We start from the raw sequence: 264,406 nt of genomic DNA on the forward strand, positions 1-264,406 counted from the left end.
TTCGGATGAAGGATGAACCACAAGTCAGAAGAAAGCTACTTGGAGAGCTGGATCTAACTTGGCTGCATAATGAGGTCACTAGTGGCAAATGATACCTTTTGATAGAGGCAAATGATAGAAGAGAGTGAAAAGGAAAGCAGAAAATGCCTGGCTTGCTTTTATTGGCAGTTATTTAACTGGCTTGGTTTGATTTATATGATTGAATTGCACTGTTTTTATTGGTAGGTTTTTATCAGGGTAATCTGTTTTTATTGTTTGACAGCCTATTTGCTTGGTTTTGTTTTACTGTGTGGCCTCAAGAAGGTCTGGAGAGATACAGTTCCTAAATAAATTAATTAAATATCCTTCCTGCCCAGACTCCCAGACCAATGCTTGCTGCTCACCAGTGGCCATGCAGCAAGATGTTCACCCTAGCCCAGCTCTGATGCACCTAACTATGGGCGTGTGTCCTGATGAATGCTAAGGGACACACTAACATTTGGCCATAATATTTATCATTTGGTGATTGCGTGTCATGTATACCAGTGGTCATCAGTCTTTCGGAATCTGCGGAGCCCTATGAGAGTGTCATTTTGTTACCCGAACCCTAACACAGGGGGCAGAATCAATTTCACCTGCTGCATAGGTGCCAAAGCAGGCAGCAAGGCAGGAGGAAACGGAATCCCACCACCACAGATGCAAAATTGCTGCAGGCGTGAAACAGCAGAGGACAAACAAGCCACTCTGAGAGCTCAGTTCATAAGTGATTGAGACTGTCAAAAGCAGTAAATTTACCTAGTAAACAGGTTTGCAGCAATGTTCCCAGTGGGTATATTGGGAGGGCAGAGGCAATACTGTCCAATTGGCTCCAGGTTCATGAGCAATGGAGAATTGAACACACCCTATCCTACCCTGCTATTCCAAAGAGAAATTTCTTGCAAGCTTACATAGAATCATAGAGTTGGAAGGGGCCATACAGGCCATCTAGTCCAACCCCCTGCTCAACGCAGGATCAGCCCAAAGCATCCTAAAGCATCCAAGAAAAGTGTGTATCCAACCTTTGCTTGAAGATTGCCAGTGAGGGGGAGCTCACTACCTCCTTAGGCAGCATATTCCACTGCTGAACTACTCTGACTGTGTATCACTGGGCTAAGAGATTTTTTGAAGACCTCTTCGACCAAGTGTCTTTGGGCAAATATATGACCTCATTTTGCTGGGGCATGTGAGAATACCAGAGCTCCATGTCCAACCGGTAGCCTATAGAGGTGATCATCTAAATACTGTTCAGTATAACAGGTGTGATATGTATTTCTGGAGGCATTTGTATTATGGTTTGTAGAGGTATATATCTGGTCACTCCTGTAAGCATCGGTGAGAAACATTGGTTCCAGCAAATAAACTGAACTGAAATCCCTTTTTTAAGTTTATAAACTTCCTACCTGGACTTCTTCTTTAAACTTCTGGAGGGGTTTGTTGTTGTTGTTTTTAAAGAACATGTACTTCATTTTTTAAAATATAACATTTCAAATTCCAGCTGGTGAATACATACTCAGTAGCATAGGTAGTGTCTACAGCACACACAGCGCTTGAAATAGTTCTTCAAACTTTTGGGATGCGTTTTTAAGAATATGTATTTCATTTTTAAAAATATAAAACTCTAGGTATTGAAAACTTACATAGCACTTCTTGATAAAAGAACAACTGAATGACAAAATGCTTCAGGCATGAAAACTCGCAATTTAAATACTAGATTTCGTGTGCGTTTCGTAAGGTGATGGCTACAATCAGGAACTGTGACGCTCTACTCAATCATTACACTTTCATTCAATGATGCCAATAATATAATACAAAATAAGCCCTTGAGTTCCTCAGCTTGTGGCAAAGGATTTCAGCGTTCTCCTGAGCAAACATGTTTACAAACTGTACCAGAGTGTTTTTCATTAAGCCTTAAAGTCAATTAAGCCGAGAATTGGAACAATCATTCCTCCTTTACAAAGTATTGATATTTTTTTCCTGGCCGCTTTAGGGCATTTCCACTACTCAAAGAGAGATTTATGCTTGACAATTTTGTTCTGATTAAAATGAATCATAGCTCTAAAAATTCTAATTTCCTCTTTTTACTGCAAGAAATTGTTGAACAGATCTAAACTAACTCGAACATCCCAACTCAAAACACCGATGAAAATATTAAGTATCTCTGGTTTGAGCCAGATCCCTACTGGGTGAGAGCTGCCCCTGCCGGTGAGTTCCCTTCCTGGGGGCCTCCAATCTGTAGCCTTTCTAGGTACTGGGGGATGAGGGGGGCCCATCCGCAGAGTTCTTCCACCCACCCACCTCCAATCTAATGCCCGTTGTATTCCTGAATGCAATGGACTTGTCCCCTAGTGTTATTGAAGCTAATACTGGGGCATATTTTTAGTATTTATTTATTTAATTTTTATATTTGTATACCACCGCTCACGGCATTTTCCAGAAATCAATAAAAGCACAATAAAATCCCCCTAAAATACCCCTTAATACAAAATATCACAATATAAACCTTTCTTTGGACAACCTTGGAATGAACTTCCTTAGGCCTTCTGCAGCTTCCAATAGCTATTGGGCATCTATGGGATCAAACAACTTAAACCAATGGTAGCCAACATCCCATCCAACACAATGATAGCAAAACATGATGGAAACACAGAGATCAGAGGTAGAAAGCAGAAAGGTCCAGGCACAGTTTTTCCTCCCAGGAGTATTAAAAAAAAAACAGTCCATTGGGTTGCCGGCCTTTTTAATTGGACTGCAAGTTTATGTATATGCATATCTGTACAGGATAGAGGCTCCCATTTGAAAAGTAGTACTGACCTGTTAAAATTAGTCAAAGTCATTTATTGTAAACATGCTTTCCTCCTCCTTCACTTTAAGTAGGTGTTGTCTTCTATCTTCTTCTCAAGACTGCTTACAATTTGATGTAAATTTTAAACATCCTGTAATTCATCAACTAATTCTCTCCTAGTTACACATTCCAAGTAATTAAAGTTCAGTAATAACTTATTCTTTCTGCTCCAGCACCTGCATTTCATTTGTTTATTTTCCCAGAGTCATAAATCTGAGGGACTGTCAAAGTGCCATAATATTAGTGCAATAATCAAAGTTAATTAGTCCCTCTCAATAAACAACAACAAAGCCATTACAAAGACGCATTGAAAGTGCTCAGTCTGCCCACTTTACAGATGAGATTGTATGGGCGAACAATTAGGAGTTGGGAATGCTTAGCGAGACCAGCGGCTTCAGAACTAATTTGAAACAAAGACAAAGAGGGACCTTTTGTTCTTCAATTCTTTACCAAAAGTGCAACATCAATACTGATAAGGCGGCTGCAAGGGTGCCTAAACTGGCTTTTGAGAGGGACATTTTCATATTCCTGTCAAGATATCTGACAATTCAGGTGTTTATTGTACAAAGGCAATGTTTGTTCATTTCCCATTCAAGTTTCAGATTTGCCTTGGCTGGATGGGTATATTAAACGCAAGCCAGGCCTTCAGGACACGACTTCACACCTAGCAACAATATTTGGATCTGGGATTTTTCAGAAATCCCAATTTGTTCAGAAGAAGAAGAAGAGTTGGTTCTTCTATGCGGCTTTTCTCTACCCGAAGGAGGCTCAAAGCGGCTTACAGTCGCCTTCCCTTTCCTCTCCCTACAACAGACACCTTGTGAGGTGGGTGAGGCTGAGAGAGCCCTGATATCACTGCCCGGTCAGAACAATTTTATCAGTGTCGTGGCAAGCCCAAGATCACCCAGTTGGCTGCAAGTGGGGGAGCGCAGAATCGAACCCAGCTCCCCAGATTAGAAGTCCGCACTCCTAACCACTACACCAAACTGGCTCTCAGCTCAGAAAGGAAGGGAAAAAACAGGGGGGGGAAATTGCAAACTAGAAGCTGTACCCATGGGAAGCACTATGCTGTCTGTAGGCACAACTAATCCTGGGCTGACTTCCTGGGGCTATTATGCATGTAAAGGTTTTCACTGAAGTCAGCATGCTGACCCTTTTAAAGCGTCATTTTAAAAAATGGTTCTGACCCGTGGTTTGATGTGTGTTTTCAATATACAACTGGAATCTTACCTACAGTTAAATCAGTCGGATATAACTAAGCACTAAGCATGGCTAAATATTCCATCTCATGGAAAAACCGATTTCTCTTATTAAGATTTGCCTTTTGATACCACTCTCCCAGCATGTGGCCATCGCAAAATCTTATTTCCCAGTGCCATTTGACCATTCTCAAGACAGATGCTAAGCACCTTAGATGCCCCCCTTACCCATTCTTCCAAGATACGCTGCACGGCTTCATTAGCTTTCATCACATTCCTGCAAGCGAGGATAACATGTGCTCCATGGAGTGCAAAGGACTTGGCTGTTTCAAAGCCTGCAATGAAGGAAACATGAAAAAAAACTCAGTAAGAGATGGAATGTCAAAACAGGGGGAATAAACCAGCAACTGAAGCATGCTAGAGGTATCTGGATTCTAGCTCCATATCTGAAGCTTAATGCATCCTTTAAAACAATTCAGAGGACTTTATTTTGCCACTACAAAACTTGTGTCATGAAAAAGGAATTTTCCGCAGTCTGGTGCAAAAGTAATAAACAAAAGCCAGTTACCAACTTCAATCCATGCAAAGAAAGGACGTTTAGGGCAGTGGTCCCCAACCTTTTTATCACCGGGAACCACTCAATGCCTTTTACTGAGGCCCGGTGGGGGGGGGAGGGTAGTTTACTCCTCTACTCTCAACCACTGCCCTAACGCTCTCTGATCGCTATGGTAATGTTTAAACATCCCTTCAAAATAAGATACAGACACGCCACAACAATGAAGTGTGCTGTAAAGGGCCGGGGGGGGGGGATAGAAGGCGTCCTTCGGGGCCCACCTCCAATTAGTCGAAGGACCACATGTGGTCCGCAGCCCACAGGTTGGGGATTGCTAGTTCAGGGAATGAGTCAAAGCTAAGTTGTTAGCAAATGAAACTGTCCAACAATGAGTGTATCCATCATTCCCAGTCAGTACTGTCTATTCAGATTAGCAGTGGTTTTTCAAGCTGTTGGACAGAGTTCTATCCCATTAACATCCAGTTCCTCCTTCTTTTAATGGGAGATGTTGGGGACCGAACCTGGATCCTTCTGCATGCAAAAGCAAATGCTCTAAGACTGAGACACTGCCATTCTCCTGGGCAGCCGTCACTATACAAACACATAGTTCTAAATTCAATCCTTATTGAATTGAGGGTTAAAAGAGCTCAGGTTGTGTTGGTGGGAAAGACTCCTCATAAAATAAAATAGTTTCATATTTCTTTGATTCACCTTCTTATCCACAGCAGTTGATTACAGAGGAGTTTGAGGGGCAGATCCAACTAACTGCTTACAGAAATTACACCTAGTTGCAGGAGACAGACTTGGAAATATCCTTTTTTTAAAGGTTTGTATGGTGCTTTTCAGCCCTTTGGGGCCCTTACGAGCTTATAATAACACCACATTAAACTGCAATTACAAATGCATTATAAAGAACAAAAGCCAATCAAGAAAAGAATCAGACCAACTATCTAATAACGCACATTAAGCTGGCTCCTATACTGGGAGGGGAGACGCAAAGGCAGAATTTTAGTAGCCATGAACCTTTGAAATGTCAGACCAGACAGACAGGAGATACATCTAAAAGCAGCCAAGATTCAAGGTGTTGTAACAGCTGGATCAGACATATCAGACTACATTGATATTATAAAGACTCATCTCTTACCCACTTCCCCTTTGCTTTCCAAGGCATAGCTTAATGACAAGTGGGGGTAGGGGGGACACAAGCCCCAAAGAGCTTTTAGAATATTTCTTCCAGTCTTAATTAAAAGGCAAGATGTTAAAGAAATAGGGTCTTCACAGACTTGGAACAGAAGGGAGACTGAATACACAAAAAACAACTGTTTTGTGCTTGAGTAATAGAAAGACAATATGCATTCACTGCAATGCTCCATACTAGATTCAGGAACAGGGGTAGTCAAACTGCGGCCCTCCAGATGTCCATGGACTACAATTCCCAGAAGCCCCTGCCAGCGAATGCTGGCAAGGGCTTCTGGGAATTGTAGTCCATGGACATCTGGAGGGCCGCAGTTTGACTACCCCTGTTCAGGAAGAATGCTTCTTCCTTTAAGGCAGGGATGGATAACTGGACCCATAGCCTGTGGTATGCTGCTGTTTTGCACATTTTAATCATAGAGTTGGAATGGACCTCATGGGTCATCTATGCAGGACACTCACAACCCTATCACTCATCCACTGTAATCCGCCATCCCTTGAACCTTCACAGAATCAGCCTCTCTGTCAGATGGCTATCCGGCATGTTTAAAAATTTCCAAAGATGTTGCAGGTTTTTTTAACTTTAACTTGTGGTTTGTGGATTCAAACAGCTCAACCAGGATTAGTATAAACTGTGTTTAACAAACCAGCTACAAACTCTAGTATGAAATCCAAATTAGGTACTAATCAATATTTGCCACAGTATCTGCAGCCAGGTCAGAGTACAGACAGCAGTGGGAGGACGAGAAACTAAGACCTAGCTTTTTAGAAAAGCTCTAGATTTGGTCATGGTTTTATAATCCAAAACATTGTTAACAGAAGATAGTATGCTCACTCATCCCCTATGCCTCTGTTGCAGTTTGGTTATTTGGCAGCAATCATTGATGGTTTATGGCACCAAAAAAAGAAAGAAATTTACATCCAATTTCTCCATACCATAGCTTAATGACTTTCAACTAGAAATGCTTGAATTAGTAAATGCATACTCAATAGAACACTAATTTAAGTACATCCATAGTAGGAAATTAACAGAAAAAGAGGTGGCTATTTGTTCCACTTTTACTTTATACTGCCATATCCTTTTAAATGTTGTTTACCCAGGAAAAAATGCTATTAAACACAGGCTGTCTCAGTTCCAGAAACACCCTGGGGCAAGGAAAATTTAGTTTACAACACAGGGTGTAACTTAGATTATAGGAACAACAGACACCACATAAATTTATACCATTCTGTGCAATTACATGCTTACAGTATTTAAGTCTTAGCAATTTTCCTGTCTTTTAAAAGCCATTCATTGTACCAAGCAACTTTAATTATCTGGGTAATTCATTGTACGCAGATAAATCCAGTTTTAGCATATGCAAAATATGTTACTCTTTTTTTATTTCACTCTGAACACATGTGGCAAGGAAACTTTTAAATTGTGAAGCAGTACTGTGGTGAGCCAACTCCATTTTTCCTGGCCGTATGTTTGCTAACTGAACAAAATTAAGGCTGATATTTAATAGCCATACATATTTGTTTTCAAACGAGGTCCATAGCGTAATTTAAATAAATCACACTTGAGGACCATTTTAATTACTTAAATATATGAACAGCCACCTAGATAAACTGACTACATGCCTTTCTTTGGAAAAACTGGGTTAGTTGCCTCTCTTCTGGAATTTCTATACCTTTGAAGTACATGTGACATAACATTTCTTCAGGTAAATTTTCTTCCCTTCTCAAACTTCCCCAAATTTTTACCAGTGTTTTTGCTAAACTTACAAAAGATGGCAGAATTTTTGAAAACTATTGTATTGGTTAGAGTATTGGATGACGATCTGGGGGGCCAAGTTTCAAATGCATGTTTAGCCACGGAAGCTTCCTGGGTGACCTTGCACCGATCACACACCCATGCCTGACCTACTCCTCACAGAGTTGTTGTGAATAAATAATGAAAGCCCCTTAGATCCTTATTAGAAGAAGAAGAAGAGTTGGTTCTTATATGCCACTTTTCTCTACCCAAAGGAGTCTCAAAGCAGCTTACAGTCGCCTTCCCTTTCCCCACAATAGACACCCTGTGAGGTGGGTGAGGCTGAAAGAGCCCTGATATTACTAAAGAAGAAGAAGAGTTGGTTCTTATATGCCGCTTTTCCCTACCTGAAGGAGGCTCAAAGCGGCTTACAGTTGCCTTCCCTTCCCTCTCCCCACAACAGATACCCTGTGAGGTGGGTGAGGCTGAGGGAGCCCTGATATTCCTGCTCTGTCAGAACAGCTCTATCAGTGCCGTGGCAAGCCCAAGGTTACCCAGCTGGCTGCACATGGGGGAGTGCAGAATCGAACATGGCATGCCAGATTAGAAGTTCGCACTCCTAACCACTACACCAAACTGGCTCCTATATTAGGGTGAAGGGCAGGGTACAAATGAAGCAAATAAATAAAACTGATCAACGAACCTTGCAATCTTACATGTTCAAAAATGTGACAGCAGCAAACTGTTCCGGTGCAGCCAAACCCCAGAGTTCCCAAGGCAGATATTGTAATTGCAATATGATCCCAAGATGCTGAAAAGCAGAAGCAGCTTTGCCATTCGCCACCAAACCTGACAGAGACTGCATGGAAAGGAACCTTTCTCAAGGGCAGGTAGAAGCTTTGGGTGACATCGGACTAGTTTCTCAAACACTCAGCCTAACTTACCTCACAGTTATTGTGAGGAGTGAACAATGTAAACTATTTTGGGTCCCAATCAAGGGAAAAGCCCATTATGAGAGAGAGGCTGTATAAAAATCTAATAATAGGCATGGTATAAATAGAGTACATTTTTCACAGGGAAAGTAAGTCTTCAGTAGTTTTTCTTCAAGCTCCTATAAAAACTCATTTTGTGACTCCCATGGATCTTTCAATTTTAAATTCTGTGGTTTTATTTAACAAAATACGGTAATATAATCATAACATCATACAATAACATTCTAAGTTTTGATGCTCCAGGCCTTCAAACTCAATAGTTGGATGTTTGTCGTCCAAAAGTGCTGTACTCTACAGAAATTTCTAAACAGTAAACAGAACAAATTGATAAAATAAATAACACTGAATAAAGCTTCCTACTATTTGGAGGAGGAGCACATGATCTGAAACCAGGAACTGAACCTCAAGAACAGTGGGCATCTGAATTAAGTTGATCAACTTGAAGGATGCTGAGTGAGTACAAGCATGTTCTTTCCAGGCCCAAATTACTTTCTGGCTCGTTTAAAGTACAAGGCTGGGCACTCATCTTTTTGCAGCATGCCAGCACTCTTAAGTCAAAAATATGCTGTTTTTCATTCAAAAACCAAGTAAATTGTTAATAAAGTAGTATTTTCCACTCCCAAATACTAGGTTGAATTAAACTGGTAATTTTCACCAACATCCCTTACCGCAAACCCCCTCTGTAGTTCCTCTGGATTCTCCTATTCCTCTGGAGTAGCATTGTATGCCAGTCATATCACCAAGGTGTTGGGCTTTGGCACCCTCTTGCTATTTCCCCATGGAGGTTGTTGGGAGGAAGGGTAGCCAAATTATCCCACCATGTTTTTACTTTGATGCTTGTAATTTTATGTCTTTGTTTTGATTTTAATGGGGTTTTACTGTTTTTTGTTTAACTTATGGGCTGTTTTGGAACCTTCCATGAGCTAGTTCTTGGAGTGGTGGGAAATAAAAATCCAAACCCAAATCAAGAAATAAGCAAGTGGCAGTAATCCCAGAAAATCACTGAAAATGACTTACTAAGCAGTCTGATGTAGCCAAAGCTTATGAATTCAAAGGATATAAAGTCAAATTTCACTGAACATCAGTGGATCCCCAATTAGAAATGTTAATAAAGTCTTAGTTTGATGCTCTAAAACAACTTTCTTCTACTTGGTACAACCACAAATATTCGCATTACCCCCAAAATCTCACTGCCTTCTCCCGCAATATGTATGCCATTGGTTTATGATGGAACAATAGACAGTTCCTTAAATTGTACTCCCCTCCCCTTCAACAGGAACATTTTCTTCATACCTCATTTCTCCTTCTTTCTTTAATTCCCATGCCATCGGATATTTCAGCTTCTTGCTGCATTCTACAGTCCATTGTCCGTTCTAGACATGAATTCAGTTCACCCATGACAAAACAAGTTGGTTATGTCTTCTTGGGAGGGGGGGGCAAAAAGGCTTTTATGTGAGTAAAGTTTAACCGAAGGTAAGGATTCTGATGCCCAAAGCAAAACAGAACGAGGAGGGGGCTGTAGCTACTCAACAGCTTTCTCTTGAAACGTGGAAATTACTGTGCAAGTTCCACCGTGAGCAAAGCTATTGCAGAGCGGAGTATTAATTAAGCATTAAAGAAAAAAAAACAAAATTAGTTGCATGTTTTAAATCTCCTTTTGGCAACTACAGTAGTGCAATATTAATACGAGCGGCCTCGTAAAATTAAAAAGGAGTATTTCATCTCGGTTGAAATTAGAGGACTGTTCTGTCAGCTAAAGCACAGTGGATCGTCACGCATTAACCAAGTTAACATCGGCACCGAAGTTGGGGGAACAAAGTGACAGCACTAAGAGAAACACACACAAAAATAGTTGTCTTAAATCAGCATTTATTGATTTTTTTTAATTCACATACATTTTCGTTTTGAAGAACCTGTCACACAAGCAAACACTATGCCCCTATGGGCTTACAAAGTAGCTCATATATTTAGGAGAGTGAGATGGAAAGGATGCAAAGACAAGCCTGCGGAACAGTCCTTAAAACTCTTGGGCTGGGCTTTCTTTCCGCATACCCTGGGATGCTTCAGTTTTACTCCTGACCTGCGGCACAATTTTCTCCTAGGGCTTCTCTAATTGTCAGAGAGCAGCTGGAGGGAGGTGTGGGGGGGGGCTGGGGTCAGCTCCTTGGGGAAGGGAGGAAAACAGCTTCTCTACCAATACTCTCCCACTGGATCCAACCCAATTGGCTTGATTGCGTACTGACACATGTCAGTCCCCTGTATGCTGTGGGAGAAATTTTGCTAAGCTGACTTTGTGCTATCACATCTATGCCTCAAGAGCGACCTGATCACATCCAGATATTTCTAAGCCAAGTGGTGCCGTGAGCAAGGTGCCAGATAAATCCTGGCTTGTTAATCTCAAACGGGCTGCAAAAAGAAATTCATATAGCTCCACCGCAGGACAAGGCGGTCAGAAAATGCTATGGTCAGCCTAGAAGCTTCGACAGCCCTGCCTAAAACACAACTGGCTTGATTCTGAGTCTTTCTATTTCCTCCCAAACGGTATCTTTAAATTCTCCCCTCTTTTAGAAACATGTGTGATTACTCACTCCAGGAGGCATTCATGACAAAACAGGCATTCTAGTAGGAGGCATTCCCTCCAGCCACTTGAAGGAATGCCTCTTCTGATGACTTCTGCTCTCTGTGGATAGGACTGTACAAAAAAAAAAATGTACAATTACTGGGGAAGAACCCTTCCATTGATCAAATGGCTTTTAATTAGCCCATCCTATTTACCAGCAAACTGTAGCAACCATAAAGGTAATACATCCCTGAAGCACACACTGTGGGCAAATAAAGCTACTGCCAAGAGCCCTACAGAGAACTCAGGAAACAGATGCGACTGAGCAGCGATATCAGCTTGTTCCTATGCTTTGAGCTTCCATTCCACCAAAATACTCTGCCTCCAGGAACCATGCATGCCACACAGCCTTTGGTTGCAAAGGGTAAGAGAGAAGGCGAGCTGTTATATTACATAAGTGGCCTTCATGTGGTTCCGACTTATGAAGAGGGGCAGTGGATCAATTTGTTCTGGAAAAAAAAAAAACAGAGCATTAATAGTGGACCAGCAGGAACTATGATTCGATCATTAATACCGATATCTGACACAGATGCCTCTCTATTCCATTTTAACAAGGACTTGGCACAAACGTGCTCCTTTTTGTCAATGGTCACTGGGCCACCTAAATCCCATGCAGTCAGCCCTTCTGCAATATTCAGTACTAAGACCACTATTTCTTCATGGTTAAAAGGTAAAGGTATCCCCTGTGCAAGCACTGGGTCATGTCTGACCCTTGGGGTGACGCCCTCCAGCGTTTTCATGGCAGACTCAATACGGGGTGGTTTGCCATTCCCTTCCCCAGTCATTACCATTTACCCCCCAGCAAGCTGGGGACTCATTTTACCAACCTCGGAAGGATGGAAGGCTGAGTCAACCTTGAGCCGGCTGCTGGGATCGAACTCCCAACCTCATGGGCAGAGCTTTCAGACTGCATGTCTGCTGCCTTACCACTCTGCGCCACAAGAGGCTCTTTCTTCATGGTTAGGGTCTTCCAAATATTAATTTATTGGTTGATTTATTAGGTGTCTCGGTTCACAAGCACCTGGAAAACAGCACCCTCTGAAACCCAGCACAGCAATCCTGACTTGCAGCCACTCACCTGGTTAACCCTACGGTGAGTCAGAAGCACCTCCAAGCGATCGCACCTCTGCAAACCACCAGGTTTGTTCTCTTCCTCTTTTTCAGGCCATCAGTGTGCCACAAGCGGACATATGAAGGTGGGTGTCATCTAGCACCTCTGTGGACTTATGTGCAAACATGGGCTCTGGTTATTCAAGACAAGGTACTCTATGCGTGCTGTGAGGCCTTCATTCACGTGGGCTAATTCCTGGACCTCTACCAAATGAAGTTCTGATTCCACTTAGAAGGATTGCCTGGGCTGCATCCTGGGTAGCTGAGAGGAAAACATTCCGATTAAACAAGCTCTATAGCTGAAGAAGCCCAAACATTAACTTGGAAGCTGCAATGACTTCTGAAAGCCATGTTGAGCAATGATTCCTTCATGACAGAGATGGGAGAATGTCGTTTAGTTATTTTGCCATTATGGGCTCTTACTGACTGTAAGAAGTCCTTCCCCCAGACTTACTTGCAAAATGATTTGAGGTCACCCCAAACATACTGTAATGGGCTTTGGAATAGGATTTTCTAAGATGGTTTAATGAAAAGATAATTCAATGTGGAACAGAATGTGCTCTCCCCTCCACGCATGACATCTTACTCCAACAGAAGACATGCAGCCAAAATGCATCCTTTCGCAAAAAAGATTTCATTACAAGTTTAATTACTGAACCTTTTAGACTCAACGCAATTTTACATATCACAAGATGACCCGCATTGTGACTTTCAGCCAAAGTTGAGACAGTTCAATAATTTGACTAACCATCCATGTACACTCCCTCATTACTGAAGTAATAGATTTCTTAAAGCAGGCATGAGGAGAAGATACAAGCAAGTGCAATTTCTAAGACTACTCAAAGCAGAAACGATTTTCCACGCATGTATTTGTGTATAAAGAACTTAACTCCACAGAAAAATTCTGCAAGAACAAGAATGGCACATGCTGTAAAGGAAAGAGCATTTTATCAATAGGCTTAGCAAGTTCTCAAAATTCCCAGCTTTCAATTTTCCAGTTTTAGAGTATGTTTCTTGAACTCCCATTTGCTGGCAGGGGATCATGGGAATTGTAGTCCATGAACATCTGGAGGACCACAGGTTGAATACCCCTGATCTAGTGCAACCCCCTGCAGAATGCAGGAAAGAATATGGAAATAACAGTATCTCTGTTAGGGAGAGAGACAGAGACTTGCTTCTTTAAAAAAAAACAAAATCTGGGAATTTAGAGAGCCTGCTAAGCCTACTCATGATATAATAATATTTTAATGCCTAAAAATACCCTCATTTTCAGGGGAGTAGTTTGACCACCATAGTCCAATCACTGAAGAAAACCAACAGCAACATTACGAACAAGCACTAAGTGAGTCTCCACGTCTTCTGTGCTTGTATGCTTTATGATATATTGCGCAGGTGCTGTTTGTTGGTCTATCTTCAAATTAATGATGAAATAAAAAGTAACCCAAAAAGTTGCAGCCAACAAGAAAAGACAATCTGAAATTAAACAAAATCAATGGGATGGGTTGGTATAAGACAGCATCACTAGGCTATATCACTTTGGCAGATGACAGGACCCTGTTCTCGATAAGATATTAATAAACCAACCAGCCGGTAATAGGATTTCACAGAAGTCCAAGGTCAAATTTAGTTTACATTACCCTCTGCAAAGGGTTATACAATTCCTCCCCCCCCCCCAGCACTTTCTATTACCTCTGACCTAGCTGTAAAAATCCATCAGCCAACGGAACTTTATTCAAGAATACAGGAGGGAAACAATTCATTAACTCCATCTAACTTGTAATGTTAAATAGTTTCTTCCCCAGCAGTAGTTTGTTTTCCCTTCGTCCAAAATATTTGATCTCATCTGCAACTCCGGTTCCAGTGAATGCATTCCAATTCATTTTCTCTCTACATTTGTCTGCATTGTGACAAGCCTTAAAAAAAAAAAAAGTAATCCGAAAGAGAAAATTTAACACAAATGTCACACTAAGGTAGCTTTGCATACTGATACACCATTACAGCTGGCTTCTCCATCTCACGCATCAAGCATTACAGAAAGTCTCCACAGACCATGAGGCCATGAACAAGAACAACACCGGGGAACTTAGCAAAACTGGTTCAGATTTGATGCCCTCTTGGTCACTCTGCAGGGTTTTATATGGCAGCAGTGACAAAAGACTTACAGAACATAAAAGGGCATCATCACTATCATGGATAGATTCAAAATAATGTAAAAAAAAACATCAAACTTTCATGGGCCAAGAATAACAAAAAACAGTACAAAGAGTGAAATGCTTTTGTAAGAGTCAGAAAAGACTTTTGTCAAGGCAATAAGCCAAGATCCAAATTTTGTGGCTACAGGGGCTTGATTATCCCCAGTATGATTTGCAGGGGGGGGGGGTTCCCTCATTGATCATCAACACTATATGTCACATCAGAAACTTTTTAAAGACCCTTAGCTCAAGAACTGATCAATGTATGCTGAAACCTAAGGCCACCTCTCCCACACCCCTGAAGCATATTAAATTAATTGTAGGAGTTTGGGAACACAGCCTACTCTGCACCGTATAAACATACGCTCACAAAAGGTTAACAGTGTGCACTAAATCATTCTAATAAGCTATCTTTAACAATAAGAGCTGTATGTCAATGGGCTAAAACCCTGTTGTGCCAGGAGAGGAAAAAAAGCTCCAAATGTAATCGAGCCTTGGAGCAATTTACAAATCAAACGGCCTAATTTCATGCAGTTGTGGAAGCCAAAACTGAACGATACCAACGGCCGAACATAATTTGATTTTGAGAGAAATGGAAAGGCACGCAAGGACTTGAAGGCAGAGGAAGGAACTTGGAAGTCCTTCCTCAGTCCAAAAAAAAATATCACTCACTGGGAACCTAGAAGTCCTCAGATATTCCCACAAGGCTAATCAGTCCTCCTTACCCCTGTTTGTTCCCTTGAACCAACTCTCAATGGCGATCCACAGTCTGCACTCATGGAACACACTCATGCCTTCCTCATCAGGCTATTTCCAGGCTGAGGGGAAGGAAGAGAATCTCCCCCCCTTCCCCCCCTCGTTAATTTACAAAGTCAGTTTTCTGCGTATCTATCCCTTAAGACAGGGGTAGTCAACCTGTGGTCCTCCAGATGTTCATGGACTACAATTCCCATGAGCCCCTGCCAGCAAATGAACATCTGGAGGACCACAGATTGACTACCCCTGCCTGAAAAGATCCCAAACCTGTCTGTTAACAGCCCGATTCCGATGCTTTTGTGTTTGATAAGGAGGCTAGTGATTTTGTTGTATATACAAACTGCACGTTAGTATATGGATATACTACAGAAGCCAATGAAATTGATTTAGAAACAAACTAATTCAAGCTTAATACACACTACAGAGCAAGGATGCCTTTCAAGCCGCTGAAACTTACAAGATGCGGTAAATTGATTGGAAGAACAGTTTACACCGCTTCCGTGTTAGTCTCCTATGCATGCAAATTCTTACGTATATCTTATGTTTATAAACTCAATTGGACACATTGCTGCTGTAGTTCAAGGGGAAAACATCTATTATACAGGGAGATAACATGATTAGAGGACTATGTGGGTGAATCTGCTACGGCTTTCAGCATTCCTTATAGAGACTGTCCTGCATTCCTTCGCCGTAGTGTACAGAGACTACTGTATGCAATTCTGAAACTGTCAAAATGACACCTCTGGAGAGTAAAACTTCTTTGCAGGGTTCTATTAACACTTCACGGATATTCTTGTGCTGCATCCTCTCCTTCTCTCATGGCTTTCAAAGGATCAGGCTCAACAGCATGCGGGTACCCATATACACAATGAGCCTCAAGCGAAGCTTTGACGAAGAAGGCTAACATTTCCATGTCCACATCCTTTTGCATCCAGTAACAACCACACTTTATTTAATTCTGGTAGCTGGGGCTGCCAGAAAAGTGGAAGTCAGTTATTCGTAGGGATTATCTCACACACCTTTCCGTATCGGAACTTTAGCAACCATTTCAGTATAAAATACCCCATGTCAAAATTAATTGTGTTTTGGTAAGTTTTAAGAAAAATATCCAAACCACTATTTTTTTTTTTATTCTTTTAAAAAGAACAATAGAGCCCTCTAGTGGAAAAATACTTGGCGTTACTCTAGGCATAAGCAAAATGAAAGTGCATGGGGGCCAGGCACGCAAAGACATGTTCAAAATACAGAAGGAAAAAGTTATGTAACTATAAGCACACAGTTGTCACTAAGCCAAAGCGAACAGGTACTTTTAATGAACAAACCTGGACATCGTGAGACACTAAAGATGATCTGGGGGGAATGACCATCCAATAGCCCAGGAAGAAGTTTATTGGGTGGTACTAGGCCTGGGTTCCCCCCTGTGCACATGTCTTTGGGCCTGGGCCACTGCCCCTCCACTTCTACATGTAGGTAGTTTGTTCAACTGGTCTTCCCATCCCCTTCCATGGTGGCTGAGGGGCAGGCGAGAGCTTAGAACACTCAACTGTTTCATGTTTTTAACCCTGAGGCCCAGGATCACAGCACTGGTGTTTGTGTTGGGGATGTGCGCTCAGACACCTCGGCAATCACCGAAGCCCGAGGTGGCTTATAAGAGGCCAGTGCCATGGCGCAGAGAGCACAAAGTCACACTTCTGTCAGATCTGGCCTTCATAACAAATGAGTTCAACAGTTCTGGACTAGACAACAAAGCTATTTCATATTTCAGATCACAAGTGGTAGATAAATTTTTTACAATGGTAACAGTGCTTCTCTTATGATCTCTAGAGGGGTAGTCAACCCTGTGGTCCTCCAGATGCAATTCCCATGAGCCCCTGCCAGCAAATGCTCCTTCCCCTCCCTTCATGGAGGATCATTGTCCATGGGGTCGCGATGGGTCGGACACGACTTCGAGACTAACAACAACAACAAAGAATCTAGGGCAAAAGTTCTCCCAAATCATATCATGCCCTGTTCAAGTAAGACTGATTGTGTAAACCCAGCAGTATCATCAAATTCAAATACTTCAGTAATTCTCATGTGGAAAAGGACTACATTTCCTGCAGTTCCAGAGCACAAGTTGATCTAATGGGCTTAAATTACAAAACGGCAGATTTCAGTTGAACATTGGGATACATTTCCTAAAAATAAGTGCAGTTCGATGACGGAACAAAAACAATCACCAAAAAAGAATACACAAGAAAAGAGCTTTAGATTTCCTTCCCTGATCAAAGGGCTGGAATGCATGGCCTATAAGACCCTTCCAACTTCTTTTCAACAGAAACTTGCTTCCAGTCACTCAGTGGGATTTACTGCCAGGAACCTGTGCTTAATTTTAGTATTCTAAAACTTTTTTAAAAATAAGATACATTCCATTTTTTCTGATATTTTGTAATCAAGAGGTTCCAAAACAAACATGGCAACAGTAAGAATTTCCTAACACAACTGGCCTTCTTTAAGATGCCAAGTGGAGTCCACAATAGAATTCCGAATGCAATCTTGAGTGACATACCTATCCCTGCGTTCCCTCCAGTCACGATAATCACTCGGCCACTCATATCTCGCCCCTGAAGAATTTCCATCGCAGTTGTGTTTCCGTCGTACTTCTGTTTGGCATTGGGCTTCATTGGATTATCTTCCACGGTGAACGCCAGTCTCGGGTCAAGGTAGGTTGTCCTTTTGTTTATATGGCTTAAGGGAAAGAAAGAAAAGAAGAAGTCTTTATTCCCATCTCACTTCACTTAGGCTAACATGACACAACACGGGTGTCATTTTCATCTTCAGACCTAAACCAAAAGCCACAACGCCAATGTAAGAAGAGCCCATGCAGGATAGGATCTAGAGCAGGGGTAGTCAAACTGTGGCCCCCCCAGATGTCCATGGACTACAATTCCCATGAGCCCCTGCCAGCAAATGCTGGCAGGGGCTCATGGGAATTGTGGTCCACGGACATCTGGAGGACCACAGGTTGACTACCCCTGATCTAGAGTGTTGGGAGCAGAATCTGGGGGATGTAGGTGGAGATCTACATTCTTCAGCCTGTCACACACTGACAGCCAAACCTTCCTCACAGGGATGTTGTAAGGATAATATGGAGAACAATGTAAGCAGCTTTGGATCCCCACTGGGGAGAACGGCAAAGTTTAAACGCAGTAAATAGCAAAGAAATCCTTTTATCACACCAAACAGCCCAGTCTTATTAGTCTTGCATTGTTAGTATTAATGAACATCCTGTGGCAAGCATCATTAGTAACACTAATTGCCAGCATTTGCTCATGGGAATTGTAGTCCATGAACATCTGGAGGACCTCAGGTTGACTACCCCTGTTATAGACCACGGTGCAACCACCTGAAAGATGGTACTCAACCCCGTATGTCAATAGGGCCTGCTTTTCTGCTTAGAGACCATTCACACACCCCTCCCTCCAGTTCCATTGATAGAGTAACATTTGTCCCATCCACATTTTTCATCACAAGAAATCTGGTTGGAAGTTAGACCAAAAAGCAGTCATTTCAACCACACAGCCCCAATTTAGGCTTCCCCCTGGATCAGATTCCCCGTTTCCCCAGTTCTATCACAGAGACTCCCATTTGAGTTTTCTTGTGCATGCACTAAGAGTGACAGAGCACTGGATTACAAGCAGCCAAAAAGTGACAAGCAACTCAATTCCCCAAGACTTTCTCCTTGTTACATAGTGAAAGACTGCAATCTACATGTATATAGTACATAAAGATGGAAGCAAAATTTCATAGTGAAACTGGAAGAGGGCTACAGTTCCCAGAAGTCCCCTGCACAAGTTGTATCGTTACCCTCTGTCAGCCAAAAACACCTGCCAATTGTCAAAATCTAGTTATCTGGTTTCAGCACATGTGGCCAAAAACAGAATCAGCATCAGATCCATGACGCAGAATAACCACAGTGTGCACTGAATGTTTGCTTAGCCACAACAAAATCCTCAGCATGACAAAAACCTTCAGTTGTGCACTCTGTCCTTCCAACAACAAAAACAGACCGATATTGTGTAAGTCAGATTCTTGCTGCCACCTACAGCAGCACAGTATAATTTTTGAAGACGGCCCACCAGTCTGCTTGCTGCATCTCTATGCTGAACTCATTGCTTCTTTTTCCTGATGCACTGTAACAGTAAAAAAGCCTATCTTAGGTGGTCTTATCACACTTCCCAGCAACTCTTCTGCTATGGAAAAAAGTAATGACATTGAAATCCCAATCCAGTTAAGACAATAACAAGCAAGTGTTTCTGTTATCAATAAAATCGGAGTCCAGTAGCACCTTTAAGACCAACAAAGATCTATTCAGGGCGTGAGCTTTCGAGTGCAAGCACTTTTCCTCACACTATGATCTTCTTACATGACAGGGAGTATATAGCAAAAATCAATTCTGTTATATCAGCAGACTGGGTCACAACCAAATACCGCCAATGATAATCCTTTGTCTAAACAGCCAAACAATCCCTTAGAATTCAGTGTACTTTACAAAAACACAACAGGGAGAGACCAAACTGCATTTTATTAGTGATCAAAGATGTTATCAACTTAGCAACTGACAGTGTTCTCTTACTACAATCTGAATGAGAGGACTGTCCCAAATACCACCACTTTAGGAATGCATGTGTGTTTTTATTGCTGACCAGAAACATCTAAGGGAGATGTACTTTCTGTCCTGAGCAGTAAACTAGGCATGTGTTTAACACATGAAAGCTCAATAGTCTGTCCAAGCGACGTTGTACACAAACATAATTAATTACAATCACTGGTGTCAGAAATTTGATTAAACTATATCCCATTACTCCTTCAGGCATTTTTTCGGATTAAGATCCAGGAAATCTTTAATCGACATAAGATGCAACTGTCCATATTTCAAAAGCATGGAGACATAAATTTATGAAAGCTGCAATTTATTACTGGGAAGAGCAACACTCTAAAAACTCAGGAATTCTTTAACATAAAGCTGTTTTTTTTTCTTGTTTGGACTCTGCATTACTGCTCTATCCCTGTGAGATAACAAGCTGAAAGTCAGCAATAAACAAAACGTCAGTCCTTAGCAGATTTATTCTGCCCAGAGAGAAAGCGGATTAAACTGGCATCTAGTTCCAGCAGTTTACAATGATTCAGGAATGTGAAATCTATGGAGGAAAGACATTTCTGGCCCATTTTCTCTTTTGAACTTGTGAGTTTACATTCAGGAAGGAAAACAGCCAAGGACATAAGTGGCAGAGTAGCTTTAAGAACCCTCTGAGAGGAGAATTTGGAAAGAAGGGTAGCCCACCCACACAGCCTGCCCCCCATGTCCTCATACACACATATGACAGGGTTCCCATATGTCCTCTTTTTTTATCTGCCCTCTTTGGGACTTAAAAAAACTGATGCAAATGTCTTCTTTTGGGGTTGGAAGGTGAGGAATATTTCCAGTTAGTAGCAGTTGTCACAGCTTAAATAGTAATTTAAATAGTACATCGACTGCTCTCCCCCGGGCTTCTTCTTGAACACCGTTGACCTCCTTCTCCTCCACCACCCCCCTTTTTTTTGGAAGGGGGGTAGGAAGGGGATTTTATTATTGTGCTGCCATGCTGTGATATTTTTAAGTCTTTTAATGGGAGTTTTAATGGGGTTTTAAGACACTGTAACCCGCCACGAGCCATTTGGGAGTGGCGGGAAATAAATCAAAATCAAAATCAAAATCAAAATCAAAATCAAAATCAAAATCAAAATCAAAATCAAAATCAAAATCAAAATCAAAATCAAAATCAAGTTATTTAAAATGAGGTTTGTCATTGGAATGATGTTGTTGGAAGTCTATGGCCTTGAAGTATTTTTCACACAGTTGAGTCAAATGCAATATTGCTCCGTGAACTGTGGCCAAAGAAGAGATTGTTACTGTCTCCTTCCCTCTTAACTTCTACTCAAAGTTATGGTTTAACAGCCAGCCAGTCTACACAATGTCACTATTTAGCAAATATTTTGCTTTTGCTTACCCTGATTGGTTATGCCATATTTTACGCATTTTCTAAAATACAGAAAACATGTTGAGCGAAGGCAAAGTGGAACGTAAATCCGCGTAGCCATACAAAAGGCACATTTCAGAATTAGGCAACATCAATATACTCCTCTCTCTCCCCCTAAATTTCTGGGTGCTGCTTTCTGATCCAAATCAGGTTCTGGAAGGCACCAGCGTGCAAATGGGGGAGAACGAAGACCAACATATTTATATACTGGAAGGATAACATTACTTGCAAAAACATCTTGAGCCTTTAGGGTAGGCACTGCATTGCAACTTCAATTAGAACTGGACGACACAAGTGAAAAGAAGTGAAATGATGAAATTGCAGCCTTACAATTCCTGTCTGACAATTTTTCCTGCCAGCCATATAGAACAATTCTCACTTACTCAACAAAATAGACTTGTCCATTTTCATCTGTTTCTTGCTCCCAGCCATATGGCAAATCTGAAAAAAGGTAAACAAATATCATTTGGGGTAACACTTAAAAAAACATTTAAACCTCTCATTTCAAAAAAATATGTCCCCTCATCATGACAGAAACAGTTGCTATTGACTAGGATGGTCAACAGAGAACCAGTAGTACTTGGCACAAAGGGATCATGGCCTCACTTTGACAAATCAGCCTTCAAGAGAGAATCTTAAGAACAGGAGAGGAAATTTACTGCATTCAACTGCAATGCTCACTTTCAAAAGAACTAGAGTCATTTTTGTTGACTGACAAATCACAGCCAATTTCTGGTAACCCTGTAAAGGTTTGAAATGCAGAAGACAGGGCTGGCTGACACTCCTCAGCAAGATCAGGCTAGTCAGAGCACAGGGCCCCAGGGAATCACTCTTGGCCTCAAACCCAGGCCAGGGCTTTTTCAACCTGGTGGAATGAGCTCCCAGAAGAGCTGAGGGCCCTGCCCTGATGGGGCTGCCTCAGTTCCACAGGACCTGTAAAATGGTCTTTGGTTGAGGCCGGGTTTCAGGGACAACTAGGGCCCCTCCTCTGGCAACACTATTCCACTCTGTGATTCTGTACCTGTGATGGTTGACTGTAGTTTGGGGAAGGATTGGGGATTTTTGCCGCCATTTTATGGGGGTTTTATGAGTTTTAATGGTACTGGGGATTTATGATTGATTTTAATGGTGTTTTAAATTGTTTTCCTGTGACCTGCCACAAGTCTTCGGAGAGTGGTAGGATATAAATCAAAATAAGCAACAATTTTGATGAAAAGGAAATTTCTCCCCTTCTTTGGGAAACTCCCTTAGATTAAGGATTACCTGGCAAGAACCTGAGAAAGGCTACCACCACCCTGAAATCTCCAGAAAACATCTAGACTGAACAGCTTAGAAGGTTTCCTTCTGTCATGGTATTACAACTACTTCAGCTATGAACAAAACCCTTCAATGCTTCAAGGATTACAGAATATTTAAAAATGGTTGCAGATGAACCAGTTCTTAGGACTATTCCACAGTGAATATGAACAACCACATGAAAGTGGCATCTTATATAATACTGGAAAATCTGCATCTTGTGTACATCCTTACCACATATAGTGGCGCTATATAATTGGGAAAAGCCACTATGGGTGGAACGGAGTCCGGGCCCTGTCCAGGTGTCCAGACACCGCTTCTGCTCCGCCTCCCACTTACCCCAAAACACCTCCCTGTTAGTGCCCATTGCATTTACATGTGCAGTAGGCTTTTTACCTAGTCTTATATAATATTGGAGAATTCAGACACCGGGTTTAAATAAACATGCCGCATTAGCTAACACTCGTGTTCATACTTTTACTAAACCCCAAACACACAGGACAATCAATAGTTCTGGAGCAGGCTTTATAAAGGAAAAAGTTCTTGCTTATAGTTGTAGTCTACTTAAGCTCCAGAAGAAGTACACAGATTTCAGAGTGAACAACCCAGGTTAGGTAGTCTGAAAATAGACATGCAGATCCACTTTGTAACACAAATATTATTTAAACTATAGTTTTCCTAGCAATCAGAACCTCTTGTGGCGCAGACTGGTAAGGCAGTGACATGCTGTCTGAAGCTGTCTTGTCCATGAGGTTGAGAGTTCAGTCCCAGCAGCCGGCTCAAGGTTGACTCAGCCTTCCATCCTTCCGAGGTCAGTAAAATGAGTACCCAGCTTGCTGGGGGGTAAACGGTAATGACTGGGGAAGACACTGGCAAACCACCCCGTATTGAGTCTGCCATGAAAACGTTAGAGGGCGTCACCCCAAGGGTCAGACATGACTCAGTGCTTGCATAGGGGATACCTTTACCTTTTTACCTTCCTAGCAATCATAGTTCAAACCAGTGTTTTCAGGTTTCTCACCAAACTGATCTCAGAAAATCTGTTCCAAAAGTTCTCAGATAACAGTAAGGGGGCAGATCCATTCACTAGAAAGAACACAAACCTCCAGCAACACGCTTTCGTTTTCCAGATTTAGGATGGTCCCACTGAGTCCTCTCTTCAATGTGACTGAAAGAGAGAACATTAAGCATTATTTTAATGAAATATCGTTGGAAATGCAGTGCATACCCAATAGCATTTTAGTACACACCAAGTCTACGCAATGTATACACGCTCAGAATAAACCAGGGTGCTCTCTGCCAATATCCTTCAGCTGTTTGGGGACAAATTATCTCTAGAGTACTGTATAAATCATGATTTTGCTGGTGGCTGCTGTCCCAAACTCCCTTCCTTTCATCATGGGATCAACCAGTTGGGCCCAAGAAGGAATTTTGGGGGTTCCTCCAAATGGCTTTTGGGGATGGTGAAGGTTGGTTCAATAGGCCTGGTTGTTGACTGCGTAGGCCATAATTATGTTGGCAGGGGCTGGGTAGACTGATCAAGAGATCTAGGGATTCTGGACAGCGTGTCCAGAACAGCCCTTCACTGGCTGTGCATTTAGGAAGGCGTGGCCTTTGGTGCTAAGTAACATCTTTTTGATCCTGGCAATGGCCGCATGCTGGGCATCAGTGAAGAACCCTCCTGGGTTTGGAGTCAGGGACGGGTGGATCTACCAACAAAGGGAGCCATCAGAACCCTAGCATATACCGTCCATTAAAATAAATTGGCATACTTACAGAGAAACCAGCTCACATTAATTAAAAATTAAACCTGGACATGTTATCTCATGTCTACCCAGAATATGCTTGGGAAATATAGCTGTGTACATGCCCAACAGGGCCCCCTCCCCATTCCATCCCCTCCAGGCCCATCACGGGTCAACATAACCAGATACGGTCATACCCCCAAAAGAGCATCATGCTCCACCACCGCCAACTGGCTGGTGATCCCTGGCCCCAAACAAGCACATCGGTCCTCAACAAGGGCCAGAGCTTTTTCTGTCCTGCCCCCCCCCTGGTGGAACGAGCTCCCTGAAGACATTAGAGCCCTGCCTGAACTCCCACAACTCCGCAGGGCCTGCAAAAGGGAGCTCCTCCACCAGGCATTTGCCTGAGACTGACCAAACCCAAATAACATCCACAGGTCCCCCCTCAGACATCCTCTCCATGGTCTGAACCAGTCTGACCTCTCTGGGGGCCTGTTATATTGTGATATTGTTGTTGTTTAAGATCACTGAAATTGTGTAATTCAGAACCACTGTCAGATTATTGTTGTTCTATCTGACTATGTTAAGAGCCTCTTGTGGTGCAGAGTGGTAAGGCAGCAGAAATGCTGTCTGAAGCTCTCTGTCCATGAGGCTGGGAGTTCGATCCCAGCAGCCAGCTCAAGGAGGGCGTCACCCCAAGGGTCAGACATGACTCGGTGCTTGCACAGGGGATACCTTTACCTTTACCTTATTTTAAATAGCGTCATGTATACATGAGACGTAGTGATTGGAAACACAGATGTTGCCAAGTACATGCACATGACCCAGTGCTTGCACAGGGGATACCTTTACCTTTACCTTTACCTTATCTGACTATGTTATATGTTAGGCCATTCCATGCGTACCTCCCCCACCCCGTGATATTATATGTAAACTGCCCTGAGCCATATGGAAGAGCGGTATAAAAATCTAATCTAATAAAATAAATATCATCCAATAAATGAGTAATACATATAAATATATATTTCAAATTAACTCCCACCCATTCAGGAAACCCTGCCAGGGCTGTCAAGAAACCCCAGGGTTTCACAAAACCATGGCTGAGAAAGCCTGATGTAGGCAGTCTATAAAGTCAAAATAGTAATACAAATTTCAAGAGTTTTGAAAAAAATAATTTCATGATTCAATATAACTATAGCATAACCACTCATACTCAGCTGCAACAATACTCCATGCAGGTTTCTTCCTGTTTAAATCACTGTTTGCTTTGGGCTTTAATTTTTCATTTAAAAGGTAACAAGTCTCCACAATATCTTTCACTCAACACAATATGCCAGAGAGGGAGGGGACAAAACTGAAGTCCAGCTGCTGGGAATACTGGTTTGTGGTGGAAAGATGGTTAGATGAAAATGAGGAGGAGGGGCCTATCCCAGATTAAAGGTAAAGGCATCCCCTGTGCAAGCACCGAGTCATGTCTGACCCTTGGGGTGACGCCCTCTAGCGCTTTCATGGCAGACTCAGTACGGGGTGGTTTGCCAGTGCCTTCCCCAGTCATTACCGGTTACCCCCCAGCAAGCTGTGTTATAATTCACACAGGGTCTTCCTCCCCACCGAGAAGAGCAGAAGTCAAACTATCCAAGTCAGGGGGGCGTCCATACTGCGGATCTCCAGATGTCCATGGACTATTGTTCTCATGAGCCCCTAAGTTGGCACCAACTCATGCATGGAAGGAGGAAACATACATGAACCCAAGAAGCAGCACCTGCTGTACTTCTGCCTGCCCTATATCTGATTATTGCAACTCATGCACTGGGATGAAACAGACATGAACCTGAGGAGCATCACCTGCTCTACTGCTGCCTGAAGTATGTCTGACTATGGCAACTCATGCACTGGAAGGAAACAGACATGAACCTGAGGAGGAGCATCACCTGCTGTACTTCTGCCTGAAGTATGTCTGATTATGGCAACTCATGCACTGGGAGGAAACAGACATGAACCCGAGAAGGAGCATCACCAGCTGTACTTCTGCCTGAAGTATGTCTGACTATGGCAACTCATGCACTGGGAGGAAACAGACATGAACCCGAGGAGGAGCATCACCTGCTGTACTTCTGCCTGAAGTATGTCTGATTATGGCAGCTCATGCACTGGGAGGAAACAGACATGAACCCGAGGAGGAGCATCACCTGCTGTACTTCTGCCTGAAGTATGTCTGATTATGGCAGCTCATGCACTGGGAGGAAACAGACATGAACCCGAGGAGGAGCATCACATCACCTGCTGTATGTATTATGGCTAGTTCAGGTGGGTGCAGAAGGGGGTGGGGGAGGAGGCAGCCCATTCACACCTTTGCCAAGTGCAGGTGGGGGAGAGGAGAGCTTCCTGCACCCTCCCAGCAGCCCCAGACCCCCCATTTCCCCACCGCTGCCCTCCTCACTTGGCGTAATACACCCAGCCGTCCTTGGTGGTTCGCTCCTCCCAGCCGGGCGGCAGCTCCTCGTCGCTGTCGGTGTCGTCCAAGCCCGCGTACTTCAGCGCAGCCATCGCCGCCCGCAAACTCCAGCCGCCTCCCAGGCGCCGAGCAACCCTCTCCCTTCGCAGGTGCACTTTTCCGGAGTTCTCCCTTATCTGAGCGGAGTGGAACAGCCCCTTCCGGTGCTCTTGGGCCAATCGCTAGGCGCGGCGAGCAAAGCACCCTGGGAAATGTAGTCCCCGGAGGGGAAACCCACGTGCCGCTTCGCCCAGCTGGAGAAACAATTCGGCCGGCGCTGCGGGGAAAGCGGAGGAAGGGGGTTTTCTGTAGAAGGAGCGGGACAGGGTCGTTGTTAAAAAGAAAGAGGGCTGGCTCGTTTGGGGAAATTCTTCACCCTCTTTTTTGGGGGTTTGCGACTTTTATTTAAAAAAATAATAATTTGTCTTTTGGTTTTTGTAGGTAAAACAGAAGAGTAGTGTATGCAAGATACTCCCCACCAAGCTCTCTGTTCTTGTTCTCCACGATTCTGTTCGGGAAGGGCTTCTGGAATAGTCCTAAACATTTGTTTGCAAATGTAATCCAATTTAACTTTGGTGTCGCCCATCGCCGCCTGTATTTGGCTGTGTACTGGAAGGAAGGGACATAGTATAGCCTTTAAAAAGGGCACGTGTAAATTACAGTTTGGTAACATCCAGGCAATTAGCTGGCCAATTGCTTAACACATGCTTTCTTCCAAGCTCGCATGCCTAGTCTCTCCTATTAACTGTAGGTGTTGTATTTCACACAAGCATCTATAGTAGAATAATGGCTTCAGTTTTTGCTTTTGTAAAACTGGTTCATGCATTGGGTCTGCAGATTTTCTAGCAGGCATGTGCAAGCATGTACTACTACATTATCTCCACCTGTTTCCTTGGAGAAGCTAACACTGCCAGTGTTACCTTAATAAGGTAATGAGTTGCAGATGTTCCCAATTAACTTGTTTTGTGAAATGGGCTTCTAGCTAGAGGAAGTCAGCATTCCATCTCCTGGTTTAGGATTGGTTCTTCTCATGTCTTCTGCCCCAACATCAGTAAGTCTATTGGCTTATTAATAAATTGTCAAATAGTCCTGAATGGCTTTTGTGTCTAGAATCCCACTGGGGAAAAGCCATTAAAAAACTTAATTTGTAACACCATTTTGTAAAACTTTGTCTTCCCCAACCTGTAACTTGCTTGTGTTTGACCATACTGTACCTGTGGACTCTGGGCTTTTGAAACTCCAAGAGCTTTGCCATTCTTTGTGCTTAAGTGGGCATACTTGCTAGCAAGAGGTGTTCTTATTTTTCACTGCTTCATACAACTGTCTATGTGCACCTTAATAAATAAATCCAATACAAAATAATTTTGAAAAACCTTTTGTCTGTTTGTCTGTCTATACAAGCTAAGTGGTAGCCTGTGCCTTGTGTTGTGTTACTCTACCAATTCTGTATTGTGGTTTCTTGGCTCTGTGCTGGGTCAAGACTCCTGTTAATTCCCTGATAGGCCTCAAGGCTGCCTCTGAGCCTTGAAAGCCTTGAGAACCATTCAGAGGTGGTGGCTGGCAGCCCTACCTAGTTGGAGTATATAACTTCCCTGTTTTTTGTAATCTTGTTCCTGACCCATCTTAGTTGAGGTCTGCGGACTTGGCCTCTGCTAAGCAGGGTGTGACCACAGCCTTGCAACGGCTGCAGGTGGATGCAGGTAGGATTCATGTTGCAATGGATGCAGGTAGGATTAATGTACAGCGTACTCTTTTTATATACATGTGTGGAGTAATTACATATTACATTCAGTGCATGAAAACGGAATATTGGATCGAATGCCCACACTTGTCCATGTGCTGGCCGTTTCATTTTCAAAGTAAACATCTACTTGTTACAAACAGGTATTTGCACGTACGCACAGGTTGGATGTGTATATGCCATGCCATTTGAACATGACTACATTCAAAATGGTAACAGATTCCCAGGTCCAGACCCTGCAGCCCGTGGAACATGGGTTATGGAGTCTCCTCAATTTCTGCACCCATGTTGCCCAATTCAAATGCAGCGCACTTGGAGTTTGTGTTTCAGCCTTCCCTTGTATGCTGTTCCCATCACCCAGCAACAGTCCTTGTAGTGCATTAAGTCCATCGACACTTTCCTTTCATATGGTCCAGAGGGCCAGTTACAGTCTTCAGATTGCCTTCCCCTAATTTGCGTGGCCTGTTTTGCAGGTATCATACACTGTGGGATTTTTTCCATCACTGCCCTCTCTTTATGGAATGGAGAGGAGCCCCTTCATTGGGCCCCCTTGAATCATTTCCTTCCAAAAAATGATATGGGAGCAAATGTTCTCGACACATGCCACAGTTGTAATCTGAATCAGGCACTGTGTATGGGGAAACTGCAACTAATGTGACTTGCACACCTGGACTAAATCTATGTTCTCTGTGAATTGGCCAAATTTAGGCTTGACGGGAGAGCCTGTGTGTATTTATTCCTCCCCCATACATCGGACTGGGGACTCCAAACTGGGCCACGTCCATGCTGAATTTGGGCTTGTGAACCAGCACATGCTCATCCCTACTCAACAATTATTATTATGGGAATTCCTTGTTGATTCCTTACTAGCTAAGACTGCCAAATGCATATGAGTGGATTGATATAGATGTTCTCCTTATTTAGATGATTCTCCAGCCATGGAAAATGTAATGAAAGTGTAACAGAACAGAGCAATCTATGTGTAATAAGTCAAAAACTGCACCAGGTGGAGCTGTAGACATAGTATAACAGTATTCACAGAAAAAGAGAAAGAGAGAGCACTCTCAGCCATCTAGGTTGGATTCCTATAATGTGCTTTACATGGATGAGGCTGCCTTTGGAAGCAGTCCAGAACTTCAGCTACTCCAAATATAACAGCCAGGGGCATGATCCAAGGATCATACTGAAAGATCTGAACTGGCTGCCGATTTGGTTTCCAGGCAGAATTCAAAGTGCTCGTTCTTCCCTTTAAAGTCCCAAATGGCTTAGGCATTTGAAAGACCACCTCCTCTGAAATTTCTTACCCCCCCCCACTTAAGAGTTGCCTCACAAGCCCTGGGGGGCACATCCTGGTTGGAGGGCATGGGGAGTCGCTTGACCCTGACCTAATTTAGAGTTCTGGAAAGGCAATTTCCCTGAAGCATAAAACAATTTCCCAGTTTTTTTTTCCTGTGCAATAAGATACCAAACCGTCAGTTCTGCAGTGCCTGCATGTGTACGTTTCATCTGATTACTCAAACATGGTAGCAAACAATCCATTTTGCTTGAAATCTTCTGCCACTTGTTTTGAGTGTCGGATTTTAGCCGCTAGGGCCTCAAATACATCGTTCTGATCCACGGCTGTGGCCACCTTATAGATTAATTCTTCCATGGATTCCAAACCTCTCAGTCCAAGGTTCACTCCACAGCCTGCCAGACAGTGGGTTGGAAGAGAAAGAGAGGGTTACTTTTATAGGCAAAACTTCAATGAGTTAGTTATTCTGTGCTGTTCCTCTGGGCATGTGTTGCAATGGAAGATTTCCTCCCCTGGCTATGTCCTTCATCCTCCCCTGTTCACTTCCCTTTTGCAGGGCTAAAATTATTTTAAGCGCATGCACTAACCCGTGTCAAAATTCAGCACTCTGGCTGCTTCTCCTTCCACAGTAACAACAGTGTTTTCTCCTTCAATGAAAGCCGCAGTGACCCGCCTGTGGGAGAGCATAATCTCAAATATTCGAGGGCTGCACTGGATGTGATGGAGTGTCAGTTCATTCACTCTGGGCTCAATATCCATCTTGTAAGCATTGAAAGACTGGTGGAAGATGCTTTTCATTATCTGTGGACAACAGCAACATTGTTCAAGGTCACACGTGTGTGTAATCCCATGGAATGCTTTAAAGCAGGGGTAGTCAACCTGTGGTCCTCCAGATGCCCATGGACTACAATTCCCATGAGCCCCTGCCAGCAAACGCTGGCAGGGGCACATGGGAATTGCAGTCCATGGACATCTGGAGGACCACAGGTTGACTACCCCTGCTTTAAAGTAATCTAACTCAAGGCCGGCTACAAGTTACGATACTGTATGTAGATGACCTGCTCAAGTACCTAGTTTCGATTGCATTGGAACGATGGGCGGCAGTCCAGGGATCGAGTAAACATCTTCTATTTAGATTGATGCAGACAAAAAAAAATCCAACGTTCTTTTATCTACTATATTTGTACCCTTTAACCTACTCAAATTGTCTGTCTCTCTCACGTTCTCATATACAGGAAAATAATGTTGCCAATGACCTGGAGAAAAATGGCAAGCTGCCCCTTTAAAGAGAGGCTGAGGCACTGTGAAAAGCTTCAACAGCCTCTTTCCATACCTTAGGTCTTTGTTAAAAGAGTAAGATATTTTCTTTCCAGGTGCTTGACAATCCCAGTACAGTGATCTATGCTGTCATTAATCGTGGAAGGGGGAAAGACTGGCAAAGATGCATTAATGCATTTTTCCCCATTTCCAGAATAAAGCAATGATATGCACATGATAGAAGGAGTATCAGTTTTTATCAGGAAAACTGTGCCCAGGTAGAAAGGGTTAGATCCTTTTCCCACCAGCACCATGGTTCTTTTCTGAATTGGAGTTACATGCAACCTGGGAAGCTCCAATAAAAGATCTCCTAGTGTCGGATCTATTATTGCCATGTGAAAAGCAAACGTTTTGGATACTCACTGTGGAACTGAATGTATGGCGTAGGAACCTCACAATTTTGGAATCAGAAGCTGGGCAGGCCAAAGCCAGGTAGCGGTTGCGGAAAGTCCCATAGATTTTCAGATGGAATCCAGGTTTAGAAGACTCCTTCCCCAGAGCAGTCATATCCATGCCATAAGCAGAGAGATCAAAGTACAGGCTGTGAGCCCGTATCTCAGGCGTTGGCACCTGTAATGTGTAAATCATGGAAGGGAAGTAATTTTGTGACAGATGGCTTGGCAGATAGGGCATTATGAACCCTTGTGTGCATTTTCATTCCGGCTCCCCCCCCCCTCTTTTTAATTTCCCCCCGTTGCTACTATTTATGGTGGAGCAGCACTGCTCTAACCTGCATATGCTATTCAGCCATGCCCTTTAAGTTATACTGCTTATTGTACTGCTTATTGACTTTTCCAAGAAGCGCACAGGATTCTTACCACAGTTCTTCTGTGACTTATTTGGCCCATAGCTATTGTGACAACAACCAGCAGCGTGTATATCTAATTCAGGTTAAGAGTAAGTGTGGTACAATGGTTCAAGAACAAGACTATGCCTGGGAAAACTCAGATTCAAATCCCTTAAACTCCCTGAGTTGACCTAGGGCTGGTTGTTCTCTTTAAGCCTAAACTGCATCACAAAGTTGTTGGGAGGGTAAAATGGAGATTCCCAGTTTCCCAGCCATATTCTACATGATCATGCCACTTCTGGGGTTCCTTGAAGCCTGAAGAATGTTTCAGGGGGTTCTCAATATTAAAAAGTTGAGAAAGGATTGATTAGACCCTTATACACAATCTGGATGGCTACAGCAAGTGAACCAAGTGCTCACTTGAAGTTCTCATACCAAATCAGACCACTGGGTCATCTTGGTCAGAATAGTCTATTCAGACTGGCAGCAGGGACTTCCATATCACCTGCGTGTTTTTAAACTGGAGATGGTAGAAGTTGAACCTGGAACCTTCTGCAAAGAAAGCAGATGCTCTACCACTGAGCCACAGCCCCACCCCTAGGTTTTGTGTAGTTGGGAACAAAGACACTGAAGAAAGAATAAGTGAGTGATTGCCAGCCACCAGATCACCTTTACCTGTCTTTGATCTGGTCTTTCAATGACAGCATTGGCTCCATAAGCATTGCAGGACTCTACAATGTAGTCTGGACTGATTCCAAGGATTGCGCTAGATTCTCCACAGGATCCATCAGCTATGATAATTATCTTGGGCCAATCGGAGGTCAAATTCTTCTTGAGAAAGTCATCTGAAAACTAACAGAAAGTTGGCTCATGAATATTGCATGTAGGCACGCTACAATGTAGTTAAACAGATTCATTTCTACCCCACCATTCTTCCAGTGTGAGATGTAGAGTAGTATACATGGTGATAGTGCTGTTCTGATCCAGCAGTCCTGTCAGAGCTCTCTCAGACTCACCTCCCTCACAGGGTGTTGTGGGGAGAGGAAGGGAAGGTAATTGTAAGCCACTTTGAGACTCCTTCTGGTAGAGAAAAGCAGCATATAAGAACCCACTCTTCTTCATCAGTAATATCAGGGCTCTCTCAGCCTCACTCTGTCAGTCTCACCTACCTCACAGGGTGTCTGTTGTGGGGAGAGGAAAGGGAAGGCGACTGTAAGCCGCTTTGAGGCTCCTTTGGGTAGAGAAAAGCAGCATATAAGAACCAACTCTTCTTCTGCTACTACTCAGAGGGCCAATAGCTTTCTGGGATGTCAGGCAGAGGTCTTTCACTTCACAAACTGCCTGGTCCTTTTAATTGGAGGTGCTGGGGATTGAACCTGGAACCTTCTGTATGCCAAGAAGATGCTGTACCACTGATCCACAGCCCTTCCTTTGCTAGCATGTGCCTAAAACGCTTATCATTTCCCCCTTGGAGCCCATTGTTTCCATGCATCAGTACAAAGGATTCAGCCACGAGACACGGCTGTTTCCAGCCTACTGTCGAGTGTGTTCATTTTCAACATGACAACATGAAAGTCTTTCTGATGTTGACGTCCGTCGGTTTCTTAGCTTAGTTAGAGGCCAACTGCTGTGTCATTAGGCCTTTTAATCTTTGCCTATTGTGTTTCCGCTTGTTTTGATTTAACAAATCAGTTGCCTGTCTAAAAACGTACAAGGGTAATTCAATGCCCCGGATTTATAGATTGCTTCAATACTAAACTCATTATTGCCTGAAGTAATCACGGAAGTAAGCCAGCTTCATAATTAAGTGCAAGCCAAAGTAAACAAGGAGCAATATCTGGATTGATATACCTTTAAACTACAGCTGGTTAACTTGTTAGGCAGGAATCAAGATTGTGTGCTTATTTAAATCTGTAACAGGAGTCGTAATTTGATCAAATAAAAAGAGTGTTCCTTGAAGTTAAGCTTATGAGCATATTTGCAATCATACATGACTGGAGAGGCCCTCTTAGAATCATAGAAGAATAGAGTTGGAAGGGACCTCGTGGGTCATCTAGTTCAACCTCCTGCACTATGCAGGACACTCACATCCCAATCGCTCATCCACTGTAACCTGCCACCCCCTTAAGCCTTCACAGAATCAGCCTCTCTGTCAGATGACTATCCAGCCTCTGTTTAAAAATTTCCAAAGATGGTGAACCCACCACCTCCCGAGGATGCCTGTTCCACTGAGAAACCGCTCTAACTGCCAGGAACTTCTTAGATTTGCTTTATTTTGGACCCGATTCTATTCCTCCACTTTATTTTTACCCTCATCCATCAAGCATACATTCACCCTGTCCTTCCTCCAAAAAGCTCAAAGAGTTGTATATGATTTTCCCTTCCTCTGTTTTATCCTAACAATAGCACTATAAGCTAGTCTGAGAGAGAATGTCTGGCCAAAGGTCACCCAGAGAACTTCTTGGGAAATTTGCACCTAGATCTCGCCTAGTCCAGTGTTCTAACTACACCCCCATGATGGCTGTCCCCAGCAATTGCAGACAGGCAGCCTAGTTATTCTGTAGCCGCTAGATAAAACAGGAGTTCAGGAGCTCCTCAGATACTCCCAGCATTTATATCAGCAAATGCTTTTTCTGAGTCACAGCTCACTTCGTCAGATGCACCAGAGTGTTGGGTCGTTTATATATTGGGTTGTTTATATATTCACAACAGAAAGGTGGGAGAGATGTTACAAAGAGAGACTGATTTAAAAGATCGAACACAGAGAGGACTCAGTTCTGTTCACTCCGAATAGATGAAGGCTCAGGTGTGAGTCTCTTGTTTTAATATCTCCTCCCCTCACACCCTGTGGGCTTTCTGTAGGGAAAATAAAAGCCTGGGTTTAAAGGATCTGCCTCTGCCTCATGGAAAGTTATGCTGGAATAAATGTTGCTACTCCTTAAGGTGCCACTGGATTTTGTCTTGCAGCTAGCTACTTTCTTGTACAGTTCAAATCGTCTGGTTTAAGTATTCTCTTAGGGTATGAAGGACACCATCGACACTGAACCTGTAGTCAGGAGGAATACTAATTCAGAATGAAAGAATGAAATTTGTATATATTAATTGTCTTGACTGTGAAGCAGTTCAGGATGGGAAAGAGCAGTGAGCCAAAGGTCACCAAATAAGCAGGATGGCTGAGAAGGGAGTTGAAAGCAGGTTTCTCCCATTCTAATTTGACCCTGTAGACCATGGGTAGTCAAACTGTGGCCCTCCAGATGTCCATGGACTACAATTCCCAGAAGCCCCTGCCAGCGAATGCATTCGCTGGCAGGGGCTTCTGGGAATTGTAGTCCATGGACATCTGGAGGGCTGCAGTTTGACTACCCCTGCTGTAGACACTGCAATGTGGTTTGACTTTCTTTGGGACACGCCTAAGAAGATCTACACAGAAGTTAGTGTTATGACAACCAGCATGGTGAGATGGTTAAAGTGTCAGTTCAAGACTGGGAAACCCTCGTTCAGATCTGCACTCTGCCATGGACCTCGGGCCAGCTTGGTGTTGTGGTTAGAAGTGCTCCTAATATGGTGAGCTGGGTTCAATTCTGCACTCCCCCACATGCAGCCAGCTGGGTCACCTTGGGCTCGCCACTGCACTGATAAAGCTGTTCTGGCCGGGCAGGAATATCAGGGCTCTCTCAGCCCCACCCACCTCACAGAGTGTCTGTTGTGGGGAGAAGGCGACTGTAAGCCACTTTGAGACTCCTGGTTGATGAAAGCAGCATATAAGAACCAACTTTTCTTCTTCTGGTCAAACCTACCTCACAGGGTTATTGTGAGGATCCAATGAAGGCGGGGAGAATGTTGTTAACCCACTTTGGGGGCAGACCCGCGGGGTCTGAAGAAGGGAAGGAAACGCCCAGCGTGATTTTCCTCCCAGCCCTGGACAGCGCCTTGCCGTAGGACCGCGCCCAGAGCCATTCCCCCCTCACCTTCGTGCCCAGCAAGACGCCGACGTCGTGGCGTCGCTTGTGCCACTCCAGGATGCTGAGCAGGTGTTCTTGGAAGACGCCGATCCTGGTGAAGAAGCGCTCCTGGTCCCAGCAGCCTTCCAGGTTGTCGAAGTCCACGCCCAGGCCCAGGAGGAAGCGGACGCTGCGCGGCTCCAGCGCGATCTGCTGGGGCCTGGCGAGGAGCGCCGCGCGGGAGCGCTCGTCCAGCAGCCGCAGCTTCAGCACCTTGCCCGAGCGGACAGCGACCAGCGCGGCCGTCAGCCCCACGGGGCCGGCGCCCACCACCAGCACCGACGCCTTCGCCCGCCAGTGGCGCAAGCCGTCCACGCTCACCTTCAGCGCCGCGTACAGCACGACGGCCAGCGCGGTGCTCACGGCCGCCTCCACCGCCAGCCTCTCGTACTGGGCGCCTCGCGTCCCGGCCTCCTCCATGGCGCACAAGCAATGCCCGACGGCTGCAGCCCGGCCCACGCCCTCAAGCCGCGCTCCGCCTGCCCACGCCCGCTTGGGAACGGCCGCTTGCGGGGTGGGCGGGGGGGGGGGGGGTCCTATCTGCGTCCTGGCCAGAAGGGCAGGGCCAACAGGGAAGAAGAAGAAGAATTGGTTCTTATATGCCGCTTTTCTCTACCCGAAGGAGGCTCAAAGCGGCTTACATTCGCCTTCCCTGTCCTCTCCCCACAACAGACACCCTGTGAGGTGGGTGAGGCTGAGAGAGCCCTGATATTACTGAAGAAGAAGAAGAGTTGGTTCTTATATGCTGCTTTTCTCTACCCGAAGGAGGCTCAAAGCGGCTTACAGTTGCCTTCCCTTCTCTCTCCCCACAACGGACACCCTGTGAGGTGGGTGAGGCTGAGAGAGCCCTGATATTACTGAAGAAGAAGAAGAGTTGGTTCTTATATGCTGCTTTTCTCTACCCGAAGGAGGCTCAAAGCGGCTTACAGTTGCCTTCCCTTCTCTCTCCCCACAACGGACACCCTGTGAGGTGGGTGAGGCTGAGAGAGCCCTGATATTACTGAAGAAGAAGAAGAGTTGGTTCTTATATGCTGCTTTTCTCTACCCGAAGGAGGCTCAAAGCTGCTTACAGTTGCCTTCCCTTCTCTCTCCCCACAACGGACACCCTGTGAGGTGGGTGAGGCTGAGAGAGCCCTGATATTACTGAAGAAGAAGAAGAGTTGGTTCTTATATACTGCTTTTCTCTACCCGAAGGAGGCTCAAAGCTGCTTACAGTTGCCTTCCCTTCTCTCTCCCCACAACGGACACCCTGTGAGGTGGGTGAGGCTGAGAGAGCCTTGATGTTACTGTTCGGTCAGAACAGCTTTATCAGTGCTGTGGAGAGCCCACCCAGCTGGCTGCATGTGGGGAAGCACAGAATCAAACCCATTTCACCAGATTAGAAGTCCACACTCCTAACCACGACACCAAACTGGCTCTCAGCCAAAGGGCAACCGCCCTGCTGCTCTTCAGAAGGCTCTTGAAAAGGCGCCACGGAATTTTACATCAGAGTTCCCTCAAATTCAGCGCTCACGACTGGCAGGTTTTTGTTCATTTTTGTTCTTTAAGCGGCCTGGGAGGTGCTAATCAGAAACAAGCCTTTTGCATTCACCCGCCACCAGCAGTAAAGCTAAAGTAGAATGGTTTGCAAGAACACAAAGGACGTGGACAAGTTTTGGGGCTTATAAGAATTCTCCATCAGAACCCATGGCCAGGCAGAGAGGAAAAAAACAGCAGGAAGGCTGGTGGGGAGAGGTAGAGAGATGTTCTCCCTCCTGGTGGAAAAGTCGGTGTATTCTTAGTTTGTCACTGGCACTGAAAAGGTGTGATGCACAGTTCATTACTGCCAGACTGCAAAGCATCAAAAATATCTCCAGCGACACCAAAAGCTAAGGCATTGTAGCAGCTCTTCCCTTGAAGGAAAAGGGAGAGGGGAGCCAGCCAAACTGTTTCTGGTTTTGTCAGAAAGTGCAGGTTCCTTATTGTAAGGGGGGGGGGGACAGGAATAAAAAAAAACAGTTCTTATGGTATTGAAATTAATTTCAAGCCGTGTGTTACAAAACAAGTCAGTAATAAGGTCCGCCAGGTATATGGTCAGGGCCAGTGCTAGATGCAGGCTGATCTCTCCCTATGCCGTCCTCATAAGGTCTTTTCCCATATGAAGTTTTGCCATCTATTTGGGGTTGTAATATTGTTGATTGGGATTTCAGTGGGTTTTTATGGGGTTTTATTGTTGGATTGTTGTTGTTACCCACCGCAAGCCAGTTTTGAGAGCGGCGGGTTATAAATCCAATAAATAAATAAATGAAAACCAAATAGACACACACACACACACACACACGGTTCCTTGACCTCAGTTACATTCACCTCCTGGTAAAGGTGAAACTGGGACTGGGATGTATGACCTCCAGCCCACCCACCCTTTCACACACAGCCTTGTAATGGCCTATTATGCACGGCCGCTGAAACATGGAGAACACAGAGGAGGAAGAAGAGAAGCAAACCGCTTACACACGGGACGGAACGCAACGGTGGCAAAACCCAGAGTACCCAATTATGCACGCGGCTACTCCGGAGCCACTTCTGGTTGCGCCCTGGTCCTGGGAAGCTCCACTTTCTTCCGCATCTCGCTAACACGGCTTTGTCGGCGGCATACGTTGACTCTGCGCCCGCTTGCCACCTGCAGCGTGCATAATTGGTAATTTTAGTCACCGTCATTCCACCCCGAATGTGGACCTTCCACTCCGTGCATAATGGGCCAATGAAACACAGCAGGCAATACAAGACCAAGAGCGCAAAAGCCATAATCTTGTGCTTTTTCAGGGAAAAAGAGAGAACTTTATTAAAATTTAAAGACTGCATGAAAAAAAAGGTTATTCAAACATGTAGATAGAACAGCACGGAAGCTACATTCCAGAGAGGTGGTTTCTGCTATCTATAATTATGCTGATAGCAGGCAAACATTAAATTCTACATAACAAGAGCAGGTTGTTACTGATATTTAGTTAAACAAATTCAGCTGAGCTACTGGTTCATGACTGAGCGGAGTGTTTAAGGTTATGAACATGTTTCTATTTTTAATGTCAAATGGGTAGCCATATTAGTCTGTAGCAGCAACATAAAAACATACATACTTCATGCTTTGTTCAGTTTCTCTTTAGTCAAAGAACAAGCTATCCAATCAGAACAGCTGGCTGACAAGGACCTGACTGATAGCTACTCAGTTCCAATATCCTGGAAGCTTTATATTAAACTCCAGATGCTTAGGAAACCAGGCAGACAGTAGAAGCTTTAATCGATTGCTAAGAATCCTTTCCCAGCAGTAAGCACCACTGAATTACATGGAATTTGCTTCGTATTGTACCTAGCAAAGATTGTTCACAGGTTCCAGAGTTCTAGTTCTCCTCCAACTCTGCCCTCTTTTTTGCATTCTAGTGTAAATCCCGGGATGTGATTATAATTTCATTAATTCCAAATTCCTGTTAGGCTCAAAGAACAAATGCATGGCAAACACAGATTCCAATAACATTAGCTGGGGCGATGACTTGTGCCGTTTTCAAAACAGAACCCTGATGGTTCTCGCAGTGTACAGCTTTTATCACAGCAACCCCATGTTGCTCTTTCCAATTGCATGGGAAACAAATTAATACAGAAATCACCTGCTTTAGGGAGAGGGGGATTTGCATTGGGAGAGCTGTGTATTTTAGTAGACAAGTGAGAATATCAACAGGGATGCAGGAGTGCATTGATCGTGGAGTATCCCAGTGTGGCTAAAAGCTGCTTGGATTGTTATTGTCAAAAGAGGGGGATCTCAGGAGTCCGACTAATGTATTCCTGTGCATGAGAAGGGTAATACACATTTCTTTCAGCAAGAAGTAGTATCAAGTGTTGAGACTCTGAAAGACCAAAGCAGATTCTGCAATCAGTTATCCTCTTACTTGGGACTTACTTCTAAGTAAACATGTAGAAGATTAGGCTACATATCAACCAGCCAACCTACAAGCCACAACATGGCTATAGTTCCCCTGCTATTCTCTGGTTATTGTGTAGTATCCATTTCCTTCTCATGCATAGTTTTATAGAGACCCTGTGTCTCCTGCAGGCTCTCAGATAACTGAAAGGAAATCTAGATCTCTGCTAGGTTAAACATGTTGTGGTTCTCAGGCTGAGATGGGGTTGTTTAATGACAAATTACAGGTGGGAGTGGCCAGTTCTCAAAAGGCAGTTCATATAGGACAGAGGAGATCAGGCAGGAAAGACACATGGAGACAAGGAAGGTGTGTAGATGTAGGAAGCAAAAATGGAGCAGGCAGAAGCAGAATGCTTTAGGATGCTTTGGGCTGATCCTGGATTGAGCAGGGGGTTGGACTAGATGGCCTGTATGGCCCCTTCCAACTCTATGATTCTGTGATTCTGAATGAAGAGTGGAAGCTAGGAGCAGAGCATGGGAGGTGTTTTGCCACAGAATTAGAAGGGAAAGTCCTGTACACTTTGGGTCCCACCATGTATGGTGGCCTGTTTGGTGAAACGTTGGTTGGTACCTTCCCGAGACTGCCGAAATGAAGTTGGTCACAAACCTGGTAACCACAATAAAAGAGGCACCCAAATTGTGCATTTCTTAACAGTGCCTAGTTGTGAAGCAAGACCAAGACCCAATGAAGCTACTTGATCCTTCAAGGTCAACCATTACCTTAAGACTATTACAGCAGCTCAAAGGAGCAGAGCTTCAGCCTGGCTCCTGGTTCAAATTTCCTTTCGATCATTTCACCGAATATCCTCAGCCACCGGTGGTCTGCGAAGCTTATGAGAACCTGTGTGGGTGAATTCGGTTATTGCCTACGAGCAGCATTTGAACTGGTTTATTGTGAACGTGGGTGTTTGCAAGCCTAGCATCTGCACCTTCTCAAAGCCACGTTGGAGGCCGCCCTAGCTGCAAATGCAATTAAGGGATGAGGAATTCGCAAATGTATCGTTTGAGGGTACGGCAGACTTCATCCGCCCACTTTCCTTGAGCCGACTGAGAAAGCGAGACACAATTTTTGCGTTTCCCTCCGTTGGGCTGTGAGCGGTCCCAGTTGAAGTAGTTCAGAACCATGCCGTTGACATCCACAAACTTCCCTTCATTGACCATGTCGGTGACACCTAGCCAAAAATCTGACGCACCCGGCAGGCTCTTTTTGCCGTAGTCTCGGAGCGCGTTGGTTTCATCACCGTCTCTGGGGATGGCTAGAGTGCCTCCCTTGGCGATACAGTCTTCATTTGCTTCATGGAAATGTTTGGCACCATCAGAAGCCAGGTAGCATTTCTTGTGGACTTTTGTTCCACGAAGACAGACTGGGAAAGGAAGATAAAGACTGTAAGCCCCTTTGAAACTCCTTTGGGTAGAAAAAAGTGGCATATAAGAACCAACTCTCCTCCTCCTCCTCCTCCCCCTTCTTCTGAAACTCTAGCTGCCCACTCATGCACATTCTCCAAAGCATGGCAAAGAGACTCCTCTGCCCCATGCTGGAAAACTCCTGGGATCTGGGAGTAGAGCCTGGGGTGGGGGACTCTAGGGAGGGGAGGACATTAGCAGGAGTCTACCCCCCTAACTGCCATCTTGTTCAGGGGGATTGATCTCCGCCATCTGGAGATTAGTTGTGATGCCAGGAGATTGCCAGCTTGAATTTATTTCTATAAATATTTATATCTCACCTTTCTTTGTGGTTTTGGATGAATTACAGTGATAGTTAAAATAATTGCTAGTTCAAACCAGAACAAACTAACAACCTCCCAGTCTTTCCTTTCCTCCCCGATTAAAAGATGTCTGCCAGTTTGAACCCCTCAAAACCCCCGGCAAGTTACTGAGTCTGGTGCCTCCTGAAGACCTCCAAGGAGGGCCCCTGCTCACCTCTTCAGGAAGCCCCTTTGACAGGGCAAGAGCCATGACAGAAAAGTCCTGGGCTCTGGTTAATACCTGTGGCTTCAGTTAATGTAATCGGAATTCAATCAGATACTCCATTTTGTCTCTAATTCCTTGCACTGTTTTTGTTTGGGAGGTGGAATAAAGATCAGGGAAGCCAAAAATTACTCTGCACTGTTATTTAAACTATTTATTTCAAAAGCCAGTTCCCCTCAGTCTCACCACACTGGTTTCATGGTGTACTGAAGAGGAAAATGGATATTTGTATGGACATGAGAGTAGACCAAAATATCAGGAAATAGGTGTGTGTACTTGGCCTGGCACCAAAGACAAGGATCTGAAGGTCTTTTCATTGCTTAGGAACACAAAATGCCAAAATAAAGTTAACTGTGCATGAGGCAAGTTCAGTGCTTGGCAAATAAAGTATCTAAAGTGTTACCTGTGGGAAAACTCCTTCTGAACATCAGCATATTCGTTTCCTTGAACAACTATTTCCAAGCAATTTAACAGATTAAAAAAAAAAGTTTTAAGACATTAACCATCCAGGGTTAAACACTTTGGAATCCTTGGCCCATTCTGCACACATTGGATAATGCAGTTTCAATGTGTTTTTGCAGCTGGATTATCCTGTGCAGAACAGGATAATCCACTTCTAAAGTGCATTGAAAGTGCCTTATCCAACGTGTGCGGAATGGGCCCTAGAGAATTTTAACACTGATAACGTGCTTTGCTCCTGACTTGGATTGCTGACCTGTCTCATCAGAGTGGAAGCTCAGCACATTCAGCCCTAGTTAATATAGAGAACAAGACAGAAAACTGTGCTGTGAGACTTAACTACGTAGGAGTGTTAGCATGAGCAGCCTGACTAGCTCTGACTAACTCGAGCTCATCAAACCGTGGAAGCAAAGTAGGGTGGTAGAATCACAGAGTTGAAAAGGGCCATAGAGGCCATCTAGTCCAATTCCCGGGTCAAGGCATGATCAGCCTAGAGCCTCCACGATGTTCTCCCATCCAGCTACTAACCAAGGATCAGTTGTAATTCCTGGAGATCTCTAGGCCTCGCCTGGAGCCCTGTTGGGAGGGAATCTGGTTGGTGAGAGGAGACATTTGGAAGACATAGTTCCTCTAAACGTTCTTGGAGCAGAAAGAAAAGAAAACCCAGCAATACCTGTCTGAAGCGCTTGCATTTCTTTCAGGGAGTTGACCTCTTGCCAAAGCTTGCCAATTTGACTCTTTAGGTCACCATCTTTCTCTGGAATAAGTCAATAGGATGGAATCAACACATTTGCATGCAATAAAACACATATATTTCCATTGTCCCCCTAAGCCCACTCTCCTGGGAGCGACTAAGCCCCATTGAATAGACTTGAGCAGGATTCTGCGTGGATTTGCTGAATGTTGCTCTCTTAGTTGTGGAAAGATGTGCAGGAAGGTTTCTATACCATGAATGTAAAAGGGTTTAACAAACTGGCTTCAGGAACTTGGGAACTGTCCTAGGATGAAGTTATTGGGGCTACTAATCTCTAACAGGGCTCTTAGTGCTTTCATTAAATTGCAAAGTACCAGTTTTTTGTGCCAGTGGTTACCAAGATCACTCATTCTCCATTCTAGGCCTTCCTCTCCTGCTCATCAAAGTTTACATCGACACCAATCTGAAGGAAAAAAGTGTTCTGTCCCTTTAACAGAGGCTTAACATGTGGAAATAGGCAGGTAAAGCTCTTCATGGCATGGAGGCTCTGGCCAGGAAATGTTTTTTAAGCTCCAAGTAAATTGCAGGCTGGAGTCTGGATTGGAAAGTGAATGCTGGATGGTGGGACACCAAGCAGGCTAGACTTTTGTTCTAGGTTTGCATGCTGCCATAGGCATGAACTCCTACAGCAGGGGTAGTCAACCTGTGGTCCTCCAGATGGTCATGGACTACAATTCCCATGATGCTGGCAGGGGCTCATGGGAATTGTAGTCCATGGACATCTGGAGGACCACAGGTTGACTACCCCTGCCCTACAGGGCTTCTCTACTGGTTCTATGAGGATGCTTCACGTGGAAACCAGAGAGATTTGTCAATTTTATCAGAAATGCAAAGTGGCTAAAAAAAAAATATTTCACTAATATTGGCACTTGTATGTTCATCTCTATGTCTTCCTTATGGGGCTGTTTTCAGAGAACCCCACTGAATTGCAAAAAAAAGGTTAAAAAAGGGTCTTGTCCTGGCAAGGATAGGTGACAGATGTAATATGTCTTCATTTATCCTACGGTGGCATCAGAAAGATGTATTGAAGAGTGTAAATGCCAGACACCTCAGCTGAATGCTGCGGAACTCTGTAGGACCTGAGTGATAAATCCTCATTACAACTCATGGCAGATGGTTTCGCTTGTTCTCAAGTTCCTTGGCCAGATGTTCATCAAATTTTGTCCTCCTTAGACTCCATGGTATGTAATCAGAAACGACTGTGTCTATTCTGTTTTCTCATACACCCGGGAAGCTGGTCAAATGGAGGACATGTCTCCATGCACATTTAGACTGAAATGAAACTCAAAAGTCTTGCAGGGTCAAAACTCATTCCTACAGAAGCAGCTCTGGTGAACTTGCTGAAGCTCAGACGGCACCAATCCAGATAAAAAGTTTGCTGAAAGCAGTAATATAATTGTGCTGCCATCACAACTAACTGGCAAACCCCTCTTGAGGTTTTCAAGGCAAGAGATGAGAAGAGGTGGTTTGCCATTGACTTCCTCTACATAGCAGCCCTGGTCTACCTTTCCTCAGTGGTCTTCCATTCAAGCTCTGACAAGGTTAGGCTAATCAGGACTATTCAGGTTGCTGAAAACAACAGGATGCTATCATGTCACTTCCTCTGGGGTCCTCAAATAAGTTCTAAGCATGACTAAGTTGTATGCTCCCCCTAAATCAGGGAACGTATGTCTATCATGTTCTATGCAGGCATCTGTGGCATGCTCCCACTCACATATTCCATATGCCACCATGAAAAGAAAGGCCATCTCCTTGTCATGGTGACCATAGAAGGTGCAACCATTTCAGGTCATGGCCACACACTGCAGTGGCTGCCGTTGCAAGGAATAACTAACCACCTGACCAGTCCTTTACATGATGAGCCATTAAGCATCAATTTCATTTCCCCTCTTCCCGCTGCTTACCTTTCACCCTCCGCTTGCTGTGCTTCCTGGCTTTCGACTGTCCAGCTGCCTGATCCAGCAAAAGCAGGGCAACCACCAGAAGGAAAATCAGAAATCCTGCGTGCGCCATGGCTGCTTTCAGATTCTGAGCGAGAACCTTCCCTGAGAGGCCCTTTCATCGCTCAGAAAGCCACATCCCCGAAGAGCTGGGCTGGGTTCAGCTTTATAAAAAGTCGAGCAGGAGAACTGGCTCAGTCCCTTGTTTACCGAATGAGCTAAAGCCTTCTGCTGGCTTCCACAGAAGGTACCTTCTTGTTCTCCGTTCTCTTCCCAGACTTCTATTTCCGGACAGTTCTGAGCAATTACATGTTGACTCAGAAGCCGTCTCTGCTGAGCCGAAGGAGGCCAAGTGGCTTTCTCAGACTGTTTAGGAACACTGTCAGCTGAACTGCTACAATTGGGATCAATGCTAAAGGCCAAGGGGGGGGGGGGGGGGGGTTAGGAGGCTGTTTAGAATAGCAGCCTGGGGACAGAGTCCGGTCTATGGATTTCCCATCTGGAAAAGCCATTTTTGGAAATAAGTGCCTGTCTTGAAAGCAACCTGTGGGACTGTGGTTATGCAGACCACTCTCTGGATCATGGATGAGGATTTTGCAAGTTCTGAAATAACAATGAGAACTTTATTAAGGGTCCTTCATGTTTAAAAACATTTTAAATCATAGAGTTGAAAAGGACCTCTAGGGTTATCTAGTCCAACCCATCTACAGAATGCAGGAAACTCACAATTACCTGCCCACCCGCAGTGACCCCAATTTCATGTCCAGATGATGCCTCCCCCCCAAAAACAAAAACAGAATCCCTGGCCTGGAGGAAATTCACCTTCTGACCCCAGAGTGGCAATTGGTATTTCCCTGGAAATGCAAGAAAGGGCCACAAGAGCCAAACACTGGCACACCCCTTCTGCCCACCCACCCACAAACTGCATAAGTTTACAGAATTGGCATATCTGTCAGATGGCCATCTGGCCTCGACTTAAAAACTTCCACAGGAGCAGAACCCACCACCTCCTGAGGAAGTCTGCTCCACTGAGGAACCACTCTAGCTGTCAGGAACTTCTGGATGTTTAGCCAAAAATTTGTTTGAAATAATTTCAACCCTCTGGGGCAACAGAAAACAACTCTGTTCCATCCTCTTCATGACAGTGAGATGCTGTCCTTCTTGGACCCAAGTATGATGGAAGGGGGCAGGGAACTATTGACTCTGTCTGGGGCAACATAGTGGCTGAGAAAGAACAAACTTACCAGCTGGTTGACAAGCTGTTCCTTCCTGAGCTGATCACACTACTCACTCTAAATGGGGTTCACTTCTCTTTGACCGATACCATTAGAAGCTTAAGGGTTCTGTTAGATCTTACTCTACTGCATAAATATGTTACTAAGGCAGCTAAGAATTCATTTTCCTAGTTACATTTAGTCTTTTCCCCCTACTTTCAAGGCTGCTGGCCATACTGTGCTACAACATTCTTGAAGTCTGATTACTGTAGCACCTTCCACATGAGGCTGCCCTTGAAGACTACATGGGAACTGTAATTAATACAGATGGGGACCTATCACTCCCATTGTGTGATCTCTTAACTGCTTCCAATATGTTTCTGAGTCCTGTTCAAGGTGCTGAGGTTTTTCTCTAATTGTCTTCATGACCTGAGAAGTACATACTTAAAGGACTGCAGAAAGTACATATGACAGAGCAACATCTTTAGGCATTGCCCCTCAACAGCCATGGTTAGGTGTTTATCTGCTTGGGGGGGGGGGCTCCTTATCAATGGCCTTCCAGAAGGATCAAAGAAGACCATCTCCATCCTGATAGCATTTCAAAAGGACTACAAGAGTGAACTTTTGAAGCCTCTTTTAGGGGCATATATGTTAATTGCCCCCCCCCCAATTTTTGTTGTCGTATCTTGTTTCCTTCACATGTAATAGATATTGTGCATTTTAACTTTCTTCCCTTCATTGGGTCTCAGTTATTAGGAGAAAAGTGACTTTATGAATATTTCAAATGAATAAAATTATCCTAGAACTTCTCTTCTGCAGCTCAGAATGTAAAATGAGATACCGTACCTTCTTGGTAAATATTCAGATTGCTCTGCAGATATGTGAACAAGAGTTCTTTAACGTTAATCTCTTTTCTCTATGAATCACTGTGAGCTACATGACCAGACCACCTAATTTTCGTTTGTGTCTTCTCTGCTTGGGGCTGAGTCTCACTTGTGAATGTTCTACATTCATCTTTGTGTGTGTCTGCATATGGGGAGCAGAGTTGAATTTCTAAGCACCTTTCCATTACAGATATTACTGGAAATGATCATTCCTAAAATGAGGTGCGATACAGTACAGGTGCACAATCTCATAAGCAAATATGGGGGGGGGGGGAAGAATACCTGGAATCCTGGTAACTTTTTTGGCAAATGCTCACCAAAATTATTTCCACGTGACTTGTGGAGAGTTAGTCTACCACCACCTATTGTTTATCGACATCCTAAATATGGAAGGAGAAGGGGCAAGGGAAAAGTGTGTGTGTGTGGAAACCAACTATGTCCTAGATATTGTTTTCTAGGTTTCGCAAAACCATCTGGGAATCTAAGACCTTCTCAGCAATTGGTTCATTCAAGGTCTCATTCCTGGGTCTGTCCCACACATTTTGGTTAGATCCAGTTACCTTTCCTGCTGTTGGCAAAGGAAGGAATGGTCCCCTTGATCACCAAAAAAGAGAGAGAGGCTAAACTGGAGTCACAGGACCTGCATGGATACAATCCAAGGGGGTTTGGGAGCTATAATATGGAGGGGGATTTGATGAGATTAAGTGAAAATGCTGACTTGGATCCAACCCGTTCCTTTTTATCACTCCATTAATGCAAACATAAAAGATGACTTATGGGCGCGAACGATCCAGCTCAGAACTTGCTGCCGTTCCACATCTCATATAAACCGGTCAGCCAAGTTTGCAGGGTAAAAAGAAACCTTTATTTTGATTACTTCATTCCAAAGAAGTAAACAGCACGGAACGCTGCATTTTCTGCAAGGACGTGGCTCCAGGAGGAGAAGTCACAAAGCTCTCCTTATGAGAAGCCATCAGAGAGCGGTTAAAAAAGCACGCTGGAAAACACAGCAATGATGATGATTCTGAGAACAGAAGTGTACTGGTTTTTCAAATGCTATTAAATGAAGCCTACAGGACGTTGACAGGGGGCTGATCAATTCCATTCTCAAATGACGGTTCTAGAGAGATGTAAAAAAAAAATAAAGCAGGTTTACACTCCGACTTCTCCACATGCAAAGAGTCTTTTTCCACACACAGGGGAGCACATATCAAGGCAGGTGGTGGAAAGCGCCATTAAATCATAGAATCATAGAGTTGGAAGGGACCTCATGGGTCATCTAGTCCAACCCCCTGCACTTTGCAGGGCCAACTTATAGCCCTGTAGGGTTTCAAGGCAAGAGACGTTCAGGGATGAGTTGCCATTGCCTGCCTCTGCATGGAGAGCCTGGGCTTCCTTGGTGGTCTCCCAAACACTAACCAGGGCCCACTCTGCTTAGCTTCTGAGCTCTGATGAGATTGGACTAGCCTAGCCTTAGGGAGCATATGTTATAACGATGACTTAATTCTCCAGTATTCTCACACCCAAGAGATTCTGTATCTGGCTACCTTTATTAACCAGATCGTTCTGTGGGATTTGCAAGCTCTACAAGGTTCATCAATCAGGAGCAATACTCAGATGGGCATGCACCTCCAACAGCTGTGGCGATCTCCAGCTGCCTTCAGCTCTGGACAAACTGCTGCTTCTCCCCCGGTTTTGTCCAGAGCTTGAGAGTCAATAATAATTAAGGGCTGTGAAATTGCAGCCAACTTATGGCAACTCTTCCTGAGGTCTTCAAGGCAAGAGACCAGCAGAGGCGGCGTATCATTGCCGTCCTCTGCACAGCAACCTGTATTCCTTGGCGATCTCCCTTCCAAATACTACCAATGGCTGACCCTGCTTAGCTTCCAAGCTCTGGCAAGCTCAGGTTGGATGTTCAGGCTGCTGAAAAAGTGATATGCAGAACTATTCTACGTGATTGCTGGTAACAGCAGTATCTTTTAGGCATAGTGACTCTTCTCATTCTTAAAGCAGTAGAACCAATATACCACAGTGACCCATGAGAAAGCCGTGGTTCAGTAGGAAAGCCATGGTCTGCAGATGGCCTGAGGTTCAAGCCCCTGCAGCTCCATTTAAAAGGTAAGAGGTAATGTGGGAGGCCACTCCCTGAAACCCTGGGGAGACCCTGTTCATCACAGTAGACCAGGGGTAGTCAAACTGCGGCCCTCCAGATGTCCATGGACTACAGTTCCCAGAAGCCCCTGCCAGCGAATGCTGGCAGGGGCTTCTGGGAATTGTAGTCCATGGACATCTGGAGGGCCGCAGTTTGACTACCCCTGCAGTAGACAATATTGACCTTGTTAGACCTGCCTCTGCCAGCTTCATGGATATATTTGTGAAGCCTAGCTAGCCAAGCTGTAACGCTGAGTTGCCACAAGATGGCAGCATTTGAAACAAAAAAGGTATGTTTTGCTTTTTTTTGGAATTTATTCCTCTTGTCTCTGTTTCTTTAGTGAACCCTGGCTTGTCGTTTCTTGCACATCCTAAATATGGGATCTGTCAAAGAAGGCTGCACTGCCTAGCTCCATCAGTTCAGTGTTTTTCATATTGTACTTCCTGGGTTTATTCTAGATGCATTTTTGGGGCCTCTGGTGAGGTGTATCGTAGAACAGAGATCCCAGGGCGAGCGTGAAGGAGAAAATGGGTACGGTTGAGGGCGATGAGGCAACATCTGCACAGCTTCCTGTGTCAGAGTTTTCCATTTCATACATCGTTTCCTTTACCAGCGGCTTCATCAATCCCAGAGAAACCAATGAGGAGCATATCTGTCACTGTGGCCTGAGCAACTATTGAGTTTGTAGGGTGTGCTTTAACACATACCGCTTCAAGGCTAGTTATGATCCAGAGGCAGTGGAGATCTTCATCGCTGCAACAAGCCTGTATTGATTGAGGATATTTTTATCCTGCCCGCACAAAGGCTTGCAGCCACTAATGAAATGACATTTCTAACCAAACGGTTTAAGACGGAGAATCTGAACATTCTCGCCTGTTTGCTATATAAAGAAATATGACACACTGTCATGTTTTAGTTCTGAGTAGAAAAGGTTCTCAAGGAAAAGGACTCCCAAAATAAGTAGATTTACAGAGAAACCGTAAGCTGATCTAATTGGAATGCTGCTCAGGTCTACTCAAGGAAAGGGGTCACTGTTGAATGGTCAGATTCAATAATTAACAGAAACAGAACAGGGAGGTGTTACAGCTTTTAGGGCAGGGCACCCTACAGTTTCTGTTCCACTGTCTCTCCTTGTTAATTATCAAATCTGGACAATCGACAGTGCAGGCCTTAGAAACACTTTCCTGGGAGTAAGGCTTATTGAGTAGGCCTGAGAAGGACTCTGAGTAAACCAGGACACAAAACGTTCTACAGTGGAGGAGATTGTGATGCATGTGTACTGCAACATGCACTGCAGTCACAAAAGGAATGGTGGGCATCAAGGGTCCAAGCCAGGGGGTTGCAGAAGATGGCAGTGTGACACGGCAGCCCACAGATTCCCTTTATGACAAATTACTACAGTTGTAGGATCTGGTAGCCTTATAGGAGATATTCTCCCAGGATTGGCTGTCTGGGATCACCTGATTCTCAGTCCTAAGGAGGATTCTGGGAAGCAGTGTTCCTCTCTCCTCCCGTTTTGCTTGCTGTTTTCATTATGTTCAGAGTGCAGTCTGCGAGTCTCCCAGTTTTGGAAGCTTGTTGTGCCTGACGCGATCCCCTCATTACTGAATTGCTACGATGAATGTGGGCAGAAAATATGCTCCAACAAACCCTGCTACCTTCAGCTTGCTGGCCAGTAACTGCATGGCCTTCCGTATCAAAACTGAAAATCAAACCGCGGCCCAAGGAATGAATGTATAGATTTTTTAGACTGAAACAGGTTTGCTCTAGAGACAGTATTATAATATCTACTGGATCACTGTCTTCCGTAGGCTTGTTAACCTTCTCAAGGAACTCTAAAAAGGAAAAGCCACACTGAGTTCTCCTCCACAGCACCCCCCCCATGGATATAATAATTCTGTCTTAAATAACAGCTTCTAGAATTCTCCCTGTGACAGACGGTAGGCTAACGGGCCTGTAATTTCCTGAATTCCCCCAACCCCTTTTTAAAAGAATGAATGGAATATTTGCCTCCTTCCAGTCTTCCTGTAGGGACTGACCAATTATACAAAGCAGTAATAACCCAGCTTGGGCTAAGCTTGTTAAAGTTTGATTCAAGTGGGGAGCCATGTTGGTCTGAAGCAGCACAACAAAATCAGAGTGCAGTAGCACCTTTAAGACCAGCAAAGATTTATTCAAGGCGTGAGCTCTTGAGTGCAGGCACTCTTCCTCAGACAAATGCATTAGTCTGAGGACGAGTGTATGCACTCGAAAGCTCACACCTTGAATAAATCTTTGTCGGTCTTAAAGGTGCTATTGGACCCTGATTTTCTTGTTAGAGTTTGTGTGCTAAGCTAGGACCGCTTTGGTTATTACTTGGATGAGAGGCCATTGAGGAAGTACAAGATTGCCATGCAAGTCATTAAGTCAATGGAACTTCACCCCTAAACCGCTGAAGCCCAAGTTCACTGCAGGGAGCACCAGTGGCAAACATAATTGAGAGTGCTCAGCCTCCAACTCTGGAGTCATCAATGGGAGGCAGACAATTGATTTTCTTCCCCAAAGAGGCAAAGGTACATAGGAATCCATGCCCACAGCGCACTCATTCATCCTACTTTCGTATCTGGCCAAGTGGTTGTGCAAATGTTTGCCGTGTGTCAAACACTGACAAAAGCTGCTTGGCCAGATGCAACAGACAGCCAGGAGCAAGGGTTGTGTCCACTGGCCAGGGTCGAGAGCTACTTGACCCCCTCTTTGGTTCTCAAGGAAACTATTGTCTGGCTCCAGCCAGAGAAGTCGGAGGTCAAGGACAAGCTGTCACCTTCGCGTTTCTACTTGAACAGTCTCTCTTGTCAGAAAAAAATATTTGCTCCCAGATGCCAGGATGGGTAATGAGTATTGGTACAAAACAACCAAGCTGAGAAAGTCTGTTCTAATCTGTGGATTTTTCCCGTTTGCTTTACCACTGCTTCTTGCTTTTACAATTTTGGTGTGCTGATCCTTTCCCCCCTCGGTTTTATGAATATCTTTGTGACATAGTGGTTAAGAGTGTTGGCCTCTAATCTGGAGAACCACGTTTGATTCTTTTGAGACTCCTTTAGGTAATAAAAAATGTGGTACAAAAACCAGCTACAAACAATGAAACCCCTATAGGATCTGTGGAAGTCATCTGTTACTTGATGACACTTTAGAACCATAGAGTTGGGAGGGGTCATATAGGCCAGGGGTAGTCAACCTGTGGTCCTCCAGATGTCCATGGACTACAATTCCCATGAGCCCCTGCCAGCGTTGACTACCCCTGATATAGGCCATTCTGTCCGATCCACTGCTCAATGCAGATTCAGTCTAAAGCATCCAGGATATGTCCAGCTGCTGCTTGAAGACTGCCATTGAGGAGGAGCTCACCGCCTCCTTAGATAGCTGATTCCACTGCTGAACTACTCTATGAAAATTTCCCCCCTGATATCTAGCCAATATTGTACAACACATAGTTTAAACCCATTACTGTGGATTCTTTCCTCTGCTGCCAAAAGGAACCTTTCAAATACTTAAAGACAGCAGTCATGTCCCCTCTCAACCTCTTCTTCAGGCTGAACATTTCCAAGTCCCTCAGTCTTTCCTTATAGGGCTTGGTCCCAAGGGCCCGGATCATTCTCATCGTTCTCCTCTGCACCCTCTCCATTTTGTCAATGTCCTTTTTGATGTGAAGCCTCCAGAACTGCACATGGGATTCCAGGTGCGGTCTGAGCAATATGGTATACAATGGGCCTATGACATCTTGTGTCACTCTACAGGCTTCCATAGCAGAGTGAAGATTCAAACCTGGATCTCTCACATCCTAGCCCAGTGCTCTCACCACTGCACTGCACAGCCTCTCTTACTCATGATTCATAGAATCCTAGAATCATAGAGTTGGAAGGGGCCATACAGGCCATCTAGTCCAACCCCCTGCTCAACGCAGGATCCGCCCAAAGCATCCCGTATCAGGACCAAGGTCCTGGACTGAGCACAACCAGCCAAAGTTAATGCTATGCTTCATATTTTATTTATATTTTTTATGTAAACATCATTTGCTTGGTAGGCACAATAATAACAAAAGCTCTAAAGCAACAAATAACAATTAAAACCCATGTTTCAGTTGACTTCATTTGGGCGGATGTTCAAGAGAGGCCTTCACAGTTCTGGAACACTGATTGAGAAACAATTTACTTTGGCTCGGAAGAGATAACCAATTCAATTAGATACATGGGAAGAGGTCCAAGTGCAGTGGACAGAAAATAAGTCACCATGTTATCATAAGGACCATTTATGCACTGGAGGTTTCATGCCGGACTGCAGGTTGGAGTTTTAGTCGTGGCAGGTTGGCCAACCTCTTCCTGCATCCACACAGGGGAGCTTGTGGCCTGGTGTACCTCATCTGCCCCCGATGGGGCAGTGAAGTCCCCAGTGCATAAACGGTCAAGGAGAGTCAAGTCCTTCTATGCCCACTGACTTCAATGGACTTGACATCGTTCTTTCTAGGATGACACTGGCGGTTTCCCTCCCCTCATAGCAATAATACTGAGAAAACACATTTTCTATGGGCTCTTTCCTACCAATGTGAAAAGAGATCATTCCACCCTTTGTCCTGTGGACATATATATTTATATATTTAATCTCACATTTTCATCTTACAAAGCTTCAAAAACTTAGCTTCAATGAGCACCATAGTTAGACATGTTTTAAAGAGCAGTTCTCTCAAAGACAATGGGAATACTCGTCTGTGAAATTTATGATGGTCAATTAAATGTTTAGAAAAAGATTTAGTGCAGTGGAGGACTGTACCACTAAAAGGAAAGCAAGTGGGGAATCGTATGTTTGAATTCACCTCTAAACTGAACATGCCCTGCACACGCAAAACGAGCACATGGTGACAGGGCTAGGCTACAACTGTGCTCTCCTTACACTGTCAAACTTTTTTGATCTGGGGTAAACATTCAGTGCACAGTCTCAGGAAGACCACCGAACAATGTCCTGAACATTTAATTTAACAGTGTAGGTGTGTTGACAGAGGAATCTGAGGAAGATGACTCACACAATCAAGACACAACCTGTGTGGTGTTGACTCTGAATCACAATGCAGTGTTCACTTTCCACCAGAGCCAATGTGCAATGCCGACACAGAAGAATGAATTTTTCTGGGGATTTCAAGCTAGATGCAGGGAAGATCAGGGTTCTACTGCACAAAGATTTCGGGTTCAGCTTTGCATCAAGGAACGTGTGGGACAGTTTTGTTGCCACTTGATTGCAAAAATTCTTTCAGTGCAGTGGAAGTTTACTTCTATGCTGGTTCCAAAGTAGCATTTTCTAGGGATAGAAGGTCTTCTGGAGAGATTCCCATGACAGAATCCCCAAGGAAACAACAAATTCTACATAAACAGGACTCCCTGGTGATACTGTGAAACCAGAATCAAGAGAATGAACAATCTGTGCAATTCAAGTGCACATAATGGCTGCGTGTGTATCTGGGTGTAGAGTTTTACTCTGCCACTGCTGTCACCTGGGCTTCCTTTACTATGCAAGGTACACAACAAATACAAAAGATGAGAAAGGTCAATTGAACATGGCTGGTAACATGTCTGATCTTCATAAACAAAATCAACGCATGGACATGTTGCATTTAGGCATTCTAATCTTGCCAAGTCATCTCTAGAAACAAAACTCAACCCTGATTATTTGGCTTCATTTTTTTTAAAGTGGCCTCCTCAAATTACACCCAGGAAAATGTCTCCTTGTAATCTTCATTCTCTAGTGTTGGAAATACTATGAGGACAAAAATAGCACCCCAGAGGAAATTTTGTACTTTGCTTATTCTAGCAGTCTGAATGTATATGAGCCCATACACATGTTCTTAGCAGCATGCATGCAACACCTGAGAATCTTCAAAAGGAAGTGGAAACTTGTATGGAGAAAGGTGGGAATTAGCTCCTTTACAGAGAGAGAAGGAAGGTGAGCAGTAGATTAAAATGTAGGTAGTGTACAATGCTGAGTCACCCCTGGAGTACTTCTTGGCCAATTATGCCAAGATTTTCAGGACAGGCTGACACGATTCGCACATCATCATGAAAACCTCTTTCTATGAGAACTGGCTGCAGCTGCACAAAAGTGATAACTAGATGTTGCAAAGATGCTAAGACTTCTCCGGAGACTGGATCCTGCAAACTTTTTAACAATTAATCTCATCCAGTTGTTCTCCTTACTATAGTGTCCCCCTGACATGGCTTTTGTCCATGCATGTTTCATAACATCCAGTCTAGCCTTTTGGGGTGGTCACAGGAGACCCCATTGCTTCGCTTTTCACCAGCAGAAAAGCTGGTTAGATGCCAGAGCTTCTTCCAAACTCTGAGCACTATTTGGGAAGCAACACATGCCTACATACATATGGGGAGGGAGAGATGTTAGCATTATTTTCTACAATATGTTTCCTCTTGAGGAGGGGCATAGCCTAAAATACACTGGAATTCCCTTCCCATCAAAATCCCATACAAACTTTCTGGAGTTTGTTGGTTGACTTTGTCAACAATTAGGGCATGGAAACAGTGTAGTCCAAGACAGAGTTACTCCCTTCTAAGTCCATTGACTTCAATGAACTTAGGAGGACGTAATTTTGTTTATAGTAGTATTGCTATGGACAGAATGATGTGTGCGAGATGCACAAAGGTTCTTTCTCATAGGCTGCATACATGCATCATTGGATATTACAACTGGATTTCTAATGTAGCCAAGACAGTGTAGTTATGAACCAATGCTATAGGAGTCCAATGTCCAACCATGGATGTGGATGCAGTGTTAGATCTTTCGAAAGAGAGTGGACAAATCTCTAGAGGGTAGGTCCAAAAAAAGCCAACACAGGGATCTTGGCTTCATGCCTTGCTTGTGGGGTTCAGTTCCTCAGAAGCATCTGAGTGATCATTGCTGGAAACAGGATGGCGGACTAGATGACCAACTTCTAACATTCTTAATGGTTCAGGATTTCTTGGCCCACATTCACTCAACTCACATTTCAGCCTGAACTGGCCAAGGGAAGATTAACAATTGCTTCGTTTTGCCAAAGTGGTATGGTTTTGCGAATGCTCCAGAGACTACACTTTGCAAATCTGGCTCAGCCTGGGAAACCTTCCCAGAAATTGTAAAATGGGGAGATTTTGGAGTATTCACAAGATTGGCTTGCTAGGTTGAAATCAACACACAGAATGAATGACAGCATGTAAAAAAAAACACAAGCAGTTGTATGAGTTATCCATGGCCTTGCCATTAAAAGAATTTATACCTAAGAGCCACTACCTAGTTAAAAGAGTTAATCTCATTTGAACTTGTTGAAATATGCAGGCCTTGGGGCTCTTAATGCTATGTTTGATTGTGGAACAATTTGAAAACTTTGATGGGTAATCATATACTACAATTCTGTCCATTCCCTTGGCAGCTCACGGGCTAAATTTCAGGATGCAGGAAACGCAATTAAAAACTGTAATTGTTTTACTTGCATCTGTATCATCTGCTAGCTCAGAACGATGATACAGCTGGCCTAGTTGAAGGATTATTTGCTTGGAGTGTGCTCAGGAGGGTTTCTCATTACAGTTGCCACTGAATTTCCCCTAAATTTAATTCAGTTGGTAGCTGCATTTTAAATAACATGGTTGGAAGATACCACGGTAAACATAAAAGAAGTAAGCCTAGCTTACTTCTTGACTAAAATTGAATGGTGGTTTCTTTCTAAAGACCTCACCTGCAGTCCCCATGGCTGTGAAATTCCTACTGAATTCATTTTGACTGCAAATTGTAGCCTGTTATGGCACTGAGATATCACACGAGGAGGATAAATACAGAGGATGGAGTTATGTTTCAAGTGTACATATAAATCTGATTATTGGTTCTCACTTTGACAACAAATGCTTTTTTCTTCATTTTTGGCATTTTTCCCTACCCTACCCTACCCTACCCTACCCTACCCTACCCTACCCTACCCTACCCTACCTTACCCTACCCTAATTGGTTCACACCTGTAGCTTTGTTGATTCAGAATCAAGCTAATCCTAGTAGGCACTAAATCATGATTTATCATCGGAGCCTAAATTTCATAACTACGGAGAAGACAACATGTATACATTGAATATTATATGGAAAAATTAGTAAAAACAATAATAACATCTTTAAAAAATACTTAAAATGACATACTGTGTTAATCGAAACTCATGCATTTTTGGAACATACAGGATAACATTTCTTTTCCTTGAAAAATACTGCTAAGTGTTAATGGTTTTATGAAAACAGGGATTAATTTCTTTCAGTAGCACAAGGTGCTAGAATTACGTCTAATGCTAGGCATTAGAATTATATCTTACGAATGAACCGCGATCACAAGAGGGAGGCCGGGTGCTGGAGTCTACGGCCCTTTCCCTTACAGTGTAAAATCCTCAACACATTGCTAAACTACATGTTATGTTTTAAATGAGTTCACCTTGGGGACTCGCAAACATATTGTAGTCATGAGTCCCCAGTGGCAGCGCCATGTAAAAGATTGGGACCATGGCCCCAAGGGAAGAACAGTTAGGGTTTTTTTTTACCTTGCTTTTTACTACCTGAAGGATTCTCAAAAGTGGCTTTCAGTCACCTTCTCTCCCTTTCCCCACATTAGACACCCTGGGAAGTAGGTGGGGCTGAGAGAGCTCTGGAGAGCTGTGACAGGCCCAAGGTCACCCAGCTGGCTGCATGTGGAGGAGTAGGGATTCAAACCCGGTTCTCCAGATTAGAGGCCACTGCTCTTAACCCGTACACCAATCAGGCTCTCTATGCTGATGCCCCTCTGATGTTTTCTGGAGCTGAAACAGCCCAGGAGGGCATTTGCCTCATAGGGGAGCTCCACATACACTGAATGCACTCCACAAAGGGACAAAGAACACTTCCCAGGCTATTTTGACTCAGAAAAATGATGTGTGTGTGTCTTCACCCACTCTGTAATTTCAAACCAGGCCTCTTGTGGGCTCTTTTACATGGAATTGCTCCTGGGGGCTTGCATCTCCAATATGGCTGCCAATTCCTGCTAGGAACTTGTGTAAAACATAACATGTAGTTTGGCCTATAGTTGTACTCTTTTAAACACATTGACTTCAATGGACTTAGAAGAGTGTAACTCTGCTTAGGATTACAGTTAGGGTATAACACAGCTACTATTGGATCAATATGAAGGAAAGAGCTTCATGCTGAGAGAACTTAGGGCTTAGAAGCTGATTGGCACAATTTTGGTGCAAAGGTGTAAGATCAACAAACTAACATTTCTTCCAGTGTGTTGAACAGCAATAATGATCACTATTTTTAAGAAAGCGTTTTCCTTTCAAATCACCTAAACAAACAGATATCCTGTATTTCTTTGTTGGTTAGAGATCTTTTAGGATCAGAGAAAAAGCTACCCTGGAGATTTTTCTATGTAAGGCAATAAAATTGTGAGCGTTCAACATATCTGTTGGCACCACCAATGAATCAATTATCTATCAGATAAGTGGTTCTGATCATTACTGTATGTACAGCTACACCAATCTGACCACATTCGTCAGTCTCTTCTGGCCTTTGTCCTTTTACACCCACCAATATAGTGTTTTAAGCTTATAACTGAGGTATTCTACTTCCTTGAGAAATTACGATTAAAAAAAAAAAAGGAGACAAAATATAATTTGGAAATGAGATGGATAGGAAACCTGGCTTTGAGGTTCGGTGGAAAACAGAAAATTCCCGTAGAAAATTCTCATTTTCCTGAGACCTCTAGGAATGGCACAAGGTCCCCATATAAGGGAGTATGTGGTTACATGCAGTTCTGAGCGTGAATTTTGTTGCAGGCACAGTCCTGTCCCTGATGCTCGGGCGGATTCACACAATCCTTCATGGGAGATTGCCATTTTGGGGTGGAGAAAGCAGGTGCAGGGATACATGGCGTTATGTGAGCCAGATATGCCTTTTTACACAGAAACCCACTTCAAATTTCCCCTGTTCACGAGGGGGGGGGGAAGCATGCTCGGATGGAGGCATGGAGTTCTTGGCTCATCCACTGCCCAATATGTAACATGCTTCCTCTTACCACTGAATGAGGAACCTTGGCCAGAGGAGCTGGCTAACCAGCACAATGAAACTACCAGGGATCCTGGGCTCACATTCATGGGAAAGCTTCCTTTTGTAATGATTTAGTTTTACTAACCAAGGAGTTGGCTGCACTGGCTGGAACCGGGGTTGGAGGATAAACTGCTAAAACTGGTGTGAAAATTTGCCTTTGAAGCTGCATGGGAAGAGCTTCTTGTCTTGAAATGACCAGGTGTGTTAATAAGGCTTTAGAGAGGGAGTCTGACGGGCAAACATGGTGCCGCGTGATGGAATGTCAATACCACACTGGGTGGGAATGGCACTTGAGTTCAAAACATCAATGACCAACAGCTTATAGCTCAGCTGACTGCAGACAAATAAACAACACACACTGTACTAGAGCATTTGTTCACTGGTACACAAAATGGATTTTGCAGTCGTCTTCCCTTCTTCTGCTCGGTCCATTTTTTTCCCCCTCCTGGCTTTCATTCCCACCCGTCGTAGCTATTGTTGGATGAATGGTATACGCTCTTTATTCTCATTGTCCCCCTCGTGGTCTTCTTCTTCTTCGCCAGCTTCACTGGTTTCTGTGCTGTCGTTGGCCATCTGCGTTGGAAAGACAGAAAACCGAGGAGCACAGTCAATAAGAGCAAACGTAAGGCCTTTGTCTGTAGGGTTCTTAGAAACCTCAGTCACTTGAGTTCCAAATGTGAAACTGCATTGTTTCTGAGAGTGAATTGCAACTGTTGATTTTACTGCTGTTTATGTGGATTTAGATGTGGATTGCTCCTTTATTGATGGTGATGATGGTGCATGTTTTTATGGTTTTTCTTTTTATACATTTGTGATTGCGTCTACAACATGCTTTGGGCCCCTACAGGGGAACAAGGAGTTTCTAAAGATATCAGTAACATTTACTGGATAATGACAGTTCTCTTCTGCAAGTACTGGGTGCCAAACTGTTTCTTGCCCCCAAACAGTCCTTCAGTCTCACTCACAATAATGTATCTAATTTGAACATGGACACTGGTGCCAGAGCTTGCAATCAACCCAGATGCCAACTTTGCTAACACTTATGCCCAGACAAAACAATCACTGCACCTAACAACATTAACTATACCATATCAGGCTCTTTCACTTTCTCTTTTCCCACACTGAACATGCCAGTAAATGCCAACAATGCCCTTCAGTTCTCTATGCAGAGCAAACAGGTCAAACCCTATGGCAAAGGATAAATGGGCACAAATCTGACATCAAGAATCACAAGACTGAGAACCCTGTAGGAGGGCATGGCAACCTTCCAGCATATTCAATGTGGAACTGCAAAGCTGATTCATTGCAAAGGAATGTCAGAATCTGTCTAGAAGGTGAGATTGCTGAGTTACAAGTTATTGCCACATTCAGGACAACTGAACCCACAGGGATTCACAGAATTTAATATGCCAGCCTAAATACCCTGAAGAAGGGTGGGATGTTTTTTTTTTAAAGAAATGTATAAACATTATAGAAGAAGAAGAAGAGTTGGTTCTTATATGCCGCTTTTCCCTACCCGAAGGAGGCTCAAAGCGGCTTACAGTCGCCTTCCCTTTCCTCTCCCCACAACAGACACCCTGTGGGGTGGGTGAGGCTGAGAGAGCGCTGATATCACTGCCCGGTCAGAACAGTTTTATCAGTGCAGTGGCGAGCCCAAGGCCACCCAGCTGGTTGCATGTGGGGGAGCTCAGAATTGAACCCAGCATGCCAGATTAGAAGTCCGCACTCCTAACCACGACACCAAACTTGCTCTAGGTTTGACCGGAAATCTTAACAGAAATATTGCAGCCAATTGGTAGAAAGGTTGTTGTTTTTTAGAAGAATAAAATAAAAACTGAAAATAGATCTGAGAAATTGGTAGTTCTAGGCTTTAATTTCTGCTCCAAATTAGTCTTGGAAATGCATCTTCCATACCAGTGCACAAATTAAGCCGTGGTAAAAATTTAACCCAAACGGAAAAGAGAATACCAGAGAGAGTTCTTCTTGGAATTCTTATCAAGATGTCCTTTGCAATTTGCAGAAACTGTCTGAGCTAACCATGGCCACTCATTTGAATGTGGCGACTGCACATCTGGTTTTGCCCACTGCCTCCAAAGCTCTGGCCAGGAGAATTCTATAATTATCAAATGGAGAAGCATCTCACGACTGCAAAAAGTAGTTGTGTGTTTTGGCATTCTGGAAAGGGTTGCAGATAGCAGGCGCCTGCCAAAATCAAATTGCTCTTTTTTTTGGTTAAACAAAGACAGCAGAAGGCACAATTTAACACTTCTGCAGAGAGAACTGAAATCTGATGAGAGAGACAATCCTGAAAATCTACTCCCTTCGTTTGCTATTGATTTCACTGTGTCCCCTCTATCAGCCTAGGAACAAAGAACTTTATAATGCCTTTGATGTACTTAAATTACCATTGCATGACCTACAGGATTTAAAATCTGCTCAGGATGTAGCATTGTGGCCCCCCCCCTTTAAATTATATTTTGTTTGTTAAAATTGTTGTTTATTAAATTTATCTTTAAATGTTTCTGCAATTCACTTTGGGTCCTCATTGGGGAGAGAACTGGGAGTAATAAACTCTTTAAATAAATAAAGTGACTGGGCTAGAAGGCTGCCCATATGTACAGTCGTGACTGAGCAGTGATTCAAGTCTTGATTGCCCCCATTGTTTAAGGCAGGGGTAGTCAAACTGCGGCCCTCCAGATGTCCATGAACTACAATTCCCAGGAGCCCCTGCCAGCATTCGCTGGCAGGGGCTTCTGGGAATTGTAGTCCATGGACATCTGGAGGGCCGCAGTTTGACTACCCCTGGTTTAAGGTATGGATCCCCAGTAAGGAGCCTACGGGTCCATGGTACCTGCCAACCTCTTTCCTGGAGCCCACTATGTGCTTCTGGAAAGTGGGTGGGACTCCTGCCCAGCAGGGCTTCTGATTGGCTATTTGAGATATGATGGGCTGTGATGGTTAAAATAGCATTATTTGGGAGAGCAGCTGCCATGACACTATTGGTTTCATTTTCTCTTTCTCTCCTTTTTAATGGTGCACTTTTAAAAATTACTCCTCTTGCACCCACATTTCAGATGCTTGTGCCTGGGTGTAGTTGGCTGCGCCCGCCATGTTGGCCCACTTCCTAGTGTCAGAATTTCAAAGATGCCCACAGGTTCGAAAAGGTTGGTGACTTTTAGGCTTGGGATAAGAATGCACATGACAAAACAGTATGACATGGTAGAATTCTACAACGGTAGATTGGCCTGTACTATTTCAAATGGCAGGTTGGAAAACTCGCATTATTAATCCTTCCCCATGCACAAAAAAACTCCCTTCATATTAAAAAAAAATACTCCAGGGAGAAAGGTTGCAGTTTAATAGTTCACATTCTGTACTGTTTCTATTTACAGGGAAAGATTAATGTTGGGGAACTTGGGACAATGTAATCCTTCCCCTGCAGTATGAAGGAGTATAGTCCATGCTGCCACCTTAGGACTCTATAGCAACCGTCTACCGTATGCACAGATTAGGCCTAAGTCCGAAGCACTATAAATCATTACAACAGGTCTTCTGAATGAACATGGGGAGGACTGGCAAGCCAGAGTGTCTGAATTTGATGACCAAAGCCATATTTCAGTTGGCACGTTTGGAATTTATTTACAATGAACCCATTGTCTTGATCGAAACTTAGTTTCACTTTTGTGTTGATTTGGGAAATCTCATATTCATTAAAGCTAAGGATACCAGCTCTGGGTTGGCAAATGCCTGGAGAGGGCGGAGTTTAGGGAGGGCTCAGCAGGTACAGGGCCATAGATTGACTCTCCAAAGCAGCCATTTTCTCCAGGTATCTGATTAATGTAACTGACAAAGAGAGACTCTTGAACGTTCATATCCTTAAAATATCGTTGGTTTCTCGGATGGTCCTGAAATTATTTTCTCCGGGGAAACGTATTTCTATCATCTGGAAACCAGCTGTAATTTGGGGATATCTCCAGGCCCCATCTGCAGGTTGGCTTCTGCATATGGCTCTTTGGTAATCTGAAGGTGCTCTCTGCCCCTTATACTACTCACCAGTGGTGTTGGTGTCTTCTCCACATCCAGAATTAATTTACCTATATTGCCTCTGTCATGGATTCTTTGCATTGCTTCCTTCACCTGTAAGAGAACATACACGTATGTTGAATTTTTGCTGCAAAAATGGCAATTTAACTTTGCACAGAAGAACGTTTTGGTTTGGAGATATGCAAGAACTGAGAATGTAACAAAATGGGAAAATGCGGATGAATTGGCAGCTAAAAACCAGCTGGGAATGATATTAAAGTTGAATTCTCCTCTCAGTTTCCAGAATATAGAAATATATCTAAAAGTCAATGGCCTTGGTTTATAAAACCATTGCAATTTGCAATAAATATCATTACAGACAAATTATACATGTTATTCTCTTGACTTGGTTGACATGTCTGCATTTTTTATTGACACAAAGAAGTGCAATATAAAAAGTCAACAAGAAATATGAAAAGGGGAAATGACACAGCAGTGAAAATATGTGCATTGTTCAAAACAATGACCAAGTCCAACATACTGCTTTTGAATGGGGGTATAAACTCTGGTAGGGGAGAAACCAGGGGAAATCCTGCTAATTACTAGCCACCGAGTAATAGTGAATTCACTCTCCTTTCTGATTTTGCCATGTTCCAGACCCAGATACCTTCATGGAAGGGAAGTAAGAATCACCAGGTTTCTTGTAACGCTGCAGCTACATCCTGGAGCCATCCCCCACAGCCTAGGAACCATGCAGCAGGCATTTATACCAGAAGAATAAAGAAAGTGGAGAACTCATGCAGAAGACGTTAATGAAGAAGTATAAGAGTTGGTTTTACTGCTTTTTACCACTCAAAGGAGTCTTGAAGTGGCTTACAATGGCCTTCCCTTTTTCTCCCCACAACAGACACACTTTGAGGCATTTGGGGCTGAGAGAGTTCTCAGAACTGTGACTATCTCAAGGTCAACCAGCTGGCTGCATGTGGAGGAGTGGAGAATCAAGTTCTCCAGTTCTCCAGATTAGAGGCTCTTAACCACTATGCCACACTGGAAAACAGAGCACCCACTTGGATGAACAAGGATCCCTTCTTATCTTTCTACTCTTGAGAACAGATCCTTGATGTAAGAAGAACCAGGATGAGCTCCCCCAACGCAACACGAAAAGACAGTGCTCCAGAGTCAGTCAGGGGCAGATTGGCCATTTAAATTTCAGGGAAAGTTCCTAAACATTTATTGGATGATATGACCATATATGGTCACATCAACAAGCCCTCTCCTCCCAAAATGGCCAGTGATGGACCTGGAGGGGGTGGGAACAGGAGGGGCCCCAGGTGGGTGTGTATACAGCTATGCTTCCTGACCATATTCTACATGATCACATCACTTCTGAGATTTCTGAGAAGAATATTTCAGCGGTTTCAGTTGAGGAAGGCTGGGTTAGACCCTCCATCAATAATTAAAATTGGTATTGGTTCATCTGTTGCGCTTTCGTGCTGTCCGTTTTCAGGAGAAAACAATATTTCTTACAAACCGATGTACACTAATGCTCCCTTTTTTGAGACACTGAGCTGAATGGCCTCCTACACTGCTGGCCTGCACTGCCCTGCTTGGCTTGCTCTAGGGCCATTTTCAATTCCCAATCCACTCCTGGATCCAGCTTATGAAGCCTTAGATTCTACTACTGAATCATATCTCCAAGAGAATTCTTCTTGTGTCACCCTAACCCTAGCTATCTCGCCGGATGGTACCTCTGCTGTTTCATTCACCTCGTCATGAATCCACTTCTTGGTTTGATGGGCAGAGCCTCCTTTCCATATTCAGAACTGCTTTGGATGCTGGGCCTGCCTCGCCAGTAAGATGAAAGATCCTTTGTCAACAGGAAAGGGACACTTTTGGATCAGAGCTCAGTGCTGATGGAGTTGTGATTCTTTCCCCAATGCCTTTCCTTTGACAATGCCTTTCCTTTCTTTTTCAATGCCTTTTCTTTCCCCAACTGCCAGCAGATAGATATGTTGTACACACCTTTCCCGCCTACCAAGGCTCAGTGGATTTGATTTCCAATAGGAAAATTGTGTGAAGAGGAAAAATGACTTCCCCTGCCAAGAGGACACAGATCTAGTCCAAAATGGGCTCTCATGGTTTAGTTTTCAAGCATGGGTGCCCAATATGGCCTTTGGGGCATGTTAGAGTTCATCAACAATGCAATCCTATGTAGATTTATTTGGAAGCAAGTCACACTGTCTGCAATGAGGCCAACTCCCAGGTAACTTTACACCTGGCACTGTAAGTACATGTAGAACAACGTTGCAATAAAAGCGGTTTTTCTTTCAGGAACCTCCCGCATAACCATTCAGAAATGAAAGATATGTTGTGTCCCCCCCCCTTATTTCTCTCTTAAAGTATTAATTTAACAAGGGACTCATGGAGAAAAAAAGCAATCACTTATTTTTAAGGCTTTTGACTGGAGATCTAGCCATTTAGAGTTTCTTAGCCACTATAAATAACTCTTTGAGAGTGCAGAATTGAACAAATCAGCAAATATATTTGACTGCTAGCTGCAAAACCTTACCAAAATCCTGGAACGATTTCCTCGCAAAAAGGGGTGGTGGTGGAGGAGGGAGCGATGGGTCTACTCTTTATTAAAGTGGTTTTGGGCTTGCAGCCAGAGAGAGAATGAGATTACACTAAATGCAGATTGCCATATCTCATGCCTGCTCAGGGAAAATAAGCTGCACATGCATTTTTCTCCCTTACTCAGTGTCTGGTTTAACGCTTTGGAGAAAGATTCAAACCAGATAAGATTCTCAGCTGCTCCCCACAGCTAGCTTCTAAATGAAAGAAAGCAAGATAATTTTTGAGGATCAGATATGGTTCTCGGCTGCTCCCCATAGCTTGCTTCTAAATGAAAGAAAGCAAGATCATTTTGTTCCTTTAAAAAAAACAAGACAAAAACAAATCCTATTCTGGATAAAGAAAACTCAGCAGTGGTTAAGGGAAAATGGCAAAAGACTATATATAGCAGCATAACTTCAAACTGCAGCAACAGCAGTAGCAAAAAACAAGAAAAAAAGGAGAGATGTCAGTAGATAGATGACAAGATGAGAGGCGCTTTTTTTTTTTTTGGGTGACCGCAATGGGCAGGGGCTTCTTGATAACTCTGGAAGGGTTTCCTGAATGAGTGGCAGTGAATTAATATTTAATATATCTTAAAACGTGTTAAACCTTTTTCAAGTGATATGACCATTTATCACCATAGCTCTGTACAATCTGCCCCTCCCAATGGCCAATGATGTGCCTGGAGGGGGTGAGAAGGGGAGGGGCCTCAGGTGGGTGCGTACAGAGCTATGCTTCCCAACCATATTCTGTACGATTGCACCACTTCTGTGATTTCTCAACCATTAAAAAGTTGAAAAAGGCTGCCATAGGGTAGCCAAAGCAAGAGATATTCAGAGATGGTTCACCATTGCCTGCCTCTACGTAGCAACCCTGAACCACTTGGCAAAGATTTAAAGGATATATTCAGGATGGTCACAGGGACCAATAGCCTCCATGGCACCGCGGGTGTCCCGAACATGCCAATTGCTGTACCATATGGCTTTTAATCTGATACTTAGACTCTATAAGATGCTAGTGAAAGAGACTTCGAGTGGAGAAACTGGCCCAGGTGGGCAAAATGAGATAGGGCTTCCAACTCATGTCTGGGAAATTCCAGGAGATTTTGGAGTAAATCCTGGGAAGGGGGGAATTTTAGGACAGGAGAGACTTCAGCAAGGTATAATGCTATAGAGACCCCCCCACCAAGGCAACCATTTTCTCCAGGAGAATGGATCTCTGTTGGCCAGAGATCAGGTGATCAACAGGTCTCACCTGGAGGCCTGCAACCCTAAGTTGAGAAGCAACCACAAGCACGTGGAGAAGATAAAGCTGGCAAGGATTCCCAAAGTAGCTTGATGAACTACCTGGAGCCTTCCTCTTTTCTTTTCCCCAATGTACAGTGCCACTTCCATTGTTCAGTTGAATAAAGAGAGCTGAAACTCCCACAGGTAATTTCTAATATTCCATTTCATTTGGAATTTCTCTAAAGGCACAGAATCATTAGTGTTTAACAGAAGCAATTTTCCAGCTCTATATACATACAATAAATTTTTAAAGAGCTCTTAAACAAAAGGAGAAGCAAGAACTGTTTTATGCACCATTTCTCAGTCTGGAACAAGCAGCTCTCTCAGGACCGGTTCATATCCGATGTTATGATTTATTTACATTTATATTCTGCTTTGCCTCTGGGGAACTCAAGATGATAGATACGAGTTCTCGGACAATCTTCCATTAAGGCACTGATTGGACCCAGACCTGCTCAAGGATGTTACTGATTTTTGCAAAGTCCCACCAGCTTTTGCTTCAAATTTCCCATGCAGATCTTACTTTTCCATGTTGTAAATCAAGCCTTTGTGTCTTTATTTCCATGCCGTTTTCTGTTTCCTCCTGATGAATTTTTCTCATTAAAATACATGCAGTTTTGAATGCTAATTCTTGCATTGATTGCATATAAATTGCGTAAGAATTACTTAAAAGATACAAACAAATTGGGAACGCCAGCAATGAATATGTGTGAAATGAAAACATTCACAGTGGCAAACATACACAAACAAATAAGAAAGGCGTCTCTCTAGGTCCCCAGGCTTTCTTGGGAGAAAACAGATTTGCATGTCCTTAATAAACTCCCCCTGTGCTCTTAAAAGAATATGGCAAATCCAAACGTAGCAGAAAGCACAACCGGAACGCTGAATGAATTGTTACGGCAAAGTAACAGGCTGGCAGGAAGAATGAAGCACTCCATCCATGTTCATGCTTTTGTCTCGCATATAACATCACATCTGGCCACAAAGCCCTGTTCCAATCAAATACTGGCTACGTTTGAATGACTGTAACCACGATCAGAACTTAATGTTAACTACTTCACTTCTGTGCTGTTTGAGACTGTGTCTGTCACGAGCAGGCAGAGAGAGGGAGGCGTAAAATACACATCACCTCCTGCTTGTGAATGCTCCATAGGAAACTGCGTGTTCGCATGCTTCCTGACAGGAGACCCCCTTCCTGACGGGAGACGTTATCCCACCGCCTTGTTGTGGCTTTTCCCTTCCTGACGAGGTGGCGGAGAAACCTAAAGTTTCCCCCCCCCCGCCCTCCTCGGGTTGTCAATCAACACAAGCCACCAATCCCTTCACAGTGGTTGTTTTGGAAAATCAGACTTCCATCCCCAGAGAGTCCCGAATTTGTTTATTTTTTTAAAAATACACTTCCGCATTGCTATGGGGAAATGCCACAACAGTAAAACATTTTTTTTAAAACTTGCACTTCCACGTTGCTAGAGGATCACTCCACAACAACAAAACAGGACAATTTTTAAACCTCTGCTGCATTCTAGACAAATGATGAATGTTGAGAGAAGTTAAAAGAACAAAACAAAACAGTAAAGCTAATTCAATTATGGGATATGCTTATTTTTGAGACTTAAAAAAAAAACTTGGACAAAGAATTGAAGGCATTTAAAGAGAAGTTTAAAAAAATAATTTAATGACTGACAACATTTTCCATCTGAGGTTGTGTACATTCCATGGTTGAAGCTTTGTGCTTTTCAGACACAATGCACACACCAAGCAGATATCAGCAATAACCAGCCGGACTCTGCATGCCAAATATTGACACGTCCAATGTGAAACATGTTCTGTTAACCCTGATGGATTTTTGGTAGCCTCTTTGGTGAAACAAACCAGGCATCCCTGAAGGGCAAACTTAAGTCTCTAAAGTCAATGTTGGATACTCTACCTAGAAAAGATATATTCTCTGCCTATCAGTAATTCCTTTCTGTGTCAGGCCTTAGCATACTGCTGCTAAGGAGCCGGGCACTTAGCTACAAATTACATGGCTGAGATCTCCATGGTTACAGGTCATGTGACATACAAACACAAGCTTTAGCGTCAAGGTTACTTTGGCAACGCGAGCGACAGAGGTAAATGTTCCAGATCTTCTCCAGATTTATGAAAGGATAAATCTGTTCAAGAACTTGGCCGTTTGCATGTGGAGTCTGGCAGTAACCTTTTGGGAATGAATATCAGACACTATATTATCACAGCTGCTTTAATATCAGTAGTGCAGAGATGAGTTTTGCACAGAGGGACTAAGAAACATTGGGAAAACCCAAGCCACCTAGGGTGACTGACCTTCAGGTGGGGCCTCAAGTTCTCCTGGAGTTACAACTGATCCCCGGTCAACAGAGATCAGCTCCCCTGGAGAAAATGGCGGTGCTACAGGGTGGACATTATGGCATTACACCCTTTCCTAACCCCAAACTCCCCAGGCTCCTCCCCCAAATCTCCAAATAATTTCTCACCCTGGAGTTGGCAATCCTAACACCACTCCAGTTGGAGAAGTATTTTAACTTGCATAGTCCTTAAATAACACGTAAGGACCAAAGTTATGCATTAGAAAGTCCCACAGTGGGACTAAGACAAAGGTATGAGGGCATAGGATGATATCCTTAACGTTGTAATAATGTTTAGAAGCATCATTAACACTGGAGGTCTATACAGCCACTGTTGCTGTTCTGGTTTTCTGAATCTGATATCAGCTTCAACAGAAATGCACACACAATGGCTCTAAGAGAGACACCAGGGTTCTATGAGACTAATGACAGGGACTAGGCACTGTATAAAATATTCTAAATGGCAAATGGTCCGTGCTGTAAGATCCAAGTCTAAAAAGAACAACGGGGAAAGGCAAGAAAGGAAGGGAAGGAAGAAAAGAAAAGAAGAACACTCCTCAAAATGACCCAAGGGACAGATGAATCAAGGAAAGCAAATAGATATTAAACCTGGAAAAGACTTCCTAAAACACACTTGAGTAGTTGAACACTCCAGGAGAAGTGCTGCCTGAAAAAGTGAGGGGAAGCTGAGTCTTTCAACACAGGCACACATCTTGTATGGTGTTGCCATAGCACCATAACTAAAAACAGGCCCCCGTGAAGGGGGAAAAAGCACTATTGAAGAGTAAATGTGGATGATCCAGGCTCAATTTTATCTGGGATGGAGGGAGAAGAAAGGATGACAGTGGTCGATTCAGCATTCTGGTCAGCAGGAGACTTAGAGATGGGGCTAGAATTGAACACTTGAGCCTCAGAATGAAGCCCAAGATGCCTTCCTTGAATAATCTGTGCTCCTTTTCTAACGTTTCGACCACTGAAAAACAACAATCAGGAAATGATTCTTTCCACCCCGGGAATAAAACTCCTGTTATTCTGTCAGATGAGAGTTCTGCAAACTGTTTCATTGGCAACAACTGTTACTACTGTTTGAATTGTGTATCGGTAGTGATCGGACTTGAAGGGGGTAAATCTAATAAGCAACTTCATGGGTTTTAGCTATTAAAAATAAAGACCATCCATCACCCAGTACATATGAGCGTGCTTCCTAATCAGGGATATCTGGTTTTCTAAGTGCTTCTTCACTCAATGAGTATGTAAAACTTGCTGACAATGGATGGCAAGGATGACTTTTGAAAACCAGTGAGACTGATTCATGGAGGAGTGGTCCATCGACTACTAGGTATGGTGATTAAAAGCAGTCTCCACATCCAGAGGCAGTACATCTCTGACCAGCAGAGCCAGTAGCCAACTAGCTGCATTTGGGAAATTCCTGGAGCTTTGAAAATGCCATCTGAAAAGGGCAGGGTTTGGGGAGAGGAAGAACTTCAGTGGCATGTAGTGGCACAGAGTCCATCAACCAAAGAGTCCACCATCAGGAGATCAGTTGTAATTCCAGGTAGGGATGCTTGCCTGCAGGTGGGACCTGGGGACCCTATAGAATGATACCTCATCTCCAGAATACAGAGATCAGTTCCTCTGGAGAAGATGCCTGCTTTGGAAGGGGTCTCTATGGCATTGTGCCCACTGAGATCCACTGTCCTTCTCAGGATCCAGCTCCAAGTCTTCAGGACTTTCCCAATCTGGATATGGCAACCCTACTCCCCCATCCCCTGCTGGAGCCCGGAGGGACCTGGGAACCCTGATTCCAAGGGATCTCCAAGCCCCGCATGGGGAGTTACATCCCTACTCTCCTCCTCCACAACCTCACCTATGCCAAGAACCCTCAGTGAGACAAATGATCTCCCTTGATCCCTTCCCCATACCTCATAACTCTGGTAAATTACTGCGTAAGCTTATCCAATGAAAGATTTTCTCTCATAAGAAAAAGGAAGCCTGTTTTTGAATGGTAAGGTCAACACATTTCCTGCAATTCCATGTTATGTCACCCGAGTAAATATATAGGAGACTTAAGAAAGCCATCCGATCATGTAGGTATGAGTAAATGGTCCTAATGAGGATTTGAATTCCTTTGAATCCCCCGATGGTGAGGCTAAGAAACAAGTCCATTAAGACCGTTGTTTTGATCATTTTGAGTTAATCCTTTGGCACAGATGCGCTGGGATTTGTCCTCATAATTTTTAAATGAGGAAATAATGAAGCAAGTGCATCTGAAGAGGACTTGAGCACCAGCTGCCTGGCCTACGAGACAATTTGGAGGGGGGGGGAGGAAGGGAAGGGGATGGATGATCGATGATCAGGGAAGGTAGAAAATGACATTACTGCCTCCGGAGAACTACAGCTGTAGATAAACTCTAGAAGCACATCAGGGAACGGAACAGTCAAGGAGACACAGGTAGAATGACTCCCCCCCTCCCCCCCCGCGAAATCTGTATCTATGCTCCGGCAAAATATATTAGCGTGTCTGCTTCTGAACAAAACATAATTCTTGAATCTGTTTTGCTGAATCACTAACTTTATTGCTGCCTCCTTAATTATTTAAAATTGTGCAGTGCTCAAACGGTACCACGTTAATGGCTCGATTTAAGTTACTTTAGCCACATTTCATATCCAAGCCAGCTGCCGTTTTTAGCCTCCAGTTAATCTGCTTTTGCCTGATGTTTTATTATTTAACACCAGCCTTTCCGTTTGTTGTTCAAATTTGTTAGCAATTGTGTCTCAATGGTTGCGTGTTTTGTACTGCTGTATGCCACCCACAGGGTTTTTTTTCCCATGGGGACCCCTCACCCATTTCCCACAGTAGAAATGCTATGATTTTTTACCATAGAGTTTCCAGCAATTCCTAGAACTAACTCACAGTTTCTATGCTTTTACCAGAATTGACATAGCTGGTATTGTACATCCCCCACAGTCCCTCCCTCTGGTTGTTAAGAACTTTCTGACAAACCTAGCCACCTCGAGTGTTGCTTTAGTAGGCAAGATAAGAGTTTTCTAGATTAACAAACATACAGAAATAGTGCTGGAGAAGAGAAATTTTCAGTCGGGATGGTGGGGAAAGAGACATTTTACAATAGGTCCATTACATATCAAAAACACAAGCTTGGTGTAGTGGTTAAAGTGTTAAACTGGGATCTGGAAATCCAAGGATTGAATCCTGACTTTACTATCGATGCTTGCTGAGTGAACTTGGGCCAGCCACAGTCTCGCTCCATTCCTGTCTCAGACAGTTGTTGTTCTGAGCATGAAATGGAAGAGATGAGGCCAGTACTTGCAGCTCTGTGTCCATTCATCCATCCCTCCATCCCTCCATCCCTCCGATTTTTAGCCCACCTCTTTCGAACGACTCAAAGCGGGATACATCAGACATAAAACCCAGTAAAACCCCCCGCCCCATAAAACACAAAACTCCACCAAGATGGCTAAAAACTGTCTGTTTACGAACAGCCAATCCAGAGGAAGGTCCCTTGTAGCAAGTCAAGATACTTTAAGTTGGGTCTGTGCTCTTAACTTAGACCAAAGACATCCAAACCCTCTGTGACATCAGAACAGCTAAGCCAATAGAATCAAGACAGGTACACAGTGGTGAAGATGAAGACTGTGAGAGTAATTGAGAGCATTCCTAAATGAGTCAGAAATTAAGTCCCATGTTTTTCAGTGGGCCTTACTACCCAGAAATTGTCCTAAAGGACTGAAATTGGAGAAGATGACCGATGACAGAACAAAAACATCAGACTTATGAGTATGTAAGATTCACAAGCCAAGGTGGGATGGCAGTGGATGGGAGTATGATGGAGAGACTGAGGTAAGAGTCGCCTTTATTTTGGAGATAAGAGACTCAAAGGGAATAGGAGTCATCGCAGTTACAGCCCGGTGGTTTCTACCATCCCAATGAGATAAGGAATTCTTTTGATGTGTCCTGAAAAGCTTTGCCGTAGATATGGAAAGGTCAAAGGGCTGCTCTGGATTGTAATTAAAGATAATAGCAAACGGTGCGCTTTAGTGAAATGAAATGCATGAAGTTAATATCACTGGGGAAAATTTTTAACTACATAATGTAACAGAGGATATTATTTCTTCCAAAACCTGGAGAAACGTCCCTGACGCAAAGTTTTCCCCCCCTGAAAACAGAATAAGATCGCACTGTCACATACACATGTGTTACACAGCTGGCCTTCAGATTAACTGGTGTCAAGATTTTCGAATGTTTCCCACTGGCCTGTTGGCGTTCATAAGAATTACTGGCAAATGTCAACATTCATGGACTTTCTGATATTGTTTGTTTATTTAATTTGTACCTTGCCTTCATCCTCAGTGGAGACCAAAGCAGCTTATATTGTCCCCATCATTCATTTTAGCCTTATGGCAACTCTGTAAGTTAGGTTAGGCGGACAGAGAGGAACAGCCTCCAGGATGCCAAGTGAGCTGCCATGACAGAGTGGAGATTTGAAATTTGGGTCTCCCAGATCCCAGTCTGATGCTTTAACCATCACATTATCCCAGTAACCATGTCTCTTAGCAACTCGGCAGTGGGGAAGGAAACACAGCTTCGCTTTGGTCTTTCTCCTTCACTCCCTGGCATGAAGAAGTGTGGATACACGCAAAAGCTCCAACCCAGAATCAAATTTTGTTGGTTTCGAAGGTGCCAGTAGACTCAAAGTTGTTCTGACCGAGCAGTGATATCAGGGCTCTCTCAGCCTCACCCACCTCACAGAGAGGAAAGGGAAGGCCACTCTTAGACTCCTTCGGGTAGAGAAAAGCGGCATATAAGAACCAACTCTTCTTCTTCTTCATGGGTCCTGCATTTGCTGATCCAGGAGGCAAAATTTTTCTCTGCCTGGACAGCTCCACAGCTAACCGATTGTCTTCCGCTTCAGCATGTTGACTGTGCCGGGGAATCCGTGGACAGCTCCTGTGCTGATCTGTGCTCAGCTGCTGGGCAGTAGCCCCATGTGACAGCAGAGTGATGCAAAGATCTCTCTCCCTATGAACTGGTTCAAACCAGGCTAACCTTGACAAACAGCTGATCCTGCCGAAAGAAGTCTCTCTGCAGGTTCAGATTGGGCTGTGCTGGGGGACCCAGTTTGAACCCCCCTTCCCCCCCACTAAGCCCACCAGCTGGCAACCACTCCAGCGGCCCCTTTCGCTACCAAAGGGAGGGGGAGTGAAAGGAAGAGTTCAAATGGCTGCCAGCCATTTAAACTGAACGGATGACTGGCAGACCAGTAAAGCTATTCATTTTAAATGGCTGGCAGCCACTCCAGCTGCTAAATATGCCCAAATAAAAGCCAAAAAAAGGAGAAGCTTTTATTTGTGTCAACTATTCTGATAGCCAAAGCAGATTAGTGAATCTCTAACCATTTTAGAAATAACCCCCCCCCCCAAAAAAAATCCAATAAGGTATTATTTTGGGGTTTTTTTGTTTTTGTTTGGGTGAACCGAGTGCGCATGTCTAATCCCAAAGTCACTCCTCAGCATCTCCAGTCATAAAAGACAAGGTCATGGATAGTGCAGAAGGCCTCTGACTAAAATCTTATAGAGCTACTGCTGATCAAAATACTGCTGACCTTGATAAACCAATGACCTTGATTCAGAAAAATGCAGCTTCATGTGGCCTCTCCAGTATTGTCTGCTCTGAGTGGCAGCAGCTCTCCAAGATCTCTGAGAGGTCTTCCCCATTGGATATTTTCAAATGGAAACATGGGGAATCAAACCGGGGACTGTTTGAAAGCAAAACATGTGCTCATGCTGCACCGTTACAGTGAAGGCTGTGGATCTGGCCTCGTCCACAGCATTCTGTCTGTGACTCATCAAGGCCCGATGAGAACTGATAGTTCACAACGCAAACATGAGATCATTTCTCCTAGGAGGAAAATCCAATCACTTTGGGGGTGGTAAATACTGCTGTTCCCAGGCTTTGCTTCATCAGTGCTTGAGCCAGCAGGGCGGATTAAGGGGGGAAAAAGGACAAACCCCCCCAAACCTTAAGGCTGCTTCTAAACAGCTTCTGCTTTACCGGCACAAATCCTTCCGCCTTCAAAGTAACTAGTTTTGCATCGCTGAGCAAGCCTGAAAGTGTAGCACACAAAGCCTAATTCAGCCTCGCTGTTTTGTAGACTTCCATTCAGTCATCTCTGCAGCCTTACACACGGGTTCTCGTTGTGATTTGCTGCAAACAGGCAGCTGCTCATTGTGATTTGTGTAGCGGGCAGCATTCTCCTGCCTTGGCTACTGGGGACACATTTGGGGACCCTGACAACCACCTCTGGGAAGTCTTGCCAGTGCTCTGTGCTCTGATCCGAAAGCCAAAAAGGTCTAAATCTCCCCCGTTTGGTATCATCATGGTGGTATCTCGTTGTAATTCAGCAGCAGCAGGCAGAAGACATTTTCTCGTTCTAAATTAACGGAAGTGGCGTGGCTTTTACAAAGCGGGAATCTTGGACTCTGGAAACCAGTATGGCCACAGTTGTGTTGCTGAATATGGCCCCTGGTGAGGAAGGTAGCATATGCAGCCATCATCAGAGAATTTCGATTTTCATTTTTGAAAGACAAAAAAAAGTAAGTTTCTAGTTCTCATGGAACTGCAGCTCTCATGAGCTGCAATCCGGGCGGGTGTAACACGAAAAAGTTCATTGTTCACTGAAGTTACTTACAGATGGCTTCAATGAGCAAAGTTAAGTACCGCCTCCCTAAGTTATCCTAATTTACTGTTACATTACTTATTGAGTTTCTCTTGAGGCTACTATTTTGGCTGGGAAGATGAGCCATAAAGAAAATCAACAGGGACTGCTGTGTTTCATCAACCATGAATGTTGTAGCTTCTGGGTTTTGCCTGAAAGTGACATCATCACACACTTAAGGACCGAGGGTTCTGGTTTCATGTTAACCAGATGGCCAAAGAACGGTTTACCCTCTGACCCTTCATAGGGCTCATGTTCTCTCTGGACTCCAAAGGTCCTTAAACCGCCCAGAGCTGCAAAGAGATGGGTGATATAGAAATCTAAATAAATAAATAAAAATCTCCAACTGCTGTCTTAGGATCCTTTTAAACTTTTGCTATTCTGCACTGAATGTTAGCAAGCCTTCCTCTGGCTCTCTGTTCCACTTTCAGACAGAATTCCATTCAGAGTAACCAGCAGTCCTTTGCTATGGGGGCCTGGGCTTTTGCCTTCTCAGGCAAATAACTATATTTATACATGTGGAACCTGTCACAATCTATTACTCTGGATGTTTTAGAACATGCAGGCCTCTAATGAGCACGTATCTGAGCCTGCAATTCCAGGTCACCTCATTTCAGCATGGTGCTGGTTTGCATTTTCAAACATTTGTAGTGACTTATCTGCTCTGTCTAGCACTGATGGTTGTATCAGAGTCACATCTTCTGACTGCCTGTATTGGGCAACACCGTCCACTTATTTGACATTTATTTTGAAAGTGCATATGCTGCAACTCCAGAGATGTGCTCACTGGAGCCTATGGCCAAGACAAGCCAACGTTATTCAGAACAAGACAGGGCATTAGACAGCATTGAGTAGCCTAAGATATGAAACAAGATCCTTGGTCTTTCAAAGCAGCAAACCATTGGGCAGTGCAAGCGAAAATCCGGACTGGAAGAAAAAATTCAATACTGTGGTTTCCCCCGGCATTTCATTCTCTGGGCCATGGCCATCAATGGAAGAACAGGGTCTATTACTTCTTATTGAGATATTTCTCCCAAATGGGGGCCAGACACAGCTTATAATGTGGCTCTCCCTTCTTCTATTTTATTCTTTCAGGAACTACCTCATAAAACAGGTTAGAATGAAATTATGAGACTTCTGAACTGTGATGTTATTCCAGAATCAGAGAATAACAGAGTTTTGGAAGGTACCTCCTGGGTCATCTAGTCCAACCCCCTGCACTATGCTGGTTAGGCCTCACCCTGCCCCTCCTTCTTTCGCTAGGGCAATCCCTTGCTGTAAGTGGAGTTAATGGCCATTTGGCTCCGTGTCTTTGGGGAAGCGTCTTCTGCCAGACTGTTTAGATTGGACCTTCTCTCTCAAAGTCTGTTTTCATTTATTTTAAAACTGAAGCTCATTATTGCTAATTGCGGCGGAAGCTCTAAGCAGAATGCATTGGCACTGCTTCCGAGTCTGTCGGTATCTAAAGAACAATTTGGCCCCGCACGGAAATGCTAAGATGATTCATCGATGTCAATGACTCCTGGTTCTCTTGCTTACCAAGGCTCTGCTGAAACATGCCAAATTGATAGGCCTGTTGCATTCAGAGTCTTCTGTTCGCTTTGATTTCCTGCCTCCCATGAAGCTGACTTCGTTACGAGAGACAATTTTGTGCAGGGGCACCAAGAAAAAGAATGCTGATCTACTCCTAAACATATCAGTATACATTGATCATCTGACGCTTACTTAAAAGAGGTATTGAAACAAGCAGAATGTTAGGTTTGGAAAGACAAATACCAATGCAGAATGCCAACGTGCCAATATCTCCAGCCTCCCCCCCACCCCCCACCCCCCAAAAAAGACAGTAAACTGCTTGACATAAGTTAAGGTTGTCATGGAAATCACTAGGGTGATGAAAGAACACATTTCATTAGTCCGGTAGCAGGAGGAGGGGGGTTCACCTTGGAGAAGAAATGTTGCAATTAATTGCTTTTCTATTTTTAACATTCACTTGGATATATGAACTTTATCACGATGAAGCCACCAATGCTGTGTTAACATCAAGTCTAAAACAGCAATTGTGAATGGGCATGATAAATTATATTTCCATCAATGAAAAGGCTGGTTTCTATCCATTTTACAGATGTGTTTTTACTCTTGGTTTCTGTTTTGAATATTTACAGACTGCCTTTCTCAAACTGATTATACAGTGTATAAGTCAGGACAATCAAACAGCATTAGAATTATCATAAGCAATGCAACAGGACTAGTATTACAAGAATTAGTTTCAGTTGCCAGCTGGGAGTAGGGAGGACATAGTGGAAGGAACACCACTCATGCCAGATGTAACATCATGCTTTTCTTCCTGCTGTTTCTGTCTCCAGGAACAAACTTAGGGGGGGGGGGCTAGAGCAGGGGTAGTCAAACTGTGGCCCTCCAGATGTCCATGGACTACAATTCCCTTGAGCCCCTGCCAGCGAATGCTGGCAGGGGCTCATGGGAATTGTAGTCCATGGACATCTGGAGGGCTGCAGTTTGACTACCCCTGGAAGAGACATGAACCCATGGACCTGAACCTGAAGTGCAAAAGCCAAAGGGATCCTGGCCCTCAGCCTGTGGCTTTTGCCATTCAATGAGCTGGCCCATAATTCAAGAGTGGCCCAAGTTATAGGTGGTTATTTTTGTTTGCTTTGTTTAAATTGCATGTTTTTTCCCCATTGTAGTTATTAATAAGGGGAAAAGTGATGACTGAATGAATGAATATATCAATTAATGTATGTATGTATGTATGTAGGTAGGTAGGTAGGTAGGTAGGTAGGAAGGAAGGAAGGAAGGAAGGAAGGAAGGAAGGAAGGAAGGAAGGAGGAAGGAAGGAAGGAAGGAAGGAAGGAAGGAAGGAAGGAAGGAAGGAAGGAAGGAAGGAAGGAAGGAAGGAAGGAAGGAAGGAAGGAAGGAAGGAAGGAAAGAAGGAAGGAGCAAACGAACCAGCAGTGGGATCAGCAACTACGAGTCATGATCCACCCCTCCCTACAATAACATCTCATACAATGGCCAATGTATACATATGAAATTCTTTAAGCCAGATGGGACCGCTAGTTCATTTAGCCTAGTATTTTGTACCTCAATTGACAGATACTTTCTAAGACCACAAGCAAGAAGTGCTACACTAGTGCTCCTTTCAACTGATCATTCTAGAAGCCAAATATGGAACCTTCTACATGCTGAGCATACATGGATTCTCCCAGTTATAAGCTTCAGATATTATTCTCACAAGGCAATAGTGCAGGATATGGAAGAAGTAAACCAAGCAAAGGGAGGTGTCATATTGCAATGATGGGAATACAAGAGAGCCAGTTTGGTGTAGTGGTTAGGAGTGCGGACTTCTAATCTGGCATGCCGGGTTCGATTCTGCACTCCCCCACATGCAACCAGCTGGGTGACCTTGGGCTCGCCATGGCACTGATAAAACTGTTCTGACCGGGCAGTGATATCAGCGCTCTCTCAGCCTCACCCACCCCACAGGGTGTCTGTTGTGGGGAGAGGAATGGGAAGGCGACTGTAAGCCGCTTTGAGCCTCCTTCGGGTAGGGAAAAGCGGCATATAAGAACCAACTCTTCTTCTTCTTCTAGTCTAGAAGAGGTGTATATGGGAGAGAAGGAAGGAACAAAAATATGTCTGGGAGAGGAAGGGCAAATGGATGGTCACGAGAGGTTCATGAACACACTAAAGACAATGTAAAAAGAAGTAAACTCAAGAGCTCCATGTATGATGGTTTTGGTTCCCTGGCAAAAATCAGTGCTTTGCTCTGGGATTACTGGTAGCTCTGTCATTTCCCTTTCTGTAAAGCATCTCCAAGGTAGGGTCGCTACTCTACAGGTGAGATCTCCTGGAATTACAACTGGTTTCCTGTTAGAGGTCAGTTCCCCTGGAGAAAATGGCTGCTTTAGGAGATGAACTCTATGGTGAACCCTATCCCACTGAGTTCCCTCTCTTCTACCCTCCCCAGGCTACACCCTCCAAATCTCCATGTATTTCCTGACCCAGATCTAGCAGCCCTACTCCCCAACCCCCTCCCCTCCCAAACTCCACCCCCAAATCTCCAGGTATTTCCCAACCCAGAGCTGGCAACCCTAGTTGGCACTGTGTATTCCTGCCTTCCTTGAGAATGTTTTCGGATGGCATAGCACTGTGTGTAAAACATGCAGCGGCACAGGTTTTGGAAACGCTGTTGTTGGCCATCCCATCCGAATGGATTTATGTTTTGGACTCAGCAAAACGGAAACAACGTGAAAGATGCTGTTTACGTTCTCCTTGTCAGTTTGTGTCATCTGTCCCATCTGTTAATCTGGAGTCCTCGATTCATCTTCTCGAAGGTCTGCAGAATGCCAAACGGCATACTAAACCATCATTGCAAACTGATGAACAGAGAAGGAGGTAGTGCTGGAGATGAATCAAGATTCAAAGGCAGAAAACAATCAGTGGTGACCCGGAGTCAGCCGTTATGACTCAGAAAATAACAGGTTCATTGGTATTCCAGTCTCATCTTCCAGTTTGGTTGGGACATCGCTCAAACTGCACATGTTTTTGTTGGTGCCATAGGCTGAAGCAAGCCACAGCGGCTGGGTCATCTGCAAAAAGATGCCCCCTGCACAAAATTCAGAGGGACGCTAACACCCTATTTTGCAGTAGGTTCTGAAGCCCCCACCTGCAAGCAACGGTGCAGTTCATCACTGTCAAACCATACATCAGACTCACAGAATAATCACTGCATCTGTTTGCAAACCAGTTTGGAGAACATTCATTATGGTTATAGTGACATGAAGGAGACATTAAATTAAAGCACAAAACTCTTATGTCTGGATCTTTTCTACGAGGAATTACACAATGGAAGAAGGTGATTCTTCTATGATTCTGGGTGTCCTTCCTTTGGCATCTAACAGAAGATTAATCAGTTACTGAGCTATTGGATCTAGGGGTGTCAGCTCTGTGTTGCGAAATTCCTGGATTTGGGGGGTGGCATGGAGCCTGGGGGAGTTTAGGAGGCATGTGATTCCATATAGTCCATCCTCCAATGCACCTATGTTCTCTACGGGAGCTGATGCTTGTAGCATGATCAGTTGTAATTCCTGGAGATCTTTAGTTATCACCTATAGAGTAGCAACCCTACCTTGGACATGCTTTGCAGAAAGGGAAATGAAAGAGCTACCAGTAATCCCAGTGCAAAGCACAGATTTATGCCAGGGAACCAAAACCAATCTGGGTGTTGGCAGCTCTACCCAGAAATTATGTTGCAGTGTGGACCATGGTGAGCCACCTCTGCTTGCCTCTCACCTCAAAAACCCTACAGGTTCATGGTAAGTTGGTTACAATCAGACAACACGTTCTACCACTGCTTCCTCAGTCACCTGTGCACCTTTATGTCCCATCCATTTCTGAAAGAAGACATATTAGTACCACAGCGGCTCCACACTATGGATTGGTCTCCTTGCCCTTCCATAACTTTTTGTTCACCAAGGCTTTCATCTTTTAATCCTCACCTGGCTTCATCGGTGGGAAGGAGCCAAGTCTTGGTGGTAAAGCACCACCTTGGCATTTGGAGAGTTCTGTCTCTGGCATCTCCAGTTAGAAGGCTTAGGTAGCAGGTGACAGGGAAGACCTGAACCACAAATTCTGGAGAGCTTATGCTAGTCTTGAAGGACCAATGATTGGAGTCAGTATGAAGCATCTTTACATATCATTTAAAATAATCTCTTTTGACATTTTTTCCCAATATTGGTTTTATTGATAACTGCGTTCTGATTCAGTTGATTTTTTTGAGCCAACTCTGCCAATTTATTGGAAAGCCGTAGTGCAAATTATGCTCATCCATTTATCCAATATATTCCTACAAGCTTAGAATAAGAGTTGGTTCTTAAATACCGCTTTTCTCTACCTGAAGGAGTCTCAAAGCGGCTTACATTCACCTTCCCTTACCCTCTCCACAACAGACACCCTGTGAGGTGGGTGAGGCTGAAGAGTCCTGATATTACTGAAGAAGTGTTGGTTCTTATATGCCGCTTTTCTCTACTTGAAGGAGTCTCAAAGCGGCTTACAGTCACCTTCCCTTTCCTCTCCCCACAACAGACACCTTGTGAGGGAGGTGAGGCTGAGAGAGCCTTGATATCACTGCTCGGTTAGAACAGGTTTATCAGTGCTATGGCTGCATGTGGAGTAGGAGCAGGGAATCAATCCCGGCTCACCAGATTAGAAGTCGCTGCTCCTAACCACTGCACCAAGCTGGCTCTTGTTTTTCTAGCCCCAGTTCTTAAAAAGCAAGGGTGAAAATAGAATTTCAGTGCAAAAGACCCTTAACAAATCCTCCCTCAAACTGCAGGAGCCTCCTATCCCTGTTAACTGCAAACTGTAATATGCTTTGCAAATTTCCTGCTAAATTCGGAATAGGAAGTAGGCTTGTCGAACAAGCGAGGCTGGAGTCCTGAACAGCTTGCGTTTGCCTGCTTCTCAGAGTAATGTCAGAATGACAGCCAAATACTGCCAAATGTTAAATGAAATGTTACCAAACAAACGAAAGGATATTGCTTTAGGACTCCCAATATGGCTTGACATGTTTAGGAACTGGAGGCTCTGGGCCTGCCCTCTAATTCTAAACTGGACCCCAATCATTTGTTTGCTTATTGCTAGGGGCACAGTATTGTTAAGGTCTTGTAGAATATACTACATAGAATTGAGGCTACAAGCCATAAAGACAAGGCCAGGTAACAGCACATATGGGAGATAATGGCCATGGGAGAGTTGCTTGAAGGAATGGTGTATATTGGACCTTCTATGTTCTGGGTGGGTCAGATGGTCAGCCTGGTAACAGCAGTGCTCAACATTCCTATCTAAAACCAACTGGAGATTCTTGTTGCTAATATCTGAAAGTTAACTACTGTGAGTTCATGTCTAGGGTTACACTGCTAAATTTAGCCTGACAGTTCTGGCACCCATTCTGAAATTTGTTATGCTCCTTAATAAACCCCTGCTTACATGGATGATCATGTTGTAGTCTCTGTGCCTTCAGCTATTGCTATCTTGTGTGTCAAAAATTTCTACACAACATCATTTGCTCTCTTTTCCTTCAGTTCCAATGTTAAGCCCCCCCTCCCCTTCTATTAAAGCTCATGGCTCCATTTCTCATCTAGGTAACAATGTAAGAGAATGTCTTCTGAATCAGCATTCTGGTGGCTCAGGATCCTGTTTCTAGGGATGTATACCCAGGTATTTCTGGGCCAAACATATACCCTGGGCATGCCTAATAGGTATTTTTGGGGAATATTCTGGTCAGTCAAAATGGTATTGTCTTGCTCCCAGTCCACTTCCCAAATAACCAGGCTTGGCATCTTTAGCAAAAACGATATATTGAAAAGAAACAAACTAGGCTCATGATATTTTCTGTTAAGACTTGTTTGCAATACCCATACATATGATATATAACCCATCGGCCCCACCTTCATGTCAAGTCATACCACCCCACTCCAGAATGTATCCTCCCAGTTTCCACAGGCATAGTTGTTACGCCCAGAAGGGATCACCAAATGCCAGACCTTGCAGCTCTGAAGGCAGTGTTGGTGTTAGCACCAAAACTTCCTCTTCTCCCAGCACCCATTTGTCAACAGAAAATTAACACATGGCAAACACAAAGTTCAAAGGGAAACTACAAACAACCCCAATCATTAATTTCCATTCATTTATCTATGTATAGCTGTCTAAACTAATGACCATCCCAGCATTTTTGCCAGTAAATTCCAAGTGAAAGAAACCTATATACAGATGACTTCATTTTCTTATATTCACCCTCTTGTTATGATAGTTTCTCCCAGGACCCTCCTTCTTTTCCATCTGTTGTCTAGAGTGCTATAGTTTAGCCTGGAAGCTCACTGAGACGGAGATTGGTTATTTCCTACCTTATGTTACTTTGCACACATTTCTGGCAATATCTAAGGGTAATAATTTATAAAAAACACAAACAGTTTCTTGCAATGCATCATCCTTTTGGCGGTGTATTCTCATGCTATATGCAACATTTGCATTCTCATTACACATCTAACTTTTTGCACGAAGCCATCTGCAGTCTTGCTGTATTCTAAGCCTTTCACTCCAAACCATCTTCCTTCTATCGAGAGAAACGCACACAAGACCGACCAACTGAATGCCTGTGCCACTCAAAAGCTAACAAAGCTGACAAAATCTATGATGCAATGCAACTGAGAGCAAATCACACACAAGTCACCTCCAGAATAGACTTCTGTAACTCGCTCTACGCGGGCCTGCCCTTGGGCTTAATCCGGAAGTTATGGCTGGTGCAAAATGTGGCTGCCAGGGTCCTCACAGGGACACCTTGGAGGGCCCCCATCCAGCACGTGCTGTGGCAGCTGCATTGGCTACCGGTTGCTTTCCGGATTTGGTTCAAGGTTTTGGTATTGACCTTTAAGGGTTCGAACTTGCTGGTCATACCCGGCCCCCGAGAGGTGCATCTGGCCTCAACCAGACGCACCTCCCGGGGTGTTGAATTTTACTGGGGGTTTTACTGTAGTTGTTGTAATTTATTAGGGTTTTTATTGTAGGTTTTATTGTTGTAACCCGCCACGAGCCACTGGGAGTGGCGGGATAGAAATCCAATAAATAAAAATAATATATAAATAAAAGGCAAATGTCTAAAGCCCTTCGGTAAGAACCTGATAACACCAAATAAAACGGCACACAACTAGAGTCTATTAAAATTGAAACTGTCAGTAGCCTTTTCTATGGGAAGTCAGTGCTTGCCAGAAAACCTCAAAACAGAATCCCTCCAGGGTTCACATGTGTCTATATTATTTTTCAACTATTGCCAATATGTAATTATCAGATATTGGGTTATTTCATTTTCGTGAATAATTCATTAAGAGTGCTTTAAAACAGGGCTAGTCAACCTGTGGTCCTCCAGATGTCCATGGACCACAATTCCCATGAGCCCCTGCCAGCAAATGCTGGCAGGGGCTCATGGGAATTGTAGTCCATGAACACCTGGAGGACCACAGGTTGACTACCCCTGCTTTAAAATATATCAAAGCATGGCCGGCTGATCCTGCACTGAGCAAGGGGTTGGACTAGATGGCTCATGTGGCCCCTTCCAACTATGTGATTCCACGAGAAGGAGAAAAAATGGCGGTCTTACCTCTTCCAGTGCCCATAATGAATCAACCCGTGGCTTGATCTTCTTCTCGTTGTACAGTGTTATGAGTTTGTCCATTACATTGTGAATCAGGCCACTTCGGCCTTGTTTGAAAAGCAGGTTCAAGAGAGAAAATCCCGCCATGACTTTGTTCTCTTCATATAGCTTGATTGGGTTGACTTTCTCCACTTGCCACCACTAGAGTTAACAAAGTAAATAAGAATAAAGTCATGCACAACGTGCCTTGACTAGGAGAGCACAGGCTAACCTCATCTCATCAGATCTCAGAAGCTAAGCAGGGTTGGCCTTGAGCTAGTATTTGGCTGGGAGACCTCCAAAGCAGTGGTAGTCAACCTGTGGTCCTCCAGATGTCCATGGACTACAATTACCATGACCCCCTGCCAGCGTTTGCTGGCAGGGGCTTATGGGAATTGTAGTCCATGGACATCTGGAGGACCACAGGTTGACTACCACTGCTCCACAGAATACCAGGGGTTTTACACTGAGCAGACAACTGCAAACTATGCCTGAAGGTCTCTTGCCTTGAAAATCTTATTTATTTTATTTTTTATTTATTTATAATTAGTTTTATATACCACCGTTCCCTGGTGGGCTCGTGGCAGTTTACAATAATAAAAAAATAAAACACAGTAAAATCCCATATGGGGTTGCCATAAGTCAGCTGTGACTTGATGACACTTTTCATCACTACCAAGTACAACATTAGACAACATAAAGGGATGGACACTGGGGTAAAAGAACAAAAGTACTATGTCTGTCCCTATGTCCGTCTATCTCCTGATGGACTTTGACCTGGCAGTACCTAATCAAGAGAGAGGTCTTGGAGAACACCTCAAAAATCCCCAAAATAGTATGATTTAAAGGGCACTCTCTTTAAATGCCTTCTGGGTGAACTTGCAGGTGTTTAAAGAAACACTGAGTCCTTTAAATACCTTTGCCATTCTTGCACGGCTTGCAACAGGCATCTAAAGGGACTGCATTCTCTTTAAATGCCTCCCCTCTATTGAAAGCAATGGAGGATGGGGGCTCTTCTTTGGGGGCCCATAGAATAGGACTCTCTGGTCCAATCTTTTTGAAATTTGAGGGATGTTTTGAAGAGAGGCACCAGCAGCTATGCTACAAATTTAGTACTTATACATAAAAAAACAGTGGCCCCAGAGCCACAGATACCCCCAGATCGATTCTCCATTATACCCTGTGGGGAACATTGATTATAGTGGTGGGGCTGGTGGAGAATACATCAATCTATATGGGTATTGCAAATGAGTCTTAGCAGAAAATATAATGAGCTTAGTTTGTTTCTTTTCAATATATCGCTTTTGCTAAAGATGCCAAGCCTGGGAATTTGAGAATAGGACTGGGACCATTCCCTCCCACCTCTTCCCCCAAAATATTCACCAACTAGATGAGCTATCAGAATTTGTCGGAGCGATTCACCCTGTTGCTTTCAACACAGGAAGTCTTGTTTTGTTAGGGACTAAAGAAAAGCTTGCTGGCTAGTTGCGGGTGCCGCTTTTCTAAAGGGTCTCCAGCCAAATTCAGACCGATATTGCACTCTGGACTGCCCCTAATTATCTTACAGTTTCCAGTGTAATTAAGACTGCCGACTTTAGCCCAAAGGCATCCTTGCGAAAGAAGAAGCCAGCACTTGCAAAAAGGGCCAGTTCTTTTTAATTGAAAAAAAAGGCATATTTGATAACTTGATTTTTAGTAGTTTAATTAGATTGGGATAAAAAGCAATTTACATTTTAATGAACAATGCAATGCACTTTCCTACTTTTTATTACTGAGCCCCCCCCCCCCTTAACAGCTTGCTCTATTTCTGGTGGGTGTTGGTTTTTTAAGTGTGATATCTGTTCCGCAGCAGGGGTTGGCTGAAATTTAAAGTCTTAAAATCAATATGTGCTTTGCTGTTCACCGGTGATAAATAAATATTTAAAATAATAAAAATCAATTACTAAGGAGTTGGCCAGATCTGTCGCTGTTTCAACAGCCAAAACGTTCTGCTTATTCACACCCCAGTTGATCTAGTTTAATATTTCATCAAAATCTTGCTTTGGGCCCTGAATGACCAACATCTTCCCTTCTAATGACTGATGTACCTCCCACTTGGCAACTCCAGATCTAGATTTTTTTCAAGTCAAGTCAGATTTTATTGCATGTAGCCATAGGCCATTGCAATACAAAAGGAAAATATAAAAGGATTTAAAACATTTCAAATCAGTAATAAAAAGAATGTGCAATCTCAGACAACAATCTCTTAACATCATAAAAACATTTCCAGACTACGTATGTCCACCTATCCTAAAGCTCCTCTAGGTACTTGCTCTCTGCAGCACCACTCTGGCCCTTATTTTCTTTGCTGCAAGGGCAAATAATGACATTTTGTTAGAAACAAATGAATTAGTATCAGCTAACAAAACACAAGTTTTTCCTGGTCGGATTAATCATTTAGCCCATCTAGTAGGCTCCAGATCTAGATAATATTTGTCTCACTGTAACCAGCTGTCACAAAAAAGGGTCCTTTATTTCTTTTAGCTGCAACTCCACAAGAAAGAAAAAAGCCAACCCAAGGCAAGCGTAATAATGTCTGTGCCTTTAATTCTCAATAAGACATGATGTAATCGATCATTGCATTTGGGGGAGAGAAATTAATGCAAACAAACGAGAGCAAAACTTGACATTACACAAGCAAAGCATGAAAGAGGGACATGGCAGTGAAATCGTAAGCAGATCTACACTTTTATATGTGCATTTGGGTCACTGAGCTTAGAAGGAAGATTGCATTGTGAGTCTGAACAGAGACACACTGGCAGGACGTATGCAAATGTATCCCTTCCCTCCAGAATGACTTCTCCTAAGCTGCTTGCCTATTCATGGAAGGAAAAGAAATGGCTACTTGTATTCAGACGGGAATGGGTTTAAGCAATGCCCCTCTAGCTATTTCTTCACTCACACAGGCATCCTCCTACAATTGTCCCCCCCCTTTTTATAAATGGGAGTGTCTTAATGCATCTCTTGTCTAGTTAGCTACTCAGGATGCAAAATCTTAACCAAGCTGTGAAAACAAAAAAAAAGGAATGGTAGGCACATGAGAAGAGCAGCAAATCAATGCACGACCACCACTAAGGAGAGCCACAAGAACCTTGTACTTACTGATTTTGCAAAGCTGAAGAAACTTTTGGTTTCCCCAGTAACCATATTTGATGATCCTGAAAAATAAAAGGGGAGGGGAGAAAGAAAAATCATGACTGCAGACACTGCATTGTGTGTTGTGAGGAATGGGCCAACAATTTTTGTACCTTTAGTCAAAAAAGAACCAGATCATTTCTCTCTGTCCTGAAAAGCTTCCAGAAGAACTATTCAGAGAATTTCTGTTACAGAAATTGTGCCAGCCCCTGACCATCACTGCCTTTAAACGGATACAAAATATAGTCTTCGGATGGATTTCCACTACCTTTGACAAACCCCCTGGCATTAACCTCCCAATGCAAAGCCCAACATGTTGGGTTAGAAGAACTGTGCCATTAAGTTCATTCTGTGACCACACTTCTGGCACTAATGTTCTAGTTCCCTGCCAGAAACAAACTGTACCATAGAGTTTCTGCTGATGCCTAAAGCTACCACCTTTACTTCCAGATTTCCCATGGAAGTGATGTCCTCACACTTGTGACTCTGGGAGTTTGGTGGGCCTGGGCCTGCCCTGGCAGATCTTAAAACTCCGTACGTCTATCAGTGTTGAAGGAGGGTGCTACTAAACTGCTATTTTCATTTGGGGAGTTCCCACAGATTGATGCTACTTAACACCTACCTGGGACAGTTACTATACAAGATGGAGATGGGAGGGGGATATATGACCTGCACAGTTCAGAATTTACTGACCAGGTGACTATCACTTACCATATAAAATATAAGTCCCGAGGGGCTTGAGAAGTCCAAGACCTTTCCCTGTGTTTTCCCCACAGAGGCAATCCAGAACAATGTCTACACCATCTACAGAGATTCTGGAAAACAAGAGACAGAGACCTTTTGAAACCAGAGCCTTTCATAGGAACCCCAGAAGATGCTCATCCATATGATGATGGTGTCATCCGTTCAGTCGTGTCCGAACCTCGGCGATTCTATAGGAAAGTTTTCTCCATTCGTCTCTGTCAATGACTGCTTCTTTCAGTTAGTCCACGGTCATCCCTGTATCAGCTGTGATTGTTTCTAGCCAGCGGATCCTTTGGCGACCACGTTTCCTTTTACCGCTGACCATGCCGAGCATTAATGATTTTTCTAGCGAGTCTGATCGCATGATGTGTCCAAAGTAAGTGAGCTTTAGCTGTAATATCTTCCCTTCCAATGACCTAGTTGGCTTACTCCTCTCTAAAACTATCTTGTTGGTAACTGGCTGTCCATGGTATTCGCAGCATTCGTCTCCAGCACCATAATTCGAAAGCATCTAATTCTCCTCCTGTCTTCCTTCTTCAGGGTCCTGTTTTCGCATGCATGGGTTATTATGGGGAAGACAATGGCGTTGACTAGCCAGCACTTTGTATTAAGGCTGATATCCTTACTCTTCCATATTCGGTTCATGTCTCATCCATTTAAGAGGAATTAAACCAACGAAAGCTAAAACCTGCACCATGAATCATACATGGAGCGGCTGGTGCAGTTGATTTGAAGCGTAGTGACGGATCCAGGAGAAGCCATTAGCTATCATAGTTATGGATCTTTGCAGATGATCTTTATGGGAAACGGCTGTGGCTTAATGAATATCTACAGGCAAAGGTTTCAGGTAACGGATGCTGCAAAAAAAGCCTTTGTCAGCTTCAGACCCTGGAGAGCTGCTCCGCTGTCACGGCAAAAAAATACTAAGTGAAGCAGACCAATGGTATGACTCGGCAATTTTTTGTGTTCATTAGTGGCAGAGTCCCTGCTTTGCATGTGGGAGACGCCTCCTATTTCTGACATCTCCGGTTAATGGTCCTCAAGTGGCAGAAGTCTGTTTTCCAACTAAACCGGTTGCTGTCAGTCAAAGCTGAAAGTTCAGAACTGGCGGTTCAGAGCTTACTTAGAATCATAAAATCATAGAGTTGGAAGGTACCTCATGGATCATCTAGTCCAACCCCCTGCACTATGCAGGACACTCACATCCCTATCGCTCATCCACTGTAACCTGCCACCCCCTTGAGCCTTCACAGAATCAGCCAGCTAGATGGACCAGTGGTTTGGGTCAATATAAGCCACCGTCTGGGAAGGAAAGTGGCACGGTATAGTCCAAACTTGTCAGAAGCTAAGCAGGATCAGTACTTGGATGGGAGACCACTGAGGAAGCCTCTGCAAAAGAAACTAATGGCAAACCACCTCTGCTTCTCACTTGCTTTAAGAGCCCCTTGCTTGGGTCACCATAAATCAGTTGTGACTTGATGGCACAAAATTATAATCCTGACTTGGATGGCCCAGACTAGTTTTATCCTGTCAGATTTCAGAAGCAAAACACTATCAGACTTGGATGGGAAACTACCAAGGAAGACTCTGCAGAGGAAGGCAACGGTAAACCATCTTTGCTTCTCACTTGCCTTGAAAGGTCTTTCCTGGGGTTGTCATAAATTGGGTGAGACTTGATGACACTTATGTATTTACATAAGCTATCTGGTATGCCTGAAGGGCACACCTGGTAGAAGCATGTGAATACAACTGTGCATTATACTCGTTTACCTGTCTTTTACATCTGGTCTTTGTCATGTCAAGAGATCACCTTCAATATGTCTAAGAGGCCCTCCTTTGCAGTCATTGTGTCAGACTAGGATCACAAAAACCCAGACTAGGATCTCAAAAGTCCAGGTCTGAATAGACCCTCTGTCATGGAAGCTTGTTGGGTGGCCTTGGACCAGTTACAGTTACTATGAAAGAGGTTTCTTTCATAGACCTGTTGCTGTGAAGATAAGGAAGAGAGAGACCAACAACAACACTCCCACACTGGGAAGAAAAGGAAGGTATTATTATCTAAAAGAATAGATTAATGAATACATAACGCTCTAGCTGAAGGACCCAGTTCAGTTGAGTCACCCTCAGAACTCTTAGTACTAGGACGGGGTCAGAGTTGGTCCCCTGCACTAGTGATGGAACATGGAATTACATCCTACATACAACAGCAGCAGCTACTGGTATTTCCATACAGGGCCTCATCTACATTTCTCTTGTATTGGTATAAACCTGGAATATGGGCCCCACCACTATGGGTTAGATCCAGATTCAGGCTTCCACCCATGGAGTGCAATTCCCCCCATCTCAGCAGTTCAAAATGCCCCTGGAATTCTCTTCCTGAAGGAACAGGATAGCTGTGGGGCATTTGGGGCTGTACCCTAACCTGGATGGCCCTGGCTAGACTGATCTTGTCAGATCTCAGAAGCTAAGACGGTTGGCCCTGGTTAGAACTTGGATGAGAGACCAGCAAGGAAGTCCGGGGTCACTCTGCAGAGGTTAGAAATGGGAAAACACCTCTTGCCTTGGAAACCCAAGGTAGTCACCCTAAGTTAGCTGTGACTTGACAGCCCTTTACATACACATTTTGTGCAGCCACACAAAAGGGAATGTGAGAAAATAATACTCTGCAGTCAGAAGCCCTTGTGTTTGTAGACATGTCTAGTCTGGACTATGAGGAAATAATTTGCATGGAAACCAGGGATTGAACCAGGGACCTTCCTGCATTCAAAGCTCCATAATCCATAGCCTTTCTCTACACTGACCAAGCCAATTGAGGTGGTGAAGCTAAAACGAAGACAATAAGAATAACCAATTAGGAAGGGCTGCAAGAACATATTGTTAACCTCTGCAGACTCTCTAGAGGAAGCAAGAAGAGATAAAAACCCCATGATTTATCACTATTACAATTTGACAAGGCTGGAGGGAAATGAGGCCAGTGAAGAAAACAAATTAAGGTTCTATGATATACAAATAAGGGAAGCTTGTAAAAAAGAATTGTGAATATTTTAAATTAACAAGAACTCTAAGACCACATGTTAATTACAATGGATTTTGTGACTCAGTGCAGCATTGATGCTTAATTTGTTAAATGATGCCTCCCCTTTTTTATTCAGGAGGACAGGGCTGCATTCAGAAGTTCATGATTGGGTACAAAGTAGTTGAGCTCACAGGCTTACTCCCCCCCCTTCCCTTGTGCTGCATACCAAGACTGAAGACAGCCCCCAATGATACAGTAGGAGCTGGGGCTCAATTATAGAACATGTACTTTGAATGTAAAAGGAATATGGATCTTCTGTTTAGATATCCTTGTAAATGGGAGATAGTCAATGGGCTACAAGGGGCCCACAACACAACTCCCTTCAAAGAAAAGAAGAAGGGCAGACTTCTGCCAGGGCTGATGCCTTCCCCATCTGCAGTTTGGGTAACAGGTTTACATCAGCCATCTGGGACCTGATCAACCAGCTCCTGGTGATGGCCATGGTTCTCACCCACATAGCTTGGCCCTGGTGGGGTGGTGATGGATTGGCAATGATTCCAGGGTCCCATCCTGGATTTTTGTCCCGGGCCTCAGAATCACTAAGACTGCCCAATCTTGGGAGTACTTAGAATGCGTTCTGACAATTTCATCTTATTCTGCTCTGCCTGAATCTGTGTTAAGCGTGCTCAGCCTACCTTTTCACTACTTATCAGGCATTGGGCTCTCCTCCTTCAAACTACTCTGCTTTCCTTCTGGCTCAGCCCCTGACAACTTCATTCAATTTCATTCAATTTCTGCTACACTCTGAGTTGGATCCAGCAGTCATTTCTACTCACTGAATGAACTTTTTCACTTCCACTGAACCAATGAAGCCCAAAATGATCTCAAGGGACCCTCTGCAACAGTACTGGGGAAAACGGGGAGTCTTATTTTACTTCCTTCCTTCTTTAATTTCTCTCCTTTCTCTCCAGTGGCACCCAAATTCTCTCTGCTGTCATTTTATCCTTGCAATAAGCCTGCGAGACACATTAGGATGAGCATATGTGCATGGTCCAAGGTCACCCAGTGAGCTTTCATGGCAGACTGGAGGTCTCCCAGATCCTAGGCCAGCAGTCTAATGACTATAAATCGCTGGCTCTCACAGTGGGAGATGCCATGCGGAGAAAACGGTTTCTTTTTCCATTGGTGGAAGTCTGCCACTGGATTCAGTCCACAGTAAACAAGAATATTTGCTTCTCCTTTCACATTTGAAATGGCAAAGTACTAACCAGAAGAGGCCAAACTGGACTTCACTCTTCAGTTGCACATTGCAACCACGTCATCGGAGGAGTCAGTTAACGGTTTTTCTTTTCTTTTTTTTAATAACACAATTTAATCAAACAATTATGAAAACCTTCAATGCAGCTACTTGTGGTAATTATACCCCAGAGAAGGTGAAGAGCATAAGGTGCACCCGACAGACTCAAATCCCCGCAAATGGTGTTGATCTCCCGAGAGTGAAAAGAGTCTGAAATTGGCTAATAGCAGTAATAGTCACAATCAAGGTTAAATGTCATGGCTCAAATGATGCATGCTTTAATTTTTTTCCCCCAGAAGCCACAAAACCAGTGCTCAGATGGGAAGCAAGAATCATAAAAATATGGAAGAGTTTTTCCCTATAGTTTCTTTATGCTAGAGTGGACATTTTCAGCAGTTTCTCAGAAGTAAGCTAGACATCCTCGGAAATCTGCTGGCCTCCCTGTTCAAATCCATCCAATAAAATTCCATTGGAGGATTTGTACTTATATAGTGTTCCCTCCTCTCCCTTGTCTTTTCTTGATAAAGATGCATCTTTGGTCATTAGATTTTGAGTTTTTAAATTTTTTTTAAAAACTAGGATTTTAAAATGTCTAATTTTGTAAATTTAAATTGTGGGTGTCATAGGATGCAATCCACCCTGAGCCTCCAGGGAAGGCTGGACTGTAAAACAGATAAAAATAAACTAGTTCAACTGGGATGACTGGGTCAATGTAGAAATGCTCATCTTCGCTTGGGTGGGCCAAGCAAGACTGTTCCACCAGATCTCAGAAGCTAATCAGAGTCAGCCTTGATTGGTCCTTGGATGGGAGACCACCAAGGAAGTCCAACGTTCATACATGGAACCAGGCAGTGGGAGACCTTATGAGGGCGCCATAAGTCAGCTGTGACTTGATAGTACTTCTTAACCACCAGAAGTAATCATGTATGGACCAGTAACTCTTGGGTTTGCTTTCACTGCAACAGACTTTCTAGCATTCACTTGACTGCAAAGTGTAGCAGAAAATAATAAAAAAGGCAAAGTCAGTTCAGTGCGGCCTCACTTCCCAATAAATATACTCAGGAGTAACATCTCATACATTGCTTTTTTAAGGCAATTTGTGGCTGATTTTGAATAGATGTAGTAATGTCACCATGACCGTTTACACACTGGAGGTTTCAAGCCGGGCTGCAGGCTGGAGTTTTAGTCATGGCAGGTTGCCCCACCACTTCCTGCACCCACATAGGGGAGCATTTGGCCCGGTGCACCTCATCCGCCCCTGATTTGTGCTCCTGCATGGGAACTGGGGCAGTGCGTAAACGGTCCATGAGATGACTTTCCCCTATCATTTTTTTTGTCTGGTAGCTTCTTATAAACCCAATTCCTATATTGGAATAGGATCCTCATCATTTTCTGTAAAGATCCAATGTATGCTAGCAGGAAACACACTCTCACTATCCGGCCTAATCAAGATTTCTGAAGTGGATCTAGGGAAAACAAAGCTTCCCTGAGCTTGGAAGATGGACATTTCTTAACTGAAAATCCACAGGCTATGAAACTTTTCCTTATTAAGTAAGATGTTGCCATTTACTGCAGTTTCTCTAGCTCTGAGATATTTTAATGCACTCGCTTAAGTAACCAACTTTAATTAAATGATTCTCAGTGGTCTCTGGTACGGCCTCCGGCATAGATCTTAAAACAGTACGAAAAGTTAACAGTCAACTCCGCCAGGACACAGGACAATGAGAAACAAAACAGCTAACCCAAACTCTTAGACATGCAACAGCACCCCCCACTGGTAGGGATGCTTATATCACCATTGCAGTTTCAGATGTGGAGATGGAATGCCTTACACTGTGGAATCTCCTGCTCCTGGGTTTGCCATCGACATGTAACTTGTGAGCACCCAGAGACACATCTAGTTGGCTGACGTAAGAAGCACAGAGATAGAACATATGGCCTAGGTCTGATTTGGTGAGGGGGTTCTCTTAAACTAAGAGCTAATTTTGGCTAAGGCACTGAAGTGGACAAGATTAGCTGTTATTTAGATTAAAACACAGGAAGTCTAGTGATGATGTGTATGCTCTTAATGAAAATACCATTGATCCCTCCCCCCTTGCTGGATCTTCATGGCTACTCCTGGTCAATGGGCATAGCCCCCATGAGGTTGCCTGGCTCAACCCCTCATGCTTTCTCCCTACTCCTGCTGCTGTCCTGTTATAAAATACCTAGGTTTTGAGGTTTCAGCCTGGGAGAACCAGACAGAGAAACCTGATGAATACCCACTTAATGAAAGATGTTTCCTTGCATTACAATAGGTGTTGATTGGATTTCCCCACCTTTATAAACTTGTTCATGGAAAGACATAATGCAGGGTGTTTTCTAGTGCTGCCCCAAGCAATTGACAACAAGTGTATTGTTGTAATATCATCTTTTGATGAGCTTTCTGCAGGAAAAGAAAAATGACTCACTTCTTTCAGATTATAATCAAAGTGCAAAGAAAAGAAAAGCAACTGTGCTGCTTATCATCCTTATTTTGGGAGCCGGTTCACATGATAAAATTTTCATGCCTGAAAACAGTACTCACGCTCTGGTAAGAGAACTAAGGTGCTTATACCGTTTTCTTGAGTAACTTACAAGGTATCTGACTCCCAAGCAGGAGTAAATTTGTAGTAAAATGGAGACCAAGGTCAAGACAATTCTTATTATCATATTGTCCATTACTATCCATGAAAACTGTACTCATGCTCTGGTAAAAGAACTAAGGTGCTTATACCGTTTTCTTGAGTAACTTACAAGGTATGTGACTCCCAAGCAGGAGTAAATTTGTAGTAAAATGGAGACCAAGGTCAAGGCAATATTATCATATTGTCCATTACTATCCATGAAAACTGTACTCATGCTCTGGTAAGAGAACTAAGGTGCTTATACCGTTTTCTTGAGTAACTTACAAGGTATGTGACTCCCAAGCAGGAGTAAATTCGTAGTAAAATGGAGACCAAGGTCAAGACAACTCTTATTATCATATTGCCCATTACTATGCATGGCTGTAGAAGTCGGACAGTGAAGAAAGCCAAATGGAAGGAAATTGATTCATTTGAAATGTGGTGTTGGGGGAGGGTTTTACAGATACCACAGAGTACCAGAAAGACAAAAAAGCCAGTTCTGGGTCAAATCAAGCCTGAATTGGCCCTAGAAACTAAAATGACTAATCTGTGGCTACCATATTTGCTTACATTGTGAGAAGACAATAACAGCAAAGAAAATCTGAAGGCAGTAGGAAAAGAGGAAGACCAAGAATCAGAAAGATTGACTCAATAAAGGAAGCCACAGACTTCAGTTTGTAACATTTGAGCAAGACTGTCTATAATAGGATGCTTAAGAAGGAGAGCTGGATTTTTGTACCCTGCTTTTTACTACCCAAAGGAGACTCAAAGCGGTTTACAATCACCTTCTCTTCTTCCCTTCACCTTGGACAAGACACTCATTGAAGGAGTTGAGGCTGAGAGAACTCTGAGAATTGTGCCTGGCCCCAGGTCACCCGGCTGACTGGCTTGTGGAGGAGGAGAGGGGAATTGAACCCAGTTCTCCAGATTGGAGGCTGCTGCTCTTAATCACTGCACCCAAGTTGGCTCTCTTTATTTATTTGATTCCTATACCACCCTCCCAGCAGACCAGCTCCCATGTCCTCCAGCCACCGCCAAGGGGAAGTAATTAATTCACAGGGTTACCCTGGGTTGGAAGTGACCTGATGGCACATAACACACACAATTTGTTAGTAATAAGGAAGGAATTTTCATACAAGTATCAGAGTTGCCGTTTCAATGTATGTGTGGGGTGGGGAGGGGGAATTATTGCACTGTTTACTACACTGCAGTAGTCTGAATAGCTCAGACTTGCTAGAGCTCATATTAATAATAATTAAAACATAAAATTATTTATAGCTATCCTTCCCCCAAGGGCTCAGGAGGCATAACAACATTTGGAACACTGTTATAAAACACTCTGTATTAAAAACATAATGGATCCCCTTGGTTCCAACCACTTCAAATATAATTTGGCTGGTGTTTTGAACAGGGGCTCCAGGATTTCAGCACCATTCTAGGCTTCAACCGTAGGCCTGACAGAACAGGCCCTGTGGAACTGCCCAAAGTGGTCGGCGCTTGAAAGTTAATCGGGGTCAATCGTGGTTAGTATTTGAATAGGAGACCACCAAGGAAGGCCAGGGTTGTCCATGCTAGAGGCAGGAAATGACAAGCCACCTCTGCTCACAGTTTTCTTTGAAAACCCCAACACTCAATGGCTTTTCCTTTTTACTGTGAAGTATTTTTATGGTCGTTCTCAGCAAGCATCATGAGATAAAAGCACTTACTTTTTGACCTCCTGGACGTAGTCTGCGTTCCGGTCGAAGAGATGAGTCACCGAATCTTTGATGGCCTCGTGTTTGAAGGAGGAGGCTGTTCCGAAGACGGTGACGTTGGGCACGGTCGAGCAGAGCTGTGCCACAGCTTGGCCCTGCCAAAAAGCATCACCTGCATCAGTCGGTCACACAAGCCCTGTGTAGTATCACCTGATTTTTCAGTATGCCACTTCATATTTCCCAGAAAGGTTACCTAAGAAGGGAATAGTGAACTGGCAGATTGTGGTCACCTGATATTGTGATATATGAAGTAAATAAATCATATTACGATGCTTCGTAATATGTGTATGTGTGTGTATGTGTGTGTAACAACTTGCAGAGGGTATCTCTGTCTCTCTTTTTCTGAACAGACATGTCCCTCTCCCCTGTTATATCTTCCTTCTATTGTAGAACAATCTGCCATGTCAGAGAGGGGCAAGAAGAAGAAGAAGAAGAGTTGGTTCTTATATGCCGCTTTTCTCTACCTGAAGGAGTCTCAAAGTGGCTTACATTTGCCTTCCCTTTCCTCTCCTCACAACAGACACCCTGTGAGGTGGGTGAGGCTGAGAGAGCCCTGATATTACTGCTCAGTCAGAACAGCTTTATCAGTGCAGTGGTGAGCCCAAGGTCACCCAGCTGGCTGCATGTGGGGGAGCGCGGAATCAAACCCGGCTCGCCAGATTAGATGTTGGTGCTCCGAACCACTACACCAAGCTGGCTCTCTGAAAGAACAAAACATGATACAACGGTGATAGTTTCAAACATGAGGTTATGTCATTCCTACACTCCTGTATGTCTGCAATATTCTCCAGTGCCTGGATCACCCATTATTTCTACAGTCAGCATACCAGACTATTGTTACAACTGGCTATTCTTAAAATAGATTTAACACATATGTACATCCTGAGAGAAAACTGGTGACATAAGGTGATCCAACCAGAAGTTCTGGCTGTTTTAATGCAAACATCAGAGATAGCTGTGTGGGGCCTGTTTAACTCCACAAACTGTCTTCCTTCTTAATGTGGATGAGGAAAAGAAATGTCGTTTCCAGAGGTCGGCCTCTGTGCAAGTCTAACAACAGGGCACTGTTCCATTACCGCTTGCATTCTAAACACACTGTAGAGACTTTGAGCAAGATCTGCAATGTGTCACTGTGTAGTAAGAAACACCAACACTGACCAGATTATAACCTAAGCAGGAGAGAAGGCAAATGGGTAGAGAAAGAGAGCATTGTTCCTGCTAAGGGTTGCCCTGGATAGACCATAATACCCACACAGTGCACCAAGGAAATCCTAAATATGCACATGGAATGAACTGGAGTCGTTAGAAAACGCTGACCCAGAGTCCAGTGCATTAATTGTTGAGATTCATTGTTGTTTTATTATATTATATATATATATATATATATATATGCTATCGTATTTTTGTTTTTACTGTAAACTGCCATGAGCCGGACTGGCTCTGGGAGTGGTGGGGACAAATCTAGATATACCGGCGTATAAGACGACCCCCCAACATTTCCACTCAAAATACAGTACTATGGGCCACTATGGGCAGCTATGTCTATCCCAACTGAAGTGCATCCGGCGTATAAGACGACCCCCCCCCCCACTTGGAGGCATGTTTTTCAGGGGGGAAAAGCAGTCATATACGCCAGCAAATACTGTAAATAAGTAAGTAAACAAAGAAACAACATTAATTATTATTGATAGAATGACTTTTAAAATATAAATGCGTGTGTTCACATTCCTCCAAAGCTTGCGCACTAACTCACTGCTATAATCATTTGATAGATCAGAAAACGCTTCAGTAAGAGAAAAAAAAAGAGCTTTGCTCAAGGCCATTTAACCGAACTTATGCCCTTCTGAGCTAAATCCAGTTCTATGCTCCCTTCACAGAAACTGAGCACAAGGTATTTCCATGCACAAGCTTCCCAGCTTCAATATCCAGCTTCTCTTTGGAGCTCAGATCCGTTCCCTCTCCAGGGACGTTGTTAAAACTTAGACTGAACCATAGAAATACTTTTGCTCTGAGGAGTTCACTCTCCTGTCAAGAGAAGCCCCTCATTAAGGAATGGGCTCGGTTTTGACTCGCCCCCTTCCAGGTAGTTCTCTGGCTCATTCAAGTAGACAGAGCTAACCAGGCCTTGGCTTTTCAGTGGGAGCATTTTGCAATCTTTGTCTAAGCCCAGCACCAAATAAGGACTGATGAGGCCACTCAAGATGACTGTCAGTAATTTTCCCATTATCTTGTTCTCCTTCGTTGGCAAGCACAGTTATGAAAAGGAGTTTGGGAGAGAGAAAAAGCATTATGAAATTACTGATAAAAACAGATCTCCTTAAATTTGCTCAGGTAATATAACTGGAATAAATTAGATTTGTATCTCTGATGTCCACTAGAGCAGTGGTCCCCAACCTTTTTATCACCGGGGACCGATCAACGCTTGACAATTTTACTGAGGCCCGGAGGAGGGGGGTAGTCTTTTGCCAAGGGACGTTGCTGCCACCCGAGCCCCTGCTCCACTTACTTTTCCGGCGGCGCCCCTGACTTCTCACCGCCCGCTGGGGGTCGCTGCCAGCAGCAGCAGCACAGTGCCATGCTGAGGGGGAGCCCCAGCCATAGCGGCCGCCGGTGAGCACCAAAGGTGAGCCGGCGGCAGAGTGGCTGGGCAGCCCCCGAGGCAGCAGCCGGGGAGGAGGAGAGCCTCCATCTGCAAATCTCCAGGAGTTTTCCAGTCTAGATCTTGCAACCCTATCATCCCATCCCCTGGGAGGACATGGCAATCCCAAAACCACTAGCAAACAGGGACACCTGGCCCAACAGGAAACCATGCAAGATGGAAGAAAAGGCCCCTAAGACCGGCCGTGGAAGCAGCATGATAATATCATTTTAGTCACACCTCTGTTTGAAGACAGGGGCTGATTAAAAAGCCGGTCTCAATGAGATACATTGAGAATGCAGAATAAAGCACGTGTGTGCTTTGGGGATCAATCCATCCAATTACTGGACAGTTTGCACTGAGACGAGATACGTGCAAGGCATGCAGGGAAGGTGGCTGCATTCCCAAGTGTTCTGCCCAAAGAGAAGGGTGCCTACACCCTGAGCCAGTGGCCACATGTTTTTATGCTTTCATGCTCAAACAGATAGCATATCATTTGTCGTCTCCTTGAGCTGTTTGAGGGCCCTCTGACCCTGACCTTGAAAAAAACTGGAGGTCAGGTCTTAGCTACAGGGGGACAATTAATGCTTCTGCCCACGCCTGTTAACTCCTGGAGGAACAATGCTACAATTCAGGATGTGTCAATGGCAATTTACTAAAATCAGTTCTCGGATTGAACCCACTTCACTTGCTGGAGCCTGGGAAAATATGGTCCACACACAACTGCGCACACATATCTTCTGCAATCCTTTTTAGTGCCCCCCACCTCCCCAAAGAACTGGAAGAGGTCTATGACTCAGAGAAAAGTCAGTTCCTTCCCTATCTCTCTGTCAATTCTGGAGGAGAGAGGATATTTAATTAGGAAACGGTGCTAGCGGTTGAGGCAGTGTTACAGTAGCAGCAGTAGTAATACATTTATTGCGAACCGAGATTCAAAAGCTCTGTGGTAGATTTCCTCGATGTTCGTCACATGCTAATGGATGCCAGAAGTAAACATCCTCACTTGCGCTTTTCACACCACTGTTTTCATTCAGGGTGTCCAGTAACAGACTGTTCCATCGCCTCTCTTTCCCTCAAGATGGTTCTTATGAAGCCTGTGATGGATGTGTACATATGATGCTACAATTCTAGGAGGCTAAGAACCGTCCAGCAGAGATTCCTACCCCAGGTGCAGCTGAGAGGACAAGGAATGCCTCAGCTAGAACCCTTCAAAGTTGGACAGTTGGCAGCCCCCATCAAGTTGCTCTAGATTCCTTCCCCCCTCCCACATCCAGACTTAGTGCCCCCGAAACAATTGCTGTAGGAGGGTTTTGTGTTCAGAGAAAATTACTGCCTCCCTTCCTCTCCCTCTTGGACAATTTTCCTCTCCTCCGCAATTATTTCTAGGATGGAAGGGGAAACCAATGGATCCGTCCTGTCTGCATTTCCAAACTGATGTATGCAGGAAACTGGTGTCAGAAGAGGCATGGGAAAAGCCCCTTCTTCCCCTCACCCAGTGATCAAATGGGCCAGGAATGGTTGCCAGCCCCTAGGCGGAGCCTGGAGATCTCTCACAACTAATCCTTAGACAACAGAGGTTAGTTTAGCTGTTGATCATGGCTGCTTTGAACTCTATGGTGTTATTCCATGTTGAGGCCTTCCCCTCCTCAAACTTCACCCTCCCCAGGCTCCTCTCCCTCAGTCTCTAGGAATTCCCCAGCCTGGAGCTGGCAAGCCCAGGGCCATGGCTAATGCCTGCATATTGCCCATCTGTTCTGGAGATATTCCTTGTTTACAGGAGGGATACAGAGTCCTTGGCCACGGGAGGTTTCGAGGGAAGGAGGCGTATGCATGTGTGTGCTGATCCTCCTGCCATTTTTACACAGCGGTGAAAAACCTTCCAATCTCCTAATCTTTTCCGCTTGTGAGAAATCATTTTCATCCCTCTAATTCCATGCTCAGTGCTCACTGTGGCAGACTATGACAAATGGAACTCTGACAACAGGTCTCTAATCTAACAATTTGTCATTACACTCAGCCACGCAATCTGGAAAGGGGGCGATAAGTCTCACAGGCAAAACGATGTATCAAGTCTATGTTTATAGGACTTGATACAGATTGTGAATCTCCTTGCCCCCGAGGGCACCTTTATGGCAATCATAATAGAAGGTCATCAGGCTGACAACTTTATAAAACTGGTTTTCAAGCATTCTCTTGTAACCTGCAGGCGTGCATTTCACCATGAAGCATTCCATATGTGTGGCCGGCTAGAATAATTAGCTAGTTGTCATGCTTGGAACAAGTATCTAAAACCAGATGGGGTAGGAATCTCTGCTGGACAATTCTCAGCCTCCTAGAATCATAGCATTGTAGAATCATAGAATTGGAAGGGTCCTCCAGGGTCATCTAGTCCAACCCCCTATACAATGCAGGAACTCATAACTACCTACCCCACCACAGTGATGCCAATTTCATGCTCAAGTGATCCTTCCACCAAAAATCTTCAGAATTTGGCTTGGAGGAAATTCACCTGCCATTCCAAAGTGTCGATTAGCAACTCCTTGGGTATGCAAGGAAGGGCCACAAGGGCACAAGAGAAACTTAATACAATGTCTTCTTTCTTTTAATCTGATAAACCTTGTGATAGGACAGCATTTGTGGAGTGGCTCTCTGTTTCGAATTCTTTGTGCACAAGTTTCTCAGCATGAATTTTATTCATGTCGATGTTTAGAGCCAACACAGGTTCTTGTTTTGGTGACTTGTCATGCAGCCATCCAAATGTTGCAAGCTGAGCAAACCTGTATTCTGAGCCAGATAACACAAAGTGACTGTGCCATGGCCAGCACAAATGATCACATGGGAAACCTTCTTGCATGTTTTGCCTGGGTGCCTGGTTTTTAATTTGCTAATACAAATATTCATCATGGGGATCAGTCTATTGAACCATCAAGTTCTTTTGAAAGAACAAGACCATCCCTTTGGTCTGTACTCTCAGTGAGTTTCTGTCCATCAAAGATGGGGGTGCTGCTTTGTAGATGCTACAACGTGATGTGCATGATGAATGCCTTTCCAAAATGTCTCCACATTGCACAAGTGACAGACAGAGAAAAAGGAAGCAGGAATACTGAGATCCATGTTGAAGGTTGTTGGATCATTATGTCACAAGACTCTTCCGCATAAGTAAATAACATTTCCCACTTTGTCCTTGATATTGGGACACTGCTTTCTAAACATTGGTGGTCATAGGGAGCATTTGAGAGGACATGACCTCCATAAACTGAAGATGTGTTCACAAGCCAAATATCATTAGGGCTTCCAACACCAGGTTGGAAAGTTCCTGGAGATGCTTCAGTACAGCCTGATGAAGAGAGGGGAGGGACTTCAGTAAGGTATAATTTCATAAAGTCCACCCACCAAAACAGCCATTTTCTCCAGGAAAACTGATCTCTCTTCTCTGGAATTGGGCTGATATTCCAGGAGTTCTCCAGGCGCCACCTGGAGGTTGGCAACCCTAGCTATCATGCAGAGATGGGAGACGGCCGGTGTGCTCATTCCCATTTTCCTTTTCTGTGCACTCAGTCAAGGAAAGGGGTTGTGTGTACAGGCCAAGGATAATACAGCTTCATGTGTTCACAGTGGATCCACAAATCTGAGTCCAGGGCCATAAAGTTCACAGGGGATCACATCTGAGATGAAGCTCCCTGAGGTTTGCAAGAACTATGCGACAGGATATTACTGTTCCTTTTCTTCTTCCAAGTCTCTTCCTCTCCCACTCCCAAAGAATAGATGGTAGGCTCCTTAGATGAAGTAAGGATCAACACTTTCTGCTGGTGTTAATCTATAAAGCACCATTTATACCACAAATAGGGTTGCCAGCTCTGAGTTAAAAAATACCTGGAGATTTTGGGGGTGGATCTGGGAGTGGGTAGGATTTGGGACAGGGAAGGACCCCAATGAAGTAGAACGCTATGGAATCCACCCTCCCAAGCAGCCATTATCTCCAGGGGAACTGATCTCTGTTGCCTGGAGATGAGTTGTAGAACCAGGGGATCCCAGGTCCCACCCAGGGCCTGCCATCCCTAGACCAAACACCATATGTCTGTTATATTATAACAACAACAGCAAATAATCTTGTTCCTATGGAGTCACTGAGTCCCCGTTTACGTCTGCAGTTCTTGGGCAGTCTTTCTTCCCCCTCCCTCAGCTCTCTATTTTTTCCAAATTCCATGCTTCAGATTTCCTTTTAATATTCAACAAGAATAAAACAGGCCTCCTCTGTACTGTACCGAGCCATAATAAGATTATAAATTCCAGTGCTTTACTGCAATGGTCTGGGAGGGGTCTTTCATCTTAAGCACATTTATCTTGGGCTAAAGAGATTTTCTGCTGAGATAACTTTATCCTTGTTATGCCAGTTGTGGCCTGCATGCATACTTAGGATTTGGGCAGGCAGGGAAGAAAAAGCCTCCTGAAAGTTGCCATATATAGAAGATGCAAGCCTTTTCCAACTGTTTTGGTTCAAGCCAAGTGTCTAACTTTGTAGACCTTTAAGGGACCCCTCTGGTGCTCTGCTTTTGGGCTGAAGTTGGATATCAGCACCAGGTTTCCTGGTTTCCCTTCCTAACCACCCAGCCTTCTCTCCCACACCTCTCCTGCTATTTCGCTATCTTAGAACTGGAAGAAGCTCCAGACATTGCATCTTGCTAAGCAGATTTTACACTTGCCATACAACTGAACTATCTAGATGAATTGCCTATCCTACTCCTTGTATTGCTTAGTAACATTCACCATGAGGTTTCTGCCCATCTCTTGGTCCACGTTAATGGTAACTCTAAAAAAACGGCATGGTCATTTATACTACACAATATGGTGCTATGGTGTAGCTGACCCGGTGGTAGATGTCACATGGCAATCTTCTCAGGGTTCTTATAATACTCCAGATCAGAAGAATGTATACATGGATATCTACAAGAACCCAAATTATTCATTTTGTCATGACCGAAGCTTCAACAAGTCATGATCTGGATGGCTCAGGATTCACTGATTTCTTCAGATCTTGGAAATTAAGCAGGGTCAGCACTGATTAGTACTGGGATGAGAAACACCAAGAAAGTCCAGGCTTTCTACATAGAGGCAGGTAATGAGAAACCACCTTTTGACTTAAAAACCTTATGGGGGTGGGGGGAAGTTGCAAGGAATGGCTTGAGTACCCATTCTGCAAAAGAAGGGCCAGAAAGCTCAACGAGGGAAAGCCCTACAGTCTTGTAATTGTGTCTGCAGAGAAGTCAAGTACAGACTGCAGTACTGAAGAAATCCCCATGGCAGATATGGGAGCAGGACCCAACTGAGACCCCACCCAGAATCCCAAGGGTGAACCTTGAACCTAAACTGCAAGAAGAACCACCGTCTTATCTACTCAACCCTCTTGCTCCCTCTCATCAAAGATGCCAACAGGAAATAATAGAATGATGTCCAAGGACAAGATTCTGAACTAAGATGCTATGGCCCAAGAGAGAAAGCAGTGTCTGGGACAGGCTGTAGCATTAGGGTAGATATACCGCAGCTCAACTTGGCATATTCAGCTAGACAGACAAATAAAAATACATGAAATACTGACATCTAAAACACTGTGATTTCTGTTCCTCAGCTAACGTTTACGATTTGAACTTCCTGTTTTCTTAAAAGCACACAGAGACAATCAATACGTTTTTCACAAGACTAGGAAAGGATGTTTAATCGATACGTATTAATGCTCATAGATGTGGAGATGGGAAGGGACAGAGAGGACGGTTCCATCATTCTCTCACTTTGGCCGATGGGAAATTTTAAAAGCGAGGTGAGGATTTCAGAGCCCATCCCACAAGTCAACGCATCCAACGTTAAAAGTCCTCGTAGGCCAAGAGTTAAGTCAAGCTCAACTTACCACCCCACCTCCTGCAGAGTGAACCAGCACGGACATGCCTTCTCGCAAGTTGGCGACTTCAAAGAGCATCATGTAGGCAGTGACAAAGTTCATGGGAAAGGCAGCAGCTTCTGAAAAGCTCATATCGTTGGGGATCTTATACACAAATTCGAGAGGCGTGCACACAACTTCTGCCCACGCGTTGTAGTTGACAAAAGCCATGACCCGGTCGCCAATCTGAAAGCAATGTGAAAGTGACACATTCAGAGTACGGGATTCCGCGAGTCTCTATGTGGCCTATTATGAACGGCTGCTGAAACGGTGGCATGGAGAACGAGGAGGAGGAAAAAGCGAAGCAAACAGATTATGCACGGGACGGAACACAACGGCGGCAAAACCCAGACTATCCGATTATGCACGCAGATACTCCGGAGTCGCTTCTGGTTTCGCCCTGGTCCCAGGAAGCTCCACTTTCTTCCGCATCTCACTAATGTGGCTTTTTTGGCGGCATACGTTGGCTCTGCACCCGGTTGCCGCCTGCAGCGTGCATAATTGGTGATTTTAGCCGCCGCCATTCCACCCCAAATGCAGACTTTCCACTCCGTGCATAATGGGCCTGTGAATGGCTACAAGGTGATCTCTAACAAGGGCTAGTTCACACGTGCATCACTGCATCGAAGGAGAAGCGGCACGTATGAAAAGGCTCTCGCAGATGTAGCTACACAGACTGCAGTGCTGCAAAACCCTCAAGGCACAATGCTTTTCAATAGCAAGCAGTTCACATCCAGCTTCTAGTCATCACTGGCAGAGAGATCAACCAGGACATGATTATGTCCGAACCAGCCAAGAATATGAAAATTGGTATGATGCATTAGGTCAAAAGGTCTGTCCAGTTGTCAATGGCCAGCCAAATGACATCAAGAATTTCCCTACAATGCAAACTCAACATTATCTATTTTTCTTTTCTTGTCTAATCACCTGTATTATGAGATAAAGTTATATGAATTTCTCCATGTTGGTGGAGCAGAAGAGCTAGATTTGAGTCTGGTGGCCACTTGGAGTCCAATAAGATATTTTGGGTATACACTTTCGACAGTCAAAGCTCTCTTCATCAGATCTGATGAAGGAAGCTTTGACTATCAAAAGCTTATACTCTGAAATTCTTGCTCAGTCGTGTGATGGAGCTTCCATCAGTTTAACTGCTATGGGACAGGCTGGGCATAGAAAGGCAGTGTTTGAATAACTGGATTAGGATAAAGGAAATCTGGGTTCAGGTCGTGTTCATCCTGTTCATCCATGAAGCTCACTGGCTGACCTTGGACCACTCACTCTCTCTGACTTCCTTATCAGGGTGGGGCCAAACTGTGGCTCTCCAGATTTCCATGGAATACCATTCTTATGAGTCCCTGCCAGTACGTGATGGCAGGCACTCATGAGAATTGTAATCCTTGGACATCTAGAAAGATGACATTGATAGATACCTATTTCTCCTTGTCATTTGCACCAAATGAGGCATCTGACATCCTAAATAGGCAAGAAGAGAGATTTGAGCTAATAAGCTGAAGCCCGAACTCAGACAATATGGGGAGACTTCTAGTAATGGATTGTTTATTCCAACAACTTGGAATTTCTCTTGTGCATCACCTTGTAGGTTGTTTCAACAGAAAGGCAGTGATGCGCCCTGAAATGAATAATTACATTTCATCCCAAAGATCGCAATGATTCTAACACAGTTCTTGAAATCTGTAGACTCGATCCAAACACATTGGATGTGTCTGAGTGACTGTGCTTTTGGTTTTTTTAAAGGAGTATGGTCTAGATTTTGAGTGCAAACTTTGAATCATTGTACTTGGAGACCTTTATCTAACTTTATCAGCTCCTCTTGACAGGTTCTAAAATAGGAATTTAAAATGCATTACCCTAGCAGCTGAAATTCTATTACTATCCAAAAGATATAACTGGCAAGAAATGGCAAGGGAGGGACTTATCTCACATATGATGCAGCAAAGAGACCAGGGTTTTTTTCAGCATTTTTTTTAAAAAAGTGTGTTGATTATTCCACATACTGTGTTCATATATAGTATGCTAAAATCTGTAAAAACAAAGCAAACTAATTTATTCAGAAATATTCTGTGCAGGTTTTGATGCAGAAATGTACACATTGTTCAAACACTTCTAGTAGCCTCATTTTAAACGAGAACAGAGAGCTAGAAAATACAGGAGTGGCCAACTTCAATGATCAACGACAGTGATCAAAGGCTGTTATGGAATCATCTTTCCTTTGAGGTCAGGCTAAATAGGTTGGGACTTCGCAGCTTATTGAGCAGCACATGAAAAGGATTTCCAAAAATGATTAATGACGGGGAAGGGAAGCCAATGGATATAATTTATTCTTTCTTAAATCTCTGCAGCATTTCATAAAACACACTGTCTTTATATCTGATTCTGAACCTGGCCCCAGAGTGTGGATCAAACAATCCATGCAGTGCTGGTGGTGGTGGTGGTGGGAGCTGGCAGGCAAGACTCAGAGGAGGAAGAAAAGGGAATGGTGGGGGAAGAAAAAGAGTCAGTAGCGAAAGGGGAGGTGTCAACAAAGAGATGGGATTCCTCAACCTTGGGGAGAAGACCCCCTTGCTACCAACGTTTCAGCTACAAATTATCACACCATTTCAGCCATTGCTTCTCGTTACTTAATGCTTAATTCTGGCATTTTACTTTTAAAAGATTTTTTAAAAGCAATCTGGCAAAAGATTTTTTAAAAGCAATGTTGGCATCATTTTGAAAAACGATTCGCCCTTTTAATTGGGGAGAGTGCTTTATTGAAATTGGAGTGACAGGTCTGCTTCAGCAATGTTCACGAGCAGGCCATCACCCTTTCAGGTCTACCACAAAGCTATTTAGGAGGCACGTGCTCAAAGCCCCTGAGGGCGGATGGAGCAAGTTATGTGGTTTGATTGATGTTTTTCATTATTATTGTCGTGGTGGTTTTTCAGAGCTGCATCTGAAGAGCCCTTTGTAGAGATATCTTCCATTCATGGAAGAATCCTCCCATGAATCCTTCCAGTCACAGAGGAAGTCTTCTACTCATGGTAGGAGACTTTCAATCACAGAAGACTTCTCCTTGTGAAAGTGTGTAATATACATCATTTCAGCTATCCTTAAAATCAATTTGTAATGCAGATTTATATGCTCACGTCTCAGATACGAAGGAAGAAGTTCTGAAGCTACCCAAGACCATCAAACGAATGGGTTCACGGAGAACCAGGACTTTTCTACTTCACAGTTTAAACTTTTAGCCCTTATGCCTACTGAAAGTAGCATCAGACTAACTGGTCTGCTTCTGGAACACAGCCGTATTAAAACTTGAGCAATAATAACTCAAGGAAAGAGTCCCATGGTTCCAAGCGATATACAGTTAAGCATTACGACATTACCTCATATCCTTTCACATTTTCGCCCAGAGCTTCTACAATTCCAGAGCATTCAAATCCAGGTACCAGTGGGGTTTTGGGTGGATTGTCAATATTCCCCTGCCGAACCATCAGGTCAATAAAATTTAATCCACTGTAAATGCAAGAAGCAAGAGAAGATTATATGAGAAGGCATGTTTTAGAGAAGGGGAGAAAGAGATCCAGAGTAAAGATCAGCCAGTCTCATTGTGTTCCAGGGTAATTATTACACATTCTAGAATTTGTACAGAGATGGAACAGGGAGATGATTCAGGGAGCAGTAAATGCTCTCTCTCTCTCTCTCTCAATTGTCTTTTATAGTTTGTCTAAAACTCTAGAGAGAATATCAATTTGAGGAAAGCTAGGTAGACCAGACATCTGATTAAGAAGAAGTCAGTTTCTCTTCCGATATCTGTGAAGTCAAAAGAAAGGTGTTTGGGGGGGGAAAGGACTAATGCTTTTGAAAGGTATATTGAAACACAATAAGATGAAATCTCTAAGCCAGAAAATATGAACACCCATTACTAGAACAATACGTTAGGATAAAAATGTTGGTAACAAAGCAATTAAAGTAACTCTCCATCCATCAATCCCAGTGTGGCATAACAACAACTATTTATTCAGAAAGTTCTTGTGGAAAAGAAAAGTTGTTTTAACTAATTTCCTAAGTGCTTTAGTAGTCCATGCCGTATATGGGAAAGGAGCCTCCACAGCCCAGGCCCTGCTTCTAGGAGAGATTGACAAATTCATGGTTCGGAACTTCAGAGTTTTCATCAAATCTTCATCACCACTAATGAAACTGATGTAATTAATTTAGGGAATAGTCAGATGATCCATTTTAAAATAGATTGACCCTGATTCAGCATAGATTATAGGATCAGGATAAAAGCCATAGGCCTCCCAGTTTTGCCTGTATGCTTCCCAACCAGAATAGGAAACTCTTTCCTACTTCTCCACTACTCTTTGGAGTTGGAGGTGACAAAGAAGAAAGGCATCTGATAGACTTGGGAATGCTGTTCTATATGTGCTTATGCATTGTGTATCCAGGGCAGATTATTGTTCCTGTGATGCCCTTAGTACCTTGTTTTGACAAAATTCAAGGAAGACCTCCCTTTGGAATGCAATATGCAAATACTGTGTATGCCATTTTCGTGGGGCTCAAAGTAGTGGCAGCTCTACCCTTGACACAAGGTTTGTTGGTTTCACAAAGATGTCTGGTTGGCCAGTGTCTAAAATGGAACGAAAAACTGGATGAGTCCAAAGTCATAGCTTGTTAGGAGTGCCAAAACCTTGGGCCAGCCTAGAATGGGCCGGCATAGTGGAAAAGTTGGGAACCATTGGTCTGGGTTATTTAGGCTGCTACCCCCTCTCAGCAGCCAAATTCCTCATCCTAATGATTTCTGGTATCTGGCTGGGAGACTGAAGGCCCTCAATGGTAAAGCATTTGTAGTAGTGGTACCATCTGCAGTGGTAAAGCAACCAAGAAGCATCTGTAGTATTAGGGAGGGGTTTTCTTTATGGGCTAATATGCTTGAATGACCTACTCTCCTGAGAATAAGCCCATTGAACAGAGATGCTTAGTATTGTACTGATAGCTGCTGTTTTATACAAAAAAAAGGAGAATCCCAGTTATTTTTATCACAGCAGGGAAAGTTGAGACTTCCAATTTGTTTAATTGGTTTGATCAAGAGAAAATGTAGTCATAGATTGAAATTTATCCTTCGGTAACTCAGTCTACAGCTTTGATTGAAGGGGAAAGCAACATAAAGTCCAGAGCTACTTCCCAGCTGCCCTTCCAAGGCCAAATTTGATTAAAAAACAACAACATTGATTGGTCTTTCCTGTTTGTACCCTGCATATATTTTCCATCTCAGTGTGAAATTGCTGTAATTTGTTTTTTTTTTTGTTAGGAAAAAGAATGAACTGTAACAGCTTCGTGGTAGTCTGTCTTTAAAATCTAGGCATTCTACATTACTGATGAAAATTAAACTGATTGAAATTCAAGTTATTATTGGTATGTTTTTAAGCAAAGAAGCATCCTACATTTAAAATGCCTAAGCAGATGGCTTTACCCTCTAACAATGCTTATTAAAATGCTATAGAGAACTTACAAGAAATGTCAATATCTACTAAGAAAAACACACACAGTGTTTTGAATGATGCTGATATATTTAATTATTTTCTTAAACCGGATCATTAATCTAACAAGATACATAAGAAACCCTTTCAAATGCCAGTGATTTCAGTTCTCTGCTTGTGGCTGTTGGGCTTTTTTTTTTTTAAGTAGCAGGTCTATTCCTAACAACATACCATTTTATTAAGTAAAGTTTGCCCACAGGAAAGTGTTCATGGGATTTCAGCCAGAGTTACTTGTACCATTTTGTATGCAATGTATACAATCCAATGCTGATATACTGACAAAATAGCAAATACCATTGAAAAATGTACTTTTTTGGGGGGGAGGGGAGGATATGGGCAAGAAAAGGGAAAAAGAGGCGAAGCAGAGGTTTTGATGCACACACACACTCACAAAAAGAAAAATCAAAACACAGACTTGGGGGCTGCAAAGGCAGGGAAGAGAATCATAAAGTTGGAAGGGGCCATACAGGCCATCTAGTTCAACCCCCTGCTCAACGCAGGATCAGCCCTAAGCATCCTAAAGAAACTTGAAGTCATCCCTCCTTTGGAGTTCACTGTTTACACCTGTGTGGTTTGTGCTGTGATTCCACTTTCAGCCTCGTAAATGATGGAAAATTGCTTTCATTGCCAGATGGGGACAGTTCTCTCTGCCTTCAAAGTAGCTTACTCATTGGGTGAGTTTATCACTACGGGGGGACAAATTACCTTAGCAAAGCTAGGAAGGACAACATTATTACTGCCTCCGTGAATGGTCGCAGGGCAGGCCTGGGATTCATTGGAGCTTTCCAGAGGAATGTCAACAGTCTCAAATTTCCTGGCTTTTTGACCCTGCTATTTACTTTTCCCATCCTCTGTATCTCTCTGTGCCTGCAGGTGGGCATGTAGGCATCCGCTGAGTTCAACCTTCACAATGCGGATGAAGGGGTGAGCATCCCCCCAAAGCTTCTGCCAGGAAAACAATGCAGTCCCATGGAGAGATGGCACCAATGACCAGTCTTTGAAGCAGCACCAAGACTCCCATTTGTTTGTACTGTAACAGGACTAGCACAGCCGGTAAGATTGCCAACTTCCAGGTAGGGCCTGCAGTTTTCCCAGAGTGCCCCAAATGAAACATAATAGTCTTAATCCACTGGTGGGAGAGAATGACAGAGGGAGACAGGCAAACAGCCCTGAAATGCTAGCACCACAATTAGGATGGCCCTTACTCGGGTTGCTGCCCATCTAGACTCAGCCGACAGGGGCACCCAGAAGAGCAACATTGTCCGAGACTGACATCTTGTTCTTTTTAGAAAACTACAACTGGACCTCGCTGTCTGCTCCAGTCTTTTGGGGAGGCACTCTTTTGGGTGCCCCTGTCAACTGAGTCTAAATAATAATTAAGTATATCAAGTCTCAACCCACTTATGGTTAGTGTCTGCATTTGTGAAATTCTATCTTGTATTAAGAAACCCAACATAATTTTAAACACACACACACAGGCAAGGAAAAGACTAGCTGGGATTATTCCATTGGCCAGAGTAAACAGCACAAAATCATCTCTTATCCAAACAGTCAGCCGGAGACAGAATGGAAATTAGAATTGGACTGAGGGGTCACAGTTAAGTACTTATCTAGCTCGATGATTTCTTTTCTTTTTTAATGCTCGTGTTGATGCACACTGGATTCCTCCAGAGGATCTGTTACACAAGCTGGATGAATGAGTCAGAGACCTCAGCTGACCAAGCAAATTACCCTTTGCGACAAATTTCAGACAATGGATCCTACAGAAAAGTGAACAACAAACTGAAAGCCCCATCTGACTCACTAGAGTGAGTCTAAGAACTCCCTCTCATTGGCCACAAGATCCTCCACATGACATAGGGAAGGAAAGAGAGAAGGGAAATTCTGCATGGCGGCCTAGCTAAATTGTGCTGGCTCCATGCTATGCATGTCAACACTGGATCTTGAGCTAGAAATGTGTCACGAGACTAGAAAAGTGCTGCATGTGATGACTCAGAGTCCTGTTGCAACTGGAAGACACAATCCTGGGCACAAGCCACAAAGGACGATGAAGACGAAGATGACGACGAAGACGACTACTACTACTACTACTACTACTACTACTACTACTACTACTACTACTACTACTACTACTACTACTTCAATTTATAGCCCGCCTTACTCCAAAAATCATGGCAGGTTACATAAAAACATACTCCATTAATACCCTTAAACACCAGCAACCCTGGTCAAAAGCATCAAGATAGCACGATAGCAAAAGCAAAAAAGCAAGATAGCAAAAGCATCAAGATAGCAAGATACCACCCACAGTCCACCACCAGAGGGTTCACTTGATGGTATAGTGTAGCCTGAGGAGGAGGAGGGGGGGTGTAGATCTTAACCAAAGACACGGCAGAAGAGCCCTAGGTAAACTTTTACCTAGGGACTCCAGTCCCCAATTGGCAAGGGACAAGGAGAAGTCTCAGCTCTGAGAAATAATGTAAAGATGGACTTCTAAATGCTGCAGCTTTAAGAATTACTAACCCCATCCTAGTTAAATATCAGTAGGCTAAGTAGTGAGTGTTAGGTTAGAGGGATGTGTGTTTTCACCTTGCATACAGATTCCTTTCATTTTTTGTCAATTACTTTTTAATATTCTGAAATGTCCACTCCTGACCTCTGGAAACAGATGATGTCTGTGCTTTCTGTCAAATGAGTAATCAGGGGGAGGAAGTATTTGCCTTGTATTCATATTTTTTTTTGCGTTGTCTTGCTTCATGTCAAATGTACAGGCAATGCATTTCATTATACATTCTAATTAATATATGTCTGCTTTGAGGGGCTTAATTTAACCCTGCCTTTTAAATTATTTTTTAATGGCATGTAATCATATTTATTGTAGGTCCCTTTTATGATTTGTATCTAATTTATGGCTTTATAGAAAATCCTCCGCCAAAGCTTTTATGGCAAAACATGAAGGGGCTTTGTGTAACAACCCAGAAGCTGTCGCTTAGCATCACTGGTTTGCTAGTAGTGGGGAGGGGCTGCAGGTAACTTTGCACAAGCGACAAGGGAGACACGCCAACTAGATGCAGCCTCTAAACAGCAAAACGGGATGTGCAATTCTGTCTAGAGAGAAGTTGCTGGTGGCTGCAATTACTGGCTGTTTTTTAAGTATCTCCTCCTTCAAAGTGAGGGGGAAGGGTGGTGTCACCAAGACCGTTTATGCACTGGGAACTTCACTGCCCCAGCTCCTGTGCAAGAGCACACATCGGGGGCAGATGAGGCACACCGGGCCAAATGCTCCCCCATGTGGGTGCAGGAAGAGGTGGGGCAACCTGCCACAACTAAAATTCCACTTGCAGCCTGGTATGAAACCTCCAGTGCGTAAATGGTCCAAGAGGAGACTTGTGATGGCTGTGGGTTTTTCCAACCTTGCAGCAACCCAGAAAGGATTGGGGTTTATGAGACCATCCATCTGCATGGACTCAGGACCCAGACTCCAGTGCAGTATGTTAATAAGTCATGTGTGCAAATCGTGGTTTCATCATGAGATGAGCTGAAAACACCATTTTAAAGAAAGCTAAACTAGTGGAGGGCTGGGAAGGGGACACAGGACGTTCCTTGCCTGGGCCCCATATGGTATCAGGGCCACCCCATTCCCAGTTGTCATGAAATATTCCTATAAAGAAGAAGTGTTTTCTCCTTACAAGGAAAATCCCTATCGGTCAAGGCTACTAAACCAGGGTTTTCTTCAACCTCTCTCAGCCTGCAGGCACCACTGGAATTTTGATGCAGGGCGATAGGAACGGCCACAAAATGGCAGCCATGAAACCGCTGCTGCAGGGGGCAAAGCCGACCACAAAATGGCTGCTATAGCTTAACTTCCGTCATACAGTGAAGACCCTTGTACTGTGGTGGTAGCTTTTGCTAAAGCAAAGTTTAAAAAACAATCTGCACACCCAATCAAATCTCCAATGGCCAATCAGAAACCTCGCTGGACAAAAGTTGTTTCAGGCCCCACCCACTTTTTTTAAAAGCGCTTGGCGGGGATCAGGAAAAGTGTCAGTGGAACCCACCGTGCCGACAGCCACCATGTTGGGGACCCCGGTACTAAAGAAAGAAAACAGAGGCAAGTACAATTTCCCCCCGTGCTGGTTGTAACCAGTCATGTAGAATCCGCAAGGGGGAAAGAAATCAACCCCGTGCAGCATTTATATTCCTACAGAAAGCCTTTCATCTTATTCCCAATATTGTACGAAAAGCCCTTGAGACACACGACTCCCTTCTCTTTGTCTCTCATCTGAATCTCACAAAATAACGAATCCTGTTTTAAAGATAGCAACATGTTTACGCTTTCTCTCTGTGTGCAGATGCCAAAGAAACCAACTTCTCCATGGGCTTTGAAGTTCCCCTGACAAACTAGGGATGGGGAGGGGGGAACGAAACATGTTATGATTAAATGCTAATGGAAATAAGCCTGATGCCAGAAATAGCCACCCTCTCATCCAGCCCTGACTCAAGTGTCCAAGGTGGACAAGGAACTCTTTCTGCTCAGTATTCATCCCTGCAGGTCCAGCAACAGCAGCTCTAAAGGGGAGCATCTGCCAGGGCTTCCTGCCACGGAACCCCATCCCCTCCTCTGTCCCCTGCCTGTGCCCCCTTCCCTGACCCGCTGTCTTGAGTGCTCCAACTCCTGTCATTCTGGCTGCCTGTATCCTACCTAGACGGCTGCTGGTGGCTTGCAGGGGATGGATGGACAGATCGAATCCCTGGCAACTCTGCCCAAGCCTTAAGGGCTACTTGGCTCAGAACCCTCACTAGTAATGGCAGTTGGGTATCTTTTGCTGAACTGCTTCCATTTAGGGGCATGATGCAGTACGTGAGCTAACTAGGGTTGCCAGCTCTGGGTTGGGAAATACCTGAAGACTTTGGGAGTGGAGCCAGGAGTGGGCAGGATTTGGGGCAAGGAGGGAGTGCAGTGGAGTATAATGCTACGGAGTCCACCCTCCAAAGCAGCCCTTTTCTCCAGGGGAAGTGACCTCTGTTGCCTGGAAATGAGCCATAAAACCGGACAGTCCCAAGGTCCTGCTTGGGGACTGGCATCCCTAACCAACATTCATTGTTGGCCCCATTGAGCTGAGCGGCCCTGCAGAGCTGGTTTAACACAGCAGAACCTCTGTGCCTGGTTTGCTGTAGGGTCATCTTCACTTCCCCGGTCCACTCCTGCTGATACGCAAAGCCGAGGAGGCTGAGGAGGCCGAGAGCCTCTTGGGAACTACCATCACCCACATTTGCCTTCCTTCCATCTAAACATCCCATCTCATCTTCTTCAAACCTGCAGCTGTCTCCGTGCGGCTGTAGTCTGACCCATGAGTAATTCCATTGATCGCTCTCATGCAAAGCAACGCCACGTGACTATCCAGAGTTCAATGCAACGGCAGAAACTAACAGCGACAAGCTGAGACCGAGAGGGCCTGACCCAGAAAAGAGAATGAGAACCTGCATGAATACCAGACAGTGTTCATGAGGAAATGTAGGTCACTGGGAACAGCCGTGGAGATGATCAGAAGCCGACCATGAGCTGAGAATTGATAGAATCATTAGTTCAGACCTTTTTTATGCACAACAGAACTTGGAGTGGGAGGATTACTGGTGGTTTTTTTCTTCTTCATTTCAAACATGTCCATATGTTCAAGCAAGTCCACAACTCAGGTTTTCCTGACTGTAGCTCCAACCTTGTAGAACAGCATGGTTAAAGCAGTCAGAAGGGTGCTTCCATTCATGGCTTTTTGTCTGCAAAACGCCCCCCAAAACAGATACGTTTTATTTCAGAGAGCTTTTTTCCTGCTTTCTTATGGGTTTTTCTGCTGAACTTGTGTTTTATGTTGAGTCTACTGCAAGTATGATTTTACTCAGGGGTAGTCAACCTGTGGTCCTCCAGATGTCCATGGACTACAATTCCCATGAGCCCCTGCCAGCAAACGCCATGAACATCTGGAGTCCACGAACATCTGGAGGACAACAGGTTTACTACCCATGATTTAATTGATGTCAGGGATTGTTTTAGGGTTGCTAGGTCCCGGCAATTGGCAGGGGGTGAGAGGGGAACGGACCAGGAGCAGGAGGGAGACCTAGGTGACGTTGCCGGTGATGTAGTGATGTCATCACGTTGGCAACATCATGGCGACACTCTGACATTTTGGGAAAATCTTGATGGTAGAAATGGGTTTTACCAGCTAATCACTGGTGAGGGTGGGGCTTCATGGTGGGGAGTGGAGTCTTATTCTAAACTGCCTTGGGTTGGCAGGTAGGAAGGCTGAATGAAATATTTTAAAGAAAGAATTTTAAAAATTATTAAAATGACAAAATAGTGTTTCCTTTTGAGTGCCGTCTGCATTGATTGCAGATATGACTGTTATTAATCATCATCATAAATATTAGTGATAGTTTTATGCACTTCCCTTTTCTCTAAGCAAGAAGAAATCCCGGAGTAGGATTTTAGTTTCCTTGGGAAAAGAACGTCCCAACGGCATGTTCAGGCGTAGATATAGGCCATCCCTCTCAAAAAATTTCTTTTGGGTTTTCTCCATAATGATGTCAGATTTCTCCCCACCTATTCTTTTTGGCTGATTTTCCTGGTTCAAATTTTTATTTTAAGACCTTTTTGCAATCTTTTTTGCTTTGGCTGATCTCTCTGCCCACTGCCTGCTGTAAAAAAAACCATCAGTGACTCCAGCTGTTGCTGGAGGTTGGAAGAACTTATTCACAAACAGTTTTCGGCTGGCAAAAACATGTTGACAGGTGAGAAGAAAAAGTGAGGAATGAAATTCTGCTGGGGCTTCTTGCAGCAAGGACTGGGCAAAGAGAATCTTTACCCTCCCTGCTGGTCCACGGAACTGAGTTTGAGATTCATATTCTCCAGCTGTCCTTATTTATCAAGACCAGTCTCATGTCATCTAATGTGGGAAGGGCTCAGTGACAGAGCACCTGCTTGGCATGTGGAATGTCCTGGGTTCAACCCACGGCATCTCTAGTTACATAAAGGAGCAGGATAGAAGTGGCATGAAAGACTTGGAGAAATCTGGATATCTTGATAAACTAAGGGTCTGATCTGGTATAAAGCAGTTTTATTTATTCAAAGCAAGGTTGCTTTTAAAAATGCTTTTAGTATGTACTTACATACACTAGGGTTAGGGTTGCTAGCTCTGGGTTGGAAAATACCTAGAGACTTTGGGAGGGGGGATCTGGGAGTAGGTGTTATTAGGGGTAGTCAACCTGCGGTCCTCCAGATGTCCATGGACTACAGTTCCCATGAGCCTCTGCCAGCGTTTGCGGGCGGGCGGGTGGATGGATGGATACTTCATGTATTTGATGGAGACTCTAATAGATGGATGGATAATGTTTTTAGATTATTAATGGATATTCTATGGGTTCTAATGTGTATTGTGATTTTTAATGCTATAATTGCCACTGTTTTATGCTATATTGCCCTGTTTTTCTTTGCTATGGCTGTGAGCCAATGCAATTTATTAGTGATATAGGATCCTATTATAGAAATTATAGAAATTCTGAATCGCTTAATGTGCCATGTTACTTATGCTATGCGCCTGTTCTTTCTGGTAGTTCCAGTCTTCTAATATCCGAATGCATTAGTTATTGATATCCTAATGCATTCGTTATTGAATGTCCCATTTTGTTGATTGTACTGACTCACTAAGGGTACTCTTCCTTGAGTCCATGTGAGAAAGGGGGACACTAATAACATAAATAATAAAAGAATGTGGGGCAGGCCTTGTAGCACGGAGAAGAATTTTATTTATTTATTTCAAATCTATCTCTCCCTCCTTGGACGCAAGATGGAATGAAGCAAAAGCTAGCAGGAAACCTGGAGTCCAGGGGTTGTTAACAGAGAATTCTTGCAAAACTCCCAGAATTTCTTGGGACAAACTTCAACCACTCAACCACACAAGGTGGCTCTGGGCAAGATGCCCTCCCCTGGAATAAAGCCCAGCCAGCAGCCCCTTTGTGCAAACACATACAGGCACACATACCCCTATGGATCAGGAAGTAAAGCACAATACTTTTCATGGAAATGGGAGTGTGCTGGATTTGGGGAGGGGGGTAGAATGCTACAGAATCTACCCTCCAAAGCAGCCATTTTCTCAAGGGGAGCTGAACTCTTTAGTCTGCCAAATGAGCTATAATTCTAGAGGATCCCTAGGTATTACCTGAGGACTGGCATCTTTAATTCTCCATCAGACCATGGGGTCTAAGAGATACCCCCCATGACACCCGCCATACTAGTGTAGGACTACTGTAGCCTTTCTCAACTTTTCTTTTGCCATTGAGCAATCCCTGAAACATTGTTCAGGCTTCGAGAAACCCCAGAAGTGGCACAACTGTGCAGAATATGGCTGGGAAGCATAGCTGTGGACACACCCACCTGGAGCCCCTCCCCTTTCCATCCTCTCCAGACCAATCACTGGCCATTTTGGAAGGAGGGGCAGATTGGCATTCCCATATATGGTCATATCAACCGATAAATGTTTTACAAGTTAAAAATGTATAAATGGAAAATTAATGAACTCCCACTCATTCAGGAAACTTTTCCAGGTCCATCAAGAAACCCCAGGGTTTCACAGAACTCTGGTTGAGAAAGCCTGGACTACTGGTGCAATTGAAGAAGGTGTATGTACCTCCTGTCTCTCCGAAAGCTACTGTAGTGGCACAACACCCCCTTAGGAAATCAGCAGCAGCATAAAATGACTACTACAACACTATCCAGGATCTGATATGATTGATGATTCTTTGCAAACCGGACGGAACTGGAAAATAAACTTTTTTGTTGTTGTTGTTGTTGTTGAAAAAGCAAGCAAATTCTATTGGAAGCCACCCTACCCTGGACCCTTTTGGCAAAACAAACCGATCTCCTCGAGATAACGTCACACGCAATGTCAACTCTTTCTAAATTAAGCATCTCGGCCGTTCACCTTGACATTTAGTTCCCATAAAAAATGCCAGGCTGTTTGCGTGGCAGGAGCAGAGTGCAGCTCTTGGAACACAAAACTCTCCTTCTCAGACTGAGATGCCCGGGGGCCCTTATTTCTGACACAGTTCTGGACACAAAGGAGATGTGAAGAAAACTGCTCAGTCATGATCAAAATGCTCAGTCATGATCAAAAGTCATGATCATACAGGAAAGAGATGAGGAGCCTCCAGCAATTAAAATCATTGCTCACCAGTTACTGTAAACCCTGGATTTTTCTGGTTGTAGAGGTGTCTGGAGTAATCCTCAAGTTACGTTCAAAACATGTAGAGCTCAATGTGCGATCGGAAACTCACATTCATCTAGGTTTTGTGCCCAGTTTCATTCAGAAAGGGAATGCAAACATATGCATGCATGCATGCATGTGCAAGACACAAGTGCATTCCCTGTAACATGCAAACAGGGCTGTATGGCATCCCATGGAGGAAGGACAGGGCAAGATGGGACCCCTTCAGATATTCTTTTATTTATATCTTTAATTTATACCCCACCTTTCCCCCCAAGTCGGGACCCAAAGCAGCTTACAACACTATTCCCCCCACCTCCACTGTATCCTCACAACCACAGCCCTGAGGTAGACTGGGTTAAGAAAAAGAGTCTGGCCTACGCGTCACCAAGGTCTCCTGGTGAGCTTCCATACCAGAGTGGGGATTCGAACCGGGCTCTCTGAGATCCTAGGCCAGCCTTCTGACCACTACCTACTGCATCGACCCTGGCTTGTTTCAGCTTCGTGATTACACCTTGTAGCCGTCTAGCTATGTGACGAGGTGTGAAGCCAGCACAGAGCCAGGGCAATGTTTCTTTCTTGTCCTGGCTCAAGTACCTTGGCACTTGGCAGCGGAGTAAAATCACTGCTGTCTGGATTATGAAACAGGCAGATGGAGTGCAGAAACGGTGTGCCTCGGAAGGGCTTTCCTGAGACTCTCCACTTCCATCACAAAGGCTTCTGTTTCGAGCTGCAGCGGTTATTCTGTGAACTTTTGGCATGCAGAGGCACATTTGGACATGCATCTGATGTAGGCTCTGAACTGGCAGAAGGCTGCTTTTGATGTACATAGAAGAGCCACACTTTTCTTCTTTCCCGCCCAGCTGCTCTTAGCCTTTGGAGGCTGACGGTGAGCGCAAAAGAGCTGGGAGCAAAATATACCAACTCAAAGATTTTTCATAGGTCACAGAATCCTAGAGTTGGAAGGGGCCCGAGAGGCCATCTAGTCCAACCCCCTGCTCAAGGCAGGATCAGCCTAAAGCATCCAGGATAAGAATCTGTCCAGCCGCTGCCTGAAGACTGCCGGTGAGGGGTGTATACATGTGTTTAGCTATTTCTTATGCATTTATGGGAAAATAATACTCCAACATCTATCGGTTTGCTACTATCTTCCAGCTCCCATAAGAAAGCAGGACAAGAAATATTCACACGTGAGTTGAAAATAGGGTTGCTGATTTCCAGGTAAGGCCTGGAGATCTGCTGGAATTACCGCAGATCTCCAGTTGACAGAAATCAGTCCCCCTGGAGAAAATGGCTGCTTTGGAGATTTAATTATATAGCATTAGACCCAGCTGAGGCCTCTCCCCTCCCGAAAGCCTTCCCTCCCGAGGCTCCACCCCCAAAGGCTCCAGGTATTCCCCAACACGGAGCTGGCAGCCCTAGATGAAAAAGAAAGGACATTCTAGACATGGACTGTATCAGTTCAAGAGACGAGTCCCTCATGCACAAATCCTGTGGGGAAAAACACAGTGCTTTCCCCCACTGGGTAGGCTTCACTATATTAAAAAAGCAAACCAACCGGGTCATACGAATTAGCTTTAAGTACGGAAAAATAAAAGCGGCTATTATAAGAAAATGCTACACAGAGAAATCATACCGCAGAATCTCACAAGTGTGAAGGCTCGAGGGAGAAACTGGCCAGTCAGGCAAAAAAGCCACCCACGCTTCTCTGCAATAATGCCTCTTCTAATTATTCTACTAAAATTCTCTCAATGAAAGCTGACAGAGTGCTAAAATTCCGTCTCCGGAAGGATCACAGACACGGTATACTCTGTGCTGGGAAGGGGATGTAGCAGCACAGAGTGCCAGAGCTGTGTACTGGCTGGAGCAACGGACTAGGATTTGGGAGACCCAGGTTCTAATGCACATTCTTCCAAGGAAGTGCAAGGGCTGTGTAAACTTGGGCCTAAACAACCTTACAGGGCTGTTGTGCAGATAAAGTGGAAGAGTGGAGAATGCTGTGAGCTACTTTGGGTCCCCACTGGGAAGAAAGGCAGGGTAGAGATGAAGTAAATAAAAACAAATGCAATCAATAATTAGGGTTTTCAGCTCTGTGTTGGGAAGATACCTGGAGATTTTAGGGGTGGAGCCGGGAATGGGTGAGATTTGGGGAAGTGAAAAATGCTATGGAGTCCACCCTCCAAAGCAGCCATTTTCCTCAGGGGCATGGGTATCTTTAGTCTGGAGATGAACTATTATTCCCACCTGGGAACTGGCATCCCTATCAATGTTTCACCTTTTCTGTTTTGGCAGCCTTTTCCTTTCTGGTTTTGCCAAGCCAGAAACATGGGAATGGACACAGCTTCATTCAAAAACACAAGGAAGCAAGGTACACTACCAAGAAACTAGCTTAAAGAGAGGCCCTTCCTAGTAAGTGGGAGGTAGAAAGGGACTGAAAGGGAGGGCCCTGAGAGGAGAACACTGAATGTCAGAGGATCCGAATGAGGTGGGGAATAAAAACTGGGGAAAGGGTCAAGAAGTCCCTCAGCTCCTGCCCTATTTTGGTACAGGAAATCCCAGCATGGCTGTCCCAAGTTTGTGTCTCATGGGACCCTGAGCTGGCCAACCTGTGCCTGGCCTGTATCCTTCCAAATTCCATGCACGCCTGCATGTGGTGGGGGCTTGCAAGTTGGAATGCTTCTTTCTATGCAAATGAGCATGGCCTTATGATATGTTGGGTCCCGCCCCCCTCCCTCAATGCATGGGGAATACTTTTATATGAAAGAACGTTCAGTCAGCTATCACATTTTAAAACACAGAACTAATCATTCATCCATTTACATCAAACAGCCCTCGCACTGCATAAACATCACCAACAGGTGGTCAACAGAACAGCCACCACAATACCTGCTCATTCCGACTCAGGTGAATCTTTAAAAACTTAAAGCTACCGGACCGTTGCCTACTTGGCAAGGTGTCTAGATCTCAAGACTTACTCCAGACCATCAGAGATAAAAATGATGCACTTCCTTAGTTTCCTACATAATGAACGGATAACTGAAAGCGTACAGCAATCACCAAAGCTACTCAATGTACCCTTACCATCCCCAGTGTGCCCAGCTAGCAGATTGAAGCAGGGATCTGACATTGGGCTGCCAGGGCCAGGGTAGGAATTCTTGGAGATTTGGGGGTACAGCCTGTGGAGTTTGGGGAAGGGAAGGAGTTTAGCAGATGATAATGCCATAGGGTCTACCCTCCAGCAGCCATTTTTGCCAGGGGAACAACTCTCAGTAGAGATCAGTTGGAAATCTGGGAGGTCTCCAGGCCCCACCTGGAGGTTGGTAATTCACAGTCAATAATATTCATTTCATAGCTGGGCCACCAATGGGTGGGCTATCCACCATCAATTTTTCTGTAGTTATGGACCAGCTTTCTCACTCCATCGTCCCAAGTCCCTCTTTTCACTGTAGGACCTATTCTGTGTGGGGTTTGATTCCTTTAGTCCTTCTTTTGCCACCAAAAAGAGCCAACAGTAACCACCTTATCGTCTCATGTGCAAAATTTCATGAATATTCATAGGATAATGCAACTCAATTGAATTCAATTGAACATGTTGATGCTGGCCTTCCAAAGGATGCTCTCAGATATTTTGGTGGTATGATGTCAAGTTGTGGCCGATTTATGACAACCCTGTAGGTTTTTCAAGACAAGAGACTAACTGAAGTGGCTTGATGTTACCTGCCTCTCCACTGTGACCCTGGACTTCCTTGGTGGTCTCCCATCAAAATACAAACCAGGGCTGATGCTGTTTATCTTCCAAGATCTGATGAGATCAGGCTAGCCTGGGCTATTCAGGTGAGGAGATACTTTGGACAACAACTAAATGCAGACTGCCATAACTAAGTGTTCTCTGCCCTAAGAGCATGGAAGGTTGGTGGGCAGGCGGAAGTTCCTATTGAAAAGGTTAATTTTATTAAGAAAGGACAACCTATTGGAAAATGACAGCAAAAGATCAATCTTTGAATAACTGGCTTCAGTCTCCTGATGGGTTGGATCCAGACTAAATTTTCCAGCAATGGAATCGAATGTTCCTTTCTTTCCCTTCTCATTGCAGCCCATGTTGTTCCTGAAGGGAGAGGGGACTCTGAGAAACAACAGGGAAGGGCTGTGGCTCAGAGGTAGAGCACCTGCTTCTCATACAGAAGGTCCCAGGTTCAATCCCTGGTACCTCCACTTGAAAGGATCAGGTAATTGGTGGTATGAAATCCTGAAGAGCTACTGCCAGTCTGAATAGACAGTATTGATTGTGATGGATGAATGATTCAGTATAAGGAAGCATCCTATATGTTCCTACAAAGGGGAGGCTTCTTTTGGAAAACAATGCCTTCAGGGCTCTTTTGGGGAGCAGAAGGGTCTGATCCTGGTCAGAACTTGGAAACTAAGCAGCATCAGCCAGGCTTTGTACTTGCATGGGAGGCCATCAAGGGTCCCTATATGGAGGAAGGCAACAGCAAACCAACTCTGCTCAATTCATCTTAAAAACCCCACAGGAATGGCTCAGAGTTTTGTTATTATTCGGTGCTCTTTTGCCTCCAATGCTGCGCCTGACTTTACGGACCTGCTAACGAACTCCGAGTTTGCTGCACAGTTTAAAAAAAAAATTACAAAATAAAATGTTTCCAAACTCAGTCCTAGTTTGCCATTTAGTGCAGATTTCCCTGGTGCAGATTTGAACGGGGGGGGGGGGGGGAGAATATAAATTCCAAGCGACTGTATTCTTCCGACACCAGCGTGAGACCGTCCTTGCATTTTCTCAAATACAGTGCAATTAAACACAAAACCTCGCTTCAAACTAGCTTGCAACCCTCGGCGAGCGGGAATATTTCACACCAGAGGGAAAGCAGAAAGAAGGGAATGAGGCGACAATCGGCCAGCTAGAGAACTGGAATTCCTCCTCACTTTAAAGAATCCAAGGGAGAAACTTGGGGGTGGGGGTGGGGAGCAGCATTAGATTCAGCTGGGTCCGAACAATCACAGCCAGGAGGGGTCCCATTTCTCACCAACCAGCAAAAATAAGCTTCACCCCCTCCAAGAGAACCCCCCATCGGATGGGCCGGGGATGGTGAGGTTTGGAAACCAGCCAGTCTCTTCTAAACTGCAGAGTCACCAAGGAAAGAGAAGATTGGGGACAGAACTGCTGCTTTTCGCTGTTCCCTTCTCTTCCGTCCCTGCCGAAGGGGTGATGTTTGGAAAGGTCACCTAGCCCGATCTGGAAGCGGCCTTAGCCTACGGGGAAGATGCTCTCTTCCCAAACCCCTGCTTTCCAGAGACACAGAGAGAGAGACAGACAGAGAGAGATCTCCAGCCAGCCCGGGGACAAAAGAACTTCGAAGACCGAATGGGATGATTTAACTCTGGCAAAGTGGCCAGGTGGGCAATTCTCCTTCCCACCCCCCCCCCATCCCCACCCGCGCCCCCCTTTGCTTCTCCACCCGACCAGGCGCGGGGAACCGGGCTCCCTCCCCCGCCTCCATCGGCTGCAAGGGCAGCTGCCACGCACTCCCGGAAGGCTCCCGGATGCTCCCGGGGCTGGCGGGAGATGCCCTTGGAGGGCGGGAGGGTAGGGCATGGGGACGCAGGCCGAGCGAGCGAGCGAGCAATACTGGACCAGGCTTTGACTCGGATCTTGAGCTCCCCTTCCTGCGGCTCCGGCATGACTTTCTTGGCCACGCGCAGCTTGTTCAGCCCGCCGAAGGCGGACAGCACCACGGCGCGCATCTCCTTGGCGTCCGCCGCTCTCGGGCTGCCGCCGCTGGGGCCGCCTTCGGCCGCCTCCTTCTCGATCATCTGCTCCGTCTCCTCGGCTTGCTCGGCTCCCTCCTTGGCCATGGCGCGGGCTTCGGGCGGCCGGGCGGGCTGGACGGCTGCGAAACGGCAGAGGCGCTTCCCTTGCGCACGCCGCCGCCGCCGCTGCTGCCTCCTGTTGAATGCGCGTCTCCGCCCGCCCGCGATGTGCGCAATGGCTGCAGCCGCCCGGAGGAGAAGGGGCCCGGGTCCTCCCGCCGGCCCGACCGTAACTCACGGAGTAGAGGCGCCTAGCTGAACCCGGCGGCGTGCGCACGGCATCCCAGCGGCAGATCGTGCCGGGGAAAGGACCGCGCTGGAGGCTGGCTTGCCAACCTCCGGGGGACAGCGGGAGATCTCCCGGAATGGCCACTTGGTCTCCAGGCTGCGGAGACTGGAGATGCCCATGGGTGCTTTGGAGGGTGGCCTCTTTGATATTATATCCCGCTGAGGTCCCTTCTCTCTCCAAGCTCCACCTCTTCCCCAGGCTCCACCCCCACATCTCTAATCCTCTGGTCTGAATAAGGATGCTCTCTCTAGGTGTTGGAGGCATCACTGCGGGCGGGCGCTGAAGGGCCTCCTCGCCTTCTGCTATTCTTGCGCTGGGTTGTAGGTTTATCCTGCTTTGTCTATGTAACAATGGGAAAGAAGGGCTTTTTGAGTGAACTGACCCTGAAACGCCCCTTCCAACCAACCTCTTTGAAACGGCGTCCTCTCCCAGGCTTAAAGCCATGGATATAAAAGGGTCGACCCAAAGCAGAAACACCCCAATGCATGTGATGAAGTGAACTCTGACATGGAATGAATATGGTTAGCCTTTAAAGCGCCCCTTGATTCCCATTTTCTTTATACATTCAGATATTCATAGAGTTGGTAGGGGCCATTCAGGCCATCTAGTCCAATCCCTGCTCAGTGCAGGATCAGCATAAGGAATCCATATTTGTCCAGCCGTTGCTTAAAGACATGCAGTTAGAAAATGCATGTGTTGTGCCTTTAGAACTATTACAATGAAACAATGGTGAAAGCATTTAAAATGATCAATATATATATATATATTAAAGCCCTGTAGCCCTGTCCGTTTGTGTGGAGCTTTACAGGATAGAGGAAGACTCCTTTCCTCAGGAAGAATGCAATCTAAAACAGGGCACAGGAGGGTCAAGAAAAACCAGTGACAACAACAATCATTCCAGAGAGGTAGCCTGTGTTGATCTGCTGCAGCCCAAACAAGGGAGAGCTTTAAAGCTAACATACCATAAGAATCCAGTGGCACCTTTAAGACCAGCACAATTTTATTCAAGGTATATAAGCTTTCATGGGGAAACACACTCCTTCATGAAAGCTTATACCTTGAATATAAGTCAGTAGATGCCACTGGGCTCAAATTTTGTCCTGCTGCTTCAGACTCACGGCTACCCACCTGAATTTATATTTATGCTACATTCCTGTGCAGAGTGCCCAGAAAGAACTGGGGTTTTGGATGGGATTGCACTGTTATTGTGACATAAGCTTTTGCAGGTCAAACCACACTTTATGGATGCACAAACGGTTACCTTCAGTTACCAAGTGTGAATACACATACATGTGTGCATATAGAATCATAGAATAATAGAGTTGGAAGGGACCTCCTGGGTCATCTAGTCCAACCCCCTGCACTATGCAGGACACTCACATCCTAATTGCTCATCTACTGTAACCTGCCACCCCTTTGCCTTCATAGAATCAGCGTGTGCAAATATGTGCAACCACCTTAAAGGATATATGAGATTTTTGAGTACAGATTTTTAATTCATGACATTTTTATGCCTTAGAACAGTGGTCCCCAACCCCTGGTCCAGGGACCGGTCCCGGTCCGTGGATCAGTCGGTACCGGGCCGCGGCTCCTCCTCGTACTCCTCCATGGCTGTTGCCTCGGGGGCTGCCCTGCCACTCTGCTGCTGGCTCACCTTTGGTGTTCTCCAGTAGCCACCATGGCTGGGGGTCCCCCTTGGTGTGGCACTGTGCAGCTGCTGCTGGCAGCGCCCCCCAGTGTCAGGGGAAGTCAGGGGCACCGGCGGGAAAGCAAGAGGAGCAGGGGCTCAGGTGGCGGCAACATCCCTCGGCCAGGCCTCCCCCAGGCCTCAGTAAAATTGTCAAGCGTTGACTGGTCCCCGGTGATAAAATGGTTGGGGACCACTGCCTTAGAAGAAGAACATGCCTTCTACTTGCATATGGACATAACCTTGAAAGAATAAATGCACTTAGCTAAGTAGGGTGGGAGAAATTGCAACTGCTCCAGAAAATGCATTTTGTATATGCTCCAAGAGACCAACTTGTTCAGGTTTATTTTGTTTGTTTTTTAAATTGCTTCCCACATTCTAGCACTTGGTTGTGAGCTTTAAATTAGGGTTTCTGCTTCAAGATATTGAAATTAAACTGCCACTTCACCCTGGCAATGATATCGAAAGACTCTCTTTACACATCCCTTTTTGTCACTGAGAATTTCTATTCCCCAAAATCTTGAAATGAAGTGTGGCTCAACTTAAAGTACTCTTTCGAAAGGGAGGCTTTGTGGGAGAAAGACACGGTTGAAATTTTAGCTCATTTGTCGATCTGCTTTTTTCTCCCGGGGCTTTTGCGACAGACACATTGACAACTTCTATTCTCCTGAAGTGCAGAACCACTTAGTTTGGGATCTGAATGTGCGGTACCTTCCCACCCCCTCCATTCCTTTGCCTGTTTTAATAAGCACCTTTGCTAGCATGTAAAATAAAGGATTTCATGCTGACAAAAGAAGAAGACAATTCAGTGAACCAAACCCTTTCCAGAACAACAGGAATGCTCCCTATAGAGCACTTTATCATTTTTCAAAAATAAGGAGCACTGACGGAAATAAAATAGGTTTGCCAGGTTTCCTTGGACCACTGATGGGGGATGGAGGGTACAATTGCAAGATCCAGGCTGGGAAACTCCTAGAGATATGGGGATGGAGCCTGATAGGGCAAAAGTCTCAGTGGGGTACAATGCTATAGAGCAGGGGTAGTCAAACTGCGGCCCTCCAGATGTCCATGGACTACAATTCCCAGGAGCCCCCTGCCAGCGAATGCGGGCAGGGGGCTCCTGGGAATTGTAGTCCATGGACATCTGGAGGGCCGCAGTTTGACTACCCCTGCTATAGAGTCTACTCTCCAAAGCATTCATTTTCTTTAAGGACTCTGATCTCTGCAACCTGGAGACGGGCTGTGATTCCAGGGAATCTGCAGGTCCCATCTGGAGGCTGGCACCCAAAGAGAAAAATTCATTTGATTCCAAGTCCAAAAGGAAGGCTGGGAGATCCAATGGCACACTCTTATTTTTTTTTCCTGAGTAGAAAGATAAACAGCTTCTTATACTGAGACAAGCCATTGGTCTATCTACCTTAAGGTGACCAGAGTTGAAGGGAGGTAAGGCGGGACGTGGTGGCCACATTCCGCCCACTTTCTAAAAAAACCCCTTAGGAAAGCATGGATGCCACATTGGGGACCCCTGCTCTAACTACTGCCCCACAGTGGCTCTCTGCTGTGGATTTCTGTAGAGATACAGCTGCTTCCCATAGACAGCTATGTTTTACAGCTGAAGGCCCATACGCCTGGAAGTTTCTAGCACTAATCTGACAAAGATGTAAATCAAGTAATTATCCAGCATCTCATTAACCGGCAGTTCTCAGCGCACAGGGACATCCATTTCATTGATTGTGTATTTGTTTACATATTGGCAACACAAATGTGATTCCACTTTGGCCCTCTGTCTTCCTTTTGTACTTTTTACACAAGCTTGACATGCAGCAATTAAGTCTGCAAAGCTTTTTCCAATTATTTATCTCCACGCCAGGAAGGAAGAAATATACAACCTTCATGGGTTACGTTTTGTTTGCCAGGCAGCTGCTACAAGTCCCAAGAGGCAATAAGAAAGAGGACAACTTGAGTCTCCCTAATCCGGCAACGGCTTCTGAAGGAGCTTATGGTGCCTGATACCAGGTAGGCCCAGAAGACATGAGGGGGCAGGGGAATAAATGCAACACATTCTTCTTGAGATCACGTTGTGAAACTAAGGTGTGATTTGCCTGGGAGTGCATGTGATAACTCATCAGCTGATCCTGTGGGGAAAAAAAATTAAACCCCACAGACTTCTGTAGCACAAGAAACACACGGTCTGCTGAATTTTTTGCCTCTGGCACAAAGTCACTATGGGGTCCTACGTAAAGTTTCTCTGAGGTTCCTCACACAAATGCTGAGATTTAACACAATCATACAAAAATGTATTTATTTATTCATTCCCTTTGTCCTGACTGAATACCCAAAGCAACATGCATGGTTCTTCTTGCCTTCATTATTTCCTCACAACAGCCCTGTGAGGGAGTCTTAGAACTGCAATCAGCAAGTAATTTTGTGAAGTCAGCCTTGAAAGGCTGTTGTTAAGCTGTTTAAGCAGCTGAGCTCTACCTGTGTTCTCACTAGGGCATCAAGTGGTCACAGGTGAAGTTGTAATGGGAAAACCTTGAGTACATGTTCTGGGGATTCCTTTGTCTAAGGTGGGCTTCCACCTACTTCCTCTTTCTTCAGGAAGAAGATCAGTATGTGTATGTCCTTTGCTGAAGCACATGTGAGATGTAGTCTGCCTGCAGCCTAGGCACAGAGGCTTGCCTTTGTGACTCCTCTTTAAGCTTTTGTACTCTGCTTCAGTAAGGAGACTGAAGCTGATGAATATGATATATATTCTGAATAATTATTCCCAATAAAGATTCTCTCTTTTAAACCTCTGGAGTCTGGATATGTGACTCAGCCAAAAAGGTAACTAATAACTGCATATTTTCAAAACACTCTGTTACTCTGCATCTCTAATTTTCTGGAGGGAACTAGGACCGAGTCAAGTCCAAAAGTCCCAACAGGGAGGTTATGCAGAGGGAGTACAACTGACTGAAGGTCACCCAGGAAGCTTCCCTGACAAAGTGGCAATTTGAACTTGGGTCTCCCAAATCCTAGTCTGACCTTCTGCACCATGCCGGCTCTCTAGCAAACTATGTGACGTGGTTTGCATGAATAAACAAATCATTTATAGTAGCTCATCAGAGGCATTTTTCTGGGACCCATAGCAAACATCCCCTGAGGAATTCTTTCCTGCTTTCTTCTCCTTTCTAAATTATTCAGAAATTATTCCTTTCTAAATTAATCCTACAGTCTAGTCGAGGATCATGTACTGAAGGTGGTGACATCATAACCCTACTTACCTAAAGTTTAGCTAGGTGATTATATCATCAAAGGCAAATGGAGAGTGAGAGCAAGTGAGGGCAATGTATTTGAACCCTCTTGCAAGGGACAGAAACTATTGGAAAGCGGGAGGGTTGAAGCTGCCAAAAACATTATCAGAATTTGTGAATCATTTGTGAATCATTTTTTGGAGTCCACAAAATAACTCTCATCTATGGCTAAGCAATAAATACAAAGTATAACAACAACAACAACCCACCCACACACACACCAGACCTCTTATCTTTCTCCTTGGTGCATACAGTTCAGGATTTTATTCTTTGCAGCCCTACAAAGATCATTGGTAGCAGCTGAAAAATGTTTTCAATGTCTGGGGCAGCCTGCACCCATTCAAGCTGGCTATTTTAGACTGTTATTATAACCCCTTGTCTACTGCTGTTACTGGTAGGAAGATTTACTTCTGGCAATTGTTTGTCTGCGGAAAGGGGATCTGCTAAAGAGAGAGGAAGGAGCATCTCACTGTCAGGTCTCTTCTCCAGGCAATCTTGTCATTCTCCCCCCCCCCCCCCACTTACAATCTGGGATAATTGTTTTATTTTTTCTCACCCTGCTCTTCGTGCAGGCTTTTTTCCCTCCTTATTTGCAGAACTATATGAATCATCGATGCAATGAAGCAATTTCTGCCATTTACAGCGGTTTCTGAGAGCTGTATTTTCCCCCTTAGCTGAGAAAAGTATATTAATGTGCTTTTGAAATCATTTGCAACAATGCAAATGGGTTTTCTCTCTCTCTCCCTTTCTGGTTTTTTAAATGGAGAAAGAGAAATCCAACGCTTATATCCTCCAGGCAAGGATTTCAGAAAGACTAAAGTGGTCCCATCAGGCTGAGAGCCAGTGGGGTTGTTTGCTTGTAGAAAAGGAAGGTCAGCCGTTTTGTGCGATGGCACACAGAATACCAACCTTATGACACCGGTTTTTATTTGATTGGGAAAGGTGAATTATTCGCCACCAAGGATGGAGAATGGTACATTTGAGATATCCAGTCCTCAGAGCTGGCTACTCTCACAGGTTAATGATAAAGCGAATGGCTGGAAGTCTTCTCAATTGGAGGATTAAGGATATTTTGAAATTATTGAAATTTCTCTCTGGGTTTTGGAATCCCGGCAGGGAAGAGTTCTGTTCTCTCTCTTAGCTTAAGACTTCAGAGGGTGACTGTAGACCCGACCTGCTGGATAGCTCAGGCTAGCCTGAACTCCTCAGATCACAGATGTTAAGCAGGATCGATCCTGGCTAGTATCTGGATGGGAGACCTCCATGATCTCCAGGGCCATGATGTGAAGGCAGGCAATAGCAGGCCACCTCTGAATGTCTCTTGCCTTGAAAAACTTACAGGGCCACCATAAGACTTCATGGCAAAACAAACAAACAAGGAAAGTGTTCTGTCTGTGGGCATTTGGACACAGATGCAAATGAGGGTTCTCTGCTATCCAAGGAACTAACCAATCAAGGAACCTGATCACTCTGCCAGAGCCAATCTGATTGCTCTGCTCAGGGCCAATCGGATTGCTCCGCTTAGGCGCCAATTGGATTGCTCCACTCGAGCCAATCGGATTGCTCTGTTTAAGGGCCAATCAGATTGCTCGGATTGCTCCACCAGGGCCAATCAGATTGCTCTGCTTAGAGCCAATCAGAGGCAGCAGCTGGCTGCCTGAAAGGTATAAAAGTGCATGAATTTGCCTGTTTCCCCCTGTTCAGTAGTTGTAGTCTGTTGCTGGAGTTGCTAAATAAAAAGAGCTGTTCTGAAGAATTGGAGTCTGTGATCACTGAATCTGCAGACATAATAGAAAGTACCAAAACAGAGAGCTGGAGTGATGGAAGCCACACTTAGAGGCAGCCCACACCTGAATCCCAGAGCCAGGAGTGCTTGTGTACATTGATCAAACCCTGTGAAACCCCAGTGCTGATGCAATCCTATGTACAGTTCTATCAAAATTCTTTGTGTGGTGTTTTATGAAGTGCATGTCTGTGTCAGTGAAATTCTGCAATCCGGTGAGGGAGACCATTTTATAAATAATAAAGAACATTAAATATTTCAAATGAAACCTCCAACCGAAAATGCCGTTGTGGAACAAATAGAGGAAATCATTTGAGTATAATTTATTTAAACATTCATCTGGAAGAGTATTCACTAAGACTAATGAGAAGTGTCTTGTCATTTCCCTATTATGTTGTTCCCAGAAGAGGAGCAATGATACTCAGTTCTGCTGAAATAAAAGATGCTCCGGTCCAGGCAGACCGACTCAGTATATGCAGCTTGACTGGAGCAGACTTATGAAATGTCTGGTGAACTTGGCCGTTGACTACCTGACTGTCTCGGCTCAATTCCCATCCTGTTTTAGCCATAATCAAAATCACAAGATGTCATAGTCCCATTGTATACGGCACTGGTCAGACCACACCTGGAGTACAGTGTGCAGTTCTGGAGGCCTCACTTCAAGAAGGACGTAGATAAAATCGAAAGGGTACAGAGGAGAGCGACGAGGATGATCTGGGGCCAAGGGACCAAGCCCTATGAAGATAGGTTGAGGGACTTGGGAATGTTCAGCCTGGAGAAAAGGAGGTTGAGAGGGGACATGATAGCCCTCTTTAAGTATTTGAAAGGTTGTCATTTGGAGGAGGGCAGGATGCTGTTCCCATTGGCTGCAGGGGAAAGGACATGCAGTAATGGGTTTAAACTACAAGTACAACGATATAGGCTAGATATCAGGAAAAAGTTTTTCACAGTCAGAGTAGTTCAGCAGTGGAATAGGCTGCCTAAGGAGGTGGTGAGCTCCCCCTCATTGGCAGTCTTCAAGCAAAGGTTGGGTACACACTTTTCTTGGATGCTTTAGGATGCTTTGGGCTGAACCTGCGTTGAGTAGGGGATTGGACTAGATGGCCTGTATGGCCCCTTCCAACTCTATGATTCTATGATTCCATAATACATTCACATAACATTTGTGAGTTCTTCTCAATTTCTCTGTGTTCCAGCTACCAGGCCTCCTGCTGACAGCCCTTGTCACTTATTGTTGCTTTAAGCAATGGCAGAGGTTTAGGTTTTTTTTTTTAAAGGGCATGATGAGCACTATTATATAATTCCAGGAAACCTGGAAGTGGTGGCATTTTTAGGGTACGGCAACCTTAGGTACAAGTTGAGGGGGCACTGGAGAATTCTGGCAAGTAGGCCCTAGGTGGTGGGTGGGCTGGCTGGCAGAGGAGATGCATATGGTGGGCCAGTGGAGATGTGCAGGGGAGAGTGAATGAAGGAGGTGCACAGGGTGGGAGGACTGGAGGAGGAGATGCAAAGGGCAGGGGAGTGGAGGAGATGTGTGAAGCAGGCAGGTGAAGGAGGTATGTGGGGTGGGATGGCTGGCAGAGGAGGCATGCAGGGCAGGCTGTTGGAGTAGCCGGCAAAGAAAACATGTGGGATGGGAGCCCTGCTGGAGGAGATGCATGGGGCAGGCCAAAGCAGACACACAAGGTGAGTAGAGTAGATGCATCAGGCAGGAAAACAAAAGATGTGTGCAGAGGCAGGGGGAGACATGTAGGGAGAACAACTGGAGGAGATCCATGAAGGAGACATGTGGAGTAGGCTGGCTGGCAGAGGAGGTACACCCCCATATCACCATGCTTTGTCCCATGTCACCAAGCCCTGCTTGCCCCAGCCACCAGACAGGCTAGGTACACTTGGGCCTGGAAATGATGATTGGTAGCTCTGGGAATTGCTGGAAACTCTGTGGTTTTATATAGAGCTATCTGATGTGACATCATGGGGCATACAATACACTGAACTCCTGATGTCCCCAATTCTGAGGTCCTGCTGGCTTTAGAGCTGATGGGATGCAGCTGACAAATCCTTGAGAGGAATAGGCTGGGGAGGGAAGGGCTGGGGTCTGGGTTCCTTTAATCTGCCTTGGAATTTGGTGGAGGGTTACGAAGCAACAGTTAAACTAGTGGCAAGGAAGAGGAAGAAGGAATAATGTTGAACAGGAGAGAGATGGTTCAGTCTCCCTCCTTTGAACATCTGATGATCGGACTCATAAAAGCTTACTCTATGATCAATGTGTTAGATTTTAAGGTATCACAAGGTACTTTGTTATTTTGGCAGCAGCAGCAGATTCACACGGTGACCCCTCTGGAATTTCCCTTCTTAATCACATATAATATTGTTAGATTAGTCTTTTTGCCACCTTCATTTTGGAAGCCATGGACCATGAGCTTAGAAATTTCATTTATCTGGAATACAATCTGGTGTTTCCTTCACACAATATTTAGAGTTGGCTGACATGGCGTAGGAGGGGAAATGTTGAGACTAGAAGCAACTACTGAACAGTAGCAGGCAGGCTACGTTAGATTTATTTTAATTCTTTCCTTCCTTGTGAGGAACTCAGAGTGGCCCATTTTATGCACACAGTAGCACCGGAGTGGTTGGCCAAGCACCACACAGTGAAAAGTAATGGCAGGGCAGAAATCTGAATGTAGGTCTTCCTGGTCTGAGCCCAAGGCACTAACCACTGCATATCTTTTTGTGTGGTGTTTCTTCAACGAGCGCTGATAAAACACTACCCACAAACGCACACCCAACCTATATACACAACGGTATCACATTTGCAGTGATTCGTACATTAGGAATGGATAGAGGGAAAGATACAAAAGAACAATAGTAATTGGGAGATGTCGTAGAATGTCCATCCGGCTCTCTGTACAATGTTGAAAAATGGATCAATGGAGGAATTCCGATGCATCGGTTCATCTTCAGAAGCAAGAGCAGATAATGAAGTACTCCAGGATCCAGGGAGAAAGGATGAGGATTTCGACAGCATCCCATTGTACGATTTCCATCTAAATATTCCCCTTCAAACCGAAGCTTGGTGTGCATAAGAGATGGCGGTGGAGGCTGAGAGGAGATGAATCCTGCATTACCCAAAATATTTGGTCTGTCACTGTGACACATTTACAAACATCCTTGTCTGAGCAAGATGTGTTTGTTCTTTTGCTGTTGCCCAAGGCTTGAATGTGCTTGTGTTGATGCAGAGCTGGCAAAAGATGTTTCTGCAGGTTCTGCAAAAGGCATTTATCTATTATTTATATTAGTAAAGATATAATGCCGTGTATTGGGCTAGGAAAAGACGGCTAGCTGGTAATCCTGCAAGGGGGGGTGGTGGTTCCCATGGGGCTCCGCATCCTTAACTCCTCAGTGCAAGGAAATATATATAGAAATCAAGGTATGGTTTGTTGATTCATCTTATGCTTTTCACGGATTCATTAGTCACCTACACGTAAATGTCTTTGCATATTGCCAAAATGTCAAGGTAGGTCTCTCCTCTGAGGACTGAAGGAAGCGGAAATGTCATATTCTCCTTTTTCCTTCCATATTATGGAAAACCCAAAATAGCCTCCGAAAAGTGCCCCTCAAAAATAAACGCCTCCAAAAAGCAACCCGAAAACACTTTCTTGGCACATACCTCCTACCCTAACTTTGTCTCCCCTAGTCCCTACTCCCTCTCTATCTTTAACAAAGTGGAAGCACATCACTATGGATCTCCCACATCAAATGAGCCTCTACACTCCCAGTTCAGAGCCTAGAGAAGTTGGGTTGGATCCAACCGTTTGTTCTTTCTTTCAGTCATTCCCAACCGCCCTCCTTGCTGTAGCACTTATCCCACTTGCCTTGACCTCACCATAATGGTTCAGAGACAGACACTGAGAGTTCATTTCAGCTCTTTATTGTGATCCCAGCACTGTGGTGCAAGAGGCAAAATTGAAATGAGAAACCCACACAAACCCACAACTTATATACACAAAGGAACAGAGGGATCTTCCCACCAGAGTGCACTATTGTTCATGATCCCGCGGACAGGATCTGACCTCACCCTGGCCATTCATGTACTCACAATTACGATCCTACCTTGGACCTCAAGCCTAGTCCTCGCCAGGTCTATTGACACAATAAGAAGGTCCTGAATATTTGGCAGAATTGGTTTTAAAAAATGGTGATAACTGGATTATTCCATCTCTTCAGGTTCTTATGCTTCTGAATGTTTTTGTGTTACTTGGAATGTACTGAGCAAAAGATGATAGAAAATCATTCCAAGTTTTGTTAAACATTTACATGGCTGTTTTACTGGGAACAATTGATTCAGTCTCTCTCTCCCCCCCCCCTCTCCCTGTATGTCTGTGGTGTCATCCAGAAAATGTAAACTCAATCCCATTTCTGAAATTCTGACACTAGAATTTCTTGCCATACACAAAGCTGCCTGTGCTTAATGATGCATATTAAGTTTTATCAATGAATTTCAGACACAATGAGCCCAGAGAAGCACAAAAAATCCAATGTCCCAAAGTTGCAGTCACTGATGCCTGTCAGGAGAACATACCATATTTTATTTATTTCAAATACTGGTCTTCTGGTTAAAAATGTTCAAGGCAGTAGCCATAAATCAACAACCCCTCAAACAGCAGATAAAAAGCTCCCATTTTCTATTTAAAACAGAAAGGACAGCTATTTGTCCAAGCAAGTCTTTCTCAACCATTCTGCACACCTTGGATTATGCACTTTCTGTGCACTTTAGAAGTGGATTAGCCTGTTCTGCACAGGAAAATCCCGCGGCAAAAGCAACTTGAAAGTGCATTATCCTATGTGTGCGGAATGGATTCTGTGAAACCCTGGGGTTTCTTGATGACCCTGGAAAAATCTCCTAAATGAGTGGGCATTTAATTTTTTTAAATGTGTTAAACATTTATCTGGTGATATGACCATAAAAGAACATAGGAAGAACACTGATGAGTCTGACAAATGGCATCCTGTTTCTCAAGAGTGTCACCCAGGTTCCCCTGGAAGACCTACTGGTATGGCACGGATTCCCAGATGAAATACAAGGTCCTGGCCCACAGCAACTCATATTTAGTGGTCTCTGAACCTGGGGTGACGGTGACCATACTTGCTCAATATTCCACAGGCCTCAACAAGATGAGGGACCTCGGAACTAGCTCATCCTCCATTCTGGAATTCATGGAGGTAGGCATGCAGAGGACTGAGACACTTTTAATAAACCAACATTGGTACTTCCAGTGTCTCCCCAACATACGTTCCTTTTTTTTTTGCAAAAGTCCCTTTACCAGAAGGAGTTTCAAAGCGGCTTACAATTGCCTTCTCTTTCCTCTCCCCACAACAGACACTCTGTGAGGGAGGTGAGGCTGAGAGAGCACTGATATTACTGAAGAAGAGTTGGTTCTTATATGCCACTTTTCACTACCTGAAGGAGTCTCAAAGTGGCTTACAGTCACCTTCCCTTTCCTCTCCCCACAACAGACACCCTGTGATGTGGGTGAGGTTGAGAGAGCCCTAATATCACTGCTTGGTCAGAACAATTTTATCAGCGCCGTGGGGAGCCCAAGGTCACCCAGCTGGCTGCACGTGGGGGAGTGCAGAATCGAACCTGGCTTGCCAGATTAGAAGTTCGCACTCCTAACCACTACACCAAACTGGCTCTACACCAAACTGTCAAAGCTGATATATGGCAACTCTGTAAGGGGTTTTCGAGGCAAGTGAGATGGACAGGTGGTTTGTCATTGCCTTTCTCTGCAGACAGTTCATTGGTGGTCGCCCATCCAACTACTGACCCTGCTTAGCTTCTATGATCTAACAACATTGGGCTGTACATGCCACCTTCCCTTCCTGCTGGGAGCATACCTACCAAATAAAAAATTAAGGAGTTCCTGTAAGCAGAAGTATCCAATGTAATTCCCCCCTTCTTCCCGACACCGGAAAATGACGTGACAGTTGAATTATAACATTTGACAACACCTTCCTTTGCCTCCAGGTACCATACCTAAAAAATGAGCTGAGAAACGAGGGATTTCTGCACGAATACACCTATTGACTGAAACAGATTACCGAACTGTCCAGAGTCTACTTGTTATTTGGAAGACTAAGATGAAGTGCCAATTTATCAAGATGAAATGGGATATCACAGGCAGCCTGAAGCATGCCATCAGACATATGGGGTGGGGGGTGGGGGTGGGGGAGGGAAATGACCTTCCAGGAAAACAACTATGGTGTGTCACTCTGATTTTGCAGTCCTGACAGCCCCTGTGCACACAGGAAGAGAGGCAAACAGTGCTGTTCACAGTGCTGAGAAATCAAATAATGTGCATGAATTTAGGAGACAGGCCTCTGATCTTCCACTTTGTCATTAACGATTACAGTGTGGAAGATCTGAAGCCTGTTTCATGGCTGCTATTTCAAAGCTGTGCACTCCCTAAGTGTGTGTTTGTTAATCTTCAGCTAAATGTGCAAACTGATCTCCAGTGAAAAACTGCTGGCCCTGATGGGAGGCATTATGAATATTTTAGCTATGATTGCCCATTCACGTAGTGCAGAAATCAAATGACGGACAAGCGATGGTGCCGGAGCCAGGAAGGCCAGGCAAAACTCTGCTGGTAGCCAAGCAGCGGCAAAAAAAGGATATGAAGGGAGAGGAGAAACAGAGAACAGCAGCTAGATGTGGTGGCAGAAGGATGGAGCTAAAGGTAAAGGTATCCCCTGTGCAAGCACCGAGTCATGTCTGACCCTTGGGGTGACGCCCTCTAGCATTTTCTTGGCAGACTCAATATGGGGTGGTTTGCCAGTGCCTTCCCCAGTCATTACCGTTTACCTCCCAGCAAGCTGGGTACTCATTTTACCGACCTCGGAAGGATGGAAGGCTGAGTCAACCTTGAGCCGGCTGCTGGGATTGAACTCCCAGCCTCATGGGCAAAGCTTTCAGACGGCTGCCTTACCACTCTACGCCACAAGAGGCTCTTAGGATGGAGCTAGAACTGAGCAAAAAGGGAGGGGGGTGAGATGTTTCTTCCTACAGGAGTCCTCATACAGTTGTCAACTCCAGATTGGGAAATTCCTGGAAATATGGAGGTAGAGCAGGGATTGGGGAGGTGTTCCTCTAGTTCATAGACTGCATTTGGAAATATGGCTGCCGGCCTCCAAGTGGGCAACTGATCTCAGAGGGCAGAGATGAGTTCCTCAGGACAATATGGCTTCTTTGGGTGGTGGACTTTATGGCATTATAGCCAAACTCCAACCCAAAATCCCCAGGAATTTCCTGACCTGGAGCTGGAAACCCTGTTTGAAAAACACATGGAAACACCACTGCAGGCCCACTGGAATACCCTTCCAAGTGTATTGATGCTAGCAATTTCCTTGTCTTTTCCAGCTGCTGGTGGGCAACTTCTCCCGAATAATGGCTAGGAGAAGTGGTTGTCGTGGCAACATCATGAATGAAATCAACACGGCTGTGCGCAGCAGACGGTAATCCTGCGTATCGTCTCTCCACCCAAGCCCCAGAAATTCTGCGTAGATGCGCATGTGAAATTGTACAGCTTGCCGTTGGGCAGCAATGGTATTTACAGGGTTAGCTGCGGCAGCGCCGTACCCTGTGAGCAGAGAGATGTGATTTGTCCAGAAAGAACTCAGTCTTCCATCTTTAGTGTCTTTCTGACAACGAAGCGAAACATTTCACTTTGTTTTCTAAGAGAGTGCCAAGAGATGCAATGGCTTCCATGGGTCCATACTGTGGATGTTGCCGCCAATGTAAAGGGATTTAAACACGCCACAACGGCCTGATTCTCATAGGGCCTCCAGAATGGGCTAAGGTGGTCTCATCCTCCCATGCCTCTTCCAGTGCCAAAATGGCGTGCCCCCCCGGTAGGTTCAACTTAGGTTTGCCAACTTCCAGGTGAGGCCTGGAGATCTCCCAGAATGACAACTGATTTCCAGACAACAGTGATCAAGTTTCCCAGGAGAAAACAACTACTTTGAAGGGTGGATTTAGACTCTATGGTCTTATTCTCCATTGAGGTCCCTCCCCAGGCTCTACTGCCATGTCTCCAGGGATTTCCCAGCCCGGAGTTGGCAACCCTAATTCAAACTTAGAATTCCTTCAGGTCTACTTTGGCCCTAAAAATGTTTTTTGCTCAGACTTATTTGCCAGTTTTCTCAGTAATTACTTGCTTGCTTGCGGGTTTTATATTCCACCTGCCTAAGGCACCTAAGTTTAAGAACAGGCAGTTTTAGATATAGAGGGCAATTTACCAATATTTTTTAGTATCTGTCTGCTTTTCTAGACAAATGAGACTTGTCTGTGAAATACACAGTACATTCATTCTCCCACACAACATTTTTGCATGCATTACTGTGGGATCTGCCTACTACGGGGCTAACAGACCACATCAGCTGTGTAAAAGCTTTTACAGTGATCATTTCAGGATTTAATTGATATTAGCAGCTTCCTGTGTTTTGCCCTGACAGACACTGATATCAAAGCAGTACAATCACCCTAACAAAGCATTTCCCTCAAACTTAAAAGGCTTAGGACCAAACAATGGAACCACGTGGGGCGGTATAAATATCCCAAGAATGCTAAGAACATTTTTTAAATGAATGCCAAAATGGAAGTCCAGCCTCTATACATGTAAAAACGTTGCAGACATTCAGTTATGGTGGGGAGGGCAGGAGGATGTGATTCCAGAACTCAAAAGATACAACTACGATTTCCAAAAAGCTTACTTTTTGTTTAATTACTGATCCCCACCCATTTATGGATTTTTGGTTTCGGGCAATGCTCTTGTGGAAGGCAGGACAAAATGAATTATTTCACTATGGAGGTTTGGACTCTTTGGGGGAAAATGTCCTCTCAAAAATCATATAATGCTAAAGTATACAATTAGGACTACTAATCTCCAGGTGGGGTCTGCTGTTGTCCTGGAATTAAAACCCGTTTCCAGACTGCAGCTCCATTAAGCTCCCTACTCTCCCCAAATTCTGCCCTCCTCAGGTGTCAGGAATTCCGAAGCCAGAGTTGATAGCTCTCCCTCATCAAATCAAGCCAGCACTTTGCATAACGATTCTCAGCACTTTGCATAACTATGCTTTAGGATGCTTTGGGCTGATCCTGCGTTCAGCAGGGGGTTGGACTAGATGGCCTGTATGGCTCCTTCCAACTCTATGATTCTATGATTCAAGAAGAGCTGCCAGTCCTCTCGTGGGGTACCTCCCAACTGTAGCTCCTGTTTCCCACTGGTATCTTGAGTGGGGAGGGAGTTCCAAAGTTTTGGTGCCACAACAGAGAAAACCATTTCTTGGGTTGCCACCAATCTAGCCTCAGATGGAAGATAACCAAAGCAGACCCTTCAAGGATGACTGGAGTGGATGGATAAGTTCATAGTTATGCTTCAGAGTGCGGTTTGAAGTTCCTTTAATGTTTTCAGGCACCAACGGGCTAGGTTGGATCCTCCCTCTCATACACTAGACTGCTCTTTCTCAGGGTTCAGACTAGAGGGTACAAGGTCTTCTTATTACCAGAGGCAGGCCTAATGATAGGATACGCTCTTCTCTCCTGGCGGTAGTGCTAAATTGCTCTGCCACACGACCTAGCAGAGCTCCCCTTCAAACAGTCTGCTCTTTTGCTGAGGTAGACCCCAAATTATCACTGCTCTCTCCCTGAAGGAGGCCTGGATGAAACTCCTCCTGTGCTTCCCTTCAACATCCACTTCCCACTCTGAAAATTGACTGCATGTTGGAACAGTACTCCTGTGTGCTCAGCTGACGGGCTGTTTTGACTGATATTACTGAAGAAGAAGAGTTGGTTCTTATATGCTGCTTTTCTCTATCAGAAGGAGTCTCAAAGCGGCACACAATCACCTTCCCTTTCATCTCCCCACAACAGACACCCTGCGAGGGAGGTGAGGCTGAGAGAGCCCTGATGTCACTGCTCCATGAGAACAGATTTATCAGTGCGAGGCCAAGGTCACCCAGCTGGTTGCATGTGGGGAAGCGCAGAATCAAACCTAGCTCACCAGATTAGAAGTTCACACTCCTAACCACTACCCCAAATTGGCTCTGGTTTGAACTGAGTGGGATGTTTTAAGTGTTAAGTAAGTCTGGTGAAGAAGAGCCTCTTGTGGTGCAGAGTGGTAAGGCAGCAGACATGCTGTCTGAAACTCTGCCCATGAGGCTGGGAGTTCAATCCCAGCAGCCGGCTCAAGGTTGACTCAGCCTTCCATCCTTCCGAGGTCGGTAAAATGAGTACCCAGCTTGCTGGGGGGTAAACAGTAATGACTGGGGAAGGCACTGGCAAACCACCCCATATTGAGTCTGCCATGAAAACGCTAGAGGGCGTCACCCCAAGGGTCAGACATGACCCAGTGCTTGCATAGGGGATACCTTTACCTAAGTATTTGTGGTCATCCTCTAGGAAAACATTTTAACGTTCCCCTTCTTTTTAAATAATATGATTGTTTTTATAGAAGAGGCTTTTTGAGTATATTTTTGAACAGGCTAAATTGCTATGGTAACCCCGTGGCAGTCAGAAAAGTAATTACAACAGCTAAATCCTATTTAGGTTGTAAGCTCTTGCAAGACTACCCCCCCTTCAGAGAATTAGCCTGGACATTTTTTTGTTTCTCTTTATTATTCTCCTTTTTGGAATGAGCACATTTCCTCTTCCTTTGCTCCGTCCAGTTATCAATATTTTCTCCAACCTCAGTAATTTATTTTCAGCTTCACTCTGGGAATTAAGTTTATAAGGTTTGCAGAGACTGAGCAACCTTTTGAAAATGACTGGGAATACAGACCATATTTCATTTGCACAAGGTCAAAAGAAACTGTTCTTTTCCCCCCTTAATATGGTGTGGGGGGGGGGAAGGGCCTACTTGGAGTATTTACTGCTTAGGGCTACCAGACTCCAGGTGGGGCCTGTAGATATCCCACCATTACAGATGACAGAGATCAGATTCCCGGAAGAAAAATGACAGCTTTTGAAGGTGTACTCTATGGCAGTGGTCCCCAACTTTTTTATCACCAGGGACCAGTCAACGCTTGACAATTTTACTGAGGCCCGGGGGGGGGGTAGTCTTTTGACGAGGGATGTCATTGCCGCCTGAGCCCCTGCTCTACTTGCTTTCCCCCCAGCGCCCCTGACATCTCGCCACCCGCTGGGAGGGCGCTGCCAGCAGCAGCTGCACAGTACCAGGCTGATGGGGAGCCCCAGCCATGGCGGCTGCTCAAGAGCACCAAAGGTGAGCCAGCGGGAAAGTGGCAGGGCAGCCCCTGAGGCAGCAGCCGGGGAGGAGGACGAGGAGCCACGGCCCGGTATTGACTGATCTACGTACCGGTACCGGTCTCTGGACCAGGGGTTGGGGACCACTGCCCTATGGTATTATATCCTGTTGAAATCCGTCCCCTCCCCAACCCCAAATCTACAGGGACTTTCCAGGCTTGGGATGGCAACTCTGTCCCTGCAGGACAAAGTGGAAATTTTCAGTGGTTTGCTTCAAAGCTATGGAGTAAATTCCTGGAATAAGTCCCACGACAGACCTTCCAAAACCCTCTTATTTTCAGAAAGGCACTTGGAAACCAATTATGTAGGTAGCGTAGGCTTCCTTGTAAAAGATTTATATTTCTTTTCTAACGGGATTCATTTTTATAATGTTTATAGTGTGACGAATTGCCATTTTCTTCTAAATTGGAATTTATTATTATTTTTTATGGAGTCGTATGTTGGATCGGCTTTCAGAAAAGCAAAATCCACCATAATTTAAATAAACGAACATGTAAAATGCTTTAAAATAATTCCCCCTTTCTGTTCAGCTTTAAATCAACCTGAGCTAAACCTGATGCGGCATACTGAAGTAAATCTGTTCGTAGCAGCTGAATTTATAGACTATCATGCCCCACACTGCAAATGTCCTCCACAAACAAAACAGATGTATTGGGGGGGGGGTTATATCACATGCAATATACACAGAGGCTTTGCTCCACAGCCCTTTCTTCTCAATTGAGATTAGGTTTGGGTGGAGAAAGGAGGCTTGGCTCTTTGCACAGAGAATAGTGGCAATAGCTTCTGACACAAGAGTTACTGTCATAACATTAAGATATGCAACATTTTAATTATTAGCATCTGATTAGCTGACCTCTTTTTATGTAATTGTTCTTATTCTTATATTCACTATAGTGGTTCCTTCCCCCGTCTTATAAGACTTTGTAAACAATTCTGTTTGATAACTAAAAATTATGGACATTATCATTAACTTTCCTTAAAGTTGTCATTTAGCATCCTGTGGACACTGTATTTCCCTCTCATATTTACTTCTCAACAGGTGTTCCCAACAAAAGTGAAGGTCAAAATCTTGGTCTTTTATTATACAAACAGGATCGCTTTGTGTAGCTGTTTATTGAAAAAACAGATCCCACTTTCAAAACCAGAAAAAAAAAGAACTCTGGACATACAGAACGATCAATAGCAAGTAGACTGAGGACCTCACTTCTAGTTTGCAAATTGTAATATTACCTACATTAAACATTAAAGTGCTGTAACCATGGTTGCAACTATATGTATAAGTGATGCGAGTGGGTGAACGCATATTTAATTCTGCTGTATGAATGATCGTGACGGGTCACAAGATAAATTCTACACTTACTGCCTCCCCCACTCTGCACATAGAGTAATTGGGAATCACTAAGTACAACCTTTTGCTTCATTGTTCATATGAAGCAACAAAGATGTGAATACTAATAGCAATCAATGTCTTTTTTCCAAAAAGTAAAAACCTTACCAACATGATTTAAAAAGCTCCCATATATTAATTGTGTATTAAATGTCTAATGGAACTACCTTGCCAACTCAATCCAATTTGCAAGGCCAGTTGTGTCTGAAGATTTAAGTTTACAAAAGTAGTCAGTCGTATCTCTGACCCATTCTTCTTCTAGGGACCGAAAGTGGACATGCAGGAGGTTATGTTACCCCATTTTGTTGGCAGAATCCAAAGAGGAAGATTAGAAAAATAAAACATATCCAAAACCACCCAAGGAGCTTCAAGGCTGAGCAGCTTATTTTAATATGTGTTTCCAACCTCCCAATTCAAAAAAATGAATTATTTACACCACTATCTCTTTAGCTGAAAAATCATTGCAACTTACAACTTTATATAAATATAAATTATATACCTATTTTGTCAACTAGAAACCAGACTCAGGAAAAAGCAAGCATTTTCTAACCTGCATTTTGGACATAAACTAAGAAAGGGACAGAAATTGCTCAAGGAAAATTCAGTCCAAGGGCAACTGGTCCGGCTAGAGTCTATAATTGAGAACATTAAACATGAAAAAAAACGTGTAAAAAAAGTCCACACAAAAATTGTGCACAGAAAATCCCGACAGACATAACTGCACACACAGAAAATGGCTCATATGGAAAATTGCCTGCATGGAAAAACTGAGCCAAACAAAAACTGGCTGCTCTCATGATGGGTTATTTTTAATTATTTAATTAATTATTAAATGTTTTTATTATTAGGATTAGGTGGTCTTTTGTCATGGACACTGGGTGTACCCCAATATATTTGTTAAAATACAAGTAAAGGGACATCAAGCATTTTCCTTGTGTGGATTTATGATAGTGCTTTTTTTCTTCTGTGTGCAATTCTCACGTAGGCTCTTTTCATGTGTGTGTTTGTTTTCCATAGAACTTTTGAGAACAGATAGCCAATACAAGATGCTCCTTCTGATGGTTTAATCTGATGTTTGTCTATTAGAAGACAGTGGGGAGAATAGTGCAAAAAGTTTATACACATACAGAAGGAGCCTTCTTTGTCCATATACCCTTTTTTAAACACTCTTCCTCTTGTTTGGGGGTTCAGAGGAAAAACTTACTGGCTTACCAGCCCTCCCACACCCAGACTGCCAGCAGGAATGTAAAATATGGGTGAATTCTTCTACAGCTTGGAATTTTGACGGCCAGATCCCTCAGTGGCAGGTTATATTGAATAGAAAAAATTAAAGTTATTTATTTAATTACATTTTATACCGCCCTCCCTTGCAGCTCAGGGTTTACAATGAATTGACAGTACAATACAGAGAATGTGCATTGTATTTTCCATTGAATTGGAAATGTGCTTCATATTGAAACTGCTGGGAACAAAGAAACAAAATTAAACCGGTAGAAAACAAATATAATGTTTTGGATATACCCTGTCATGTGCATTTAACATTGGAATGCTTTAAAAAAAATGTAGCATGAGAGGAAACATATGAGTTGGGCTTTTGGCCCTTTTGAGCAGACTACGCAACAGAATACATTAATGGAATCCCTGGAACAATGGGCAGTGTCTAACTTTCTGCAGTTCTATTATGAAATCAATCAAAGTTCATTTCAATTTACAAGGCCTTTTATTTTAAAGAAATGTTTATAGCACCATGTGTTCCTGATTTATACTCCATATATTTCCTTTCAAAAGGAATAATTTCTTAACTTAAAGTTTGTTCTTTGATAGGTTATATAACTCCAAGAAATTGTTCTCAGATGAAGAAATCAAATTATCAAGATCATAGTCAATTTCAAATGTTGGTTTTTCTTCAAAAACTGCAAGAGCAAGAAAGACAGTAAAGTGTGCTGTGAGTCCCCATATTTGATATGAGGTATTACGCTCTGGATCATCATATTCAAAGAAGTGTACGGGAACACCCCTTCCCAGCATTTGAACTTGTTGGACCTTATACTTCAAAGGACGAATAAAATAGTCCAGTGGCACATAAAATACATCACTGACTTCTTCTGGATTAGGATGGGCTTGGAATGAGTCTTCTATGAAGGCTACTACCGGAGTTACTATAGAGCGAGTCTGAAAAGGAGAAAAGCATTTGACTCATTACTGTTTGAAACAAACAGCAAAACAAACTTCTCAGTTTGAGGATTATAGTTATTAAGTTGTAACACAAGCAACCAGTTCTTTTTACTAATAAACAAACAAACATTGGGGCTAAATAAGGATGCCCACTTGTAAGAAATAATTATATAACATTGTTGGCATCTGTGTACATGCGTGGACATGACTGTGTACTGACAAAGGAAAAGAGGGCTAAATTTCTTGCCAACTTGTCTATCCCCAAATAGAGGATGGCCCAGAGTGGATTTGCTGATGCTGAAGTTGTTGCTGCATTTATGAATGTGCCAACCCAGATGTGTGCTGGCTGGGATCTTAGAAAAAGCAGATGTGTGTTGGGGAGTGGTCTGTAGATCTACCAAGATATATGCCCCCTCTCCAAAGTCAAGTAGCATTCTGGAAAGATAGCTTAAAAATCTCCCATGTAAACACATAAGTTCCTCACATGCTTACAACCTATGCAAACGGCTTTTTGGGGGGTGGGTGGGGGAGGTCTCAGTTCAATGCAATGATTTCAAGAGTGCAGCTAATACTTTAACTGAAGTTTATGATCATACTGTCATATTGTGCAATGCTAGGGTTGACATCTCTGGGTTGAAGGTGTCAACCTTTTCTACATTTTGCATCAGTTGCAAAGCTGGCCTTGCCCAGTATTTCATGGATGAGAATGGAATGAGAGTTGTTGTTCAAGTTCAGAACACCAAGTTTCTTTGCAAGCAGCAATTGAAGTTCCACACAGGAATTTTTTTAACAAGAGAGCCAAGAACAAGAGTATGTTCTTAAGCACCATAGTTAACTATGTTAACTTACAAGTGGTACCCAGTTAACAAAAGGTTTAGAAACCTCAGTTTCTTTCACTCTGACGTTAAACACAACTTTTATGATGAAAGTAAAACTTAAGGCTCTTGCTGAAAACTAGGAAAAACTGCTTGGCTTTCAATTTGCATTCTGTTTGGAATTTAGACTACTGTAACTTTATTGTGAATGCCACAGTTAATTGAGTCTTTTGACACTGGAAGGCTACAGTTTAGTTGCTACAGCTCATTAAACATTTAAAAAAATGCAGCTTTGGTATTCTGTGAATCTGGCAGAATTCAACGAGTACCTCACTGGCTGTAGAATGCCTTCACGTGGAGATGCCAGGCTTATGTTTTCACAATTTATTGTTCATTTATTTACAAGAATGATTTGAACAAATGAACCTTACTTTGTCAATTGCAGGTACAAGTTTACAGATCACTTCAGTCTGTTCTTCACAAAGCCCCACTTCTTCTTTGGCTTCCCGGAGAGCTGTGGCTATTTCATCTCTGTCTGTTGGTTCTCTCCTGCCTCCTGGAAAACACACTTCTCCTGGCGATCTTGTCAACTGGAAATTAAAAGAATAAGTATTGTTAACCAACATTGGGTTGGAACCAGATGCAATTTTCCAGTGGCTTAATGGGACTTTCCTACCTCTCTTCTGCCACTGGAGCTCACAGTCTGCAGAAAATGCTATTCCTGGGAGACAGGGGACCTGGAGAAATCACCTGAGAGGGGGTCTGCAATGGAAATGGGCTCCAATTTCAACCCATTGTTTTTTAAATTAACCATATTTAGATGCTTGTGGACAGATTACTCCCTATCAGTTCTTTGGGGTGGGTGGGGTATCCTTTTAAAAACCTTTTCCAACTCAACAAGTTGAAAGCTGTTTAATGAATCATATTTTTTTTTTAAAGTTCAATACCGAGCATTACTTTTTAGCTTCAAGTGCACTGGCTGGGCAGCTGATATTTGTCACATATTAGAAAATAGAAACTTATGCCACACTTCATTCTCTTAAAATTTTATTTTAATATACAGAATTAAATACCATAACTTTTTATTATAAAGGAATATATATATGAATCAATAGAATACAAGACTGGATAGAAATAGAAGCCAATATTATATCATTGCATTTGCATAGTTATTCATACAGTGAAAAATCTTTGTCCGTATGTTTTGAACCAATTGTTCTTAATCATGCAAATCAAACTTCACTATTTTTCTATTAATTCCTACATTCGAGGGACTGATTCCCCCCCCCAATATTGTGCAAACAATACTGTACTGACATAATGGTACTTAGTATTTTTTTTTGTATCACTGATATGGTATTAACAACACTGACTCTGGATGAAAAGGAATTTCATTTCCACATAAAATTATATCTATTACCATTTTCCCAGTAGTAGCTGGCTCCACCACATATAAAAGGTAGTATTATCTTTTCCACAGAACTAGCAATTACTCTCAGTATTATATATTTTACAAAGTGTGTTTCACCAAGTGCCACAGGTAAGCCATCTTAATAATATTCTCTCTCATTGCCAAAGCAACTGAGAAGGTGGAGCATCAAGCATCACACCATGTCTAAATTTTCCTATGTGAAGCTTGATATTCACAGAAGATACTTTATGAATCTTTGCAAGGAATGAGAATTAGAAAGTAACACATATACATTTTCATAGCCTCTTCCAAACTTTAGGTTTTCAAATTCCTGATATTTAGTATACTAAGGCAGGAAGATTAGCATACTATAATGATGCCTGCAGAAAATGCACTGTTAATCTAAACTGTAGAGTTATGACAAAGGCTTATAAGTCCTCTGCCACTATACAATATTAAGCACAAAGATGAGAAATGAACTCTATGTAAGTGGTCTTCAAAATCTCCATACCTGAGATACACATGTGCAAGTATGTGACATCTTAGTCATAAGGCAGGAGCCAGCATTATGACCTTACCACAGTGAATGCCCAAAGAGGGCATTTCCTAATTAAATTGGAGGAAATTAGCTTTGAGGAGACAACAGATTTCCAGCAACATATACAGGGATTTTCCCTCTTAGAAACTCAAAATAACCAGTTGGATATTAAACTGAAAATTTCTTTGTTAAGGGAAAATAAATGGATACAGCATACACATTCAAAATACATGCTGAAAAACACACATAAGAAAATAAGGGAGAAAGTATTTTTTAGAGAAGGTGGTATTTACCAGTCTTTGTGAGGAGTGGTCTGTGGATTCAGCAATGAAACAACCAACACTTCACAGAAGAGAGATACAATATGCTGGGTATATGTAGGGGTCCAAAAATACACACACACAAACACTGGGCAGGTAGGCAGAGTGCCTCTTGATATAAGGCAAAATCATACATTCTTGGCTTGATGAGTGTCCTGAGTTGGGGAAAACATGTGATGACTTTGGGAAACATGTGATGAGTTTTTCTGGAAAAGGACAATGACCTTGTTTGCATTACCTAATGTAAACTATAGGTGTTGATGTTTCTTGATGACTCTTTGAGTACCAGATGGGAAAGCTATCTAGTTTAAGAAAGGTGTTAAGTATTGCTAAACTAGGATAACTACAGGAAAGGAAGTGAGATTAGGGTTTGACAAGATTAGTTGCAAGTTCCTGGGAAACCTATTGTCCTGAAGTATGCATCTCCCTGATGTGGAAGAGGTCAGAAGCAGGTCAGCCACTCTGTCCCATGTTTTCTAAACTATACATCCAGACTTGTTTCTGGAGGCTTGTCTCTGGCATTCATTTTAGTGTCCTGTTGGGCCAGACAATGCTTTGGTATTTATGATCTGGCTAACACCTATTTCTGCATCATTTCTGCTAGGCAACATGTTGCTTTTAATAGTTTAAATGATGTTATAGGAAGGATGTTTATGTTTTTTCTATCTATAAACTGCCCCTTAGGGAGAAGAGGGGCCTGCCTGATAACATCAAGGCCAGGATCATGGGGAACAGACTAAACAGCACATTCCTAAACAGAATTAACAACCTTTTAACTAAATCCAGCTTTGAACAATCCAAGGGTCAAAGTCATGGATGAATCCTTTATAACACTGTGGCCTACTTTTACTGCCTTACTTCTCCTCTCAGTGTATGCACAAAGAGAAGCAGAATACACCAAGCACACATTCTCACTACATGAGCACTAGGCATGTCCTTTCCAAAAGGCAGTTTAAAAAAGGGAAAAGAAAGACTGATTGCATAACCCAGCACAAATGGCTTTGTAATCCACCTAAGAATGTGGCTCATGAGGACAACTGATTGATCTGGATTACAACTGCACCACAGTCAGAACAATGGTTTAAGTAAAGAGCAAGTAACTCAAGTAAATGAGCCATGCTACAGACTCAAGTCACACATAAAATGAACAAAAAATTATCTTGTAGGAAACATATTCTATCTCCTCTTCCTCACTGTCCATCCTTTTCCTTTAATGCCCTCCTCTTCAACATGCTTCTGTGGAATGGAGTGAATGCCAGTGTCACAAGCAAATAAATGAATGCTTGCTATTGCTCCTATCTAGATATTGGGAAGTCCCCTGAACACAGCAATTTACGTTTTGTGCAGGTATGCAAATATGTGCATACAAGTTCATTCCCCTAAGCAAAATTAGATGAAAAATAGTTTATAAACACTGCTTTTACCATCAGGTTCACATAATTCCTCTAACAAAAGCATTTACTTCTTGGCTTCCTTGTTATGACAGTCACATCACTTTGAATAACTGTTTGCATATAAATAAAGAGCAAACACTATTATTTTGTTTTCAGATTATTCATTAGAAATACCACTGAACATGAAATGCAGAAAGATATAACCACAAATCATTTTAGACAAATTTATTCAACTGTTAAGCAAAAGTAAGCATGCTATTGTTATTTTAAAGAAACAACAATGAAAACCACATGCCAGGTACATGTTACGTCAGTGGATACATGTTTTTTTCAGTTAAGGAAAAAGACTTTCCAGCCTCCTATACCTACTTGGGAGTCTGGCAGAGGAGGGATTCATAGCAAACAGACTTACAGTGGGCCGGATCCAAGGATATCATGTATGGAAGATGGATTTTTGACTCATGAAAGGGATTCTTCATCCGCTCCTTATAAAGTGAAGAACACCTTTGGACACACCCTCATGGTTTGAAACCAACCCATTTTTTCCTTGTTAGAATAATGGAGGAATTTGCCCTAAAAACTATCCAGGGGTATACCAATATGAAATACAATTTAATGTAGTGAATGTTTTCTTGTACCCTGATACAAATTACCTATGCTTCATTTCATCTTGTTTTCATCTCTTACACATTTCTATGAGGCACAAGGGGTTTGTTTGTTTTTGTTTTCACTGAATAACCTTAGAAGCCATTAAGCTAGTTTTGGCATTTGAATTTACATACCTTCATTGATCTGACAGTGAAAAGTACACACAGCTTCCCATCTCTAACCAACAGCGGAATAAGAACAGATGCTTTTGCTAATGGTAAATGAGAAAATTTGTCTCCAACACTGAATTTCCTTAACTGCCGTTTAGTTTTATCTTTCAAACTCATTCTACAACAAGCAAACAAAAGGGGAAAAAAGGAGGGGGAAAAGAACATTTCATAAAACACAGAATTTTTATTCTGTTTATAGTCAATTTGCAATAAACAAATATGAAACTTTATGCTTACAAACAAATCTGTTCATTTTCTCACAAATAAAGAGAGATAGATACTGTATACATATATGTTTATACAGGCCTACAATCTTCTCTTGAAGGCATATAAAGCTATCCTATTTGAACTTTTATCACAAACCTCCATGGCAATGTAATAACAAATATTTGTTAGGCCTATATGCATATACAAACTGATCTTGTACAAAAAGCACTCGGGGGGGGGGGGAAAGATAAAAACATAATGGTTATAAGTAGAATAGTATATTTTTTCTTATATCTTACAGCAATTCCTAAATTGTACATAATAGTGCAGTTTAATAACAAAGCATTTTCTGTAGCCTCGCCAAAGGACATATAGATCAGATTCTATCATTTTGTTCTGATTCACTTACGACAGAACGTTTCACCAAGGAAAAGAGAAACGATTGTATAACACATCACTATGAAAGCTTCCATTACTAATAGCTGAAGGGTTTGTTCTACCTTTTTGTGATCATTTACTGTCATAGCTTGATCTTCACTCTTTTAAAAACAAAGAAGTAATATTGTCTTCAGAAAAATCAATTATGCTTAAATGTTACCCATCAAAATCTATCACTATGTTCTGTAACAGATTCTCCTATGTACATGACATCTTACTATCCATATGTATGCATTTAAATTTACAAGCTTGAGAACATTTGAACAAATTAGCCATATAGGAGGGAGGGGAAATAGTACCGACATTTACCAGTGATAAGTAGCAGAAAAAAAACCAGGATGGTCCCTCATAAACAGGGACAGTTGGAGGAAAGGATATTAACTAAATTCCTTCCAGTGATGAAAGAAATCCCAATGAAATATTCTATGATCAACAGGTAGGATCCCAATTCTGTAGGATTTTTGTATATTGAGGAACTACCATGCAGGCCTAACAAGTCTTGTTATTACATATACACGTAATAATTCCTTACAGTGTCAACATAGCATTAGCTTGAATAATCACAGTATATACAAATATACCCTAACCGAAGAAAGAATCGGCCAAGATTTAATGGGAAGAACACTGAATTTTGGTTATACAAGTAAATAATTTTCTTGATTAAAATGTGACATAACCCTCAACTTGGTGTAGGGGTTAAGAATTCTCATTAATTAATTAGAGGCTTCTAATCTGGAGAACCAGGTTTGATTCCCCACTCCTCCACATGCAGCCAGCTGGGTGACACTTCAGTCAGCATAGACATAAGTACACAAAGGAGGATGCATTGTGTGATCTTTGAACTCTGCTTGAGACATAGTCTGTGATAATCCTTTAATAATTAACTCCACCAAGTCACAAATGAGTTTGGAGACCTCTCAAGGGGTTTGCAAGGCAAAAGATGATCAGAAGTGGTTTGCCATTGTTTTCCTCCTTTCTTCCTGGTGGTCTTCCATTCAAGTATTAACCATGGCCAACCCTCCTTAGCTTCTCAACTCAGACAAGCTCAGGATATCCAGGCTGCTGCCATTCCTATGCAAAGTTCTAAGTATACAAGATAAGCACACTAGTGACCATTTCATTAGCTGTAGCTGATGCTAAGTGAATCTCTCAGGTTACTCTAAACTGGTTTAACACCCACAATGGGTGAGAATCAACAGCCAGTTTCCAAGATGTGCATTATCAGAGGGCTAATCTAAGCAGGATGAATTGCTGTTAAAGACATAGGACACACAAAAAAAGGTTAAAAAAAAGTTGGTAACTGTTATCAGTTGCTTATCTGCAAACAAGGAAATAAAAGCTGTTACATTTACAAGTGTCTTATCAACACAAAGAAAAGATTTTCAACAGCTTTGTACTGTTTACTGGCCTGTTTTAAGTATGGTTACTAGGAAGTGGTACCAAACTCAAAAGAATTTATTTCTTAATCGATAATATTTAAAATTCTGGCCTTAATGTGCTGTGCAAGTTAAATTACTATAAAAAAACTGTTTACTCAGCATATTTGTAGAAATACTTTTGCATATATTGCATATATTTGATATATAGTGGGTAGGTTACCTGTGTTATTAACAGCTTTTATGAGCTGCTTGGCAAGCAGAAAATAAATAGATAAACAATAGGACTAATCCGTCTGCTCTTTGTGACAATCCAACAAGTTGAGGGGGCATATTAATTCATACTGATGTTGGAAATCCCAGCATCTCTCAATCAGTTCTTCAGTATGAGTTGAAGAAAGTAGCCTATTAAGGGATGCCAGCCTTTAGATGAGACTTGGAGGCCTCTTGGAATTACAGCTCACCTCCAGACTACAGAGATTAGTTCCCTTGGACAAAATGGATGCTTTGGAGGGTGGATTTTATGGTTGTTGTACCCCACATGGCTCTCCCTTTTGGCTCAGGCCTATAATAACTGGACAGTGCCTTGTGCATTTTGTACTACAATTCTTTCAGGAGCGAGAAAACATCCATGGCCCAGCTTTACATTTTGCAGATTTATAACTCCCCCCCCCCCCGCAAATCATGTTTACAAACAAGAGTAGTTCCACTGTACTCAACAGAATATGTATGAAATGGGCACAGGATCACAGCCATGCAACCCAAACTTCAATGAACTTACTCAAAGGTTCACTCAACTGATTCTAAACATGTACCATTAAGTCTCAATCAACTCATTAGAACTTAATCCCCAGGAGGTGTGTAGGAAGCATATCTAAACATGCTTCTACAAACTGTAGCCTTTTCTAGATATATTAGGCTAAAAAGCATTTCCGTGAGTCTGACTTTTTAATAAACTTGGCCAAACAGGCTCTTACTAACCTTACTCAAAAGTAAACCCTGTCAAACTGAGGGCTGGGGGGTTTGGTTGATTAGTAAAATGCAGACACTTGTCGCATTGCATTTAATGAGATTTATTTGCTGATTAATGCAAAAGCTTAAGCATGTTCAGTCAGGTGTTACTGATTGTATTGTAGATATTGTACCCATAAACTCAACCAGTCATATCAAGAATTTAAAACAAATAGGAGTCCTGTGGTATCTCTGAATCCTTTAAGTGCCAGGGGGCTCCAATTTTTATTTATTTACACGATTTTTATTAAGCCACTTCTCCAAGCAATCTGCCTAATGCATATTTCTTATATATAAAAAACATAAATCTGCAACAGTTATTCATTAAAACACAAAGTTTAAGAGCCTCTATTTAGAATTTTTTAAAAGTAATTCCAGAACAGCAACCACATTTGTCCCTTGCAAAGGAACTAAACGAGCATTCTGTGGCATAATCTTTATTCCATATTTTTTTATAACCTAGAGGCCACTTCTTGCAAATGCAAGTCTTACTAGGCAGATTTTTTTTTGTAGAGATAGTAAAAACGCACATGTGCTAATGCTTTGAAGATGGGATAGTACTTCTTTAAATGCATTTTAAGGTGCCACAGAAAAAAAATCTGATTATTTTATCTCAGACTCCCGTGGATCCTGCCTTTCTGGGATTATGAAACTACGGGGGCAACGCTGAAGTCTACTCAGAAGCAAGTCCTATGCTGTTTAGTGGCTTACTCCCAGGAAAGTATTTACAGGGGTAGTCAAACTGCGGCCCTCCAGATGTCCATGGACTACAATTCCCAGGAGCCCTTGCCAGCATTCGCTGGCGAATGCTGGCAGGGGCTCCTGAGAATTGTAGTCCATGGACATCTGGAGGGCCGCAGTTTGACTACCCGTTTTAGGATCACACTCCAAATCTTATGCAACAGTCATGATTACTGAGGTCTCGAGAAGCATGCTTAGCACTGCAATTTGAAAGAAATTATTGATTAAGAGCCGAACGCTGAAGCCACATTTAGGCGATATTTAGTTTCTAAGGTCCCAAAACAGAACGTGTATTTAATATTAAACAAGCAAAAATGTTGCAATTTCCCCCTCAGGCACCCCTTCTATTGATGAAATTGCTACAGTTTCCCTCCGTTTTCTTCCTCAGAGAGGAGAGGCGGGGAAGCGTGTCAATCACCGTCCTCAAAGGGGCGGGACATTCCATTCACCTTACCGTTTTTGCTCGGTTTGAGGGTCCGGCACAGCCGCCATTTTGGGAAGGGAAAAAAAAAACAGCGCCCCTCTTTCTCTCCGCCCGTCCCTTCTTTCTTTTTCAATGATTGGCAGCTCTCCAGTCCTATCCTTCGCCTTCGATGGCGAGGTTATTTGTGTTCTTATTGGCTAGTAAAACTGAAAGGCAGCCGCAGACCAAGAGGTGGGACGAAAAGGGGGAGGGAACTATTGGGGAAAGCTTGTTTTTTACTGGTTGAAGTCTGATCGAAGGATGGCTTTGCACCAATACGCAGCTGCACCTTTCATCGCTTCAGGGGTGGGCAAACTGGGACGCTCCAGATGTCTATGGACTGCCATTCCCATGTGCTCGTGGGAATTGTAGTCCATGAACATCTGGAGCGCCACAGCTTGGCCGCCCCTGCATGCAGTCAATGGGGGAGGGGGGAGAGAATGGTTTTGCGCTTGTTGTAAATCAGAACGGTCGCTGCAAGAAGAAACGCAGATAAATGTATAGGAAGGAGAGTTTCGTGTTGTTCTAGATTTGCATCTAAATGAATACGATTGAGAGCGGGAGAGATTTTCGTCCTGAAGAGGAAGTTATGGCTTCACTCAAAAATATTAGTATTATAAGAAGCAATTGCTTATTTGCTCTCTTTGCCCAGATGCAAACTTCTTTCCAGTCGGTTTCGAAAAAAACAAAAACAAAACAAAAGCACCCTTGTGGGGAAAGAGCAAAAGTGTTTTGTGTATGTCTTTTTTAAAAGGAGAATTAAAGCTGCGGGTGTTGGCTGCACCTTTACTTGGGAATCAGCTCTACAAACGCGGTGATACTAAGTAAATCAGATTTAGGGACAGCGGAGCTGGCACAGTTACACACAGGGTAGGAATAATATAAAATATGTAACCAAGTAGATACAACAATTATGCGGACAGATAGAACAATCCTACATACTAATTAAATTTTCAAACCCCCCAATTGCAACTGGGGAGAATAGAAACTTGGGGTCTAATTCTAGGTCACCTGCTGGTGCACCCTGGGTAATGCTAAAGATTTGGAACTTCTGGCTGCAGGATATCCTGGCTACAATCAGAGATGGTGTGTGGGAAGAGATGTTTCTCCCCCCCCCCCCCTATCACATCTCAGGGTTATTCATGTCACCCAGGATCAAGTCATGTAAAAGAGAATACTTCACAGGAAGCTTTGACTGGAAAGCTTATAGCCTGGAAATCTTATCAGTTTCTGAGGTTATAAATTCCAGGTATATGAATATTTTAGACTAGCCAGGGAGGGATGCAAAATCCAACATTTCTGACTTCTGCCATTCATTCATATAACCCTCCCCCCCCCAAAAAAGGGAGAGAGTGTCATGCACACGATCAAATGGATTTTGCCTATTTTGCTGCTTGCTTAATTGATTTTCAGAGTGTGGCGGAAAACACATATGACTTCCATGAACAAATAACAGGGCAGCTAAGGACAAGCCAAAATCTATTTGTTTTAGGGTGCAGAACATTTTAAATATGCCTTTCCATTTTAAAAAATCCAAATGAGTGAAGCCTGAGGTTAAGATCAGTGAGGTTTAAAATGCTTACTTTTGACACCATTGTGCCCTATATGTTAGGATCTTATGGCTACAGGATCCAGTACCCCCATCATGAGCCATTATAGTCTAGCCTCATTGATCTACATTGATTTTCTCAGAGTTACATTTAAATATGACATCTGAGGCTATGGGGTTTGCAAGACCTCTCTCATTTGTTGCTTCTATGAATTATGAGTCTATGTATTGCTTCAGCAGGGCTGCTTTTGTCAGCTATCCATTCCACAGCACCTTTTTATCATTAATGAGTCCCTTATATATAAAGGTAAAGGGTCATGTCTGCAAGCACTGGGTCATGTCTGACACTTGGGGTGACGCCCTCTAGCGTTTTCATGGCAGACTCAATACGGGGTGGTTTGCCAGTGCCTTCCCCAGTCATGACCGTTTACCCCCCAGCAAGCTGGGTGCTCATTTTACCGACCTCAGAAGGATGGAAGGCTGAGTCAACCTTGAGCCGGCTGCTGGGTTTGAACTCCCAGCCTCACGGTCAGAGCTTCAGACTGCATGTCTGCTGCCTTACCACTCTGCGCCACAAGAGGCCCTTATATATACAAAGCCGGTCACCAGTGGCACTGCTGTCTTGTCAGTACTAAGATCCAATGTATTACTTTGCATCCACTCCAAAACTGCCTAGGACAAAAGTCCCTAAGCTTTTTAAGCCTCTGGGCAGCTTTGGAATTCTGACTCCAGGTGGTGGGCACAACCCTAAAAACTGCTGCTGCAGGAAGTGAAGCCTCCCCCCCCCCTCCCGGAAGTCCAAGTATGAGGGATGAAAGGATCTCTTTAAAACACACACACTGAGAAAAAGAACAGTGAAAATCAAACCAACACTTCTGGGGCAGCTGCTGCTGTAGCAATGTTCGTTTAACCTGCACAGTCCAGCAGATCACCAGTGGCCAATCAGAAGCTCTACTGGTCAGGAGCCCTGCCCACTTTCTGAAAACACTTGACAGGTGTAACTTTGGGGCATAGTGTTTACCCAGGTTGGTCCCCTTTGGGAGAGAAAGCACTGGACACTAATGAAGTCTTGATATTTACTTTATTCACACACACACACACACATATATATATACAGAGCACAGATGGCGGCAAAGAGGCACTCTTACAGATATGCCTATCCCATATCAGATCCCTGAAAAGTCCTGCTTGATGCTTCAGCTAACTCCCAGAAGTAGTCATCTGCACCTTTCTTTGTCTGCAATCATCAGGATACTGTTCCTTTGACATCTCCAGTTGACTGGGTCCCAAGTGATCAGAGACCAAATCCATTGCCTATACGTTCTTTTATCTCTAATGGTATGAACACACATTCAACGTTATGTATGTTGCCAATGTGAATTTAAGGTAATTTGGCAAACACCCTAAGGTGTTTGAGGATGGGTGGTTGTGATACACAGACCAGCTATATTCATAAGTTAGAGAGAATGTTAACTTCTGTAAGACAAAATGATTTTGAATTTGGTAATAATCTTTCAAAAGTGTTATCAGAGTCCTTAAGATAGCTTCAAAATGTACATGTTCCACAATCCTGGGCACAAATTAGTCCTCTGAAAGATCTAATGAAGGGTTTTAAATAATGCTACCTAGGTCCCTCAAAATCATAATGGCCATCTGTTGAGTCAGTCAGTGGATTTCTTCTTAGTAACGATATTCCCAAACCAAATTATATTAAATTTAAATGAGCTCAAAACCCCATTTACTGTAGAGCATAAAAAGAATGGTTCTGGATCAGACCAGTGATCCATGAAGTACAGCATCCTCTTTCGCACACAGGCCCATTGTTTGTCCTGGAGGACCAACAAACAGGACATAGAGGCCAAAACCCATCTATGCTTGTGGCCATTCCCAAGTGGGAATGAATTTGACAACTGAATTGCTCAGTGAGTAAATAAGTGTTTTGTTTTGTCTCTTTTGAACCTATTGCCCATGCACTTCATTGAGTGCTCCTAAGTTCTAGAATTATGGGAAGGGAAGAAGAGAAAAAAGCCCGCATTGGTCCTTGTTATTGTCTGGCGCCAATTCACTCAATCCTCAGCTCATTCAGCTCTCAAGCAACTTCCCACACAATTGCAACGTAAAATGTGGAGATGGGTCAGGAACATTGGCTCTCATTCATCATGATGGATCCAATCATTCTCCAAGGAGCTGTCCTCAAGCTTAAGGAGCCATTCTCCAATTTAAGTGGCTCTTCCTCCAACTGAAGAGCCACTTAAGGTGGAGAAAGGCTCCAAATTTTGCTCAGTGGAGTGGTAGCGTATGGGTAGAATCCACCCCATCTTTTATTAGCCTTCTTCCTTATATTCCCCCTCCCCCCAGCTTCGGTTTCATCCCCCATGATCAGCATGTAGATTTAGCTCTTTGGCTCCTTCCACACACCAATGATGCGGGATTGATTAGAATAACAATAAAGCTCATTGGACTGTAAGCTTGCTACAATGGCTCATCAGACTGGCATCATTGCCAATAACAATTAAAAGGGTGATATTTGCAGTACACATTTTAACATGCACAGGCAGTATAGGCAACCTGCTGTGACAATTTGTGTGTTAAGATGGCTCCCCAATTAGCTTCAAATTTATGTTATAACCCTGTTGATTAACACACACACACAAGCTGGCTTCGATGTAAATTACACCATTCACAAAATTGATGCAATTAACCTATAAAACCTGAAATTATTTTTAAAAATAGCTTGTCCTACAGTGTGCCAGTGACATATAACAACATTTCTGTAAAATTTCAATAGGTCAGCTGTGCAAAAAGCCATTGGGTCTTATTTTTCCTCACAGCAGATAATGCTATTAAATGTACGTTCACGTTCAACAGCCTTGACAAGAACTGATTCTTCTGTTCTGCTATGTGGCAGGTATGCGTGAGATGTTATATAGAATATATATATGTTTCCCACTATTTTAAGGAAAATACACTACAAAATGCATCATTATGGCCACCTTGCTGTTCTTTTGTGCGGTAAAAAAGTCTGTATTCTGCTGTTCACACAAAGGCAGTACGTGATCCTGATTCCAATCACCGACGCTGTCAGAGTTTATATTTTTCCTTGGCTTTCTCATTCAGAATGCAGATATGCTTAAAGGAAAACAGAATGCAATTTTTAATGTATATATGAGCATAAATCCATACGTCTGGACTATTTGGGTTGAGTGCTGTATGGGCACGGTTGGGGTGTTTCGAAACAGTATGCTTAAGAAAAGGCATCTTTGCAATTGCTGTCCCCAGGTGTTCTCTCTGTTTAGTTCTATGTGTGTTTGTGTGTGTGTGTGTGTCTGTGGAAAGTGCCGACAAGTCACAAGTGACTTATGAAGTTAGGTTGAGGGACTTGGGAATGTTCAGCCTGAATAAAAGGAGGTTGAGAGGGGACATGATAGCCCTCTTTAAGTATTTGAAAGGTTGTCATTTGGAGGAGGGCAGGATGCTGTTCCCATTGGCTGCAGAGGAAAGGAAGTGCAGTAATTGGTTTAAACTTCAAGTACAACGATATAGGCTAGATATCAGGAAAAGAATTTTCACAGTCAGAGTAGTTCAGCAGTGGAATAGGCTGCCTAAGGAGGTGGTGAGCTCCCCCTCACTGGCAGTCTTCAAGCAAAGGTTGGATACACACTTTTCTTGGATGCTTTAGGATGCTTTGGGCTGAACCTGCATTGAGCAGGGGGTTGGACTAGATGGCCTGTGTGGCCCCTTCCAACTCTATGATTCTGTGATTCTATGATTCTATGATTTATGGTGACTCCAGCAAGGGGCTTTCAAGGCAAGTGAGAAGTAGAGGTGGATTGCCAATGCCTTCCTCTGCAGAGTCTTCCTTAGTGGTCTCCCTTTCAAGTAACTGTCCCAGCTTAGCTTCCAACGGTGGATACCATGCTACCTCCTCCTCACTGATGTCTACTTCTATAGTAACCTTTCTCAACCAGGGTTTTGTGAAACCCTGGGGTTTCTTGATGCCCCTAAAAGGATTTACTGAACGGGTGAGAATTAATTAATTTTTACATATATTTTTTAAAACTGTCAAGTATTTATCATGTTGACCCACCCACCCCTCTCAAAATGGCCAATGATGGGCCTGAAGGGGGTTGGGAAGGCTAGGCCCCCCCCAGGTGGGACTGTACATAGCTATGCTTCCCAACCATAATCTGCATGAGTGCATCACTTGTGGGGTTTTTCGAAGCCTGAAGAATGTTTCAGGGGGTTCTCAACGGTAAAAGAATTGAGCCTATTTCAGTGATCTGCATGGTGAGGTTTTTTTGCGGAAAAGGGAGAGAAGCATAAAGCTGCATCATCCCATGTGGAATCCTTATAGGATACAGAACATCTCTATACCAGTCTTGCACATTTCTGGCAGTTGTTATCATGCTGTGGACAGTCTCTAGGGCAGCAGTGCTCATTCCATGGCTCACAGAGAGCCACATTGGCAATTATCATCCATGCAAACAGCCAAATTTACTTCTATCCCTGGTATGAGGCCTGCATCCCAGTCCTCTAGCTGTTTCAACCTGGAACTCAGCTGCCATCCAGAGCCCCAACTATGCAAGTGCCACACTAGGGAACAATGCTCAGGAAAACCACTGGTTCCATGTCAAACAGCTACATGGGGCTTTCAAGCCACTGAACAAGTGTCACTGTTTTAGGCTATGCCAAAGGTTCATGTGATAGTGTACCACATTATGGCTCTCAGGGTGAATCCCATAGAACATTTTCATGTCTAACGTTCTTTGTGACCGTGTTAAAATTACTTCCCATTGTACATATGTGCTAAGTGAAATTCGTTGCATTTCCAGCTGTCTTTTCATCATGCATAAGACATAGTGTTTCCTCTGATATCATCCCAAAGCCTAGCCAAATGAAATAATGTGAACCTTCTGTTGTGTATTCAATTGTGTATTCATATCCACATTGTCGTTTTGGTAATAATTCTGATATAGTGCTGTGTGTTGCTGCAGCCCTTGTGTAACAACACTTGCTTGTGCAAGTGGAATTGCCCTAAAGGCATTTCACTTTCCATTTCCACATCACTGGATCCAACCCCTTGTGTGGGAAAAGCTTCCATACAGCTGCTTATGTTTAATTTATATTAAAAACAAGATGATGGGGCTCAACTTGTCCGAGAAGAATAGAAACAGCAGAAGAAAGAGAGTGGAAAGATAGCAAGACAGAAGAGAAAATAGGTAGGACTTCAGAGATATATTATAAACAAATTAAAAAGACAATGGGTGGGATCCAGACTAAATTTTCCCCCAATGCAAGAAGAAGATTAATTTCTGCTGATTCCCACTTTCAGCTGCTGATACAATTTTTGCCCATACCATTCCTGAGCGTCTCCCTGTCTTTTAGGGCAGGGGTAGTCAACCTGTGGTCCTCCAGATGTCCATGGACTTGCTGGCAGGGGCTCATGGGAATTGTAGTCCATGAGGACCACAGGTTGACTACCCGTGTTCTAGGGAGATCATTGTGGGGCAAAAGGCATGGAAGTTCTGTTCTGCTAGTTAAGTGCCTTCCATCAGGGGAAAATTGAATCTGGATCCAGCCCAATAAATGGGACTATGTTGAACATAAAAAAAAAAGAATGCACTTACATTTAGATCCCTAAAGTACTCGTTATAATCAAGAGCATATCCAACCACAAATTTGTCTGGTATTTCAAACCCTGTATCTGTAACAAAAGTTCAGAGGATAGATTTTCATCCCGACATAAACAAGGCGCAGGTATGTGACAAGACACTGTCTGCCTGATGAAAAGCATCATTTGCAAAAACAAGATGTTCCAGAAAACAAACTATCCCTCCTGTTAACTGTAATCAAGTTTCAGGTACTGTATAATTTGAGATGTCTCACTTGAAAAAAGTGTTTTCCACCTGGAAGAAAATGGCCCTTGTTTTTGTTTTGTTTTTTTGTCTGAAGCTTGGATCTTACTTAAATAAAAGCTACTGGCTTTGTGTAATACATGGATCTTTGAACAATTGTTTAAGGGAAAGCAACCCTTTCTTAAAAGTAATACTGCACATTTTCTATGATTGTGAAGACAGCAGCTGGAGGCACAATAGAATGATATTGACTGAGAGCCAGCCCTGCACTCTAACGTAAGGGCGCATGTGATGCCAAACATATATATGATGATACTTAAAGTGTGTTGTATTTATTTTGTTCAAAACCTCATACGTACTGGAATCACAGGCATTCCAGTAGGCTGCTCAAACTCCATCATTTCAAATAAAAAGTAATCATTGATCCCAATTATTTCCAGATCAAGAACTGCTTACAAATTGTGTGCCCACACTCGGCATGTCAGCATTAGTCAATAACCAGGCTGCAGTTCCAGGATTCAACTGGCACCTAGTAAAGTTTAGCATGGCAAATATGTTTTCCTGATTTGTTCTAGAGTCTAGACCAGGGGTAGTCAAACTGCGGCCCTCCAGATGTCCATGGACTACAATTTCCAGGAGCCCCTGCCAGCGAATGCTGGCAGGGGCTCCTGGGAATTGTAGTCCATGGACATCTGGAGGGCCGCAGTTTGACTACCCCTGGTCTAGACATAGACCCACTCCCCAATTACTCCATTTTCAAGTTTACCCTTTATTCAAACTACGTTCTTTGCCCTGATTCAGTGTTTCAAAGACATGCCAAGAAAGCTTTGGTACTTCCTGTGTCCCTTCTTTATTTGCCCTTGTGTTTTCCTTATTGCTTATTTACTGTCAGCATGAGATACGGGAATTTTTAGGTGTCCACATGTGTGTATTTGTGCATCCCTTTCCTATGTATCTAGGATCAAAGCCCATAAGAGCTGGCGGCTCATTTACAGCTTTCTTGATTTCTCACATTAGACCAATTCTCTAAATTCACTTCAGCCTAGTTTGAAGCTGGATCTGGGATAGACACTTGGTGGCATTGCTTGGTGACATGCTGGGAAATGGATAGAAATTGAATCCATCTTGGGTTCTGTGGACTTCTCAGAGGCTTTTGATGCTACCCATAAGCTCACCTTGCTAGATGGGACTGGAAAGTACTGATTCTGGTTTTTCTTGGTAGAAATACCCCAGATAAGTGTTTGGAGATCCACATGTGGACTTTGATTTATGAGTTGCTACAAGATCTCATCTTTGTTCTCATGCTAATTAACATCTGTATGAACTGTTGGAAGAAATTGACTTGGGATCTGGTGTAAAGTATATGTTGACAACGTCAGCTGTAAGGATGAATAAACTAAAACTTCATTCAGACAGGATGGAAATACTGTGAGAATTAGCTTGATCTGAGGGGTCTGGGAATTTGTTCTCCATGTTATTCTCATGCTGGCACCATTTGTCAATTTTGATGCTTCTCTCCCCTTGCATTTAAGCAAGCAAACAAGTATCTGGCCATTTCGAAATAAGAAGCAGGGGAAGAAGCCAGAGTGCATCTAATTCTGAATTTGGAATTATAGAAGTATCTCAGGACTAAGTTTTGCATAGTTCAGTGTGGAGTGAGGCATGGGACCAAGTATTTGGGTTGTGCATACTATTAATTACAGCCTAATGTGATGAGAATCCCACCTAAATATATAACCCTACATGGTTAGGTCCCACTCTTACAACTTATACATTTCCTTTTTTCCATCAGTTGAGGACCTTGTGGACAGGGAATAAATCTGTTAAGCTTTATCAGTGTTGGGCAGTGGGCATGGCACACAGGTTTGTTTATGTGCTTCATTGCCCCTAGACCTTTGAAAGGTATGCAGCCATCCATGCAGCCCTTCTGATATCTATTTTTGTGTGCTTGTGTAAATCTGATCTTCCTTCTCCACCATTTCCTGACACTTTTAAATACCAGGATTTCCTGTAGAAAGTTTTGTGGGATCAGGATTACATGTTGGGATATGTTTATTTTTTTAATGAAAATCCTAGAAAATGCCCAACTTACAGTCTGGTTTATATCCTGAACTTCTGATTGTTCGTTTTACAAGCAGGCTGTTCATTAAAAGAGACAGAGAAAAAACGATGTTAATATTCAAACTTGCAAAATAATTTTCTTCATTTAAAATGGTGAGAGTATTAGAATCTTAATGTTAGAATCAGCAGATATGTCAATTGACCCTACTCTGATTGGTGGAATATTGAAAGTTGTTTTGTCCAGATGGGGTTGGCTGTTCCCAAATATTGACTAGGAAAAAGTATTTGTAATCTCATGGTACATAAGGTCAGTAGGTGGAATCAGAACTGAGAGACAGATCGGGACAGCAGACCAAAGATGTGCCTCAAGGAATTACAACAATCGTAGAGAAGTCAGCATTTGACTGTTCTGATTCAAGACTGGACAGAGTTTCCCTCCTGCCTGACCTTTCCAAGACTATGATGCTTACCTTACAACTTTGACCATCTGTGGTTCATACTCCTTTATTTTAGAAAGCAGTGCTTGTATTGTTTTGCCAGTATCAATAATATCCTTTAAAAAGAGAGGGAAAATTTATTGTACGGGTTGGAAAACAATGGCCTGTGTTGGTAAGAAGGTAAATATATGACATGGGCCAAAGTCAGGACTGAGAACCTATAGTAGTGGGCTGGTAGAATTTTGCTTTTTATTTTGTTTCTCATTTACTGGTTTATTTATATCGTCTTTTTCCCCCCAATTGTCATCTTGGATCCAGTCAGGATGAAATATGGAGTAAAGCTAGCAAAAAGGTCGAAAAGCTTCCTGCTGCCCTTTCCATTGTCAAAAATGGGGTGGGAGGGACACTGGAAGCTCCTTCTCTTCACTCATCTAGCAAACACTTTTAAAGGTGAATTTCCTTAGTGTACATCTGAATGTGAGTCTGGTTGTGCACCTGTGACTGGACAGGTGTATCATGAAACTTGGCCCAAAGTAATAAATTGTACCCCGCACCATTGTTTTAGTGTTCTGGCAAAAAGCTGTGCATGGTTCCCAGATTGATTCATTTCGCCTACCTCTTAAGGATTTGATTTGCAACAGTCGTATTTGGTTCTGCACTAAACCACATTTGGATCTAGTAAAGCACATCGATAAATTGAGAGCCATTGGTCACAGACTCCTGCTTTACAGGAATGCAATCATATTACAATTCCAGTCCGGTATTAGTATGATCGTTACTGAGACACAAAGATAGGCAGCTGAATATCGATAATTGAACACTCACCTCTACCACTAAGATGTTCTGCTTCCCAGAATTTGCGTAGAAAAGGAGCACCAGAATATTGATTTCACAAATAGTTCCATTGTTGTGAATTTAGTTCCAGTTCAGGCATAAAGGAATAGAAGGGGGAAAGTAAACACTACTGACTTTCAGAATTTCTTCTTTTCATTTAAAGCTTGCTTGGAAGAAGATCCAAAATACTATACTAGCATAGTCAGAGCTATTCTTCGACCTTTGCAGTACAAGATGCAAATTCATTACAGTTAGTTATATTTTTTACCAATACTTTCAGGTTAAAACCTCAGTCGTACGCTATCTGGCTGCAAATTATTCCTGGAGCAGTAGTATTTTCGCGATACTTGCGCCCATGTGACTGCCAGCGTTCAGGTGTAATGACAAATTCTGTTTGTTTCATTCTCTCGGAACCATGCCACTCTGCTGACTCAGCTCTTAGTCCATCAACAAGAGCTGGCCTACTGAACTGGGCCATAAAACATCTTGCGTTTCAGTCAGAGCTTAAAACTGACAGCTGTTGATCCATACCTTTCCTTTAAAAGCAGACAGCTCTTCTCCAATGATACTAACCATTCCATTTGGTACATCATTCTGGGAAGAAATGAAGAATGTCTTTATGAACAGGCTTAAATACAGCCCAATGAATTTATCGTGAACTAAGGGATGCCGTCTACTACCATTCCCAAATAACTAATGGGATGCCCATAAATATATCGGCAGTCGATGCTTGTATAGGGATGAACAATTGGCACAGTGTTATGATGGTTGTACCTGTGCGTTTCTGTGTCCAGAAGCAGCACGTGTAGCTTCTGCAAAATTGCTCACAGCACACCCTAAGATCTAGGGGATGTCCAACTGTCCAGATACATCATCTTGCCTGAAAATCTATACTTACACAGTAGCTTTTTGTTCTTACAAAATCCACAGTGATGGGGACAGATTGATCAGTATTCCGGTTTAGTGCCTTTATATGATCCATCAAGTCGGCAAAGAATTTGTACCCCCCTTTGAGGACGCAAAGGGCAAATATAGGATGGTTCCCCATGTCTTGCATGATGTCTCTAGCCAAACGTTCTGTCCTGGAAGTAAGGGAAATGAATAAGAATGCCTACTTTGTGTTCATCCTTTAGCTTCCTTGCCTGTGCATTTTATGTCCCTTAGAATCTCTGCCTCCTGGACCTCTCCCTAATCCTTGGACATTGCTGTGCATGATGTTTTAAGCCACTCTTCCCTCACAGAAAGGAAATCCTGGCTCTCTGATAAGCATTTTGAAATACGTTTGTTGCATTTCTAAAATTACGTGCTTAAGGACGATCTTAAAAAAAAAAATTGGGGGAATCCTTGAAAATAGTGTGCAAATTGACATTTGGTTCTTGATTGTCTTTCTTACCTATCAAGAATGAGCCCATGAGGAATGAAGACTCTTTCTAGATCATCCTCATAGTGTTTGGGGACACAGAATAAATTCTTATTGAAACCACAGTCTTCGTCTTTTATCTGCAAAAGGAGAGAAAATATCACAGAATTAGAATGACAACGCTGTGTAAAATTTTGCTTACAGACCAGCTATAGTCATACCTGTTTTGTGCATGTTTTAAAGGATTTGATTGTGTGTGTGTGTATGTGTGTGTGTAGGGGAGGGGGAATGACACATCATTTCAAGTTCGTATAATGAAATCTGGGAAATAATGGTTATGCGAACCATCATGCACATAGGGAGAAATATCACTTCTCAGTCTATCTAAACCGTCTCTTGGTTCTCCAATGCACTTGAGAGTTGCTACACCTTGCATCCATCTCCTTTTTTTCTTGATCACTTGATCACTTACCTGGAGACCAGCCCACCCTAAAAGAACCCTTCTCGGCCTAGTCCTGCAGTTGTTGAAATACCCTTCCCCACCCAAGATCCAGATCTCAGCTGCTGACCTCCTCTTCTCCTAGCTGGGACTCATTTTTGCTGAGGCTACAGCAACTTCACTTCTCATGGCTGCCTTTCTGAGATGTCAACTTGACCCATAGTCTGATAGGTTTTAAAGAAGGTGCCGTCTGTTGGTGCTTGCTGGAGCTGTTTAGGGATTTGCTGGCTTTTGGGTTATCAGCGCGTGTTGACTGCTGGTTATTTTCATTTGTGGCTACTCTGGCTGTACTGATACATGCTTTTATAACCCTGTGGCTAGATTACTGTAATGCACTTTATATTGGGCTGCCCTTGAAGGGAGCCTGAAAGTTCAGGTGGTTCAGAAGGCAGTAGCCCAATTATTGCGCAGAGCTAGCCAAAAGGAACATTCCTTACCTATCTAAAAACAGCTATATTGGCTGCCATTTTGTTTCCAAGTCCAGTTCAAGGTGCTGGTTATGACCTTTAAAGTCCTTTATGACCTAGAGCCCATGTTTCTAAAGCAGGGGTAGTCAACCTGTGGTCATGCAGATGTTCATGGACTACAATTCCCATGAGCCCCTGCCAGCATTTGCTGGCAGGGGATCATAGGAATTGTAGTCCATGAACATCTGGAGGACCACAGGTTGACTACCTCTGTTCTAAAGAACTTGTCTCCCTGATCCCTGTGCAGCTACTGTGCTTGGACAGCTGCCTAGTGCCAGACTTAAGTTAGTTCACATGGCTTCAACCAACTTGAACCTATGCCATCTGCATGGCAGCTCCCATCTTGTGGCAGAGGTTCCCTGAAGAGGAAATATTTGGGAGATGCTGCAGGGCCATTCCATTTGCCATAACATTTAACAAGATAGGAATAACACAGTAATTCTGGCATACAAAATTTACAAATGAAACGGGGAAAGGATTTAAGAGGGGTTATTCCCAGTGACTATGTTGTTGTATATTAACATGGATGTAAATTTCTAGTTTCCTCACAATTTAAAGTGAATTCCTTGAAAACGTTAGATCCGTGTGGATTAGCAAAAAAATCATAGGAACTTATATGGTACGTGCTGGTACTGTAAATCATCTAGGGCTGATTTTTACCATCTGTGGTAGACCTCTATACAATCTAATTTTTTTTTTTTTGGCAATCTTATACTGCTGTAATGAAGGCTGGTTTGAAACAGATCATTTCTCCTTTACAGTTGAAGCTTTTGTACTTAACTATGGGCCAAAGGTTCTTAGCAATCTACATTTTATCATCTTCACATCTCATCATAGCTGCTAGAATTGCTATTGTGAGGCACTGGAAACAGGAGACAGTTCCAATGATCCAAGAATGGGCACCAAAAAAGTCTAGAGATATATCAATTGATTAAACTGATGATTCTAAGGAATGGGAAAGACGCAGAACAGACTGAATTGCTTTGGAAAGCAATAACGCAAAAGTTATGTTAGTTTGACAGGTCTATTTTGTTCTGTATTTCTGTATTTAACTCCTGTATGTCTAGTACTCTTTAAATTAAAAAAAAGAAAACAACAGCACGGTATATTTAAAAGTAAAACAACAACAACAACAACACATATTTTACCGACACCTCCAACTAGGGATGGCAGTCTCTAGATGGGACCTGGGGAAACCCTGGCATTACAAATGATCTCCAAACTACAGAGATCAGTTCTTCTGGAGATAATGGTTGCTTTGGAAGACAGAACCTATGGAAGGTAGAACCCTCCAAAGTCCCTGTCCTCCCCAGGCTCCACCCCCAAATCTCCATGAGTTTCTCAATCTGGATCTGGTACCCCCCTGGCTTCTATCTCCCACGAGTGACCAGAGGAGACCCATCAACTCTACTTCCAGCTGTCCCTTTGTTTCCAATAGGCAAGGTCAACTGAAAGCAATTCTCTCGCTCTAACCTATGAGCCATGAGTAACACCACATATGAATATACAAACAGCAGTAGCTTGCCATTGCCTTTCTCTGCATAGCAATCCAGCAATCCAAGTACCAACCATGGCCTACCCTGCTTAGCTTCAAAGCTTGGACAACTGAGCTATTCTGACTACTGATTCAGCCATAACCAGGAAAAGGATCTAAACCATTTGCCTCATCCAGTGAAGCTTGAAGTTCTGCAGCCACCACCTATTCAGTCACCTTTCTCAAGAATGGAACATCTGAGACTGATCAATAGTTATTGAGATCTCCTTGGCCCAAGACAGGCCTCTTTAGGCATGGGTACACCACAGCCTCTTCCAAGGCTGAGGCAATCACCCTCTCTTTTAAGGAGGCATTAACCTCCTCTTGGACTCAGTTAGCCAGCCCTTTCCCAAGCAGTTTTAGGTAGCCAAGAAGGGCAAGATTCATACAAGCAGATGGTAGGCCTCCAAGGATTTCTGTTCACATCCTCAGGCAGAGTAAACTGAAGAGTATCCACAACAACTGGACCAGTTGATACCCTAACACTGTCCCACTCTGTCACTGCTAATCTAGACCCCAAGGAGTGTTTCTCTGTGGATGTGGATATATATTCTGCAGTCCAAGTGCCAGAGATGAGGTGGTTAAAGTGTACAACTAGGGCCAAGAGTCCAAGAATGAACCCTACAATTAGCACGAAGCTCACTAGGTGACCTTGGCCTAAACCAGGGGTGGCGAAACTGTCACTCTCTAGATGTCCATGGGCCACAATTACCATGAGCCCCTGCTAATTGGCCATGCTGGCAAGGACTCATGATAATTGTAGTCTATGGACTTCTGGGGAGCCACTTTGGCCACCTCTGGCCTAGACACTTTAGCTCAGCCTAACTGACATCTCAGGGTTGCTATGAGGATAACATGAAGGCCTGTCCAGCCTCCCAAACCTTTGTTATTCTGATTCTAAGGGTTTACAAAGTCCCACTACCCACAAGATGGCCGCTGCTCTGCCTAGCCTACTTCTCTGTCAACTGAATGACTGTTCAATCAAGGCAGGTGATGTCTTCCACGACTTATTGATGCATTCTTGCCCCTACAAGTTCATCTGTCATAGAGTCTGGACATCTGCCTCCTTGGACTCTCTCTGGCTTGCAGGCAAGCTCAGGATTTTCTTATTTGACATTTTGATTTCGGTGAGGCTGACTATGGTAATGTGAGTTATAACATTTTTAGTGTTGCTGCTGTAATAGTTTTAAATTGTATTTAGACCTATTTGAGAGCTGTCGACACCCTAACATCAGTAATAAATACGTAACATTAATAATGGGGTGCGGGTTTCTGCCATTCATTCAGCACAGAGCTTTTAAGGATTTCTTCCAGTGCTGGATCTCTGTGACACTAAAAGCTGCTTCTGATACCATCTTTAAAAGTAAAAGGAAAACCTCACGGTTGCCAGGCATTTGCTGCTCTACATTTTATTATGTACCCAGTCATCAAGAGGGCAGAAGCACTGCTGACAAATGAACCTTCCATCTTTTGGATGTTAAATTCAATCTGTTGAACCAAAAATTATTTTTCTTTTATAATACCCTTCCAACTTGCACTGTAGAGTCGCTGGCGTAGCAGTGGGAACCATTAAAACAAACGCTTGGCGATCCATGATCATTTATCATGAAGAAATTCAGAGGCAGCTTAATGTGTTAATCTTTCTGTTCATGCAGCCCGAGTCAGCCAACAGAGAAACGGTTCTAGCTCTGGGAAGGCAGCTAGAAATAAATCAAACGGAATGCTTTGTAAACAAATGTGCTTTCTGCTAGCGTGAAATGCTACTTAAGGGGCTAGTTTGTACTTGGATGGACACATCACTTTCCCTTCAATAACAGCCCTCCGGCTCACTTCAGTTTGGGATGGATGCCACATTCCTGTCTAGGAAACCAGGGTTCCTCTTTGTCTTTCTTTTCCCCTGCTCCTCGTTGGTTTACTAAAATCAGGCTTTCTCAACGAAACCCTAGGGTTTCTTGATGGCCCTGGAAGGGTCTTCAAAATGGGTAGGAGTTAATTAATTTTTAATACATTTAAAAATTTTTGTTAAACATTGTTGGATGATATGGCCCATTATTGGATGATATGACCATACATGATCATGTCGACCTGCCCCCCCCTATGGCCAGTGATGGGCCTGGATGGGGTGGAAGAGGGAGGGGGCACAGATGGGCATGTACACAGCTTTCAAATGGCAGGATTGGACACTACCCCAGGTTGATTTTATTACACTCACAATGTTGGTGATTGTGAATGGGGCCTCCACAATGAGTCAAAGTGCCATTGGACACAATAGGTACCTACCAACAAAGATCTGAACATCTAGAACTTTTTGTAGACTGCAATTTCAAAAAGGTCTTGCTATGAATGATGGTGATTAGGCAGTGATTGGGCAGTAGTCACAGCCAAAGACTCTTAGAGGGCAGTCCAGGGGTTCATGTGTGTGTTGACATTTCTTGCTCTTCCTTTGAGAGCAGAATTGTCAACTTGCATGATGGCTGTCAAACTATGACACTGAATAAGAGTGTAAGGGTTTGGAGGACTTTCAGGAATTCAATGGAACTATGCTTCAGTTTTAATAAGCATATTGGGTTAGATCTAAACAGATTTTTTTCACTCAGTCTTGCCCAATTGTCTTCCTTACTACAGCCTTTTAACCATGGCTTTACCTACGTAAGTTCCACAATCCCCTACATACATCCCCTTTTTGGTGCTCAAGGGGATCCTTCATTTCTATTTCACCACCAGAAAAGGAGGCTGGATCTGACCCATTCCCCTTTGACTTACACAGGGCCAGCTAGACAGGCATAACTTAAGAATCTCAATGTGCAGATGAGACAATAGTGCAGAGAGGAAAGATTTAGGGTTGCTAGGCCTTGGGATGCTTTTTGGAACAAACAAGACCTATACAAAAAAGACGGTCTCCACTCTGTGTCTGAGGCAACGATGGAACTCTATGGAACTCCATATCTGAGGCAACAATGCTTGGCATGCTTGGTGCTTGGGTGGCAACAGGGCTACTGGAGTTCTGGCCCCACCGGTGGACCTCCTGACGGCATCTGGGTTTTGTTCACTGTGCAATGTAGAATGTTGAATGGGATGTGCCACTGGCCTGAACCATTGTGGCCTGAACTATTGTGGCTTCTCTTATGTTCTTATAACGTCACCTAAAAAGCATTTGCTGAATAGCAAAACAATAAATATTACCATCTGCCAAATCACCATTTCATGGAACCACGAAAGGCGGATTCCTAAATGAACAACTGCCGTCAGTGACCTGGACCTTTGACACAAGCAAAGCGTATGAAATGTTTTGATGCTTTCTGAACCAAAGAGAGAAATGTTAACAGAGATGGATTTACCATTAAATCTGTGATGTCACCTTTTAATGATGTCTAAAAACTTTTTTTTTTCTCCCAGATTCCCCTCCCCCCAAAAGCATATTTTTGATTCAGATTCTTTATTAATGTTTTTCAAGTCTCCTCCCTTTCCCAGTATTCCCGAGTAATGAAACAGTCACCTACCTGCAGTCCAGAAGTCATGCTCTTCTTAAAAGCTCTGTAGATTGAGGAGGGCTTGTTTGTGTGTGGCCTCGTCTGCCTTGTTCTATTTTCAGCTCGTGACCCATCTCTCTCAGGTCACTCTTTGCAACAGGCATGGCTACCCTGACGGATGCATAATCAGATTAACCGTAAAGGAAATTGGCATCGACTCTGCTTGCAGCCAGTCGGCATCACGGAAATGGGTAGGGAAATGCAAATAGGAAGTATGCAGATCAATCAATACCAACAGGATTTAACAGCACTGGCACTGTTCCACTGCTATGAGCACAGAAGGCGCATTTACTTTTGCAAAAATCTGCCATTTATGCCCATGCGGATCTAATTTGGGTGCCTAGGCACGAGCACATGCTCATTTAGGACAGTGGTCCCCAACCCCCGGTCTGGGGACCGATACCGGTCTGTGGACTGGTACTGGTCCGTAGATCAGTTGGTACCGGGCCGTGGCTCCTCCTCGTCTACCTCCCTAGTTGCTGCCTTGGGGGCTGCCCTGCCACTCTGCCACTGGCTCACCTTTAGTGCTCTCTGGTGGTCGCCATGGCTGGGGCTCCCCCTCGGGCTGGCACTGCACAGCTGCTGCTGGCAGCACCCCCCAATGGGCGGCAGGAAGTCGGGAGCCGGCGGGAAAGCAAGTGGAGCAGGGGCTCAGGTCATGGCGGCGACGTCCCTCGGCAAAAGACTCCCCCCCTGGGCCTCAGTAAAATTGTCAAGGAACTCCCACCCACAACTACCAACTATATAGTTTTTATTGTAATATGTCTTATAATATGTATTTCACTTGAGCTTCCGGTTTCTATCACTTTTAAAGCCCAGGGCTGGGTACAGAAAAGAACAAACAGACACTTGAGCTGCAAATCTCTATGTGTCTCCTCCCCCCCCCCCAAAATAACAGTCAAAATTTGAAATCAGAGTAATTGAAAATGTAGTATTTTCCCTGTCCTTGTGCTAAATTCTCAGGCTTCTTGTTAAAAGTGGAGGGGATGTTTCAGGAATAGTTAGGGGGAAGTGATAGATGTGTGAAGAGTAGTTTGCTTTTACAGGCAATATGTATGAAGTTTTAGCAGAATGTTAATCTGTTATTTAAAGTTTTAATATCTTGTTAATAACTCACATAACCACTAGAGGGAAGCATTCATCCTAGCTGAACATAACACTAAGTTTACAGGGTGTGTGTTTGATTTCTTGTTTTTAAGGTGCAAATTGTCAATTTTTTGGGGGGGGGGAATGTGAAGTTGGCAAGCAAGAATTTCATGATAATTCTGTTCAGATTCATAAAGCTCCTTTTATGTTTCTTTGCACTTGGGACAAAAAGAGAGACAGAGACACACAGACAGGGAGAGACACAGAGAGAGGGAGATTATAGCTAGATTCTAGATTATAGCTTGAATCCTATGGGACGTTCAAGGCCAGTAAAACTTTATTTTGTGTATAAGCTTTTGGGTGCAAGCACATTTCTTCAGAAAGCTTCTACCCAGGTCTAAAATTTGGTTGGCAGTAAAGGTGCCACGGGACTCAATCTTTGTTCTGCTGCTTCAGACCAACATGGTAGCCCACCAGAATCTACCTTCCTGACCATGTTATTGAAATTTGATAGAATTATTGTTAATAAAACTGAGTTCTGCTTGTGATGAGTTGCTCATCCCAGGCTTAAAAGTGATGTCTAACAGGAAAGTGGTATACGCTATTTAGAAAATGATGTGAAAGAAACAAAATTAGGAATTTTTGAGAAATTGATATGGCAGAGTGACAGTGGTTTTGCAGGTGTGTCCAACAGTGTAACATGGAACGAACACATAGGTATTTGTGCATAGGTATTTGCGCACTTGAATATGTATTTGTACATAGCTATTCGCACACTCTGGGCATAACCCATTGGCGAATGTCAAAATCAAACATGTCCACAAATACAATATTGTACGCTCCATCTAGAGTCTCTTGTGGCGCAGGGTGGTAAGGCAGCAGAAATGCTGTTTGAAGTTGTCTGCCCATGAGGCTGGGAGTTCAATCCCAGCAGCCGGCTCAAGGTTGACTCAGCCTTCCATCCTTCCGAGGTCGGTAAAATGAGTACCCAGCTTGCTGGGGGGTAAATGGTAATGACTAGGGAAGGCACTGGCAAACCACCCCGTATTGAGTCTGCCAAGAGAACCCTGGAGGGCGTCACCCCAAGGGTCAGACATGACTCGGTGCTTGCACAGGGGATACCTTTACCTTTACGCTCCATCTAAGCATTTTGCCAATCATATCGTTCCACCTTTGGAGCAATGGGTGGTCCAGGAAGTGGGCTTACTTTTGTCATTGGACAGCTGGACGCATCATCACCCCAGTGATGTTTAATAAGCCTTATTTGCTGAACAATGGTTTTATCTCGGTGTGTGATCACAGCTGTTTTATTTTAGCGATGTAGCAGCATTGGCAATTAAATCCATATTGCTCCTAGGCTATTTATTTTCATGGAGTCGGTCTCCAGTCCATTGTCATGAAAGAATTCTTTGTGACTTGCAAAGGAGAAGGGGGTTTAAGGATAAGTGGGAGGGATGCTTGCTTATAACCTGGATGTCTATTTCTCTTTCAAATTGACTGTTGAGGGCTGATATTCAGCTGGGAGACGTATAAATAAGCATGTGGAGGGAAAACATCTATTAACATGATTAAATTTCAGACAGTTACATTTTTTTTTGCCCTCAATGTACAGTCCATGAAAAAAAAAACAGGCAATACCTCATATTAAGGTATTAAGGCTATGCTGAACTGGTGGATTAGTCAACTGAAATTCTAGTTGATTAATCAGCAGGGCCAGTTGGAATGGAGAAAAGTTGCTATTTAAGGCAGAGCGGATCACCCTTATTCTGTTATATTATTTTGAAATTTATGGATTGAAAACTGCTGTGAGCTTCATCTGCAAAGGCCAGCTTGAAGTGGCTTACGTGGTGCTAATAATACAACAAAATGCTAAAACCGTCAACACAAACTGGAACATGCTCAGTTTAGTCCTTCTTAGTTCCAGCTTGTTCAGAAATTCATTCCTGAGACGTTTTCGATTCCTCTGTTTTGTTTTACTTCCTCTGAATTTCAAGCCTGCATCACTAAAACACTGCAAAAAAGCATTCTGTCAAAAAAGCATGCTATGACTTGTCAAAAGATTTCACGGTTGGAGTCAACTGGGTCTTTTGGGTATTCTGGGTATTGTTATTTAGGACCCTGGCATTTCACCAGTAACTGTAGCTGGCATCTTCAGAGGTAGGACACAGCAAGATGGGAATTTCTCCATGCTAAAGATATCCATCTTGCCGTGTCCTGTCTCTGAAGATGCCGACCACAGTTACTGGCAAAATGGCAGGGACTCAATCTACCAGACTACGGCCACACAGCCCAGAACAGCCCAAAAGCATTCTGTTCATAAGCTCATTTCCCCGTTGAATCACAGAATCACAGAATTATAGAGTTGTAAGGGGCCACACAGGCCATCTAGTCCAACCCCCTGCTCAACGCAGGATCAGCCCTAAGCATCCTAAAGCATCCAAGAAAAGTGTGTATCCAACCTTTGCTTGAAGACTGCCAGTGAGGGGGAGCTCACCACCTCCTTAGGCAGCCTATTCCACTGCTGAACTACACTGACTGCGAATTTCCCCCCCTGATATTTAGCCTATATCGTTGTACTTGTAGTTTAAAACTGCTCTTCTGCAGTTCAGTATCAGGGAAGCAAGGACAACGTTCATGTATAGAATAAGAAAATATGCCAAGGGAGAGAAGGAACAGAGATCACTGGCAGAATGTACGCACAGTAGCTTGAAAAACAACAAAGGATTCCTAATCCTGGCTTCCACTGTGGAAACAGGACTATGATGGTTTGCATAGTCTGGAGAGAAATTCAGATAAGGAACATGTTGGAATCATTCCTACCTACACGCTTGCCTTGCCAAAACTCTTAATTTATCGCTGATGCCGTAGGGCTTAATATGTCAAAATGTGTGAGGATTTTGTTTCATTTAAATTTCTGTCATTTGTACGTTTGCCACATGGACTCTCCAAGGTGACCGTGCTTTCAATGGTGGCTGTTTGTACATTTCCAGAGGAGTGGCTGCGTCAAGATCGGACATAGTAACTTCATACTGCCTGTATGATTTACCAGTTTTGTACCATTTTAGTATCAGGGGTGGCCATACTGTGGCATGTGCTGGCAGGGGCTCATGGGAATTGTAGTCCATGGACATGTGTTGTGAATTGTTATTTGATTGTTTTGATGTTGTATTGAAACTTGTATAATGTTATAGATTATTCTAATGTTCCATGTAAAGTTATATAATGTTCCATGAAAACTTCCCAGAGCTGTAAAGAATGGGCGGTATAAAAATCCAAATAAATAAATAAACAAACAAACAAATAAATAAATAAATCTGGAGAGCCGCAGTTTCGCTCTTTCTGATTTATATGTAGAAAATTTTGCTTTTCAAGTTCATGGCTCATGCTATATTGTCAGTTTGTGTGTTGATTAATCAGTGCTGTACAACATATTTAAAAATGTTTAAACACTGGTTTTGTTGGAGGTATTAATTGATAATTAATGTTTTGATTTTTGTGAGTGGTTGTGTTGTCAGGGTCCCAGGACACTGCTTTGCCCGGAGGTTTATAATGCTGTTAAAATGGCCCTGCTGGGAAACGTTTCTCCATACTTTGGGTTGATGCCTGAGAATACAAAATTTAAGATTCATTTTGCACAAGTGAAATTAGAACAGAGAGGTTTCTTTTTTGGGGGGGAGGAGAGAGTTTGAAACGACACTAATGTGATATCGTCCCTGTTCCAAACCTGTTATTTTGCTTCATCTAATATGTGGTTAGCAGGCTACAATAATCTTCAAGGGCAATTTGTTTAAACTCATAAACATGCAATACCCCCCAAATCAATATAGCTTCATGATGCTGGAAAGTATCTGTAATCAGCAACACAAGATTTGATAGGGTAAGCATCACAACATATTAAATTTGAAAATGCGATTCTTGAAAGAAGCTAATCCTTTCTGAACACAACGTGAAAAGAATCGGTATCTTGCAGTTCTGTACATCTGTTTTAATCCAGGATAATTGCGTTCTTCTTTTGTTCCTTCTGACCTGTGTCCCCAAACAAACATTATTTTAGGTTTATTTTAGGGTTTTTTTCTCCCCCTGCCTTCTTAAAAAACAAAACTCCACACAGATTATTCATTATTCTTGACAGCTACTATGGAATCAAGACAGAAAGTTGGAAGCATATTGTGCCGGGGGCTTATTGCATTTAATCTTGGATTACTTTCAAGTAAGCACTTCAGTATTAATAAAGTAATTTCAGGTTTTCATGAAAGCTCCTTAGGCAATTTTTCAAAAAGTGCCATAACCTCGGAAAAGTGGATAAGTTTGCCATTTCTCATTGAAGGGTCGCCCCCCCTCCCCCCGTTTTAAAGGGTATACCAAAGGGACAAATTAATCAGGGAAACAAAAATAATTTCCTTGCAACTCATTTCTTTTTCATGGGTGTTCTGTACAATCATTGGCCATCATTCTTGGTAGGAACAAAGAGACTATTTGGCATCTATTGTAGTTCAGGCCTTAGCACACACACACACACACAAACACACGCACAAGATTTAAACTACATAAAAACACCAAGCAAGAATCAACAAAGAGAATCCACAGTCTAAAGCAGGGGTAGTCAACCTGTGGTCCTCCAGATGTTCACAGACTACAATTCCCATGAGCCCCTGTCAGCAAACGCTGGCAGGGGCTCATGGGAATTATAGTTCATGAACATCTGGAGGACCACAGGTTGACTAAAGGTAAAGGTAAAGGTATCCCCTGTGCAAGCACCGAGTCATGTCTGACCCTTGGGGTGACGCCCTCTAGCGTTTTCATGGCAGACTCAATATGGGGTGGTTTGCCAGTGCCTTCCTCAGTCATTACAGCTTACCCCCCAGCAAGCTGGGTACTCATTTTACCGACCTCGGAAGGATGGAAGGCTGAGTCGACCTTGAGCCGGCTGCTGGGATCGAACTCCCAACCTCATGGGCAGACAGTTCCAGACAGCATATCGCTGCCTTACCACTCTGCGCCACAAGAGGCTCACAGGTTGACTACCCTTGGTCTAAAGCAGCCAGTTACTTCCCCAGGAACTTATCTCTGCCGTCTTGAGAACAGTTGTAATTCCAAGAAATGTTGGCAACCATAAAGCTTTGCACCTCGTTTTTGGGAACAGACTCTGTTGTAAAGTGTAAATGTCCAAAGTAAGAAGAAACCTATAACTAAATAAAAATGTCCACTGTAGCCAATTCGATAGAGCCAATGGAATGGTGTGTCACCGCTCTTAAGTCACCCCAAAATGCACATACACAGTTTTGGCAAGTGAGAATCTGTAACTACACTCTCACAGCTGTGTCAATGGATCTATAATAGAGTAATTCTGCCTTGGGTTCACATGTGTTACATGTTGTTATGCTTAAATGAATTTTAAAAATGCAGGACTTCAAGCTGTGCTTTTTAGCCCAGTACATCAATGGGGGATCTGAGCTTCAGGAAACTTATACTTTGTCTTTCATATATATAAAAATCTAGCAGAGCCATGCTTTAAATAAACCCAAAGAATGAACCATAAATAGGGCCCACCTGTGGTACTTCTATGCAATAATATTTGTGTATGTTGTAAACTGATATTTGCAAGATGGTCGCCAAAGGGGCGAAAGGAAGTGTTATTTATTCTAGTGAAATATTTACAAGATCGCACAGAAGCTCACTGAAGAAATGTGCCTAAAACTTTTCACATGGAGATGTTGGAAACAGGAAGGAATAGTGAGTAACCATGACAATTATTTAGAACTTTCAAGTTCCAAAGTAGAATACCTAAGTTTAAGGTGACCAGATATTAACATTGGTAAAGTGGGACACCATTGACCGGGGGGGGGGGTTCTTGATTAAAAATTTGGTCTCTATGGAGCAACAAAAAGTTTCATAGAACACACAGAATGCAAAAATAGTATTGTAATATATATTTTTAAATTTCAACATAAGTACAATTGGCCAGGTACCCCCAGATGTCCCTCCAAAAGTGGGACAATCTGGTCACCTTACTTAAGTGGGGGGGGGGGAAATAATATGGGAAGAAAGTTGCCTTCAGTCCTTTCTTGGGGTTTTTCAAGGTTCAAGATGTCTGTGCATGTGCAGACAACTTTCTTTTTTTGAATTTTGGGAGGACTTTAAACCTCCCAATGTATTTTTTTGTAAAGATTTCAGATTCTTCTGGAAACCTGGGGGTCCCCTAAGTTTGCAGGAAACTCTGTTGTCATTGTGGCCCCAGTCTGCAAATTTAGAGATCCACAGATGGGTGCCACACTTTATTTGTTGAGGCCCAGGTGCAAAGAACATCTGGTAGGAATGGAGGTATTGTTTAAAGATAGGTGTATTGGTTGAGGACCAGAAACATTTTCATATTATGAGAAACTATTTTTGAATAGACTTTGATGGTTATTAGTTACAGCGATTTTGGTTTTGCATGGAGGTGTACAGAAACAAGCTCTTCTAGTTAAGCCCCTACGAATCACAAAACTACAAAGAAAAGATGGAAAATGAATTGTCTTCTTTGGTAAAAGCTGCATTGAGGAGCTAATTCTAGTTCCTCATCAAGTTTCAAAATTACTCTCTTGTCTGTGGCCCTATGCAGAACATTAAACATTGGGGGAGGGGCTCATTCCTTGTAGCAGGCTATAATAGATGGTCTTCTTTATCACAAAACCATCTGATCTAGGGTTGCCAACCTCCAGGTGAGGAAAGATGAGAATCAACATGGCTGAATAATAAACATCAATATGCAAAAGATCAATATCTTCATTATTATCTTGATTTATTTTTCAAAAAGGGGATACCAGAATGAGTTCCCAGGTACAATTCTCATTTTCATAACCGGAACATTCCTCAATGGTTTCCGTTACATGAATGACTGTCCCTTTACACATAAAATTAACAGAACTACCATATAGCACACTTCCCACATACTCAAGGTTAGGGTTATCTTATTAATAGTTAGGTATGCTAATATATGGTTTAGGTTGCGGAGATTATAGGTTTAGAGGGAGCATTCAGACTGGAGAAGACAGTGACATGGCTAGGAAAGGCTATGGAATGTTTAAGTATTTTTTTTTCATATTATTTTACATGTAAATGGTGTGCAAAGGAATAGGGATTTTCATATGGGTAAATTCTCAACATAGGCTTAGGGCTAGCTTATGTATGGTTCAGGGTGGGGCGTTTTTTGGTTTAGTGGGAGTGTTAGGGCTGGGGAAGACACAGTGACATGGTTGACAATGGCCGTGGGATGTATAAATATTTTTTTACATTATCTTACATGTCAATTATATGTACAGGTATAGGGATTTTCATCTGGGTAGATTCTCAATTTAGGATTAGGGTGCATTGCCATGGGCAATATTTTTATCAAGGGAGAGGCTGTTGCACCAGTTTATCATTTCTCAACGTCACAGTAGTTTAATCTTCTCCATCACTGTCACCATCTTGTTTTCAACATTATATTACATGGTAAGCAACTGTCTTCTCTGTTTTGTTTGAACAGAACAGATGACTCTTCCTTGTCACGGGAGCTTAAAAACCATGCTCTTCTTCTAACACAGGAATTATGTTTATTTTTCTTCAGCCAAATTGTCCTGTTTGAAGCTCGAGGCTGTATCCCCTCTTGAGGAATTCTACATCAATAATTCTGATATTTATATCATTTGGCAGTAGCTCCCTTGTTTATAGTGCCCCATCCTTTAAAATGTTGTTTTTTAATGATCATAAATATCGTTTTCAGTGGGGTTGTCTGTTCTTTTCTGGGTGGTTCTTATTTTACCACCTGCTTTTGTGACAACTGAGGCAGATAAAAGAAGTAATTACATATTCCACCCCTCATACAGAGTCACGAGGGGAATGTTAACAAAAGAACGGTATCTTTGCGTATTCTTTGTATCAGACCTTGCTTGAAGCTGATTTTCTTCATCCTTGTTTTGATTGCTAAAGAACAAGATGGTATGCAGCAATGAAAATCAGAGAGACCCCTCAGGAGAACCCCGTCATGTTCTTACTTTCACGGAATTGCCCAAGAGCTGCGAACAAGTTTTAAAATCTGATTGTGCTACTTAGCTACTAATATAAGGGTCATGTACAGTTTAGAATATAGAATAAGGATCAAGACACTTGCAAAAAAGGAGAACAATGCCTTGTTCTCTTATCCCTGTCCTGAAACTTGGGTCACTTTCAAAATTCTCCTCACTGGAATTTTTCCACAGACTTTGGAGTTCTGACCTGCAAAATGCCTCTTGATAATGGCACAGAGCCCCCCAGGGTGTTTCATGGGGCCCACTTGATCCTTGAATACTAATATTTTGAATGAAACCGGGGGGGGGGGGGAAATAGGAATCTCCAATTGGTTTCTTTGTATTTGATCAATTAGCTTCTTCTAGGCAGACATGTCACACTTTTAGCTTGGTCACAGACACATTTCTTATTTCGACAAAATTCGAGTCACACCTTAAAGGCCAACCCAGCTTCGCAGGATACAAAGTCCCAGAAACCAAGGTTTATTCTTGACCCCCAAAGGGTGACTTCATTTGCAAGCCAAGCAACCGAGCTCTTCCTTATACATGAAACTTTATTCACAACTTCAACATGCAATAAACCAGTTCAACATCCAGAAACATTTTACAGTTCCTATGATAGATACACTGGATTAGAAAGAGTAAAACAATTCGGGTTTACCAGGATGCAGATGAAGAGCTGAAGCTTCAAAGAAAAATCTGGTGAAAATATTTTCTCCCTGAGTGTAATTACCTCTTAAGGCAAACAGTAACAGAGAAGGGAGAAGAGTGGCCCAAGGGTGAGGAGGAAACAATGTCAAATAGCCTACTGCTGTTAACATGCAACCAAACTAGCAAGCACCTGTTCTTAAAGGTATACTATGCATCAACACGAGATCTATTGGCTATAGCCTTATGGGGTACCTGCTAGAAGGTCAAGACATTTGAAATCCTAAATCTTGTGTGTGTGTGTGTGTGCATGCGCAGAAACAGGATAAAAAGGAGTGTTTAGGAATGACAGCCAACCTGGATTCTCTGATTAGGATTTCTTCACAGTCTAATATGCTGCATTCACACTTTCATTTCTAAAAAAAATTATGCATTTGGCTGATTGGCACATCTAAAACTTCAGTTGATCACCAAGCGATGAACTGGCATCTTTTTTCCCCCATGCCTTAAGCCATACTGAAAATCTTTCAGCAAATCCTTGATATTTGCCCCGGAATTTATATTTATACGACTCTCTTCCAGTTAAGGAGTTCACACCAGTTGGCATATGGTTCCCAGATGGTGTCTTATTTGGGGGATTTGTGGGGCTATTCTTGTTTAGCTCCAGCTAAGGAACTTTGTACCATGCTTTCAGACCATTCTCTGGGAATATTGGGGGTGGGGGTGGGGAGTGTAAAATTTGAAGATCAACATCTGGGGTAGAAAACGTAAGACTTTATTATCTGTAAAAACTGAGGCCAAAGCAAAATTTGTGTGTGAAGTTTGCTGCATTCTTGGTGGATGAGGGTGACGGAGACTAGGGCTTATCACTGAAGATATTGTCATGCTAGGTAAGGCAAAGTCCTTTTCACTTCTCCTGCATCACCTCACCGAGCTGGATTACAACTGTATGATCATTCACTCTCACAGAGAATGCTGGAGTAAGTTCTTTGGTATTTTACTTCCTCAGTCTCTGTTATTACACATGAGACACCTAAGAGCCAGCTTGGTGTAGTAGTTAGGAACACAGACTTCTAATCTGGTGAGCCGGGTTTGATTCCCCGCTCCCCTACATGCTGAGTGACCTTGGGCTTGCCACAGCACTGATAAAGCTGTTCTGACCGAGCAGGGAGCCCCACCTCCCTCACAGGGTGGCTGTTGTGGGGAGAGGAAAGGGAAGGTGACTGTAAGCTTCCTTGAGACTCCTTTGGGTAGAGAAAAGCAGCATACCAACTCTTCTTCTTCTTCTTCTTCTTCTTCTTCTTCTTCTTCTTCTTCTTCTTCTTCTTCTTCTTCTTCTTCTTCTTCGTCGTCGTCGTCCTCCTCCTCCTCCAATGGCCTCCTACCTTGTCGGAGCATTTGTTTTAGTCTGCCTTAATGCCATCTTTCTGCAGTATTGCAGGGCAGATTTTGTCATATTCCACATTCAGATAATCTCTGCCCTTGCATTCAGGTTAAGATCAACGCTCTGTCTCACAAAACATTGGAATGTATTAAATCATTTATAGGAACTGTTGGATCTCACCGCTGTTAACACGTTCTTCATTTAATAAATTTCAAGAGAATGATATTCTTCACCAGATGGTAGACGGTGGTCCAAACACCATCCAATTGCTCACCACATTTATTACTAGCAGGTTTTCCTTTGGTAAATGTATTATTTTTAGTCATTGCTCAAGGTCATCTGATCATAGGAGCTCTGAAAAGGAAAGTAAGCTGCAGGACTCCAAATGAGGAATCTGATAGTGAATTTGAGACACTCCTAGATGGCTGAGCAAAGTTTGTAATGCCATATCTGTCGAACATTGAGATCAAGACTGAAATTAGGAGGTCTATGGAGTTATAGCAACAACTTCTAGAAGTTCCTTTTATGCTGCTATTGTATTGTCCTAGCCCCAATAAAATGGACTTAGGGAAGCCAGCTTCTAGGTGGGGCCTTTGGATTTCCTAGAATTACAGCTCATCTCCAGCTACAGAGATCAGTTCCCCAAGAGAAAATGGATTCTATCACATAGTAACCCAATGAGGGCCTTGTTCTCCCCAAACTCCACATCCAAATCACAAAATAAAAAAATCTCTCTGATTTACAAGTCTGAAGGATACATCTTCTCTGTCGCCTCTCTCAGCACCCAGCTTCGGATTGCAGGTTGACTTCATCTTTCATGAGCTGGAAGGATTATCCTAGTGAGCATGGATGTTCTGGACCCCACTGCCTGAATCAGGTAGGAGCACTAGCTTCATTCCCATGCCAGTTTTCCAAAACGGCCCAAGAAAGCCACAAAATGCAACACCTGGGAACTTCACTGCCCCAGCTCCCATGCAGGAGCACAAATGGGGGGCGGATGAGGTGCACCAGGCCAAATGCTGAGGTGCAGGAAGAGGTGGGGCAACCTGCCACGACTAAAACTCCAGCCTACAGCCCGGCATGAAACCTCCAGTGCGTAAACGGTCAATATTATGTTTCAGTGTTTAAATAGGGAGTTCACAACACAAACTGGTGTGCATGTTCCAAACAGTATTCTGTGTTTCTGCACCTGTTTCCAAAGGGGAGGAAAATGCAAAAAGAAAAAGATAACTGAACCCAGACTTCTTCAATACTCTCTTGTTCTTCAAAATTGCACAGGATCAAAAGCTGTGGTTTTCCCTCTCTTCTTTCCTGTTCTGTCGCAAGGATAATATTGTTCATGAGAGAGAAAATAAAGGCTTCAGGGCATATTGGGGAATGGGGTAGGGTGGGGTGGGGGAGCCAAAGGGGTTTAAAAAAATTATTATAATGGCTGTTGTTGTCTAGCATCACGATTGGAGAACAAATACTCTGTGAAACGGAGTTATTGGGAAGTGTGGAATCTTTTCATGTGGTTAGGGCAGCTGCAGGCAATCTGTACATCTTTTCTGCTGTGATGAGCCCAAACACATGTTAAGGCAATTCAGGCCTCATATGATTTGCCAGCAAAAGAAAAAAAAAAGATTAAAATGCCACAATTACTCCATGTACAATCCTTTCCTCCAAGTTCTCAACTTAAAGAGCAACTTCATCAAGAAAAATCCATCATTATGGTCTTATGGTGACTTATTGGCAACAGGAAATTTATGCAGAGGAAAGCAACCAGTCAGTGCATATCTAATTTCTCTCATTGGTGTCAGGACTTCAGGATGCTGGCAAACAAAGAAACAATAAAAGGATCACACTTCTAACCATGCCCAGGACTGTTTTCCCCAACCGCTCAAGGACATGAGACCAGTGACGGCACCAAAACTCTAGAACTCTTTCCCCGGGGAGCACCATCTGCCCTTTATGTTGCGATCATCTGTCAGGGAATGAAGATTTTTGGTTTTGTTTGACTTTTCCTTAGTGATTTCTCCTTCCTGGCCAATGTTTAATTGTTGTACGCATGCCTTTGTATATATTTTAACTCTGTTTTTAATTGTTTTCCAGCTCTCCAGCTGCACTTAACCACTACACCATGCTGTCTGTTAGACTAGAATCATCATTTCTGATGATTCAGACTTTTTAAAAAGTGCCAAATCACCCCCTTAAGTGAAATCACGAGGCTGAAACCCATGTGTGGAGTATGCTTTCTCTGTAATTAAGTTCTGAAGACTGGGTGAGAGGGAAGGCCAGCATCTGAAAGGCAGCTGGCTGAAGTTACTGCTTTGCTGATCAGGGAAGGCCTGATAGCCAGAGACAGATATTTCTCCTAGGCAAGATCAACCTAGAGGCTTCATACCTTCTCTAGGGCCTCCTGTTCCCCTTCTGTGTCTGAAAGGGGTTTCATCTACATGCAGTCCAAATAATATACTTAGGCTTGAACTTGCAACCTTGTGCTGGGAGGTTCTCAGTCCACGCCTTGGATGTGGACATCCGGTTTGCCATGAGCTAGTAACCTTGAAGATGAAACTCAAATACTTCACGAGAAAGAAGGACTCCCTGGAGAAGAGCCTAATGCTGGGAGCGGTTGAGGGCAAAAGAAGAAGGGGATGACAGAGAATGAGGTGGCTGGATGGAGTCACTGAAGCAGTAGGTGCAAACTTAAATGGACTCCAGGGAATGGTAGAGGACAGGAAGGCCTGGAGGATCATTGTCCAAGGGATCGCGATGGACACGACTTCACACCTAACAACAACAACAAGTAACCTGTGCCAAGCCAAGAGGAAAAGGGCCCTCCACCCCCACAGGAATTCTGCTGAACTCTTAGCAGATCTTCCAGGCCCCACTAGAACTGTCAGTTGGTCTTATCTGGATAAAGCACCCTGAATTAAGTTCTCTCGCACTGATGTCTGATATCCACAAGATGGCGGAAGTTAAAAAGAGTCATGTGCAGTCATTATCAACAGTTTCTCAGAGGATGTATGAGAGGCAAGATGGGTGGGGGGGGGGACTGGAGCATTTTCCCCATAGAGATCCAAGAGTCAAATATTTAACTAAGTCTTGTTTTCATGAGCTTTGGAGAAGACTGGTAGAAGCCTTTTGCTGCATCCTGGGGATTCTTTGTTTTTTTCTCTTTTATTGAACTTGATGCTTTGGTTACATGACACAGTAGACTAGAGAATCATTGTTTTAAATTAGGATGGCTTACCCCTTAACCCTTCCTTGGGAAGGGCAAACCACTCATGACTTCACCCATTTCCCCTGTATGTGGCTGAAATATATCACATATGGTGCTCTGTAAAAATAATTGAAAACTCTATTATTTTACCATGGAATTTTGGCCAGTTCCTAGAGAGGTGTGATGTCACTTCCGGGTTATCCCAGAAGAGTTGTCACTTATCCAGCTTATGCTCATTTGTTTTATTTATCTCTCACCCCCATTAGGGGACTGGCAACCCTTGCTTCTGGAGGACCCTCTCTTTTGATACTTGGAGAGAGAGAAACATTTATGCCCTGTTTCCTCAGACAAGACTGAGAGAAAATAAGGGCCCAGGGCCAAACAGAGGTGTCTTTCCTTCAGCCCCTTCCAAATGATTTCATTAGATAGTGTAGCATATGTAAATATATGGACTAGTAACATGGTAACTGTAATAAATAAAATAGCCTGTAGAGGTGATTGATGATAATTTCATTCATAATCATGAATGCTGATTCACAAATTCAGAAAGTTGATTTTGTATACCAGTGTCCTGAAGGTCAAAGGTGAAAGGCTGAAAGAGCGCAACCATGAATATCTGCTAACCTTAGGCCATATAAATCAATAGGGATCTCATGTCTGCTGAGGTGTCTCTTCTTATTTAGTAGGTTTAACTGTCGCCGGACAAGTGTACAACTCATTTTCCACATCTCAAACTCAATGACTGACAATCTCTGTCATGGACAACTTTCCTTTTTGCAGTCCCAGAGAGACTGCTCTGATAGGAGTTTTATTGAACTCTGGAGGGCTACCATAAGGTATTCAAGGGCAGAGCTGTTTTAGTCATTAACGTTTTAACTATTTATTATAGATTATATGTTGGTATTTTATATTTATATCCAGTCACATTGTTTGACCTAGCCCGCCCTGAGTCTGTAGACCAGGCTTTCTCAACTAGGGTTTTGTGAAATTCTGAGGATTCTTGACAGCCATGGATGGGTTTTACAAATCATAGAATCATAGAATAACAGAGTTGGAAGGGACCTCTTGGGTCATCTAGTCCAACCCCCTGCACTATGCAGGACCCTCACAACCCTCTTGCTCATCCACTGTCACCTGCCACCCCCTTGAGCCTTCACAGAATCAGCCTCTCCATCAGATGGCTATCCAGTCTCTGGTTAAAAATTTCCAAAGATGGAGAACCCACCACCTCCCGAGGAAGCCTGTTCCACTGAGAAATGGGTGGGAGTTAACCAATTTAAAGACTACATTAAATGTTTATTGGGTGATATGAGTATATATGAGTGGGCGTGTCCACAGCTTTGCTTCCAAACCATATCTGCATGATCATGCAACTTTTGGAGTTTCTCAAAGCCTGAAGAATGTTTCAGGGGGTTCTCAGTGGTAAAACAGTTGAGAAAGGCTACCGTAGAAAAAGAGCAGGTAACAAATATATAATAAATAAAAATAAACAATAATAAAATAATAAATGACACTGCAGTTTGATTCCTAGATGTAGCATTCTGGAATAGGAAACCTTGTGGTTATATTTAGAATCAACAGATGAAATACTGCAAGGATTGTGAACCTTTTGAGGAGTTTGTTCTCTTACTGGGGGGGGGGTTCAAAGGAAACAGCGTGAAGGTGCTGTTATCCCCCCCCCACACTCTTCTTTCTGTCTTCAGCATCTGGCAGCTTTCTGCAGAGAGAAAAGGCAAATGTTTATGCAAACACTGGACACAGATTAACTCAAACCGTGTTAGGAGATGTGAATAAGATACCTTGAAGTGTGAACTGGGAAGGGACAGCACATGTGTGCGCCATGTGGGAACTCTGGCAAAAGTAGTTTGTTCTCATATGGCCCTGGAAATGTTTGAAGGATGTAAGTGCTGCACTTTCACAACTGTGGTCCAACAGTTCAGGGATGGATTGCATCATTTCGTCTGGAGTTGGCCTTGTATAGTTGGATGACATAGGCTTTATGCATCAGGGGGATTGCTTGTTCCCACAGAGATGCCCTTTGAAGGGTGAGGGAAAACAGCAATGATCTGTGCTTTGACCACATGGGATTCCCTTACAGGAGAAGTAGCCTCTCAAGACAGCATACAGGACTTACCCACCAAGAACCTGTTCTTAAGAGCAATGTAGTAGGTTCTTACTAGGTATGCACATACATTTATTTGGAGCATCGAGAAGATCCATCAATGGCATTTAGACATGGTATCTAAATGGAACCTCTGTGTGCTATTACCCTGTGCATTTTGCCAACAGGCTTCTTCAGGGAAATCTGGCAGTCTTGCAATGTCTCTTCAACAAGAGTACAAAATCAGTAGCCAGGAAGGGACATTTCCTTGATCCTTGAATGCATCAAGCCACCTGGCAGACAGCCATTGAGCTGGATGATCCAGCAAGAGTTTTAATGTTGTTTGGAGGGGGCATGTGTGCAGTTTAAGATCAGTACCCAGCTGCCAACTATGGGATTGTCTGTGTATTTTGAATGTGGATCAGGCAACCCTACTCCCAAATCAAATCAATGTATTTACGGTCAATTGATCTGACAAACGCATTCCCTATTCCCCAGGGTTGCCCATGGGAGACCTGGCTGCCCTAGCCTGATCTGACATAGATCATTGTGCTCATCTCCTCAGGCCATCCATGTGCTGCATCACAACCCCTTCTAGGTGTTGGATGAGATACTGGAGCCTGCTTGCGTGAGTTATCACAAGGTCTAATGGGCTATTTTCGTACAGAGGTTTTCATCAGCTTCGTTTTTTCTCTTCCTGGTTTATAAGAACATCAGAAGAACCCTGCTGGATCAGACCTGTGGTCCATCTAGCCCAGCATCCTGTCTCACACAGTGGCCAACCAGTTTCTTTGGAGGTCCAACAACGGGACCCAGAGGCCGAAGCTCTCTCCTGCTGTTGCCTACTAGCGCTGGTATTCAGTGATTTACTGCCTCTGAACATGGAAGTTCCCTGTAGTCACCATGAATCTACCGTTTAAAGCTGTCTATGCCTTTGGCCATCACCACATCCTCTGGCAGCAAATTCCACATTTTCATAACTTGCCATGTGAAATATCATTTCCTTTTGTCCACTCTGAATCTACTGCCCATCGGTTTCATTGACTACTAATCTTTGGGGAAATATGAAATTTCTTTTTTGCAACATAAACAGCTTTGCATTCAAAAGATTATTAAAAATGCAAGAAGGGGATCAGGACTGGACATAGTATGGCTCCAAAAGGATATTACCATATTATGGGCCTGATAATTTCATTCAGCACTTGGTCTCAGTCTTTGGTGAATTACCTGAGAAAGGATATTTGAAAACCAAAGGACACCATCTAATAGCTAGCTCCTCCACTGGTAAGAAATGTCCAAGCTGTGTAGTCCCGCCCACCCCCCCACGGGACTTATTCTATATTTGATCTCACTAATGTAATCTTGAAGCCCAGAGTTTTGCTCAACTCCATTGTCCAGGATATCATCACTATTATAGATTCCTTCTGTTGAAAACATTTCTCTAATCCCCTTAGCTGTACACACACCTGGGGCAGAATTTATTGCAATTAGTGTCTTTCCAAGTCAGGGCCCTGCGAAATGTTTACACTCTTTGCACTGCAAGAATTTCTTGTTTGGCAAGTTTGTGCAGAGCCCCCGAAAAGGGGCTCATTTTGAAATTTCACTTCAAAAGCAAAAGGCTGATCACAGATTAATGCTCCAGCACGGCTGCCGTCCCATTTGGGAAAACTCTTGTTAAAGGCAGTTTTGAGTGAACCGATGCAAGGACCTGAGAAAGATCTCTGGGCCGTGTTCAACGGTGGTGTGATTGCCATTGGGAGTCTAGTCAGTCATACCTAGGCACGATGTCCTCTGTTTATAACTTCATCTCTCACGATGGGGGTCGAGATGCCCCCAAGGCAGGAAAATCTGAGCTCTTCTGATAGGCATCCACAAATATCTTGAGTGAGCAAATGGAAAAATGAATTCCCTTCCATATTCAAAGAAAGGATGAACAAACGGTGGGTAACTCATTAAATGCAAGGTCTTCAACTGCGCTAAGCAGACTTTTTTGATAGGATCTTAAAAGAAAACCTGGATTTACTTTATAACATTTCCCCAACTTTCTGCTGTCTGCAGCTTTTGGTATAAAGGCATGTGCTTCACAGGTGAAGGCCTTGTGCATCTGGTGATAGGAGTTCTGATTGGGACAGGTGGGAATAAATGTTGTTACTCTTTTAGACGCCACTGGACTCCTGATTTATTTTGTCTGAATGCGGGCAGCCAAATCCAAAGCTCAATGATGATGCTGGGCATTATTTGTAGTTTGGTCCTCTTTTCTTCTCATATCTTGGGGATTTGAAACTTGAGCAATACAAAATTGTGAGCCAATTGCATGGGACCCTAAGAAACCTTGCAAAAAAGTAGCAACCTGGACCTAGTCTGCACACAATAGATAATGCACTTTCAATGCACTTTCGAAGTAGATTTTCCTGTTCCGCACAGGAAAATCCAGCTGCCAAAGCACATTGAAAGGGCATTATCCTGTGTGTGCAGACTAGGCCCAGGGCTATTCAAAAACAGAGTCCCGTAGCACCTTTAAGACCAACAAAGATTTATTCAAGGTGTAAGCTTTCGAGTGCATGCACTCATCCTCAGAATTAAGAGAAATGCATATCCTGGGCTATTGGCATTGATACATCCTATTGAGCATGACATCTGGAAAGCTAGAATGTTAGAGAATAGTCATTGGATCCAGGCCTGGAAGAACTGAACAGAAGAGTGTGATGTGGCTGAAACCGACTCCCCCACCCCCACAGTCCCCGTGACCCAAGGGCACACCCGGAAAAAGGATCCCGAGGAAACTTGTGGGAACGTACCCTTGTGAATTGGAAAGAGAAGGGACACATGTTGCAACTGACCAGCAGATGGCATAATTGTCCCAAACAAACCCAAGTTTCCCAGAGCAATTCTTTTTCCTCAGTAGAGCTGGGCTGGTAATTTGGACCAGCTATATATAAGGCAGATCAAAACTGTTAGACAGGCCATTGGCTTGGCTGGCAGAGCATCTTCCTGGGAAGCAAGATCTCAAGTTCAATCCCTACCATTGTTAGCTTAAAAAAGAAAAGAATCAGATAGCAGCAAGATGATGGGCAAGTCCTTTCTCTTCCTGACACTGTTGAAATTTTGAACAGACAGTAGTGGCCTGGGAAGACCAATGGCCTTATTCATATGAAGCAGCCAAAAGTTCTATAGGTGGTGCTTGATTCAGGTGGCTAGTTGTGTTGACCTGAAGCCAAAAAGTAAGGTTCTATCTGCACATAAAAGCGTATACACAGAATTAAACTTTGTTGGTCTTAAAGGTGCCACCGGACTCAGACATTGTTCTATGGTTGGTACTTTTTCTCATCCCATCTATCTAGGGATTTTGAAAAGACCAAGGTGAGAGAAAGGCTATTGTTTGAAATCTTCCCTTCAGGTATAGATATGGCCAAACTTACACAAAGTTATCTGAGTAAGACCTGTGGCATTCACTGACTTTAAGGGAATCTAGAACTGTGACATATCTATTTACTGAAGATCCTGGTTGCCATTTAACTTAATTTTAAACAATGCATCTTGTCTTCAAATACACAGGCTGTGTACTTTCACACTGTAAAGGTATGTCCTTGATCTAACACCCGCTTGTATCTCTATCAAGAGGGGCACACAGCAAGCACATCCTTAGAAACATTAATTGCAGAATTAGATGTTCAGAGACAAAGAAGTATACAGTTCCTGCTAATAGTTGAACCTTTGAAGTTGATATGTGTCTGAAGGAACTCCTTGTCTCCTTATGCCCTGCCCCCACAGGGTACTTTGGTCTGCAGGTGCTAATCTATCGGAAGTCCCTGGCCCCAAAGAGGCATGCCTGGCCTCAAACCGGATCAGGGCATTTTCGGTCCTGGCCCCGACCTGGTGGAATGAGCTGAGTGCTGAGAGCCCTAATGAAGCTATCAGAGTTCTTCGGGGCTTACAAAATGGAGCTCGTTCACCAGGTCTTTGGTTGAGGTCAGGAACAACAGGGAACCCTCCCTAGGCTACGTAGTAACATCCAGCATAACCCACCTTGGGGGTGGACGGCTGCTGGAATGGGGGCAGGTTTATATTGCCAATCTTGTTTTATCCTCTTTTTAACTATGTTTTGTCATTCTGTTATAGGATTGAGTTTTATCAAGTTTTATGGGGGGTTTTATATAGTTCCCCACCATGAGTCTCCAGAAAGTGGCAGGGTAAAAATCAAATCAATGAATGAATGAATGGATGGATGGATGGATGGATGGATGGATGGATGAATGAATGAATGAATGAATGAATGAATGAATGGATGGATGGATGGATGGATGGATGGATGGATGGATGGTTGGATGGATGGATGGATGGATGGATGGATGGATGTTACCAATATAGGCCCAAAGAAGAAAAACACTGGTGCATTGGGGGAAAAAATATTTGATTGTATTCTGCACAAAGGTCCCTATGCTTTCTGCACTTTGCTCATCAGGAGATCTGTAAAACAACCTTCTCACAAGAAATCCCCACTGCAATAAACTGATTTCTCCTGGAAATAAGTGGGAAGTGAGAATTGCATACCTGAGTGTGGTTATGATTTTTATATAACCTGATCAGAAAACTGGGGCTTTTTTTCTGCCCTTGGATTCTGAAATAGCCCCATGATTCTAGCATGAATATGGATCCCTGGGTAGTCAAGGGCTGCCCTTCTGGCAGAGATCCCAAGCATGTAAATATGAAGTATTCCTCTGAGAGAATGAGGCATCTGTTCCACTTGTGTGTTATGCTGGAGACGGTAGACTGGAACCAGTATCTGTGGCATCTGAGTACTGAAAAATCACAGAAGCATAAATACAGACAACCCCTAGAACTTAAAAAAAAAAAGGAAAACCCCGGATAAGTGCCATCTGCCACGGATGTTTGTAGTTAGACAGATCAGACAGATAAATGTGAAGGAGCCCCATTTGGACCCAGTTGAGATTCATAAGACTTTTGCCATTGGCATAAATAAGATTGAATTCCATCCCCTGTTTGGCCCAACTGGCTTGCCATCCGATGGAGCAGACGTTAAAAAGGACGATAAGGTCAATTTATGTCAGCCTGAAGCAACCAAACGGAGCTGCTTTGTTGGTTGACGTGATATATATCAATGCGGTTAGGAGAAATGAATTGTAATCTAATAAACGTGACTGGATGTAAAAGTATATCTGGTTAATTTGACAATGGCATTGTAGGGAAGGGGAAGTGCACGGATCGGCCTGGAAATTGTTCCACAGGATATTATATATCCCGTCGCTCTGAACAGAGTAGAGGCGGTATCTACTTCGGTCACTGAAATGATACAGTGCTATGAACTGTTATTTCCCTCTGTGAACCACTTAATTCATGTGCTCGTATCCTGTTTCATTTTAAATTAAACTGCTTTTCCTTTTGTGAAGGCTTCTCTTTGTAAAGAGAAGGTCGGGCTGCAACCTCTGTTCAACGGAGCTCCCGCCTGGAATGGACCTGAAGGGCAGCAGAGCATGACAATTAAATTGGGAGCTTGTGATCCCGTTTATGGTTTCCACCAACTCTGACCTCTTCCTACGTCTTTCTCTTTCCCGCCCAGTGATGCTCCGTCCTAGGTGTATGTCCTGCCTTTGGTGTGGGTGCTGCAACTCTGGGTGTGTACTTTTTAGACTGAGAGGGCGAGAGGAGTGGAAACTCTGAAGGGAATTCCGGTTGACGGAAAAGTTGAGAGGCTTCCTGAACCAGTGGTCAGTGGGGAAAAATGGGTGTCTTTTGACAGATAACTTTTGTAGCTCTCAGGGTGGAGAGAGAGATCAATTTGATAGTGCTTGGATCCAGAGAATTATAAAACTTGCTCTCTATGCCCATGAGGGATGTTGGCTTTGGTATTCCTGAATAATAGACCCCAACAGAGGAGTCTTCTGAAAACTCTTTCTGGTAAAGTTCTGTTCTCAGTCCAAAAATCAAACTGGGCATGTTCAGGTCATTGAGCACTCCCTAAAGTCAGATCCCAGCTTCTGCCTACCTACCTATCTTGGGCAAAAACATCCTTCTTCACAGCTCTTGTTTACTTTTTTAAATTTGCTATTTGTTTATACTTCTCTTGCCTAGACAGTACAGTTCCGTCAGTTCTCAGAAGCTAAGCAGGATTGGCCCTGGCCAGTACTTGGATGGGAGATCATTAAGGAATACTGGGGTCATTATACAGAGGCAGATAATGGCAAAACCACTTCTGTTTGTCTCCTATCTAAAATAACATCTATTGGGCCCTCCATCAAAAGACGTCCCCAAATAATAGTCTGCCTCTGGGAGAACCGAAGACACTCATCAGCAGTGATGGGTGATGCTGCTTTTCAACTTTTAAATTTTAATTAGCTATTTAACTATACTATATGATATTGTTTAGGACAATGTCTATTGCCCTGAGCCAGCATGCTGGGAGGGCGGTATAGAAACAAACAAACAAACAACAAACAAACAAAATACTCTATGGACTCACCAAAAATTGGTTGCTGTTTGATGGTAAAAAGTTGCTTATATTATTTATTTTATTCATTTATGCTTACATTTATTAACCGCAACTCCTGGCTAAGCTGTCTCATGGTGGTTTACAACCAAACTCATAAAACTGAATAAATAAAATACACTTTCAGCAGCATAATCCCATCTGTTCCCTCCAACCCACCAGTCCAGACCCAGTTCACGCCACCCATTAGCCTTGAAAAAGGTCACCTGCCTAGATGGATGGGCATCTGGAGGGCCTCTAAAGGAGGGACCCAGTTCTTCCTTAGCCCGGCCTCAACCAAATGCCTGGCAGAAGAGCTCCCTCTTATTATTTCATTCTGATTTTAAAACTTTTGATAATAACTTTTTTGAAGGTTTGAGATGACAGATCAATGAGATGTAGAAGATTTAAATGATTAAGTTATGATAACAGTTTCAGTATCTCCCCCCCCCCAATTCAAAGCAAGACATATTCTTTGAGAAACAAAAAAAAATAATAATTTTGAGAGACCTAGCTTCCAGTTGGGTGATCTGACACATTACGTCTTCAGACATGGCCATTAAAGAATCTTAGCTGGAACTAAATGGTACATAATTATTTTCTGTGCTATGTACTGAAATGGGAACATCTGAAAACTCACCTGGTTAGACTAGGACCCTATCAAGCACAGGTATTTGGAATCACCCTCTGAGTGTAGTCCTCCTCACTAAGGAATAAGCCTCTGTGTGATTTAGTACTGTATGAAGCTGTGTAGGATCACACAGCGTATGTAATTAGGGTGGAGCCTGATCCCAGGAGTGTTTACTCAGAAGTAACTCCCACTGATTCCATTGGGACTGTCCCAAGTAAGCATATATAGAATTGCAGCCCTGGAGGGGTTTGTCATGATAAATAGATGATGTTCAACTTTGGCACCATAGTTAGTGCTCTGCAGCAATTGCGTCTCTTGCTGCTGTTGTCAAGCTGTGTTTGATTTGTAGGGTGAGAGCACCCATGGCAAAGAGAGAGGAACGAAAGGGTCATTCAGGATCTATGAAACAGATGACCGAGATGGTGTTTTGTTTAGTATGGAAAAGCTATGAATTGTCTCGCCTATCAATCAAGGACCTTTGAAGGAAGACATGGCTCTTGCAATATGAAAAGGGAAGAGCATGATTAACTGGGGGACTGGGGAGGTTAGAGTGTCTGCAGATATGTTTCATTTCAACATTCTTCACTGAATGCCTGTAGATTTGTGTGGGAGAATTGCATGAAGCTGTTTTGTTCTCTATTGGCAAGGAAAGTAGATCTGATGAGAAATTCCCAGCCAGGTTTATAATTGGCTTTCTCCCTCTTTCATTGTCTTATTTTGTGCATGTGTATGGCTTGCACGTTTGCAAACTTAAGCGTGGTCAATAAAACTTCGTGTCCAATAAGGTGCTTTTTCCACCTGATGTATATTTTGAATTTTATTTTATTTCATTTATTTATTTATTTAAAACATTTGCATGCTGTCTTTCCGCCTGATCAAGGTGCACGCCATTAAAAAAAAACATGGAAACGTTTTGCCATTAAAATATAGTTTTAAAAGCATTCAGTGCATTTCAAAACACATATCCAACACTAGAAGGAGAGCCAGCAACCATTATTAGGGTATATCAGATGAATCAAAAGAATCTTCATTTGCTGGTGAAAGACATTGATTGAGACAGATGGGGGAGGCCATTGAAGGCACAGAATGGTAGAATGAAGGGGTACAATTAAAAGAAAGGTGCAAGCCGCCACCATTGGTTTAAGGTTGTCTGTGAATTAGGCAATGTTGCCAAGAAGGGAGGGGGGAGTGAGACACACAATAGATGGAAGATGGGAGTGTTTGGGCACCTTTCCCATGGGAGGGAGAATAAGGAGGAGGAAAGGGGTGTGCAGAAACATCTTTAAATGGAAGGTATGGGGGGGGAAAACTAAATGCATGCATTTCCCCATTGGGCAGCTCCAAATTAGATTCCACCTTCAGATGAAATCACAGTAACCAGGAATTTCCTAAATGCATGGTAAGTCAGAGGGCATTTCGGGTCTGTGCCTGGGAAGGCGAATTTTAATGTCAAAACGGATGGAGAAGTTGGCTGTTTAAAAAATGCAAATCTGAATGATATCATTAGTGCAGAAACGGTCCCTTCTAAGCATAGACTTCAATGAACATAGCAGGAGGTAATTCCTCAGGGGAATGACCCAAGCTAGCCTGATCTCATCAGACCTTGGAAGCTAAGCAAGGACGGCCCTTGTTAGTACTTGGATTGGAGACCACCAAGGAAGTCCACAAACCACCTCCGGCTCTTGCCTTGAAATCCCTATGAAGGTTTGCCATGAGTTGGCTGTGACTTGGCAGCCCTTTACGCACACCCAAGACACAACTGCTTAGCATTGCACTGCTAGTTTGACGGACCACATGCCTTAGTGAGCGCGCTTTGGAAACCTGTCCCGTTTAAATTAGAGGAGCTGACGTGCCATCTAGTGTGGTTGAGACTGAGGTGTAACTTTCATCTAACCTGGTTTCAGGATCCAAACTCTTCTGGTTTTCTCTCTCTTATGGGATATTTCCTTTCCTACCATTCTAACTGTGCAAACACAGGAGAAGCAGGCGATATCATAGAAATGACTGCCAGAGGAGGAAAAAAAGAAAGCCAGTTTCACTCCCCGAGTCTTGCAGTATTCCCTTTCGTGATTATTAACAAGAATGTCTTATGTCAGCATAAATAGTTGTGGTCCAATATTAAAAAGTTGCTACTTTCAATTTTTTAAAATCTGCGTCTAGTCTCTTATCTCCAGAGAAGGCAATCACACTTTAAAAATTCATCAATTGTGCTAAAGTTGTAGTTATTGCCATTTTTAAAGGCCTCTTGTTGGCTTGTGAGTGGAATGGTGACCAAGAGGAGAAGAGAATCATAGAATCAGAGTTGAAAGGGACCTCCTGGGTCATCTAGTCCAATCCCCTGCACTATGCAGGACACTCACAACCATATCACTCATCCACTGTAACCTGCCACCCCCTTGAGCCTTCACAGAATCAGCCTCTCTGTCAGATGGCTTTCCAGCCTCTGTTTTAAAATTTCCCAAGATGGAGAACCTACCACCTCCTGAGGAAGCTTGTTCCATTGAGAAATCGCTCTAACTGTCAGGAACTTCTTCCAGATGTTTAGATGGAATTTCTTTTGAATTAATTTTATCCCAATGTCCATCTCTCAGAGGCAAGAGAGAACAACTGTGCTCCATCCTCTGCATGGCAGCCTTTTAAGTACTTGAAGATGATTATCAGATCCCATCAGTCATCTCCTCTCCAGGCTAAACAGACCAAGATTCCCCAACCTTACCTCATTCGCCTTGGTCTCCAAATCCCTTACCATCTTTCTTCCTCCCCTCTGGATGTGCCCCAGTTTGTCTACACTCCTCTTCAATTGTGGTGCCCAAAACTGAACACAGTACTCCAACTGAGGCTGAACCAGAGCAGAGTAAAGCGGTACCATCATCTCCTGTGATCTGGACACGATACTACATTTGATGCAGCCCAAAATCCCATTTTCCCTTTAGCCACCAAGTCGCACTGCTGACTCATTTTCAATGTATGGTCTACTAAGACTTCTAGATCCTAGATGATCTACTAAGACTCCTAGAGGCAAGGGCAATTGTGCTGGTACAAACAGGACATTCCAAAATGCACACCTTCCCATCCGGATGGCTTGCTAACACTCTTGGATTGCCTCCATTCTTGAAAGATAATACAAAACTGGATTTGAGGGAAAAAAATGCAACAGGGACAAGGAAAGTCTAGAAAGCGAGTGATGGAATGCCATGGTGTGGATATTCCAAAAAAGGGACTTCTGCAGAGTGCAAGGCAGAGAGACAATGCAAGGCAGAGAGACAGAAAGAAAAAGCCCTCTGGATGCAGCCATGTGTGGATGTGTGCCATCAAGAGATGCGTTTGGAGGAGGTTTGCTGATATTTCTTGGAGGTCTCCCTTCCAAATGCTAGCCAGGACCGTCCCTGCTTAGCTTCCAAGATCTGAGGAGACTGGGCTAGCCTGGGCTATCGAGGTCAGGGAGATGTGGCCATGAACATAATAAAATGGAGAATTACAGCCTGTCTGGTCTTGCTGTAAAGCTATCTGTCTGCATGTTACAATGACTAGATCTCGCCTATAAACTGAGGCCTGGAAGGCTATCCCACAAAGAGAGTATTTTGGCACTCAAAGATGTCGGCACATCAAATTCTTGACAGCAAAGGGCCGTCTAAAGTCTGAAACAGCACACCTTTCCAGTGTGGTTGCTGCTCCCTTTGCAAATTCAGGCACATGCAAAGACATACAAAGACCCGTGTGGTTTGGCTTGCGGGCCTTTTGACAAACCACAAAAAGAATGGACCTGTTTCAGGGATCAGAGTGTCATTTGTGTGGTTTGTCAAGATGCCAGATGACTGAACCACATATGTGGAAATTTTCTGTCTAGCCATACGATTGTGGGACTAACTGAAGGGGCAACAACACCCAGGTTAGACATGGTATGCAAGAAGAAGGGCAAAATTACCAGTATAACCTGGTGATCCGTAAAGCTGAATGCAACCCACCAAGCCATGCATTAGAGTCCACAAAGCTCTTAAACACAGGCCTTATTCTAAACTTAGCCCCACGATGCAGATCGGGAAAAAAAATATATACAGTGAGGCCACATACATAGAAGGGAGATGTTAAACGTTAAACGTTAAAAGGGAGGTTAACCCTTCCCCCCAAATTATAGAAGATAGATTTTATATATTTAAAAAATGCTGATTGAAATGACACTATTTCCTGAAACTGGAACAACCATTTAAAAACAGGAGGAGAATAGATGCTTTCGAATTACGGTGTTGGACACGAATGCTGTAAATACCATGGACAGCCAATGTTACCAACAAGATAGTTTTAGAGAGGAGCAAACCAACTATGTCATTACAGGCAAGATATTATGGCTAAAGCTCACTTACTTTGGACACGTCATGTGATCAAACTCGCTAGAAAAATCATTAATGCCTGGCATGGTCAGCAGCAAAAGGAAACGTGGTCGCCAAAGGATCCGCTGGCTCGACACGATCAAAGCCGATGAAGGGATGACCACGAACCAACTAAAAGAAGCAATAAGAGACAGGGGCGCATGGTGAAAACTTTCCTATAGAATCGCCGAGGGTCAGACACGACTGAATGGATAACATCATCATCATCATCATTTTTGCTACCTGCCTCTGATTCCCAAGCTAAGAAAGATTATTAAATACATGGCAGGGCACTAAGTTGCACACAATGTGCATTAATTTAGAATTCCAGTCAATTTGCATTCATGTTCATGGATCACAGGGTATAGGTCTGTGGTCGAGGTGAGAAAGTTTTTTTCAAATTTGTTTTATCTTTGGGGGGGACAAGGGTTTCAGTTGTTTGCTCTTTGCTATTGATTTGGTAGGCTTATGTTCAATGATGTGTGAATGATTACAATTCTTACATGCAATTTCTACTGTGTTTATATGTATAACCAATACCCTTGAAAGGTATACTGTCAATATAATTGACCATGTTGATTTACTGATGCTCAAATCACATTGTGGAAGGCTTACAGGAAGGAGAAAATGGCGTGAGAATACGGAATTGCAGAGTTGATTCACGCAAGGGAGAATCAAAATCGATATAGGGATTATAAAAACAGAGATATTTAAAAATCAGCCTTCATTTATAACTGGGGCACATGTTGAAATAATTGTCTGTCTAAACCAGGGGTGGGCAGACTGTGGCCTTCCAGATGTTCATGGACTACAATTCCCATGAACCTCTGCCAGTATTCACATCTGGAGGGCCACAGTTTGCCCGCTCCTAGTCTAAACCCTCACAGTGGCATGTTCTAGGTGAAGAACTGAAGCTTTGGGATAGACTGCCAATCTGGTGCCAAGACATGCCTTTGTCCTTCACTCTTTATTTGAGTTATGTAAATATCTGATTCATGGATAGCGATTATTTTGGCACGGAAAGATAGCAGCATGGTAAGTCATTAACAGCCATGGGGCATCTAAAATATGTTTTCATTTCTGTCAACTACTGTTTCATTCTTGGGTTAGTCTGTTTAATTACTTTCAAATGGACATACTAAAAATGCAGTATTGTTCAAAAACAAGTTCCTGGGTTGTGTGTGTGTGTGTGTGTTTTTAAACACTGGTCTCTTTCACAACACAAGAATCACCCCTACATAGAATTTCCAGTGACATGTTGCTGCATTTAATTAAAAAGGTATCAAAGTCAGTTTGGCAATCTGAATTTTAATAAATAACACACACTCTGTGTCAGGAAGCCAAAATATTTGTTAAGTGTCTAGCTGCAGGGAATTTATTTTGGACTCGAGCAAAGCGTGCTCTGAGGGGAACGAATTCCATGGAGCATATTTAAATTTTCATTGATTCAGTGGAAATAGACTGTCATTTTATCACCGGGGTCAGCTTCTGTTACATTTCAGTGTTCTACGGCTGAATTCTGTATCAGTAATGTTTTCGCATGAACTTATGAAGAACCCTACTGGATCAGCCCAATAGTCTGTGAATAGTCCAGCATCTTGTCTCACATAGTAACTAACCATTTCCCTGTCCACTGAACACTGAGCTGGAGATTGAACTCAGGTAGCTCTGCATGCCAGGTAGATCATAGAATCATAGAGTTGGAAGGGGCCATACAGGCCATCTAGTCCAACCCCCTGCTCAACTCAGGATCAGCCCAGAGCATCCTAAAGCATCCAAGAAAAGTGTGTATCCAACCTTTGCTTGAAGACTGCCAGTGAGTGGGAGCTCACCACCTCCTTAGGCAGCCTATTCCACTGCTGAACTACTCTGACTTTGAACATTTTTTTCCTGGTATCTAGCCTATATCGTTGTAGTTTAAACCCATTACTGCACGTCCTTTCCTCTGCAGCCAATGGGAACAGCATCCTGCCCTCCTCTAAGTGACAACCTTTCAACAGAGTGACAACCTCTGCTCCTGAAGATCCTTTGCCCCTGAACCGTGGCTCCTTTCCTGATCAAGTCAGAACAGCTATGACCAATCCCACAAACAGCATTCTTCATTGGCATGTTGTCTACAGACTTGATGAAATTTCACCAGCATGGGGAATCTGACGTAGGTGGAGGGAAAAAACGAAAAGGTCATGGAGGGGGATGACCCAGGCTAGGCTGAGCTCATCACTTCTTGGAAGCTAAGCTGGGTCTGCCTTGGTTAGTTCTTGGATGGGAGACCACCATAGAAGTAGTAAGATACCATGGAGCGGAAGTAGTAAGATACCATGGAGCAGTAATATCAGGGCTCTCTCAGTCCCACCTACTTTACAGGGTGCCTGTTGTGGAGAGACAATCTGAGTGGGCAGCTGTATGGGAGAAGGAGGTAATTTCTGTTGCTTTTGGCCACGATAGCTTGGCACATTAAATGTAGGGATTGGTCCCTCGCTGGTGACCAGGATCAAGCTAATTCATCCTATAGTATTCTCCATGACTATATATGGATGTGAAAGTTACTGAAGAAGACAGCTGACAGAAAGAAAGGCTCGCTAGAAAAGACAATGATGCAAAGAAAACCAAAGGCAGAAGAAGAAGACCCAACATGAAATGGATTGACTCAATCAAGGAAACTAGGGCATTCCATCTGCAAAATCGGAGCAAGGCTGTTAATAATAGGGCGTTTGGAGGTCATTAATTGATAGGAAAACCATAAGTTGGAAGCCATGGCACAAAACACACATAACTTGGCATGAGAGTGGTCACCAAAAAGATCATGCCAACAAGTCAACCCACGCAATTCTGTGTGAAAGGGGAGTATTGGGCTCATGTGACAGGCCAGATGTTTGGGATTCAAGTATCTTGCCTCGGACAATCTCTTGCCTTCTGTTATGTCACACTTTGCCTTAAATGCTATTGGTATTTCAATCCAGGCTGGAACGCTGCCTTGCTAGTAGAGATCTCTCTGGAGATCCCTTGCCTTCAGAATCGGCACATCAGCTTCCGTACAAGTCCCTGCCAAACCATTGAGGATGTCTCAATATCCAGAAAATGTACTTTTCTTCCAAGCCTAGTACCCAAACGCCTAAAAACTAGGAAATCTTTCACTGGAGCTAAATGTAAAGATATGTTTTTCCCTTTCCCCAGGAGTTTATTAGCTTCATTTAGGCTCAGATATTTTACAGCTTGCACAGTGCTAATTGAAAACACATTTCCAAAACAGCCCCCTGCTTAAAACATTTTTACATTGTAATAGAAGCTAGTAAAAAAATAGATGTGAAGACAGATTATGCCTGAGACTGCAGATAAGATAAATGGCATCTGATGACCAGTACCAAGCAGAGGAGACAGATCGCTCCATTGATTTCCTTGCTGCGATTGAATTTCTCTACTCCCTTATAAAGAAGGCATATTTGATTTTTTCTCTCTCTTCAAGTTAAGTACAGACTCTTTTGGCTGAATGTTCTCCCCATGTTCAGAATATTTTCTAGTGGCATCAGAAAACCCCTGGGGCCTGTATTCCACCTGCCTTTTGCTCACAGCACATAAAACAATATTTAAATAATTAGAAAACAGTTTTAAAATTTGACATGTGACAGATGAGTGCAAGCACCGAGTCATGTCTGACCCTTGGGGTGACGCCCTCTAGCGTTTTCATGGCAGACTCAATACGGGGTGGTTTGCCAGTGCCTTCCCCAGTCATTGCCGTTTACCCCCCAGCAAGCTGGGTACTCATTTGACTGACCTCAGAAGGATGGAAGGCTGAGTCAACCTTGAGCCAGCTGCTGGGATTGAACTCCCAGCCTCATGGGCAGACAGCTTCAGACAGCATTTCTGCTGTCTTACCACTCCGCGCCACAAGAGGCTCTTTATATTATTTTACTGGAGTTTTATTGTGGGGTTTTACATGTGTAGTCCACCACCAGGCACCTTGGCTGGGAGTGGTGGGCTATAATTCAAATGAATGAATGAATGATTGAATGAATGATAGTAGCAAATGAAGGCAGTTTAAACAAATATATACAATGAGAATTTTTCACAAAGAACACCCAAACTTGGCAAAAATTTTAAGCACTGTCACAAATGTTCATGAAAAACAATGACAGAAATTAGATTTTCCTCAAATGTAATATATAACATATTTACCTTTGCCGAACAAATTTTCTTTTCTTAACAGGAAAGTCTTTCGTTTGAGGCTTATTAGGTTTAAAATACTATGTATATTTTTTATCATGGGACTGAATGTGTGCCAATTTCAACTTTACATTTATTGAAAACCATCTCAAGAAAATGAGATTTCCCAGTATGTGTATACAATATAGTTCTAAGTAAGAGAGTAGCCATTCATTCTTGCTTTCTTTTCTCTTGATTTTTTGCCACTCCTCAAGAAGCAGATCTTATCAAATTTATGTTTTTTTTAAATCTTTTAAACTGGAAAACCTTTATATGTGTTAGGTGACATCATTTTGCTTTCACTATAATTTCTTTTATAAAAATATGTCTTGATGATTTTTAAGGAAGGATTTAAAAGTAAGTTCTGCTTTCTGAACATCCCTTTTGTTGTTTTACTTCACCCCAATAGATTAGAGGTTCCAAAGTGGGTGGTACTTCCCACCCAGGGGTGGTGAAAGAATCCAGGGGGGCAGAGATGAATTTGGAGGCACTAGGGGGGCAGCAGTTGGACTTTTCCTGCTGCAGCTGCATTTTCCTAACCAGAGACATCCCCAAGGGGCTTGCCATTGACTCTGTCTGGGTAGTACTAATCCTGGACTTCCTTGCTGGTCTCCTAGCAAGGGGGCACTAGGGATGTACCTGGGAGCCAAGGGGGCAGCAAATCAAAAAAGTTTGGAAACCACTGTTTTTGTGAAAATGTAGGACTAAAGAAGACTTAGTGACATGCTTAGGAAAGGCCATGGTCTGTATAAATGTTTTTGACATTATTTTACATTTAAAAATATGTAAAGACAGAGATTTATCAGGGTAAATTTTAGGTTTAGGGTTAGACTAGGCATGGGTCGATTTGGGAAGTATGTAGGTTTCTAGGCTTGATGGACAGACAGAGGAGAGTCATGTGTATAGCGCGTGCCTCTCCTCTGCCATTTCAAGCAGGTGTGTGGAGTGCCGAGAAGCGCAAGAAGGTGGCAAAGGAGAGCGAGAGCCAGGCGGAGGAGAGGCCAGAGGGACGATGTTTTATAGCGCTACAGCATTGTGCTGGAGTAATGCTATTTTTTTCGATGTGCGGAATGGCCTTTAGAATATATAGCTATTTGTGTGAAGCCTGTATGTTGAATGAGGTTGTAATCTATTATCTCTTTCCAACAAGTGCCAGAGTCTTTCCAGAAAGTCTAATTGCCCAGCTAACAACGTAGCCCCTGCAAGGCACTTGGGGTGTGATTTCTTTCAAACACAACCGGCTGGTCTTTGCCAGTGCAGATGCCTTTATTTGTTATGTGACACACACAAACCTGTAATCAGCAAAGTTGTACAATTGGCAGTTTGCACAGCTCGCGATCCATTCCCAAGTTGTCAAGAACCAGATGTTGAATTGAGATGATAATGATTTGTTCGGCAGGGGGATGTAGAAAATTTTTCTATAGTAAGGCAGAATGACTAAGAAAAACAATGTGATTGATTAGGCTGAGAAAACTGCTAGTTGGCTGTGAGGATTAGGTTGATTAAATAATTACAAGCTGCTGTGAGATTTAGGGTGTTCTTTCCTATTCGCTTGCAATGTAGCATCAAGAACAGTTGGCCAATGGTCTAATCCAGGGGTAGTCAAACTGCTGCCCTCCAGATGTCCATGGGCTCCTGGGAATTGTAGTCCATGGACATCTGGAGGGCCACAGTTTGACTACCCCTGGTCTAATCACTCCCAAACCAGAGAGGTGCCATAATTATAGAGGGATGTTAGTCAATTTTGTGAACATTCTGGATTCATTTGAAAGCCCCCCCCCTCCCAGTTCCTCCACACTTGGAATAAGGCTGTGAGCTTTCTTCTTTTCCTAATGGTATTAAAGAAATTCAGTTAAAATATCACTGTCAAAGTGGATGCCTGCACAGAAATGATGTTAAAATGCCCTCAAATACCGTAAGGAGAAGAAATGATTATTTCCCCCCCAAAAAACTGGATACTATGAACAACTATGGAAGAATAACGTATTTGTAAATTGCTAGAAATGATCTATTTTCATTGGAGCAACTAACCCGGGTATAGAAAAGTAATCTCTTTTTTGTGGGTGTAAGAATGCAAGGTGTTTTGTATGTTAATTTCAAAAACACTCCTCCAATCAGAAGTTTGGAAAATCATACTGATGGGTTGTAAAGAGAAGCCAATGTAAGCCTTATAAATGTCCCCTGTTTTGTAGAACAAAAATTCTCCTTGAAGTGCAAAGTGCAGGCAAAGCTGTATAGACTCTCATGGAACAGACATAAGATGTTAGCTTTCTATGAGAACTTGACAATTAATAACACAGATGCATATGCCATTCCAGCAGACAGAATTGGGGCCAACTGATCTCCAAGTTTGTCAATCTCCCACAGGAAACTGTCTCGGATATTAAATTTAATTGTTCCTTGCATGCGTTCCCATTTATTGTTTGCGTATTGTCTCAAAACAGCGCTGCGAGCGTGCAAGAGGGGAAAACATGCCACTCGCAAGAGAACCAGATGCCAAAAAAATGTTAAGCACCTCCGGGTCGCCCCAGAAGAACAGATGCTTGGGGAAGAAGAATCCCCTGGCTTCATCGCTGGCTCCTCTGGGAAAGCAACAAGACTGTATAAGGTTGGAAGTGGTTTCAATTATCTTATTCTGGCTTGGTCAATCCTATAATCCACCAGCATGTTTAAGGGTGGTGGACACTAGTCTGGAGAATAGGCTTTGATTCCCTACTCTTCCATGTGAATCCTCCTGGGGGACCTTGGACCAATCACCTCTCAGAGTTATTTCAGTGTTACCTACCTTACTGGGTACCTGTTGTGGGGAGAGGAAGGGAAGGTGATTGTAAATTGCTCTGAGATTCCAAAAGGTAGAGGAAAACAGGTTATAAAAACCTATTCAGTTTCATTCTTTTTAAAATTTTGGTGTTCCCTCATGCAGACCAAACCTGTGATTCCCCCCTCACCATTCTGTTTCCTTCCAGCCGAAATACAGCCCCCGGTTTGGGGGCTGGTACCAGTCTGTGGATCAGTAGGTACCGGGCCGCGGCTCCTCCTCGTCCTCCTCCCTGGCTGCTGCCTCGGGGGCTGCCCTGCCACTCTGCCGCCGGCTCACCTTTGGTGCTCTCTGGTAGCCACCATGGCTAGAGCTCCCCCTCGGCATGGCACTGTGCAGCTGCTGCTGGCAGCGCCCCCCAGCGGGCAGTGGGAAGTCAGGAGTGCTGGCGGGAAAGCAAGCGGAGCAGGGGCTCAGGTGGCAGTAGCGACGTCCCTCGGCAAAAGACTACCCCCCCCAGTAGAATTATCAAGCATTGACCAGTCCCCAGTGATTAAAAGGTTGGTGACCACTGCTGTAAGTCATACACATTCTCAAGATATTTTAGCATCAATAAATTAGTGATTTATTTGTACCCAGCATTTCCTCCAATGGGAACCCAAAGTGACTTACCACAGTATTCTTTCTCCAAGAAGAAGAAGAAGAAGAAGAAGAAGAAGAAGAAGAAGAAGAAGAAGAAGAAGAGTAACTCACAGTTCTTCTACATCAAAGCAACATTTAAAAAAATCTGTGTGGCCAAACAAGTCTTTAATGGCCAATCAGGAACATTGCTGGACAAAGCCTCCACATGGACCTGTCCACTTGGTGGGCACCAGGAATGGTGTTAGGGGGTGTGTGTGCCAGGATGCCATCAGCATCATGTTAGGCATCGCCTCCATAGGTATAGAGATGTGAACTTAAAGAAGTAAAGCAAAATAGATTGGTCTTCAGTTCCCTCATCACCAATTCTTCTAGTTCTCCTTACTGATATGATCAAAAATCAAACTCACCCTTTTCACGATGCCCCCATCCTTTAAATTAATCTCAATATACCATTTTGATTTATCAGAGGGGCCGGGAAGATAGTGAGCAGGAAAGGGTGACAGCTGCAGGAAAACCACAAAAGGCTGTGCATGCGCAAACGTTTGCAATCGAATCCAGAACAGCCACGAGCGCTCAATAACAGGTGAACATTTTTTGTGCACTTGATGGTATTCGTCATGTCAAAACATGCTCAGGACGCCATGAATTGAAGCTCCCTGGAAGAAATATAAGAACACATGAAGTATTTCCAGTTCTGAATACTTGATGAACACACTTGACTTTGGAACCTGGCAGGCAAAAGGGGAAAGTCTGAATTGCTAGAGAGACTAGCCATGTGGCTTTCCACAAGCAGAACTGAATCGGCCAAAGAAAATGAATCTTTTAAAATTTATATGACCTGTTTGTCAGGAAGTTGAGCAGATGTGACCGGGTGAGGGGGATATCATGACATGGACAAACGCTGTATCGGATAAAGTGAGCCTTCCTTCTGGAGAAAAAGGAAGAGATGGTCCCTTTTGATAGCCAACAATGTTACACTTATGATCATGATGTGTGGGTATGACCCATTCTGCACACATTGGATAATGCACTTTCAATGCATTTTAGAAGTAGATTTTTCTGTTCCACACAGGAAGGTTCAGATGTTAAAGCACATTAAAAGTGCATTATCCCATGTGTGCAGAATTTCTCTCTCTCTCTCTCTCTCTCTCTCTCTCTCTCTCTCTCTCTTTCTCTCTCTATGTGTGTATGTGTGTGTTTGTAAAGTGTCACGTGTGTGTAAAGTGTCATCAAGTCACAGCAACACCAGCATGGGTGTTTCAAGGCAAGTGGTAAGCAGAGGTGTAAAACCTTCCTTGGTGGTCTCCCTTCCAGGTACTGGCCTTGTTTAGCTTCTCATGAGACAGAGGTACAGCATGCTGTCTTCCCTCACTGAGATTATGGTACATGCATGTATAAAAAGTTATGTGTGATTGGGTGCCAGCCTCCAGGTTCTTGATAAGCAAATTAAAATAAGGAAGCCTTTATTGAAGTTCTTACTACCACAAAATAAACTTGGAACTTCCATAAATATATTGGCCTCTCACAGATTTCATGTTTAGCGGCCCATACCATGTGATTAACATCCAGGTGGTAGCTGGAGATTCCCTGGAATTACAAGATGACACCGATAAGAAATGGCTTCTTTGGACATTGGAGTCTTTAACATCAAGTCCTTCTGAAGTCCCTTCCCCTCCCCCATGCCCTTCCCAGGCTCTACCCCCAAACGTTCAGGTATATCCCAACCCAGAGCTGGCAACCCTGTGTGAGACAAATTGGGTGCGATTGAGAGAAAAAGCTGGCTGGATCCAACCCATTTCCAACAGAATGCCAAACAATTGTGAGTGTTCAATAATAAGCAAACTTTTTATTTTTGAAGATTCGAGGTTTCTGCTCGCAGCCTCCAACTCAAGCATGGGAATGACAGAACATCCGTACTTGTCTGAATGCAAGCGGCTTAGTGCGAAAATACATAAAGTGGAATCACCCGCATAAATGTGCTTGCCAGCTAAACAAACCATTCTGTGAAGGGGGAAAAAAGAGAAGAAAAGAACCCTAACTTTCAGTAACACAGTCGCTTCCTATCTGATCTTCAGATCCATTGAAACAAACGGGACTTGTGCCAGTAGAGAACGTTGAGGATCAGGGCTGTTAGGAGAATGCTTTTATCTTTTAGAATATATTTCCTTCTTTCTTAAACCATGGGAAGAAGCCCCCCCCCTTTCTTTTGTCTCTGCCCTTGCCAAAACCACAGAAGAGAACAAGCATCAGTAAGTGATTAACACTGTCTGTCTTGCTTGATTATTTTCAACAACTATAAGGTAGATGTCTAGGATAGAAGCTGAACTTTCTCAGTGAACCTTCTTGACAACAGTCATGTTTACATGTTCTAATCCAAAGAGGAGTTTGAGGAAACAACAATGCCGAGAAATGTTTTCAGACTTATTGACTGTGAGGAAGCCAACAAAGCTACACTAGATGTATATTTGTCTGTCAGGCTGCATGTTGACTCCCAAAAAACCAAAACAAAAACCCGGAGGTGGATGACTGAGGGGAAAAAAGCAGGGGAAAGCCACTGAAAATATACTTGGAAGGCACAGATGATCTTTCAAACAGGAGAAAAAGACAGTCATATAGGAAAAGGATTGCTGGAGACTGCAGAGAGGCATTGGAAATGCAAGGGAAAGGCAAATGCCTGGATCCGACGAAGAAGACTTGTTCAAATGTCAAAATTGCAGGCAGAGGTGAGGCAGTTGGAAAGCGAGTGTGGTATACATGCCTTTCCTCACACATTATTGTTTAAAATGTATATCCGTTCCCTCAGTAGGTCTCCAAGATAGTTTACAGATCGGCCTGAATAGAACTGTCTTTAGTTTTAGTGTGTGGTGAGCTTCCACATGTCAATCTTTCACTTGGGAAGAATTCAGTAGGCCTTACATCCATATTGGAAGACCTTTTAGCATCACATTGGCAGTCTGGATGGAGCTGAGGGTCCAGAGGGCTAGAGCAGAAATGACCCTGCAGAAACAGCCGTCCTAAACTGGAGGTATTAATTTCTCCCTGAAATCCTACAATATGTTTATTTCCTTTTTTCTGAGAGAATTTGGAGTCAGTTTTTGATCAATTCTTGGATCAAAAGAGAAATTTGAAGAGAGGAGTCTGACAGAACATCAGTAGTTGTCTGAACGAAAACAACTTAGTGCGAAAATAGATAAAGTTGAATCACTCACATAAATGGACTTGCCAGCTAAGCAAACCATTCCTGGAAAGAAATGTTGTTTTTTTTTAAACCTAAGCTTTAATAACACTGTCACTTTCTATCTGATCTTCAGGTGCAGATCCACTGAAACAAATGGGAAACAAGGGAAATTCTACAACATTTCAGAATTTTGTTTTGTCAGTTCTCTGACACAGGATCTATCGGAATTGGAATCATACAGAGCTTGAAGAGACCCCAAAGGGCCCTCTAGTCCAGCCCCCCACTGTCTCTGGGTCTTAAAATTCACACCCTCCTGACAGGTAATCATCCAATCTCCTCCTTGAAAACTTCCAATGAAGGAGATTCCAATACCTAACGAGGGAGCATATTCCAACTCTGAACAGACCTCGCCATCAAAAAATGCTTTCCAATATTTAAATGGAACCTCCTTTCCCATAATTTGAATCTGTTGCTCCTAGTCCTTGTCTTAAAGCTGCAGCTAACAAGTTGGCCCCCTCTTTAACATGTCTGCCTTCCCAAACCTCCCTCCCTATTCCCTGTGGTGCATAATATAAAAACAACATGGGCACACACCTGGAGTCCCACTCCTCATAACAACACACTAATCCAGTTCAAGTTCAGATGCTGTTCAGATCTTCCCATGGAGAGCTGGCTCAAAGGCAACTACTGATGAGTCAGCAATTGGTTCCTGTGGCAGCTGACAGAAACACAATACAATAAACATCTTAAAACAATACAAGAACAGCAAAATCCAAACCAGTTCTGCAAAGTCAGAGCTTCCATAAATCACAACATTTTCTGTTTCCAGACTAAAAGCTTTCTAAAATACGTTCCACACATCTGTGAAATGTCCTTTGAGGACACAGCCAATGGGTCAATGAACCAGAGTCAATATGGTGCCACGGTTAGAGCCTCAAATGGTTCCTAACTGTTGGTCTCAAATCACCATAATCTGACAGTGTAATCATAAATAGTGTGGGTGAGTGTGGGACAGTCACTGACCGTTTATGCACTGGGAACTTCACTGCCCCAGCTCCCGTGTAGGACCACAAATCGGGAGTGGATGACGTGCACCGGGCCAAATGCTCCCCCATGTGGGTGCAGGAAGAGGTGGAGCAATCTGCCATGACTGAAACTACAGCCTGCAGCCTGGCATGAAACCTCCAGTGCATAAATGGTCACTATCACAACCTAACCTATTTTACAGAGTACTTATGAAGACTAAATGGAGAGGAGGGATCTATGTATGCGATCCCTCCTCTCTACATATGAAAAACTGCATAAGGACATATGAAAAACTGACATATGAAAAACTGCATAAGGATGACTCGGGCCAGGCACTTGAAGGGACTGCCTCCTCCAGTTTGAATGCACCAGTTAAGATCCTCTTCTGAAGCCCTGCTCTCTGTGCCTTTGCCTGCAGAGGTGAGGCCAGTGGTGACCACAAATGGGACTTTTTAGTGGTGCCCCCTTGCCTTTGGAGGCTCCCTGAGGCTTACCTGTTACCTGCCTACTTTATTGTTCTTTATGTTCCAGGCCAATACATTTCTCTCTATCCAGGTTTTTAACAGAGGGTTCCAATTTATTAGCTGTCTGTTTCTAGCCTCAGGTCTGTTTAGGGAGATAATACCATGCTCTCGAATGTTGTTTTATGCTGTTTTTATGCCCCTAGTTGTTACTGTGGCTTGTTTTGTCATTCCTAATCCTTGCGCTGATTTGTATTGCTTTGACCATGTCAGCCCCTCCTTAAAGGCAACATATACCTTTTTTTTTTTTTTAATGGAATGCATTCTGAATTCTTCCCTGGTAGAAATTCTCTTTGGATTATACGAATCCAGTCAGAGCAGAATTTTCAATGTATTTTTCCCTGCCCTTTTTTAATGGTGTATTCCTAGGTTTGGTTGGGCAGGAGGGGTATAACCATTGGGTTGGACCCAGCCCTTCCCCAAGCAGAAATACAAGAAAAACATCACAGTAGCTTCTTGAGCTAAGTCAACGTTGTTTCCCCACTTACATTCATACTCGTCCGATGATCTTGTGTCACCAATTTCTGGGCACTATAATATATAGGGAGGAAAGTGTTAGAGTTGCACAAGAACTTGTGCAATGAGAACCACATCCAGTCCATTTATATTTCTGCTCACGCACTTGCTGGATTCCAGCCTTTGGGCATTTATTTACTCAATTTTTAGTCACCATTCACCCAGGGGCCTCATGGCGACTCAAAAACACTTAACCTATTGTCATAATAAATACGTTGAAATTCAACAAAGTGGATGTATATTTATCATTATGGAGAAGTGCTATCAAAATTGGGATTACAACCTCTATTGGATACATACGCCAAACCTCACAGAAATGGCAGTGGAACCTTGGAGGAGCACTTGATGGAATCCTTGATGCAGGGAATCTTTGGAACAAGAACAAAGCAGAACAAATGATGTTCCTCCAGCCTTACACATCTCTCATTTCTGGAAAGGAGATGGATGAGCTCCTATTTTCACTAAGAATAATGTCTGGGGATATTAGATTTTTTAAAAAAATCATCCTTCCTCAGGATGATGTACATCAGGGGTAGTCAAACTGCGGCCCTCCAGATGTCCATGGGCTACAATTCCCATGAGCCCCTGCAAGGTAAGTATGTATGGGAGTGTGGGGGTGATTGTCACAGTGATTAGCAAGCAAAATGGCCTTACAGTGCCTCATGAAACCTTCTGAGGATGATTCCCCCTTTCACTTCCACAACAGCTGTGCTTTAGTATATGGCAAACAGGCCACCTTTATTTGAGAAACAAAGAATAGCAACCAGAGGACTGTAATTTTCTGGGGGACATATGGGAAGAGCTGGCCCTCCAGATATGTGGGTCCTAGACCATGAAGGGTTTCCAAACAGTATGTCTCTTGGTGCTAGTGGTGGAAAATGCCACCAAATTGAGGCCATCTTATGGTGATTCTGTAGGGTGGGGGTGTTAAGTATAAGGCCTAGGGGCTGGAACTGGTCCATCTAGGGATGTTAGGTAGCGTTCGAGCAACTGATGCAAGGGAGGGAACAGGAGATTGCTTGGCGGTGGGCAGAACTACTCAAATTGTGGCTTCAGCAGAGCAGAACAACGTCATCTTCAGCAAATAAGCAGAACCTTTTCACTTAAGGGATAGCCTCACCGGTGAGTTGGGAACCACTGCAGCTGCATTCATATCTATCCTCTCTGCCTGAAACTCCAGGGATGCTGTCCCAGATGGTCTCAGGGATCAGTGCCTGTGGTGGGTGCAGATGATCTTCTGTTCGGACATGGGAGTGTCTGCCCAGTGCCGCACTGCTGGGTCTCCAGTCCGCCAATGTGGGTTTTCCTCTGTATCCCCCTCCAAGCTCTTGGGTTTACAGTATGGGCATGCCAGTGTGAAGCTTACCTATTACTGTCCTTTATAAGGTTTATATCTCCGGTACCCAGCATTACATCTTATAGTACACATAGTCTGGCCCAACAAAGTGACATTTAGATCTAGCCCTCACAACACCTCTGCTGGGGTTTTCAAGGGCAAAAGATGAACAGAAGGGGTTTGCCATTACATGCTTCTGCCTAGCAACCATGGACTTCCTTGGTGGTTTCCCATCCAAATCATAAGTAGGGCTGACTTTGCTTAGCTTCCAAAATCTGAGGACATCAGGTCAGGGTGGTTTGTGACTTACTCCAGATTAAGTCATGCTAAATACAAGCATACATGTTGTGAGCCAACAAGATGCCCACAACAATAACACTGTAAGCCAGGGGTAGTCAACCTGTGGTCCTCCAGATGTCTATGGACTACAATTCCCATGAGCCCCTGAAAATGCTGCCAGGGGCTCATGGGAATTGTAGTCCATAAATATCTGGAGGACCACAGGTTGACTACCGCTGCTGTAAGCGACGGACAGCATCATGCAAAGAAATCTGTGGGACTGCAGAAAGGATGCTTCATGTCTGGGCTTGTGGCGCGGGCTAGACGGGGTTCTCAAATGTGGCTTGAGTCACTCCCACGCCTCTCAGTTAATCAGCAGACATATCAATCCAGTCCCAAATCCTGTCTAAATGTCAGTCACTGATATTATCTTTGAAAATAATGTGCCGGAGCAGTCAGCAAAAGGTTCCTCCATTCCACTTAAACAATTAAACAGACTTTTCCATCACCGTCTGAGCTGGAAACAGGAATGCAGTCGCACCAACCAAAACTATTTGCGCTGCTCCCTGAATGGTATCGGTGGAACACATGGAAAAACATTAACAGCAAATAAGCACTTGAGTTAATTTATTGTCACGTTTTCAGTGTAATTTAGGGATTTCTGACTAAACGTCAGTTAGATTAATATCTCATGGTAGCAGCCCAACTTTGCAAATGTTTAGCCAGACCATTCAACTTTTTCCATAGTAAAACTTCTTAACTCCCCAGATTGTAGAGGTGTGGGCCTGATTCTACCTCCTAGTTTGGAACCAATGGACACTTTCTGGGGGTGGAAGGATATTTTTGTCCACAAAGTGCAACTTTTGCATCTCCCCTCCCCTCTTGCTCCTTCTGGGGGAAAGGGAACCCCTCAGAAGTAGCATTTAGGGTGCTATATTGGACTGCAGCAGGAAGAAAGGGGAGAAAAATCATTTGGGGGGGGGGGTAGAAGGATTCTGCTAATGGAAGTGCTCTGCTGGATCCAAGGCTTCAATTTCCATTCCAAGGTTTCAAAGGAACAGGTATTTGTCTTCAATCTAAATTTTGCAAATGCGAGGCATCATCTCCAAGGAGAAATTATTATAGACTGATAAATATGTATGTTAAGTGCCATCAAGTTGCAACCAATTTATGGTGACCCCTGCAAGGGGCTTTCAAGGCAAATGAGAAATAGATTTGCCATTGCCTTTTTGCAGCAGTCTTCCTTAATGGTGTCTTTTTCAAGGACCAACCCTGCTTAGCTTTTGAGATCTATACCATTGCTGCCTTCCCTCCCAGTCTGGTAAATAGCCAAGCAAAAATGTCAGGCATAAGAATGGGGACAAACCAACTCATGAACTAAAGTTTGTGATGAATTTTGGCTGGTTAGTAGTTCATGAAGCAACCTTTATGGCAGGTCAGCCCTGCACAAACTTTCCATGAACTTTCAAGTTATTTGTAGTGGTTTGTGCCAGGTCATGAATGCAGACAAATCCAGACAAACTATCTCCCCTCAAACAAAATGTTTACCAAACCTCAAAGCAATAGGGAGGGGGGCAGAATTTTCCAGTCTCGGAAACACTTTTGTTAGTGTCAAACTGTCGGTTTCAAAAGCCCCCCTCCCTTGCCAGTTTTTCTTGCAAAATCTCCTCCTCAGACTTGTGACTCTGTGCTTTGAGATCAGTCCTTTTAAGCTTATAATGCCAGTGGCTCTGGGTTTTGCTGGGCACTGTGTGCATTGTACTGGTTCTGCTGGGCTTGTAAAGATACTCCCCTTGCTTGGATTGTGATTGAGCTGGCATTGCCACATTGTCACTGGGTTCTGCTAGACAACAGTACATTGCACTAGTTCCGCTGGGCTCCTACATTCTCCCTTGCTTGGATTGTGATTTTTTTCCTAGACATCAGTCTTGTTGAGCTGGAATTGCCACATTGGCCTTGGGTTCTACTGGGCACTCTGTGATTGCATTGATTCTGCTGGGAACTCTGTTCATTGAACTAACTTTGCTGGGTTTGCAAATAATTCTCCCTTGCTTGGATTGTGATTGAGCAGGCATTGCTACACTGGCACTAGGTTGTGCTGGACACTAATACATTCCACTGGTTTTGATGGGCTTGCAGTTCCCCTTATTGGATTGTGATTTTGTGCTAGACATCAGTTCTGTTGATCTGGCACTGGTTCTGCTAGCCTTGCAAAAATTCCCCTCCCTTCCATTTCTACTACAGAGATTCTCTGGTTTGACCTTAGTTTTGTTGGGTTCCCACTGCCACAGTAGCACTGGTTCTGCTAGGCACTTCGGACTGGTTCGTCTGGTCTTGCAAAAGTGCTTCCCCTTCCATTTCTACTGCAAAGATTCTCTGGAATTTTGATTTCTTCTGCTGGGCTTCTATTTCCCTTGCCTTTTTCCTGTGTTTTTCCCTCCATTGGAAACAACCAGTTATGTGAGTACCTTCTTTGGGGGGCTGTAACTCAGACCATGTAAATTCTCACCAAACTTGAAGGACAAGTATAAAAGAGTCATCTGGAGATCCTCTGTCAGCATGTGTCTCTAATCTGCACAGAATCCGTTCTATGCACTCCTGAACCTGTACCTGTCAAAATGACAACCTGTTAGATGTCATTTTCCTCAAAAACACTTTTCTGGATACACCTTCTTTGTGGGGAGGGCTGTAACTAGAACTCTGTAATTCCAATCCACACCAAACTAGGTACTGCTTCTATCATTCAGGGATCCTTTTAATCCCCCAGGTGTTTTTATTTTAAATTTTCCTGTAAACCTTGTCTGTCCCAGTATCCACAGTTAAGTATCGACAAACGGGTACCCATTGAGAACTAGATATGTTGATGCTACAGCAGCCAAAAATTAGCTGGGGGAAGGAAGCAAAGATAGATACACCACTTCTGTTCCATCTTTCCAGAAACCACTTCCTAGTCTGGTAGAAGAACTCCCAAGTTGAATGTCGTGTTTGATCAATATTTACATCCCATTTTAATCTAATCCCCGTTCCAGGATTGATTAAAATCTTTTCATTTATGACATTTATAGGATTCAGTCCAGGCTAATTTTTTGCTAACTGAGGGGAGGTATAATTTCCACCAATTCCTCCTTCCTGCAGCAGACTCCGGCACTTGTTCTTGATGACATTTCTGAAGGGCAGAATTTGGGAGATATCAGTGGGCTGCAGTGGAGTGGGGATAGGAAAATTGTGCTTCATTGTGGGAAAGCATGTCTATTAGTGAAAAATTTAGCCTGGATTCAAACCGTAGAAGGATTTCTCCTCTTTTCGGTTAACCACGCTGAAGCCTGTGAAAGAAATCTTTATCCGTAGAGATGTGTATTTGGAATTTGTACACAAAAGGTTTCTATTATCAGTACCTTGGTGAGATGTGAAATATAATCCAAATCCTTTTGTTCAATTAACATAGCTTCCTAGTGAACAATGAAGTCTCTTGTCCCAAGGATATAACTGTGTGCACATTTATATTAAAGGTAATATTTTCCCTAAAAGCCTATCAGTGAATATGAGCAGAGAAACAGATCTGTAGATATGTATGCTTTGGACAAATATTAAATCCCTATGTATATTGTTTTTAGATAATGCTGTAATAACATCTTTCAAAGAACAGGAAATGTAGCTTCTGTATACTGCAACTTTTCTAAGTGAAGATCTGAAATGAATATACTACAGAGACCCTCAATGGCATACAATAGATGGTGAAAACACTAGAGGGCATCACCCCAAGGGTCAGACATGACCCAGTGCTTGCACATGGGATACCTTTACCTTTTTAGTATACAACTACTGTTTATAGTGTAGAAACCATTATTTGCAGCTGGAAAACAACATTTCTTTGGTATCAAATATATAATTTTCTTTGATGTAAGATTCTCAGAGACATAGGCCTGAGTGGGACTAATTCCGCACGGGTGGAAAAGGCTGGGCCAATGCACATATGGCGGCGGGGCTAATCTCTGCTGCCACACGATGTCAGCACTGGCCCAGATACATCCGAGGCCTGGCCTTCTTTAGGGCTTCAGTGCTCTGTGGGAAAGGAATGCAGGAATATCTGCATTCCCTATTCCCCTGTAAGTACCATCAGTGGCCATGTCGGGCCAGGCTGTGTGGATGGGGATAAAATAGGCCCCCCATGTACCTGCCTAGGGTGGAGAAGTACCCATCATCAGCCCCAATTTCACATCCCCAGAGAATCGAGGAGCAGGAGAAAAATGGCCTTCACACACATTGCTTTAGGAATTTATTCTAATTTCTATGGAAAAGCCATGAAGGCTATGGGATACCGTTAAGTGTGTCCCCTAGTAGTGACATCACATTTCCCCCAACTCCACCCCAAAATCTCCCAGCATTTTCTGAGGCAGTGTTGGTAGCCGTGCCATAAAATGATGGGCACATCCCCCAAGTACACCACTCTTGAAGTTTTTAGTAATTGGTTTTAGGGAGTTGGGGTTTTCATGGGGATTGTTTTATGTGAACCACCTTGAGTCCTTGGAGGAAGGCAGCCTATAAATCTAATAAATACTAATGATAATGATAATGATAGTGATAATGATAATGATAATGATAATGATATAAAATCAGAGTTCAGTAGCACCTTTAAGACCAACAAAGATTTATTCAAGGCGTGAGCTTTCGAGTGCTTGCACTCTTCCTCACTCGAAAGCTCATGTCTTGAATAAATCTTGGTCTTAAAGGTGCTACTGGACTCTGATTTTATTGTGCTATTTCAGACCGACACGGCTACCCATTTGAATAATAATAATAATAGTTGGTTGTATAGAAATAAGGAAATTATGTTGCAATTCAGAGCAGAGCTCTGCTCTTCTAAACCCACTGACTTCCATAGATTTAGAAGTGTGTAACTCTGATTAGAATTGTACTGTCAAGTCTCTTACATTTCCCTCCAGTGAAATCCATTCTGCTTGCACACGAAATCTCATACATTGGATAAAACTATGTTGGTCTTAAAGGTGCCCCTGGACTCAAACTTTGTTCTGTAGGAAACTGTTAGCAAGTGGTTGAGTTCAGTTTAAGGCTCACATGCACACACATATATATTCAATAAACTGGGGCATGGAAGGAAGGAAACAAGCCATTTTTATAACCCTCCTAATTGAACTTTAAAATGGTGACATCATGACCAGACAGAAATGGCAAATGCTTTTAAATTAACATCCATGTGCAATTAACAGTCTTTGCAATTAATCAGGGCAGAAAATTGTGGACAAACACCGACTTCTCTTTGCTTCCTCAGCAAAAGGGGACACATTTCCCCCTTTCCCTCGGAGCAATCCTTTCTCTTAGCTCCACTACGCACAGTTGTTTTTGAAATCATACATTCCAGAAGTGACAATTGTCACCTCTGAGATTTGTCAGGTTAGAAATCTTGTCTCATTTATGGTCAAAGGCAGGAAATTATAATGAAGCTTGCTTTTACTGGGTCTGGTGACAACACCTTAGACACCGTGCTCATTATACAATTCCACATGCTATCTCAGCGAGGAAAAAACGGGAAGAAATAAGTAGTAGGTGAGACAGACATAGTTGTTTGGTCCCCGAAAAATGGCGTAAAGAGCTTTTCTCATTGGCAAAGTGGCATTCTAGAAGGGTCTTTGCACTTAGTCTTTCAAAATCGACTTATTCACTGCAATAATGCCTTCAGCATAAAATTATGCTTACAGGGATGATGATTTTGAAAGTGGCCTCATCTAGATCTCACCTCAAATAACCTGGAGTGGAAGTGACACATTAGAAGAGCCAATATGGAGACATGGTTAGAGTCCTGGGCTCATTCCGCACACATAGGATAATGTACGTTCCATGTGCTTTGGCAGCTGGATTTTCCTGTGCAGATCAGGAAAATCTACTTCTAAAGAGCATTATCTATTGTGTGCAGAATAGGCCCTAGTGATGAGGAAACACAGCTTCAAATACCCCACTCTGCTATGAATGCTCACTGGGTGACTGCAACCTTCACTACTTTTCCAATGTTCGGGGGGGGGGGGGGGGACCACTGCTTTGTGGCAGAACCTCTGCTTTACACTCAGAAGGTCTCAGGTTCAGTCCCGGCATCTCCCGTCCAAAGGATCAGACAGTAGGTGTCACGAAAGATCCTGAAGAGCTGCTGCCAGTCTGAGCAGACCATGCTGAATTCTATGGTCTGATTCAGTATAAGTCAGCATCATGTGTGCAGTGGCCAGCCAGCAGAGGTCAGGTTAGAGAAGGGAAGGCTACTCAGTCTTCAAAACCTGAACAACAGGCTTCAATGCAGATGTCTGTGTCTTTCAGTGAGACTTTTTCTAGGACAGACGTCTTTGGCAGCTGCGATTTCACCCTTCACTTCGACGACAACTGCAGTTTGGGTCTTCATCTTAAAAAGACGGCATCGCAGTTTGAGCTGAACCAGCAAACAGGAGAGACTGTTTTTCATTGCTAGATTGTATGTCTAACCCACATATTAAAATCATCCAATTTGCACAGGCTCACGAGGGCAACAGGGAAGAGAGCTGTCAATAGCATAAGTGCAGATACCAAATAAGGAACATTCAGTCCTTTTCAGTCATGTCATTTTTTCACACCTTTTCCAGCATTCCCAAACCACCCCCTCCCACCATGTTTTCATCTGCTGCCTTTGAAAATACGTGCGACGCAACCGCAAATCCTGCCTGAGAACAACTTTGAAGCCCGACTCGCATTATTCTCCAGTGAAGTTTTCCATTTTTTGCTTAATTGGAAATGATGAAAAATAGAATTTTAATATTCTCTCCTCGTTGCAACGAGATCAAACAACGCCAAAATTTCTGCGCTGTCCAAGAGTTAAAAATGGGTTTTGTTTTGAACTTCTGTCAAGGATTGTTAATAATTTGGAATCCAATGGATCACATATGCTTCTTTTTAAAGGGATATCTAAACAGTGTTTATTAGTAGAAACATAGAGGTTTTCATTTTTTTTTTGATCCTTCCAAAAGAAGAAAAAGGTTAAGGCCGCCAAGATTTTTAGAAAAAGGCAAGAAATAAGATGCAGATAATTAAGCAAAGGGGAAAGGGGGAACAGCAAAACGAATCTCTAAGAAGTGCAATCTTGTCTAACAATGGGGTGTATTTCACAGGCAGAGAAATGAGTGCACTTAATGGTTTGCAGAGGGAAGTGGAAATCAGGAAGAAAATCTATTTATTTATTTATGAAAATATTTATACCCCATTTCCCCCCCTCCATATGACTGCAGCTGGCTTCCAAGCCTAAATTAAAGACATCCATAATACAACAACACTTGCGGTGATGGAAAACTAACATTACCCCTCGTGGTGGGGACAAGTGCCACACAGCTGACTTATGAAACCCCTTAAGGCAAGATACATTCAGAGGTGATTTATCTCTGCCTCCATGTTAAAGGTAAAGGTAAAGGTATCCCCTGTGCAAGCACCGGGTCATCTGACCCTTGGGGTGACGCCCTCCAGCGTTTTCATGGCAGACTCAATATGGGGTGGTTTGCCAGTGCCTTCCCCAGTCATTACCGTTTACCCCCAGCAAGCTGGGTACTCATTTTACTGACCTCGGAAGGATGGAAGGCTGAGTCAACCTTGAGCCGGCTGCTGGGATCGAACTTCCAGCCTTATGGGCAGAGCTTTCAGACTGCATGACTGCTGCCTTACCACTGTGCCACAAGAGGCTCATGTTACCCCCCTGGTATTTCTTGGAGGTTTCTCATTCAAATGTGGGCCAAGGCTGAACCTGTTTAGCTTCCAAGGTCTTACAAGATTGGGGTAGCCTGGGCTATCCAGAGCAGGGCCATTAACCCTTACCCCATGACAGCTCCAACAAAGCAGCTGCAATGTCCCTGGCTAAATGTATTCAGAAGAAATGGAACTCCCCTCAAAGCACATAGAATGCTATATAACAATAATTCTTGAAACAGGCATGCTAGTAGAAGCTGGAAAATAAGAAGGGGGGGATTCATGTTAAACTGGGGATTTGCACTTTCATTTGGATTGTGGAATTTTTAGCTTGATAGCTACAGGATTTTCCATCTGGCTGGTCCTTTTGCCGAGATTTGGCTTTAATCCGGGATCAGAAAGAATTTTTTTTTTTGAAAAAACACACACCCCATAATGATCTGTAAGGGCTAATTGCAGCTTTAGTGGATAAGCTAACTTTAAAAGATGCAGGAGAATCCGTATTCATCAAATACTGATATCCTCCCCCCCTTGTTGATTGTCTTTGTTGTGGGAAAGTATGGCAGACATTTCAGGAATGATAACCTGGTGAGTGCCGGAAAAGATGTGACCATGTCATTGATACTGATGGGAAAATGTAACTTGGTTTTCATGGGGATTGCCTTGACGTGCAAGCTAAAGTGTACTTGGGGGGATTAGTCTTGTCAACAAGGCACCGAGGGACTGGTTGGGATGGCCAGAAAAGTTTGATTTGTTGCAAAGGCCCACACAGAACTAGGGGTAAATTAATCACAATGCTAAGTATGAGTGCAGAGTCAGTCTCCAGCTTGACTAGGGTGTCTTTTATATTGCAATTGTTCAACGGCTACATTTTTATCCCGCCCGCTCTCCGGTGCTCAGTGAAGCAAATATGGATCTCTCCTCCTCCATTTAACTCTCACAATGAACCTGTGAAGTTAGGCTTAGAGAAAATGACTGGCACAAGGTCATCTACTGAACTTAATCGCTGAGAGCCCCTGTGGCCTTGTCAGATGCTTTAGTGTCTTATGTCTTTCAGCCTATCCTAGAATTCTCTCTGTCTCCCAACAGAAATCAGGCAAAGTTTCTTTCTTTCTTTCTTTCTTTCTTTCTTTCTTTCTTTCTTTCTTTCTTTCTTTCTTTCTTTCTTTCTTTCTTTCTTTCTTTCTTTCTTTCTTTCTTTCTTCCTTCCTTCCTTCCTTCCTTCCTTCCTTCCTTCCTTCCTTCCTTCCTTCCCTCCTTCCCTCTCTCCCTCCCTCCCTCCCTCCCTCCCTCCCTCCCCCTTCCTTCCTTCCTTCCTTCCTTCCTTCCTTCCTTCCTTCCTTCCTTCCTTCCTTCCTTCCTTCCTTCCTTCCTTCCTTCCTTCCTTCCTTCCTTCCTCTCAGTTTATCCCAAGGACTCCAGTTGGGAAACCAAGATATAAATACCTCAGCTAAACAGAATACAATTGTTTGGGCATGCTGGGATACAGATAACAGCCCTCAAATGGCTGATCTCCTTTCTCTGGGCTTGCAGACAGAGGGTAGCAATAGGAGAGGAACCCGAGGGAGTGTGACCATGGAACACACAGGGATAAAATGATCAAAATCTTGAATTAACAATACTGAAGGCACCCATCACCAACAGAACTAAGAATAGAAGAACAGCTCTTTGGGATTAAAGCCAACATCCAGTTTAACACAGCTGCCAAACCAGTTGCTTTGGAGGGCCAACAAACAGGGCATGAAGACCAAGACCTTCCTCTGATATTGCCTCCTAGCACTGATATTTGGAGGTTGACGGCCTCTGCACCTGAAATCACCAATAGACCTCTTTTCCATGAATCTGTCTTATGTCCTCTGAAAGCCGAAACAAAAAATGGCAAGAGATAGATACATTTAAATCCAGTCATTTGTATTAAGTAAACATAAATAAATGGGTCCTTATAATACTTCTGGCAGTTGCTCAGTCTTGGACTTTAGGGGCAGCTCCATAACCGAAAACTGGGGTATCACTGTAAGTTCTCTCTTCAATACACTGCTGAATTATCTCAGCAGGGGTCTTTTAGCTGATGATCAAGTGAGAATCGCGGAAATTCTTTCATGATTACTTTATGCTGTGAAACAAAACTACAGTAATAAAATATACTACTACACTTCCCTCCATACAAGAAAGTCAGTTTTTATACTCATGATTATAGGTATGTATCCTGTACCTTCTTTTTTGGAAAAAAAAAGCCCCTAATATTCTATGCCAAAATAAGCTATATTCTATAAACCACCCAGACTGAGGGTTTGGTAATATGATTCAGAAGAGAACCCAGAACTCCATGGTGGAAGACATGTTTGGCACGCTTGACGTCCCAGGTTCAGTCCCTCAGCAGTTCCACTTTGTGGGAGAGTTCAGAAATAGAAGACCTGAGTCGTAGGCTGTACACTAGACTAAAATTTGAACCACTGTAGGGGAGCTTCACAGGTGCATTGATCAGCTTTCTTGAATTGGCTGACGGCCATGGTAATGCCTTTCTCAGAATTACACTGAACACTGTCGTCGGATAAGTTAGAACTAAATTATCCTTACCCCTAAAATAGATTTTCATTTACAGTTAATTACTTTCAGTCCTAGGGTTGGATCTGGCGATTCATGGTGGCAAGGATTTTTTCCCCTTTTTCCCCCTCCCTTCATTGGTCCTTTCTGACCCCCAGGAAAATGGATTCCCACAACTGCCATGCAAGTCAGGGGACGGCTCCGAGGAAGGGGAAAGGGTACACATGTCTTCCTTCCATCAGTGCAGGTATTACTGTACACAGACCCTCCAGGTCTAGGAATCAACTTCCCTGAGATCAGAAAGTAAAATATTCATGTCTATCAGCATCTTCTATTGATGGATGATTGGATCCAACTCTAGCTTGGTTTCAGATTTGAAGCTTCCTTAGGGGAAAACTTCAAAGAGTCCATCACAAATATATTCCTTCTCCCACAAAAAAAAATTACTAATGTAAAAAATATCCCTCTTTTCAATGATTTTTTGGCACTTCTTGCCAAAACCAAATTGGCATATCTACTTACAAAACTCCCATGTGCCCTCACTGAAATTTTCGTGTAACCAAATCTGATTGACTATATTGCATTAACGGCATGATCTTGAGAGCAAGTGTCTTGTAGTGGTCCCAAGCAGTGCATTATAAGCTGGGTAGCCATGTTTGATTCCCAATTCCTCCACGTGAAGCCTGCTTGGTGACCATGGGCCAGTCACAGTTCTCTCAGAACTCCCCAAGCCTCACTTAGAATAACAGAACCATAGAGTTGGAAGGGACCACCAGGGTAATCTAGTTCAACCCCCTGCAGAATGCAGGAAATTCACAATTATTCACCTCAAAAAGTGTCTGTTGGGGGAGAGGAAAGGAAGGAGATCGTAAGCTGCTTTGAGGCTCCTCCAAGTAGAGAAAAGTGGGATATAAAAAAACAAGTTCTTCATTCCTGATTGTTGGATAGAAAGGAGGGAGGAGCAGTAGTATTGGGGTGAGGGACAGTTCCCAAGAAGCAGCTAAAGGGGGAAAGTAGTGCTGGGAAGAAAAAAAAAAGGTTAGTGTCTGTGCAAAAGTGTATTTCAAGGGGGGGGGGTAGTCTGCCCCACAGAAATTAACCACACATTAAAATGAACATATTTGGCTACACTTGAAGTATGCATAAAAGGCCTCAGACAGCTTGAATGAAGAGAGCTGAACCCGCAGTGCAGAATTAAATAAAAATATCTGATCCTTGGGGGCGTCTCTAGTACATGCCACAGTGGAGATGTCAGACATATGCCGTTGGTTACCATCACACCACATGAGACATTGTCCTTGAATTAAAGCATTTGGGTGGCTTGTGCTTTTGGGGGGGCTTTGTTTTGGTTTGTTCCTCTTTCATTGTGTTTGACACGTAGCAGATGCTCCTTGGTCAAATAAATCTCCGAACAGGATCATTAAAAGTAAATCATCTAAGTGACACGTTCCAAAGTATGAGCTTAAAAAAAGATGAAGAAGAAGTTCTGTAAACGGAAAGCGTAAAGATGGAGCAATTCAGCAGGAAACTGAAGAGGAATGGAAGCATCTGGGCACTCCATGTTTTCATTCCACATTGTGGCTGCCCCAAATTGGGACTTACCTTCAGCCATGATTGACTTGGTCTTAGCTCACTGACTTGTGCCTGGACTGGCACTTGGAATGTGCCAAGTGCAAAAGAACAACTAGCAACTTAGAGCTTGTATGCAGTGTCTTTCCTTTACCCGTGAGGGACAGCAACTAGCTTGCTTAGCAGAGGAAAGGCTGCATAGTAGAGCCTGGTCTTGCCGGACTACAGAAGCCAATTTCCTCCAAGAAAATGCCTGCTTTGGAGAGTGGATTCTGGGTGAGATTCCTCTGAGACTCCATTCTCTCTAGGTTCCGTCCACAAGTCTCCAGGAATCCTCCAGCTCAGAGATCCTCCAACCTGAGATGGCAGCCAAGGAAACAGGGAAGCTGAAGTGACCTCAGGTGAACTTGCGTCCCAATGCCAGCTGAGCTGAGGAAGATTCATTCCCCTCCCCGGGTGGCACTCTGTAAACAAACCAGCAAATGGAACAGGAAAGGTACCGTTGAAAAGAAAAAGCAGGGGGGAGGGAGGAAGATGGACCTTGAAATTCCAGCATATGGACTTTCTGAAAAGTCTACTCCATCCTGCGTGATACTTCTATGAGCCCATGCCTGGTGGCAAATGCTTAATTGGGTGTTCAAGTTCTTGTCGGAACAAGTTGCACAGTCTGCTGAGAAGAATGCTTTTCGTATTGCAACACCCGAAGACGCATTATGGGACTTGTGGGTGAAAACTCATTCTTGAGGGCAGCTGCACTCTTTCGTTCGCCCGTCTGTTTACATCTTTGTGGTGTCGGCGATGCAGACCCAGCTTTGAAATACCAGGCTGAGGAAGAAGCAACAGGGAAACAGTGTCTCCTCAGCATGTGCAGGATAATATATCGAAAAACACGACAGATAAAAGGTCACTTCTGACCTAAGCTGATGAGCCCAGTCTCTCCAAAGAATACTTTAATTGCTGTTTAGACCCAAATCCTAGACAGAAGATGAGTTGTTTATTATACCCTGCTTTTTGCTATCCGAAGGAGGCTCCCAAGTGGCTTACAGTCGCCTTCCCTTCTTCCTCTCACAACAGAAACCCCGTGAGATAGGTGGGGTTGAGAGAGCTCTGCCGTATTTTTAATTAAAAATAATTGGATTGTGTTCTGGCCAAATGCTGTATCACATCAAATCCTGAATTAAAAATAATCCTCAAACATAACATGGAACTTGGAGAAGGGGGGAAGAGGCTGGAATTGAATATGAAATGAGATAGGATAGCGGTCCTCAACCTTTCTGTGGTCAGGGACCGCCTCCGGGGCGAAGGGAGAGCCGACGACCCGGGTGCCGCACAGCAGCTGCGTGCAAACGCACACGCGCAGTTGCCGCGCATGCACGTTTTCGCAACCAGGGGGCGCTAACACGCATGTGTGGCAACTGCGCATGCGCGTTTGCATTGCCGGCGTGCCGGGCCTGCCTCTTCCCCGAGCTTCTTGTTGGGGGGGGGGAAGCAGGCGCGGCTGCCGGTGGGCTGGTACCGTGGCCTTTGTGGACCGGTACCGGGCCGCAGACAGGGGGTTGATGACCCCTGAGATAGGAGACAAGAGAATATTACATAAATGGCAGCTCTGGTGGGTGGGTACTGGAGAGCCAGTTTGGTGTAGTGGTTAGGAGTGCGGACTTGTAATCTGGCATGCCAGGTTCGATTCTGCGCTCCCCCACATGCAACCAGCTGGGTGACCTTGGGCTCGCCACAGCACTGATAAAACTGTTCTGACCGGGCAGTGATATGAGTGCTCTCTCAGCCTCACCCACCCCACAGGGTGTCTGTTGTGGGGAGAGGAATGGGAAGGCGACTGTAAGCCGCTTTGAGCCTCCTTCGGGTAGGGAAAAGCGGCATATAAGGACCAACTCTTCTTCTTCTTCTTCTTCTACTGATAGGCCTCGACATTACAACAACAACAACAAGCATTTAAAGAATATGTAACAGTGCAATCCAAACCAGAGTGATACCCTCCTAAGCCTAATGGGTAGGGTTCCCAAACTCCAGCTGGGGTCTGATGATTTTCCAGGTCTCCAGCCTACAGAGGTCAATTCCCCTGGAGAAAATGGCTGCTTTGGGAGGGGGACAGGCTCTATGGCATTGTGACATGCTGACATCCCTCTCCAACCCTTGCCCTCCTTAAGCCCCACCTTCCAAATCTCCAGGTATTTCCCAACCCAGAGCGTTTGCTGGCAGGGGCTCATGGGAATTGTAGTCCATGGACATCTGGAGGGCCACAGGTTGACTACCCCTGCCTTAGAAGGTTGTTTAGAATTGCGCTGTAAGTCTGCTGATTGATGTTTAGGGATGCCAGGTCCCCAGGTGGTTTTCCAATTCATCTCCAGGTGACGGAGACCAGCTCCCCCGGAGAAAATGGCTGCTTTGGAGGGTGGACTCCATAGCATTATGACTCCCCTGAAGTCCCTCCCTGCCCATTCCACCCCCAAGGTCTCCAGAGATTCCCCAACCCAGAGTTGGCCACTCTACTGATACTACCAAACACGGGACATCCAAGGCCCTGTTCATAGGTGCTGTCAACGGCAGCTTGCCAAAGGCTGGCCATTGTTGGAAGCAGGATACAAAGGTATATTGTACTGTCTTAAAATCCAATTTTCTTAATAGCAAATTAGGAAAAAAAGAACCCCAAACAATCCTCTTTCTATTTGTCCTGCAGGGACCAGGTTTTCTACAACAATAATCTGATCCCCTCAATTAGAGCAAGGAGTGAGTATCCTGACTCAGCACACCTCCAAGTCGCATTGCGCTTCACGCTTTAAATCAAAACCAACATTCCCCCCCCTTCCCCTCCTCTCAATTACTGACAAAGAATCCACTGCTGCCTTTTAAGTGGATTGGATTTCAATTCTTCCAAATAATCCTTTAGAGAGATGGCCTTTGGAAAAACAAGGAAAAGCGATTTCAGTTTGCAATGTAAAAAAAAGAAGGAGGGGGGGAGGAGGAGGAGAGAGAGAGAGAGAATCATTTCAGCTAATAAAAAACACTTGTTCAAGCAAAGATGAGCCCAGAGTGGAAATGTGATTTTCAAATTAACTGGGATAAATGTATTGTGCAATGAAATAGCCTCCCAACAGAGAGGATACATTTTTACAACACAGCCCTGTCGTGTCTTGTTTTTGGAGAAGGGAGAAGCATATGTCCTACTGCTGCATACATACTTTTCTTCTCTCCCCCCCCCCCCCAATCTGGCACAAAGGCTATGTACAATCAGGCTGAATGCTGATGCTGCAGATTGGAGCTTCACTGACTTGTGAGGGCAATATGGGCAATATTGGAGCTTCACTGACTTGTGAGAGCCAGTTTGGAGTAGTGGTTAGGAGTGCGGACTTCTAATCTGGCAGGCTGAGTTCGATTCTGTGCTCCCCCACATGCAGCCAGCTGGGTGACCTTGGGCTCGCCATGGCACTAAGAAAGCTGTTCTGACCGAGATATCAGGGCTCTCTCAGCCTCACCCAACTCACAGGGTGTCTGTTGTGGGGAGAGGAATGGGAAGGTGACTGTAAGCCGCTTTGAGCCTCCTTCAGGTAGGGCCAACTCTTCTTCTTCTTCTTCTTCTTCTTCTTCTTCTTCTTCTTCTTCTTCTTCTTCTTCTTCTTCTTCTTCTTCTTCTTCTTCAATATGTTCGCCCACACAGACACACACAGCTGACCGCCAAGGAATATCTTGCTGTGCCAGAAAGCTGCAACCTGCATGCTTTTTTGGCTGTCGAATGATCCACGAAGGGAATTGTTCACAAACTGTGTTTGTGTGAAGCTCAGAGGAGCTCCTCAAGTTGAAGAGCAGAACTGGGAGATGAGCATCTCCGAAGGATGGCTTGGCCATTGCAATAGGTGGTGCCTATTTTTAAATTATGTTATGTCAGACAGAAAACTGAACTGCTGACTAGAGGGTAGCAAACAGGTTGTTTACTAAAGGACAGGAAAGGCTTGAAGAGTTAGACAAAATGGATGAGTTAGTTGACCAAGGTCCAGCTATTATAGTGTCAGTTTGGAGAGATTTTATGTAGATAACATTTTATATTCATGTTTTTATTCTGCTTCTGAATAGCCTATAGACTGAATGACACATGCTCAGTTCTATCCAGTTCTTGTTCGTTGCATTTTAGGATAAGAATCTAAGGAGAAGTGATGTGACCAAGGGCTCCAGTCATGATACCTTTCTTGTGAACATTTCATTTCTAGATGACAAAACAATATGGGAATGCATCTTCCTCATCCTTCTTTGAATCAGTAGATTGTAATAGCAATGGGAGATGCTAATGAAAGAGATATGCAGGGGAAAAAATAATTCTGTTACCTTGGTTTCCATAGCACACTAAAAGTATGTTTGCATCAAAACCTCTGTGGAATCATCCAATGGAAGGAAGACTCTGTCAAAGTGAAGTTGACAAATCTCTGAGGTTTCAAATACTGTTTTGGGCTTCTGCCATGAGTCGCTTATCCTCCCTGTATAAAATATGAGGAAATTAAGTTGAACTGAAAGTTGGGGGCTGGTTGCCACGAAGAGAAACTTTCAAGGAATTTGGTTAGAGGGTGAAAGATATGCCCAACGTGAATGCTTCTAGACAGATTTCTTCACTCTTGTTCCGTGCAAATGAAAGACAATGGACTCCATCCTTTGAAATGTGTCACCTTCACAGTAAGAAGAACAAAGATTTCTCCATCCATTGCCTTTCTTTTGTTGCTCGGAGAAACGTGTTATTTCTCACTCAGTTGGATCCTGTGGAAGATCTCCATGTGCACAACGGCTCCTAAACTCAATGCTCATTGCCTGTTAATGAAAATGATTGCATCTCCCTCTATCTTTTCTCCATGCTCAAGATGTAGCGCAAGGTGGTTCTTCCAAAACAGTTTCCAACCCAACCTACAGGAGATCAACTGAAGGGTCATGCATCCCATTTTTACTTTTTAAAAATTATTAAAGGTTCCAAGCTCACATGGCTTTGGATCCTATGATCCTTAGCATACCCTTTTGAGGTGGAAAGGGATCCTTTCTTCATTTTTGACCAGAGAAGAAGAAGAAAAGCTGGTTTTTAATACCCCACTTTTCACTACCCAAAGGACTTCCAAAGTGGTTTACAAACACCTTTCCCTTCCAGAAGGCTACATGTGGAGAAGTGGGGAATCAAACCCAGTTCTTAACCACTCCACCACACTAACCAGTAAGAAAGCTGGATGGATCCAGTTCAGTGATTTAAAGACAAACTTGGTTTTACTCGGTAGTGTATCTGACGGTCCTGAGAAGGAAGTGTGTGATTTCAATCTCTCAGGAGCCGAGTATTATCATATTCCTAGTGGCCCAAAAGAGCCTCTTGTGGTACAGAGTGGTAAGGCAGCAGACATGCAGTCTGAAAGCTCTGCCCATGAGTCTGGGAGTTCAATCCCAGCAGCCGGCTCAAGGTTGACTCAGCCTTCCATCCTTCTGAGGTTGGTAAAATGAGTACCCAGCTTGCTGCTGGGGGGGGGTAAACGGTAATGACTGGGGAAGGCACTGGCAAACTACCCCGTATCGAGTCTGCCAAGAAAACGCTGGAGGGCGTCACCCCAATGGGCCAGACATGATTCAGTGCTTGAACAAGGGATACCTTTACCTTTACCTTTAGTGGTCCAAACTGGTCACCATGCAAGACACAGTTAAACATGAATCTGCATACCATCACTGGGAGAGAGCCAGATGTGGAATGAAACAAAAGGTGTATAGCTGATAGAACATATGATTTACACACAAAGACTCCAGGTTCATCTCCTGCTAAAGGATCTCTGCTTGACATTCTGAAGAAACATTAGCAGTAGGGTTGTCAGCTCCGGATGGAGATTTGGGAAGTGGAGCATGAAGGGGTGGGGGTGGGGAACAAAGAGTCCTCAGCAGGCTATAATGCCATAAAGTTCGCCCTCCAAAGCAGCCAGTTGCTCTAGGGGAAGTGACCTTTGTCATATGGAGATCAATAGTAACAGGAGGAGATTTCCAGGCCCCCTCAGGAAGGTTGGCAACCCTAATTGGTGGTCAAAGCAGACATTATCAGACTAGGTAGACCAACGGTATCAGACCGCTCATCTAAACTGGTCCCCAGCAGAAGACGATCTACCCAAGCGATGGTGCGGAAGACTGGATTTTAAAACCGTACGGTAATTTGAAACAGGCAGTCAAATCTTTCCTGCAATGTCCCTAGAATTAAGGGAATTGTGGCCATTCAGCTGCTTGCAAGTCAGAGAGCTCCAGTTTTTTTTTTCTGTTTCCTTTTAATGAATTTATTCATCAGGCTAGGAAGGAGGGAAAGGGGTAAACCCACCACACCAAACAAAGCGGCTGCAATTTGTGAATCATCTGTCTTTTTACTAATATTTGTGGCTTTTGGCAGCGGGAGAGCAATTCCATCTCCCCGGAGAAGTGCTCTCATCACGTTCTGAAATGCATCTGCCCTTACGGCGAGGCTGTCGAGAGCTTTGGTTGTGGCAGCTTGACTCAAACAGCTGTTGCCTCGGACTCTGCTAATTGGGGGGGGGGAGTGAACGGCATTTTAAAACGTTAAATATACACTCCCATGTGTTCCTTCCCTCGGTCTCAAGCAGCTGCAAGAGGGAACGCTTTCCGAAGTCGCGTTTGGCTCCCCAGTGAAGGTTGCATCTGACACGCCAGGGGCTGGGCAGCATGGCTGAAATCGAATTCAGCTCTCCCTACCCACTTGGAAAACGCGTCCCCCTGATGTCCCGGCGGGGTCGCCAATGACAGGAAACGAAGAGCCTGAATGATTTTTAGTTGCGGATTGCAAGGGGAAAAAAAAATCTGTAATGATATTTTTATTCTGTCTCTTGATAAGAGGTCCCCAGGATCTCAGTTCTGTTTAGAAATGTGGAGAGGAGGCTTTCTCCTCCACATTATTTTCCAGAACCAAAATTGCCCCCTCAGGAAGTTACTTGCCTAACCATGGAGCTGCTTAGTCTGCAGCTGCAAAGTTGTGCAAATCTAACTCCCAGGTTAAGAAAGTGACATAGACTTCTCCCCCAGGCTGAAGTTCAGAGCAAAATTGGGTGCCTGAGATTTTTTTTAAAAAGCCTTTTCCCACAGGTGCCATGTGGCTGCAGCCAGAGAACCCCAACCGACCTTATCCCTAAGAGTAATGTGTAGTTTTGCTTTCAGGTTGCTTCCACTCAAATTTCCTGTGCTGCTTTGCCTTCCCAGGTGTAGCGGGTTTTTGGGAAGGGGGTTGGCATGGTATTTTTGGATTGGCATGATGTTTCCTAAAAGTGTTACAATACTATACCACAATACTATACTAAATATATATTGTAATTCTATAATTCTGTAATTATATATACACACACAAACACATGCACTACTGACTTGGATGTGAAAAACAGCAAAAGGCCTATTGAGGATAAGGGAAGAACGTGGTGGGTTTGGTGCAGTGGTTAGGAGTGTAGATTTCTAATCTGGCGAGCCAGGTTCGATTCTGCACTCCCCCACATGCAGCCAGCTGGGCGGCCTCGGGCTCGCCACAGCACTGATAAAGCTGTTCTGACCGAGCAGGAATATCAGGGCTCTCTCAGCCTCACCCACCTCACAGAGTGTCTGTTGGGGGGACATAAAAGGGAAGGTGACTGTAAGCCACTTTGAGCATATAACAACCTTCTTCTTCTTCTGAAAGAGGAAAGACCAAGAAATTGCAGTATGCAGAGGTTCTGAACTGCTGCAAATAAGGCCAATAAGGCATACATCTTTGCTGAAGCCACTTCAGTTTTATTTGGGGTTGGGCTCTAAGGGGCAAACTAGATGATGCATGTGACACAGGTCAGTTGAGGGGGGCTTTCCCCCAACCTCACTTGGACATATATAGAACATTGGAGAACAAATGCTCAGAACACTGCAGCTTAAGCATTATGTGAAGCAATGGGATTCTTCAGCCTTCCCTCCTGTGTCATTTTCCCAGGCAGTGCCACAATGCAGCAAAGAGCCCCCTTTCCCACAGCCATAGATTCCTTACATCATGTATGTCTGCAGATCAGGAGCTGGGGGAGGGAGGGATTATGTCACACAAATAATCTAATTTGCCCTCGAGGGCCCTGCCAAGGTCTTAATGGTAAAAGGCAAGTTTGGAGGGAAGGTTCAAAGGAGGAGGCACCTGGAAACGAAGCTGCAGCCAATAAAGTTCACATCCGATTGATGTCATAATTCAATGGTGATCACATGTTGCTCCGGTAGAAGCTTTTATCTACCACTTTCATTTACCCCAAGATCCCAAAGGCCTTTCCAAAGTGTGGACCTTTATCATTGGCTCAGAGAGAAGGGACATGCTAATAATATTGAAATATCTCTGATAACCTCAACAGGAAGAGGGTCTACTGCTGTTGTTCATAGCCCCCTCCCACCCCACTATACGGGAATCTGTAAAATATCCCAGATGTCCATGGACTACATTGCCTAGTCCATTGCCTAGCAGCAGGAAAGAATACCTTCCTTGGATTATGTACCTGCAGAAGGCTATTTACAGAATTTGGCTCACAGCCTCAAATCGGAACTATACCTTTTCTCTTTTTATACACATTTGTGCCAGTACAAAAGCCATCTGGCTCTTTAAAACCATCACTTTAAACATTGTTTTAGATGCTAATGGGTAGAAATTGGACAGAAAGGCTACCATAATGTGGAGTCAAGTATCAGCTTCCAGCTTTATAAAAAATTCAGCCACTGGCAACCAGAGTTGTTCTCAGGATTTATGGCTGCCTCTGGTGTTTGCGGAACAGTGTGGCCAATCTGGAATTCCAGCACACTCTGTGTTAGTGACAGCTACCTATCCTCCCCCCACCCAAAAATTATTCTAATAAATCTCACTTTTGATTTTGCACTTTGAAAAAATGCAGGAAACTGAATTACTTTACCTCCAATCCATAGCTCCTGTTTAAAATGATCAAGACACCCCCAGAACTTGGAAAAGAGTACAGTTAGCACTGAATTCGAGGAAATGTTAGGAAGTCTGGGAATGAGGGTGGGAGATCAAAAGCAGGCATGAGGGCCCCAATTCTAACTGGCAGTGACGTTGAAGGAAACGGGGAGGTAAGCCAGACCCTCTATAACATTTTCCTGGTCTTTAAGGGCCCATAGATTTTCTATTTGAGACATTCGTATGGCCGATTCTGCACGGGTGGAAAAGGCTGGGGCAGCATCAGTATGGACATGGGGCTAATCCTCCTGTCCACATGATGTTGCTGCCATTCCTGCCCCCTCCAGGGCCTGCCATGGATCAGGCCCTCATTTGCCCTGGGATAAAAGAACATGGGAGAATCCGCATTCCCTTTTCCCGCTATGGGGGCCAACAGAGTCTGTCCCGCAGTGGGCCCATATGGCCCTACAGAGGACAGGAGGGGGTAAAAAATGCCCCGGTCCGCTTCATGGCACTTCACAGTGCTGCAGGGAGGACCTGGGCTTTTAAATTTTATTTTGTAGGAAGGTAGGATTACATTCCCATGCAATCTCACCTCCCTGCAAAAAAAATAATCACAATCACAATCACAATCACAATCACAATCACAATCACAATCACAATCACAATCACAATCAAAACATGCCACCCCCATATGTGGCGGAACCTCTCCACCATGGCTGCATCCCCCATGTCCCCCTTCTCTCCTGTGAGAAGGAAGAGGCCAAAGGGAAGCCCACACTGCATCCAAATGCCCACTTCTCCCCAGCTCTTCCTAACATAATTAACTTAGAACAGTGGTCCCCAACCCCCGGTCTGGGGACCAGGACTGGTTTGTAGATCAGTCGGTACCGGGCTGTGGCTCTTCTTCGTCTTTCTCCCTGGCTGCTGCCTCAGAGGCTGCCTTGCTACTCTGCCACCAGCTCACCTTTGGTGCTCTCCAGTGGCCACCATGGCTGGGGCTCCCCCTCGGCATGGCACTGCGCAGCTGCTGCTGGCAGCGCCCCCCAGCGAGCGGTGGGAAGTCAGGGGCGCTGGCAGGAAAGCAAGCAGAGCGGGGGCTCAGGCGGCAGTGGTGATGTCCCTCGGCAAAAGTCTACACCCCCCCCCCCAGGACGCAATAAAATTGTCAAGCATTGACCGGTCCCCGGTGATAAAAAGGCTGGGGACCACAGTCTTAGAAGATGTGTGGCAAGCATCTGACAAAGACATCAAAGTACTGCTCAGTCTTAGTGTGCCCTCACTTATCTGATCTAAGATCTGATCTTGTTTAAAATCCATCTGTCAGTCTCTCTTTTTGCCCTCTCTTTTAGGAATCCTTGATCACCACAACAGCCATGGCAACTGAAATATGCATCATTTATAAACTCCAAGGGCCAATCCACCCACTCCATTGGAGATTCAGATTATCTGATGAGTCATTGAGCTGCAAGAAGCTGCAAGGTCCTGGGGGTGGGGTGGGGGTGAGAATCCAGAAATCTAGAAAGGGGAATAATTTTCTTATTATGCCATTTCCCCAGCTGAAAGTGCCAGACTGTCTGATTGTTCTGAGCTGGGAGTCTGCATCCAATTGCGTTAGAGCGAAATGTGAATAAATACATAGAATCATAGAATCACAGAATCATAGAGTTGGAAGGGGCTATACAGGCCATCTAGTTCAACCCCCTGCTCAACGCAGGATCAGCCCTAAGCATCCTACAGAACTAAACAGATAACTTTAACAGGGAAAATGGAGTCTTTAAATTAACAAGAGGGGTAGGTGGGATGCTAGTTCAGTATGTGAAGGGAACCATAGGCAAAAAATTTTATGGGACTAAAGGGCTTCTTAAGGACGCTTAATGATAGAGGCAAACAGCTGCAAGTAATCCACATGTGAGCCATGTACACATTTTTGCCACTACACAGTAAAGCAGTCACACATGTTTGTCACATAGTGTGAGGTCTTGAATATGCCACTTTCTAAGAATGTACACATACCAACCAGTGTTTGGGCTGTGGTCACTGAATACATCATTAATCATTATTTTAATTATCAGCAATGTACAAATCATAAGAATATAAGTGGAAATTTTGCGCTGCATCCAACCCTATTTACTTGCTTTTTAGAAAACATGTATTATTTTTTCCTTTTCTTTTGTCTTGAAAACCAGTGTAAAAGTAAAGGTAAAGGTATCCCCTGTGCAAGCACCGAGTCATGTCTGACCCTTGGGGTGACGCCCTCCAGCGTTTTCATGGCAGACTCAATACGGGGTGGTTTGCCAGTGCCTTCCCCAGTATACCATAATAAATAACAAAGGCATGTATCACTGTGGCTAGATCTGACTATTTCAGAGCAAAGGTGGTTTCTCAAATCCAACCAGGGTGATTCCTCAATGTTTGGTAATGTTATTAATAATCAGAGTTGATGGCATTAGCAATTGACTCAAGTAAGGGTTAACATCTACCCCTGACTTTCAATGCAAGCTTTATCATGGCACTGAAGAAGTTAAGCAGATTCCTCCTTCTGCTGATGTCCAAGGGACAAGCCCCATTTCCTACATTTCTATTTTCTTTAATAAAATCTTTATTTGTATCATGCTACAAAAACAAATTGCCTTCTATCGTCTATTGAAGCAGACCCGCCAGAGGCCATAGGGTGCCCACGTCAGGAGGGCTTTGAGAAGAACCACCCCGAAAATTCGAGAGACCTGCCCTGCTTTGAAACTGAAGATTCTTGAGAACTTCTTACATTTCTCTTCTGAAACTCAGGCCTGTCTCTCTTCCCCAACCAAAACAACAGTCTGCAGGTCGACGCAAGTCAGCAACCTGTAGGAAAACCTGGTACAAGTTAAGAAGCAAATTCCAGGGCTTCAGTATGTCAGTGGGCCCCAGAGCGAGACTATTGTGTACTGTATAATAATACGACAAAGCAACCCGCCTGAAGTTCAGAAAGGACACATAAACAATAAGCCATGCTTTCAGAGAAGGGGTCTGGGTTCTTCCAGTGGGGTTCTTGCTTTAGAAAGACCACATGCATGGACAAATAAAATAGCCTCTTACTCTCTCTCCCCACCCCCACTCTGTTTCTTTTTGCCGTATATTTGATGCAAACACTGCCATGGGGAGAGGGATTTTCAGAACTACAGGGATTTATCCCTTTGCATCCACTGTCCTGTATTGACTCCTCCCCCAGAATGCTGAATTTTGCCCCCTGATTTCTCATGAGAACTTGATACCAGTGAATAATTTTGTATTGCCTGATTTCAGTCCAGTACCACCTGAGAGACCAATAGTTTTTGAGGTATTTTGAGACTCAAACCTCCCATCATCCTTTGTATAGCATGGAGCTTGAGCATGCTGGCTTGTACATAGAATGTTTAGCTACCTTGTTAGGACTCTGTCCGTTCCTCTAGACAAGACCACCTTGATCAGTGGGATCTCCCTCTTATTTTGGACTTTGTTGTTTTGATTGTAACCTGTTGCGAGATGATCTTGAGAGCGGTGGGATATAAATTGAAATAATAGTAATAATAATAATCTTCGAAATCGACTATTTCTCCACTGGAACTCATCTCTAGTCTAAAGATCAGTTATAATTCCAGGAGATCTCCCACCTGAAACTCTGCAACTCTGTGTCCCAATTCACCCTATTTAACAAAGTGAGATGTTGCAGAACTTGTCTATCTCTGTATCAATTCCAACACGTCCACCAGAAATGTATTAGCACAAGGTGAATATGTGCAAATCTGGTTTCTCAACTCCTGGTTACTGAAGCCCTCTTCCAAGTTGCTGAGATATTTTATTAAAAAAGATTATAGCTTGCCTTTTGACCAATAATCTCCAAGGTTGTTGACGTACAACATTAAGCTGACAGAAGAATCAAATTCCAAATAAAACCAAGTAATCACTAGGGATAGCATTGGTATTAGTAACAGTTAAAAGCTATGAATAGACCTCTACTGATATCCCACCCATGTCTTAGGAGAATAGAACGGCTTTCACCTGGGATTTAAAGGATAGCAGTGTGGATGCCAGGTGAATACATTTAGGGTATAACTCACCTGCTGAAATCAATGGGATTTAAATGGATTTAATTTAAGCAGAATCAACCACATAGTCAAAAGTATTTCCAAAATATGGTTCTTGGGCAGCAATGATTAAGATGGATGAATAGGATTGATTTATATTTACGCTTTGTAAGACAATGATGTGTGGGAAAAAAAGTTTAGAAATCTCTCTGTCCATGAAAGCAAATCCCCCCCAAGCAAACTTTACTTTCAAGGAGTTGTTTATTTAAATGTCAGCAGCAGACATCTCTTTTTATGCGCTTGGCAAAAGGTTACAATTTTTTATTCATTTTCACTTGATTAATTAGACCGCAATGAAGACGTTGGAAGGAAGAAAGCTGACTAGTGGCTTGTCTTTCTTTTGTTTGAAAAATAAACATGCTCTTTGGAGGCCACCACATTCTTCGGCTGGAGCACCAAAGATTACATTTTCATGCACTTTGATTGTTTTGTTTTGTTTTTTTAGGGGGGAAAGCAAAATATGGTTCTGATTACTTGCCTTTGTTGGGAGCCATAGCTTCTTTTCGTTAACCTGAATTTTTCAAAACCACAGTTAGTGACCTTTCAGAAGTCCTCGACACAACATTCCCTGTCTTGAACGCTACTTTGACATGAATGAAAAGGATTTGTTCAGAAAATGACAATGATGCTTATTTGAATGATGTTGGAATCTTGGCAGAGGCTTTTGGGTGGCCGCTGGCTCACCTGAGCATCAACGTAGCTGAGCTGAAGACAGCACTGGACCATGGATGCAGGAGGTTATATACACGAGAAATGCAAAAGCAGAGCTAGAGTCTCAGAGAGAGGCAAAAGGTGGCTGACTGGCGCCTGCTTCACCTCCACGATATCCTGTCCTCATGCCCTGAGCATCCTTGTACCTGTAGGGGAGGACAGGATTGAGGTTCATACAATTGCGCATGGGGTGGAGACACTCTATGAGACAGGATGCTGTACTACTTGGTTGATTGATTTGAACCAGCAGGACTTTTCCTATGTTTTTAAATTAGCCCAAAGTTAGATGTGTTCCAGTGGTAGAGAATCTGTCTGATTTGTAGAAGGTCTCCAGTACTCAGCTTCTCCACTTGTGGGGATCAGGCAGCAGGTGATGTGAAAGACTCTTATCATACCCTGTAAAGCTGCTGCCTGCCTCCAATAAACCAGTGACCTAACTTAGTAGAAGACCATTTCCTGTGTTCTCCCAAAGGTCAGACTCCTGAAGCCCCTCATGCTCCCTGCATAACCCAGGATTTCCTCCACTGTGCAGAAAAGTAGGGTGCTGATGCAGTGAGGATTCCTAGCTGTGCCTTCTTCGAAGGCAGCCCAAAGAACGTGTGCATGTTAGGGGAGATTTATACTGAGGTTTTAACACTGGCTCAGAGTGCTTAAGTCTTCCCTTGTGTCCTTCCCCATAAATTCCTCACAATGTCTATTAGTTCTGGTGGATAGAGCCACATGGTATAGTTCTCTCAGGGAGATAGCATAGGGGGCTCCTCCGAACTCAGCATTAATTCGGAACTTTCCTTTGACAGTTGTTTTCAGAGAAAACTGTATTTGTCACATATGCTGTAATTTCCAGCTACAAAATTTGGCAGCCGATGCCAATGTTTAAGGCAGGAATATGTAGGTTGCAGATTGGATGATGGAGCAGAAGCAGCCTTCTGTTGAGTCCAGCCACTGGTATATCACACAGTGAAATTCCTTGCGTTGTAATGGCAACTGCTGCGAAAGCAACAATTACAAATATCTGCACAGACAATCAAATCTCCAATAGATAGATAAAGTCACGAGGGGAATTTCCACATTCAGAGACATTAAACCGCTGAATCCCATTGCCAGGAGGCAACATCAGAGGAAGTTCTTGGTGTCTATGCCTGTTGTTGGCTCTTCAGATGAACTGGTTGGCCACTGTGCTGGGCTAGATGGACTATTGGTCTGGTCCAACTAGACTCTATCTATCTGTCTGTCTGTCTGTCTGTCTGTCTGTCTGTCTGTCTGTCTGTCTATACTATCCATTTCTTTGCAGCTCTGGGCAGTTTACATGGAACATTCTATAACTTACATGGAATTTAGGTTCTTATGACTCAGTGCTTACTTCCTCAGGTGTGTGGTCAACTATGAGGCAGATATATGTACATGCAAAGCAGAAGACCTCCCAAAAGGGATGTTATATATGAAGCACTTAGCTGAAAGTTCTAAGCAAATGTTCAGTGGGATTGTCCTTGTTTGTCCACTGGGATGTTCTAGACTGTTTACTGAGTCTTTCCAAAACAGCCTCTTAATATCCAACCGATTTCCCAGATCAGAGAAATGATATCGTTGTATTCCCAAGAATTTCTAAATCTTTCACTGCTGCTACTTATTTGTATTCTGAAATGAAGGGTGGGTGGGGAATCCAACAAGCTCATTGACTCAATAGCTTTTCTTCATTTTAACAGTTTAAAAAATATTTATTAAAAAAAATCATTAAGCCCCATGGTCCCAGTAGCTAATTGCAACGTATGTATGTTTAGGAAAATAAACCCAACCAGAAAGGTTTAATTTAAAGCAGTGCTAAAACCTTCCTGCCTTTGGAGATCTCTTTTTGTTTTTCTTTCCTAATTTGTCATGCTGATTCGAAAAGCTCCCTCGTTATTCTGGTAATAGAGGCCACCGTAGATAACGAGAAGACTTTCTTTGTCTTGGACAACTGCCAAACTTTTAAGTATCTCATTTGAGCAGATCGTTTTTTAGGCTCTTTCTCCACTTTGAAATTACAAGTTTAACATCAGAAGCTGGAACAACTCATTACAGATTGCTACAAAGGTGTGTCTCTGGGTGTATTTTTGGGGGGGGGCAAAAAGAAGCTGGAAAGAAGTATGCTTATTTTTTGGACTGATGATGCGATATAAATATTTCTTGGGTTAGAACATTGATATCTCAGCAGTGTGTGCCACATGGATCAATAAGAAACATAAAGCCGTGATAACCTACTTTAAAAGAATAACACCACACAATAGAATCACAATGATTTTATTTACTTGGGCAATCAGTTCCCATGTTTGAAAGAGTGGCTTTCCAGAGCAGCCTTCTAAAGGAACCTTCCCTAGTAAGTTAAGTATCCACGTCCATCTGCTCTGGCGGGAGGACATAAAGGAAAGCCACTGAGTGCATGGATTAGTTCAGGGGTTAGGTTCCAAAATATAAGAAGAGTTGCCAGTGCTAATTCTTCACTAACGGAAGGGCTGTGGCAACTCTTCCCTGCCTTCAAAGGGGATAAGATTTTCCCCATTTCAGGCTGGCTCATGACTTTTCTTTTTGTTTGCTTAATTAATTTTGGTAGGGAAGTGCTGTGGATCAGTGGCTTTACATGCAGAAAATACCAAGTTCAGTCCCTGAAGCTCCAGTTAAATTGGGTCAGGCAGGAGGTTTTTGTTGTTGTTGTTGTTGTTGTTGTTGTTGTTATTATTATTATAAGATTTATTTCCTGCCACTCCCTGGGTAGGCTCGTGGTGGGTAACAGTTGTCTTAAAAATCCCAATTAAAAACCCATTAAAAGACATTAAAATCATAACATGGCGGCAGCCAATCACAATCTACTCCCACCTGCCAAGGCGATAGAGAATGGGGGAGATGATGTATACTTTAGACCCCCCGGGGGGGCAACGCTCTACCTCGCAGACCCCAGCCTCAACCATAAACCTGGTGGAAGAGCTCCATTTTATAGGCCCTGCGGAAAGCTGACAAATCCCGCAGGGCCTGTAGCTCACCCGGGAGCTCATTCCACCAGGTGGGGGCCAGGACTAAAAAAGCCCTGGCCCTGGTTGAGGTGCTTCTCTAGGGCTGGGAACGACCAATAGATTTCCCCCCGCAGAGTGAATGACTTGGACTCTAGCCACAATGTTGACCTCAGTGGACCTAAGTGCACTTGGTCAGGGGTAGTTAACCTGTGGTCCTCCAGATGTTCATGGACTACAACTCCCATGAGCCCCTCCCAGCACACTGGCAGGGACTCATGGGAATTGTAGTCTATGAACACCTGGAGGACCACAGGTTGACTACCCCCGCACTAGGCCATGAGCTATAGCAATCAAGACAATAAAGCAGTAAAAGCATCACAATACATACCAAAACATAGACAGATACATTGACCATACTTGTTTCGTTTCATATTATCATTTCGTATTACTAAATCAAATTTCCTAATGAATTTCCCAAAAGCTGTCCCAGATTTAGTAACATGCAGATCTTTTGGTATCCTGTTACCATTTTAAGAAATACCAACACAATCATCCCTATGCTACTATCACCAATACAGACATTAGAAATCACCTGTCGATATTATATTTAACCTTCAATTAGCAAACACTACTTCCCAAAATCTGTGAGCAGCACTCACAGTAAAATACTTCAAGTAAAGCAGGCATATAAACAATAACAATCAAGGCTGCATGTTCTTTAAAGTTCAAATACTGAGTCAATGCGAAATACTTAAAGCTGGTAATGATCCTTCAGTACAACTCACTGAATTAGAAATCAAACATGATAATCCCTCACAATGGACTTAGTACAAGGTAGCTTCCTTTGTCATGTTATTTGCTTTGGGCCATGTTTTTTGTACACATCGATGGGACAACATGCAAGAAAGTCTGGAACTGGGTAACATGGATAAAAGACAATACAAAAACCTGACTTTTCTCATCAGTGACACTGGACAAAACCAAAGTCAAACCAGATCTGCATTGTTTCCTACTCACATCTCCTGCAGAGCAGGGTAATTATGAGAACGTCACAAATGAGATGCATAGGATCCACAATATTGGAATCCAAAGAAAATGGCAACCCCAGTGACTTGATTGTGGCCCATTTCGTCAAGTGTTTCACCGCTCACTTGGAAGGACAGGCAGATGAGGGAGAAACTCAACAATATGGGCTGGGATGATCCTTCGAGCTAACGATTCCGTCAACTAGTCAATTGCAGGAGCTCCCGTGACTTGCTGAACTTGTGAACTGACCTGAAATTCTATCTCCTTGAGGTCCCTGGAGATGCTGATTTCAGTGGGGCTGCATCGGTTTGCGCTAGCAACGAATATGGTTTCATGCTGCCGGCAAGAAGGCCGAGAGAAACAGAAACTCCCCAATGCCTTTGTAACGTGATCCTCAGCATAGCTATGAACATCTTTGCTGAGCGGTGATGGGAATATGATGGGGTTATGTGAAAACTGTCAGGTGTGAGGATTAAAAAAGCAAGGCTCGACTGCCTTCAGAAAGCATAGACTACTTGGCAGCAAAACTAATACCCCTAGTCAAGGGAGGCGACGGTCAGAGTCAAACCGGGGCCAAACTGCAGAGCAGACACGGTAAATGTTCCCGGTGACCCAAGCTTATGTCAAAGACTGACATTTCTGGACACTGCAACGCACAAATGTGGCTCACACACAGTTGTCAATGCTAAAAATGCATATTTCTTTGTACAGTATTGCTGCTGGCTCCCAATGTGCGGGAATTCAGTGTGGCAGTTCCTCATGACTGAGCAAGTAGGGTGTCACATGACCTTTGCACTTCACCAGCTCAAAAGAAGAGATACCAAGTCACGTCCACACCAAGGAGGGGGGGGGGCATAATATGGCTGAGGCAGCCATAGGCTGTGAGAGTCTCTACCTCACTTCAGACTTGGAGTATGGGCTTTTTTTTGTCTCGGGGACACGATAAGAGACACATAGCTAATGTGATTTTGCATTGTCTGCAGTGTGCATGACAATGGTTTTCTAGCAGCCACATTTATGATTGTTCAGTCCCATTTACCATTGTTACGATGTAATTGGCTTCCTTTCACAGTTTTGTTGTTGTTGTTGTTGTTGTGAATGGCTTTGAAAAGTCTGGGGGTTGGGGGAGAAGCGACAAGCATCACTCCAAAAGAATGAAGAATGCCTCTCTGTCTCACCCTTGAACAAGGAAGCCAACCTGCAGAGGCTAAACAAAACAAAATCAGAGTCCAGTGGCAACTTTAAGACCAACAAAGATTTATTCAAGGCGTGAGCTTTTGAGTGCAAGCACTCTTCTGCATAAAAGGTAAAGGTCTCCCCTGTGCAAACACCAGGTCATGTCTGACCCTAGGGGTGACGCCCTCTAGCGTTTTCGTGGCAGACTCAATATGGGGTGGTTTGCCAGTGCCTTCCCCAGTCATTACCGTTTACCCCCCAGCAAGCTGGGTCCTCATTCTACCGACCTCGGAAGGATGGAAGGCTGAGTCAACCTTGAGCTGGCTGCTGGGATTGAACTCCCAGCCTCATGGACAAGACAGCTTCAGACAGCATGTCGCTGCCTTACCACTCTGCACCACAAGAGACTCTTCTGCATACTAGTAAACAAAAACATTGCATTTCATACTCCCCTATTGTATCGTCTCTGAACTGCCCCTCAAAGAGTTAATTTTTTTCAAAGCCTCCACAACAACAACAAAAATCTTCAAGCAGATATTTCTTTGACCCAACAGGACAAGTGTCAGCAGCTCTGAACATGGTAGGAAGCAGGGAAGGGGGAGGGAGAAGCTTTGGATTTCAAATATCTTTCAGTGAGGAATTAGCTTGAAAAAGATGTACAGCAATAAGCCATGAAAGGGGTCCAGACACCATAATTCAAGGAAGAGCATATGATATAAAACTGGCAGGCTTCCAGCTCGGAGCCAGGTGCCTGAGCTGGCTACGATTCAAGTGGCCTACGGCCACCTACGGCGCTTTCAGGTAGAACCAGGATGCTGTTCACCTTGGTATGCTCCGCTTTCGTTCTGTTTCAGGTTCCTGCAAAGGATTCCCAGATGGCTGGCTGGCGTCCAAAATAATATGCTTTCCGATCGCATCATCTCTACACAGCGATGAGGCTGTGTGGAGAAGAGAGAGAGAGAGAGAAGGTCTCTGGAAAAGAAATACTTTTCATGCCACTTTATTTCTTCGGCTGAGAGTGGGGTATTATTTACACATGATTACTGTGTAGATGGCTGATAATGCTTGATGCTAAGCACGTGTGTGTCTGTTTTGGGGGAGGGGAGGGTATGGAATTACTGGATTTAAAAATGATCCAGCTAATGTCAGTAGGTACAGCAGGTGGAGATTTCCCAAGGGCTGTCATTCCATTTAGGACGGCCGTGCTTCATTTCGGATTCATTTTATTAATTACGAGATTCCTAACATCCTACCACCATTATAAAGTGGAGTTTTTTGCCTAGGATCCTACTGTCATTGGAAACTGGAGTTGTTTAGATAGTTGAGGCATTGGGAAATTGAACGTTCCACCCCCACCCTCCCCACAATGAGGGTCCAAAGAAGCTTACATAATTCTCCTGACCTCCATACTGTCCTCACAACAACCTTTTAAGGGTGTGCGACTGGCTCCAGGTCACCCACCAAGTCTCTATGGCAGTCTGGGGATTTAAACCTGGGCCTCTTCTGCATGATGGAAAAGCTGATGAAAACTCGCTAAATACATCGTTGCTTTTCTGATCTCTGCTCAGAAGAGTGAATTTACTCCACAAAACTGATTTTGCTCTGCATGGTGAACTGCCTCTTCGGTGCTTTAAGCGTCTTTTAAGCGTTGTTTCTGAAAGAGGCTTTTCACGGATTCATTTCCTACCTGAGACATTCTGTTAGTCATGCAGAGAAGCTCCTGGATTGCTTAGAACTTAGTTTGTCACTCTGACCACTACACCACACTGCCTACCCACACTGGCAGTTTCATTGTTGAATACTACAACCCTCTGTAGTATTCAGGAGGATTATGCTTTCCTTTAGATTAATCTGGATATAGGGATGTGTTTGCTTGGTTTTCTTCCAAGTTTTGCATGATGCTTGCATGCTTTAGGATTCTGATTCTACGTGTAAATTGCTGATTTGTTCATGAACTCATTTATATGGGAGCACAGAAGTATCCCTAGTTGTGCTGCTCTCAAAACAATCATGTCTTGATATAATAAATATATATAAAACAGAGACCCAAAAGGCTTTATAGCATCACTCTCCCCTCACTCATTTTATCCTAACAACAGTCCCCTGAGGTGTTTGAGGCTGAAAGTGACTGGTCCAAGTAGGATTGGTGGCTTTGGGGTGGGAAATACTTGGAGACTCTGGGGATGGAGCCGGGAATGAGTGGGTTTGGAGTCAGGGAGGGACCTCAGTGGACTATCATAGAATCATAGAATCACAGATTCATAGAGCTGGAAGGGGCCATACAGGCCATCTAGTCCAACCCCCTGCTCAACGCAGGATCAGCCCAAAGCATCCTAAAGCATCCAAGAAAAGTGTGTATCCAACCTTTGCTTGAAGACTGCCAGTGAGGGGGAGCTCACCACCTCCTTAGGCAGCCTATTCCACTGCTGAACTACTCTGACTGTGATTTTTTTCTCCTGATATCTAGCCTATAATGCTATGGAGTTCACCCTTCAAAGCAATGAGCTATAATTCCAGGGGATTTCCAGGTCCTGCCTGGAGACTGGCATCCCTAGGCCCACGGCCACCCAGCAAGCTTCCATGGCAGGATGGAGATCCAAACCTGGGTGTCCTAAATCCTTGTCCATACTAATCACTACATCACACTAAATCTAACCAGCAATCTTAAAGGCAAATCTCTATGGAAGTTAAATTTTAACTGAGGAAAGGGTCTATCATACTATTGTGCTTCCCAGGCTTCTCAGGGGCCTTCAAATATCTTTAGAATACTCCAGGTACTAGTAAAACCTAGTTTTCCTCCACAGTAATGTAGCTACTCTAAAATAATATCAATAATTTTACATGGCAATTGGCCCTCACGGTGTTTTGCCATAAAAGCTATTATTCCTTCAGATATAATGTATTTATATAACAGTCTACCATAAAGTCTACTATTTTCAAAAATAGCTCTGCTGTTGTTGGATACAACTGAAGGATTGCTGTTAATTTGAGTGTTGCAGGAACGAGGAGTTATCCGAATGACTATGTAATTTCATTTCCTGTTCATTCCGCCGTTGAGAAATTTCTGATCTCCCAGTTGCTGAAGTCGGCAAAACCACACACGTTCCACTGAATGCAGACACAATAAGAAAATTAAAGAATTGCTGTCACAGCAACCACCGAAACAATGGTTAGAAAACAACTGTCAGAGCCCTCTGTGGGCCAGGACCTTTCTCCTTGGAGTTGACCCCAGACAATGGATTGTCCGCTTTGCCTGAAAATTAGGAATCTGGTTTCCAAAAACAGAGGCATAAGAAATCTGGAATTGCCAAGTAAAAAACAGAGACTATCCACAGCCAGAAGATTTGGCAAGAATTGTCCTTTGGGTGGGAAGTAAAAAAATTGATCCACACAAATGTTGGTTTCTAAGCAATTTGTTTTCAATAACCAAAGGGAGGTGGTGGTGGGGAAATAACTAGATGGAACTAGAAATCAGGAGAGCCATGAATGTGTGACCTCTTCCTCACAGAATTAACGCAAGGTGTGCCAAAATGTCATTGGGGCATTCTTGTTGCCAGCTTGTTATAGTGGTCAACAGCGCTGGAGTTTGATTCCCCTCTCCTCCACGTGCAGCTGGCTGGGTGACCTTGTTCCAGCCAATGTTTCTCTCAGAGATCTCTCAACCCCACCTCCCTCACTGGGTATGTGTTGTGGGAAGAGGAAAGGTAGGCAATTGTAAGCCACTTTGAGACTCCTTTGCGTAGTAAAAAGCAGGGTACAAACCAGCTCTCCATCTCTACCCCTGACAGCAAATTATATCTGGGGTAGGGCAATGTACAAACTACCAAATGATAGACCTTTTCAAACATTAAAATCATGCATGTAGCCTACAAGGTTAGGCAAGCCATGCTTCTCAACCAGCAGGAGCTTGGGGGTGGGGGTAGGAATATGGTGGAGTTAGGGTTGTCCATATCCAGGTGGTGGCTAGAAATCTCAGTGGGTCACCCTGTCATAACATCTGTCCTCTCAAGGACAGGGGAATTGATCTCTGTATTCTGGACATCTGTTGGAATTCTGGGGGATCCCCCGGTCCCACCTGGAAGTCGGCATCCCTAATCCTCAAGCTCCACCCCCAAATATTCATGAATTTCCAACCCAGGGTTGGGAAACCCGGAGAAAGATTTATTTTCCCCATCTACCAGCTGCTGCCTAAAATGGCTTAGAAACAGTTTTACTACCTGAGCTGCAGGTTTTGTGAGAATCAGTCCTGTAGCCCTAACTTAACAGAAAAGGGTTGCAGCAAAGATAAGATGGGCAGCACTCCATGAATGCCACCCTGAGCTCCTTAAGGGGATGTTTGTGACACCAAATGTGATAATGAAGAACATACTGTAGGATCTCTGAAGATCAGGAAGGCTAAACCATGACGGCTGAAATGGACCTCTGCAGCATTAGTGTCAGGCGATGGTTAAAGACACAAACAGAATCCCATTCATGCCACTTGGCAAGTCCTGTTTCTTATCTCTCGTATCTTTCGTTTTAGGCTGCTGCTGTTCCTGGCTGAGAAACAGGTAGATCAAATTTAATTTTTAGTTGGAAAGGGTAGCTGAAAATGTTAAATAATTCTGCAGAGCAGAAGTTCAAAAAAAGAAAAGAAAAAAGGGTGCAATGGTGTGGAATATAATGCTGTCATGCAAAGGATGTGGTCTCTCTACACAAGGAATGGTTTTATGGCTTCTCTTGGCCTACAGCTGCAATGGATATACTGATAAAGGGCTAAACATTTGAGTAGGAAGAACAAGATTAGGTTTGGTTCAGTTTTCGTTTTCCAGCATGGTGCTTCTCAGAAGTCTAAAAGCAGGACAGGAAGGAAGAAGAAAAAGAAGAGTTGATTTGTATGCCCTGTTTTTCTCTACCGGAAGGAGTCTCAAAGCAGCTTAGAATCACCCTCCCTCTCCTCACAACAGGGTTGTGGGGTGGGTGGGGCTGAGAGAACTCTGATGATACTGCTCAGTGAGACCAGAACTATCAGGGCTGTGATGAGCCCAAGGTCACCCAGCTGGCTGCATGTGGAGGAGCGGGGAATCAAACCCGGCTCACCAGATTACAGGCTACCACTCTTAACAACTACACCAAGCTGGAAACAGATAGATGCGATCTATCTTTCATGGAATGGTCTGCTAAACGCCATCATCATATTTTTTGATGGTGAATCCCAAAAGATAATGATGCTCTGTGGAACTACCCCATCCTAAGCAGCCTAAGCAGCAGTTGTGTGTTATGTGCCATCAAGTCATTTTTGACTAACGGTGACCCTAGGAACGAACATTCAGTCATTAACAGCCTAACTCAGGTCTTGCTAACTTGAGGCCATGGCTTCCTTTCTTTGAGTGACTCCATCTTATCTTGGCTCTTCCCTTTTCCAGACTGCCTTCAACTTTTCCTAGGGTTATTGTCTTTTCAATGAGTCTTGTCTTCTCACAATGTGACCAAAGTATGATAGACTCAGTTTAGTCCTGCTAGTTTCTAGGAACATTTCAGGTTTGCGTTAATCTAGAACCCACTTAGTGGGTGGTCCACGGTATCCCTAAAACTCCTCTCCAACAAGGCAGTTCCAAGGGATCAGTTTTCTTTCTGTCAGCTTTCTTCGGGGATTACATCCTTCTCAATCTGCTTAAAACTGAGGGCTTAGAGGGGTGTGACTGGTTAGAATTGCACTGTCAAGAGCGGTAATATTATAAATGAGAACCATTTGGATCAGGGAATGATGCACATGTACACATGGGTATCATCGCAAAGCTACAGATTACTTATCTCTTCATATGGGCTCGAATACTGGTTTTTTTTTTCAGATTGGATTTACTTCACTGACAGACACACTTACAAAGAGAAGAGACACATAATAATTAATATGCATGCACAAACCTGGACTCTATGCTCATGGGCATGTTGCTAAAATGTTAGATGTTTCTCCCTTTTCTTTTTCAGCAAGTCCCTCCCACTGGCCAGCTGATCAACAGCAGAGGGGTGAGGTCTGAGTGTGGGGGACCCCCACTGGGAGTTCTGGCATCCCTGGACAGGCAATGGTAAACTAACTCTGTTCGCCTCTTGCTATCTGTTGACTGAGACTTGATGGCACTTTCCACCACCACGAGCACCATCTACTCTAGGCTATCTCAACCAAGGTTTTGTGAAACCCTGGGGTTTCTTGATGGCCCTGGAAGAGTTTGCCTAATGTGTTAAGTAATTGTGGGGTGATATGACCATATGTTGTCATGCCATCCTCCCCCCTTCTAAATTGGCCAGTGATGGGCCTGGGGATGGTGGTGGGAAGGGTAGGGGCCCCAAGTGGGCATGTACACCACCATGCTTCCCAACAATATTCTGCATGGTCACATCATTTTGGGGGGTTTCTCAAAGTCTGAAGAATGTTTCAGGGGTTTCTCAATGGTAAACCCATTGAGAATGGCCGCTCTAGTCTATGTGTATGACCGCATTTCTTTTTCTTTTTTCTTTTACATGGAAATCCTATTGCCTTTCCAAAAAATATTGCCAATCTGCACAAGCCAAAACACAGTGCATTTTAAATCAACTCTGTCCTTCATTTCGGAGGCTTCAGAACTTGCGTGGTAGAAATCGCTATTTATAAACAAACTTTCCAAAGGTGTATAAGCCTTAAGCTGTTCCCATATCCAATGGTCGAAAGAACTTAGCATCAATAAATGGTAAGCAAAATCATCTGAAAACCATCTTTCAAAAAATTCTATAAAAGATCAAGCAAAAGAAGGTGGACTTTTACAAAAAACCTTGCAAAGGTAAGGAAAGAAAAGTCCTGCAAATAGTTAGTAAGAAAGGTGATTGTCACACAACTTCTGGCATCCTTTTGCAAGATGTGGGAATGACCAAAGAAAAGGCCTTTGTCCTAGATGCCTGCACCCAGCCAACAGTGTTTGTCAAGCAAAGCCGATATGACCGTTTATGCACTGGGAACTTCACTGCCCGAGCTCCCGTGCAGGAGCACAAATCAGGGGTGGATGAGGTGCACCAGGCCAAATGATCCCCCATGTTGGTGGAGGAAGAGGTGGGACAACCTGCCACGACTAAAACTCTACCCTACAGCCCGGCATGAAACATCCAGTGCATAAACGGTCTTGGTGAGCTTCTGTCTGGAGAGACAGCCTTCATGGGTGCAGGTCCCAGAAAAAAGCCCAGAAGCATCTTTGGCAGCCAGGTAAGCTATTTGAAAAGGAGCCTGGTATACATAGGCAGCCCAGTGCCAAGCGTGAGATTCTTGGCTGCCTTCAGTACCAGCTGAAGGCTACAAAGCATTATAGCTGGCATCCAACCTGGAAGCTGCAGAGGTAAGAATTTGCCTCTGCCCAAGGTTGCAATTCCTTTGTGCCGTTCCATCTGATTGTACAATTAAAAAAAAGAAAAAACCTGGCCTGCCTACGACATCGTACAGTATAAAATGGTTTTTTTTTATTACAGTCCTGTGAATTCAATGTTACCTGCTCTTTAATTACACTTGGCATGCTTCCAGGAAACTCCTCAAAAATAGAACACTTGAAAAATCTAATTTGGGCCACCCACCATGACATCCCCACCTCCACCCCCCCCCCCTTTCCTCTTATTATGGATGGATATTTGTATTTAATTTTCTCTTTATGTGCGCGAGAAAGCACCCTTGCGACAGAACAAATGACAGCTTCTTCCCTTGTTCATATTCCAGCTGTCAGGGTGTTCGGTGCATTAAGGCAAAAACTTGCGATAGTTGGAACCCTTCCAAAGGAATTTGCCCACTTTCCAGAAGGTCTCTTTTGCTTTCCTGGCGCGGAATTCCCTTTTCGGTACTTTACGGGTGACACTGGAAGAACGAGTCAGCTAATCTCTTTTCAAATCCGGGCATTAGCCTTTCGCGACCGCTGAACAAGAATGACAACCCAGAAGTCACTGTAGGGCATTGCTTAAACAGCCAGCAAGAAGACGCCACTGGAGTTTTGCCCCGGAACCTGGACTGGGCAGTGGACCACGGAAAACACAATGCTGGGATGTCAGCAGGATAGCTGGAACTTCACGGGCCTTGCCAGGAAAGAGGATATTCAGCAAACATAAATAAATGTGTAGAGCTAATCAAATTAGGACGGCCATGCTGTGTGATACAGAGCTATTCATTTAAGCAGAAAATTGCTATTTAATATTTGTAATCAAAAGCATCAATCCGGCCGGAGCGACAATGTCAACATGACTCCCTTTTGATTTCCCCGAGAGTTTAGTGGGGGGCAGAGCAGAAGGGAAGTTCAAGACCTCCGTTCCAGCTAACGTGATTAGAAAGCTATGCAAAAAATGAATCGAAGGGTTTATTTTAAAATAGACTAATACTGCAAATATGGTGAAAGCCAATTCTGCGGAGATCTGTCTTTATTGCGCAGAGCCTGCCAGGATTTGTAGGTCTCCATCCCAGAATTGAGAGTTTTAGAACTCATTGGAGGAAACGTTTCCACATCTCACACCACGTTTCGAGGCTTCTGCAGAATGTAGAATTTAATACGGAGACGAGGGAAATGGTTGGAATTTTATTCTAGGAGCTTTCTTGGCTCGTAAGTAACGCAAATTAATGGAGAGACCATATTCTTTCGAACGCTGGATGTTTTTGTTACTGATCCTGTTTCCATGTCAGCTGAAATGTAGTTGTCTTTATGCAGGAGAGGTAGTGGCATGTCAGAAGCCTTGCTGCGTGTCAGAGAAGAAATCAGAGAGTCATAAACAACTTAATGGTGGGCTATACGAACATTGATTGCTGTTGTGAACCCTAAGAGCAAACAAATGGTATAAATTTTAATGGCAGGTTCCCTAGGAATACTAAAGTGCAAACAAACTATATTTTCAGTGGCTGGAGTGAACCCTAGGAACGTAAAGGTGCAAACAAAGCATGAGCTTGAATGACAGCCTGAGAAACACTGAAGTGCCAACTAAACATAAATCTTTGTTGGTCTTAAAGGTGAGGTTACCAGATTGTCCCACTTTTGGAGGGACATCGGGGGGCACCTGGCAGATTGTACTTACGTTGCAAGTAGAAAAATATATATATATTGCAATATTATTTTTGCGTTCTATGTGTTCTATGAAAATTTTATATAGACCAAATTTTTAATCAAGAACCCCCCCCCCCAGTCAATGGTGTCCCGCTTTACCAATGTTAAAATCTGGTCACCTCTGATTTTATTGTGCTAATTCAGACCAACCCGGCTACCCATTTGAATCTTCAATTAATTAGTTTCCCTCTGCGATGTTGTTGCAAGAAAAACTCTAGGGTATTAATTGTCTAAAGCAGGGGTAGTCAAACTGCGGTCCTCCAGATGTCCATGGACTACAATTCCCAGGAGCCCCTGCCAGCATTCGCTCCTGGGAATTGTAGTCCATGGACATCTGGAGGGCCGCAGTTTGACTACCCCTGGTCTAAAGTGTCATTTGCAAAAGGATATATATATTTAAATGAGTCTTAAAAATTAGGACAAGGCTATTGTTAGGTTTCTAATTTTATTTGACCTGCTTTCTAGTTTCAAAACAACTCTGTAAAACATGTTAAGATGTGAAGCGGCAACTGGTCCGGTTACTTGTCGGTTATTTAAGATTTGTGGCTAAGTGGAGACTTGAACCAGTGTTTCTCCAGATGGCGCGGCCCTCTTTATCCACTTCATCACCCTTTCTGCACTTCGTTATCCCATCAGCGATCAGCTGATGTAATAATCACTGCAGAACAAGTGAACATGGACGCATTCCCTCTTAAATGTGTGAACCAAAGTCACATCTAGCAAATTAATGCATTCAGGAGTGAAAATGAGGCACAACCTAATCAGGGCTTCCTTTTCCAATTACGTGTTTGTAATCAGTTAATTATAATTAGGGATGATCAGGTTTCCTCTATTTCAATTATTGATGCTGCTGCCGATGTATACTTCCTGAATTCTGAATAAAGCAGTGTCTGAATTTTTGGAATGACAGAATTTGTAATGCAGAGTTTGTGGCAGCTCTTTGTTATTTTGATTCCTAGATAAAATTGTTGTTGTTAGTTGCGAAGTTGTGTCCGACCCATTGCGACCCCATGGACAATGATCCTTCAGGCCTTCCTGTCCTCTACCATTTCCCGGAGTCCATTTAAGCTCCCACCGACTGCTTCAGTGACTCCATCCAGCCACCTCATTCTCTATCTTCCCCTTCTTCTTTTGCCCTCAATCGCTCCCGGCATTAGGCTCTTCTCCAGGGAGTCCTTCCTTTTCATGAGGTGGCCAAAGTATTTGAGTTTCATCTTCAGGATCTGGCCTTCTAAGGAGCAGTCAGGGCTGATCTCCTCTAGGACTGACCGGTTTGTTCGCCTTGCAGTCCAAGGGACTCGCAAGAATCTTCTCCAGCACCAGAGTTCAAAAGCCTCAATTCTTTGACGCTCGGCCTTACTTATGGTCCAACTTTCACAGCTATACATTGCAGCTGGGAAGACCATAGCCTTGGCTAGACACACTTTTGTTGGCAGGGTGATGTTTCTGCTTTTTGGGATGCTCTAGATTTGCCATAGCTTTCCTCCCCAGGAGCAAGCGTCTTTTAATTTCTTTGCTGCAGTCCCCGTTTGCAGTGATCTTGCAGCCCAGGAAAATAAAATCTGTCACTACCTCCATTTCTTCCCCATCTATTTGCTAGGAATTGAGAGGGCCGGATGCCTGATTTTGTTTTGTTGATGTTGAGTTTCAAGCCAACTTTTGCACTCTCCTCCTTCACCCGCATCAACAGGCTCTTTAGTTCCTCTTCGCTTTCTGCCATAAAATCATCCCCTCCAAAAAAAGCATTCTTAAAGTATGATCACATTAAGGTATTTTACTGATGTAGACATTTTCCAGGGCATTGATAAAACATGAAATCTGAGCACAGTCTCAAGGAACTAAAAACAGCAGCAAGTTGAAGGTGTATCTTTGTGTATCTGCAGTTTTTTAAAAAGAGCAATGAAAGATGAATTCCAGCTCAGAAACTCTGATTGAACGACTTTGACCTAAACTGCATGGCAAGTAGCTCATAACTGCTTTTCATGAACTAATTATAGACTAATTAGTCTATTATAGCAAAAAATAAAACAGAAGTGGCTAACAATGACAGCACAAACAGCACAGGCTGTCTGAAGAAGTGTGCATGCATGTACATGAAAGCTCACGCCTTGAATAAATCTTTGCTGGTCTTAAAGGTGCCATTGGACTCAAATTTTGTTGCAGCATAAGCCGTGGTGAGTCAGAGCTTGCTTCTTCAAAACGTGAATGCTATAAAGATGTGGAATGTGATTTCAACTTCATTGCATCCGAAGAAGTGAGCTCCGACTCACAGAAGCCCATGCTTGGAAAAAAAATGTTTTTTATTCTTTAAGGGCACACTGGACTTCTGTTTTATTTCATGAACTAATGTCCAAAAGAGAGGTCATCATTGTCACCTAATGGAGCATTCGGAAATATTTGCTTTTTAACCCACCCCAAGAGCTTTAATACGTTGCCCAGGGAAGAATTTGCTCTAACAAAGACGCCAAAGCAAATAGGAGGGCATTTAGAGCCAGGGCATATTTGTTCTGCATGCCTGTCATGACTGCTGATGTTGTTATGAGTTTGGCATGTAGAGGGGCCTGGAAGGTCACTGCTCTTTATCGAATTGTTGCCTGGCTTCTTGGGAGAAGAAAAGAAAGGAAGGAAAACACTGCAAGCAGCGGCGGGGGGGGGGGGGGGGTTATCGGAGATGTGGTGCAACTGAATTTGGGGTTTGCCTTCCCCTGCCACATTGCAAGCTTAACTAGGAGTAAGTCCTATTGAACTCAATCTGATTTACATTGGTGTGAAAGCTGCGGTTCACATTGGAGTATTCAGAATTGCTCCATAAATTAAATAAGAACCCAGTAAAATCTATTTTTGAGTCACAGATCACAGCCTCAGATGGATGAATTGGGTATTAAGCTGATGCAGTCATACCTGAAGCTACAGCGGCCCCTGAGGCATTTGCAACTTTAAAACACTACAGGTGCTGGCTGCTTCTGTGATTGTTGGGAAATGTGACTAGTGGCCAGTGTACTTTCATGGCCGAGCAGGAATTCCGGTCAGGATCTCTCTGAGCCTGGTGTGACACTCTAACCTCTATACCACACGGGCTGTAATTTTGCCTTCAGGGTCTATGAATTGCCAGCATTAGCCGTAATCAAGATCAATTGGTTTATATACTTGATAATACCAAATACCTTCCCTAAATATTTAATTGTTTGTTTAAATGGCCTCTGATCCCTAGAACTGTCCTAGCATCATAGAATCACAGAGTCGGAAAGGCCCATCCAGGCCATCTAATCCAGACCTTCAATGCAGGATCAGCCTAAAGCATCCATGATAAATATCTGTCCAGCAACTGCTAAGACCTCCAGTGAGGGGGAGCTTACCACCTCCTTAGGCAGCCTATTCCATTGCAGAACGACTGTGACTGTGAATTTTCCCCCTCTGGGGTCATTCTCCATGTAGTAAACCCATTACTGTAGGTCCTGTTCTCTGCTGCCAACAGGAACCGTTCCCTGCCCTCCTCCAAGTGGCAACCTTTCAAATCCTTAGAGAGCCATCCTGTCCCTTCTCCTCTTCTCCAGGCTGAATCTTCCCAAGTTCCTCAGCCTTTCCTCATGGGGCTTGCTCCCCAGGCCCCAGGTCATCCTTGTTACTCTCCTCTGTACCCTCTCAATTTCGACCACATCCTTTTTGAATTCCTGTCATGTCTAAAACCTTAGATGTTAAAGGGGGCTATGTTTCAGGATAAGGAGTAACAGTGATCTTTAAAAATCTACTGAGCCAAGGGGGGCAAAATTGGGCAGATCAGATGGTTGAAATTAGGATATGAGTGCCTTTGATATAGGGGTGCGGCACTGACCCCCCCATTAGTGTTTTTGTTCAGGCCTTCGTTCTTTATATGGTGAGTCATTGTATTAATTTAGGCAAGAACCTCACTAGCAGCAGATTATGTTGCCTGCAGCTCCTAAAGGGAAAAAAAATGTCCTGTCCCTTTAATAGGGGCTTAAAGTGTCTCGTGGTCAGAGGGATATTTTCAGGATATGGTGGCAAACAGAATCAGCCGGTAAACAGCATCCTATTATGAGAGCAATCTTAGGTCTCCTCAGAAGTAAGTCTCATATTATTCAATGGCACTTTCTCCCAGGAAAAGGTCCTTAGGATTGCAGCCTAGGCTGCTTTCTCACATGCAAGGTAATGCACTTTCAATCCATTTAGATTCATAGAATCATAGAATAATAGAGTTGGAAGGGACCTCATGGGTCATCTAGTCCAACCCCCTGCACTATGCAGGACACTCACAACCCTATCGCTCACTCATCTACTGTAACCTGCCACCCCCTTGAGCCTTCACAGAATCAGCCTCTCCATCAGATGGCTATCCAGCCTCTGTTTAAAAATTTCCAAAGATGGAGAACCCACCATCTCCCAAGGAAGCCTGTTCTACTGAGAAACCGCTCTAACTGTCAGGAACTTCTTCCAGATGTTTAGATAGAATTTCTTTTGAATTAATTTCATCCCGTTGGTTCTGGTCCATCTTTCCGGGGCAAGAGCATTTCCAATGCTCTTTAACAGTCATTTGCAAGTGGATCGGGTACAGTGCACAATCAGAGGTATGTGAACATGCCCTAGAGACACAGCAATTTTCTCTCTCCAAGCAGTTGGCAACCAGGTTTCTCTCTAAGCTGTGTGTGTGAGTGGCCACTCATTAACCCAGGAAGCCCCACTTAGCAACAGTCCGGAGTCACATAGGATCTGCTGAGCCATTCTGCTCAGGATTTAAATTGTTCCCTCAGTGTGTGTGTGGGGGGCGGTGTTGGCAACTGTAGCCTTGTCATGAAAGTCTGAACCACATCTCCTTCCCTAAGGGACTCAGATTGTCGCAAAAAGCCTGTGTTTCAAGCAAGATTCTTGAGCTGTGCCTACTGAGTCTCTAGTCACTAAAGCCCTACAGCAAAGGGAGAAACAATTCAGCCTGCAGCTTCAGCCAAAATGCAATGGAATCACACATATGAGGAAACTGAAAGGCCATTTTCCATCAGCCTTCCGGCCCAGTCAGCCGTCGGTCAGTCGAGACGACTGCAGTTGATGGTACCCTTCGATTTTTCACACGTACATACCAACAACAGGCGGGTAGCTGAAAAGTGCCTCAAGCAGAATGTGCAGATTTAGTCAAAGACTGTGGCACCAATGAATTCAGGAAGGCACTAATGCAT

General features: G+C 43.6%; 6 protein-coding genes and 1 long non-coding RNA gene across 13 annotated transcripts in view; 1 reads left to right on the forward strand and 6 right to left on the reverse strand.

The window, feature by feature from the left end:
* The window catches only part of WWOX (WW domain containing oxidoreductase), a 538,960-nt gene extending 512,022 nt beyond the window's left edge, over positions 1-26,938 (reverse strand). For all 5 annotated transcript variants that reach the window (XM_077310532.1, XM_077310536.1, XM_077310534.1 and 2 more), the window contains exons 1-5: positions 26,752-26,938; positions 23,670-23,734; positions 21,654-21,711; positions 17,760-17,938; positions 4,288-4,394 (exon numbers count right to left, since the gene is read on the reverse strand). In XM_077310532.1, the coding sequence (XP_077166647.1) occupies positions 4,288-4,394; positions 17,760-17,938; positions 21,654-21,711; positions 23,670-23,734; positions 26,752-26,858 (516 nt within the window). In that variant the 5' untranslated portion in view covers positions 26,859-26,938. The remainder of the gene's footprint in view (positions 1-4,287; positions 4,395-17,759; positions 17,939-21,653; positions 21,712-23,669; positions 23,735-26,751) is intronic.
* A 1,669-nt stretch (positions 26,939-28,607) lies between these two features.
* On the reverse strand, positions 28,608-36,365 carry LOC143823486 (uncharacterized). The gene is made up of 5 exons (XM_077309860.1): positions 35,913-36,365; positions 32,620-32,796; positions 31,521-31,727; positions 30,428-30,641; positions 28,608-30,235 (listed from the first exon to the last, which is right to left on the reverse strand). The coding sequence occupies exons 1-5, from the start codon at positions 36,363-36,365 to the stop codon at positions 30,057-30,059; spliced, it is 1,230 nt and encodes a 409-aa protein (XP_077165975.1). The 3' UTR covers positions 28,608-30,056.
* Positions 36,366-38,755: 2,390 nt separating this feature from the next.
* Positions 38,756-45,099, reverse strand: CLEC3A (C-type lectin domain family 3 member A). The gene is made up of 3 exons (XM_077309875.1): positions 44,980-45,099; positions 42,995-43,078; positions 38,756-41,258 (listed from the first exon to the last, which is right to left on the reverse strand). Exons 1-3 carry the CDS (start codon positions 45,086-45,088, stop codon positions 40,867-40,869), a joined length of 585 nt encoding a protein of 194 aa, XP_077165990.1. The 5' UTR covers positions 45,089-45,099; the 3' UTR covers positions 38,756-40,866.
* Positions 45,100-57,320: 12,221 nt separating this feature from the next.
* Positions 57,321-127,816, reverse strand: VAT1L (vesicle amine transport 1 like). The gene is made up of 9 exons (XM_077310844.1): positions 127,247-127,816; positions 110,192-110,321; positions 106,779-106,994; positions 98,191-98,333; positions 89,494-89,597; positions 88,750-88,805; positions 85,576-85,770; positions 63,438-63,521; positions 57,321-59,957 (listed from the first exon to the last, which is right to left on the reverse strand). The coding sequence occupies exons 1-9, from the start codon at positions 127,465-127,467 to the stop codon at positions 59,856-59,858; spliced, it is 1,251 nt and encodes a 416-aa protein (XP_077166959.1). The 5' UTR covers positions 127,468-127,816; the 3' UTR covers positions 57,321-59,855.
* LOC143824030 (uncharacterized) lies at positions 125,825-141,988 on the forward strand. The gene is made up of 3 exons (XR_013226668.1): positions 125,825-127,008; positions 131,315-131,414; positions 141,895-141,988. It is a non-coding gene; the product is annotated as an uncharacterized LOC143824030 (long non-coding RNA).
* A 6,897-nt stretch (positions 141,989-148,885) lies between these two features.
* NUDT7 (nudix hydrolase 7) lies at positions 148,886-159,040 on the reverse strand. Of its 2 annotated transcripts, XM_077309941.1 has the most exons (5): positions 158,883-158,983; positions 155,363-155,401; positions 154,620-154,773; positions 150,606-150,764; positions 148,886-149,356 (listed from the first exon to the last, which is right to left on the reverse strand). In XM_077309941.1, the coding sequence occupies exons 2-5, from the start codon at positions 155,374-155,376 to the stop codon at positions 148,988-148,990; spliced, it is 696 nt and encodes a 231-aa protein (XP_077166056.1). In that variant the 5' UTR covers positions 155,377-155,401; positions 158,883-158,983; the 3' UTR covers positions 148,886-148,987. The 2 variants fall into 2 exon arrangements, with proteins under 2 accessions (XP_077166056.1, XP_077166055.1); XM_077309940.1 differs by lacking the exon at positions 155,363-155,401 and having other exon boundaries at positions 158,883-159,040.
* A 4,392-nt stretch (positions 159,041-163,432) lies between these two features.
* On the reverse strand, positions 163,433-177,007 carry LOC143823511 (hypoxanthine-guanine phosphoribosyltransferase-like). 2 transcript variants are annotated; one of them, XM_077309891.1, is made up of 9 exons: positions 176,988-177,007; positions 171,021-171,127; positions 170,526-170,709; positions 170,159-170,221; positions 169,619-169,636; positions 168,827-168,909; positions 168,388-168,434; positions 166,068-166,144; positions 163,433-163,569 (listed from the first exon to the last, which is right to left on the reverse strand). In XM_077309891.1, the coding sequence occupies exons 1-9, from the start codon at positions 177,003-177,005 to the stop codon at positions 163,522-163,524; spliced, it is 645 nt and encodes a 214-aa protein (XP_077166006.1). In that variant the 5' UTR covers positions 177,006-177,007; the 3' UTR covers positions 163,433-163,521. The 2 variants fall into 2 exon arrangements, with proteins under 2 accessions (XP_077166006.1, XP_077166007.1); XM_077309892.1 differs by lacking the exon at positions 176,988-177,007 and adding an exon at positions 171,924-171,950 and having other exon boundaries at positions 170,526-170,704.
* Between the last annotated feature and the right edge of the window lie 87,399 nt (positions 177,008-264,406).

Source organism: Paroedura picta, chromosome 14 (genome assembly GCF_049243985.1).
Source record: "Paroedura picta isolate Pp20150507F chromosome 14, Ppicta_v3.0, whole genome shotgun sequence".
NCBI lineage: Eukaryota > Metazoa > Chordata > Lepidosauria > Squamata > Gekkonidae > Paroedura > Paroedura picta.

Coding starts and splice junctions, on each gene's coding strand:
- CLEC3A (XM_077309875.1), bottom strand. CDS start 45,088: ATGGCGCACGCAGGATTTCTGATTTTCCTTCTGGTGGTTGCCCTGCTT. Junction 43,079..44,979: donor CAGCAAGCGGAGGGTGAAAG/GTAAGCAGCGGG, acceptor GACTTATTCCAG/AGAAAGATGGTGACCTAAAG. Junction 41,259..42,994: donor AATGCAAGCGCTTCAGACAG/GTATTGCTGGGT, acceptor TTCCTTTCCCAG/TCTGTCTTCGTGGAACAAAA.
- VAT1L (XM_077310844.1), bottom strand. CDS start 127,467: ATGGCCAAGGAGGGAGCCGAGCAAGCCGAGGAGACGGAGCAGATGATC. Junction 89,598..98,190: donor TACGTCCAGGAGGTCAAAAA/GTAAGTGCTTTT, acceptor CTTGTTTTCCAG/AATCTCTGTAGATGGTGTAG. Junction 85,771..88,749: donor TCTTCAGCTTTGCAAAATCA/GTAAGTACAAGG, acceptor TGTTAACTCTAG/TGGTGGCAAGTGGAGAAAGT.
- LOC143823511 (XM_077309891.1), bottom strand. Junction 170,710..171,020: donor CATGGGCTCATTCTTGATAG/GTAAGAAAGACA, acceptor CCTTACTTCCAG/GACAGAACGTTTGGCTAGAG. Junction 170,222..170,525: donor TAAGAACAAAAAGCTACTGT/GTAAGTATAGAT, acceptor ATTTCTTCCCAG/AATGATGTACCAAATGGAAT.
- NUDT7 (XM_077309940.1), bottom strand. CDS start 158,920: ATGGCGGCTGTGCCGGACCCTCAAACCGAGCAAAAACG. Junction 154,774..158,882: donor CCTCAAACCGAGCAAAAACG/GTAAGGTGAATG, acceptor TGCTTGTTGTAG/AATGAGTTTGAAAGATAAAA. Junction 149,357..150,605: donor TTGTACCTGCAATTGACAAA/GTAAGGTTCATT, acceptor TCTCCTTTTCAG/ACTCGCTCTATAGTAACTCC.
- LOC143823486 (XM_077309860.1), bottom strand. CDS start 36,365: ATGGAGGAGGCCGGGACGCGAGGCGCCCAGTACGAGAGGCTGGCGGTG. Junction 32,797..35,912: donor GCGTCTTGCTGGGCACGAAG/GTGAGGGGGGAA, acceptor ACTTTCTGTTAG/TTTTCAGATGACTTTCTCAA. Junction 31,728..32,619: donor AAAGACCAGATCAAAGACAG/GTAAAGGTGATC, acceptor TACACATTACAG/GTGCCAACGCCTGAGATACG.